Source organism: Phascolarctos cinereus, unplaced genomic scaffold (assembly GCF_003287225.1).
Source record: "Phascolarctos cinereus isolate Bilbo 61053 unplaced genomic scaffold, phaCin_HiC Scaffold_5;HRSCAF=322, whole genome shotgun sequence".
Lineage (NCBI taxonomy): Eukaryota > Metazoa > Chordata > Mammalia > Diprotodontia > Phascolarctidae > Phascolarctos > Phascolarctos cinereus.
This window is the reverse complement of record NW_027555958.1, coordinates 45,277,614-45,560,588: the sequence shown is the minus strand read 5'-3', so window position 1 is coordinate 45,560,588 and position 282,975 is coordinate 45,277,614. Positions and strand designations below refer to the sequence as shown.

The 282,975-nt window shown below is 44.1% G+C and overlaps 15 protein-coding genes, 1 long non-coding RNA gene and 2 pseudogenes across 31 annotated transcripts in view; 6 read left to right on the top strand and 12 right to left on the bottom strand.

Annotated features, from left to right (window-relative positions):
* PDZK1 (PDZ domain containing 1) overlaps window positions 1-4,652 on the bottom strand; it is a 40,986-nt gene extending 36,334 nt beyond the window's left edge. Inside the window, exon 1 of the mRNA XM_021003606.2 lies at window positions 4,547-4,652. The gene's annotated coding sequence lies outside the window, so the exon portion shown is untranslated. The remainder of the gene's footprint in view (window positions 1-4,546) is intronic.
* An 8,162-nt stretch (window positions 4,653-12,814) lies between these two features.
* On the bottom strand, window positions 12,815-18,083 carry LOC110219900 (eIF5-mimic protein 2-like; annotated as a pseudogene).
* A 13,152-nt stretch (window positions 18,084-31,235) lies between these two features.
* CD160 (CD160 molecule) lies at window positions 31,236-51,783 on the top strand. Its single transcript, XM_021003638.2, has 5 exons — window positions 31,236-31,343; window positions 41,701-41,828; window positions 45,007-45,357; window positions 48,940-49,077; window positions 51,356-51,783. The coding sequence occupies exons 2-5, from the start codon at window positions 41,753-41,755 to the stop codon at window positions 51,361-51,363; spliced, it is 573 nt and encodes a 190-aa protein (XP_020859297.1). The 5' UTR covers window positions 31,236-31,343; window positions 41,701-41,752; the 3' UTR covers window positions 51,364-51,783.
* Window positions 51,784-64,121: 12,338 nt separating this feature from the next.
* On the bottom strand, window positions 64,122-112,624 carry RNF115 (ring finger protein 115). 2 transcript variants are annotated; one of them, XM_021003682.2, is made up of 10 exons: window positions 112,445-112,472; window positions 87,471-87,529; window positions 85,958-86,009; window positions 83,234-83,291; window positions 76,335-76,546; window positions 70,599-70,670; window positions 70,124-70,196; window positions 69,262-69,355; window positions 66,970-67,085; window positions 64,122-65,390 (listed from the first exon to the last, which is right to left on the bottom strand). In XM_021003682.2, the coding sequence occupies exons 2-10, from the start codon at window positions 87,478-87,480 to the stop codon at window positions 65,268-65,270; spliced, it is 810 nt and encodes a 269-aa protein (XP_020859341.1). In that variant the 5' UTR covers window positions 87,481-87,529; window positions 112,445-112,472; the 3' UTR covers window positions 64,122-65,267. The 2 variants fall into 2 exon arrangements, with proteins under 2 accessions (XP_020859341.1, XP_020859332.1); XM_021003673.2 differs by lacking the exon at window positions 85,958-86,009 and having other exon boundaries at window positions 112,445-112,624.
* A 67-nt stretch (window positions 112,625-112,691) lies between these two features.
* POLR3C (RNA polymerase III subunit C) lies at window positions 112,692-124,281 on the top strand. 4 transcript variants are annotated; one of them, XM_021003651.2, is made up of 15 exons: window positions 112,692-113,091; window positions 114,128-114,308; window positions 116,820-117,075; window positions 117,155-117,343; window positions 117,650-117,738; window positions 118,049-118,153; window positions 118,250-118,342; window positions 119,355-119,435; window positions 119,657-119,708; window positions 120,364-120,424; window positions 120,900-121,050; window positions 122,194-122,295; window positions 122,401-122,450; window positions 122,988-123,137; window positions 123,537-124,281. In XM_021003651.2, the coding sequence occupies exons 2-15, from the start codon at window positions 114,162-114,164 to the stop codon at window positions 123,616-123,618; spliced, it is 1,608 nt and encodes a 535-aa protein (XP_020859310.1). In that variant the 5' UTR covers window positions 112,692-113,091; window positions 114,128-114,161; the 3' UTR covers window positions 123,619-124,281. The 4 variants fall into 4 exon arrangements, with proteins under 4 accessions (XP_020859310.1, XP_078011053.1, XP_078011054.1 ...); XM_021003660.2 differs by lacking the exon at window positions 112,692-113,091 and adding an exon at window positions 113,161-113,241; XM_078154927.1 differs by lacking the exon at window positions 119,657-119,708 and having other exon boundaries at window positions 120,177-120,424.
* A 1,481-nt stretch (window positions 124,282-125,762) lies between these two features.
* On the top strand, window positions 125,763-133,469 carry NUDT17 (nudix hydrolase 17). Its single transcript, XM_021003736.2, is given in 9 exon segments — window positions 125,763-126,030; window positions 126,181-126,345; window positions 126,347-126,368; window positions 126,665-126,690; window positions 126,902-126,994; window positions 127,274-127,372; window positions 127,553-127,689; window positions 127,838-127,987; window positions 133,311-133,469. Coding segments are annotated over 9 exon segments (927 nt in total). The 5' UTR covers window positions 125,763-125,838; the 3' UTR covers window positions 133,354-133,469.
* On the bottom strand, window positions 128,459-137,677 carry PIAS3 (protein inhibitor of activated STAT 3). The gene is given in 15 exon segments (XM_021003724.2): window positions 128,459-129,598; window positions 129,600-129,740; window positions 130,369-130,406; window positions 130,577-130,710; window positions 130,988-131,156; window positions 131,278-131,411; window positions 131,715-131,875; window positions 132,027-132,100; window positions 132,318-132,423; window positions 132,635-132,769; window positions 133,037-133,127; window positions 133,708-133,758; window positions 134,013-134,097; window positions 134,551-134,971; window positions 137,571-137,677. Coding segments are annotated over 15 exon segments (1,968 nt in total). The 5' UTR covers window positions 137,673-137,677; the 3' UTR covers window positions 128,459-129,472.
* A 3,327-nt stretch (window positions 137,678-141,004) lies between these two features.
* LOC110219958 (uncharacterized) lies at window positions 141,005-149,458 on the top strand. The gene is made up of 2 exons (XR_013486862.1): window positions 141,005-141,455; window positions 142,867-149,458. It is a non-coding gene; the product is annotated as an uncharacterized LOC110219958 (long non-coding RNA).
* On the bottom strand, window positions 142,686-164,131 carry ANKRD35 (ankyrin repeat domain 35). Of its 3 annotated transcripts, XM_021003710.2 has the most exons (14): window positions 164,027-164,131; window positions 155,734-155,864; window positions 154,786-154,874; window positions 154,367-154,431; window positions 151,389-151,446; window positions 151,139-151,209; window positions 150,750-150,856; window positions 149,646-149,830; window positions 147,970-148,007; window positions 145,846-147,786; window positions 144,767-144,856; window positions 144,265-144,330; window positions 143,845-143,942; window positions 142,686-143,042 (listed from the first exon to the last, which is right to left on the bottom strand). In XM_021003710.2, exons 1-13 carry the CDS (start codon window positions 164,063-164,065, stop codon window positions 143,883-143,885), a joined length of 2,940 nt encoding a protein of 979 aa, XP_020859369.1. In that variant the 5' UTR covers window positions 164,066-164,131; the 3' UTR covers window positions 142,686-143,042; window positions 143,845-143,882. The 3 variants fall into 3 exon arrangements, with proteins under 3 accessions (XP_020859369.1, XP_078011052.1, XP_020859353.1); XM_078154926.1 differs by having other exon boundaries at window positions 142,686-143,942; XM_021003694.2 differs by lacking the exons at window positions 142,686-143,042; window positions 143,845-143,942 and having other exon boundaries at window positions 144,175-144,330.
* A 3,730-nt stretch (window positions 164,132-167,861) lies between these two features.
* LOC110216930 (large ribosomal subunit protein eL36 pseudogene) lies at window positions 167,862-173,799 on the bottom strand (annotated as a pseudogene). The gene is made up of 2 exons (XR_013486860.1): window positions 171,531-173,799; window positions 167,862-169,984 (listed from the first exon to the last, which is right to left on the bottom strand). The product of XR_013486860.1 is annotated as a large ribosomal subunit protein eL36 pseudogene (transcript).
* A 92-nt stretch (window positions 173,800-173,891) lies between these two features.
* On the bottom strand, window positions 173,892-196,298 carry ITGA10 (integrin subunit alpha 10). Of its 5 annotated transcripts, none has more exons than XM_021003756.2 (30): window positions 196,062-196,298; window positions 194,532-194,643; window positions 194,105-194,214; window positions 193,845-193,936; window positions 193,478-193,592; window positions 193,092-193,219; window positions 192,871-193,019; window positions 186,998-187,148; window positions 186,639-186,804; window positions 186,232-186,305; window positions 185,828-185,972; window positions 185,251-185,399; window positions 184,921-185,064; window positions 184,586-184,786; window positions 183,968-184,098; window positions 183,563-183,729; window positions 183,320-183,462; window positions 183,064-183,177; window positions 182,664-182,749; window positions 181,772-181,913; window positions 181,384-181,476; window positions 180,546-180,622; window positions 180,312-180,401; window positions 179,735-179,819; window positions 179,454-179,567; window positions 178,829-178,909; window positions 178,575-178,688; window positions 176,458-176,553; window positions 176,070-176,183; window positions 173,892-175,613 (listed from the first exon to the last, which is right to left on the bottom strand). In XM_021003756.2, exons 1-30 carry the CDS (start codon window positions 196,111-196,113, stop codon window positions 175,551-175,553), a joined length of 3,498 nt encoding a protein of 1,165 aa, XP_020859415.1. In that variant the 5' UTR covers window positions 196,114-196,298; the 3' UTR covers window positions 173,892-175,550. The 5 variants fall into 5 exon arrangements, 4 of the variants coding, with proteins under 4 accessions (XP_020859415.1, XP_078011049.1, XP_078011050.1 ...); XM_078154923.1 differs by lacking the exon at window positions 196,062-196,298 and adding an exon at window positions 194,715-195,318; XM_078154924.1 differs by lacking the exon at window positions 196,062-196,298 and adding an exon at window positions 194,715-195,318 and having other exon boundaries at window positions 181,384-181,473.
* A 550-nt stretch (window positions 196,299-196,848) lies between these two features.
* On the bottom strand, window positions 196,849-202,938 carry PEX11B (peroxisomal biogenesis factor 11 beta). Of its 2 annotated transcripts, XM_021003791.2 has the most exons (4): window positions 202,632-202,938; window positions 201,609-201,724; window positions 199,533-199,734; window positions 196,849-198,113 (listed from the first exon to the last, which is right to left on the bottom strand). In XM_021003791.2, exons 1-4 carry the CDS (start codon window positions 202,685-202,687, stop codon window positions 197,708-197,710), a joined length of 780 nt encoding a protein of 259 aa, XP_020859450.1. In that variant the 5' UTR covers window positions 202,688-202,938; the 3' UTR covers window positions 196,849-197,707. The 2 variants fall into 2 exon arrangements, with proteins under 2 accessions (XP_020859450.1, XP_020859444.1); XM_021003785.2 differs by having other exon boundaries at window positions 201,609-202,803.
* Window positions 202,939-203,116: 178 nt separating this feature from the next.
* GNRHR2 (gonadotropin releasing hormone receptor 2) lies at window positions 203,117-208,684 on the top strand. Its single transcript, XM_021003817.2, has 3 exons — window positions 203,117-203,958; window positions 207,208-207,418; window positions 207,985-208,684. The coding sequence occupies exons 1-3, from the start codon at window positions 203,449-203,451 to the stop codon at window positions 208,395-208,397; spliced, it is 1,134 nt and encodes a 377-aa protein (XP_020859476.1). The 5' UTR covers window positions 203,117-203,448; the 3' UTR covers window positions 208,398-208,684.
* Window positions 208,685-208,781: 97 nt separating this feature from the next.
* Window positions 208,782-210,429, bottom strand: RBM8A (RNA binding motif protein 8A). Its single transcript, XM_021003804.2, has 6 exons — window positions 210,307-210,429; window positions 210,051-210,110; window positions 209,890-209,967; window positions 209,569-209,705; window positions 209,096-209,232; window positions 208,782-208,977 (listed from the first exon to the last, which is right to left on the bottom strand). The coding sequence occupies exons 1-6, from the start codon at window positions 210,371-210,373 to the stop codon at window positions 208,932-208,934; spliced, it is 525 nt and encodes a 174-aa protein (XP_020859463.1). The 5' UTR covers window positions 210,374-210,429; the 3' UTR covers window positions 208,782-208,931.
* Window positions 210,430-219,788: 9,359 nt separating this feature from the next.
* LIX1L (limb and CNS expressed 1 like) lies at window positions 219,789-237,617 on the bottom strand. Its single transcript, XM_021003848.2, has 6 exons — window positions 237,207-237,617; window positions 230,320-230,483; window positions 225,428-225,568; window positions 223,199-223,294; window positions 222,532-222,609; window positions 219,789-222,186 (listed from the first exon to the last, which is right to left on the bottom strand). The coding sequence occupies exons 1-6, from the start codon at window positions 237,502-237,504 to the stop codon at window positions 221,944-221,946; spliced, it is 1,020 nt and encodes a 339-aa protein (XP_020859507.1). The 5' UTR covers window positions 237,505-237,617; the 3' UTR covers window positions 219,789-221,943.
* Window positions 237,618-238,924: 1,307 nt separating this feature from the next.
* Window positions 238,925-243,946, bottom strand: ANKRD34A (ankyrin repeat domain 34A). The gene is made up of 2 exons (XM_021003832.1): window positions 241,998-243,946; window positions 238,925-241,470 (listed from the first exon to the last, which is right to left on the bottom strand). Exon 2 carries the CDS (start codon window positions 241,343-241,345, stop codon window positions 239,858-239,860), a length of 1,488 nt encoding a protein of 495 aa, XP_020859491.1. The 5' UTR covers window positions 241,346-241,470; window positions 241,998-243,946; the 3' UTR covers window positions 238,925-239,857.
* A 78-nt stretch (window positions 243,947-244,024) lies between these two features.
* Window positions 244,025-250,123, top strand: POLR3GL (RNA polymerase III subunit GL). Of its 4 annotated transcripts, none has more exons than XM_021003870.2 (8): window positions 244,025-244,113; window positions 246,256-246,429; window positions 246,915-247,044; window positions 248,288-248,356; window positions 248,621-248,677; window positions 248,935-249,008; window positions 249,225-249,338; window positions 249,624-250,123. In XM_021003870.2, the coding sequence occupies exons 2-8, from the start codon at window positions 246,298-246,300 to the stop codon at window positions 249,708-249,710; spliced, it is 663 nt and encodes a 220-aa protein (XP_020859529.1). In that variant the 5' UTR covers window positions 244,025-244,113; window positions 246,256-246,297; the 3' UTR covers window positions 249,711-250,123. The 4 variants fall into 4 exon arrangements, with proteins under 4 accessions (XP_020859529.1, XP_020859542.1, XP_020859547.1 ...); XM_021003876.2 differs by lacking the exon at window positions 244,025-244,113 and adding an exon at window positions 244,132-244,220; XM_021003883.2 differs by lacking the exon at window positions 248,288-248,356.
* A 21,092-nt stretch (window positions 250,124-271,215) lies between these two features.
* On the bottom strand, window positions 271,216-275,609 carry TXNIP (thioredoxin interacting protein). The gene is made up of 8 exons (XM_021003897.1): window positions 274,998-275,609; window positions 274,445-274,517; window positions 274,192-274,339; window positions 273,676-273,778; window positions 273,306-273,562; window positions 273,036-273,192; window positions 272,781-272,926; window positions 271,216-272,655 (listed from the first exon to the last, which is right to left on the bottom strand). Exons 1-8 carry the CDS (start codon window positions 275,245-275,247, stop codon window positions 272,620-272,622), a joined length of 1,170 nt encoding a protein of 389 aa, XP_020859556.1. The 5' UTR covers window positions 275,248-275,609; the 3' UTR covers window positions 271,216-272,619.
* Between the last annotated feature and the right edge of the window lie 7,366 nt (window positions 275,610-282,975).

Here is a 282,975-nt window from a genome sequence, read left to right as displayed (position 1 = left end):
CCTTTGGCAGCACCAGATCATTCTGAGCTTTAACATTTCTAACATTATTTTACAGGACCACCCCACATTCATATGCCATTCTCTGCCCTTGCTTCTATCTTCAGTAAATGTCTTTTCAAAAATCTAAGTTGGGGGCAGCTAGGTGCTATCACTTAACCCCATTTGCCTCAGTTTCCTCATCTGTAAAATGAGCTGGAGAAGGAAATGACAAGTCACTTAACCCTGATTGCTCACCAAAAAAATAAATTAAATAAATAAATAAAAATAAAAATCTAAGTTGGTGGTGAGTTCCCCATGCATCCAAATCGGTCTCTTTGGACAAATCTCTTTTCTTCTTTTCACTGGAACTGTTTCCCTTTAAGATTTCAGAATTTCATTCATAGACATTTCCTATTCCTCCTGGACTGACTTCCTCTGAAACATTTCAGTCCATGGGATCCTGCCTATCTTTCTTCTGTACCCTCTGAAATCTGCCTTCCTAAAATCTAGAGCACCTGCCGAACAATACCCAGATTTCCTTTCTTCTTTCTTTCTTCCTTTCTTCTATGACAAACTCTAGGATGGAGTGGTCACTTCCCACCAAGATTCCCTCATCTCCACCCCAGCAACCAGTTCCTCCTAATATCACTGGATATTAGCAAGGGAACTTCAGAACTCTTCTGGGCAAACATCTTCAGTTGGCAGGTGGGAAACTTAATGTCCCTAGAAGGGCTCTGACTCTGTTATCCCCTACTATATAAGCCCTAGGTAGTACTTCCTGTGGAAAGATCTAAAGTTCTTAGGGAATCCACAATACTGTGCTAGTCACCTGAGCCTTCTACCATCAATTCAGCCTGAGGGTAAGACCTCCACAGCAATGCAAAGTAGAGAGGATTCTAAGTCTTCTCTCAGTTAAAGCCATACTCTTGTACATGCTGGGACAGACTGACCATATCTACCTAATGTACCCTAATGGGGAACTGGACAAATAGGCTCAGACACCAATCATTCCCCTTCAGGAAAAGGACAGACAACTTACAGCCCTGCCTCTTCGATCCCTATAGTGTCAGGAGAAATTTGCAAGACTCCTTCTAAAGACGAAACTCAGTCATGATAAATGTCTTCTACCAAACCTCCAGACATTTATTCAATACAATAGACTCATAATAAGTTCATAGTAAGTACAAGTAAACCATATTAAGTTGAAGTGAGGTGGTAACATAGTACATAGAGTGCCAAGCTTGAAGTCAGCAAGACCTGAGTTCAAATCTGGCCTCAGACACTTACTAACTGCGTGACCCTGGGCAAGTCACTTAATCCCATTTGCCTCAGCTTCCTCATCTGTAAAATGAGCTAGAGAAGGAAATGACAAACCACTCCAGTATCTTTGCCCCTCCCCCCAAAAACCAAAACCAAACCAAATGAGGTCATGAAGAGTCAGACACAACTGAAACAGCTGAACAACAACTATACCAAATGCTGGGTACCCAAAGGAGGGGAAAACATAATAGTCTCTACCCTCAGGTAGCTTAGAGTTTTCTGGGAGAAGGGGGGACTACAACATGTATACAGATTGTAATACTATTTTATTTGAAGAGAGAGATAGCAAAAAGAAGTAGCCACTGGTATTTGGAGGCAAGGATGAGAAATCAGAGCAAGCTTTCACCTTCCTGAACCATGAAGGAAGACAGGGATTCTGAAAGAAAGTGAAGGAGGGAGTGGATTCCAGGCATGAGAGATGGATATTTGCACAGACAGAAGAGAGGCATTAACAAGTATTTCACTTAGATCCCTCTTTGTTCTCTCTGCCCCACCCCTCCCATCCCTCGAATTAGAAGGAAAGCAGGAAGAAGTCCTGTAGCCCAACCTCCTAGCTAACACCAGATTCCTCTCTATAGTATCCCTGAGAGAGTTATCCAGCACGTACAGTAAGAAATAGCTCCTTGGAATAAGGTTAGGGACCTTTGACTACCAGGCCCATGCACTTTGCACTAGATATGAGACCCTGCCCAGCATTTTAGGGTGGGAACAATGTATGAAATTCAGAGAGCTGAATGATTCACTTAATCAAGCATAATAAACAACCTCAAGGCCTCTTGGTTGTTTATCATTAGGATAAGCACCTGACTCCAGAGTCAATTCAGATTGATGAGATATGACTCTTGGGACTCTGAGACCGAGATCTTCCCAAGGATCTCTTATCTCACTTTATTGAGGTCAATAAGTAAGGAAGGATTCCACAGCATACTACAACTACCAGTCCTTCTCAAAAAATACCACTCATCACTATCATAGTTCTAGCAGACACTCACCAGAAAAATAACATGCAATAACCAAGTTGGTTGAGATGACGCATCTTCTAGACATGAGAAAATACAGATAGTCCAACTGGGCCCCAATTGACCAGTTGCCCATTATACTTTTAAAAGCCCTTTCCTCCTTCCCTCAAGCTCAGATGTGGTCCTTAGCAAGAACAAGAACTCATGTTCTTATGAGTTTCAAGACTTAGCTGAAGTAATATTATATACAATGAGGTTTCTGATCATTTTCTTTGATCAACCTGAGGTGAATTACCAAAAAGCTCAGTCCAGAGCCCCTAAGACTTCTTGGTGGGCACCTTGGCATCCCAAGCCTTGAGGGGTTCCTTGGACCTATAGAGGCTTAGCAGATATGGATATTGTATAAGAATGCCTTGCTCTTCAAAACAAATGTGGAGCCTTTAGCATTAATTATTTCTCCACAGAAAACTATGGTACAATGGAAAGACTACCCACTCTGGAATCAGAAGACCTGATTTCAAATTCTGCTTCTATCACTCACTACCTATGTAACCACAAGCAAGTTCCTTAATCTCCCTGGGCCCCCATCCCCTCATTTACATAAATGATGGGGCTTAGACTTTGAGGTCTGTTTCGGTTCTAAATCTATCACCAACAAGTTACAGCAGCTGCTTTGTGGCAGTCCTACCACTTTCAACGAGGGGTGATTGCAGAGAGTTAAAGGTTTCATAGGACACGTATTTCCCAACAGTTCTTACTTCAGCTAAAACCCTATAAAATTTCATGACCAAGGAAATCTCTACAACACTTAAGAGTCTGACAGGGTTTTAAGAGAAAAACAAGGAAAGCCTGACAGCAGAGTGATTTCCACTGATTCCACAGGAGATAGGTACATAAAGTCACCAGCAGTCCAAAAGGCTATAGACAATCCTTAACTTAGAAACACAGAAAGACGGTTAGACCCTGTATGTTTCCACAGCTAAATGGTCTTGATAAATGGGCAGGCCAGATAGATGAGGACAGGATAAACAAGTCTCTACTGTACTTTGTATTCACTCTGCCTAACCTCAGAGTGGAGGCTGTCTTACGCATGACAAATTCGCATGATGCCAGGACCCTACACAAGGTTTCCAGGGGCTCAAGACAGTGCTGCTGCCCTCCAAAGGTTGGGGAGAAAGCAAGTTACCCCACCAGCCAAGTTCCCAATTGCCCTTTAACTTCTGGTGAGGGGCCCACAGCCTTACAAGCCCTTATCTCCTCAGCCTCCAGAACCTCCCCTAGAATAAAGAAGTGAGAAGGAATAACTCATTGGATAACACATGGTAGGGAAACCTAGTGATATCAACCAAAGACTGAGTCACTCTCAATCACCCAAAAAAGTTTTTAAGTGCTCTATCCCAAAGAGGGGAAGGAGCTATGTTCTCCATTCTCCAGAGAAGGAGCTTATAGCAAAACAAAGTTATCAAGGTATTTCTAGATATTGAATTCAAGTCAAAACTCCACTTGACCCAAATAATCAGTTCCTTGTGTCACCTTAGCCATGGAACACCAATCTGATGTCTTTGGGTCAGAAGGAGGAAAATAAGTATTTATTAAGACATTGTTCTAAGTGCTTTACAAATTTTATCTCATTTGATCACAACTCTGGGGGATAGGTGCTATTATTATCCCCATTTTATAGTTAAGGAAACTGAGGCAGACAGGTTAAGTGATTTACCCAGGGTCACACAGATACTAAGTGTCTGAGACTGTACTGGAACTTAACTCTTCCTGACTCCAGGCCCATCCCTCTATCCACTTTTCCACTTAGTTCCCTAGGTAAACCTACCTCCTCCTCCAGGGCTATTCTCCCATCAATACTACAGAGAAGATCACATCTATGGCTTACCCTTCCTACTTCAGAGTAGTTAGGAAAAGAAGGAAATCTGAAGGGATAACCACTTTTCAAGAGAGGAAGTTAACAATTTATTCCTTTGACTTAAAAGCCAAGTCCAGGGGTTTCTTTTTAGGGTCAGTTCCTTGAAGAGTAACTCATGCCCCAGACCAAGGGACCATAGAACACTAGACTGTATCTTTTCTAAGAAGCTTCCTCACCTCCCTTCCCAGATGAAAGGTTTCTGTTTTTCTTTCTATCTAAGCTATCTATCTCCTGGAGAGCTGGCTACCTACTTGAGGAAAAGAAAAAACAGGGAGGAAGAAGGAAGTCCAGCCAGTGCCTTCTCCCTGGCCAAAGATAAGACAGCCCAGCCACATCAGCAACACCAGAAATTTGAAAGAGAATCTCTTACCTGTATCCAGGACTGAAGCTCTTTGTTTCACCCTGGAAATTTTTTCACTGCTGACAGGTGCTAGACTTGGACCCTGCTGGACTTTGGTTGAACAAAGGTTGATTTAAAAGCTGATTTATTTAACAGGACCTTGTGGTCTAAGTTGAAATGACCTATGTCCCCCTCCCTGTAAGCTGGCCCATAGAGCTGGGGCCATGAGGGACTGCAAAGTCCCAAACAAACCTGAGTGCTCTGTCCTGAAGGAAGGGGGACCACTGCTCACCAGCAGCCACCCTGATTCTTCTTATCAAGAACCTCACCCCTCTGCCCAGCTTCTCGGGACTTATTGAGGACCTGGGATGAGGGATAGAGTGGAGAGCGCTAGCTCGCCTGGATCCAAATCCATAATACCATCTCTGGGCAAGTCATTCCTTAGTTCTCTCCCTGAGGCAGAAGAGAAGCCAATTTCACTGAGATATCAGCCTCATTTAGGCCAAAGCTTGAGAATTTACCTGTTGCAATGCTACCTGCCAACTGAACAAGACGGCTAAGGCCAGGGCAGCAGCAGTCTTCCCTTGCAGCTCTGTCTGTGTCTCTCTCACCCACACGCAGCCCTTGAATTCTTTACCTGTCTCTTTCTGCAGAGAAGCCTTCCACCTATGGGCAATTTCTTCCTCGCACTCTTCCAACTGTGGTGCCTCCTTGTTCTTCTGCCCCACAGTGGTTGGGGAGCCTCACACCAGCAACAGAGGCGGCTAGAGAAGGGCAGCAGGAACAGGCCACATGCAGCATTGAGAAGCTATGCCCAACCCTGCTCCCCAGGACAGCTGGCTTGGACAGGTAGGCCCAACCGGTTACTCTGGCCTCCAGCCCAGGCCAAAGTGATGAACAAAACAGAGATCTCTATCAATATCACCCACACAACCAAGTTGGCTGGCACTAGTGCTCTTGGAAGACCTGAATCCCCCAGCCCACAATTAGAAATGAGGGTGACAGGTAGCTCAAGTTGCCCTAAGGTAAGAAGAGTTGAACCCAACCACAGGCTGGAGACTCAGTGGTCTAATAATCCCTCTTCCACCTAGGTTGTGCTATACAACCAAGAAAACCAAGTTATCTCTTATATCCCCCATCTGCACACACTCCCCTTACGCACACACACACACAAACACACAATGTACCCTGTCCTCATAGGTGGGAGCCAGGTGGGAGCCACATAGCTATTGCAAAGAGTCCTGAGCGCATGAATGACTAGATAAGCCAGCTTCTGACTTTCTGTTCACAGTGTACCTTCATGTACACCACACACATACACCCAGCCCGTTCTGACATTTCCTCTTCTGATCCATATCCCACCTGGTCTATTCCTGGGGCCCAGATCAAGCCCCACTTCCTCAATGACTCTATCCTCAGTTACCTTCCCCCCACAGTGAGATCTTAGAGCACCTCTTGTCTCTGTTACCCAGTTGGCCTTGACAATATACAGGCATATCTTGGAGATACTGCAAGATTGGTTCCAGACCACTGAGATTAAATGACTATTGCAATAAAGCAAGTCACACAATTTATTTTTGTTTCCCCATACATATAAAAGTTATGTTTACACTACACTGTAGTCTATGAAGTGTGCAACAGTATCATGTCTAAAAACAACAATGTACATACCTTAATTCAAAAATATTGCTTAAAAAAATGCTAACTATCATCTAAGCCTTCAGTGAGTCATAATCTTTTGCTAGGGGAGGGTCTTGCCTCCATGTTGATGGGTCCTGGCTGATAAGGGTGCTGGCTGCTAAAGGATAGGGTAGCTGTGGCAGTTTCTTAAAATAAGGCAGGAATGAAATTTGCTGCATCTATTGACTCTTCTTTTCATGAGAGATTTCTCTGAAGCGTGCAATGCTGTTAGATACCATTTTGCCCACAGTAGAACTTCTTTCATAATTGGAGTCAATCCTCTCAGACCCTAAGTTTATGTAATATTCTTCAATATCATTGTGTCTTGGGGAATAGAGAGTCTCGAGGAGAGGGGGAGAGAAACAGGGGAATGGCAGGTTGGTGGAGCAGTCAGAACACCCACATTTATCGCCCTTTTATGTGGGCATGGTTTGTGGTGCCCCAAAACAATTACAACACTAACATCAAATATCACTGATCACAGATCACCATAACAGATACAATAATAATGAAAAAGCTTGAAATATTGCAAGAATTACCAAAATGTGAAACAGACACACAATGTGAGCATGTGCTGTTGGGAAAATGGTGCCAATAAATTTATTCGACGCAGAGTTGCCATATACCTTCAATTTGTAAAAAGAAAAAAAATGCAAAAAAAAAGTGCAATAAAGCAAAGTACAATAAAATGAGGTATGCATGTACTACCTTCAATTCAATTGAACATTTATTATACTATTACTTATCTTCTTCCTGTGGCTACATGTCTTCTCTCTCCTTTCCCTCCAACCCTGACTTCACAAAGAAATATGGCACACTCTGTGTCCTCACATAACTTACATACTAGTTGAGGGGACAAGACATAAATGTGTGAAAAGTCACAAAAACAACAGAAATCCATTCATTCATCTAACGAAATGGAAGTGCAGTAAATACTAGCGATCCCTCAAAGCAACATGTAACTTACTGCCCATGCATGCACACACGCACGCACACGCACACACACACACACACACACACACACACACACAAACACACTCCCCAAGCATGTCATTAAGGCAAAAGCAAATATCATTGAGTGTGTTAGCTTCCGCCAGCATGACTTCCAAGGAAGAGGATCTGTTTAAAAAGTGGCCAAGCTCGGCTCCTTTCTTGAGCTTCACAGTCTGTCCAGTTCAGCCTGATCTCCCTGGGCCAGAGGGAGAACAAGACTCCTGTCTTGAGATATGCCAGAAGATCACCTGTTCCCAAAATTACCCCATTCACTGACTCAGAAGATTTGGATTGATAGAAAATCAAGGTTCAAATCTCAACTCTGCCATTTGCTACCTATGTGACCCGGAACAAGTCATGTTACCTAACTGGGTCTTTTTCCTCATCTGTAAAATGAGGCAATCAAGACTCCATGATTTGTATAATCAGTTTCATGTCGCCTGCCTTCTCAAAGGGTGAGGGAGGGGCAAGCAGGAGGGAGAGAATCTGGAACTCAAAATTTTTAAAAATGAATATTTAACATTTAAAAAATATAACTGGAAAATGCCTAATGAAATTAAAATATATTTTTAAAAAATTTTCTAAAGACTACAGGACCCTACTAAAGGTCCCTCTTAACTCTAAATCTGTGACCATGCTATGAAATTGATTTCACAGATTTTATTGATGAGGCCTGAATGGTGATGTTCTGTTTACTTTGTCCTCCCATCCTGTTGGTATAGGAGCAGTGATTCATAGATTTGGAGAAGTAAGGAGAGTAAAATTTAATAACCTATTATCTAGCGAAAGGAAAAAGGAGAGTTGAATAGATAGGCGCTGCCCATCTCCCACCCGTCAATCTGAGGATAGAGGGAGAAGGTAATAGAAACAGGAAAGATGCCTTGTAACTGAGCTCTGAATGTCTGTCTTTGTTCTTTTTTAAAATTCATTTTATTTTTTATTCCTGCTTTATATATGCTTAACCTAGAGTAAGCCAAAAGTTCTTGATCTTATCTCAAATGAGCTCAGGTCTAGACAGAGGAACTTCTTCTATACCCAAGAGGGTCCCAAAGAGTCTAGGGGCAATCTTTGATTTAGGGAGCCAGTGAGCATTGCATGTGGATGTGGCCAGTGCCACTATATGGGCAGGACCCAGAACCAAAGTCCATCCGCTGGTTCCTGGCTATATGTGATCTTTGTAATGCTCTTCTCAGTTCGGCACCAGTCTACGTTGCCAGGCTGACTTTATATCACTCTACTTTATCTAACAGCCAAGCTGGGCTGCCTGCCATTTCATGAACGCAGCACGTACCCTATCTCTGTATCTCTCCGCTGTCTGTCCCTCAGGCCTGGAATGCATGGCCCCACCCCGATTTCTGCCTCTTAGAATCCTTCCTTAGCTTTAAGACAATTCAAGTGCGACCCCTTACGGGAAGCCTTCCTGATCTCTCTGATTGTTAGGGCTCTCCTCTCCCTAAAACTACTCTGCACTTATTCATTTATATAAATATTATGACCTTCCATACAACATAAGTTTCTTGAGGGCAGCAATCATTTTTTCATCTTGTCGTTACATTCCCCATTGCCTAGCATGGTGCCTAGCCCAAACTAGGCACTTAAACACTTACTAAATTGACTTGTGAGTCTGGGTGACCACTAGTCATGCAGCAAGGAAGATTCTTGTTCAAGTATGGTTTGGACTAGGTGGTCTCTGAGGTCCCTTTCAACCCTATTATTCCATGACTTGAACTGAATTAGATTCCCTCTCAGTTGGGCTACATTCCACCCAAAATCTTCAGACCCAGTATAATTTAATTTCTTGTCATCCCTCATCATTAACTATTCAATTCAGAAAAGCAAATTGTTCCAGATCCCCTATCCACAACTCGACCCTTCCTGTTTCTGTGCTAGATCAAGATAGAAGACCCTTCCATCTCCTCCCCACCAAGCCACGTCACTACCTCTTAAATCGAGATCGAAACCCACCTGCTGCTGAAGGTCTCAGGATGAATGACAGGGCTGTGGCTCTGAAGGTCATCTTTGTTTACCTGACTCCTAAAGGCTCCCCTGACTTTTTCCTGTCTGCTTGTCTTGGCTCCCCTTCATGATTGGAAATTCCTCAGGGGTCGGGAGGGAGTCTTCTATTTCTTTTGCATCTGCCCTAGCAATAATAATCTCTTACATGGGCATGTCAATAAGACTACCAAACACTTTCACATACATATCCCCTAGAACTTATTTGTTCTCAATGTCTTACAGATGAGGAAACTGAGGCTTAGAATGTTCAAGTGGCTTGCTCAGGTGAACTCATACAGCCCTAGAAGGACCACACACACACACACACACACACACACACACACACACACACACACACACCAGGGACAGGATTCAGAGGTTGTTCAGTCCATACACTTGCCTGAACAGGACTGGGTAGCAAGTATGTGAAGCTAGTAGTAACTGAGGGAGTACCAGGCACCCAGTCCCACAGGGAAGGGGAGGCTAAGGTAGGAGGAAGGAAGAGCTGTTGCCCAGGGCCAGGCCAGCTAGAATGAATAATTAGGGAATGGAGTGTTGGGTAGGTCTTTAGGGAGAAAAGGCCTACAGCCCCACTCTCAGAGCAGCGCCTCATCACAAATCTTTTATAGCCACCCACAAAGTGCCATTGTCATGAGAGTGGAAGGAGACAGGCAAAAAAAGCATTTAAAGAGTCAATAGGTGCCATTCAAATGTGGATATCCTTGCTCTGTATTTCCAATTAGTCTTGAAAATTCTTTGTGTTAATTTGATTCTTCGTCCTTTTCATTTCTTATAGGCCAGTAATAATCAGTCAATCAACAATCATATATATTAACTGCCTGCTATGTGGCAGGCATTGAACTACATGCACAAAGAAAAGAAATGGCAAAAATAGTCCCTTCCCTCAAGAAACTTACATTCTAAAGGGGGATACAGCTCATATGAAACGATGTATATGAAATAAATACAGAATAGAGGGAAAGTAGCCTTAGAAGACAAGTCATTAGCAGCTGTTGGGACATAAAAACTTACTTCTTCCTGGAGTAGGTGACCCTTGAGCTGAATCTTAAAGGAAGCCAGGGATCTAACAAGTAAAGGTAAGGAGGGAGAGCCTTCCAGGCATGAGGGACAGCCAGAGCAAAGGCCTAGAGATGGGCCTTTGTATGAGAACTAGCACATAGACCACCATGTCTAGACCATAGAATGCTGGGGAATGCAAAATGCTTTACTCCCGTTATGTGAAGTAAAGTATTAAAAGACTGGAAAAATAAAAAGAAGCCAAGTTTATATTTGATCCTTGGGGAAATAGGGAGCAACCAGAGTTTGCGGAGTTTGTTAAGTTGGGGGAGGAGGGATGTAATCAGGCTTACGCTTTAAGAAAATCACTGGCAGCCACGTGAAGGATTTAATAGTCTATCATATCACATCCCACAATATATTTGGTTATTCTCTAATCCCTGGACCCACTGTAGAATGATTTCAGTGCAGGCTGTCTGTGGCCACAAGCCAGGACTGTAAGGAAATCATTTGCAAGGGGGTGGTTGGGAGATGCGGGCTTTAAAAAGAAGAATTCAGTGTTTTAGCCAGTGAAAGTAGGTGAGCATCTGACATACCACCATCTCCAGGCCTACTTACTAATATAGTATTAATATTTTAATATTAATTAATATTATTAATAATTAACAAATTAATATTAATTAATTAGTCTTGTCATTCACAGTATCTTACACTCTGGAGAATAGGAGAAGAATCATTAAAGGGAGTACATGTAAAGAAATGACAAATATCCTAAACCAGGGGTAGGGAACCTGTCCTAAACCCAGTTTTACTGGGTTTAGGACAATCTGGATGCTATGTTTTCAAGAAACAGAGCTAGGCCACGGATAGGAGGTGTCTCTTTCACGCTCTGGTTCTATTATCTTATTATCCTATGATGAGGCCTTAGCATGCTGGAGATGGGATAGCTTTAAAGATCACCTAATCCAACCTCGTCCTTTTGCAGATGAGGTAATTGAAGCCAAGAAAGTGATTTGCCCAAGATCACGCATCTAGTTAGCTGAGCTGGGAGTGAGATGTCTCCTGGCCTACCAGGGGAGGGCAAGGAGTATGTACCCACTACTGACATTACTAAAAGTTACATTACTAAAAGCCTAGGGATCAAAATGTTCCTTTTAGTCTTTTTTTCTGAATTAATTTTAAATTCTTTTTTTGCCTTCCTTTTAGGCCTCTCTTGGCTCATCAGATCTCTAAGTGTCCTATGGGTTCCATTTCAGTTTTCAGTCATGTCCAACTCTTTGTGACCCAATTTGGGATTTTTTTTTAAGTTTAAGGATGGCCTTTATTTTGTTTTAAAGTCTTTAGGACTATAAATTACAAAGGAAGCAGATCACTACAGTAGAAACCTATTGGATAGATACATAATATCTACGTATGAAAACTTAAACTCTACTCACAAGACTATCAATTATAATGCTCTTCCTTATAAAGCCATTACACTTGCAAATTATATTACACTTCATTTCTTCAGGGTGTTCTTTTGATTTTAAATACCAAATTCTTGGCTCTTAATGGTATTTGCTAAGATAGGGCATATTTCACTGACATCCTGGTGACACTGTTTCTAGCTTTGGAGAAGAGTTAATTAAGGACATCTTATTTCAAAATGGTTACTTAAAACATTGTTTGCCTACCACAAAATTCAAGCTGCCAAAAGTGAGACAACAATCCCTGACTCATCTTCTAATGGCTATGCTATGTGTCTAGACAAGTTATCAACAAAGATTCAAAGTAAAAAAGTAAGCCACCAGAATAAAAAGATTGAGAGCTGGAAATGAAACTTTTTTGGCTTGTGGAAGGAAGAAAATGGCCACTGGGGTAGCTATGGGGCAGATGCTTAAGTCATCCCTGTATAGGCTAAAGAACGAAGACAGTCTAGTATGGCCAAGTGGTATCACATCACTGCATTTCAATACAACAAACTGGATGACTCTAAGCCAATAGGACAGACTGGATAGTTATACTTGGAGTCCCAAAGGAGCTCTTTGTAAGATACAACACATTGGCCACTTAACATAATAAACAATTTTACTGGGTTTAGGACAGGTTCCCTACCCCTAGTTTAGGATATTTGTCATTTCTTTATATGTACTCCCTTTAATGATTCTTCTCCTATTCTCTAGAGCGTAAGATACTGTGAATGCCAAGACTAATTAATTAATATTGATTTATTATTAATATTAATTAATTAATATTAAAATATTAATAATATATTAGTAAGTAGGCCTGGAGATGGTGGTATGTCAGATGCTCACCTACTTTCACTGGCTAAAACATTGAATGCAGAAAAGCATGCAATGGAGAGACTTAATTTTCCTCTTTCCACCTCCCTGGTCACGTGTGCTGCCTTCATTTTTCTGAATTACTTCCCACCAATTTCTTCACTTACATGTGAGAAACCAGGGAGCAAGGGTAATAGAAATTTTAACTGTAGGCTACTTGGAAACTCTTTGCTTAAACTTTTAATAATGCCAAAAAAAATAAGTGTTAACAGAAATACTCTTTAGTAGTATCAACAAAAAAAGTGACCTAATTACCTTAGAATCAATGTTCAGAAATTAACCTTTGAGGTCTTATATAGAAGATTATCATCTGATGAATGCTCTGATTTTTACCATTTAATATTTTTCATGTCATACCAAATTATCACATGAGTCATTTGCCTTTTGGCTTTGGATACTTGTACAGTTTAATTTGCAAACAGAATGTCCATAACAAATTGTTTTTAACCAAATCATGTATTGTAAACTGTTTATAGAAAACCCAAAGATAAAATGAACTGTTCATTGTGGACAGCCTTAAATTACATTATTACAGGTGAAACTACAGGAGGTAAGACAATAAGCGAAAAAAACTAATGCAACATTAGATTCAAATCTATAGTTCCTGTAACTACTTAAAACATTGTTTTAAAAACTAAAACCAACATTTTTCAGTAACCATAAAAAATGGTTAAAATAAATTTGCCATGAAAGCCCTCATATTATGCTTACTATAGGGAGGTAGGAAGATGTAAGAACCAGAAGGACACAGGAGATACAACATTTTATCTACAACTCCTATTTGCTTTATTGAGTTTGTAGTTTCACAATTCAGTCTCCTTCTTTCACTTCTGATTCAGATTCTTCTGCATTCTTCAGCCACTCTACAAATTTTTTCATTTGCTCGAGAAAGAAAGACACTTTTCCCCTTTGCAACATGTGCATCTTTATAGTACTTCAAAATGGGCTCTTCACTCAGGACTTCAACTTTGTAAAAAAAAAAAAAAGCACCATGGTTTTCTCGAAGGTTTTCATAAAGTGAATGATGTTGTAACAGTACTCCTGAATCTTCAGTAACAGAGTCAGCTCAAATTGACTTTGAGTAGTAAAGGCAGCAAGCAGGGGCTATATTGCTTCACATGCCAGATGACACGCTCTGCTACCAGCTCCTCTTTTTTGTTCCATTCCACAGTGATTGTTACACTGGACCAGACTATGCCTATAATGAACGATCTTGTTCTAGGATATCGTTTTTCTTCATCTCCTCCCTGACATACAAAATCATATCATTAAATGGATCACCACATTTGTTCTGTAGCTCTTTACCAGCTCCTATGGTATGCTGGCTCCCAACGTACTCAGAAGTTCTTTTAGACCTGCTCCGGAAAAACATTTTGTGAAGCACTCAACACTTTGTTAACAGGAAAAAGTTCCATCAGTCTGTTGTCTATGCTGACTTCCTAAAGACTAGCAGCTACTTCATTGATATCTTTTTCATTTATTCATAATTTAAACAGCTTTACAGCAAAGGCCGCTGCAATGCCTTCTTTAACCAAATTCTCATTATAAAGGCCATTAGGACTGGATGCATTAAGAATCCCATTGGCCAGAAGAACCCTAATCGACGTGCCCAGTTTGTTCCTCTCAGACTCTGAAAAATCCTTTAAGAATAGCAGCCACTTTTTCAGTTCATCCTCAGATTCCTTTTCAAGATATTTGTATCTCCTGATTAACTTGATGAATATCTAAGCAAAGGCTTGCCTGGTCTCTAGGTCTTCTTGTGCTACAAACACACAGACAACATATCATCTGCCAGTATACCACCTGGGGCCAGCAAGCCACCAGCCACCAGAAAGTCAAAGAGTGTTTCTGCATATCGGCGATAAGAACGTTTTTCCCCAGAAGCATCGAGAAACTTTGCTACTGCTTCCAAATCAGCGTCAGTTTCAGCTATACCTTGAATAATATGGCCCTGAAACCGACTAGAGTCAAACCTCTTTTTTTTCATCTTTTTTTTCTAGTTTTAAAGTGCTGGCCTGACAGTGTTGGCTTTTGGTTATTCATAAAAGACACCCAAATTTAAGGTGGAGAGAAAAGAGCCCGAAATCCCCGAGGTGGCGATAATTGTAGCAGTAAATGGTTCCTCTGAGAGTGGAACTAACGGGAAGAGGAGGGAGGAATCCAATTTGGGATTTTCTTGTCAAAGATACTGGAGTAGTTTGCCATTTCCTTCTCCAGCTCATTTTACAAATGAGGAAACTGAGGCAAACAGGGTTAAGTGCCTTGCCCAGGATCACATAGCTAGTAAGTGTCTGAGGCCGGATTTGAACTCAAGAAGATGAGCCCAGCACTCTGGAAAAAAAGTTTTGGCTAGATTCCAAAAGGAATCGTAAACTCAGCATTTCATGGGGGAGGAGGTTTCAGAAGCCACCTGCAATGGGAAGCTGGCCTGGTTGGGTGCATCACATATGGAAGCTCTGTGTCAGATATGAACTTTACACTTACTTCAGAGATCAGGTACTTAGTTTAAAGGCCCAAGGGTCCCTCCAGATCTGTGAAACATTAACACTTAGACTGGTGACCCAGGGTATTTTGCAAGTCATTATTTCCTTCTTCCCACCCACTCAGTTTAATAGCACGATCTAATCAATAATGAACTCCTTCTTCCCCCAACCTCCCCACATTACTTTTCACAGAAATAAAAACTGAGAAGACAGAAGACATATGACATTGTGGACCACTGGGAAGAGAACCCAACATTTAGCTATGTGGTCTGCATGGAGGGGCCACCGCACCATTCCACAGTGGTAGTTGGTAGGGGCTAGGAAGTGGTACTAGAAAGCTATTCAGGATCAATAAGCCTTATAACAATACAGTCACAAAGGGCCAAGTCCTCCTGTGCTTCCAGAGCAAAGGGGGAGAGGGGAAAAGAGGAGGAGAGTAAGCATTTGTACAACACCTACTTTATGCCAGTCACTGTGCTAAGCATTTTACAAATAAGTCATTTGATCCTGCCAGTGTACCACCTGAGAGAGGTGTTGTTATTATCCATACAATTTTACAGTCAGGGAAACTGAGGCAGATAGATTGTGATTTTCACAGAGCCACACAACTGGTAAATGTATGAGGCTGGATTTGACTTCAGGCCCAGTTCTCTATCTATGTCACCATTTAACTACCTAGAGGCAGGAAGAACTACAAAGATTCCATGGAGACCCAAAGCAACAGCTCTTCTCCTCCCTCCCAAACAAAGGTCACACTAATTCCATGGAAGAGCAGGAGACAGATCTCCTTGTCCCTTAGGACCCTATACCTGATAAGCTGGCTTTTATATTTACGTTGGCCACTGGGGGACTCAAGGATGAAAAATCAATGAGACAGAACTCAGAAACTAGGGTTAGCCTAGCATTTAAGCAGAGTAGGCATTTAATTTCCTGCGGTCTGACAGGAATGTATTTTCCCCCTCTCAAATACCAAGGTGTCTATAACTCTACCTATTAACACTCATTCTTTTATGTTAAGCATTGCCTTTGTTAATGTAAATACCATCAGGTAAAACATTAAGTCACTAACTCCTTCCTATTAATGAAGTTAACAGATTCCAGGGCAGCCCAAGAGCACAGGGGACTCTTAGTGGGAACATTCTTGGTGGGAGGAGGGGAGAGAAGGGAAGAAAGGGCACAGAGAAAGTAAAGACATATTTCATTAACCTCACAATTTTGCCAAGGATCACTTTTGGCAAGACACTCAAAATATCCTGTCTGCATTAATGGGCTGAGTTCTGTGAGTCTTCGTTAACTTTGCACTGGTAATCAGCCCTTTTGGATTGAGAAGGTTAAGCTTGACGAATGTATGTTGGGGGCCAGTGAATCAATTTTCCAAACCAGGTTGGCTAAAGAAGACAGATACAGAAGTTCACAGCCACTGGGGACAGGACCTAGACAGGAACACCATGCACAGCATTCCATTGCAAGTAGAGGTTGTGTAGTAGAGTAAGAAGAGATCAGAATACAGCAAAGAGAATCTAAAACTTTGCAGAAAATAGATATAGGTGTGAAATGACAGCTTTGTTGCTCACTACCCAGCTCCAGGTCACAAAGCTGGGACTGACTGAGGGAAGGACCTGCACCTAGGGGTGGTGTTCCAAGATGAAGAGTGGTTACAGGTTCTAGGCTGTGTATCAAGCAAGGAACAAGTTCAGAAGTAAGCAGCAAAAAAAATGTGAAGAAAGGTGGCCTGGCCATACCAGATCTCGAACCGTATTATAAAGAAACAATCATCAAAACAATCTGGCACTGGTTAAGAAATGGAGTGGTGAGTCAATTTACTACAATGATACATTATAGTAAATGTAATTTACTATTTAATTTAGTAATTTGGTGTTCGATAAACACAAAGATCTAAGCTTTTGGGACAAAAACTCATTATTAAACAAAAAGTACTGGGAAAACTGGAAAACAGTATGGCAGAAACTACATGTAGAACAATATCTTGCACTGTATATCATGGTAAGGTCAAAATGAGCACATGATTTAAACATAAAGGGCAATACCATAAGCAAATTAGGAGAGCACGGAATAGTTTACCTGCCAAATCTATGGATAAGGGAAGAATTTAAGACCAAACAAGATATAGAGAGCATTATGAAATGTAAAATGGATATTTTTTGATAATATAAAATTAAAACGTTTTTGCACGAACAAAACCAATGCAACCAAAATTAGAAGGAAAGCAGAAAACTCAGGGGTGAGGATTTTTATAGCATGTATCTCTGATGTATTTCTCAAATATATAGAGAACTGAGTCAAATTTATAAAAATACAAGTCATTCCTCAATTCACAAATGACCAAAGGATATGAACAGGCAGTTTTCAAAGAAATTAATCTATAGTCATATGAAAAAATGCTCCAAATTGTTGTTGATTAGAGAAATGCAAATTAAAACAACTCTGAAGTAGCATCTCACACTTATCTGTTGCTAATATGACAGAAAAGGAAAATGATAAATGTTAGACAGGATGTGGAAAATGGGGCACTAATGTTGGCAGAGTTGTGAACTGATCCCACCATTCTGGAAAGCAATTTGGAACTATGCCCAAAGGGCTATAAAATTTTGCATACTTTTTGATCCAGCAATACCAGTACTTGGTCTGTATCTCAAAAACATTTATAAAGGGTGGAGGGAACATTTTTGTGCAAAAATATTTATAGCAGCTCTTTTTGTAGTGGCTAAGAATTGGAAACTGAGGGGATATCTATCATTTGGGGAATAGCTGAACAAGGTGTGGAATGTGATTGTAATGGAATAGTACTGTGCTATAAGAAATGACAAGCAGGATGATTTAAAAAAAACTGAAAAGATTGACATGAATTGATACAGAGTGAAGTGAGCAGAACCAGGAGGACACTGTACACAGTAACAGCAATATTGTACAATGAATACCTGTGAATAATTTAGCTATTCTCAACAATACAATGATCCAGGACAATTCCAAAGGACTCATGATGAAAAATGCTATCCAGCTCCAGAGAAAGAACTGATGGTGTCTGAGTACAGATTGAAGCATTCTTTCTTCCTTCCTTCCTCCCTTCCTTTCTCTCTCTCTCTCTCTCTCTCTCTCTCTCTCTCTCTCTCTCTCTCTTCTCTCTCTCTCTCTCTCTCTCTCTCTTTTTCTTTCTTTCTTTTCCTTCCTTCCTTCCTTCCTTCCTTCCTTCCTTCCTTCCTTCCTTCCTTCCTTCCTTCCTTCCTTCCTTCCTTCCTTCCTTCCTTCCTTCCTCTCTTTCTTTCTTTCCAAGTTTTCTTCCACAAAATGACTAATACAGAAATGTATTATATGATTATACATGTATAACCTATATCAGATTGCTTATTGTCTCAGGGAGGGAGAAGGGGAGGGAGAGAGAAAATTTGGAACTAAAAAAAATTTTAAATGAATGTTAAAAGTTGATTTTACATGTAATTAATAAAATTAATAATAATTAATAAATTATTATTAATAATAAATAATTAATAAAATTAATAAAATTAAAACTTATACTTAATAGTATTTTATTTTTTTCCAATTACATGTAAATATAGTTTTCAACATTCATTTCTATAAAATTTTGAGTTTAAATTTTTCTCCCTCCCTTCCCTCTCCCCTCCCCAAGGCAGCAAGCAATCTAATATAGGTTATACATGTACAATAATGTCAAACATATTTCCACATTAGTCATGTTGTAAAAGAAGAATCAGAACAAAAGGGGAAAACCACGAGAAAGAAAAAAGTGAAAATAGTATTTCCCACATCCCCTCCAACATCTATCATTTTCCTTTTCTGTCATATTAGCCAATCTGATAGGTGTGAAGTGGTACCTCAGAGTTGTTTTAATTTGCATTTGTCTAATCAATAGTGATTTAGAGCAAAAAAAAATATTTTAAAGAAATTTTTAAAAGCAAGCAGCACCTGTAAGGTTCTGACCCATGGAGTACAGCACTGTCTCAGTTCCAGCCTCCAGAAAAGTTTGAAGTTTGAAGTTGAAATAGCCAGAAATTCCAGAACAAAGGGGAATCTGCAGTTATGTGGGTCTGAATCTGTAGAGCTTTTCAGCTGCAGCTGAGTCCAGAGGCAGTCTACAGGAACAATAGGGGTAAGCCCACAGGAATGTTGCTCAGACCCAAACCCAGGTCAGAGACTTGCAGAACTCAGACCAAAGGGCAACTCTCAGACTATGCTGTGGATTGAGTCACTTTGGAACCACTGAAATCTTGGCAGTACCCAGCCTGAGCTGTCCCTGAGATCCTAGAATGATACAATGCTCAATGCTTCAAGAAAGCAGCAGCAGGACCAGCCCAAATATTCCTTCCAAAACTTCACAGAGCCCAGACCTAACCTAAAGTCCAGAAAATAGGCTAGAAAAAATAAACAAACAAAAAAAAAGGATCTCACCGTAAAGAGCAGGTCACTCAAGGTCACTCAGTACTCATATCCAGAAAAAAAGAATAATTCCAAAATATTTACAAGCAAAGCCTCAAAGAAAAACATAGCCTGAGCGCAAGTTCAACTAGAATTCCTGGAAGATATGAAGCAAAGGGATTTTTATTTTTTTTTAAAGGGAAAATCAGTAAGGGCCATGGAAGAAAGAATTAGCAAGGAAATTAACAACTTGGCACAAATGATACAAAACATTACCCAAGCAACAAACTACCTAAAAATTAGAATAGACAAAATATAAGATAATGATTCCATGAAACAAGAAATACTAAAAAACAAAGTCAAAAGACTAAAAAAATAGAATAAAATGTAAGGTATCCTATATAAAAAAATTATTTGGAAAACAAATTAAAGAGAGTTAATTTAAGGAGCCTAGAAACAATATTTCAAGAAATCATAAAAGAAGACTGTCCAGATATCTTAGAACCAGAGGACAAAGTAGAAATAGAATCCACTAGTCATCTCTTGAAAGGAACACAAAAATGAAAACTCCCAGAAACATTATAGATAAAATTCAGGGCTTCCAGGTCACAGAAAAAATACTGCAAACAGCCAAAAAGAAAGGATTCAAGTACCAATGACACAGGGTTACACGTGATTTAACAGCTATTGCTATAAAGGAACTGAGGCCTTTGGAAGATGACATTTCATAAAGCAAAAAATATGGACTTACAACCAAGAAAAACTTACCCAGCAAAACTGTATATAATTGTACAAGAGGTAAAAACAGACCTTTATTGAAATAGAAAATTTCTAGCATTTTTGATTAAAAGAGCAGAGCTGCATAGAAACTGTGAAGTGCAAACCTAGTAATCAAGAGAAACATCAAAAGGCAAACATGAGCAAGCAATCAGGAGACACTAAGCAAGGATATATTCTACATTCTAATATGAGGAGAGGACACACGCGCACCCTCAGAATCGTTGTAATTAGAGATCATAAAAGGAGGCTGCTTAAACCAAGGACCTGGGATTAATGCGATTATGTTTGGATGATCTTAAAAGAATAGAAATGTAGGGGAAGAGGAATATAGTTGGGGGGCCAAGGAGGGGAATGTTAGGGAGAATTATCCCACTTAATCAGGCTTCATGAGTAGAAGGCTTACACAAACAAGAAGGAAGGTGCTAGGGATGCCCCTGCCATTTGAACCTCACTCTCATCTGAAGTATCAAAGGATGGAAAATACCCATACGTAATGGGGTACAGAAATCTAATTCAATTATCAGGGGAATAGTAAGGAAGGGAGACGAGGAAGATGGGGGACAACCAGGAGGACACATTAAGGGAGAGATTCATCCTAAAACTAAAAAAAAAAAAACCTCTAAGGATATAGAAAAAATATTTATAGCAGTGCCTTTTGTGGAGGAAAAGAACTGGATACTAAGGGGGTACCCCCAATTGGGGAATGGATGAACCATTTATGGTATATAAATGAGATGGAATACTTTTGAGCTGTAAGAAATGATGAAGGGGATGGTTTTAAAAAAACCATGGAAATGTGTATGAACAGATGCAGAATGAAGTGAGCAGAACCAGAAGAATGGCTTATACAGTAACAATATTGTAAAGACAGGTTTGAAAGACTTATGAACTCTGATCAATGCAATAACCTGTTATGATTCCAGAACACTCAATAAAAACCACCTCCTGATAAAGAGGTGATGGATTCAGAGTGCAGACTGAGACACTTTTGTGGACATGGCCAGTGCAGGAATTTGGTTTACAGGAATTTGACTACACATGTTGGTAATAGGGGTTTTGTCTTTCTTTCTTTCTCAAGGGAGCACTGTGGAGGTAGGAAGAAGAGAAGGTGGATTTTTGTTGACTGGTAAAAAAAAAATTTAATTAAAAAAAAGAAAAAGCACATAAGAGGAATGTCTCATCCAAGGAACAGCAAAGAGGCCAGTGTCACTGGACTGCAGAGTCTGTGAAGCGAAAGAAGGTGTAAGTCTCACTGTAAGACATAAAGGGTGTCAGAATTCAGGGTTACAAACAAAAACAAAACAAAACGCAAATGCACAAAGTTTCAGCAAACAATGAGAGGAACTTGAAACCCTAACTCAGAGGCAAATTTGTATCACTTGCATGTATCACTGGATTTTAACAGGAGAAAAATCATGACCAGATCATTACTCTGAATGGGTTATATCTGATGCAAAAAGAAATAAGACTCGTAAAAAGGATGTGGTTGGGGGGAAGGGGAGATGAATAGCATTCTATATTAAGAAGGTATACTCATAAGAAAATCCAAGAACCATAGTAGGGAAGCATGATAGAAAATATTTGGGTGAAGGTCACTGGAGGGAGAAATAGAAGCAACTGTGTCATTGGAGTATACTACAGACCACCTGGAAAGAAAGAAGAATAAGTGAAGAGTTTGGGAAACACATCCCTGGCAGAAAAGGAAGCGAATAACTTCTTGATTTGGCTTTAGTGCTACTTTTATCCTTCAAAATGCAGTCCATAACACGGGCTCACTCTCCCAAGCCCTACTTGCTCTGTCAGGACAAGTTCCCAGGGCAAGGTTTCCTCTCTCAGGATTCTAGGAGTAACCCTTAAAGGTTTGGGGAGTAGTGATCGAAGGGTGTTACTCATGAGCCCCAACTTGTGTGCTCTTCCATTGATTATTAGTTGATATTAGTCAGCTTTAACTAGTTTTTAAAATGTCAATATTTATAAGGTGGTATAGTAAGAACAGTTGGTACAAACCATCCCCCTAGATGAGAGGCATGCTCTTCCACAAATACATAAAGATTCTAACAGAAAGTAGACTTAGGCTTAGAAAGCATATGTGTCAAAGGGATAAATCCCAGCTCCCAGTTGTGAGAAGTCCCTTTCTCGCCTTCATGAAGTCCTCATAAAGTTCTTCTTATGTATGTGATAGCTTTCTGCTGGGCTCTGTGTGCAGTCATGAAACTCCTTTTCCTCTAATTTGTCTTCAATGTGTCTCCAGGCTCCCAATGCACGTGCTGACACCAGCCATCACTATTTTGGGGACACTTACTATTATAGTCACAGATCATCTAACCTTTCAAAGTTTACAAGGCTTTCCTCTGGTCAGTGGGTTAGAGCAAGGAAACAAAGGCTCTCTTGTCTTCCTCTTGTCCTCTCCAAGGGATTTTCTTTCAGGGGCTTTGGTAAAGCACTTCCACCACTGGGCTGACCCAACCCTGGGGTGATAAGTTTTGAACTGGTTTGCTATTTTATCTAAGCTCCATGGGGAATGATCAGTCTACTCAATCGATCCCAATATACTTCCAATGTAGCATCATTTCATTTCATCCAATGGCTGTAAGCATTTTCCTCCTTCCAAAATGATTTAGGAGTTTTGTGGACCTAGTTGAATGCCTTAGATTTATTGCATGATTCAGTGGAGGTGTTCCCATTTGATAAAAAATATCAGGGTGTAAAGCATCTTCTAAGTTATTTTAAATAGGGTGGGCATGATTGAATGATTGATTCAATTCACTCTCAATTTTACAAAAAGATGGAGATTCTATTCTGGCTATTATTCTCACTAAAAGAAAGGTACTGGTTTCCAGGGCAAAAATGATAGCAGCCTAGTGTTAATGATTAAGAAAGGAAAGGAAATCTAGGCCTAATCTGACTTGTATCTAGGGAAATCACATTTAAAAGAGTTCAGGAGAATGACAGGTAGCAACCCATGAATTAAAACACTGTAAGGGAACTCAATCCAGGAATAATGGGAGATGCTCAATAATGAAAATTTGAAGATATGAAGGAAAACAATTTTAGTGAAAAGAATAACTGGGATTTTTCTGAACAGCCCAATGTGAATGCACAGGGATCTCACCAACCAACTTACATTTTTAAACATAAATGTTCAAAAATAAAAGTTAGTCCAGGTAACATCCATGGTCAAATAAAAATAGTGTAAGGAATGTTATAGTTCAGAATACGTAAGCTGAGGCCAGTGAAGAAAGAAAAGGACAATGACTCCCATTTTAGCTATAATGGGGGGGAAAAGAGGATCAAGGAAGGGATTGGTCCTGTTCTAGGAGTAGAGGGGCTGATGATAACTGACATCAAAGAGAAGGTGGAGTTGCTCAGTTCTTGTTTTGTTTTCTGTTTTCTTTGCCAAGAAGAATGACCTTTATACTAGAAATGAGAGAAAAAAAAATCAGTTAATCAGGGAATTGATACCCAAGATAAATAAGAAGATAGTAAGAGAGCACCTAGTTTAAGCCACCTGGCTCAGATGAATTATATCCTCAGGTCCTAAAAGATACAGCAGAAGTGACTGCTGAGCCATTGACAGTGATATTTGAAAGAATATGGAAAATAAATAAGGAACCACAAGATTTAAGAACTAAGTGATCCAACTTGCAAAAAAACCAAACATATATATATATATATATATATATATATATATATATAGAGAGAGAGAGAGAGAGAGAGAGAGAGAGAGAGAGACAGATAGTTTATCTAGATTTTAACAAAGCATTTGATAAAGTATCTCATATTCTTCTTGTGGAAAAGAGAAAAATGGATTATATGATAATACAATTAGATTGATTCAGAACCTGATTGGATGGCCAGAGTGGCTATTAATAATTCAATGTCCATATGGCAAAGAGTCTCCAGTGGAGTTCCCCAGGGGCTTGTGCTTGACCCTGTGCTGTTCAATATTTTTATCAATGACTTGGATAAAAGCATAAATGGTATTGTTGTTGTTCGGCCATATCCGATTCTGTGACCCCATTTGGGGTTTTCTTGGCAAAGATACTGGAGTGGTTTGCCACTTCCTTCTCCAGCTCATGTTACAGATGAGGAAACTGAGGCAAACAGGGAGAAGTGATTTGCCCAGGGTCACACAGCTGGTAAGGATGTTACCTTCAAATCTGAGGCCAGATTTGAACTCAGGTCTTCCTGACTCCAGGCCATGTGCCCTATCTACTGCACAGCCAGCTGCCAAATATGCAGAGGACACAAAGCTAGGAGGGATAGCTAGTACAATTTGGGCTACTCCCCTAACCGATACATACTCAAGGGAGAAGATCACATTGTATGTGGCTACTTCTGAAACTATGTAATTTACACTGAGTCCCCAGGATCTCCTCCTCTCTAGACCTGGTTCTCTTCTCTCCTGCTATGGGTCCTTTTCTTCGAAGCTATTTCTTCTTCCAAGTGACTCTGTATGTCTGCGTCAATTATGGGTGTGTGTCTCTGATCTGTTGCATAGAATGTCTTCTACTGTTCAAGTAGTCCCCTCTTCAAAGCTACATGGCCAAAATGGGGGTGAGAGGCAGGGTCAAGAGGGGAGGAAAGAGAGAAATTCCCTTCTTCCCTCTCTACAGGAGTCTGCTACATAAGTAGCTCCCACTTGAAATCTCTCCTACTCTACCAAACTGATGAAATTCCTCTGGGACTTCACTATTTAAAGCTTCCAGGAGTTTGGCTAGTTCATTTGCTCAACCAATGGATTTGTTCCATTCTTCACTCAATTAGGGAGGTGTTCCATCTTATAAACACATTAATATCTCATCATGTATGACTGTATCAAATAAGAGAGGGAAGGAAGAATCACATACCTTCCCCCCCTTTACAGTACTTCAAATATGGTAGGCATTTAATAAATATTTAATAAAATGAATTTTTTAAAAAAGGAAAAGTCACTATGGGCTACAGGGGGGATGGGGACAAGATCAAGGAAAGGCCTGAAAAAGTACATTGAGCAGACAGAGGTTGGGAAGATATTAAGGAGATTAGCCTGTGACAGCTGAGGAATAGAGGAACATAAAGATTTCCTAAGAAGAAGCCATATTCAAGAAAAAGTCTTAACTGTTAGGATGAAGAATTTGGATTTGACCCAAAAGGCCTTAGGAATCTACTGCTATTTCTTGAGCTAGTAAGGGCTAAGTTAAAAACTGATTTCAGAAAAATTTCTCTGGCAGTGGTAGTAGGATAGACACAAGTAGGGAGCAAAGGAGAAAGGATGAAGCCTGGAAGCTTATCATAATCTCTACCCAAGGTATTTTAAGAACTTAGTCTCTAAGGAACTTTGAAGCTTATGCAATAAACTCTTGGTGTTTTAGGGCTGAATTACTGGGTTATCTTTACATATCTGGCCTGGGTTGTAACAATTTTAATTATTTTATAGCAAGTATCTCTGAATGTGCTTATTCCAATTAATATGCTTATCCTACAACTATCCCACAGAGATAGATAAGGCTTTATCTCCATTTCAGAAAAGGACAGGAAGAGGGCCATTGAATTCCTGATTATCCCAGAGCCAGCAAATAGAGCCAGAGAGCAAAAGTCAGGCCCAACCTCTAGCCCTGGGGTCTATAATCCAAGGTACTCAGGGCTGTTTCCCTCCTTCCTTTATTCCTTCCTTTTCTTTCTCTTCTTCATTCATTTCTTTCCTTTTCTCCCTTCCTTTCTTTTCTTTCCTTCCTTCTTTCATTCTTGCCTTCATTTCCTTTCTTCCTTTTCTTCCTTCTTGGAGAATACTATTTTTAAGTCTTCCAAAATTGTTAGTTGGTCACTGAACATGGTTGAAGTCACTGCCCTCCTTCTAACCCAAGACCTGGGGCTCCTGAACATGTCATTCTGCTCCTGGGAGCCCAAGGCTCAAGGCTTGGTTTCCCCCAAGGTATCCCCGACACTGAATCTGCTGGACTGGTGAGGAAGGCTTCCTCTGCTTCCATGGCCTTGAAGACTGCATCATATCCCAGTATCCCATGCCCTTCCCTTTAAAGATCCCAGACACTAGGAGGGGCTCCTCCAAGGAAGAGATGTTCTGTGGGGGCCTTCTTGTTCTAGGGAGAACCAGAAGGGTGATTTGTGGAAGCTTTTTGTGCTGATCTGTGATTCCATCAACACACACAGAGTATGTATACACACACACACACATACGTATATACATAATATGTAATAAAATATATTACTATATATTAAAGTGCATTACTGGAATGAGAGGCTTTCAATCGGAGTAAATAAAGGTTTCTCACCTGTTTCTGAGAGGTTACTTCCTGTCCCTTGCTCTAGAGCCTCAGCCCACGAAATCACATATCCAATAATCTACTATTTCTTTTCTTTCTTCCTTTCTTTCCTTCCTTCTAAGAGAGTACTATTTTTACAAATCTTACAAAATCGACATTTTGGTCAGTGCCCACTCCATTCAAACCCTAGGATCATAGGGTTTGGAGCAGGAAGGAATCTAAGAAGTTATCTAATCTAATTCCCCCCTCCCTTTTTTTTTTTTTACAGGTGAGGAAACTGAGGCCTAGACAGATGAAGTTGAGTTCCTAAGGCCACAAACAAGCAGCAAAGCCAGGGTTCAAACCCAGGGCCACTGCAGAACCATAACTGAGAAATGTTTCTTCCAAGGCAAAAACAGTTGAGGGAAGGAAGGGAGGGAGAGAACACGATAAAGTCTCACTGAGGTTGCACTAGGAAAATGGGTAATTTGACTTTTGAACCTCTGGTGTTGGAGGCGAAGGCCAGTCTATGTTTTGGGGACAGGCCCTGGACTTTCATTCTTCACCAGTCCCTGAGGTTAAGTAGGACAGACCATACCTTTTCCCAGGGAGACTGTGCCCATGGTCAGCCCAAGAGCAGCTGGGCCCTATGAGTCCAAACTAGAGGAAGACCAGGACGTGAGAGGAAGGAACCCTACTGACCGTGGCATGGGTGTGTCCTTGTAGGAAGGAAGCAACCCCTATCTCAATGTTGGCAAACTAGGACAAAGCTCCATTTTTCCCTGGGATGATTACAACTTCATTCCTCCAAATCCAGTGTTCCCTGGTACTTGCCTATGTAAAAAGAAGCCATGAACACTATTTCCCCTAAGGAACTTACCATACATTTCAGAAGAGAAAGCAGAGGAACCAGAACTGTCATGGACCACCAACGTAGCACCATATCCCAAAAGGAAAAATCACAGGACACACTGAGCTTGTGAGTGCAGAAGGCAATCAGGAAGAAGCTGTTCCCAGGGAACAGGGTTAATCAGGCTAATCTTCTTGGAGGAGATAAATTTTAAAACTGGTATTAAAGGTGAGGACAGACATCACTTGCAGGCCAGTGCTCAGGGAGGTCCTTCTGAGCATGATTTCTGGCACGTATGAAAGCATGGACTGAGACACAATGAGTGTGGGGGGTGAGAAGCAGATTGTCTTGGCTGGAATCGGAACCATAGCTGGGTCAGGAAGATCAGAGCTTTGCCACTGGACAGGGTAGGGGACAGGTAAGGGAAGAGGGGAGAGGGGAAGGGAAAGGGGAGAGATAGAAAATGTAGAGGGCCACTGACAGTACTTCTAGTTCTTCAGCAGCTAGAAACAACTAAGTCCAGGAATAAGTAATTAAACTCTCCTCATCACTGAAGGGTGTCCTGGAGTCTCCTTCTAATTATGCCTTGATGATGATGATGATGATGATAATGATGATATACAACTTGCTATTCCTTTTAAATATATAATAAAGTTATCATGTAAATTTTTTCCCCTTTTTTCTCTTCCCCCCATCCCTGCCCTAGAGAGGGCTGCCATTAGACACAAATATGTGTGTGTGTACTATATGTGTGTGTGTGTGTGTGTATACACTATATATACCATATATACTATATATACATACATATGCAAAATCATTCTATCCATACTTTTACACACATATTTTATATATACTTTTACATACACATATATATACTATATATACACATATATGCAAAATCATTCTATACGTACTTTTACTTATCAGTCTTTAAAAGTTGATTTAAATCTTTGTGTATTTGTGTGTGTCCCTGTGTGTGTGTGTGTGTGTGTGTATGTATGATGCTTGCCCTAGACATATTACTTGCTGGTTACAACTTTATTTGGAGAGAAGAGATGGTAAAGGTCATAGCAGAAAAAAGGGGTTGAAAAGCAAAGGCACAGTTTGAAGAAGCCAGTTAATGAAGGATTCTGTCTTCCCTGAAGTTTGCTTTTGCTCCAGCAAGCCCAAGGAGGCCCTGAATAGTCTTTACACAGTCCTGGGAAGGTTAATCTGTTAGGTGTGGAAGGGTTAAGAACTATACCACCATTTAAGGAGGGCACCCAGAGTTCACCTGACTATTTCCCACCCAGCTGCTTTCCTGGACTTCATGATCCCAAGATGAAATCAGCTCTGAAATTCAAACCTCCTCAGAATTCCCTGTCCCTAGACCCCTCCCTCTCCTGATTGCAGAATATGGGGATGGACATACAGGGCTCTTCCTGGATCCTCCATCTAAGGAGGCTGCCCAAGGCAGGCAGCCACATTGTCATTTCCCACATAGCAAAAAGTAGCCTCTTTCTCCCCATCCTCCCTCCACCTCTCTCAGTGCCTTTTAACTTCTTTTCATGTGTCTTCTCCCATTACAGTGTGAGCTCCTTGAGGGCAAGAATTGTCTTCTGCCTTTCTTTGTATCCTCAGCATTAGCACAGTCCTTGATACATAGTAGGTGTTTAATAACTATTTAGTAATTGACTTGACTAAGAATCTAAGTTGGCAACAATGTATAAATTTGCACCGGAGACACTGAATGAAAGCAGGGAGGTCCATTCAATCCAGCAATCAAAAAGCATTTATTCAGTGCTTACTATGTTCCAGGCACTGTGCTAAGCACTAGGGATACAAAAAAAGGGGAAGAAAAAAATAACCTGTCCCTGCCCTCAAGAAGCTCACATTTCACTGGAAGAGACAACATGTGAAAGACAAGGTCCACAGGAGATAAATAGAGTGTATCGAAGGTAGTCTGAAAGGGAAGGTGTTAGCAGCAAGGGGCACCGGGAAAGGCTTCTTTCGTGAGCTGGGATTTAAGCTGAAACTTGAAAGAAACCAGGGAAACCTAGAGGCAGAAGTGTGGAGGCAGAGCCTTCAAAAGCCAAGCCGGGCTTGAGGTAAGAGCCTAGCTCAGGGTAGTGACGGGGAAAACCCAGGCACACAGGCGCGGTGGGCGTGCTGGGGGTGGTATCCAGGGGATGACGAAGAAGGCAACTGATCTGAGAACATACAGCTCCAGGATGAGCTGCACAACCCTCAACCTCTGCCTCAATCCCTAAGTTGTAGAGATGACCGTTAAAGTACCATTAAGTCCTCCAAATGAAAAGCACTAATAGAATAAATAAATGAGTTTAATAGTCTCATACGATCTATAAAATCTTTCTACCAGAGAACCAAGGCAGCCAGGTAGCAAAATGGATAAAGCACTGGGCCTGGAGCCAGGAAGACTTGATTTCAAATATAACCTTAGACCCTGAGCAGGTCACTTTAAACTCTGTCTGCCTCAGTTTCCCCATCTGTAAAGTAAGTATAATAATAGCACCTCTCTCCCAGAGTTGTTGTGAGAATAAAAATATGACATATTTGTAAAGCATTTTGCAAATATTAAAAATGCTAGATATTTTGTTCCCTCAAACTTTATGCAATGTCTCATATCTCCCTCAAACTCTCTATTTCCTAAATTCAATTCAGCAAGTATGTATTGAGTGTCCCGCACCTGGCACTGTGCGTGGTGCCAGGAGGGACACAGGAGACACTGGATTGTCCTCATGGTTGTTGGGGGAGGGATGACTTCCCAGAATTTCAAAGGCCATCGGGTCCAACTCCTACCTTAAGAAGAATCCCTGTAAGATACCAGACAGGTGGTTATCCAGCCCAACCTGCCCAAAACCTCAGAGCTGGAAGAGACTTCAGTGCCCATGTGTCCACCCCATTTCCTATCCACAACATACCTGACAAGTAGTCATCAAACCTTTTTTTTATGGACCTCCACTGAGGGGAGGGTGCCCCACTGCCTCCTGAGACAGCCCATTCCACTTTGGGATAACTCCAATTCTTAGGAAGTTTTTCCTGACATCAAGTCTAATTTCATCTCCTAGTTTTTGCCTTCTGGAGTCCAGGAGAACAAATTGACTCCTTTCACACAACAATCCTTCAAAAACTTGAAATAACACCTATCATGTTCCCCCAGAACTAACCCAGGGAAGTCCAAATTCAATAGACCATCCATTCTCCATTGGACCAAACGACCTCCTCCATGACCAGCAGTCAAAAAATCATGAGGCAAACCTATCATGCTCCCCACTCTCCCTTTTCTGTATCTTCCCCTAGTGTCCTGCAACTTCAGGCCTATAATGCTCTTTGATCTTTTCATTCTATCCCACCCCAACCTTGTTGAAACTTACTCATAGGAAAGGATCTGTGTTAGGCACCTAAGGCTTAAAGTGAATTTAAGTATGTTACCTCTCCCATGGGTATTTGTGCTTTGTGCCTTATCTTCTTGAGGGAGGAAAGGTTTTATATCTTCTTTAAGGAATGTCAATCATCAAGGAACAGGTGACAAAGTATTTTAGCCCCCTGAAACTACAAAGACATAAGTGAAAGAGCCCCAAATTTGTAGTCAAATGGCCTGGGTTCAGGTGTTGGCTCTCCCACTTACTGGAATCCTAACTGTCCCCTCTCTGAGTCTCAGTTTCCTCACCTATAAAATAAAAGCATTCATTAGATGACCTCTAAGCCTCCTCCCACTCCTTAACAGTCTATAATTGTACCACATAGGACAGTATCTATTCCTAGGCTAAAGAAAGGAAGAAGAGGAGGAGGAGGAGGAGGAGGAAAAGTAAAAGGAAGAAGTGGAGGAGGAGTGGAAATACTTAGTGGAGAAAAAAGGGGTGAAAGCAGAGGAAAGAAGTAACATGACCCTTAATAGCCAAAGGCATCCTCTGTGGTTTTGAAGTCAGCATGTACTCGCTAACACAGATTCAAACACGTGACAGAAATAAAGGAAGTGGCAGTGGAGGAAGGGTGGGAGTATGTTCAAATTGAGTGTTCTAGTTGCCAGAGCCCCCCAACCTGACAGCGAAGAAGCACAGCTCTGGATCTAAGGTAAAGAGGTAACAGTGTGCTGGGTTTGCGATGGGCAGGCAGGAGACAAGGGCAGAGAGGAGAGCAAATAATGCAAGGACAGCCACCTACAGTGGCATCCCATGGCTCATTAAATAAAGAGCACACTTCTTAGTCTGCCATTCAAGGCTTTCCCTCCTTAATCTGGATTCAATCTACCTTCCAAGCTTTTATTTCATGGTGCTTGCCTTCCTATATTCCCCAGACTTGCCCTCTCCTACCTTCAAATCTTCCCCTGTACTTTTCACTGTGCCTGGAATGGACTCCCACCCCCCATCCCCATCCCTTGCCATCCCTTCCTTCCTTTAAGATCCAAGTCACATGCCACCTCTTCCATGAAGCCTTCTGTACTGCAAACGGCTTCCCTCCATAAACCTATCAGGACATTCTATTTAATACATAGGAGGCACTCCTATTTCTGACAGAACGGCTCTCAGCAGACTTTCTTAGGTCTAACCTAAATCTGTTTTTGCTATAATTTGAATGATCAGGCAGGACGAATGATGTAGGAGGGCTACTTGATGGGGAAGGTATCAGGACAGATTTGGGGCACGATCCTCTAAACTTTAGGGGACAACTGTCATGCTCTTCTACAACTGCCTCCATCCTCACTGTCACCTCCACCACTGCCAGAGAGGGAGACAGACTCACTGGTCTAGGTAGACTCTGCCAATACTTAAGGCACTTCACATCTCTGGGTCCATGATGGTGATCCAGGTGGGTCTGTTGACTGTGAGAGAAAGAACTTTTTGATGCTTGAACATTTCAGGCAGTATATATCTGGGGAAGAAGTGGTAGGAGAAAGAGTATTTTTCCTAAATCTCCTGAATTGGATACTCTGAAAGCACTGGGAAAATCCAAAAATCTGAAAAATATGGCTCTGCATCATCCACAGCTAGTGGTTTGATTGCTTTATAACTTCAAAAGGTTGTACTGACCACTTGAAACACACGGGTCTGTTGACTGGTGCTTAGGTATTGTTTTCACTTTTATTTTGATAATTTTTCTTATTTTAAACTTAAATACAAAATGAGAAAAGGGGAGAAAAACACTGCTATGTACACAGCAGACCAATAAGAGAGGATTCAATATAAAACAAGAAATTTATAATTCAAGAAAACCTATATAATAAATAATACACATTGTTTTCAAAGTTGCCCAGCTTTTCTTTGCTTCCTTGTTGCTTTTCTTTGTTTTCTGCTGTGCACTTTTTACTTTTCCCTCTTTCTTCCCCATGCAAAGGCTAAAACTACACATGGACATATATTAATAAACATACACATACACACTCATCCACATATATGTAAGACCATACCACGCTTATTTCCTCTCATCATCTGTCTCTGAAGTCTTTCCATGTTTTTCTAAATCAACCAGCCCATCATTTCCTACACCACAGCAATATTCCAACCTAAATCACATTCTATCTGAGATATTGTCCATGAAAGCTTCCCCCCTGCCAATTTTCTGCATTCCTTCTGTTCTTGGCTACATGTTTTATTTATACAAGAAAACTTTAATTTAAAATACTTGAAATTATCCTTTTTACATTTCAACAACGTTCTCACCTTGTAATATAGTTTAAGGTCTGATACTGCTTAATCTATTTCCTTTACATTTTTTTCCTTGTTTTTTTTTAAGTTCCTGACCTTTTGTTTTCCCAAATAAACTTCGTTATTTTTTCTAACTTAGTAAAATAATTTTTAGTAATGTTATTGAGATGACATTGAATAAATAGACTAGTTACGTAAATTGTCATTTAAAAAATTATACTGGCTTTACCTACCCTTGAATGATAAATATTACTTCAATTATTCTGATCTAGGTTTATTTGTATAAAAAGTGTTTTATTTTTATGTTCATATAGTTCCTGTATTTGTTTTGGCAGGTGTACACTCAGGTATTTTAAATGGTCTAAAAAAATACTGAATAATATTGCTGACTCACTGTAGTTTCTGTTTTTCACTTTTGATTAAACTTATTTTAACTTTAACTGTGTCTGAGATCATGACTACTATCCTTGCTTTTTTTTTTTACATACTAAATTCTATTCCTGCCCTTTTTCTTATCTTTGTATGTATCTCTTATTTTTATGTTTCCTGAAAGCAACATATCGTTGAATTCAAATTTTTAATCTGCCATCCATTTCCATTTTATGGGTAAATTTGTCCCATTCGCATTCTAAGCTACAATTACTTATATATTTTCCTCCTTTCTAGTTTTCCTCACTATCCTTCTTACTGCTTCTACCCTATCCACCTCACTCCTCTGCTTTACTTCTACCTGCTACCTTGCCCTCCTATTCCTTAACCTAGCCAGTCCTCTAAGAGTCTTTCCCTTATCCTATTTCCCCACACTATCCCCTTGCCCTCTTATTTCTTTGTGAATTTATAAGACTTTTATATCCTTCTAGGTATATACGATGTTCCCTCTTTAACCCACTGCCAATAAGAGTGAAGTTCCAGCACTACTCGCCCTCCCCGCTGCTAGCTTCTTCTGTATCAGCTTTTCCTTTTATGCTTCATTTGTGTGAGATAATTAGTCCTTTTTCTCTCTCCCTACAGTTTTATTTTTTTAGAATCACCCCATCATACTCAGGCTCAGCCCAAGCCTTTCTTCCAAATTACCCAAATAATGATGATCATAAGAGTCCTGCTAATATTTTCACATATACAGAGTAAACAATTTGACCTTATTGAGTCCTTTATAATTGATCTGTAATGTTTACCTTATATTTCTCCTGAATGTTATATGTTGAATTTTCCCTTCAGTTCTGGGGCTACTGTCACAAAAACCTGAATGTCTTTCGGCTCACTAAATGTCCTTTTTTTTCCCCTTCTTCCCATTCAGGATTATACTTAACGCTGCTGGGTAAATTACCCTTGGTCATAATCCTAGCTCTTTTGCTCTATGGAATATAGTATTCCATGACCTATGGTCCTTCAACATAGTAGCTGCTAGGTCTTGTGTAATCCTTATCGTAGCTCCATAATATTTAAATTGTTTTTTTCTTGTTGATTCCAATATTTTTTTCTTAATCTGGGAGGTTTGAAACTGGGCTATGAAATTCCTGTAAGTTTTCCTCCTGGGATCTCTTTCAGGTAGTGATTGGTGGATTTTTTCTATTTCTACTTTGCTTTTTTGTTCTAGAACTTCAGGGCAATATTCCTTGATAATTTCTTGTAATATTGTATCAAGATTATTTTTTTTCATCGTAATTTCTGGGCAATCCAAGTATTCTTACATTATTTCTCCTCGATCTGTTCTCCAGATCAGTGGTTTTTCTGATGCGATGTTTCACTTTCTCTTCAATTTTTTTCATTCCTTTGATTTTGTTTTACGATTTCTTGGTGTCTTAGAACATCATTAGCTCCCCCTTGCCCAATTCTAGTTTTCAAGGAATTATTTTCTTCCTTAAGTTTTTGATTCGTTGGTTCACTTTCTTGGATTGCTCTTTTTTTTCCCTAATTTTTTCTTGATCTTTCTTAACTTGATTTTTGCAGTCCTTTTTAAGTTCTTCCAAGAACTCTTTTTGTGCTTGGAACCATTTGACATTTCTCATTGAAAAAGGAGTGGTTTTTGTAGCTCCATTATCTTCCTTTTAACATGAACCCAGTTCTCTATCCTCATAGTAACTAACTATGGCTGGGTTCTTTCTCCTTTGCCTATTCATTTTTATTTTTGTTTGTTTTATTTTGTTTTTAGCATCTATTAATTTAATCAAGTTGTAGTCCAGAGGTATGGGGAATAATGCCCCAAGCCTCAGTCCTTCTTACTGTTATTTTCTGAGGTCTATCTTGGGTCCCAAACTGGGTTCTCCTCCCCACTCCTAAGCCACAGCTAGGGCCCCCAGCCACGCTGATCGTGTTCCCTGTGGTCCCTTACAAGGCTGCAAACTACAGCTGTCCCCTCTGCCCTGGCACCAAAACCAGGGACTCTGCTCTTCTGCAAATGCCCATGGGGTCCTTGCCCCTCACGACTGCACTCACTCAGTGTGCTAGCTCCTTCTCCCTGCAGCCAAAGCCCTGTCTGTTTTGGGTTAGCACAGCTGTGCTTGGTGTCCCTTCAGAGTGAAACATCCTTCAATCTTTTCCTACTCAGCCATCAGACCCCCACACTGTCTGCAAAATGAAAGTTTCTAAGGCTGAGACTGCCTCTCAACCCAGCTGCCCCCAGGGCTTGCTGTTTATTGATTCTGCAGAGTTGGCCTGGAGGTCTTTGCACTTCACTCAGTCTGAACCTCAGCCCCCGGAGGTCGGGTCTTTCCTGGGGTCTTCTCAAATTAGACAATATGAGGACAACTACTTTACCCCAAGTTTATTTCTGCTGTTCTGAGGCAATGTTCTTTTTTTGAGGAGGAGATGTATGTGTTGATGTTACAAAGGTAGACCCAACAAGACAGGTGGGAGAGCATGGGGCTTTGCTAACACCTGAAGCAGGATTCCCCCCTAGCATCACTGGCAGAGATATTCAGAAGAACTTCCAACCTACCACCAGGTTGAAACTGAACCACTCTAGAGTTGGGCAGAGACACAGCCTTCAGGATGATAGAATTTCTAGTGGCACCAACTCTTACTAGACTGTAGAAAGCAGTACCCTCTTGTGGTCAGAATGCTGAACTGTCTGGAGATGGGCCTCATATAAAAAAAAAAATCACGAAATCAAACTTGGAAAGACCCTTGAGGGGTCATCTCATCAAACTTCCCACTCCATTAAAGAATCTCTTCTTTTTTTAATAGTAATTTGTAGTAGTATTTTTATAATATTTTATTTTTTCCAATTACATGTAAAGACTAAAGAATCCCTTCTAAAGCATTACTGACAATCTCTGCTTAACTTACTCAAATGACAGGTAACTTTACTACCACCTTCCAAGACAACCTGTTTCATTTCTGAAGTTTTCTAATTATGAGAGAAGTTTACCTCTTGCCTAGATTATTTCAACTGGTCTTCACTGGTCTTCAAGTCTCAAGTCTCTCCCCATCTATTATTCAAACAGCTGCCAAAGTGATTTTTTTTTTAGCAAAGACATGACCCTGTCACTCCCCTCTTCAATAAACTACAGGGTCAATATAAGCTCCTCTGTTTGGCATTTAAAGATGTTTACAATCAGGACCTTTCCTACCTTTCTTTTTATATATGACTTCACTCCGTGCACTCTCTACATATGGTTGGAAAACCATACTGGCCTACTTGCTACTGGGGTCTTTTCCTTGGCCTAGAATGAGCTACCCCTTCTCCTTTGCCTGACAGACTTCCCCACTCCTATCAAGATGCAGCTCAGTATCAATCTCTATTTATATCTTATATATATATATATATATATATATATATATATATATATAGTTTTCCCAATTGCCCCTGCACCTCCCTCCACCCCCTACCAGCTACTAGTGCCCTCCTCCCTAATGACTATATCTTTATTTTGTATTTATTCTGCACATCCATCAATACAGACTCATTGTCTTTCCTGACAGAACCCAAGGCCCTTGAGATCAGGGACTGCTTCAGTTTTTGTCTTTATATCTGGTAGCATCTAGCATGGTTCTTGACACCTAGTAGGCACTTAATAAATGCTTACTAAATTGAAGGGACTGTAATCAATCAGTCAGTCCATAAACATTTATTAAGCACCTACTATGTACCAGGCATAGTCTGGGGATACAGTCCCTGCTTTCTAGGAGCTCAAATGCTCATGGGGAAAACAATATACAAACAAATAAACTATATATAAGATAAACTGGATAGAATCAACAGAGGGGAAGGCACTAGAATTAAGGGGGTTCAGGAAAGGCTTCCTATAGAAGGTATTGTTTTAGCTGAGACTTGAAGGAAGTCAGAGAAGCCAGGAAATGAAGATGAGGAGGAGAGAGGGTTCCCTACATGAAGGACAGCCAGTGAAAATGCCTGGAGTCTAGAAATGGAATGCCTTGTTTGAGGAACAGCAGAGAGGCGGATGCAATCAAAGAGTATATGGGATGGGGGAAATGTAAGAAAACTGAAAGGGGGCAGCTAGGTGGCACAGTGCATAGAACTTCAGCCTTGAAGTCAGGAGGACCTGAGTTCAAATCTTGCCTCAGACACTTGACACTTAACTAGGTGTGACCCTGGGCAAGTCATCTATCCCTGCTTGCCTCACCAAAAAAAAAAAAAAGAAAAGAAGGATGGGCATGATAGCCTGTCTCTGCTAAACCATTTACTCCAAATACGGTCTCAACCAGTACAGAGTGCTTTGAAATTATTTCCACTCATGTTCTGGATACCATATTTCTATGACTCCAGCCTCACATTTGCATGAGCTTTTGGGGGCAGACATTTCACACTGAAATCCTTAGGTCTTCCATATTTTTCCCCCACTTTGTATTGGTCTCTATCCATATTTGCAAACATGCAAGTGATAACGAGTTCAAAGGATCACAGATTTAGAACTAGAAGGGACCTTAAGGGTCAACTGGTCTAACCTGGCATTGTACAGATCTGTGTAGATCTGTGCCCCAGAACTGTCCGGAACCATCAGCATTGGGTGCCAAGGCAGCCAGGTGACACTTGTTCCTGAGGTCCAGAGAAGTTCAATGCCTTTTGCTCAAGGTCACTCTGGACGGATAAATGGAAAAGCCAGGATTCCAACACCAGTCCTACGACTCCAAATCCAGCTGTCTTTCTACTATATCATGCTGACTTCTACCTATTTTTCATCTTGCTAGCTTAGATGATCTTCTAAATCCACTGATATCTCTTTGAATTCTGATCCTGTTAATTTAAAGATGTCAGCAGTATTAAAGCTCAGAATGTCACTAAGGGGAACAGAAGGCTAAGGTCAGCCAAGGGAGTTTTTGGTTTGTTTTAGCTGCAGGGGGGGGAAATGAGGATCAAAGAAAGGACAGGGCTACTGCTCACAAAACAGATTAGATGATGAATGACAACCCAGAGAAGACAGAGCTGTTCAATTTTCATCTTGTTTTTGAATTATCTGCCAAGGAGAATGATCTTTGGACTGGAAAGAACAGAACAAAATGAAACAATAAAGCATCAGCAATAAAGACCATAGATTTAAAACTGCATGAACATTAGTGGTCACATAGTCCAACCTCCTCATATCACAAATAAGAAAATAAGCTCAGGAAGCATCATCGGTTGGATCTGAACTCAGGTTCTCTGACTTTACTGCCAATGCTCATTCCACCGTGTCACAGGGCAGAGTAAGAATACCCCTAGCCTCTGATGAATTCAAATCACCTGACCAGATGAGCTACATACACACATGACCTAAAGTTCTACAATTTGTTTTTAAAAAAAAATTGACTTTACAAGAAAAGGTAGGGTAGGCATGAAGAAACTGGTTAATGCGACTGTTGAGCCACCGTCACCAATACTTAAAAGATCACAGAAAACAGGAAACAGAAACTGGAAACAGAAAACAGGAAAGGCCAGAGGATTGAAGAAAGGGAATGTCTCGATTTTCAAAAAAAGCTAAGAGAATGGAATTAGCAAACTCTAGGCCAGCAAAGTTGACTCCAATTCCTGGAAAAGTTCTAGAACACATTGACGAGACAGTTGGTGGTTGGAGTCAAGATGGCGGAGGGAGAGGAAGCATTAGATTCTGGTTTGTCCATCATACCTCTTCAACAAAGATCTAGAAAATGCAGCAACCTGAATTCTGATCAGAAAAAAACCAAGAGAAAATCCCAATGAGTTTATTTTTCCTGCCCAGGGGAGCTGAGGGAGACAGAGAGGAATGTATGGCTGCTGGGGACAAGGGCTGCCCAGGAGGGCAGGAGCATTGCTAGTACCCATGGACACAGAGAGGATCAGGACCGGGTGCCAGGGCAAGAGGCACCAAGGCAGAAAAAAAGAGATTGGAAGGCAGGAAGGACTAGGTTAGAAAGAGATCCCAGGGGATCCCACAAGAGCTGGGTATGAGAACAAGTGTCACCTGGCTGCCTTGGCACCCAATGCTGATGGTTCCAGACAGTTCTGGGGCACAGATCTACAGTGGAGAAGAGCAGTTGTGAGTGTTGGCCTTTGCTGTGCACTGCACAAGGAAAAGGATACCGGAAGCCAACATCTAGTTGTTTGACTCTAATTCCAGGAGCACAGCACAGCACCCCAGACTAAAGGGACAATTTGTTATGGGTTTTGCTCTTCTTGCCTTCTCAATGGATAGAGGAAAGGAAGAGGGAAGGAGAGAACTGGGAACTGAAAATAAAAGAGAATTTAGATGAAAGAGAAAGATGGTTAGTCAATCAACATCCAGAAATGGAAGCAGTGATCACAAAGAACCAGAACGGCTTCAGCTAAAATAAGTCATGCCAGGGGTCAGAAGCAAAATGGTGGAATAGCAGGAAGAAATACAGCCAGCTCCTTCCCTTTCCCCTCCCTCACCCCCACCCTGACAAAACTACTCCAAACAGAGCTAGAAAATACATCAGACCAAATCCTGACTGGGATATGCAGGCAAATTATATTTATAGCATTCCCTTGATTTAGCAACTCTTCCCAAACAGGAATTTAAGTTACTCCACTATGACCTGAAGTTCTACAATTTGTTTTTTTAAAAAAAATCAACTTTACAAGAAAAGACAGGGTGGGCATGACTGGATGACAAGTTTGTGGGAACAAGATGTGGGGGTTTCGGTGGACTGAAAAGTTGATAAGAATCTCCAGTGTGACCCCGCAGCCAACACAGCTAATTCTCTCCTAAGCTACAGCAAGATAGAAACAATCCAGGACTAGGGAAATCAGAGTCCTGCCCTGATCAAGTATTGTGCTCAGGCAAGGGAAGGACACTGATGACAGGAGACATCCAGAAGAAGGTGACCAAGGTGGTGAAGGACCTCCATTACTCTATCTTGAAGGTCAATTGAAAGAAATGACGATGTATCGTCTAGAAAAGACTTAAAAAGTGACATGATGGATTTTTTTTAAATCATCTGAAGAGCTGTCATATAGAGAAGGGACTAGATATAGTCTTCTTGGCCCCCCAAGGGAAAAGTAGGTGCCACAGACATAAATAAAATGGAAGCAGATTTAGGATTAATTGCAAAAGTTGAAGCTGTCCAATAGTGGAATGCACTGCCTTAGGAGGTACTGGGCTTCTTCCTCTCTAGAGGTTTTTAAGTGGATAATCACTTGGAATGTTGTGGAGTAGGTCCATGAATGGGTTGGAGGAGATGGCATCTGACATCTTTTCCAACTCTGCTATTCTGTGATTCTAAGTAACAGGACTTGAGACCAGGATTTGTCTCCTAGTTAAATGTTCTTTCCACTGCACCCCACACTCTGCAAATAGGAATGCAAGAGTTTGACAAATAGGAGCTGTCTGGGTTCATACTTCCATTCTAGGCAAAATGGAGGCAATGGCCTTCCTTTGCTGCTGTAAACCTCCAGTCCTCTCCATATTCATCCTCTCTTTCTCTACTTTCACAGATTTCTCCCTCTCCATGGGGGCCTTCCTCTCTATTTTTCAGCCTCCCACATTCTCTCCAAACTTTCAAGAAACCATAACTTGACTCTACAACGTCATTCACCTCATATTTAAACCCTCCCTCTGGAGAAAAATTTGAACTGGTGCAGCCTTTATTTTGTCACCAACCACTAATCACTTTAACCTCTTTTGTTGTTGAATGTTTCTGTCATGTCTGACTCTTGGTGACCCTATTTAGGGTTTTCTTGGCAAAGATACTGGAGTAGTTTTGCCATTTTCTTCTTTCAGCTCATTTTACAGATGAGGAAACTGAGGAAAACTGGATGAAATGACTTGCCTAGGGTCACACAGATAGTAAGTATCTGAGGCCAGATTTGAGCTCAGGTCTTACTGGCTCCAGACCTAGCACTGTATGCATTAAGGTGCCACCTAGTTCCTGTAATCTGATTTCAATCCTTACTAGTTCACTGGGGCTACTTGAAGCAGCTGGTGGCACAGAGTGAGGTAAGCTCTGGTAAGACAACTAGCTGCCTGACTTCACAAGGCAGTTGTAGGCAAATAGTCTGATACCACTAAAGGTGCTCATATAAAATCAAGTTACTATTATCAAAGTGTTCCCTCCCTCATTATCCTCTCTCCTGGCTCTTGATCTCTGACCCTGCTTCTATTCTTTTATTCTTTCCTTCCCATTCTCCCCTTCATCACTCTGTACCTCTCATTCCCCTCCCCTCATTCTTCCATTTACTCCTTTCCATCCCAAGTAGATGACCTCTCCCTTCCCAACCAATCTTCCTAATTGTGTGCTCTGGGTCACTGAAACTGAAGCCTTGGGTGGAACAAAGCCTCTGGTGGTCATTAGTTCTCCTTATGCCTGTCCTCATGACGCCTTGTCCATTCTGTGCTTGTCTGTTTCAGAAAGGAGAAGCCAGGGATATCAAAGTGAACCCGCCTTTGGATTCAGCCCTAGATGCTGCCGATGGCGACTGGCTTGAGATGTTTTCTCATGGCTGTCCTGATAATAGCAGTGGAGATTAAGAAAGCTGGTAAGGCCAGACCCCTAAAGAACAAATGACATCAGGGTATTAGCTGGGGGAGAAATGGCAGCCACTAAACATCTTTTTATGGGGAGGAAGGAATTATTCCAAGCCATTCTAACACTTTTCAAAGGACAAAGTCCATCTTGGAACAATTCCAACTCATTTACTTCCTCAGGCCACTTGACCCTATCCCTGACCCCCAGGCTCTATCCTTGACCCCTAAACCTGGCAGTGTAATACAATGAAAGGTCTTGGAGCTGGTAGCTAAGGGGTCTAGTTCAAATCTAGACACTGCCTTAGACAATTTGCTTGACTATGCTTCAGTTTTCTCATTTGTAAAATGAGAATGGGGGTCAGGGAAAGGGTTGGGAGGAATAACCCCCCCACACCTCTCAGTACTGGGAAGAACCAATGTACATGAAAGCATTTTGGAAACTTAAAAGCCCTACACAAATGTAAGGTGTTATTTTAATTTCTCAAAACACTAGAAGGGTCCTTGGAGATCAATGATGACAACTCACTCATTTCCTCAATGAGAAACTGAAGCCCAAAGATGCAAGTGACCAGCCCAAAGTTATATGGAAAGTCAATCACAGAATGACAGAATGTTAGATGTGGAGGTGATTTCAGAAACTATATACTCCAATCCTCTTGTAACACAGAAAAAGAAATAGACCCACAGAGGTGAGGTAACTTACCCAATGATATTCAATGTCTACAAAAACTGTAGGAAGTATTACTAAAGGGAAGGCAGGTGAATATCTAGAAACGGAGGCAAAGATCACAAAGAGTCAGAATGAAGCCTTCCCTCGTGGTTTTCTTGTTGTGTTTCAACAGACTTACTGTATTGGAAGGTCAGAGAAATGCTGCAAATATAGCATACAAAGTTTACTTAGATTTTAGCAAGGCATTTGATAAAATTTGTCATGTTCTTCTTGTGGAAAAGATAGAGAGATGTGGGCTGCAATCAGATAAATTCAGAAAATGCTGGACCAAACCTCCTAGTCTTTAGAATGATACAAAATGAAACGGGCTATCTTCATGAGGTAATGGGCTCCCCCTCATGAGTGGTCTTCAAGTAATGGCTAGATGACTACTTAACAGGGATGTTGAAAGCCTCTGAGGTCTCATCTAACTCTGAGATTCTGCTTCTTAGTAACAGTTGTATTCACAGTCTACTTTGAGGGAGGCCATAACCACCAAATTCAACTGCATAAACTTGGCCCTTGTTTTGGTTGTAAGGACTTCCTATCTTCCTGCCTGAAATCATCCTTCAATCCTCCCAGGCCCTTCCCTGGGAGAATCTCACAGAATCACAAATTTGGAAGGGATCTTGGAGATCTTTAGGCCCAATAACTACCTAGCCCACCCAAGGCATGACCCTTGCCAACAACATCCCTGATGAGAGGTTATCCAAACTTAGCTCAGTGATCACAAATTGATAAGGAACTTACGAGCCATCGAGGGCAGTCATTTCATTTTTGGAGCACAGGGCATCTGTTGAAGGAAGAAGGGAGAATGGGGGAAGCAGCAAAAGCAGGGAGCACAGCCTTGAATAAATCATACTGTGTGCCTACATTCTCTCACAACTCCCAACATTTTATCCAGGTATCAGATTAAAACGAGCATCAAATGCAACCTTGAAGAAAAAAAGACAACATGCAATTTGAGTATATGGAGAAAGGGGACTGGCAGCCCCACCCATTCGCTTTGGTAATGGAGGTGAGGGGAAAGAGGAGGTCTGGTCCAGGTCACAAGGCCTACTCATGCTAGAGTCCCATGTTCATTTCCATTTGTGGGCCCTACTTTTTTTTAAGCAGTCAATATTCTTTCAGTTTTACTATTTGATAAGCAGCACTGTGCCAAGTGCTATGGAGGAAGACACAAGAGAAGGCTATACCTGTGCCCTTCCCCTCAAAGTGCTAAAGAGAACAGATTAATACATATATAGGGTCAGGCATGTAATTTAGAGTCACATATAGAATCTTAGAATCTCACAAACATAGATTATGAAACTTTAGCATGCTAGAAGCTCAGAATGACAGAATCTTAGCACTGGAAGGGACCTAGAGCTCATCTAGTACAATAAGGAACAGCGGACAGAGTGCTGTACATGGGGTCAGGAAGACCTGGGTTCAAATCCTACCCCATACACTTGTTACCTGGGCAATTAATCAATCAATAAGCACTAATTAAATGCTTACAGTTGTGCCAGGCACTGTGCCACGCATTGGCAAAAATAGCCCCTACCCGCAAGGAGCCAAATTCTAACGCAGGAGACAATATGTACATAAGTACGCACATACAAGGTGTAATCAGATTAAGATGCCTCATTTTTTCAGCTGTAAAATAAGAGGGTTGTACTAGATAGCCTAAGGTCCTTTAAAGCTCTATCTTATAAACCTCTCACCCCTAGTAGGTGCTCAGTAAATAATACTTGCTGTTTAATTGATGACTGACAATAAGAAAGAAGAGAGATCCCTTTCTGGTTAGACTTGATCTCTGCTTTGCCCAGCCTTATTTTTTGTTCTTTAATAAATCCAGCTCAGTTTTAATTTTTTTTAAAACTTATTTTACTTTTTTCCAATTAATAAGCATTTATTTTCTTTCTCTCCCATTTCTCCCCCTGAAAAGAACATGGGGGGTGGGGGGCCTAAAAACCTTGTAGCAAATCTACATCGTAAACGAATCCCCACATTGGCCATGCAGAAAAGCCCACGGCTCAGTTCTTGAGTCCATAATCTCTTTGTCATGAGGCAGACAGCATGCTTCACCTGGAATCATGGCTGGTCACTGCAGTGATCACTGATAGTACTTAAGTCTCTCAAAATTGCTTGTGCTTATGTTACTACTGCATCAGTTTTTTTCCTGGTTCTGCTCACTTCCCTGTTCACCAGTTCTTACAAGTCTTCCTGGGTTTTTCTAAAGCAGTCCCCTTCATCGTTTCTTACAGTACAGTCATATTCCACTTATTATATACCACAATTTGTCCAGCCAATCCCCAACTGATAGGTACCCCCTTCACTTCCAGTGCTTTGTAACTACAAAAAAAAGAGCGGTTAGAAATCTTTCTGGAGACAGAGCTTCCCCCTCCCCTTTTTTTTTTTGACCTCTTTGGGGCATAAGACTAGTAGTGACATCTTTGCCCAGCTTCCGAAGGCTAACCTTTCCCTTCACGTTCTAGGCTGCGTGGACATCTTCAGCTCCAGAGAACCAGTTCTCCTGCAAGAAGGAGAAAAACTGAGTTTAAACTGCACCTTGTCGTATAAGAAAAAAGAGGCCAAGGGTCTGACAGTGTTTTGGTGTAAGAACAAGATGGCACAAGGCTGCTCTCCTAGGACCAGCCTGAAGCAGCTAAATCTAAAAAGGGAAGCGGAAGTAGGGGAAGAAGACACTTTGAGGGAACATTACACCTCCATAGTCTTTACCATACTTCAGGCCAAGCCAGCGGACAGTGGCATCTACCAGTGCTGTGCAAGCAGCCAGAATTCCAACGTCATCTTTCAGAGCCACTATGTCACTGTGACAATCACAGGTGAGATGTCCAGGGGCTTCTCCCCAACCCACTAGCTTCCAGAGTCTCTCCACATAGCATATGCAACCTGTCTAGGCACACATTCCCAAAGCCACTGATGAGGATGGCAAGCAGGGTCATTAACTCATGGCCAGGGGAAGCTCCAGAAACCAAGAGGGAGGACAGAACACATATGTGCCCTGCTAGCCTGTTTCCATAAAGGCATGCCCTCCTACTAAAAGGACTGCAACATGGTAGATCTGTAGTGAACCTGAAGAGCTCATTTAATCCAGCCTTCTCATTTCATGGATGAGAAAACCAATTCCCAGAGAAGTACTGTCACTTAAATAGTAAATACCTAAGGCAGGACTCAAACCCAGGTCTTCTGACTCTGAAGCTAGCATTCTTTCCATCATCCCATAGATTTAGCAGTTCTTGTATTCTCTGTACCTTGCAGTCATCTGTCATTGTAATGCTGTAGACTGCCATAGGAAAACATTGCAGAAAGCCTTCCTGTTCCCTTCTCATGTTTTCCTCAAAGATACCTTTGCCTATTTGCAGATCATTGTCATAAAAACTTTACAAAGATAAGAAAGTAAGTATCTGAGTCCACAGTAACCGATATTTTTTAAATTGCTTTTTGGGGCTAACATTGTTCATTATTATCTCCATTATTTTGGTATCGTTTCTTTCTTGACATGTCTTGTAAAACTATCTCCATCTTTCAAGAGTCTGCTGATGCCACACATTTCCTCAGTGGGTACCTGGTCTGGTCCAACACTCATCTTGAGCTCTTAAGTTCTAGTTTGATTTCCTGAGGAACTGAGATGTTGGGGCCCAAATGGAGTGTCACTGATGATGGAAGTAGATCATTATAAAAACACTGATAAACGTGTTCCATTTTACATCCATTTGTTGCCTTCTTCCCAAATGCATTAATGAAGAAGGTCAAGGCTGAGGGTAGCTGAATGACTTGCTTGTGGTCACAAGCTAGTAAGTGTTTGAGGCAGTATTTGAACCTGGGTCTCTCCTGGTGCTTTTCATTACACCAGGACACCTCCTTAAGAGGCGAAGTGATCTTTGGTGATTTCGTTGCAGTTCACATTAAGTTTTCCAAATGCTTGGTTTAGCTGATACTGCTTTTCATGATTTTATGAGTATCCTCCGCAGCATTTCATGAGTTTTCATTCTAAAGTGGTCTTGTGCTTGTAACCACCTGTCTCCACATGGCAAAGAGATCAAATGTCTGCTGATCCAGGCAATTTCTGCCTCTTTTTGCCTCTTCTTTGTAGTAACTGCTTTACACTGGTTAAACTTTTGTGGGAATGGTGATAATCAAGGAAACAGGTTCCTTTTCCATTCCCCATTTTTCAGCACAGTAGTAATAACAGCTGACATTTATAGAGTGCTTTTAGGTTTACAAAGTATTTACATATACAATCTACTTTTTTATTTATTTCTTTTTTTTTGTCTTTTTTTTTTCTACTAAATGTTTTTTGTTGTTATTGAATCCTTTCTTTCTTTTTTTGGCTAGGCAATGGGGTTAAGTGACTTGCCCAGGATCACACAGCTAGTAAGCGTTATGTGTCTGAGGCCAAATTTGAACTCAGGTCCTCCTGAATCCAAGGCCAGTGCTCTATCCACTGTTTCACCTAGCTGCCCCCTACATATACAATCTATGTGTGTAAATCACTTTGCAAATTAACCAGTCAGCAAGCTCTTATTAAGTGCCTACCCTCTGCCAGGCGGGAAAAAAAAGTCCCTGCTTTCAAAGAGCTTACATTCTAATAGGAGAAATAACATGCACATAAATCAGTGCATACAAGATAAATACAGAGCAGACAAAGGTAGCAACTTAAGAGAGGAAGACACTGGGAGCTTAGAGCTCCAGGAAAGGCCTTAATGAAAAAGGTGGCCCTTGAGGCAAGTCTTGAAGGAAGCCAGGGATTCTAAGAGGTAGAAGTTAGAAAGGAGAGCAAGCCAGGTACAGGCAACAACCAGTAGGAAGGCACAGCCATGGGAGTGGAGCATTCTGTGTGGGCCTCTAAGGCTAGACCTTAGACATGGAAAGAGGTAACATGCTACAACACTGTGAATATAGGAAGGGGCCAGACCGTGAGCTTTAAATGCCTTCCCAAGGAGTTTAAATTTAATCCCAGAACTTTAAAATGCTATCCATCAGTTGTGGTTATTATCCTCACAATAACCCTAAGAGGTAGGTTATTAACTGGCCGAGGCTCAGAAAGGTTCAATGATTTGCCCATGGTCACCCAGCTAGTAAATGTCAGAAACAGAATTCAAACCTGAGTCTCTTGTAAATCCAGGGTGCTTCCCAGGCTATATTAGGCTGCTTCTTCCTAATTTCACTACACTGAAATGAGATTGCACAAACATCATCTCATTTTACTTCTACTGAAATTTTAAATTAAAGATTTTTATTGAGAATAGCAATAGCATAAGGAAGTCAATGCTGGTCCATTTTTACTGAATTTGCTAACTCTCCTGGTGCCATCTCAGGAACACCTGGAAGACAGTATAGTACACTGAAAGTAATGCTGGGGTTGGAATCAAGAGACCTGGGTTGGAATCCTGGCTCTGTCACTTACTCCCTGTGTGACCTGAGACAAGTTATTTAATTTCTCTGGCCCCCAGCTTCCTCCTCTTCCAAACGAAGCTGTATTAGATCATTTCTAAGGTCTCGTCCAGCTCCAAACCTGTGATCTTACAATACTCTTATTGTCTTAACCAACAGAGACTAGGGAGTCAAGGACAGGAATTCTTTAGCAGCAGAGAGATGTACATTAAGCCTCTCTATCTTCCCCTGGGGCGCCTTAATGAAGACCAACCAAGACTAGCCAATGGAAGTGACAACATAAAGCGTTTATCTTAGACCCAAGAATGGTCCTTCTCCGTAGGCTTGGCAGAAACAGGAATGAGTGACCGAAGGAAGTTAGGAATTATCTGTCCTCCCAACATGTTCGGATTCTCATTTGTCTGGGATGGTTTAGGAGCCGGTTTCAAGAGGAGGACGCTAGAGACCAGGTGGCTTGTCGATGTTCATGATAAATACCAAGATAACTTCAGTCATTTAAATGCAACAGTGAGCTCAATCCAACCAAATGAGCTCCAAATAGGATCTCAAAACCCAGCAAGGAAACAACTGTTCACTGGTTCAGGAAGCCAGAGAAAATAGGACTCTGGACAGACCCTGACACATGTGAACGTGTTCCCCAACAATGAATGCGGGGAAAGGAGATATCAACCCTCTAACACATGGCAGGTGCTTAAAAGTGTTAATAAGACTAATCTGCATCAGTGGAAGGAGTTTTCATATGAATTCATATGAATCATAAGTAACGATTTTTTTTCTAAAGCCTAAAAAAAAAAATCACCATCCAAAAGCACTCATTAAATACCTATTTAGACACGATACTACAGCAGGAGACAGAAAAGAAATTTGCAAACTTTAAAGTACCATATAAATGCAAGGTGCTACTATCCTTGGAAGTGATGATGAAAAGGGAAGATTGATGAAGGCAGGTTAACAGACTCAATGACCACCGACATCCCCTTTAAACCTGATCATTTTGTGTTTTGAACCAGAGAAAGGGAACTACACCGAGACAGAACCGAAACACCAAGAAAAGGCCTTACCTAGCCACAGTGAAAGATCATTCAAGACGAGCTCCCTGAAGGAAAAAATCTGGGGACTAACGGTCATAGGCTTGCTAGCCCGTCAAGGTATGTCCAGGAAGGGGGATTACCTGAGTGTGACCTCAGGGCCATGGACCTTCTACATGATTGGGAAAAAAGGTGACCTGGGTCTCTAGGGAAAAAGCTAGCACTGCCCAATTCTCCGATGCTTCATTGTTCTATGTCCCTATTTATTCTAACACAGAAGAGATAACTAGAACTGGCTAGGCCTTCCATTGGGAGGGAATTCAGAGGATTTCAAGCTTTCTTTGGGTGAGTAGTCCTTTCCTGGAAGGAAAAAAGACCTGTCAAATATCCAGCAACAGCTTCTAATTCTTCCCTGGAAGACAAGCAGGAGAAACACTAGGAAAATAAGCCATTAGCCATTACATGGAAGTAGGCAAAGCAGAGAGGATAGATTCTGGTTTGCCAGACAGGTGCTTGGTTTTAAACACTGCAGCCAGCCCCAGGGACAGAATAACAGGTGGATAGAAGGGTCAGGCTAATAATTTGTATGTCAAAACATCCGTAATAGGGACCAAAGGGAACCATCTAAGAACCTAAATATCTCCTAACTATGAGGGGAAGGCTTTCTCAAGATGAAATAGGCTCTTCCTGCCCCATCCCCCAAAGGTTAAATGTTTCAAGCAATAGAAAAAGTGACTTTTGGGGACCAGACATCAAGGCTAATAGCTCAAAGATGTTTTTGCATTCTCTTTTATAGGCTGTTAAGCTTTTCTCAATCAAGACATATTTACTGAGTTGCCAGTGCACGTAAGCAAGGCATCTACTTCTCCCTAATTACGTGTAGTAAAGTGCCAGGCTTGGAGTCAAGTCCCTGAGTGGCTCTGCCACTTGACACCTGTATGAATCTGGACCAGTCACTAGATGCTGATAGGTCCCAATTCCCTCATCCATAAAATGAGTACATTGAACTAGATGGTCAGCATCCCTGTCAACTATAATCTAGGATCCCTATCTATTCTACCTTACATCTTTCCATAGTTACCGCCCTAAGCACTTACTACCATTTGCCTCCTAACTGGTCTCCTTACTTTAGTACTATCTCTCTCCTCCTTCTTCTCCTACACAGCCGCCATATTTATCTTCCCAATGCATGGTTCTCATGTCCCTATTGCTCAAAAACCTTCCACTGCTCCCTCTACCAAATAAACCCTAAATTTTTTAATTGTTGAATGAATAGGAATTTTATTCACTTAATGAATGAACAAATGAATGAAAAGCATTCATTAAATGTTTACTACATTCCAGACACTGTAGCAAGAGATGGGCATAAAAACACAAACAAGCAAGACAGTACCTGCACTAACGGAATTTATATTCCAATAGGAGAAGACGAGTATAGAGACATATATAGACATATATAGAAAAGGAATGTGTAGAAGTGGCTAGGGAGGAGTGTTTCTAGAAAGAGAAGTAAAAGAAAATGGTAATTGGAGTAAACAGTGATTAGAGTAAAGGGGCAACCAACTGGCATACCCTTACCAGGGACAGGAGTGTGGTTTCATAATTGCTCTCAGAGCTACAGTTGGAGAGGAAGGGATGGGGAGGAGTGTAAGGGGCCTGGGAAGTGGGAAGATAAGGGGAAGTGCTCACCAATCAGAGCCTGGAATAAAGGAGGGGATGTTCTGTTCGAGGTGGAGTGGTCTGAGTAGTCCCAGAATACCGACTCAAATCCTAGAAATACCAATGTTTTTGCATAACAAATAGATCTCTGTAGCAGGCCTTTTTATTTCCCCAGAAATGTTCCTTATCACTGTCCTCCTCCAATCCCCATACCAATCCTAGCTATTTAACTGCAGAACAACCACAGGGCCCAAATCTTAGGATGACCTTAGGGGCCTATTAGATGCTGCCATTTTTGAACCATTTTGGCTGAACTCAGGTCCTGTCAAATAGCTACACTGTTCTGAGACTAGAAGACGGCAAAGAATAAAACAAGGCTGTAAGGAAAGCAGTCAGAGCTTAGACACATTCCTTGGCGCTCACCACCATCCGTAACTCCAAGACTTTCTTCTACTCCCTCTTTTTCCTTTTCCATACAAGGGACAAAGAGTTTATGAAGTTAGGAATGACAGACTTGATTCTTTAGTTGACTAGCTCAAGTTTCCCACTGCATAATAGAAGAAATTTAAATACCTGGTTGTATGCCAGGAAATAAGCTTTAGTAATTACGTTCCATCATTCCTCTATGCTCCCTGCACTGCTCCCATGCTCACAAAATTTCTTTTATACAACGAGTTTTGCTGGTGTTGGAAATTACTAATTAGTGCGGTAATCCAAATCTCTGTTCTTTTTTCCATAGGTTTGTAAGAAGTCTGGGAAAGACTTCAAAAATAGGGGCATCAAACTCTCCAAAAGAAAATCTCGGCTAAAATTTAAGCTATCTTTTTCCTCCTATATTTCACATCATAAATCCGACCAAGAGCAGAAGGCTCTTTGAGGTGGGGAATAATAACCACAGACCAGGAATCAGGAGAACTGAGTTCTTCTCCCAGCTCTTCCAATGGCTAGCTCTATGACTTTGGAAAAATCACTTCCCCCTCTGAGCCAATTGCCTCCTTAATAAAATGATGAGTTTGGTATGGATGGTCTGGCTACCCTGAAGTCTGAATTCATCTGCTAAGCAGTACCTAGAAGAAAACCGAAGGAAGTTCAAGCATACAGTAAGCCCATCTTCTTGATTTTATTTTCATGTAAATAAAAAGATAGATCAGCTTTTAAAAAGGAAAAGCCATTGTCTGGTTTAAATAAAACAAAAACAAAAAAACCTTTATTGAACAGTATACTAGCCCTACTGAGGAAAAAAAAAAAAACACCTCTGGGCTCACAAGGCTTAAACACTAGTGGAGAACATATATAAATGAGAATGGTAAATGCAGCCTGTGAAATATCAGGGGAGGTACAATGTGCTCTTGGGATTTAGACAAAGGAGAGGTTCACATCTGAAGGGGGTAGCAGATTACACTTAAGAAGACTTCACTGATAAGTCCTTGGAAGCTCAGCACGATTTTCAGCAGGCAGAGATGTGGTCAGGGGAATGTTCCAGGTGGAAAGAAAAGAGGGAACAAAGGCACTGAGGTGGGACAAACAGAGAAAGGTCAAGAACCTCTAATTAGACTAGAGTATAGTGTGTATGGGATTAGAGAAGCAGGAGGGGGCCAGACTGTGGAGAGCTTTTAACTCCAGATTAAGGCAATAAGGAGCATGGACTTCCTTTGGTAGATAACCAATAATCATTAAATAGAGTTGGAGGAGGGGGAGTCTTACTGAAATTAATCTGGCAGCACTATCCAAAATGGACAGTGTGGGAGAAGAAAGGTACACAAGTGCCTAAAAAACAGTTGGGAGTCTTAGTAAATATAGTCTAGATGCAGGAAATGGGGGAAGACATTCTGGAGGCAAAATCAATCTCTAAGATCAGACAATGGACAGAAGGGAAGTAGAAGATGGACAGGATTGGTGGTGCCATTAACAGAAAATGAAAAAGTCAAAATAAGCTAGTTTTCAATTTATTCCTATACATCCAAGTTGTACTGGTGAGAGTGATATGTGGTTTTTAGCATATTTTTTTCTCCCCACATTTTCCTTCTTTGTTTAAAAATAAAGCCTCTAACACCAATTTTTTAAAAAAATAAATTTTATTTAGCAGGGGAAAGGGAAGGTAGGAAAGCACAGTTGAGTAGGGGAGAGAAGATAAAGAGAACTGTGCTGAAATAACAAATGGCGTCATGACCTTCCAGTCTATCTCTGCCATTCTAGCTGCTCTTGTTTTCCTGACTCAAGGTTGATCAACTTCCATGATTCACCACCATTCTGTAATCCCTCCTCTGCCTTACCTTCTACTATCCTAATCATCAACTCTGAGTAACCAGGGCCATCTGAATTCTTTATTCCTGCTCCATGGCTAACAAATAAGACTAGAGATAATAACAAAATTGTACTGATTTCATCCATTATAAATGTATATCCCTTAACCTCTAACCCTCACTGTTGCTAAGTAATCCCATTTTGACACATACTTCTCCCCCAACCTCAGCCATTCAAACACATTCACAACTAGTGATAACTTCACCTCCTACTTCATTGAGACCATTCAAAGACAGCACTCTCACCTCCCCTCCACTTCTCAAAACTTTTATCATGAATTCCTTTTTCCTGTCTCAGGGGAAAAGCAGATGCTAGCTACCTGTCAAGGCAGGATGTCTTCTCCCTGGGCCCTTTCCATTTCCTCTAAGAACTTCTTCCTTAAATCATCCCATCTCACACATCTTTAATCTCTCCTCCATCTATTGATTCCTTCCTATCTGTCAACAGACATTCTCCAATCTCTCCAATGCTGCACCCCCCGCCCCAAGCCTTACCTTGAACCTGCTACCGCCTTGAGCTGCCTCTTTTCTCTTTCTCCAGTTATGCTAAAAGCAGTCTCTATTATAGTATTTTAACTTCTTCATCATACACGCAACTCCTCCAGCCCTGAGGAAATCTGCCAGGGATGACGAATGCTAACTCACCCTCACAGTTACTCTTAAGACTTACAAAGTGTTTTACTCACATTAACCCTGTGAAGATGGATAGTGCAAGTATTTGTACCCTTTTACAAATTAAAAAAAAAAACAACTGAGAAAGAGAGACTCAGCCAGGTGAAATGATTTGCCCAAAATGACCCAGCTAAAGTGTCATCATACATGAGTCTGGAACTGAAACCCAGCTTTCCTGACTATAAATAAGGGCTCTTTCTACTGCTACATCAGGCTGTGTCCTATTGCCACACTACTCAAACTGCTCCTCACGGTCACCAATGACTTCCGTGACATTCTCTTCTACGTGTCTGAAATCCCAATCCCAATCCCTCTCATCTCTTCCAGGAGCCTACTTCATCAATCACTCCTTTTATTAACTTCAATTTCACTTTGCCATCATCTCACACTATCACTCTTATCACTCTTTCTTTTCAATGACAAACTCTAAGAGAGAAAGTTACATTTGTCATCTTGGCTTCCTTCTCACCTAGTCACTTCTTATTGCAATCTGAGCTTCCAACCAATTTATCTCCCTCCCTTCCTCAGAAACGTGAAGTACTAAGTGTCCAGAACATTACATATACTACAAGACAAAGCTGCTGTCCCTTTTCCTTAAATGTTTCCCATTTAACAAAGAAAAGCTGGCTGTAGAGCATCGGTGTGAAGAAGACTCGCATAACCAAAAATTATTGGGATACAAAAATAAAACCAAAAAAACATCAATGGGGGAGGAGGAGAATTTATTAAGCACCCACTATAGGCCAGGCACTGTGCAAGCACTTCCCAAATATCTCATTTGAACATCACAAAAACCCTACAAGGTAGGTATTGTTATTATTACAGTTGGAGAAACTGAGGCTAAAAGAAGTTAAGTGACTTGCCCAGGGTCACACAGCTAATAAGGGTCTAAGGCCAGATTTGAACTCTGATCTTACTGACGCTGGACCCAGTGCTCTATCCACTAAGCCATCTAGCTCGTTTTGGTTTTTGTTTTTTAACATCTGGCTTCCAGTCTCATTATTCTACTTTAAAACGCTCCCCCAAGGTTACCAATGCTCTCAACTGCTAAATCCAATGGCCTTTCCTCAGTTCTCGTTCTTCTTGACCTTTTGGAAAGCTTATGATGCTGCTGACCATCACTCCTAAACACTGTCTCCTTCCTTTGCACTAATGCCCCTGGAGTCTTGGGGTTCTCCTCATACCTCTCTGATCACCGTCTCATTCTATGATTGTACCAGGCTGCCTCAACTCTGAGTCAATAAAGGAAAAATAGAAGGATTGCCATACATTAATGGATATTAGTTACAATTAACACTAGCTGACATTTACTGAGCATTTTAGATACAGTCTGTTGAGATGATGAATTTGTAACGGAGACAGCTGGCAGAGTAGTAGGACCATCTTCTTCAGTAGTACATGAGTAGGAATAAATGCAGCAGTCTGGGGAGTAACCCAGAGTTGGAGTTACTCTCCCAACTGGTAAGCAGCAGCAAGGTCAGAGGCAATGGACTCAAGGAGATGGAATGCAGTTGAACTGGTTGACCAAAGAGTCAAGTGTTAAGACAGAAAGGAAAGGCCAGAGCTGGGGTGAGGAAACAGAAGAACAGGGAAAGAGGAGGGATTAGAAGTTATAGCAAGAAGAAAAGACTTAGGAGGAGTGAAGCAAAAGAAGATAGGAATGTGGATAGAGCACCACCCCTGAAATCAGGAAGACCTCAGTTCAAATCTGGCCTCAGACACATAACACTCACTTAGCTGTGTGACTCTGGGCAAGTTACTTGACCCCAATTCCCTAAAAAGAAGAAGAAAAAAAAAAAGAAGATACACACGGACAATGTTATTCCTCTCTGATTGTTTCAGTGTTCAGGATTATTCAGTCCAACTGAACACAAAAACATTTAGTAATGTAATTAACCAATGTACTAGATGCTGAGGAGACAGAATCAAAACAGCCCCTTCTCTCAAGTAGCTAGCCGAGAGTCTACTGGGGAGAGAGAGATACATACACAAGGAAATAAAATATATACTAAATAAATTCTACGGGAAGAGAATGCTAATATAACTGGAAGACTGAGGGATCAGGAAAGGCATCAAGTAGGAACACTACCTGGGTAGTGCTCTGAAGAGGTGGCGGTGAGACAGAAGGACATTCCAGACATGGAGAATCACTGCAGAATCAAGGAATGGAGGTGGGAGAGAAATGTTTTGTACATTGAACAGTGAGCAGGACCCCTGGAACTAGAATGGTTAGTGTACAAAAGGGAATAATATGAAATAAGAATGGAAGGGTAGAAGGGGAGCCAGACTGTGGAAGGCCCTAAATGTCAAGTTGATGTCTTTTGAGTCAGGAAGACGAGGGTTCAAAACTCACTAGCCATGTGACCCTTCATGTTGCTTAACTTCCCTGAGCATTAGCTTCTTCATCTGTAAAATGAGCAAATTGGACTAGAGCCTCTGAGAGGTCCCTTTCAACACCAAATCTATCGTCCTACAATCCTATTTTCGATTTATGAATCAGGACATAACACAGTCAGATGTCTCGGTTGCAGGAATATCAATGGGCGATCTGCATGAAAAATGAACTGGAAAGGAACAAGGCTGGAGGCAGCAAGACCAGTTACTATATTAATGCAAAAATCTGGCCTAGAAATGATGAGGGCCTACACTGATGTGGAGGTTGTGTGAACAGAGGGAAGCAGCGTTCTGCCGGGGCAGGGAGGTGCAGGCCTCTAGTCCCTGCTAGTGCGGGAGGCTGAGGCAAGTGAATTCTTCGAATTTGGGAGTTCTATGCAGCAGTGGGCTAAGCTGATGGGGTTTCCCAACTGAGTTCCAGAGCCAACAGAGTGAAACGCTGGCGGCAGCAGCAGCCTACCAGGCTGCTTAAGGAGGAGTGAACCAAACCAGGTCAGAAACAGAACACGGCAAAGCTCTCGTGATAGGAATCAGTGGTGGGATCGGGCAAATGAGTGGCTGCTGAACTTCCAGCCTGGGAGAGACAGGGAGACCAAGTCTCCCCAACCCCCCCCCAAAAAAAAGTTCCCTTTTGGACATGTTGGCTTGAGATTCCTATATGACATCCAGGTAGAGAGGTCTAGTGAGTAGTTGTTAACAAGGGGATGGAATTTAGGAGAGAGATTAAGAGTATTATGTGTATTGAGAAGACAACTGAACACACAAGAACTGATAAAGTTACCAAAAGAAGCAGTATAGAAAAAGGAAAAGAGGGCCCACAGGGCAGAGCTTTGCAGGATAACCACACTTTAAGAGGGCAGCAGGAGAAGGCTGGTCCTGGGAAGACCAAGGATCAGTCAGACAGAGAAGATGAAAAATCAAGATAAAGCACTGTCACAGAAACAATGAAGTGACCATCCAGGCCCAGGTGGTCAATTATGTCGAAAGCAGCCAAAGTCAAGGGGGACAGGGAAAAAGCCACTGGATTTATCAGTAAAGCTTCAATCTCTGATGGATCAGCTCTGGATCTTAAAAAGGATATGTCTCCTTGTATGCATAGCCTTTCAAGGTTTTTTGGACCCCTCTGCCAGTCTGGTGAAGTCCATGGACCTCTTCCCAGAATCGAGTACTTTTTTATTTCATAATTGAAGAGAACAGTACATTTCTTTTTCATTCGGCTTTACTGTCCCCGTTGGACTCCTTGGGGGAGAATGGTTGGATGCCAGGTTAAGAACTGCTTCCACTGAGATTCTCACTCCATGGAGCTCAGGATTTCGGAGGGATGCCTGCACTGTGTAAACCACAGCCATCCTGATTCCTGGCTGCTAGCTGCCATTAGTGGCAAAGTAGAGGGTCTTTTCGATATTTCATGGATGTGCCTTGTCTTGTTTTCACATTACAAACATTTACAGCCTACTCCACCTCTTTTAGAGGTCTCTTGTAACAAAGTAAAACAATGAAACAAAACTAACAATACAGTGACCTCGTCTCTATTTCCATTCAATGTTTGCCACAGGCCCGTCATATCTACTTTTTCCAAAATTATATTCAAGTCATTACAGGAATCACAAGAAAAATAAAAAATGTAAATACAAGTGAATAATCAGAAGAGACCTTATAAGAATGAACTGTTTCAATTCTAATGGAGAAGATTTAAAACGATTCTTTCGGGGCAGCTAGGTGGTGCAGTGGATACAGCACCAGCCCTGAAGTCAAGAGGACAAGAGTTCAAATCCAACCTCAGACCAAACACTTGACACTTACTAGCTGTGTGATCCTGGGCAAGTCACTTAACCTCAACTGCCAAAAAAAAAGAAAAAGATTCTTTCAGAATCCTAAAGTCACAAGGGATCATAGAGATAGTCAATTATGACAGAAGATCTATAAATATTTTTGTAAATGTTTTGAGGTTGCTATAAGAAAAAAAGAAAAGGGGGGGTGGGGCCGATATGTCGGAGTGAAAGCAGTGCCTTGCATGAGCTCTCTCTCAAACCCCTCCAAGTACCTGTAAAAAAATGGCTCTAAACAAATTCTAAAGCAGCAGAACCCACAAAAAGACAGAGTAAAATAAATTTCTAACCCAAGACAGCCTGGATGGTTGATTGGAAAGGCAGACAGTGCTGGGCGGGGAGAGGACTGCAGTTTGGCATGGGTGCACAGGCCACAGGGAACCTGGAGCAAGCCTCAGAGGAACGAATCACAGGCAGCTGTGGCGGTTTCCAGACTCCTCAATCCACCAACACCAAAGACAACTTAGAAGGTCAGTGGGAAAAGTCTGTTTTTTCAGTGAGAGAAGAGCTAGGTCAGAGCCAGTTCCAGAGTGTACAGCGCGGGCAACGGGGCGGTGGATGCGGCCTGAGCTTCCGGCCCACTGACTGAGGGGGAATCAAGTGGCTGATCAGAGGGGGACTGCAGGGATCTCTTTGCCAGTGCTGAGGCAGGAATCTCTTGCTTTGCCCGTGCTTGGATCTGGGTCACAGTTCTGGGTGGCAGTCCTGGGGTGAGGAGGAGTGCTGGCGTGGTGGAGCTTGTAGTGGTGGTGGGGAGGAAACCCTCCTCACAGTTCCAAGAGAGAAAAGACTGCTTGTGGCCAGTCACTCAAAGACCAGAGCACAGGCCAGGAAAAGAGTAAACACCTCGACTCTTATCATACCACCTTGGAAGAACTGAAAATTTACAGGTCTCTAGAAGTATCTCTGAAAACAGCTATACAAACCCCCGAAGCTTGGGACAGTACATTCTCCACAATGGAAGCAGACTTTTACCTTAACAAAGAGTTTAAAACTCAAGCAGTTGGCTGGGATCATGAGCAAACCTCACAAAAAGAGTCAGACTATATAATCTTACTTTGGTGACAAAGAAGATCAAAACATACAACCAGAAGACAACAAAGTCAAAGCTCCCACATCCAAAGCCTCCAAGAAAAATATGAATCCGTTCCAGGCCTTGGAGGAGCTCAAAAGGGATTTTGAGAAGCAAGTAAGAGAAGTAGAGGAAAAACTGGGAAGAGAAATGAAAGTGATGCAAGAAAATCATGAAAAACAAGTCAACAGCCTGCTAAGGGAGACCCAAAAAAATACTGATGAAAATAACACCTTAAAAAATAGCTTAACCCAAATGGCAAAAGAGGTCCAAAAAGCCAATGAGAAGAAGAATGACCTAAAAAGCAAAATTGGCCAAATGGAAAAGGAAGTCCAAAAGCTTACTGAAGAAATTACTTCCTTGGGGGCAGCTAGGTGGTGGAGTGGATAGAGCACTGGCCCTGCAGTCAGGAGGACCTGAGTTCAAATCTGGCCTCAGACCAAACACTTGACACCTACTAGCTGTGTGACTCTGGGCAAGTCACTTAACCCCAATTGCCTATAAAAAAAAAATACTTCCTTAAAAATTAGAATAGAGCAATTGGAAGATAGTGACTTCATGAGAAATCACGACACAGTAGAACAAATCCAAAAGAATGAAAAATTAGAAAACAATATAAAATATCTCATTGGAAAAACAACTGACCTGGAAAACAGATCCAAGAAAGAGAATTTTAAAATTATTGGACTATCTGAAAGCCATGATCAAAAAAAGAGCCCAGACATCATCTTTCAAGAAATTATCAAGGAAAACTGCCCTGATATTTTAGAACCAGAGGGCAAAATAGAAATTGAAAGAATCCACCGATCTCCCCCTGAAAGAGACCCCCAAAGGAAAACTCCTAGGAATATTGTAGCCAAATTACAGAGTTCCCAGGTCAAGGAGAAAATATTGCAAGCAGCCAGAAAGAAACAATTCAAGTATGGTGGAAACACAATCAGGATAACACAAGATTTAGCAGCTTCTACATTAAGGGACCGCAGGGCATGGAATATAATATTCCGGAGGGCAAAGGAGATAGGATGACAACCAAGAATCACCTACCCAGCAAAACTGAGTATAATCCTTCAGGGGAAAAAATTGTCATTCAGTTAAACAGAGGATTTTCAAGCATTCTTGATGAAAAGACCAGAGCTGAATAGAAAATTTGACTTTCAAATACAAGACTCAAGTGGAACATGAAGAGTAAACAGGAAAGAGAAATCATAAGAGACTTATTAAGACTGAACTGTTTACATTCCTGCATGGAAAGATGATATTTATAACTCATGAGACCTTTGTCAGTATTAGGGTAGTGGAGGGAAAAATTATATATATGTATGTATGATAGATAGATAGATAGATAGATAGATAGATAGAGGCACAGGGTGAGTTGAAGATGAAGGGTGATATCTGGAGAAAATTAAGGGGTGAGAGAGGATTACACTAGGAGAAGGAGAAAGGGAGAGGTAGAATGGGGTACATTATCTCACAAAACAGAAAAGAAAAGGTTCTTACAGTGGAGGGGAAACAGGGAAGGTGAGAGGAAATGAGGGAATCTTATTCTCATAGGATTTGGCTTAAGGAGGGAATAACATACACACTCAATTGGGTATGGAAATCTGTCTTACCCTACAGGAAAATAGGGGAGGAAGGGGACAAGAGAGCAGGGGATGATAGAGAGAGGGCAGATTGGGAAAGGGGTAATCAGAAGGAAGTACTTCTGAGGAGGACAGGGTCAAAGAAAGAATAGAATAAATGGGGGGCAGGATAGGATTAAGGGAAATAAGAGTTAGTTTTTCACAACATGTCTACTATGGAAGTGTTTTGCATAACTGCACACCTATGGCCTGTATTGACTTGATTGCCTTTTCAATGAGGGTGGGTGGGGTGGGAAGAAGGGAGAAAATTTGGAACCCAAAGTTTTAAAAACACATGTTTTAAAAGAAATGTTTCCACATGCAACTGGGAGATAAGAAATACAGGAAATGAGGTACAGAAATCTATCCTGCCCTACAGGAAAATAGAAGGGGAAGGGGATAAGAGAAGGGGGGGGAGAGAAGGGAGGGCAGACTAGGGGAAGGGGTATTCAGAATGCGTGCCATCTCTGGGTGGGGGAGGGGCAAGATGGGGTGAAAATTTGGATTCAAAATCTTGTGGAAGTAAACGTTGAAAACTAAAAATAAATAAATTTATATTTAAAAGGGAAAAAAAGAAAAAAGAAAAGGAAGGGGGAAAGGGAAGAGACACATTGAGGGAAAAAGGAAAAGATGGGCCAATTTATTAACACACCTCTCTCTCTCTCTCTCTCTCTCTCTCTCACACACACACACACACACACACACACACACACACACACACACACACAGAGTTTTGTGTAGGAATATATTCAACCTGAAATGAATAAAGATTATAGAGAAGAAAAGAGAATAGGATAGAGGGAAATAAAGAATAAGCTATCATAACTGTCAGTGTAAATGGGACAAATTCACACATAAAATGGAAGTTAGTGAAACGGATTAGAAAGTAAACTCAATATGTTTCAGAAAACACACTTAAAACATAAAGATTCACACATGCTTGAAAGACAGCTAAAATAAAATTATGCCTCAGCTAAACATAAAAATGAAAGAGTATTATTACAGACAAAGCAACAGCAAAGACAGACTTCAAGAAATAAAGAGGGAAATTATATTTTGCTAAAAGGTAACAATGACATGATTTCAATACTTAACAAAGTTCCTAATATGAACATTCATCCCACTCTCAGCAGCTTCTAAGTCACATCAGTGCCAGACTTTGTGACTATGCACCCTTCTCTCAACTACTGTAGTTAAGTACTCTTTTTTTTCCTAAAGCCAAACCTCTTTAGCCCTCTCCACCAGTCCAGGTCCTCTTCCATTTAACATCAATTTGCATTTACGGCTGTAGAAATTTTGCCTGGATCAACTCTAACAAACAATCCTGAAGTCTACGTTTCACTTTCTCAAATCCTTTGAAACAAATTATAAGTATCTTACACCTAGAGAAAGCAGAGATTAGTGACCTCCCAAGGGTAGGAGGTAGCCTGGCAATAATTTCCTATGAGTCACATTCCTGAAGAAGGAAAGTCAACTCATGCCAGAAGTACAGTAGTGATAATAAGCTTAAATTAATATGGTCTGGTTTGGAAAATGTTTGTTTTCTTTTTTGCTTTATTATTAGCAGCAGGTTATGTTCTCTGGCTTACATTTTGGTAAGGCCACTAACATAATAATAATAATTGGTAGTAGTAGTAATATAATAGAATAATTACAGCATTTATGTAACACCTGCTATGCACCAGGCATTGTGCTAAGTCCTTTCCAAATATTATCTCATTTTTGATTCTCATGACAACCTTGGGTAGTAGGTGCTATTATCCCCAATTTACAGTTGAGGAAATTGAGGCAAACAGAGCTAAAACGACTTGTCCAGGGTCACACACTATTAAGTATTTGAGGTCAGATTTGAACTCAGATTTTCCCTAACTCCAGGCCAGTGGTCTACCCACTGTACCACCTAGCTGTCTCAATAAATTTCTATTTCCTAATGAGAGAATCAGAGAACTTAGGTTGGAAAGGAAACTTGGAGACAATCTTGTCCAATCCCCCTATTTTAGAAAAGATAAAAACTGAGGCTCAGAGAGATTAAGTGATTTGCCCACAGTAATTCATACCAGAACCACTGAAAGGAGGCAATTCAGAAGTGTACTGAGGAAGAAACAGGAGCAAACCCAATTCAGATGAATTTGCAAGAGCAGTCCACAAAGAAAAAAAAAGAATTCATTATCAGATCATAGACTTAGACCTTATGTTTGAATCTAACCAATCATGAAAGTCTTTTAAAGCAGGAACAATATATATTAAGCACTTTTCCCTCAATTTTTTGAGCCCTTTTTTTCTGTTAACAGATGCAGAAACCTTAGGCAAATTGTATTAGTTTCTTCCTCTATAATCCTAAGAAGAAAATATCCCTCTTACCACAGAATAAAAATATGGGCTATGCTGGTTGCTCTAAGAACTCACAGCAATTTAGAAGTCAAAAGTTGCGAACATGGAAATGATGATTTTTATTACAAATGTATAATGAAAGAACAGGTTGATGTAGCTCTAAACTGCATTTCTAGACTTTCTAAGTTTTTTACAATGCTCTCGCTTAACTCCATCACCATACCCACCACCTTTCTTCTGGTGTTTAAAAGAAAAGGTTTAAATAGAATGTACAAAAACATGGATACAAATTAATATCTCACCCTGTTGTATAAGTTAATTAAAAAGTAAGCCTTTTTGGAGAGGAGACTAAAAAAGAAATCAGCATATACTCCTCCCCCCACAACCTTTCTTCCAATTCCAATCATCCCTTATAACAGTTTTACAGCAAGGATAACAAGTTAGGGCAGCCATTAGACCAACAGTCATTTTCTTCTCTGTCTGCTCCACTTTCAGGTGAGTACAAAGAGTTATACCTGCTTCTCCAATGTAAACATGATACTGCAATCAAGACATCCACACATTTTGCAAAGTCATTTATATCTTTTCTACAGCTCCAGATAACTTCAGTACAAATGCTGCTTGCCCTGTTATACCCAGACATTTTTTGAAAAAGAAAAGGAAAAAAAATCTGGCTTGGAAGACATGATAGACCAGAAATTTTGTCAGCCAATCAAAAAACAGCAATGGACTCCAAAACTTTAGAGAATGCAGCCCTAGTGAACCCTGGAGTAGCCCCAACATCACCTCCTACCACAAAATCCCAACAGATCAGACTAACACATGGGATCCATGCTGTGCAGATAGTATGCCAAGAACCAAATGGCTCTCAAGGAACTGCCTTCCTTCCCCTCTTGGCCCAAGCTGAATCACACCCTGCTAAGTCCTGCCTTTCATCAATGGCCCCTGTTCCAGCTGCTCTCATTTGTGCAGCAATAGCTCTAAGACAAAAAGACATACTAAAAACAGAGCTATAGCATATGATCTTCACTGAACAAGAAAAAAGAAAGGGAGGAAGAAGGGAGGGCAGAGGCGGGGAGAGAACCAGTAAGCCAAGAAATGATCATGGATTCTCCTCCTAAGGCATCTGTATTTCAGAAGACTCTCCATGGGGTTTGTGACCTCCATAAATAATGCTGGTGTCAGTTTTCCCCAGCACCCAACTCCTCCCCAGTTCCAGCATGGCTTCATGGGCCATCACCACAGCCCCACTATTCCCATGTGACACTTTGAAGCTCCAACAACATTCTTGACCTTCTTCATTTATTCAACATTAGAAAATGAACGCTTCACAGAGCTGTGTACATGTGTATAGGGATGCTCATAGGTTAACAGTATAGGACCTTAAGTCAGATACCTCCTTCAGTCGAGTGCTCTTGGGCCTGGCCACAAATGGTATCACTCCAACAGCAGCAAGAACCAGGCAGAACAGCAAAGGTTTACAAGTGAAATGTGTCTTTAAAAAAAGTTTAAAAATAGACAACATAAAAATCTAAACTCTTGAAGACCAATGAATTATCAAGTACCAATGAACTAGACACTCAAGCAGTTCATGAAACATCCCATTCATTTCCTGAAGAGATGTCTTCAGGACAACAGGTAGGAAACAAGGAACCTCCTATGAGTCGAGGGCAATTATAGACCCTAAATCTAAGAGTCACTTTCCTCTGTCCCTTTAACCTGCTTTAACCCTTTCCTAACAAGGGGACAGGGCAGGGTCCCAGCTAGACTATAAGAATATATCACATTGTCTTCTCAAGGGGAACTGCCGCCTCCTTAAGTATCATTTTAAAAAGAAAAATGAGCAAAACCAAAGGGACAGACTAATAAGCCACTTTCTCTTTCCCACTTTAACTGTCCTTCAATTTGTTCTTGGAAGCTGAAGTCAAAGCTCTGGCTTCCTTTCACCTGACTTCATGGCTAATCCAGCCAGGAAGAGCCAGTTTCATCCAGTTAAGACAAATACTTTATGCCAAAAGGACCATGGGGTTTTGGTTCCACTGAATTTACTTTAAAATACAATGATGAGGGACATGGAGGCTGGGGGAGAAAGCAGAACCTCCATTACAAGGCAGCATGACAGAGAGCAGAACCCTAACTAGACCTTTAAGGAATTTATGTCATTCTGAAAGAAACACATAATTAAGTTTCACAAGTATAAAATCAAGTCATCACTCTGAATTCAGGAATAAGAGAGGCATTCGGCTGTAGATACAATTCCATCTGTAAAGGCTAACTTTAAATTTGGAGAGGGACAGCACTCGTTGCAGTAATATTATGGGTTGGGATTTCTGGTGAGGTTCCTATATCCACATACTATTTTTTTATACAATTTACATTTGTAGTAAGTCTACCACGGCCCCAGCTCAACGGGTCTTGAGCTTCAGAAAGTTCATGGGTCATGTAGTTGGCTGTCACTGCTATAGCCACTGCTTGAAGAGGCCTCGCTGTTCGATGTCTGCCAAGTGGAGTCCTCACCATTTAAGCTCTTCCTGCAAACAGGACACGTGTCATGCTGAAACACACAGACACCAGAGAAAAAGTGAGCAGCCAGATTTGAAAAAAAAAAAGGGGGGGGATAGAAAAAAGCCAAGATGCAATTAAAAGAAAACATATTATAATGAAAAATTGGGGAAGCATAGAGAGCAGTGTTTCTCAAAGTACAGTTCAAGGATGCCCAGGATCCACCCCAAGATCCTTTCAGGGGTCCCCAAGGTCAAAACTATTTCCATAATAATACTGAGATGTTATTGCCTATTAAAATACTTCTTCCTTTTACAACTACATGTGTATGAGGGCAGATTTTCTATACAATTCAACCAAAACGTATCACAACAGACCGAATGCAAAAGCAGATATGAGAATATAGCTATCTTCTATTAAGCAAGACAAAAAGACATAAAATTCTCAATAATCCTTTGTTTTGAAAAATGTAGTTATTTTCCATAAAAATGTTTTATAGATTTTTATCCACTTTAATTTCTAATACAGACCTAACCCACATAAACAAAAGCTCTTAAGGCTAAGCACAGTGCCTGGTACATCATAGGTGTTTAATAAATGTTTACAGATTAAGGGGCTTCAATTTTTAAAGGTGTCCCAAGACCAAAACATTTTAAAACCACTGATATGGAGCATATGGCTGCATGCATAACACCCTGGCCACAAGAGGCAGCCCTGATACCTGCTGTGGGTGCTTAGGCCTCCATCCCAAAAAGATCAAAGAAAGAGGAAAAGGATGCATATGTACAAAAATATTTATAACAACATTCTTTGTGGTGGCAAAAAACTAAGGGAATAACCACCAATTGGAGATATTACAGTGAACAAATTACAGTGACATGAAATGAAGGAATGAAATGAAATTCAAGAGTGCTATCAGAAATGATGAAAGGAATGATTTCAAGGAAAGCTGCAGAGACTCGTATGAAATGAGCAGAACAACTTACACAATAACAACACTGTAAATACAAATCACTCTAAAATACTTAAGAACTCTGATCAATGCGATGATCAACCAGGATTCCAGAGGACAGATGATAAAGCACGCTACTCTCCTCTGACAGAGAAGTGATGGTTCCAGGGTACAGAGTGAGCCACAGATTTGTGAATACAGCCAATGTGGGAATTTGTTTTGCTTGACTATGCATATTTGTTACACATTTGTTAGTGGTAGAAGATTGGGAGAAAAAGCCTAACTTTTGTTCATTGAAAAAAATTTACTTGAAAAACGTATCTGCTGTGAGGCCTTGGGTCAAGACAAATACCTGAGCTCCAACTTTAAGGAGACTTGAAACAGCTGCACTAGAAACCAGACCACCTGGTCATGACTGGCACATACTACTGTCTCTGGTCAAAGCACCAGAGAGAACTAACAGAAACTGGTGGCAAGAGGGAAAAGGCTGCAAATGCCTGCTGCCCTGGCTGGCCTATAAGAGAGGGACAGGCACCCAGCAAGCAATCCTTTTCTGAGCGTCAATGAAGGCTTTCCTCAGGGCCGGGTCAGCGGAAGAGGAGGCTACCATTTTCTTTGGCTCCCCCTGCACAGCACGCACACGCTGCAGCAAAGACCGGGAGCCGGGGACCGAACTCACCAGCTCCAGCCATGGCACGATACAGCTGCTGTGGAAGAAGTGGCTGCAAGGCAGCTGCAGGACTTGCTCTCCGACTGCGTAGTCTTCTTTGCACACTGGACACTCCAGACCCGTGTCTGCAGAGGGAGAACATGTTCCATGAAATACGCAAGCAAAAGGAAGCCGCTAGCATCAGCCTTGTCTTCTCAGCAATGGCATGGAGAGAGGCAAAGTAGAAGCGGACAGTGGGTGGTGGACAGAGCTGCAGCTTTAACCCAAACGGAGGAAGGGAGGAAAGAATCACAGCAGAACAGGGTCTTCTCCAACATAAGCTCGGGCTGAACTAATGAGGCCTGGATTGTCAATCACAGGTTCAATCTAGTTTCAATTATGTTTTCTAACAAAAAGAAAAACCAGGGAAACATCTTCCTAAACCTTGTAGCTGCCGTGTAAATAAAACCTGAGGCTGTCTGCTTCTATCCAGCAAACAGTGGCATTCTCTCGATCAAAAGGAAGGGATTCGCTCTCAGCACATTTAAGGACTCCACGTCTCCAGTCACTGCTCTGTTTTTTCCAACCACCACCATTCTCTTCCCTGCCAGAGCGGCTGACCCAAAGTCCACTGGCACAATGTACAGGATGAGGACCTGACCACGAGGGGGCAGCGTAGAACTGTAATGCAGGCTCCTTTTGGGTGGGCTCTGCAGCCGAGGAGTGTCAGCCACAGATGAAGGACCTAGGGAAGGGCAGGCTGGGGCGGCATGAGCATGAAAGAGATGCCACCCTCAGCAGACTCCTTTCTGAGTGTCTCCTAGCTATAGTTCAAAGACAGGTGGCAATGGTGACCCAAAAGGCAGAACCCCTCCCAAAGGGAGGTGGCTATCATGTCCCCAAGAGCAGAACTCCCCAGAGAGCGCTATCCCCATCTCCACAACAGCTGAAAAGTAGGCCTCCCCACATATTACCTGGGAGAAGCAAAGCATACAGGCTCTCATGTTCACTCTTCTTTCAATATCCTCACTGCTAAGACCCCAGTCTCTGCATCTCTCTCTCTCTCTCTTTCTCTCTCTCTCTCTCTCTCTCTCTCTCTCTCTCTCTCTCTCTCTCTCACACACACACACACACACACACACACACACACACACACACACACACACACATACGCACGCACGCGCTTCCCCTCTTACCTGGATCACTCTAACAGCCTGCCAGTCCCAGCTCTCTGACACCAATCTCTCTCCCATTCCACTCTATCTACTATGCCCAGACTAAGCTTCCTAAAATAAAACATTCATCGCATTACTCCCTTATACTCACTGCCACTGACAGATCTTATTACCTTTACTCAAAACCCAACTTGATTAAAGGTATACTTTATCTTCCTTCCCAAAACAACCCCCACCACAAACTTCCCTCTTTCTATTAATTGGGCTGTCTAGGCCCTAAACTCTTTTCTCTCAAATCTACTTGACATCCTGTAACAGTTTCATTGTTTCTTTCTTTAAAACGTCTCTAATATATATACCAACTCTTTATCCCCACTGCCACCTTGCTAGTCCTTCCAGATAATTAACTCTTCCCCCTTAATTCATCTTACCCAGGGTATCAGAACTCTCTTCCTATAAGGCAGATTTCGCCTTGTCTGGTTCAAGAATCAGCAGCGACTCCCTACTACGGCCTACCTCAGCAATGAAGCACAAGCTGCCCTGCCTGGCTATCAAGGCCTTCATAATCTACTTATTCAAACACAAGCCCTAGCCAGTTCCTTCACACCATTCCCCTCATCCATCACTCCCATTCTCACTTGTGACTTTGTTCGTGTTAACTCCCTTACCTCCTCTCAACCTTCACATTCAGCTCAAGTCTCACCTCCTCCTTCATGCCTTTTCCAACTATCCCAATACGTCCCCATCTCTAGGAGATTCCGCCATCTTTGCACTCCGCGTGCACTTGTGTTGGACCATAGGGTACTGATTGTATTCACGTTGTTATTAAATTGGGTCACATGACTGCCAACTAGATTACAAGCTTCTTGATGCAAGGTACCATCTCTTATGCTTGTCTGGGCTCCCCAGATAAGCTATCACAGTGCTAAGCACATAGCAGGTACTTAACAAACTGCTGGTCAAACAGCACACTGAACGGAAAAGCCATTCTCTGAAACATCTCTCCCTACCTATAAACATATAGGACTGGTGGGGAACTATGGGAATATCAGCCTTACCAAATGGAGCCTAAAGATTCTAATACAGGAAAGTTACAATCCTGAATAGCAAAATGAAAAGAAGAGAACGGATAAGAAAATTAACCCACCGACTTGTTCCTGAGTTACTTTCACTGTTGGAAGAGAGGTGATCTTTTCTTTATCAGCTGGAGGAGGACCAGTGTTTTCCAACTGTCCTAAGAGCTGCAAAAGAAAAACGCAGACAACTTAACAGTTCCCTAGAAGGTGGCTAATACAGCAGAAGGTAGATGATGGTGTTGCTGGTGAACGTATTAGCTATTTTGACCTTTACAGGACTTTGAGAAACATAGGTTTTCCCCCTCTTGCTCTAGAAGCTCTTAGGTTTGTCTTCCAGAGCATCAGACCAGGTTGATATCACATCACAATTAAGGTAAGGGGTTTGTCACTGCTCAGTTGAGACATGATTGGGCCAAAACTTCGCCACATGATAACTTACAAAAGGAAAAGGGGGACATAACATTAGTGATGCTATAAATAAGATCACAGGCTGGTTCACGGTAAAAGCTACTGATTGGCAAACCTCATTTACCAATAATTGGAAAGGAAGCTAGCAATGATGGAAATGGGAGGAATGGGACAACTGTTCCCTGATTTTGGCAATCTACAAAGTCAATGACTAAATTCATCCAAATACACCGGACCCCCCCACACACACACTGCTTGTTACTAGAGAACTCCCCTTTCACTGGGGTTTAAATATCATCTTCCAGGAAATCACTTAAACCCCAAAGGAAAGTGGAAACCACTTTCCAGACACAATGTGCCACACCTATTTCTTGCCAAATGGAAAACTCAGATTTAGGCACTGGGAAAAATTGTAAATTGTGGTGACTGCAGGGACCACCACAAAAGCAATGCTACAAAGAGGAAGGGAAGCCTGGGACCCAGGGAACACATAGAGTAGACATCCTCACAAAGGCAGCTCCTCACCTGGGTGACAATGGCGTCAAGACCCGCCTGACCCCAGGCGTAGTCCCCGGGGTTGGAGTGCAGCATCCCACTCCTGCAGATGGGATGAGACAAACAGCATTAGGAGGGGTCACCTTGCCAAGCCCCAGGAAGTACTGGCAAAGGGACCCCATTCTGGGGAGTCACTGCTCCTCCAAAACCAGCTGGGAATTTCTCCAATTGTGTAAGTGAAATCAGATGGGTATAAATGTTTTTCATTTCTAAGGATTCACTTTCTACACTGAATTGAGCACAAAAAGGCAATTCACCATACGTGAGATAGAGGACAACAGCGCAAAAAAAAAAAAAAACTCAAACCAAACCCCACCCACCTGAGTGCCAGCCCATCCAGACGCTCGCGTTCAGTTGCTCTCTTCATCATGAGAGCAGCACAGAGACACAGCCTTGAAAACGGCATCACTGAACACAATAAAGCAAGAGGCAGGTAGTCACTTACCATGAAAAAGGGTGGGGGGAGCCAGGAATTGCTGAGTTTGCAAAGAATCCTGCAAAGATCTGTTGTATTATTCTATTAGAAAAGAGGGGGGAGAGGAAATTACAAACAATCAAATAAAGCAAGAGAATGAAGAAAACCCTCTTCTACAACCCAAACTAACAGAAAAAAATGCTAGGGGGAACCTAATAGGTCCCCCATAAAAACAGCTGTCCAATGAAACCATTACTTAAATAGTAGCAAAAAACAAAAAACAAAAACAAAAATATAGTACTACACTAGAAATTCATCTGGAGATCTTCTGCATTGTTGTAGTGGTTGGCATCCTATAAAATTGATCCAAAGCAAGATTTTAAGCCGCCATAGTCACTGCAGAGAAAAGTGCCAAACTCTAAGAGACTGGCCAAAATCCAACTGCATCTCAAAATCCTTGAGCATCCTATCCATCACCCAAGGATGACCCTTGTAGCTTCAACTCAATAGCTACTTCCTAGTCAACACTGCTGGACATCTCCCTATGTGGAAGTACCTGAACTGTCTCAGACCAAAGACCTGGCTGGCTTCACTTTGACCACAGGGGTAACACAATTATTGCCTGTGTAATCCATTAATAAAGGCTTATGGTAATTTAAGATTACAAATTTCTTTGGGTTTCAAAGAATCCCAATTATTCTCACTCAATGAAATAAGGGAAAGTCCCCTAGATTTTCTTACCAAGTCTGTACAATGTTGCATTTTACAATAGCGTGTAATTATTATACTACACCCACTCCATCTTGCCTAACTTCGGATAAGCTAATCAGCTGAAATCGCATCACCATGCTGCCTGACTCAGTCTTTGAGCACCTTCTCTACACCCTCAACCACCATTCCCCTCAGACTGGAGGGGAACACTCAACTTCTCCCAAAACCGTCCTTTATAGAAGGCAGGGCCTGGGTTTTGCAGATCACCATACTTTCCACCTGCTGCTCTGCTTGGCCTCAACTCCACTGAACAAGATACCCCTCAGGCAGTACCATCTTCCCCTCTCCCCTCCCCAGCTTTCCTTCCAACTAGATTGTTCTCAAGAGAGAACAGGGACTGTTTTCTTTTTCCAATTTATATCTCCAGTGCTTAGCAGCTTGCCTGGCACATAGTAAGTGCTTAATTATATGTTTCTTGAATTGAATAGATAGTGTAACATCACAAGTTTAGCATCTCTGTTAAAATTTCTATAAGAAAACATTAGATTAATCAAGGTTTTCAAGTTCCGTTTCCTGGGAGGCTAGGGGCCTCCTTAAGGGCAGGAAGCCTCTCACTTTTGTCTTGGTCTCCTCAAAGCTTAGCACTGGGGCCTGGCTGACAATAAGTTCTTGATAGATTAATTGCAGCATATGTTGAAGCACAAGTGAGTTCATTAGACTAGAAGGGATCAGAATTAGGAAACTGCTTCATTCTGCTGTTTGTTTTCTGCCAAAGAGTGTACCTGCATTTCAGAAGTTATAGGCCAAGGCTGAATAGTCTATACTATTAAGAATGCAAAGCTGACATCATCAACAAGGGCCAGAAAGGTAGTAGTGATAATAGCTCGAATTTATGAGGCACTGAGAAACACAAAATGCTCTACATAAATCATTACACTGGACAATGGGAAAAAGCGCTCATTACTAGTACGTATATAAATGAAGCGAAAACGCTACAGCATTGAAGAAAGCATAAACACTGCTCCTGTAACTATAACTTTAAATCCAACTCCACAACTGATTTCAAGAGCACAAAATTCTGCTCCTCCCACTCCAACATATCAGAATGGTATACAGGTTTTCTAAAGCCATACCAGAGGAGTGCAATCTGTCTAGTCCTAAACCATATTAGAAAATCTTCAAGTATAGGTCTGTATATCTGTCATTCCAATTGAAGATAGGTTCATCTTTGGAGAAGGCTCCTCAGCATAAAGCTGTTTACCATGCCACAGCAACTCATAAGCCTATCTACTCATGCTCTCTTTGTTGCAACAAAAAAGTGGAAAACAGCAGAACAAATTATACAAAAGTGAATACCATTCATGATTATGAACTTGGCTTTCTGAATTCAGCTTCAGAAAGCCGATACCATTGTGCCCTAAGAAATGACAAAAGGAGGGGCAGCTAGGTGGCACAGTGGATAGAGCACCCTGGTCCTAGAGTCAGGAGGACCTGAGCTCAAATCCAGCCTCAGACACTTGACACTTACTAGCTGTGTGACCTTAGGCAAGTCACTTAACCCCGACTGCCTCACCAAAAAAGAAAAAAAAGAAAAAAGATGAGTTCAGAGAAACCTAGGAAGACTTGTATGAACTGATTCAGAGTGAACAGAATCAGGAGAATAAATTGTACAATGACAACAACATTGTAAAGACAAAACAACTATGGAAAGCATGAGAACTTTGATCAATGCAATGATTTATGCCACACCTCCTGAAAGAAAGGTGATGGATTCAAGAGGCAGAATAACACATACATTTTTTCAATGTGGACAATGTGGGAATTTGTTTTGCTTAACTAGGCAAATTCGTTACAAAGGTTTTTTTTTTTCCTTTTATATTAGGGGAATGGGGTGGGAAGCTAAGAAAATAAATGCTTATTAAATGAAAAATTAAATAAAAAGACTTAATAACCCTGATCCATGCAACAATCAACCATGATTCCAGAGGACCAATGAAGTATGCAACCTACTTCTTTACAGAGGAATAATGGACCCAAGATAACATTGTACATGACCAATGTAAGGATCTGTTTGGTCTGACTATGCATATTTGTTATGATGGGTTTTTTCCCCCAATATGAGGGGAAACTAAATGCTTGTTTTTAAAGTAATTTTAAAAAAAGAGAGAAGAGCAAAAATTTTTTTTTTCAATTTTAAAAGATTATTTAACTTACTAAAGCACAGAGAAATTATAATCTGCATCCAAAGAAGTGATGCCTGCCATGCTCACAATGATAAATTTTAAAATCCTGGGGAGTATGATTCTATTGGATGAAATACCTACTGAGTTTCCTGGCATTACAGACCACTCAAGTGGCACTGTTAACTTGAAAAAGAAAAGGGAGTATCAGTAAGGAACAAAGGAGTCTGCTTTCTTTTTTTGTGGAGAGAAAACATAATAAGGTTTCAAAGAAGGACTAGGCTTAGCCTGGGAAGTTTTTTATGCTGTCACCTACTGATGTGGTAGAAATTCTAGCAAGTAAAAGGCTTTTCAAATTTGAATTCCACCTACTCATTTGCTCACACAAGATCACAGATTTCGATACGGCAAGGACCTGAGAAGTCACCTGGTCCAGTGCCTTCATTTCACAGAGGAGGAGGCTGAGGTCAGGTGACTCGCCCAACATCCTCCAGGTAACAAGGGGCAGAAGTGAGAAATGGAGCTAGAGCTTCTGACACCAGCCCAGTGCTCCTCCCAGCACACTAAGCTGACCCAGCTCTCACAAAGATCTCTCACAGCATGGCTTTTTTAGGACAAGGAACCAACCAGGCATTTTTTTCCTATTATTTGGCAGTTAGTAAAATCTACAGCAAAATATTTTGATATCAGGTTATTGTTGGTTTTTTTTGAGTAGAACTTTATCTTCTAGCCTGAGAAATGAAAGTCTCCTACTAGTAATTATCAGAAAGGAATATGTGAATGCCTCTATGCCTCCATTTCCCTGAAGAGTTGGTTCCAAATTCCCAAAGTAGACACAATACTCAGACTATCCAGACACAACCATTAAGAATAAAAAAAATCTTCCGAATTTGTTCTGTCCCTTAGGTTTGCCATTCTATAACACAAGAGGAATGATAACTGTTTAAGGGCAGGTAGGTATCACGGTGGACAGAGTGTTGGACCTAAAGTCAGGAAGACTCAACTTCCTGAGTTCAAATCTGGCCTCAGACACTTACTAACTGTGTGATCCTGGGCAAGTCACTTAACCCTGTTTGCCTCAGTTTCCTCATCTATCAAATGAGCTGGAGAGGTATCTTTGCCAAGAAAACCCCAAACAGGGTCAGTGAGAGTCAGACATGACTAAAATGACTGAACAATAACAAATGCTTAAAAAATGTAAGTGAGAGACATCATGATGGAGTAGAAAGGGTGGAGAACCTGGAGTCAGGAAGATCTGGGTTCAAATCCTGCCTTTGACACTTACTAGCTGTGTAACCCCAGGCAAACCACAATGTCTCTGAGCTACAGTTTCCTCTTCTAGAAAACGAGAATAACAATAGCACCTACCTGACATGATTGTTCTAAGGATAAAAGATAAATGTACGTTAAGCATTTTGCAAACCTTAAGATGCCTCATAAACGGATTTTATTATTAACATAGTAGAATTCCAATGATCTCCTTAATCTACCAAAACACAGTTGATCTGAGTCTTCAAACAGAAAGCCAAATATATCCCTTTCATTCATTCAATAAACGACAACATGCAAGGCTTAGGAAGTGAGATCACAGTTGAATAAGACTCAGTCTCCGTCTTCAAAAAAGTATTATCACACCTACCAAGACACTGCAGAAGAAATGTATTTTGGGGTGATGATACAAGCGGAGAAAGGTGACCACAACCCACACTGACACTACTCTGCATCGAAGGAAGTATGGAACCCAGAAAAGGAAGCTAGCTCCAATGATGCTAAGATGTTGGTGGGCAGAAGGGTGATATAACTAGTATATTAAAAGATGGTGGTGATAGCGGTGGTGGTATTCAGCCTTTTAGTCATGTCTGACTCTTCGTGCCCCCATTTTGGGGTTTTCTTGGTAAAGATACTGCACTGGTTAGCCATTTCCTTCTCCAGCTCATTTTTCAGATGAGGAAATTCAGGCAAATAGGGTTAAGTGACTGGCTCAGGATCACACAGCTAGTAAGTGTCTGAGGCCAAATATGAATTCAGGTCTTCCTGACTCAGGCCCAGCACTCTATCTACTGTACCATCTAGCTGCCCATTAAAAAGTTAATGGTATTAACTATATGATTAAACTGTCTTCATTGAAGCAATCAATACATAATATGTAACAAGTGAAAAGTGAAAAATCAAAATTAGAATCACTTTTAGTAGTAAAACCTCAAGGAAAAGAAATTGTTGGTCAATAAGATACAGCAGAAAAAGCCACAAACTTGGGAAGTCAAAAAGATCTGGGTTCAAATCCCAGCTCAGCCACATACTACCAGATCTCAGGCAAAACATTTTCAACTCCTCTGGGCCACAGTTTGCTTCTCTGTACAACAGGAGCTAGATCATGCATAAGCACCTTTCCAGCTCTCAACCAACGATCACTGCAGGCTTTGATACGAAGTCCAATTTGTTTGTTTTGTTTGTGTTTCATTAACTAAGGACTGAATGAGATAATATCTGTAAAGCATTTAGCACAGTGAACACATTTATTAAATGCGTAACTGTCAGGACCCAGATGATTCTGAGATGAAAGGGCAAAAGGTGATAGGGCATCAACCTCGTTACACTGAAGCTAGTACTGAATATACCCATGCCAGAGGTCTTTAGCTCCACCTCTATGCTATGCTAATGAGAACCCAAGGCATTAGTTATGCAGACAGCAGACACTTCCTTCTTAAGGGACATGAATATTGAGCTACTCTGGAAAGTGTCTCTTATCACACAGAGAATCTAAAATCAGTGAGCCCTAGGAGGGGAAATGGTATACAGCCTCATTCTGCAAGATGGCCTTGAGAACAAAAATAATCAAAATTGTTTTTAAAGTGTTTTTGAGCCTGACACTTACCCTTCAATTGCTGGGGACCGGTCAGGTCGAGAACTCCCCCGAGATCGGAATCTCCTAGTCATTGGCAGTCTGGGTGGCCTGCTGGGTCCCCAGAGATCTGCATGGGTTTGATGACCCCGTTCATTGTCTCTAATGTCTTGATCCAGTGAACTGCTACTCAGAAATGGTCTAAAGTCTGGGAAAAACATTGTGTGGTCCAAATGGTCCCAGAGCTGGTGAAAGTCAGAGACAGAAAACAAGGAATGAGACAAAAAACAAACTCAAAACTTGATAATTTTCCACCTTTAGCAGATATACAAAGGTCTACAAGGTCTTCCCAATTTCATGTAAAAGCAGATTTCATACACATGAAAATCATAACTAAATAAATAAATTAAGAGCCGAGACCACAGCTACACAAATTTCTTTTCTAACATCTAGTTCACATTCACATGCCTCTTAACCAGTCTCACTCTTAGGATTTAATATGCGCTAGAGGCAATAACAGACTCTAGCTAAGTATTCACCTAGTCACTGAGGATTAAACCTCATCTTTGACTCTGTATGAGAAGAAGATATCATCTGTGTATTCCACTGTATTACAAGAGCCCCAAATTTTCTTCTTTCTCCTCTCCTAAATACTACAGGAATCTCCTATAGTAAAGTTTCTGTTTCTAAATATGTGTCTATATAATAAACTCCTTTGTTCTGCATGTAAAATTACCATGGAAATATTAAAAATAAACAAATTGTGTGACCAGGGTTAAATAGTTTTAAATGGAGTTTCTATAGAACCTAAAAAATGTCTGGCAAATCATCTAAAATTTAAGTAATTTTCAGAATGATTTTTTTCAATTATGATTCATTATGTAATGTCCTTCCTCTTCACTTACACCCCCCCACACACACACTTTGCGTGCATAAAAGGTCACGAGTACAATGTAAAACCAGCCCTGGCCTCTTAAAGGCTACACCAGCACAGAACAGGGCAGTTCTGACAGATTCTACCCAGCCAGACAAGATTCAAGAATGAGCCCAGGGCAGACTGCATTTCTGTTGTTTGAGGACCAACCCAGCTAAGTCTGCTGAAGCTCACCACCCGGCTGGAAACAATATGATGGATTTAGGGACCAGAGCAGTTCCGGAAGGCCATCTAAGGCCAGGAGGATTATAATCTGTGATGCAGGAAATATCTACAGGGATGACATATGAGAATTTGTAAGGAATTGGGGGGGGTGGGGGAGAAAGAAAGAAAGAGAGAGGAGAGAGAGTTATACTATGTGGAATATCCTCTCTTTCTCTCTCATGAACATCCACCAAATCCTACTCTACTCAGAACACACCCCCAGGCCCTGATTCCTAATACAGGTCTACTTCAGTCTCTAATTTCCTCCCTCCAGAAAGCATCCCTTAGCTTCAGGGATTCTTAACTTCTCGTGGCATGGGCTAGTCTGGTGAAGCCTATGGACCCTTTCTCAGAATAATGTCTTTAAATAACTGAAGGAAATACTTAATTTCAGTCAGAGGTCATTGACGACAAAGATTTTTTTTTTTCCCCATCCAAGTTCACAGGCCTCCTGAAATCTATCCGTGAACCCTTTGGGGGTAGACTGACCCAGGTTAAAAACCCTTGCTCTACTTCTAAGTTGCTGCTGTTTGGTCACGTGCAACTCTTTATGATCCCGTGGACCACAGCATACTCGTACTGTCTGTGGCTTTTTCTTGGCCAAGACACAGCAGTAGCTTGCCATTTTCTTCTTCGATGGATTAAGGCAAACAGAGGTTAAGTGACTTGCCCAGGGTCACACAGCTACAAAGTGTCTGAGACCAAGTTTGAACTCAAGTCTTTCTGACTTCAGGCCCAGCACGCCATCCACTGAGCTATCTAGCTATTTCTAAGTACTTCAGGCAAACAGCAGAAGAATGTACTCCAACCCTTACCCAGTCTTGAGACCCTTCTTCAGAATCATTTGGGGGACTAACAGTTTCAAATTCAGGAAAGCTGGACCAGTTTCCTTTTGTTCTCAATGATAACTCACTCCTGGTGACTGTCAAGGATCACTGGCTTCTGGTCTGAAAAAGGAGGCTAGAACTTTGAGTCTCATTGTCTGGGATCTTCAGTGAACCCAACTCAACTACACTTGTCCTCAAGGGGAAGCAGTATCCCTTGAGCAGTTCCCTCCATGGTGTCTGATTTCACTCCACGCTCATTTCAACTGTAAGAAGAAATTCATCCCCTCTGGCATGAGACAAAGCAGCTTCACAACTGTACGTAATAGCACAACACAAAGTGACATCCACTGTATTTGCAGTTTTAAAAATACAGGGAAAAAAATATAGTTTATGTCAGAAATCCTCCCAGTTACAAAATGTCGCAGGATTTTCCCTGAGAAATAGCATAACTTGGATAGAAAACTCTAACATTCTCCGTCCCCCACTCAAAGTACCAAAAATGTCCTTTTCAAGCTTAATCAAGTACTCTTCTATGAAGATTTTGAGTAGGAAACAATTTCTTGAACTGTCCCTCCAACTTCTCACCAAATGCCAGGTTGTCCCTATGACTTTGCACTTGGCCCTAACTGGCTAACTTTTGTCAATGACTTGCATGAAGGCATAGACTGCAAGTCTAACAAATTTACAGAGGACACAAAGCTACAGTTTACTTAATGAAGCTGGATTAAATTTGGGACCCCAAATGATTTTTATATGCTGGTTTGGATGATGTTAGTAGCACAGAAATGAAAAGGAATAAATGTCAAGTGTTCTAATGTGGCTTCAAAAAGTCAACTGAACAAGTGTGTAAGATGGGAGACATATAGCTAGAGAGCAGCTGATATAAAAAAATATCCAAGAGTTCTAGAGGATTTAGAGCTCAATGTGCCAACAATGTGATGTGACAAGCCAAAGAGCTAAGCTTCTTATAGCCCAGGCTGTATTAATGGCAGTATGATGCCCAGGGCAAGGGAAAGAGAGCACAATGCACTCTAATCTCATCAGATCACATCTGGCACAACATGATGAGGTGCCACACAGCTGGAAAGAAACTGATGAGCTAGAGCTCATCACAAAGAGGAGGACCAAGAGGGTGATTCGACCGGGACCCAGGTCCTAGGAGGACTGGGTGAAGGACCTGGAGAAGATGAAGGCATTCTTGCATCATCTGAAAACAACTGGGTAGGAAGAGGGACTAGCTTTGCTCTATAAGGAAAAACTTTGTACCAGATCTAAGTCAGAAGAACTGGGTTCACCTCGCACTGCTGTGTAACCTTGGGCAAGACATTCATCTCTTTAAGGCTCAATCTCTTCAATCACTGGAAAACTTCAAGCAGGGGCTGCATGACTAGGAATTGCAGTTGTTTTAGATAGCAATTAGGCTAAACGACCTCGTAAGTCTCTTCCAACTCTAAGCTTCTATGATTTAGATTATTTCCCTGAAGAACCCAGTATGTGTACTCTGCCAAACCCAGAGCCCTACTGGACTAGCTGTGGTTAGCAATTCTCTGGCATACCCCCAACCCTTGTGCTCTCCTAACCTAGAAAGGCTAGGTAATAAGAAAAATATCTGAGAACCAACTATACCAAGATCTGCCCAAAGCTCCCTACAATACAAAGGGTGCCCCTCTCTCATATGATCATCTATCCTATCAGGACAGTAACAGCCACCTTGGCTCTGAAACAATACACTGATATGATCTCAGAGTCTTGGTTGACATTTCTCACTGGCACACATAAACAGTCAGCCACTTTCAGGAGACTGACAAAGCCCACATGGAGCTACAGGCTTAATTCCCTGGGCTTCTCTTTCATCAGTCATTCCAAATGAGATAAAAGAAAAATCTCAGGACAGCCTCCTCTAGTCTCCCAAACTTCTATAAAGTGATGGTACTTCTGGGCCACCCTCAGTTACTCTTCATACACTTCTCAAACATTGCCTTTCATCCAAAAGGGATTTTTCCCTTCTCTTAAAAATCCAAAGCTGGTTTTGTTAATAGTACTCTGTTCATTATGTGAAGGGGTGAGTCACTAGCCTATAGTCTGGTCCTGTACATGGACAACAATCACTTCATAACATCACCTCTTGTTGAGGCAAGAGGGGAACCACTGCAAGGTTTGACCACAGGGCAGCCTTGGGACTTATCCTACACCCCTCTTTCCCTCAATCCAGTGTCCATAAACTGTTGCTTTTTAAAAATATGTATTTTGGCAAACGTATTTCACTTATCACCTGGTAACACAATGCAAAGCACAGAGTAGGCACCTAATAAAAACTTCATTGTTGGGGGTGGAGGGAGGAAGAAATCCCTTTTATGGTCTTGTCTGGATAATTTAAATTTTTTAGAAATGATGGCAATGAAATCACAGGACCCCAATGAAGGGCAAAATTGGGGGGGGGAAAGAACATAACTGAACAGGGTAATCAGGTGTCCTTGTACAACTTTATCAGTGCCTTAGGATCACAAGACTACACATCATAAGACTCCACACTACAGACATGCGGAAAGGCATAATTACATTCCCACTAGAGAGAGAGTACATGCCCCAGTCTTGAATCTAGCATCAGTATAGTTAGGAAATTGACTCACAGATATAATCTCCTTACTCAGTGCCTCTCCTGGTTTGTCTGAATCATACCGGCTCACCTGACAGACTGATCTGTTCCTATTTATCCAAGAGAAGAGTAAGATCTTAAAGGAAAGGAGAAAAACAAATGAAATTTCTTCTCCTCCTGTGTAACCAGCAACTGATTGTGTATAACCTGTAGTATCAAAAGCGACTGATGAAGGAGACAAGAATTCAAATAAGCCTCAAGAGGGCTGACAACTAACTGTGGGACAGTGTGGAGGCAGAGGGTGAAGAAGAATCTCCAAATCCATTAATTCAGCCTTTTCTCTCCCCCTAGGCACTACAAAAGAGAATAAAGAGGGAACTTACAAAGGACAGGATCTTTCTAGATATGTGAACCAAGGGAATTCAATCAGTCAATAAGCATTTGTTAAGCTCCTACTTGGTGCCAAGCAGTGGTACTCAATGACATTCAAACTGGGTATTTGGAAGGTAATCTGAGCTCACAGGACAGAGTGGTGCAGTGCTAGGCTCCCAAGTCAAGACTACAGTTCAAATCCTGCCTCAGACATCAGCTATGTGACCCTGAGCAGGTCAACTAACCTGTTTCAGCTTTAACAGGGATAATGACAGCATCTCCTTCACAGGGTCATTGTAAGGATCAAAATATCTATGTAATGCTTTGCAAACCATAAAGTGTTATATAAATGTCAAGAAGGCCCTCTTAGAATCAGAAGACACTCACACAAGGTGGAGTTTTGGGACTTTGTCTTTTATTTCCTTATATTCATGAATTTGAATTTGAGATTTCCTAGTAAGTAGAGGACTGAGGATCAGGGTGACAGTTTCTTAATGTTACTATTCTGCTTGCTCACCATGTGGAGGCTAAGATACCCACCGGCTGGTGTTTATGGAAACATTTAACCTTAGAGCTGGAAAGACTCCAGAGGTTCTAGACTCTACCCCTCACTGGAAGAATGAAGTCCCTCTACAACATCCCCCCACAAAAGTGATCATTCAGCCTCTTCTTGGGCACCTCCAGTGACAGAGAACTCACTATTTCATTAGGCAACCCGTTCCATTTCTTGAAAATTTTAAGGAAATTTTTCTTTATGTTTAACCAAAATCAGATTCCATATAATTTCCATCCAACTGTCCTACTTGTGGGCTTTGGGGGCTAAGCAGAACAAAGCAAAACTCTCTTTCACAGGATAACGCTTCAAATATTTGAAAACTGCCATTGTGTCTCTGCTGGCCCCTGCCCCGAGGAGTTCTCTTCTTTAGGCTAAACATCCCCAGTACCTTCAGTAGATCCTCTTATTCTCTCAAGTCCCTTCAATTCTCCTTTGGATGCGTTGTGTAATTCCTCCTTAAACATGAAACTCAGAAATGAACTTTCTGGCCGCTAAGGAGACATAATGTGGCACAATACAACAGGAATTCTTTATTTTAAATTAAGCTTTCATCTTTTCTACTTCTAGCTTGTAAGCTCATTATGGTAATCACAACTTCAGCAGCTACACAGGACCTGAGGCAGATACAGGAGATAGTAGACACAGTAAAATAGAAAGAAATCAGTACCTTTTTCCAGGCTAGGCTAGCCTGTGAGGTGGGAACTAAATGGTTAAAAAAGAAAAAAAAACTTGGGAAGGGAGTACAAAGAAGAGATTTCAGGGCATTGGGGAAAGGTACAAGGAGAATTACCACACAGTTAAATATTAAATGATATACAAACATATAGAGTGACCTCTTATTTTCAAGTCACAATCAAGTTCCTTTTTTGTAATAGGGATGTATAATCAGACATGTTTAAAACCTTTTGGAGACCTGAACCCCAAAATGTTTATCTCCTTCCTTATCTCCCTTCCAAACCTCGACTCTGCCAATTAGCGTGTGATCTGGGTGCTAAAACCCAGCACCTACATGGAACAAGCAGCCTACTTCCTGATGACCAGCGCCAAAATGTGTTAGTGGAAATAGCAGCTCATCTTGGGCTGCACTAATCGTTACTGCTTGAACGCAGGTCAAGCTCATTACTCTCAAACCACCATCCCGGTGTCCCAAAAGTCTTAGCAGGGCTTTAAGTAGAAGACAGTAAGAAAATCAACACTCTAGCCCTGAGTGGTCTCTGATGTGTGTCAGGGCTCAGATATTTTCTCTGAAATAGAGTTCTTACTGGAATTCAAACAACCAAAGCTCCAGACACCGAAAGCCAAGCTTGGCTCTCAAACAGGCCACATCCTGCCTCTATTTTTCATGAATACACTGCTGTTGGCTCTCCTATGAACTGAATTTTGGCTCCAGTTTTGATCCAGACAAGCTGCTCAAAGAACCCCTCCCATGAAAACAAAACTTACCTCTGCAAACTGCGTGGATGTGCTGTCGTCTAGGCCGCTGCCACCACTATCTAAAAAACTAAGGTGAAACAAGAGTGAGTAGTGATCCTGTTCCCAGAAATAAGTTCCTCTCCCAGAAGCTAAATATAGATGGGGACACATGAGAGCAAAAGCCTGATAAAGAAAAAAAAATCACCACATGGCAACTGCAAAATTATAAGGAGCTGGAATGTAGGTTATTCTATCAAAGAAAACAAAACAAATTAATGTCAGTACAACAAACATAAAAATCAAAATAAAGCCAAAGGATGAATGGGAGGAGGGGGGAAAAGACAGGGTGGAGAGAGATCCATTGTCAAGCAAAGCAATTCCCTTTCCTTTACACCAATGAAGCACTCCCCTTGTCACATTCTCATCAACTGTCCTGCTTACCAGCAGGAGAAACAAGCTCCGGGGCAGCCAGAACCAAGATTTTGGCTGGGGCTAACATCACTCAGTAGTTTACCTTACTCTGAGACACAATATGCTAAGCAGAGTGACACAGGTGCATGAATGAACATTTCAAACTATGCCCATGGTGCTTGGATCACAAGAAAGGAAGCACTGTGCACTGCACAGGAAGCTGCCCAACACCTTTTTTCCTTTCCTGACAGGAAATCACTGGCTGGAAATAAGAGGTCCTTAATATGACTCTACTTCATGACACACATCCCTCCAGTAATCACAAAACAACCTGATAACCTATACTTCCTATCCTGCAAAAGCCATCTGACCAAAATACCCAACCCACATCTTCACTTTGAGCACTGTTATACCAAGCTCCATCATCTCCTGAGCTCAGTAATGGGAGGCTAGGCTACATATAAAACTGACTGGCAAGAGCTGAAACTTCTTTTGATGCAATAACAATAATTTCTCATTCAGTGAATTAGAAACTGAAGCCAATGTCCAGTCAACTTCACCAACATGGAATGTACTTCTCCTTAAAACACGCTATGTACTTTTTTCCACAATGGTCACCCACTCCTTGCTATTAACATTCCCCCACAAACCACTTCCTATGGAGACTTCCTTTTACGTGATATTCCCTCAAAGGGGATGGAGAAAAACTAGAAGCCCTTATTCTTACATAATTCTCATCATAGAGTCTCCGTCCCTTCAAGAAGTCATCATCGAGCTTTTCCTGACCCCTAAACCACTGCAAAGAGGTGGGTGCGCTATAATCACATAATTTAAATAGATCTTCCTTTGAGGAGAAATAAGGTAAGGACCACAACTCTCAAGAGTTCTACTTGTTGTTTTACTATCTAGAAATCTATCTTTCCAAATTCCCATCTAAGATAATACTAGGCCCCTTATTGGGAGAACAAAGTCCAACACACCAACCTTCCCTATACACAAAGCAAATGAGTCAATGAAGCAGCAGACTGAAAATATAAGATGGTTCCATGTTTTAGTACCCAAATACAGAATATGAAGATACATATGAAAAGCTACTTGACCACAGGAAGATGTCTCTTTCAAAAGTTAAACTGACTGGACTTCAAGTGATGCACAGGCCCCAATATACCCACACTTCTTCGGTATAAATGACTGCATGAATTTTCATGCCTCCTTGGAAATAAAGCAATTATCGAGGGTGTCCCAAAAAATCTTAATGTAGCTTCATCCTTAAAACTGTAGTTGTTACTTAAAACACAAGACCCATTTTTAACAACCATAAAAAATATATTTATTTACAGGGACTCATGTAATACAACCATCTATGGCAAGAAGTCAGCAAACTATGCAAAGGAGCTAAGGAGGTTAGGGAGCTAAGAATGTTTTTTACATTTTTAAATAAAATTTCACAGGTTTAAAAATGTAAAAAGCATTCTTAGCTTAGGATCGTACAAAAACAGGTAGAGGACCAGATCTCGTGCTCTTGCAGTAGTTTGCTCAGCCCTGGATCTACAGCAAGTAGATAAGGCCTTTCAAATTACTGTATACGAAACTAGGGTGTTTTAATGACAGGTCAGAAAAAGAAAACCTCCTTGCTGTTACCTAGTCAAATATTTACAGACTAGTAAGGTTTGTGACCTTTAATCCATTCTTCCTCCAACAGCTCCCCAACCTAGGGGAAGGACTTCATTTCACAGACCGATGTCCTTCTGAAGTCACCATACCTCACATTTCAGCAGTGTTTGGGCACAGCAGTGCCTACACAGCTTTACATTCCATTTACAAACTGAAAAGTGGGCAGCATTGTAAAGCTAAGAGAAGGTAGAGCCATGAAATCATAGTTCCCCAGACATCCAACTCTTTCATCTCTACTGTCAAGCTAAACATTGTCCTCTTTAGGGTGGGTGCTTGCCAATGAAGGTCTAAAAAGAATTAACTTACATGTTTAAAAAAAAACTTTAAAAAATTAAGCCCATTCACTAATAATCTCATTAGCTGATATGGCCTTAATGCATGCAAAGACACAAGTATCTGCATCAGCACTGGGTACATATGGAATACAAACAGAAAGTCAGCCCAAGTTAACATGCCGCCCACACGCTTTTCTGATGTCATGCTAGAATGCAGGTTTAGCTTTGCTAAAGCTGCTTCCTCAGAATTCTAGTTATGGGAATGGTGAAATCGTAGGTCTGTCCTAAACCGAACCCATGCATCAAAGTGGACAAAGGATGAGGTCAAAAGCTCCAGCTGATTTATGCACACAATTTCCACTCATTAGTGAAAACAAACCAACGCTGTACATACTGTAAGGCGGTAATTTTCCCCTGGGTTTGGAGGGAGCTTTCAACTTTAGATTCTGCCAACAGCAACAGTAAGGAAATTAACAACTCTCATTAACTGTGAGTGATAGGGTGCCACAATACCTGTGAGCTACCCTCCGAGCTGGGAGGCTCTGGGTTCCAATCCTGACTTGGACACATCCTGGCAGCATGACCCTGAATAAGTCTCCTCTCTCTCAGTGCTCAGGATGACTCTCTCCTAACTACAGGCTGTAGAGAAGGCGGCAACCTGCACTGTGGGATGGAGGGTACTCACTAGCAGCTACCAAGAGGATGAAATCAGTCGTTCAGTCCCTATCCCTATCCATTAAGAGCACACCTTAAGGTTCTGCAGGACTCAAAGGAAACAGATCTGAAAACACCATCTTGTTTACTAACTGGTGAGAAAGAATCACTAATTCAACTATCTCATCAGTGACTAACTACTCTAGCCTAAAAAAGCCAATTTCTAATTATTCTGAGTTTAAAAGGAACATGACAACGATATTATTTCCCCTGGGGTGAAATAGTTCTATTAATATAAAAAAAGAAAGTGCATGTTCCTAAGATATTAAGCCCTAAAAGACTGGCATTGTTCTTCCCCTTCCAACCAATTTCTACTTAGTCCACCACATAAGGACAAAAATAAATGTCTTCTCAGATTTAATGACAGTCAATCCTTCTTCCAGGGACTAAAAATGGAAATCTGTTTCCCTAAACAAGCTCGAATTAATTTGATCCCATTACAGATAAAGCACATTCCTCTAAAGTATCAGCCAAAGGGAGGAAAACATGGCTTCTCCAAGTAGAGAGAACTCTGTTCTTTATAAATAAAGCTGCTACGAATATGAGAAGCTAGCTATCCTCGCCAGAAATGACTCTCCCATGATATAGCATAGCGACTTGGCTCTCAGACAACAGGATAGATCATCATAAATCTGAAAGCATTCCAGAATCATAGGAACAAAATGATAATCAACTCAATTCTAACTGGTGTGGAAATAGGGATTTCCCAGAAAATGTCTTATTTCCAGGACCAGTGGAAGGTAAGGGAATTACGTATTCATATAGTGCCAACTACACACCAGGCACTGTGATAAGCACTTTACAAATATTAGCTTATTAGATTCTCATAACAACCCTACCCAAAGTAGATGCTATTATCATCCCCATTTCACAGTTGAGGAAACTAAGGCAAACAAAGGTCATGTGACCTGCCCAAGGTCACACAGCCAATAAATGTTTGAGGCTAGATCTGAACTCAGGTCTTCTTGACTCCAGGCCAAGTGCTCTATGCAGTGTGCCAACTAGCTGCCTCAAAACAACTACTAACTCTTTCATCATTTCCCCCCTTTTCCCTCCTCCCTCGCCACCTCTTCCCATATACCCAAGTCTTTAGTTAGAAGACTGAGAACCAAATTTACTCCAATTCATTCAATCCAATTGAGAAAAATAATTGACAATATGAAGTCTGATTTATTCATGAGCTGGTACAATACCTGGAATCATCAGTCACTTCTTCAATAAAGCCTGATTCACATCTGGGGCAAATATACTCCTATAAAATAAAGGAAATACAAATCGTTAGAGAGCTGAGCATGCAGTTTCAGGCCAGCAAACAACACAAAAGCTGATGCTACGAAATAGTCTGAGTGCCCATCCATTTGTCCTATGGTTTTCTTTGTTGTTCACTAGCAAATACTGACACATTTGGAAGATCCATGCACTGGTTTCATAGGTGCCTAAGTGGATTTAGGCTGAAATGAGAAGAAATAGATGTGAACAATATCAAAAATATTAGCATTTAACTGCTTCACTAATTTAAAAATGTTTGCATTACATCTGGGTAAATTTCCATTATCTAGCTTTCTGGTCAAATCTAGCTCTCAATGAAAAATCTCTACTAGATAAATGAGCATAGGAATCACACATTATAATGTTGAACAGGACAGAAGCAGATGTACCACATATCATCATGTTAGCAGAAGATATTAACAACAGTGTTACTAAATTGGTAGAAGGCAGAGCTTTCCCATATTGCTGGTCTGTTTTGTTTTCTGATTCCTAGTGTCTCAAAATAACATTTAGGAGTCTCATGTGGTCCAAAAAAAATGTTCTAACTGCAAAGTACCAGAGTATCATGGATGTAGAGCTGGAATAGATCTCAGATGTAATCTAGCACTGCCCCAACGGACAGGTGAGAAAACTGAGGCCCAGAGAGGTCAACCGATGTGAACCAAGATTACAAAAGGAATAAAGGAAAGAGGTCAAAACCTGACCCCAGAATGTGGGGAGCTTTCCCCTATATCACACTGTCTCTTTAAATTGCACTTTGGAAATTACAAAAATGGTCATTTGGAGATTTCCTAGTCAAATTTTAAGGCTTATGACTTGGTAACTGGCTACTGAATCAAAAAGTATTCAACATTCCAGACCTAACAAGACAATCCATTCAATGAGATTATTCAATATGACTGGAGGGCTGGAGGGTGGAGCATTCAACTCTACCCAAAGCCTCCCTCAGCACAGACTGGGACCTCTGCTCGGCAAGAGCACTGCACTTTCCATCAGCTGCTCTACTTGGTCTCAACTCCACCAAAAAGATGCACTAGTTCCTTACCCTAGGTTTCCTTCCCCCACCCTCCCCCTTCCAGTTTCCTTTTGCTTTCATCTTCCCCCATTAGAATGTAAGCTCCTTCAGGGCAGGGACTGTCTTTGTATTCCAGGGCTAAGCACCATTCCCAGCACATAGTAGGTACTTAATGCTTACTGAACTGAACTGAATTAAATAATTCAAGTAATTAGGAGCTTTAATAAGGACTCAGATCCTGAGGATATTAATTACATTTGCGACAAGTTGCTTCTCCCATACTGCGGTGTACTCCTATGGAGAGAAGTGAACTATGTGATCTCTAAGGTCCCTTCAAGCTCATAAAACTTTAAACGATTAATAGACATTATATAGTATACCTTCTACCCTATACCCTTAAACTCCTTTCATCCTAAGTATCCTTGGTAACCCTGGCTGGCAGCTAAGCATCACAGTGGATAGAGTGCTGGGCCTGAAGTCAGGAAAAATCTTCAGTAGTTCAAATCTGGCCTCAGACACTTAATAGCTGTGTGACTCTGGCCAAATCACTTAACCCGGTTTGCCTCAATTTCCTTATCTATAAAGTGAACTGGAGAAGGAAATGACAAACTGATGGGGTGATATGACCTGGACCCCTAAAGGAAAAAGAGGAGTCCTTGAAAGCAACCCAGATCATCATATTAGCCTACTAGACACTCCTTTCACTGTCACACCTGGCCCACCCCAGACTACTTATCCCTCCTTAGACCACCCAAGATCCTTTCACTATCCCACTAAGTATGAGCACCAAGTTTTGCAGGTTGTCTAAGAACTTCATCCTCTTTACTGGGCTACAATAAAATCTGCCACTTGACTGGGTCAAGAAGAGTCAGATACAACTGAGCAACAAGAAAGCGGATGGTGGGGGGGGGGGAACCCAGTCCTGTTATTTCATTACTATAGAAAACTCCCTCTCCCAATACCAATAGACCCTGCTCTGAACCTCATAATGTTATGAGAGCTGCCTGGGGAACTCAGAGATGAAGTGCTGGGGCCCAGGGTTGAAAGAGGTTTGAAATCTTCCAGACTCCAAAGACAGCTGTTTATGCTGTTACTCAGGGGGAAGCAGCATGATCTCTTTTTCAATGACAGAAAAACAAAGGTGGAAAATTGGCCCTGAATTAAGGGTTGAATCCCTAAATAGGGTTACAGACTCTCGAGACGACTGAGTCACTCCCCTCCTGGTCAGTCCCATCCTAACTTGGACAAAGCACTTTACCAGTTTCAGACCCCAGAAGCTGTGGCTCTCCCTGCTACTTTCTAACTCTAAATTTCCTAGAACCAAGTAAATATTTCTGGATAGACTGATCCTTATTGAACAAAGGTAAAAGAAAACAGAGAACACTTTTCAAGTCTCCTGTGAACCAGTGAAATTCTGACAAGTTTCCAAACAGCTTTTGCTCAAATTGTACTGCTTTTTTGTGCAGACAACTGTGACCAAAACACAGTCTTGATCTGGAACTGGCCTCTCCTCCAGGCAGTACTGTAGAAATCATGGAAACCCTATGGAATCAACAGGCCCTTCACACAGCAAATTATCAGAGTCAGAAGGACAAAACTACTCTCTCAAACACTATAATGACCAGGCCTTAGAGCAGAATGTAGTATCTCTGCTCCTAACACCTCAACCATCATTTTACAAGACTAAAACCCCAAAATCTGCAAGTGTTGTTCCTATGTTGTCTTTAAGACCCCAAAGTCACCTCAAGGTCCTCCAAGTCCCTGCTGATCTCAGGCACCCATGACAATTGCAAACTCTCCTCCATTTCAACTTCTCTCTGGGCTCTTCACCCCTCTCACCACTTCAGCAGGTTGAATGAGTTCTTGAAATATATTAAAAGACAAGATGCTGCCCACCCTGCCAAAAACCCTGGGCATCTTAAAGGAAAAAAGGAAATGATGACTGGTAATGACTCTGTGCCTTTGGGTATAATATTTCATTGCAAAAAGGCTTAAAACTCACTATGCCTCAAAATATATGGTAAGGACCTCAATTATTCTCGTTACTGAAGGAAATCCACTCCACTGAGGTCTTCCTCCAATGTTTTATTGTAGCTTAGAATAGAGATAACCCTGACATTGGAGCACAAGCTCCAGTGTATTCTATTAGATAGAAAGAGTTTGAGTGGAGTTGTGGTGACAAATGCTGCTCTTCAGAGAATCGGCCTGGCTCAGTTCAGAAAAGTTCCTCATTAGAAAACTGGTAAATCGAGCAACTTGCTGATGGGGTAATGGGACCTAGACCACTAAAAGGAAAAAAGACCAGGTCTTTAAAAGCAATGATTACCCAAATTTTCAACATTACTTGCATTTCAGCAGCCCAGATCACTGGCTACTCCGCCCAAGGTGCTTGGCCCACCCCAGACTTAATTAGCTTACTTAACAGCCCTTTCACTGCCCTAGTTGGCCCTCGGCAGACTACTTAATACTCCTTTCACTACTGCCCCTGGCCCATCCCAGACTAGTTACCACTCCTTAATCCGGTCCAGATCCTTTCACAGTCCTTTTCCTATATAAGCATCCGTCTCACCCCCATTAAGTTGCAGATTCCCTAAGCATCTCAAGTTATAATAAATCTTGATATTCGACAAGGAAGAAGGTTTGAGTTCATGAATCCATTCCAGGCGGATGTCCGTCCTGTACCTTGCCATTTCTAGGTTCTCCCAGCATCAGATCCCAAACAGCATCACTGCCACAACTCATCAAGATCATCCACTGAGAGGCATCGGTGAAGAGCTTCATACAGAAATTCACAGATCCTCCAAGAACAGTGATCTGAAGATCATACAGAAATGAAACACAGCTTCTCATACACTTTGTCCTTGGCTTTAGCATCACTGTCACATTCAGAAGGAAAGTTCTGAGTTTCAAGTACAAGATCCCCCCAACCACTCCAAAAAGATTATAAATGAAAAATAATCTCTCCTTAGAACGAGCATCTGGATTAGTTATTAGTTATTATTACTCGTTATCAAGTTGAACCCTAATGCATCTAATAGGTCAGTCAGTGAACAAAAATTAAGCTTCTATTATGTGACAGGCACCATGGTAAGCACTGAGAGTATGAAGAAAGGTAAAAGACAAGCCATGATCTCAAGGATCTCACAGCCTAATGAAGACAAAATGCAAACAACAGAACAAGCTCTATATAAGCTGGAAATAATCAACAGAGGGAAGGCACCAGAATTAGGGGGAACTAGGAAAGGCTCAATACAGAAGGTGGAATTTTAGCTAGGACCTGAAGGAAGCCAGAAGACAGAGATATGGAGGGAGAATATTCCACAAATGGAGGACAGCTAGTGACAATGCCCCAAGTCAGGAGATGGAGCATCTTGTGCAAGAAACAGCAAAAGTGTCAATGGATCTGAGGGGTGTCAGAAGATTGGGGAGTGGGGAAGGACTGTACACAAGGCTGTAAAGGGCTTCAAAGATTAGAGGATTTTATATTTCATTCTGGAGGTGATGGGGAGCCCCTGGAGCTTACACTGAATAAAGGATTGGGGGGGGGGTGACATGGTCAGACCAGCTCTTTAGAAAGATTACTGAGTAGGTTAGACTGGAGGAGGAAGAGAGTTATAGCAGAGACACCAACTGGAGGCCACTGCAATAGTCTGGGTGTGATGGCAGTGTTAGAGGAGAAAGGAAGTATAAACAAGAGATGGCATGAGATGGTATGAAGGTAAAGTGGACGGGTCTTGGCAACATACTGGATATGAGAGGTGAAAGTGAGGCGTCAAGGATAATGCCTGAGTCGCAAGCCTAAAAGACTGGGAGAATGGTGATGGCCTCAATAGTAATAGGGGAATCTGGAAGGTGGGAGAAAGGTTTAAGGGAAATTTAACAAGTTCAGTTTTAGATATGCTGTGTTTAAGGATGTCTTTGAGACTTCTAGCTTGAGATGTCCAATAGGCAGTTGGAGATGTGAAAGTAGAGGTCAGCAGACGGGTTAGGGTCGGATAAGTAGATCTAAGAATCACCAGCACAGAGAAGATACCTATCCATGGGAGCTGGTGAGATCACCAAGTGAAAGAGTACAAAGGGAGAAGAGAAGAGAAGAGAGCAAAGTCAGAGCCCTGTGAGACACCTATGTCAAAGGATGCTAAAGAATAGTGAGACAGGCAGGAGGAGAACAAGGAGAGAGTCGTGTCATGAAACCTAGAGAGAAGAGAGTATCAAAGGCTGATTGACAGCATCAAAGGCAAAACAGAGAGGTCCAGGAAGCTAAAGACTGAGAAAAGGCCATTAGATCTGGCAATTAAGAGAACATTAGTAACTTTGGAGAAAGCAGTTTCAGTTGAATGATGAGGTTAGATTCCAGACTATATAGAAAACTAAGAGAGGAAAAGAAGTGGAGGTACCTGTTGTAAACATACTTCTCAACAAGTTTAACCACAAAAGGGAGGAAAGGTGTGAGACCACAGCTAGTGGAGATGGAGGAGCCATGGGAATGTTTGGAGATAGCAAGGACACCCCCACTAGGCAGAGAGAGATTGAAGGGAAGTGAGAAAGGAAATGACAGACGGGGCTATCTGTAAAGCAAGGGGTGTGCCTTGACAAGAAGGACCATTTCTTCACGTGAGATGGGGTGAAGGAAGAAACCAGTGTGATAGATGAGGTGGGATAAGAAAGACATACCTGGGACCATCCCAAATTCCCACCAAATGTTTCATCTAAAAAAAAAATTCATCAATTTTGAATACTAATGATTTGACAACTTGGAAAGACTTAAAAACTGATAAATGCAATGTTCAACCATGACTGGAGAGAACTGAAGATGAAACATACAATCTACCTCCTTACAGAGGAGTAACAGATCCAAAGTGCAGAAGAAGACATGTCCAATGTAGGAATTGTTTTGCTTGATTAAACTCATGTTACAAAGGTTGTGTTTTCCCTTTTCTTCTTATTTTGGGTAGGAACTAGCAAAAATATTGGCAATAAATAAATAAATAAATGAATGAATGAATGAATGAATAAGGGTCATTAACACATCTTTTAAAAATGTACTGATGAAAACAGACGAGAGTACTGAGAGAAGCCCAAACAAGTAGGATAGTTTTGAAAATAACATGTTGGAGAATAGTACTTCTATATCTCAAAATACATTAAAAGGCAGATATCAAAACCATTTCATGTTAATTAAAAAAGAAAGTAGATCAATAAAACAGACTATCCAAGGGAAAATCAGAAATAATGGAACTTAATAACCCAATGTTCAATAAACTCCAAAATAAAAATTCCTTAGGAAAGAATTCCCTATTTAATTTCTTAAAATTGCTAGGAAAACTAGATAGTCTGACAGAAATAAAGCTTAGACCAACATCTTACATCATATTCCAGAATAAATTCAAAATGGATATATGATTTTAATATTAAAGATAATACCATGAAAAAATTAGAAGAGAAACATAACTTTCACAACTGTGGGTAAGAGATGTATTCTTAAACATGGGCAATGGGGACAAGCATTTATTATGTGCCTACTGTATGCCAGACACAGTGCTAAGGGCTTTACAAATATTACCTCATTTGATCCTTACAAAACACCTCAGAATGTAGATACTATTATGATCTCCATTTTACAGATAACAAGAATGAGACAGAGAAAAGTTAAGTGACTTGGCCAAGGTCACAACATGGGTGCTCTGCCCAAAGGGAATAAAAATTTTAATCTCTGAAACTTTTTTTTCCTTAAAGATCAGCCTTAACCCCAAATCATTCATGGCTCTCATGAACTGGCCAACAATAAGTCCCAGGCAAAGCCCTACTTGGTCATCGTTTGGACTCAGATTGGCTAGAATGAATGTAAAATTGTATAAGACAACAAAGATGAATACAGAGAAGGCATGGAAAGACTTAAATGAACCCATGCAGAGTGAAATCTACAGAATGAAGAAAACCTACATAATGAGAACAATATAAATAGAAAGAACATAGCCACAAAATAATAAAAAATGAATGCTGCAAAATTATAAACAAGTCTGGAGAGGTGTGAGGGGTTCATGGACATGAAAGACACATGTTTTCAGTTAATTTATTTTGCTGGGTTTTCTTCTTTCTCTTTTTCTTCAAAAAAAGATATCCTTTCTTATATGAGATTACTCTCTGGAAAGGATAAGAGGAGAAACACAAGGGGATATTTTAGGCAATGTTAAATATCAATAAAAATGAATTTAAAAAATAACATGAACTTCAATACTTTTTTTTTAAAATGCAAGCTTTAATATTCTTGATTTCACATGTAATCCCCTTTTTGTTCTATATCATATATAAAAACATTCGCTTTTTTGGTGTTCATCAAACTCAGAATTAAATTTTAAAATACTTATATATATATGTTTTTAAATTTAATTTAAATTTATATTTAAAATTTACACACACACACACACACACACACACACACACATACACACACACACACACACACACACACACACACACACTCTAATGGTTTGATTTTGGGAATACTTACTAGTATAGTTTAGCCTGGCTGCTTGCATTAACTTAAAAGTAAGAAATATTCAATACTCACTAACATTAGAAAACGAAATATAACTCTTGGCTTTAATATTGCATTTCCCTTTCCCTCTTGTTCTCTAAGAGACAGAATTATCAAAGTCTAAGTTGTTGGCAAAGCAGTGCTATGAGTCATGATCCAGTTGAAGTAATGCCCCACAAAGAGAAATACCCTTGAACCCTATGCAAATTTATATTCCTTACTACTACTCAATCTGACCTCCCCATTGATTTCCTTATCTGACCTCAGAATTTTTTTTTTCAGTGGTAGAGGCTGCTATCAGTTATTGACTTAAGAGGTGGCACTTTATGATCAGAAACAACAAAGGTCAGTAACTCAATGGACAGACACCTATTTACTGTCCAGTAGAGTCAGTGACTTAAAATTAATCACTGTACTAAAATAACATTACATACTATTCATACAGCTCATACTGGCTTCAAGTATCAGTTGGTAAAATCATACTGAGACAATTACTCACAAACTACTTAAATGGACGGATCAGAGGCAAAATATTTTATATAGCATCATAACTCAGAATTGGAAATGTCATCATTAGTGTTCAATATCTCTCTTCCTTTTCCTCCTATTCTCTAAGATTCTAAGGCTGGGGACTCTAAGTCTCCAAACTTAAAGTTTAATTCTCTTTTTTTAATTGGGCATTTGGATACACAAAGAATGGAAGATTTTAAATTAAATAGTAAGTTTCAGTTGCATATAATTTTCTACAAGTACATGTTAAGCTTTTAAAACATATTTTTATTTATTTTGTTAAATATTTCCCAATTACATTTAAAAATGTTTAAACTTTTTTTTAATTCTGAGTTCCAAATTCTCTCCCTCCCTCCCAACCCTGCCCCATCCCTTGAGAAGTCAAGCAATATGACATGTTAAATTTAATATGACAGCAAAAAAAACACATCCTGGTTTTCTATAACTTATTCTAAACATCTATCTGCTCTTCTCTGATTATTTTCAAGTGTTTCATTGATGACTTTTGCATTCACCAAACGTTTTGATCACACATTCTTATCAGTGAAACATTTTGAACACATCAATCAATATATGTATGAATTATATCACTGAAAGTTCTGTACATTATGAAATTTATATAAAATCAGATATTTAAATTTTTGAGAAAGACTAAGTATTTTGAAAATATTTTATTAAGGCCCAAAAAAACTTTTGCTCTCACTAAAAATGTAAGTAATATTTTTAGTGAAAGCAATCGTACACTAAAACCTTTTTGTTCTCACTGAAAAGAGGAAAAATGTTATTTTTAGTCTTGACTTAACCCTTTATAATACAAGTTACAGGCTGATTTGAGGACTTTGACCTTTGCCCTTTGCTGATCTTGCCATATCAAGTCCACTACCAACTGCCTTTGATCTTTTTCATGAATTACTGAATAAGGCTGGAGAAAAAATTAAAAACCTTTGCTGGCTAGGGCCATTATAAATTTATGATATATAAATGTCAAAAAGGGCCCTCACTGCAGCAAGGTAATACTTCTACACCATCCTAATCAATTGGCTATTACAAAGGCTTTTCCAAACCTTTTCATCCTTCCTTAAACCTCTTATTACTCTTCCTTTGCCCATTTCTCAGCTAAAAACCTTACCTCATATTTCATTGAAAAAATTAGTTATTTGCCCCGAGTTCCCTTTTATTACTTCTTCATCTCACATCATTCAGGTGCCTTATCCTATCTCCTCCTTCACCCCTATCTCATATGAAAAGACATATTCTCCTCCTTGCCAAGGCAAACTCCTCTATACGCACAAGTGATTCTCATTCCATCTCATATTCTCTAGTCGACTGCCCTCTCTATCATAGCCATTCCCCCACTAATCTTCAATCTTTCCCCATCTGCTTCTCTACTGCCTAAAAGCATTCTCATATCTCTACTGTTCTTAAAAGACTCTCACTTGATCCATCCATCCTTGCTACTTATATCTTTCCTTCCTTTCATAGCTAAACTCCTTGAGAAGACCATCTATAATTAGTGCCTTCATGTCCTTTCTTCTATTTTCTTAACACTCTACAGCTTGGCTTCCCATTCAAGTGAAGTTGCTCTCTCCAAAGTTACTTACGTTCTTATCTCTCTCTGGAGATTTTGTTTTTATTTTTCTTTTTTCAAGGGAAAAAAAATTCTGCATTGGTCATATCCAAAAAAGGGGCATATATGTGTGTGTGTGTGTGTGTGTGTGTGTGTGTGTGTGTGTGTGTGTGAGAGAGAGTGAGAGAGAGTGAGAGAGAGAGAGAGAGAGAGAGAGAGAGAGAGAGAGAGAGAGAGAGAGAAAGAGAACACAAGAACTATTCTGCACTCTGAGTCTTTCATTTCTATCAGGAGGTGGGGTAGCATGCTTAATCATCAGTTCTCTGGAGCCAAGGTTTAACCAAGATTAATCATTCTCAGGATCAGAGATCCTAATTCTTTCAGTTGTTTGACTTTACAATATTGTCACTGTATAAATTGTTCTGGTTCTGTTCACTTCACTCTGCATCACTCCATACAAGTCTTTTCATGTTTCTCTGAAACAAAGTTCTCATTTCTTAGAAGCACAATAGGATTCCATTACATTTATATACCATAACTTGTTCAGTCATTCCCCAACTGATGGGCACCCTCTCAAATTCTCATTCATTGCTGCCTCAAAAAAAGATAAAAATATTTGTATAAATCTTAGGGTAAACCTCTCTCTTAATCTACCTTCCCTCTAATTCCTCCTTTTTCTCTTTGTTTCTTTCTCTGAATTTCTGTAGCCAACTCTGAATATTTATGTGTATTCTCCCCTCCTTAGACCAGTTCAGATAAAAGTGAGGTCCAAATGTCAGTTGCTCCCCCCCACTCTTTCCTCCTCCTTTCAATACACATCTACCTGGGCACCTTGATTCTATGAGATAATTTTCTCTATTCTTCCTCACTCCCCCCCACTTCCCATATTTCTCTTCTCTTCCCATTCTTTTTGAGATCATCAAAATCTAAAAGAACCATTCCCAAGTCTTCTGTCTAATTAGACTCCCTCTATGACCCCTGATAATGACAGGTTTCACAGGAGAAACACATATTATCTCTTCATATCTGAATATAAGCAGTTTATTCTTATCATTGTTTGTTCATATTTACCTTTTTAAGTTTTTCTTAACTCCTGAGTTTGAAATTTGAAGTTTCTATGCAGCTCTGGCCTTTTCATGAGAAATGCTTGGAAGTCCTCTATTTCATTAAGGGTTTAGTTTCTCTCCCCTTAATGATTATGTTCAGTTTTGCTAGATAAGTTATTGTTAGCTATAACCCTATATCTCTGGCCTTCTGAAATATCGTATTCCAAGTTCTCTGCTCCTTATTAGGGGTGGCAGCTAAATCATATATGACACTAACTGTGGCTCCTTGGTACATCAATTCTTTCTAGCAGCTTGCAGCATTTTTTATTTTACCTGGAAGCTCTAGCTAATGTTTCTGGGAGTTTTCATTTCCACTTTACCCTCTGGTTTTAAGAGATCTGTCAGTCTGTCTGCCAATAAGCACCTACTATATGTCAGGCATTGTGCCAAACGCTGGGCATACAATTCCTGCCCTCAAGGAACTCACAGTCTAATGGGGGAAACAACAAGCAAGCAAATATGTACAAACAAGCTGCATAAAGGATAAATAAGAAATAACAGAGGGAAGGCACTAGAATTAAGAAACTGGGAAAGGCTTCCTATGGAAAGTGAGATTTTTAGGTAGGACTTCCACTGGGTAGTTTTGTGTTTTGTTTTGTTTTTTAATATTTCTTGAAATGTGATGCCTAAGATCTTTTTTTGGTCATGGCCTTCAGATAGTTCAATGATTCTTAAATTTCTTTTTCTCCTCACTCTTTTGACTTTAATACTTCTTTTGTTATTTTTCCCAGTGTTGCGGCTAGAAGTTGGGATTTTGTACAGCTACCAGAGGTCAGCTGTTTAAGAATGTAGAATGGAGGGAGTGCTACATAATTACTTATAAAGGGGATGGCATGAGTATGTCAAATATGAACCCCCAGATTTGTTACTTTGGGAAAATAGGATGAAGCCCTCCAACTGGCTACCACTCAAAGCCATGCCATGACCCACCAGGGGTACACATTTCCTGTTTCAGAGACCACTGTTTTAAAAGATCAACTCCTCCAAAGCTCAGGTCTGACCTCAAGGACTTTCAGTGGTTCCCTACTACTCCAGGTGAAGATAAAAACTCCTCAGCAAGTAAATCCTTTTACAATAAATAAACCTCCAGCTTGCCTTTCCAGGTTTATTGAAGATTATTTCTCTTCATGCACTCTACACTCTAGTCAAACTGAGGTTATCTGCTATTCTAGGCATTCCACACTCCACATTCTCCTGTCTCATGCCTTTGCACAGGCTGCGCATCATGTTTGTGACAGGTACAGGCCCAAGCCGAGATCTTCGTTCCTTCCCCCAGAATTTGGGTCCCATTTGTCTAGGGCTCTGGAAACCCCACCTGGAACTCTCCTTGAATTTTCCCACTAGCTGAAGTCTCTGGAGTTCGCCTGAGGCATTGACCCATCCCACTAATCCTCAACTGACCTGTCATAGTGGCTACACCCAATCTCCCAATTGGGTTACCTCTGACCTAGCCCAATCTTCAAAGTCTGACAGCCCCTGGCCACTTCTCACCCTTAATTCTATCTAGACTCCAATCTCCCTTGGCCACGTGGTCCAGCTCCCCGGTATTCTCAGTTAGCTCACAGTCACCCCAGCCTACTGGCCACTCAGAGATCTCTCCCACAGTCCTTCTGTATATAAGATCCATTTTGACCTCCATTAAGGTGCTCAGATTCAATCTGGTTCGCTTTCATTAGTAACACAAATGCTTAGATTCCTTAAGAGTCTGGCCAATGTAGCTGATTGTTAGAATCATGCCCACCCTCTATAGGGTGTTTTAATAAACTTTGTTCTTGGCTGAAAGAAGGCTTGGGTCAAATTCATTTGGTCAGGACCCACATGTTGCTATTTCGGGGTTCCCGCACCTCTAAACCTCAACACTTGGAAGTCAGGCCTCTTCACCTTCCTTCAACTCATATATACTCTCCTTAGGGAAGCTTTTCCTGCCCTCCTTAGTGGTCAGGGCTTGCTCTCTGCTCAAGTCTTCCTGCAGATAAGTATCTGTTCACCAACTAAAATCCTCATAGTAGCATAAGGCCCTGATGGCAGGGTCTAGTTTTCCGTTTGTCTTCAGGTCACTAGGACAAGCAGAGTGCTCAATAAATAATCGCTTGCTGGATTGGACCCCAAACAGAACAATGGGTTTTATTCTCAGTTCTACTCATGACTTTCTTCGTGTCATTTAAGGAAAGAGGAACTTTCTTCTTCAGTGTAACAAGAATATGGCCATTGTCCTCAATGACCACCTTCTATTCGAACTCGGCTCCTGATTTTCCTTCTAAATACCAGCTGGCTGCCACCAAAGAAGTGAGGCACTAAACACTCTCTTCAATGGAAGTAAACATTCAGCACTGAATCCTCCATAGGTGAATGAGAGAAAGAAGTCTTGGGGAATTTTCCCTTGGTCACTTCTGGCTACTAAGCAAAAGGTGAGAGAATACCCAAACACAACGAAAGCTCAAATCTCACAACTAGAAGAGACAATAGAAACTCTCTTACTGCCTAGTACCCACGTAACCACACGACGAGTTACAGACAATCTAACATACTTCTTGGTGCCTGTACACAACCTGCCAGCCCCATTTCCTTACCTTGGCACAGGCTTGTCCCCAGGCGGGGAAGGGATGCCCTTCTAACTGCTGCCTCCTAGAATGCCTAGTGTTCTTCCAAGTTCAGCTGAAGCACAACCTCCTAAAAGTGACCTTTCATCATCCTCCCAGTTACTAGTCTCCCCTATCCCTCCAAAAAACCCCATTACTTTGTAGCCATTTTGTATTCACATATCTATGCACACATTTCCCAAAAGAGATTATATGATCTCCATAAGAGCACAGACAGTTTAGCTTTTGTCTCTGTATCCCTAAGGCATAGCATAGTGCCTGACACATAGCAGACACTTAATAAATGTTTATTAAAAGAATGAATAGCACAATCGCCACAATTTTCCAGCTGACAAAACTCTTCTTTGAGCCTAAATTTAAATAATTTACAAGAACAGCTCTAGTTTTTATACTCTTTAAAGAGCTAAGATTCTGCTCCAGCCCCATAAAATTGCTTTATCTTCACCTCCAAATTACAAATACAAGTGATATTCACAATCTGTTCACTACTCTTCCCCTTCACCCTAGAACATCATTTAATACCGACACAATCAGGGAACTGGAACAGAAGTCTACGACTGCCCAAAGTCTCCATTCTTAGGGCATGGAAGACAAAGTGCTACTTTACATACACATGTAAATAATAATGCAAGAGGGCAAAGTTTCTAGGAAACAGTTTAAACTATAAGAAATACTGAAAGCAACAACTTCATTCCTCCTTAAAAATACCTCCAACCTACCTAACAATATAAAGGATTCAATTGTAAACTCTGCTCATACCAAAAAAAAGGAAAAGTTGCATAAATCTAAAATAATAAGTAACTCCTCCCCAAAAGTTAGGCATTTACCTTTGAAATATACCACTTTCCAGGTACAATTTACCTTCTTAGTTACATCTGATTTGTCATGACATTAGAATAAGAATTAATATATCACAGTTATCTTTGCAAATGATCATGCTAAGTACAACAGGCTGGCAAGAAGCAAACAGAAGGGCAATAAAAAGACAGCATGGAATTAAGCTCTACTCAGAATAATGGAAAATACTATTTTATTTTAAAACCTTTGTTACAAGAAGGCTTGCTGGGGAGAGGATAATCAGAAACTAATGAGATCTATGAAGTGGACAGCTAGATGAATGAATAGAGCACTGGGCCTTAGACAATTATTAGCTGTATGACCCTGGGCAAGTCGCTTAACCCTGTCTGCCTTAGTTTCCTCATCTGGAAAAGGAAATGGCCAACCACTCCAGTATCTTTGCCAAGAAAACCCCAAAAGGGGTCACAAAGAGTCATACACAACTGAACAACAACAAAATGATACATAAAGACAAAAGGCAGGAAAAGGAAAAAAGGAGAAACAAAAGAAATTCTGGGTGTCGGATCTTTACCTGACATATTTTCTCTTAGCAGCAGTAGGAGTAATCATCCTCATCCTGTGTGAGGTAACATGTAAACTGAAGAGATGAGCCGTCTTAGAGGGAGGAAGACCTGTGTTCAAGACCTGCCAGTCTCACATCCCTTCTGGGAGACCATGGGCAATTTTCACATTAGGAGTTCTCACATTAATGAAATCACAGGTCCCCTCTTGGGGGAAAAAAATCCCCCAGGTATCTTCCCATGGGAAGATGAAGAGTTGACTGTCTTCTAGTAAAGCTTATGCACACCAAACAAGACCTTCGGTGTAATGCTAAGTGCTTTAAAATGAGAACTAAGCAATGAAACTGGGGAATTCCTGATTCTGAGTTCAGAATGGTCAACTTTCAAATTGTACTCAAATCTACTAGCCACCCAAAGGCTTCCAACTGCCCTGCAGAAATCTTCATCAATATGAAATTATACCTGGAATTTGTTACTGACTTCCCAAGAAAAGAACTCAGAGCACTTCCCAAGTATGCTGTCTCAGAGGCACTCTGGTAAACAAAGGTTACTTACAGCACTCTGAGGGCTGTCATATAGCAGGCAAACAATGGGTTAAAAATGTTATTTAAAACCAAGAAGCTCAAGGAAACACGTATACCTGTAAAACCTAAGTAAGATTTAGGCAATTACCTCACCTCACAGTTACCAGATGAATCCCTCTCAAGCACAACATGTAACAAATATTCCTTAAGTGAATTATAGAGGGCAAGTTTTAGAGCAGTCATGCACAAAGAATCTTCTACCATCATACCACTGATCCTTGCATTTTAAATACTGATCATTCCCCTCAAAGTAGAGAGCAAGGCAGCTAAAATATCTGTGGCCCTGATGCCACAGATTCTTTTTTTTTTCCCCTTTTAGGCAATTGGGGTTAAGTGACTTCCCCAGGGTCATACAGCTAGTAAGTGTCAAGTGTTTGGTCTGAGGCCGGATTTGAACTCAGGTCCTCCTGACTTTGGGGCCGGTGCTCTATCCACTGAGCCACCTAGCTGCCCCAACAGAGTCTTAATGTTTAGAAGTTAAACATGAAATTCCAGTCAAGCTTATTTGAGCAGGTATCTTAGGTTAAAAATGTTAAATACTTCTGTACTAAAAAAAAATAAACACAACAAACTGCCATTTAGTTCGAAACCAAAAAACCTGAAAAAACAAATCACAGAACCATAAAATCATAAAGCTGAAAGAAATATTAGAAATTTATTTCAATCTCATTTTAGAAATGAGAAAAACCAAAGGCCCAGAGGGATTAAGTGACCAAGTGACCAAGGTCTTCCCTACAAAATCATTGATAGCCATCCTAATGACCTGGAGGTGCTAAAAGATAAACCAGAGCCAGGCAGGAGTACCCATGGAAATAGCTGATACTGTGACTGTGCAGAATTTGGAATGATGCTCTCAGTTCCAAAGCATGTGGCAACAGTCTCTTCTGGAAGCCTTTTCTTGCAACTCCCTAAAGTTGTACAAAAAGTCAGCGACTATGTATAAGCTATATATTATTTTGAGATGTCAATGAGTGGCAAGGAGCATGTCAAGAACTTTAATTGTGAGCCAATACCTCCCCTTCTAGACACAGAAGATGGAAGGAATAGGTTCTATATGAGTAAAATGTAAAAACAACTCTTTTCAAACAAATAAAACCGTTAGGGTGGACAAGTCATTGACCAGCCTCAGAACAGTTATCCTTTACTACTATATCATCAAAAAATCCAGTTTTTAAAAAATTTGCCCCATTTGCTTCACTTTCACCCCAGATTTCTGGCGCTCCAAGTAATCTATCCTATGCAACAATCAGTACTTTACAACTAACTCTCCTTCCCAATTATCTCCGCTTCAAACATCAATCCCTTTCAGTAGAATGTAAAGATTTTTTTTTTGTCAGAAACTTGGACCACTGCTTTAATGATGCTAAAATTAACAAGGCAGGCTGTGTCTACTAGTAGCTTTATACAAATATGCAAAAATTAATCAAATGGATTGGGATGGTATAAATTTAGTTTAAAAAAAAGCTAAGAAGTGATCATGGTAAGTGAGAGAGAGCTTGCTAAGAAATACTCTAGGAGCAGCTAGGTGGCTCAGTGGATAGAGCACTGGCCCTGCAGTCGGGAGGACCTGAGTTCAAATTTGGCCTCAGACACATGATGTACACTAGTTGTGTGACCCTGGGCGAGTCACTTAACCCAGATTGCCTCACTCAAAGAAAAAAAACACTCTAGTGGTCTTCCAGACTTTATGCCTTGATAGTACCTGCTATCTAAGGATCAAACACACAACGCAAAGGACACCACAAACCGGGAATTTTATTTCTCTTACAGATCACATCCAGAACCGCACTAAGCTCGGCTACATCACCCCAGGATTCTTGCACCTGACTGTTCATACTTACATAGCCCTTTAAGGTTTGCTTGCATTTACCTCATAACAGCCCGGTGAGGCAGATACTGTCGGAGGCAGGATTCAAAACCAAGACTCGCTGTATTTTTTTCACCATACTGCAGGGCTCTCATGACTGTACGAATAATACCGACTAACACCAATAATATAAAAGATCACCCATAAATACATGTAAAGGTGCACAACCCCCCCCAAAACTGCAGCAACCCTTTTATTTGAAGGACAGCACCTCTGTTATAGATATAATCAACACAATACCTCTTTACTTTTGTATATCACTTTGCATATGGTCACAATTCTGGCAGATAAGCAGAGCATGAATTCTTCCCACTTTTGATTGGGATTTTACAGTATGTAGCTATGCTTTATATGGGAGACATATGACCCATGCTATATTTTAATCAGCTTATTTAATAATTGTTTTGTGTTTAAAAGGTTCTGACATCATACTAAAACACTGGTACCTCTTTATTCAGTTTATGCACTTCACCTAGAATAAACAACCAATAATTTCTGGTGCTTTACCACAATAAGCCAGACAAATTTAAGCTGTTATTATTGTTAATTTATTATTATATTTTACCAGTACTTCAAGTGAACAATTCAAAACAAACAGCGAAAGCTGATTTGATAGAGCTGCCTTACTAAGCATGTTCTCATAGAACAGGTAAACAAATATGACTTACAATCATACTGTCTCAGCATTCCCGGATCAACAACAAATCCTAGTGATACAAAATATTTTCTCAAACCAACACTTTGTAACTCACAACTTTTAGGTACGATCCCTAAGACTTTTTTGCCAGCTTCCTAGTTGACTTCTACTGCACATTCAATGGGTTCAGCTCTGACCATCTTCCAAAGTCAGTGCCCTAATAGCTAAAAACAGAAAGATAAAACCAACCAAAGAATCCTGTATTAGAAGAACTGTACCTCACCCTCTCATGCCAACAACAGAAAAGCCACAAAGAATAATGCACTACCTTGTTTAATGGACCAATCCATTGCTTACGTGTAAAGAAATCACTTGAGAACTACATGAGAATGTTATTCTATGTTCTGGGTTTTGTCTTTCTTCAGCAATTGCTAAAAGTACATGAATAACAATATTTCTCAATCTTAGGCTACCTTTCAGGGAAGGATTTCTGAGCTCTCTCCAAGCATTCAAGCTCCCAACAGGGGTACTACAGGTTCATTTCACAGGTGGGTATGTCAGAGTGAAAGGGTTAGTCAGGTGATTTTCCTCCATTCACAGGAAGAGTTAGTACCTGTGGCTTCACCTCATGTTATAGACAGTGTGTCACCCTTGTTTCCAAGAGCAAGAACTAGAGAAGACCAGGGACACACCTTCCTGGGCTGGTGAAGGCATCCTCTGCAGTGGAAGTACCCAGAAAGCAGACTCAGTGGCTGCTAAGAAAAGCTACTGACTGAAGGCCTAAAAGGTGGGTTTGTTTTCTGCTTTTGTTTTGAAACTGGAATTTCAAGCTCTCTTACTAAGTTACATGCAATGTTCCTATTTTAATTAGCTTCCAACTAACAAAGATTTGGATGCTCTTCTTTTAGAGATCACTTCTGTGGTGTGTAACCTAAGAGGAGTGATCCAAAACCTCTGGTCTCAGTAACTGCAAAGAGCTGAAGTGACAACAGACAGTGCTGCAAAGGACCAGCAAACACGAACTACTGAATTCTAGTCCCAGTTCTGAACAATACTTCTATTAGGCCCTTGGCTAAAGCTCAGCTTTTCCATCTAAAAGTCTAATCAGATTCATACCCTTTGACAAAGTGATCTCACTACCAAGCATATGCCTCGAGGAAGTCACTGAGAAGAAACCATGGCAAGAGAGGTGACAAAATATTCACAACCATAATCTTAGTGATCTAAAAAAATAAAAAACGGAAACAATGGGTATCCACTGACTAGTAAATAACTGGAAACATTGTGGCACATGAATGTAATACAAAATCAGTACATCCTAAGAAATGATGAACAAAAAGAAATCCAGAGAAACATGGAGGGGTTTCCCCGAAGTTAGTACCTGGAACTTCAACTGAAGTTATAAACAGTGTCATCTCCACCTCCAAGATCAGGAACAAACAAGAAAAGTAAAGAGTCGTGAGCTCCTGGGTTGTTGACAAAGTGAAAGGAAAGCAGAACCATCAGAATAGCATACCTAATGACTGCAATAATGTAAACACTAAATGATGAACTATAATGAACAATCTGGAAAACTGGTAACTGACACACCTTCCTCCTTCAAAGTCAGTTAGCTTTACTTAAATTGTTTCTGTTGTTTTGTTAAAAGGAAAGGTTCAAAGGGGAAGGCATTAAGAGAAAGGCACTGTCATGTAAAAAAAAAAAGGAAGAACAAAAACATTTTCATAAAAAAGAAATCCAAAATCAGAAGTCAAAGTTAGGCACTAACATAAAACCTTAGACAACAAGAACATGAGATAGAAGTCGAGAGGCCATCATTTTTTTGGTTCCTATGCCCTTCCTCCAACTGGACCCCCAAGTGGAGCAAAAACCAACACACTCCTTTTTCTTCCTATCAATAACTTACATTTACAGAGCCTTTATATAGGTTTGCAAAGCACTTTCTCCTGATGACCTGACGAAGCAGCAAGTACAAATATCACTGCCATCTTACAGTGAGGGAGACTAAAGTTCTGAACGATTAAGTGATCCCACAGTGTTTGAGGGAGGACGCAGCCAGGTTCCTGGTGGCAAGTCCAGAACTCTGTTCATTAACCCATGCTGCCTCCTCTTCTGAAGAGAGACACAGGTTACGAAGAGCCTTAAGACACAAAGCTTCTACCGCCTTCATTCATTCCCAGGTCCACAGGAAACTTCCTCAGCATTCTGACTACTCCATTATATGATGTCACTCTTCCACATGCAGAGAAAGTCAATTCTGTACACTATATGCATGTATGTGTGCTTATACGTACATATATGCATACATATGTATACACACAGTTAACTAAGTGCTACCTAGACTTTTTCTCACAATACCTCATGGCTAGAACTTGCCTACTGGGAGACACATGACAACGTCTTTCTCTGATTCTCTATTTCCAAGATTTCTGTGCTACCATACATATCTGAAACCACCCCTTCCATAAGGCTCCCAAAGCAGTGTTTCATACATCCACTCATTTAAAATATTACAACTATGGAACACTGGCTCAACTCATAACGGAGCAACCTCTCAATGACAGCAATAACAGAGTTTCAACACACTCTAGGCATGCCAGACCCTAAACTCCATCTCAAACCACTTAATCGCTTTCTAAGCTCAGTGTCAGACATCACCTACTGGCTTTCTCTGAATATTTTGGGTAACCACATAAAGCAAAGTCATCTAGCTTAGGCTTTCATCCTCACACTGCCTCTGAAAAACATGGTTTTCCAGAAGGCATATTCCCTATTCCCTTTTGGTTTGTTAAGGCGAAGTTTTCCTGTACTAGTTATTATAAAAGTACTTTACAACTCTCACTCTTCAATCTGCTCCATCGGCTGCCTTCCTCCGAACAATGCCACCCTGGATAACACTTTTCTAACGAAAATGATCTTCAAATGGGTCCAATATAGTAGCTAGGTTATGCCAAAATCTCACCTAAGTTCCACAGTCATGTTTCTTATATAGAAGATGATTTTCAGGTAAGGTTAAAACATTTGTTGTGTGGTCTACAGAGGACTCTGAGATCCCTGAGTAGTAGATAAAAAAGATCTCTGCATATTTTCTGTCACTTTGATGGTTGGGACAACGAAGGAAATGTTGGGTTTCTTTTGTTGTTAATGCCGAATTTCTTTCAGCATTAAAAGCACTAGACCTTTAGGCTCCACAATCAAAATCTCTTATTTAAAATACATCTTAAATTCTAGGAATAAAACAAAGTAACTTCATCATATCTTCACCCTATTTAAGTAGGAAAATATTTCTACTTAGAAAAAGAACGTGCTGTAACAAGGTAGTCTCCCAAAGTAGTGAATCAAATGAGAAGCAAAATGTGCTAGAACCAATGAAGGTAATTTCATTTTCAGTTGTAAAATTCCCTTCATAATTTACCCATGATTGTGTCTGTTATCCTCTGCTTTCAAAATGAATTCTCGTTCTCCTCCACTGTGGTGTATCCGAACCACATGGATTAATTGTCCAGATCTCTATCTGGACACTGGGCCCAGGTGACTCTGGAGGAGAAAGTGAGGCTGGCGACCCTCCACAGCCCTTCCTCACCTGAATCCAATTCACCTGCGTGTTATGGCATCAGCTCCCTGATGTCACGGTCCTCTTCGGGAATGAAGGACAAACAACACAACAAGAAACTGTACTAAGCTTCGGCCTACTGTGCAGCAAAACTCTTGACATTTCGTGTGCCCATGAGTGCGCACAGGCCTGGAACAACTTTCTCTTTCGATAGGGCTATTAAAGCGCTATCAGTGAGTCTTTTCAGGATGATAAAACACACTAACGATGAGAAAAGGTGACCAAGCAGGGAAGGGAATTTGAGAGCAAAGATCTATAATTCACAGCTATCGATGCCTATAAACGTCTTCACAAACACCAAGATGAACCAAACCCAGGAAGAAGCTCTGTCTAGTTCTTGTCAAAATATATGAGATGAAAGTGGCTTAAACACTAGTGCTTTGAACCTCAGATCTAAAAGACATCATTACTTGGCATTACTGACTTGATGGGGGAGCACTGACTAGATGGAGAAGGGCTAAGATGCAGATCTGTGTAAGCTGGTTTATTCATCAAAACTGCGACTCTTAAGAAGGCAAAATGACAAAGTGGGGCAGTCCCTTCTATTCATACTGGAAAAACCTACCCAGGTTGCTCATTAAAGGCCAATGGAAATGTGACCAAGTCCCTGGTGCCCAGAGAGGACAGAATGGTGCTGCAGTCACCCAACTAGCACAGTAAAAGTCAGCTTCCCAGTAGGAATACAAATTAAATCTAAAGAAAACATTTCTGCACGTGAAGCTGAGCTGAGCTTATCTCATTCATCCAGGGGTGTAATAATAGTACTCAAGGTCATCAAAAAAGATGTGAAAGGAGTTCAATAATTTTTAAGCACTATTTGACTACGGCTGTAGTGGACAGATAGCCAGCCTCAAAGTGAGAAAGAAGCAGGTTCAAGTCCTACATCTACCACATCTCAGTTATGTGAGCTGGAACCAATCACGTCACCTGTCACCCCTCTGGGCCACCAGCACTCTCTGAGCTCTCACAGAGCAGCTGCAGAGAAGGTGCTAACCTGTACTGGGACCAATGAAATCTCAGGTCCAGTTCCCATCCTTATCCATTTCTTTATGTGTAAAGATAATGCTAACGATCTGTCATGTACTTTGAGGTGATTTTCCACCAGGAGTTAGAAAATTATAGACACTCTCTGGTTTGATTTGCCTTATGACTAAAGGTATATTTTTTCAAGGGATTAGATTATAGACACTCTCTGGTTTGATTTGCCTTATGACTAAAGGTATATTTTTTCAAGGGATTAGAGATATAGTTTTTGACCCCAGAATACACTAAGGCCCATTAACAAATATAGCAAGTAAACTACAGATCCAAACTACTTTCACTTATGGCTCAGTTTACCCTCCTCTTGGATGACCAAATCCAAATATGCCTCATGCATTCCCACTTTCCAGTCATCATCACCTTTACATACAGCATTTCCCCTCAGCTGGAATACCCTCCTCTTCACCTCCTTTCTGAATCCTCTTTATCCTTCAAAACTTAACTCAAGCCCTATCACTTCTGTGAACGAAGCCTTCCTTCACAACCCCAGCTCAAAACTAGTTTTTCCTCTCCTAATTCCATTAGCATTTATTGTCAGAAAGTTTTACTCATAATGAACAATGTAAGACATACACAAATACAGTCAGGACTGCTCACCTCAACTACCTTCAAAGTTCCTTGAGGGTAGGGCTTTACCTAACATTTCTCGGTATTCCCCACAGTACCTATGCTTTGTACAGTCATAGTAGGCACTCAATAAGTATTTTATTGTAAAGTGAGGCCTAACCAATCAAATAAGAGTATGCCAAAGCTAAAAGGGTCTGTGTAGATTCATGAAGCGAATGCTGTTATTTCTATTGAGGTTTTAGAAGACATCTTAAAATGTTCAAAATGGGGAGTTTGTATTAGGGAACAAGAAGGAAAAGAGCAAAAGAATAAAAATTTCCCTGAGTTTTCTGTTTTGGTCTCAGACATTAAAATGGAGAACAGGAGCTTAAAGCTGAGAACAGAGCTGATGCTTTGATGCTCCACAGGGCCACACTTCCACAGTACAGACCACACAGGCCCAGCCAGAGCCCAGGAGATTCCCTCTCCACACTGACCCTGAGGTCAATAAAGGTTTCCAGGTCTGCTGGACAGGGACAGTAAGACAGTTGCTCCTCCCAAAGAAAGTGAAACACTGTGGGAAAATTGTCAAGTCAGCAACCAAGAGCAAACAGCAAAGATGAAAGTGAAGATGGATTTAGAAGGTGTGTGGGGGGGGGAATAGAGTAGAAGAAAACAAATTCAAACAGAAGTTCTAAACTAAATTCAGAGGCAGGGAGGAGGTCTTATATAGGTACTTATTAGCTAGACACTTCACTGCACAGTGTTGTGACTAGGAATTCTGTTTCCCAGGTCTTACAGGCCATGTACGGAGTACTTAGCGTCTCAATTTAAACCTGATTCCAAAGGGCTCATTCATGCTAGCAAGATTCACCTGTGCTTTGCAAACAGCGCTTGTAGATGTAACTGGGTTTGTGGTTGCCCTTAACACTGTACCTGGAGTGGAACACGGGCAATGTTGAAGCAAAGGAACAGCCAAAAGCCTGTTCCAGAGAAAATGTCTTGGCAAGGCAGCTGTGTGTGTGTGGGTGTTTATGTGTATGGGCAGACACATACACACGCACACACATCTTCATTCACCTTGGTCATCACCAAATACCAATCCCCGAGGGGTCTGGGGCTCAGGAGGACAGAATGCCACAGGAATGCTTCCCTCACCAGCACAGCACTACCCTTCGGAGGACAAAGACGGAGTTCAGCAGAAACAGGTGAACACCAGCTGTACGTCAGAGGATGCAGTAGCCTACATTCTGCTCCTGCAGCACTTTTTTTTTTTAAATAAGGGGGATGGAGGTGGGGGTGGAATGGTTAGACTAGAGAGATCACTGATAACCCAGACCAAAATTCACAGAAGGCTGAAACAATCCAGCCCTTCCCAGGGCTGTGGAAACAGGGGAGAGCAGCTAGACTGAGAGTCATCAGACTCCAGCTCCTTCACTTTCACCAGGACACCCGAGGCTCAATTCACCCCTCCCCCGCCCCCAGCAGCCTCTCCACCTCCCCGTTACAACGCTGCTCCCCCAGAGACGACCCCGGGGATATCCTCGCCCGGCGGGAGGGGAGGAGGGCGACTTCTTCCATCACAGTTGCGGGAGGAAGAAGGAAAGGTGGAATAAAGTGGAGAAGAACCCCGGGAGGATGAAGGAAGACCGGGGAGAAGGTGCGGAGAGGCGAGAGAAGCCGGGGGGCGGGGGCCCAAGGGGAGGAGGCGGCAGAGGCTCCCTGGGGCGAGGTGTTAGCACGCAAGGAGGGGGTCCAAGGACAGGCAGGGGGCTGGAAGGAAGAGGAGGGATGCAGAGGCTCGCTCCGGGATGCCCTCCCCCGGCTCGGAGAGGGAGGGTTCGGGCCGCCGGCCGAGCAGCTAGGGGAACTCCCGTGGGAGCCCCGGGGCGGGGGGCGGGGGGTGGGTCTCTTACCGGCAGCTTGGGGCTGACCTCGCCCTTGCAGCAGTGGCAGAAGAACCGGTGAGGGGGGACGGCGGCGCCCGCGCCCGCACCCGCACCCGCCGCCGAGGCCTCCGCCATCTTCTCCCGTGCCCGTCCGGCCGGCCGCCCTCCCGCCCGCTGCCACAGCCCGGTCCTCCTCCTCCTCCTCCACCTCCTCCTCCCCAGCCGGAGCCGGCAGCACCAGCGGCCCGCGTCACGTGACTCCTCCGAGGCACCAGCGAGACGGATGAGCCGGCGGCGGCCAAACCGCTCCCCAAGTCCGCGACCAACGAGGCGAGAGAAAGAGAGGCCCTTCCGGCACGGCCAGGAGAGCGGCGCCTCCCGCCAACCCCTGAGCCCGACGGCTCCCAGACGTCAGTCCTCCTGCGGGCCAGCGAGAAGAAGGGACGCGTCTGCCGAAGAACAGGGAGGGCGTGTAGAGCGGCATACTCTTTATCCCTTCCTGGGCAACCCCCCCTCCCCCCCCCCCCGTTCTCGGGAGCGGAAAGGACGTGAGAGCGCCTGCGGCCCCGGAAGAAGACCCGGAAGGAGTTGTGGGCAGTGCGGAAGAGCTCTGTCCGGGTGGTCTCCGCCACGCACGGGCCCGGACTGATACGGCCGAGGACGGAATCGTGATTGTAAGCAACTAGGTTCCGGGGTCGGAGCCGGAAGCGGAGACTGGGCCCGAGCTGGTTGCTATAACGGGAGATTCCTTCTCGTCGTTCCCCGAAGCTGGGGGGCTCTGGAGAGAAGGGGGCACCGGGAAACAGATGGAAGGAAGCCATTCAGTTCAGTAATAGTAAATAAACATCTGTTAAGCACCTACAATGTGCCAGGCACTGTGGTAGGCGCTGGGATACAAAAAGAGGCAAAAGACAGTGCCTGCCCTCAAGGAGCTTACAGTCGAAAGGGCCTGGGAGCAGAGCCAGGGATGGGCCCTTGATGAGCCAAGATGTGCACAGGCACACTGCCCCCTACCTCTCCTAAGGCCGGAGCCTCGGTGTCCACTGCGTTTGGACGGTCCAGCACTAAATTAATCACAAGGGATGCAAAGTCCTCTCTTCCCGCCTTCCTCCACCTCTTTCCTGGGTCTTCATAGAGAATATTTTCTTATGTCTTGGCATATGAAACACCCATTGGCCTATTCGTGGGTGTGTTGGCTTTTCTATAGAAAGGGTCTTTCGAGTTTATCATTTTGCCATCTTCTTACAGGATTCGTTTAAGAAACTTACCTTTCCTTTTTTATTTCTCCGTTGTCATTCCTTTTTGTTCCTTGTTTTGTTCTTTCTTTTTCACATGCCCAGGACTTTGCCCAGTCGCTTTGCATCTACTCAGTGCTTACTTAGTGAGTACTTATTAATAAGTGCTATTTCATTCATTTCTCTGATAAGCTGCTTATTTTTCCGGGGCTTTAATGCTACCCAGAAGTGTGGATTTGAGTTCTGTTGAAGAGCGAAAGGTCATCCAGTCTACACCTTGAAGGAAAGCCTTTTTCCATCATTTAACTTTTTCTTTGCTTTCTCCTATTGCACTTAGCCTGGATGTCTTTGACTTGCTCTGGCTCCCAGAAAATTTATCACTAGTAAATCTTTCCTCAACTTCCATTTAAGAAGGAGAGGCAGCAGGGCCCCCCCCTTTTTTTTTTAACATTTTGAATTTTAATCATTTTATTAGGTCCAGTTTCCTAGTACTGGGACTTCATAACACAATGACTCAAGCAGAAATTAAACTATGTTCCTTGCTGCTCCAAGAGCATTTTGGAGAGATAGTGGATAAAATTGGAACTCATCTTATCAGAACAGGCAGCCAACCATTGAGAGCAGTTGTCCATGACACAGGGACATCACTAGATCAGGTAAGTCTGTACAATATCTGCTTTGCTCCACGTGGGATCAAAATGAAGTCTTGTTGGAAGGGTGCCCTGCTTCCATGAGCACCCCGATCCCCCTCAATAGTCAATAATAATCTGTATTTAGTAAGCACTTTCTGTGTGCCAGGCACTGTACTGAGTGCTGGGGATGCAAACAGGAAAAAGAAAAGAGTGATGGGCCCTGCCCTCAGGGTGCTTAAAATCTGATTGAAGATGACAGTATATTGAAGAAAGCTGAAGGGGAAGGATGGAGGTCAGGGTAGAGTTGGTGGAGAGAAATCCAAAATAAGTTGCATCCTTTGGGATATGAGGTCTCTGCTGCTTCCAGCTCTTGAGTGGAGATTGAGGAGTTTCATGCCCCTGCCTTCCAACAGAAGGGCAGAGAATGATGAGGTATGAGTACCAATCAAGGTTGATGGGATCTTGTGAGGTCTCCCAATGATAAGTTTACTAGGGGCATGATAGAAAAGTCGGAGAAATCCAAAAGGAGAATATGTCGGAGTGTTGTGGTTTCAAGGTGTGTTGTCCGGGCACCGTCTCGAAGAATTCAGAGTCAGACCACCTCTAATCCAAGTACACGCTTTTGTTGAGATTGATGCCTCTCATGAAGCTGGCTAAGTTCCAAGAGGAACCAGTAACTTTAGTGAAAGCAAGACAGATTTTTATAGGGTTAAGATACAATTACATAACAGAAATTATGAATATTAAAAAGGCAGGAGGGGTTTGTTAAGGGATTAGGTAATGGGGGAGGGATTCCAGCCTCAGTGGAAGTATGCATATGATTACCCACAATGCATACAGAAAAATCCATTTGGGGGGTATGTATGTATGATAATGATATTATAATAAGCCTCTCTACATCATAAGTTCACTTGAAGGACAGCTTTTGCTATTACTGGGCTGGTGCCTACTTAGGGAAAGTCCCTTCTGTTGTTTTGGGGTCCACATCCTGCTTGGGCATCCTGGTGGTGCTGCTTTCTGATCGGCTGACTGTTGTGGTCCTGTCTGAGGCTAGATGGATGTAGTTGTGGTTGAGTGCATGGACACACCTGCTGTTTTAGTGAGCGGTGAGGCCTACATGAAGAAGTTAGAATATGGGGGGAGGGGCAGTGGCTAGGTAGGGGCAGTGGGGCCCATAAGGAAGTTAGAATATTGGGGGGGGGCAGCTTTAGTATTCAATCAAGAGGATTATAGATCTATGGCTAGAAGGAACCTTAAAACCTATTTACTCCAACCATTTTTATTTTACAGATGAGGAAACTGAGGGCCAGATAGATTAAATGAGTTTCCTAAGTTCTTAGGAATCCTACATGATAAAACCCAGGATATGGACTTGGGATTTCTTTGTCTATATCTGACCCTTTTAACATTGTCCCAGACTGCCTCTCCCCAGTCTGCACCTTAATTATTCACTATGAGAATGGGTATAATATAAGACAGCAGTTCTCAGTTTTTTTAGTAAAAGAACTTATTTATACTCTTAAAAATTAAGGGCAATCTCCTCCAAGAGCTTTTGTTTATGTGGGAGATATCTATCGATATTTACCATATTGGAAATTAAAACATCTCAGGATTATTTTGAAAATAGTCTTGACCTGAAAGACCCTCAAAAGGGTCTCAGGACCTGTAAAGATACCTAGAACTACTGGATGATGTGGGAAGACTGCTTCAAAGGGAAGGGGCCAAAGGAGAGAGCACCAATGATGGCAGTATCTTCTGTTTTTTTCCTTTGGCATGTTGCCATTGTCAGGAAATGCCCTGGTGAAAGGAAAGCAGGGAATTCCTAGCAAACCACTGATAAGATTCTTGAAAGTGCTCTCTTCAATCTCACAACATCCTTGTGAAGAAGTTGCTAAAGTTATTATTATGCCCATTTGACAGAGAAAACTAAGACTCAGGTTAGGATACTTGCTAGGTCACATAGCTAGAAAATCAGAGACAGACTTTCCCTTCTCATCTCTGTCTCTGAATCCCTGGCTTCCTTCAGGACTCAGCTCAAATGTTACCTTCTGCAGGAAACCCATCCCCAGTTTTCCCCCCTTCCCTAAATTGCTAGAGCAGGGCTTCTTAAACTTTTTCCACTCTTCACCCCTTCAGCAGTTGTTAAACTGTGGGTCGTGACTCCATTGTGGGACAACAGTTATTGTCCATCAGTCACTCTGTGTGTGTTTTGTATGTACCTTTTTTTTTTTTGGTAAGGAAATCAGGGTTAAATGACTTGCCCATGGTCACACATCTAGTAAATGTCAAGTGGCTGTGTATTTACCTGTTTAGATACATATTATCACCACCGCCTTCACCCTCTACCCCCAATCTAAACGACTTTCTTTGTATCTTCAGTGCTTAGCCCAGTGCTTGCTTGACACACTGTAGCACTGAGTAAGTGCTTTTTGACAGCCTGACTCACACACTGTCCACCCCTCCCTGTGTGGCCTTTCAAGAATACTAGAAATGTGATAAGCTATGTTTCCTATTCTTTCCCTTGGGCCTGCCTAGGTGAAAAAAGCCCTGTGTGTCCTTATCCAACATAACCTGGTAACGTACCAGATGCACAAACGGGGGATTGTGGAATATGAAGCCCACTGCAGCCGGATTCTGCGCATCCTACGGTATCCCCGCTACATCTATACAGCCAAGACTTTGTACAGTGACACGGGAGAACTGATCGTTGAGGAACTCCTGCTCAATGGGAAGATGACCATGTCGGCCGTGGTGAAGAAGGTGGCCGACCGACTCACCGAGACCATGGAGGGTAAGGTGACTGCTGGTCTGGCTGTGGAGCCTCAGCTGTCACAGCCTGGCCCATCTGCTCTCCACTGTCTCTCATACAGATGGGAAAACCATGGATTACTCCGAGGTGTCCAGCACATTTTGCCGTTTAGCAGACACACACTTTGTACAGCGATGCCCCCTTGTTCCTGATCCCCCAGAAAGTGCCGACGCTCAGCCACCGCCGCCTGCCCCGACACTTAGCATTAACGAAAAGGACATGTACCTGGTTCCCAAACTGAACCTTATAGGTAAGGAGTCTTCTGCCAGACCTATCCAGCTTTTTGACACATTGGGTCTACCTATTCCCTTGCCCTATCAGAAAGTGTCTCCCATTGTGGTCAGTGCCCTCAGAGCTGAGATTCAGCCTTCTCCCAGCACCCTTGCCTTTGTCAGTCACCTGGAGAAAGCTGTCTTCAGTCTTTTGGGGCACCTCGGCTTTTTAAGCAGCTTCCACCCCCAAGTAGCCACATGTCTAAGAAACTCCCACCCACATCTTTGTGTTAAGCCCCCTCCACTCACAGAAGGACTGTAACCGAATTGTCTTGGTCTGGCAGGAAAAGGAAAGAGGAGGCGATCATCTGATGATGATGCAGCCGGGGAGCCTAGGCCTAAGCGGGCCAAACAAACAGCAGAGAGCAAAGAGGTAATTGTGCTTCCTGGCTGGGAGCATCCCTCTCCCGACGGGCCAACTACAGAGCAGATGACAAGCCCCACAGAAGGCAGAGCTGCTCAGATGAGGGATAGTAAGAGCCAGGACCTCACTGACCACGGAGCAGTGTCCAAAGGGGAGTCTTCTGCCAGGGCAGACCAACAGGGAATACCCTGTTCCCAAATCGTTCTCTGCACTTTCCAGGATCCTGGTGTGCTTTTAGAAAATGGCCTATGTCACTCGTGCGTGCAGCTAGCCCTGACTGTTTGATTGGCTGCCACTGACTCTGCCTCTCCACCTCCAGCCCATTCCAGATGATGGCATTTACTGGCAGGCCAACCTGGACAGGTTCCACCAGCACTTCCGTGACCAGTCGATTGTGAGCGCAGTAGCCAACAGAATGGATCAGGTATCTGGAGAGGGCAGGTCCTGGGGCAGGGCTGGAGCAGGGACATTGTGTGTGTGGGGGGGGCGGGGTTCTGAAGGTCAGACTGTATCCTGACAGACCAGCAGTGAGATTGTTCGGACCATGCTCCGGATGAGTGAAATCACCACTTCCTCCTGTGCTCCCTTCACGCAGCCCCTGTCTTCGAATGAGGTGAGTGCCTCAGGTGTGTGGCTCTTAGGACAGTTTCTTTTCCTTTGTGTCCCCATGGCTATGCAGTGCACTGCATCTGCATGTTGCGAGTGCGCACTTGGGGTGGGATTGGAGGTAGAACCAGAAAGGAAGGAAAGTTTTAGTTTGTTTAGATCTGTTCATCAAGGCACTAAGGTGCTAAGACTCCTGTACCAAGATGAAATGAAGTGATCCCTGCCCTGCCTGGGGTGGTGTGGGTAAAATAAATACAAATATTAAATAGATGAAAGGCGTTCCAAAAGCTACTAAGCCTTAATAGCTGCACTAAGACTTTTGGGACAGCCTGTACAAAATAACTCGAAGAGGGAGGGCAGACCCAGCATGGAAGAGATCAGGAAAGGCACCTAAACCGGGCTTCCAAGGAAGCTAAGAATTCTAAGGGGCACAGGTGAGGAGGGAGTGCTTTCAGGATGGGAATGCCAGGGGCAGCTACATGGCTAGGTGAATAGAGAACAGGCCCTGGGAACAGGAAGACCTGAGTTCAAATCCAGCCTCAGACATTTACTAGCTGTGTGACCCTGGGCAAGTCACTTAACCCTGATTGCCTAAAAACAACAACAACAAAAAACACAAAGATGAGGACATCACCTGTGCCGAGGCAGTGTTGTACATGCAGACAGCTGGCTGGCCAGTTTAACTAGATGAGTGTATAAAGAGAGACAGACAAGAAGGCATATAGGAAGCATTTGTAAATCACACCAGAAATGGTAATTAATGAGATGCCATTACGATTAAGTGCCCAGTGTCCCAGCCTACGACTTTGAGTAACCTGTATCGTTTCCCGATTTCCCTCTATGGCCACGTCATGACTGCCCTTCAATCATTAGCACGTTTCCTACTGGCTCTACAGGGACTTCCCTTTCAGATGTCTGAGGGCTTGACTGTTCACCACGTCCCTTCAGGGCATCATTTATCTTGATGCCAGCAATCCCCAAGAACACAAGCCTACCAACTACTCTTTACTGCCCTCCAGATCTTCAGATCTCTCCCTGTTGGATATAACATTTCAAAGCAAGTCCTTGATCAGTATCTGACTCTTCTGGCAGATGACCCAGTAAGTCTGACTTTTTCCTATATCTATTTTTCTACTGAAATATTTCTACAGCTGACATCTGGTGTCATTCTCCTCCAACCTCATTCTCAGCCAATCTTAGGCATTCCTTCCTCTTTAACCTTTTCTACGAGGGTTGCCTGCCAACACCCTCTGACCACCCTTGTTCGCTATAATGCAGTCGTGGAGCTCTCTGAAAGGTTCATTCTCTTCTCTTCCCACAGCTAGAGTTTGTTGGAAAATCAGGAGACAGCGGTGGAGGGATGTATGTCATCAGTATCCTTCCTTCGCAGATACACAGATTAGTCAGTCCTGGTTAATGAAACATGGTCCCTTCCCTTAGGATTCTGAAAAAGACACAATTAACTAGAACACTGAATCTGGAATGTTTTTCTGCACTAAAGACCAATGACAAGAAAACCTGATAGCAAGAATTATTTTGTGAAAAGCAGCTTCTCGCGTGAGTCCTGTAATCAGCACAGAAACTCTGACTTGTTCTCTGCTTACAGTTTTGCCCTCCATAATGAGGTGCCACGAGATTCTAAATCAATCTGCTAGATACTTAAGAAAGATTTTAAACAAAAGTAAAACATGAAAGAATTTTCTAGTTAAGGCCTAGTAATTTTTTAAAATTTACTGTTAAGAAGATTCAGTCAGTAAGGATTCCCTTGAACTAGGGTTTGACCAGCTATCCACAGTTGAAGCGAAATCATAAAACAGTCTATTCACAGTGTCCTTTTTCAGGCTCTAAAATCCTCCTTCCCATGGTCTTGGAAATGGAATGAGAGATGGCTGGCCAGTGCCCTCCTCCTAAAACAATATGACACACATCCACATCCACACACTGCCAGGACCAGGCTTCCTGGGTCTCTCACTTCCAGGCCCACACAAGGCCTAAGCTGGCTCAGTGACCTTAATGCTCCCCACCCAGACCTCCACAAGGCATTGGCATCACTGGCCATGGCAACGCTGGAGTCCATTGTGCAGGAAAGGTAAGAGAGGAGCTTTGAATGAATGAGTCCCTTCTGTGTTTGGGAACAGAGGCACACTGTCACTCTGTCGTTTTCCCTGTCCTTCTTCTCCCTGCCCCCTCAGGTGAGGTTTATTCCTGCGTCCCCCTGGTAAGCAAAAAGGAACCTGAGAAGCAGTCAGGGCCAACCTTGCTACAGATTCATGGACTGGGTGGCGATCTTTCCTATGAACCCCAGCACAAATCCCAGTTCTGTGTGATGCTGATTTACTTGCTTCCATTCTGGTCATTTACTTGGCCTCTGTTCCCCAAGCAGCAGATAGTGGCCATCAGCAGACCCTTTGGAGTGGGGGAAGGACTATATCTTCCCTTCTCTCAGCTCTTGCTGAAATAGAAGAACAGCTGCTGTGTGAATGAGGGGCAGCCCCAGGCTGCAAGGTGGGAGGCAGGACCTGCCCCCAGGTCTCTGAGCTTTGGTTTCCCCCACCCTCTTCCAGGTTTGGGTCTCGCTGTGCCAGGATATTCCGGCTGGTTTTGCGGAAGAAGCACCTGGAGCAGAAGCAGGTGGAAGACTTTGCCATGATTCCTGCCAAAGAAGCAAAGGACATGCTGTATAAGCTGCTGTCAGAAAACCTTATCTCCTTACAGGTAACCAGGGCATGACAGCTACACTACCAAACAGGCAGGACCCAGGCTGAGAAAAACTGCAGGGGTGAGAACCAGGAACAGACCCACAGCACCACCCTGCCCAAGACTTCCGGAGCTTCCAAGCCCTTCTGTATCTCAGTTTCCCTGTGTGAAGTCTGAGAGGAGAAATTACAGAGACAGGACAAGTCACCTAAGGTTTGGTGGGTGACCTCCCTGATCTCAGGTGGAGGACAGAACTGTGAGATGTGTCGTGTCACCCCATCTTCGACCCTGCCCCTCCCAACCCCTAGAGTCGCGGCAGAGGCTTCTCTCAGGTTGTCAGTCCTGTGGAGAATTTTGTAGCAGGCCTTGGGACGAGAGAAAGGAGGAACCATGCTCTGTCAATCAACAAGGATTTATTAAGTGTCGTACTATATGCCAAGTACTGTGCCTTGAAGCTCTGGGCATACAAAGAAAGGAAACAGCCAGGCCTCTCTTCAGGGAGCTCAGTCTAATGGGGCAGAGGGGATAACATGCACATACAAATTATGTATGTATTGGGTATGTACAGGGTCAGAGTAGCTGAGCTTCAGAGACAAGACACTAGGAGAAAAGGGGCCAGGAAAAGGCTTCTTGGAAACAGTTGGATTTTAACTGAGAATTGGAGACTGGGAGTTAGAGGTGAGGAAGAAGGAGGCCAGGAGGGTGGAGGTGAGGGTAAAGAGCATTCCAGCTCTTATTTGGGGGACAGCTAGTCAAAATGCACAGAATCAGGACCAGTGAGAAGGCTGGTGTCACTGGATTGTCATGTAAGTCAGTGGAAATGTGGTATATGAAGCCTGGGAAGAAAAAAGACGCAAAGGAGGGTGGTGTGGTGGACAGAAGTCTGGATTTGAGTCCTGCCTCTGACACACTGGCTGGGTGGCCGCACCCAGACCACAGGCCATCATAAGTAGCAGAGAAGGGGCTGGCCTGTGTTGGTGGAAGTTCCTGCCTGGGAGCACCTTCCCCATTGGTCATAGACAGAGAGATGATGCAGGAGCAAGTATAGGATGTTAGCCCAGGTGGCTCTTGCCCCAAGTCCAGGGACAGGATAGCTGATGAGAAAGAAAAGACCACGGGTAGCAGGACAGCTGTGTGTGCTCTGCCCTTCTCTACAAACAGGAGATCCCTAAAACACCCGACCACGCGCCCTCTCGGACCTTCTACCTGTATACAGTGAATTCCCTGTCTGCTGCCCGCATGCTGCTGCGCCGCTGCTACAAGGTACCTGGCCATGGCGGCTCTTGCTGCAGCTCCCCTTGCTTTACCCCACTTCTCCCAAAATGCTTCTGGGCTTGGCTAGTACCTGGTGTCTGTCTTCTCTTCCAGAGCATCGCCAACTTGATAGAAAGGCGGCAGTTTGAGACCAAAGAGAACAAGTAAGTGGCGATTTGGGTCATCTCCACTGTTCCCTGGGGACCAGCAGTTACAAAGAAAATTCCATATCTAACAGTGACTGTTAACCACTCTGAGAGAGGTGGGGGCCTGCGAACACAGTGGACAGAAGGAAAAGAAAATTAGGCAGCTTCTGCAGATCATGGCGAAGAATGTGAGCATGAATCATTGGGGCTCCTGAAACTCAGGAGTCCCAAGAAGGTAGAAGAGATCAGTTTTATAGTATCCACTCTGGCTAAAGTGCATACACAGGCACAGTTGAAGAAATAATATTCCCTTTTAACTTCATGTGAAATTTACAAATATGACTTCTGTATAAATCCCTTATGTGTGAGTGGGATTAAGGGTTCCCAGAGTTCAGTCCTCTCCACTTCCAGGTGGGTTTGTGGAAGAGTTCCCTAGAAGCCGGCAGTCTTCAGGTTCAAAAGCACATTCAAGGTGGGAGTTTTCCATAAAGGGGTGGGTGTGGTACCCACAGTGGGCAGCGGTCATATCTGAGTGGCACTGTCCATGCCTGGCAGACGATTGCTGGAGAAGTCCCAGCGAGTGGAAGCCATCCTTGCATCCATGCAGGCCACAGGGGCCGAAGAGGCCCAGCTACAGGAGATTGAGGAGATGATCACAGCTCCTGAGCGCCAGCAGCTGGAGAGTCTGAAGCGCAATGTCAACAAGTGGGTGGCATTTGGGGTTCCCCTGATACCCCAGCACCTCTCTTTAGGTGTCTTGAGCTGTTCTTCATGGCCACAGATGATCAGGCACTTTAGGATTGGAAATGCTTTACTTCTATTTCCCTGTTTGAACCTCACCACACCCCTGGGAGGGTCAGTGCTTAGATTGGCCTCCATTTTTACAGATAAGAAAACCTAGGTCCAGAGAAGTTACCTGATTTGTTTCTGGTCACACACCTTGGAAATAACTGAAAGCAGGATTCACACCCAGGTCTTCTGACTCCAAGCACAATCCTCTACCCACCAGGCAGCACTGCCTTCCTGTCAGCCCAACCACTGTCCCCCTCCACCATCCCCCAGTGGGAGCCAAGTCCTTTCAAACATGCTTTTATCTCTCTGCAGGTTAGATGCCAGTGAGATCCAAGTGGATGAAACCATCTTTGTGCTGGAGTCATACACAGAGAGTACCATGAAAAGAGCCTGACTCAAAGGGAAATCCTTCCTTGGAGGAGAGCATGGGGAGGAATACATTTTTAGTATTAGCTCTGCTTTTCCTGTAGGATGCAGATTTGATGCATTACATCAGATTGGTTACTCACCTGCTCCCCAGCCTCCCCCGACCCGGTAGACTCCCTCTGTCAGAGACTGATAACCTTCAGTGTGTGCACCCACAGATTGTGCAAAGGCAGGTGTCCAGTGGCACCCGTGCACACACGTATGCACACACCAGTGCACGTGCCCCAGCCTCCCAGGAATGGATACCAGAAGGAAAAATGGCACCAACTCTTGACAAGGCTGCCAGTCTTGTCTCAGGCCAATGACAGCTTGCTCTTCACACCTCTTTGTGTATGGAGATGCCATCATGAGATACAACAGAGTGAATCCTGCTCCGTGCTTCTTTCATTCTGCCTTTGACTAACAGTGAGTGGTGTATTGGGAGGTAGCTAGATGGCATAATGGACTTGGACTTGGAATCAGCAAAACCTGATTTCAGATCCTGCCTCAGACTCTAGCTGTGTGCCCCTAGGTAAATTCCTTAATCTCTGTAAGCCCTCACTTCCCCATCTGTAAAATGAGGATACCAGTAGGGTCTACCTGACAGAGTTGTAAAAATCAAATGAGATTAATAGAAAGTGCAAACCTGAAAGTGCTATGTAAATGTTAGCTACTATGATGTCTCCCAGGGTTGTATCTGGATCCTAAAGGTGAAGAACCAAAGGCCGGAAAAGGAAAAGTGAAAATGATGCAGCAGAGGGGATGGGGGAAGATAGCCTTTTCAGAGAAAATAATACTTCCCAGGCTTCCAGTACCCCCTAAAATCCCACCTTCCTGCAGGAAGTCTAAGCTAATCTCCTCAATCCTAGAGCCTTCCCTCTGTTGATTATTTCCAGTTTATCCCAGCCATGATTTGTTTATTAATACTTTGCATGTTGTCTCACCATTAGACTGTGAGCCTGGACCCCCTTCCCCTAAAGATAAGTCTTTTATTTATCTTTGTGTCTCAAGGACTTAGCTCAGGGCCTGGCACTTAGTAGGTGCTTAATAAATATTTATTGACTGAGGGTTTTCCAAATGCAATTAGGTGTAGAAAGGTTTGGAAGAGAAAGACAGTCTGACATCAAAGGAATAGTATTAGACTAGGAATCCAAAGTATGCTGCTGCCCCTGTGTGCCCTTCAACAAAAGTGGAGCCCAAGGGCCTCATTTTCCTTATTCACGAAACAGTAAGAGTGTCACCGGCTCTGCCTACCTCAGTGAGTATATGAGGAGCGAATGGAATATGCTCCATGTGAAGATATTAGAAAAGCAGGTGGTTCAGTGCTGCTGTAGGGAGGGCATCAGAAGTAGTAGCATGGTATAATGAATGGAAAGTCCAGGAGCCCAGAAACCTGGCTCTCCTGTTGGCTGACATTCTGAGATATATATATAGATATAGATAGATATATCTATATATAGATATATATATGGCTCCAATTGCCTACTGGCCTTTCCAGTTACCTGAGTGGATTTCTCTCCCCTAATTGGTTTTTCATCTGTTAAATGGGTCTAATAAAGCACCTACCTCACCAGGTCATTGTCAGGATCAAATGGAATAACGGTAAAGAACTTTGCCACCGTTAAAGTGCCGTATAAATGCCAGCCATTATTAACCAATCAATCAAAAGGCAATTAGTAAGTTCCTACAACACGCCAGGTACTAGAGATGAAACATTCCTCCTCGTTCCCAAGGAGTTTCCATTTTATTGGGGGAGGCCACGTGTACACGTAGAAATAGATACTGGGGTGTGTGTGTAGGGTCACCTGTGACTTCAGGGGGCTTTCAAGGAAAATTCGGGGAGGAGTGGGAGCCCTCCGGCGCAGAGTGTCTAATGCATAGTAGGTGGTTACCAATGCGCGTTAAATGACAGGCCCGATGAAAGCGTGGGGTTGGAGGGACCTAGCCTGGTGGCGCGGGCTGCGAAGCGCTTGGAGTGACCGCTGGGGTTTGACTTCAGGCACTGGCGGCCGGGGGTCCCAGCAAGGGGGCCGCTTGGACGCGCCGAGCCCCAGGGGCTAAGTGGCCAGGCCAGAGCCTGGCAGTCGGGTGCAGCGCGGGCCGGAGGCTGCAGCTCCCTACCGCACCCACGCCGGCCGTGCGGCCGGCTTTGTCCCTGCTCTGCCCGCCAAGGGGCGCTGCGTGAGTCGCCGCCCAGGGTGCCCCAGCCATGGCGCAGGCCCGTGTGCTCCTGCTCCTCTCGGGGCTCTGGGAGCCCGTGGGCTTCGCGCGGAGCGTGTGCGGCCTCCTGGGCCTGGGGCCCGGCCCGGGGCCCTGGCGGGTCTACTGCGGCTTGGAGCGGGGGCGGCTGCTGCTCTCGGACCGCTCCTTTTCGGGCGCCACGGCGCAGCTCCCGCTGCAGGTCTGGCCGCCCAGCTCCTGGGGGGCGGGGGGACGGGAAGAGAGGGGGGAAGAGGAAAGCGTGGTCTAGGGGAGGGATCCGGAGCCTGCAGAGAGCCCCGATCCCCACGAGCGCCGGCCTCGGTGACCCCGACTTCCCCACCCACTGCAGCGCTCCCGGTTCTGCCCCTTCTGGGCCCTGGAGCAGCGGCCCCCGGGAGCTGCGGGGCCGAAGCAGCCACCGGACCGCGGAGTGGACTTGGGGGTGGCTGTCATCCTGCAGTCCCGTGACCAGACCGTGCTCCTGACCCGGAGGGCCTCGAGCATGCACACGGCCCCCCAATCTCTGGGTCCCTCCAGGTGAACCCTTTCCTACCCCAAGCCCAGAAGGGGAGGCCGGCACGCTGGGGAACTTCTCCTGGCCCTCGTGCGGCCCTTTCCCAACCTCGTTCGGCAGAGACCCACATTTCATTGGCTTTGATGCCCAGCCACGGGGGCCCAGGATGGGTGTGGAAGTGGAACGCAGGTTCATGGCAGGGACCAGGCTCCTCTGTAGTTGTAGGATTTGGGTTTCCCTGCGCATCGGAGGAAGTGGGGGAGAAGAGCGAAGGGGTCCCAGATTAGGGCACACAGTCACCACCCCTTTGTTATTGTAGGTGGACACGTGGAACTGGATGAGGAGGTAACTACAGCTGTTATGCCCTGAACTTGGAGGGATGAATGGATGCCTCCTATCGGGGGACCACCCCTGGTGGCCCTGAAACAACTGCATTGGCCTGGGTCGGGGAGGTGGGAGCCCAGGACTTGGGGAGAGAACCAGAGCAGCCTCACAGCTGCCTCTTCCAGATGTCAGCTCTGGCTAGCCAGCTGACTCTGTTTCCTCTGATCTCCAGCTGCTGGATGGAGGGCTTCGGGAGCTGTGGGAGGAGACAGGTCTGCAGCTGCCCCAAGGCCAGTACTCCTGGTTCCCTCTGGGACTATGGGAGGTGAGAGTCCATGAGAAGACTGCTTTTTGTTCAAGGGCCCACCACCAGCAAGTATGGAATCAGCCCTCTGCCCAAGGGAGAACAGTCACACACACACACACACACACACACACACACACACATGCCCCAGACTACAGCCCAGGTGTCTCTTTCTCCAATAGCCTATAACCTTTTCTGTCCACATACCCCCTTATGTTTTGACTGCTGAGAAGCATTTGGGGTTGGGGGATCCTGTCTGGATCCAGAAAATCTTCACCTGTTGTGTTTCTCCTCTCCTAGTCTGCGTATCCACCCATGCTGAACCAAGGCCACCCCAGATACCACCATATCATTCTCTACATACTGGTGACTTCCCAGGAAACAGAGCAGCAGCTACAGGTAGAGCTGATAGTGGGGCAGGGAAATGTGTCTGTGGGTAATGGGGGAAGTTGGTCTATGAATAAAAACCTAGACAGTGGAGAAAAGCTCTCCCCGTGTGTCCCCCACAAAGACTCTGACAGGTATCTGGTGAGTCAGTTGTGATCAGGGGCCACTGAGGGCAAGTGTCTGACCCCCCAGGAACGGATCCAACCAAACCGGGAAGAGGTCAGTGCCTATGCCTGGCTGAAGCCCAATGTATTGGCAGCCGTGGCAGCCTCTGAAGATGGACCAGACATGACTGAACCTCTCCTTCAATACCTGCCACCCTTTGTTCAGTAAGTAGAGATCACTCCCACCAGTCTGCCCGCTTGGGTCCACGTATGTCCACTCTACTATAATCCCTTGGCCATTTCCGGGAAAGGCATGAAGAATGATGATGCTTCTAGGAATCCTAGACCCTGACCTGTGTCCCTTCTGTTCCAGGGTCATGGAGCTTCAGGGAGATGTGGCCCAAAGCCTGGACCTGCCTGTGTCCACCCTGCTCCGGACATCTCTGAACACAAGGGAGAGTGAAGAGAGGGTCAGTATGGGAACTAAATTTGCTCTTGGTCTATGGCTACAGAATCTGAAGAGGTAAGGGAAGAGATGTGTACAGATCTAAACCGGTCAGTTTTAGTGCTTTAACTGGGAGGGCAGGGCTGAACACTGTTAGGAAAAAGGGGAAGAAACCTTGAACACAGATAGGACTGTGACTTTTGATTCCAACACCTATTAATCTCATGATCAGTCTTCCTTTCTTCTGCTGTAAAATAGAGATATTGGCACTACTTCCCTCATAGGTGAGGAAAACACTTTGTAAACTCTTTCTCAATGCTGTATAACTGTGTATAGGAGGCCACAACATCCTTTTTGTCCTGTTATCCTGACCATAAGTCCTCAAAGTATCACACACACCCCTCCCCAAAGCCAGAATCAGAATGAAACTGGACATCAGATGCCACTCCTCCTCAGGACCACTAAAGGAGGCAAAGCCTTCATCTTTCAAATACAGACATCAAGAAAGCCAAATAGATGAGGCACTCTCCACTTCCCTAAGGACACACATAGGATTCACAACCTTTATTGTCGGTGAGAACATTGCTACAACTTTGGAAATATGAAATTAAATTAAAACAAAGGTCATAAAAGAGGGAAGGGTGAATCTGGGGGAGGGGGGACTGAATGTCTCCCCCCCCAAAGGTGCAGAATGAGTTCCATGACCATAACTCTTAAGACTATGGATCCCACTGGAAACTCAGACCCCAGGATAGGGAGGCCTTGGGGAATCATCATCAACTTAAAAAAATATATATATATATATATATATATGTATATATATATATATATATATATATATGTATATATATATATATACATATGTAAATAGAGAACCAGGCAACAAGACTCCTCTCCCATCCCAAACCTTAGAGAGACAGAGGAGGCAGATCTCCTCATCTCATCCTCAGTTAGACTGAGAAAGGAGCAAGGGTCATCTTTGGAGTTTTTTGGTTTTTCTCATTTATGTACAAAAAGCTGCAACTGAAAATAGAGATCTCAGGCCCTATCTTTGTCTCTCCATCTGTCTGTCCCATATGCGGAAGGGGAATGAATGGACATAGAAGCAATACTGGGTGTATTGAGGGGGACCAGTCGAGATCTCCCATCCAACCATCCACCCACCGGCACTCACCCCATTCCCACTCCAGCTGCTTCAGATCTAGATCTGAGACACATGGAGCAGTAGGGGATAGGAAGAAAAGAATGGAAAACCATCCAGGCCCAAAACTTAGGCACAACTCTTACATCTCCCTGCCCCTTCTTGGCTTACATGACTCCATCTGAAGAGCATTTCCAAAAATAAACCCAAAATGTCCTTTTAAAGAGGTTAAATATTAACCCTTTGGGTGCTAGCCTCTCCCTCAGCAGAGAGGGGGCCAGGAGCACAGGTCCATGAGTTTCTGCTTGTAGCCTCTGGCCAGAGCCCCCAAGGGAATCAGTTCACAGGGCTGAGGGGCAGGGCTCCTCTGCTGTCCTCACTCAGTGGTGAAGGTGGGTGAGGAGGTCCGGAACCCTAGAGTTTCAGTCCAGGGAGATAATGTCTGGCCGACAGCCAGTGAGGGAAGAGCCTGGAGGGAGGGGTCCCCCGTGTCCATCCCTCAGGGCCCCCCCAGGGGCCACAATGCTGCTGACTCGGCCAGAAGGGGGGTGCTGGAGGCGAGCCTCTGTGAGAGCTCCCCAACACAGGAGCCAGCGGACCCAGGAAGTGGGAAGGGGTGCCTCGGTACTGGAAGAAATGGCCAACAGTATCCTGCTCATCTATTGAAGTGATGACTGAGGGACTGTAGTGCTGAGGGGGAATCAGGAGAAAATATTTAAGACTTCACCCTTCCCCCACCCCCATCTCCTGCCCCTTACAGACACTTCCCACATACTCCCTCCACATCTTACACATCCCAGAGAAGGCTGACTAATCCACTTAAGGATTTTTCTCTCAAAAGACCTGCTCACCAAGGATGTGAGAGCGTTTATCCCCAGCTAGAGACATCCCCTACCTCTATCCCCCTCCAATGTTGTGGGCGTTTAGAATGAATAGAATGTCTGGGCATGAGAAGGGCGTGGCTTGGTACATGTTGGGGGGGGGTGAGGGGGGGAGGGGTGGAAAGAACTCTGGGACCGGTAGATTGGGATATCTGGGTTCTAGTTCCAGCCTAACTAGCCACCAGACCTCCTGAGCCTGTTTCCTAATCTGTAAATTGAGGAATATCTTCCAGCTCTAAAATTAAAATTCTGCTACTCAGAGCCCCAGAAAGAAATAAGCTGCCGGCCCATCACCTCAGGCTCATCCCATGTGGCAAAAAGGGAGGAACAGTGGGCTCCTCACAGCCAGAGCAGATCCCTTGGCAAGAGTTAGAAAGAAAACCTCTAAGAGGTTACAGAGATTGGACACTTTGGTGGAAGGAGAAAGGAGCTCTCACCTGACTCTCGTTCTGAAAGAAAGTAAATAAGTCCAAACCTGGGAGGAAATGGAAAGAGAAAAGTCAAAGTCATTCAGCATCTGCTGCCCACAATTTCCCAGATGTGGGGAATTCCCTGAGAAGTTATAGATATCTGAGGAGCAGGGAGCAGGAGGTGCAGAGGGGCTTCTTATGGAGGGACCCATATTTGGGTCTAGGTCACACATACCCTGGATTTCGGTCCCCAGTGGAAATGCTGGTGGATAGTCGGGAAGAGGAAGGCTGGACAGGAAGTCACTGCCCAGGGTGCTTATACCTGGGCTACGGAGTACAGATGATGGCTGGTGATTGGTAGCCAGTACTCTGTAAGGAGAGAGGAAGCTGGGAAAACCAGCTATAGTCACCCCTGGGGGTCTCCCAAAGTCCACACCCATCTCCTTCTTTGTGTCCCAAATCAGCCCGGCCTCCATGCCAGCCCCAGCCCCTCACTACTACACAGAAAAGTAGGCATATCTTCAAGAGGCAGCGTTGTGACCTCCCTTGTTCCCAATGCCCATGTCTGCCCAGTGATCTTGGGAAGACTTCTTGCTCTAAACCCTGTCCTCTCCCCCAACTTCTTTCTCAACCCGATTCTCTGTACCCTTTGCCTCCAAAGGGGCCAGGGATGGCAGCTGAGGTGACTGGACAGTGCTTCTTGGCAGGGGGCAAGTCTTCCTCATCGGAAGAGCTGTCAAGTGTCAGGTCGATAACCTCAATCTTCTTCTTGGTTTCCGGGGGCTTGCCCTCAGGGCCAGGGCCAAAGGGGGGACCTGGAGATGTTGGAAGGACTTTATCTCAGGATGGGTGTCATTAGGACATAACCTATGGGAGAAATGGTCATCTAACCCTAAACCCCAACTGGGAGTCAACAGGGCGCCATGGGTTACTCACCATCTAACCCATACCCTGGCGTGGGGCACACCTCTGGTGTTTCCTTCTTGGGCCTCATTGGGCACCAGGAGCCATCTTCCATGAACTGGATCTCATCACAGTCAGTGCACGAATTCAGAATCTCCATGAATAATCTGGGAGAAGGAAGAAGAAGGTTATGGAGGGTCGTGATAAGATTCGGGGATATAACTGTCCAAGGTTACATCAGCCGAGGGCAAGAGAAAAGCAGGAATTTAGGAGCAATGTGAACTACCTGAGGAGGGGCACTGGGGAGAGGGACAGAAACGTGAGATCTCCAGGGTGAGTCTGGCTGGGTGGCAGTAGCCACACCCATCAGTGCCCAAGCTCTCCTAGGGGGTATTCTTGCTGTCCATGTCAAGGGAAAAGAGGGGATTTATCTGGGTGTCCTGGACAAGTGGGAGCAGAGGTGGCCGTACCCATCTATGACCAGAGATTCATAGGGAGCCTTCTTGTCACACACAGGGCAAGTCCATGTTGGCTTCTTCTCATTCATCTGCAGGTAGAGGGCAGCATCGAAGCTCTGTAGGTGGGCACAGGTGAGGGCCCGGCATGGGACAGCCAAACGCATCTTCCCTAACTGAGGAAAAGCAAGACTTCTCATCACGTTTCCTCTAGCCAGCTTTCTCCTTTCTGGGACACTTTATCACCATAAACAGAAACACTGGGAGTCCAGCTCAGCCTTCCCACCCCTGTCCCATCCCAAAAGTCTCTCCTCTTCCAGTACCCACCGGGCACATGAGTGACACCCGAAGGCTTGTGGTGGCCACCTCACTGTCAGGGTCAGCTGTCAATTTCTCCTTGACTGAAAAGAGACCGAATCCAAGGTCATGAGATCAGAATAGCCAGGGAGGAGCCCCAGGGGCCAGTGACAACAATAAACAAATCATGAGACAGGACTGAGGTCCATAGGGGATCACCCAGGAAAAGTCAGACATGAAGAAGGTTTGGGTTGGAAGAAAGTGTGAGGGTGAGGCTCATCACCAGTGAGAGGAGAATGGGGTGTTGATCTTATAACTCACTCAGTGCCCGAGAGTGGTCTGGATTCCGGATGCCCTTGGCTCTCAGTTTCTGCAGGAGCGTCACTGAGGTCAGCTGCCTCACTAGGTACACCGACAGCGAATAATTCTGGGGAGAATGTCAGTATCTGTTTCCCCTGTTACCATGGTACTTACTCCCAAAGCCAGGCAGGGGGGCCAGAGGCACTGGATTATGCTAACCAACCCAAGAGAAGTATATCCCCTCCCCTAAAATCTAACCCTCAGATACCACATGCCTCACCTCTTCCCCTCCAGTCATCGCAGCCAGGGACCCCTCCTGCCCCAGGCACACAGCTCACCCGTCCGAACTCAGATGACCAGTTGACCACAATAGTATTGGGGACAGTGGCTGAAAGTCGAACTAGGGATGTGATGTTGATAGGTCGGCTGGGCCTTTTGGGTTCAGCCCCGTTCTTGGTTGGGGGAAGATAACCCTAGAGATAATGGGTGGTGAGGGAGGTCAGGGCAAAAGCAGCCCTGGTATCTATGCAGCACGTTAGGGTCTGCTATATCTCATCACCATTGATAAGGGAGGTTGGTATTACACATATACCCTTTTAGGCAGGAGTATCCCCATTTGGAAGGGAGATAGATCTGTAAAGGGCAAGGATGTAGGGATGGGACTGCTAGAAAAATGGTACCACCCGATGACGTGAAGACTGTTGGGACAAGTTGGGGGGGGTCAGAAATGGGTCACTTACCGGCAAGGGGCACAGTTTCCCATTAACCTTGACAAAGAGGTTAGGAGGAAAATAATCTTCCTGCGGACAGCTGGTCTCACAGAGACAGAACCTAATTAAAGATTTTAGGAGAGGGGGGAGAGAAAGTTCAGGGAGTTACCATCTAGAGGTCTAGCTCCTGAGGCTATGAGTCTGCAGACAGAAGGAGAAAATAAGAGCCAAACCCAGGGATAAGACTGTTATTTCTTCCCTACAAAGTTCAAGGAAAAAACTCCCTCCTTCCTTTATCCCAAAGGAAAGAATTATCTACCTCTGGACGAGGAATGAAAGTGTCCTGAAAACAAGATCTGGATGATGGGCAAGCAACCGTCTGAGATGTGCCAATCGGATAATACATTGAGGAACATATTTAATAACACTTTTTTGAATGAATATATTTTAATGTGTCAGAAAATGCCACTCTCCATAGCAAATGGGCATTTATTTTGTGATTAATCAAGCTGCATATGTCTCACAGCAAACAAGAAAAGCCCCTGTGGGACAGTAAACACAGGACATGGAATTTTCAAACCTTCCCTGGGATTGCCTTTCTACCCCGTTGGTCTCAGGAAGCCAGTGGGGATATGGACCACTGTTTCCCAGAGTGCGGGGTGAAGGGGAAGGAGAAGGGTGTCTTCTGGGACTCATCTCACCTGAGCTGTACCTGTACTGTATAGTCACACTTGGCCCCAGGCAGGACATCCCTACAACAGAAAGAAGGAAAGAGAGATTGCAGAGTGTGGGGCAGGGGAAGAAGACAGTCTGGTGGGGAGGGGGCACTGAAGGAAGCCCAGAGGATGGACGTACAGATGAGGGGGACCGATGGGAAGGCAAATTGGCTAAGGCCAAGTTAGACAGGAAGGTAGATGGAAGCTCAGAGCTACAGCCAAGAGCTGAGGACCAAAGGCCAGGACGCAACAGCACGATCGAGGACGAGGGGAATCCGGGGGAGGGGTACCTGGAGGTGAGAATCTGCTGTACTTGCTGTGGCGTCAAGGCGAAGGTGAAATGAGCCTCCTCAAACCTCTGGCTGTTCGTGGATGCTAGGTACACAGGGGACCAGGGACACGGTTACTGAGCAGGCCAAAGGTCAGCCATGAACCTTCCCTGCCTGAGAGCTCCGCCCGTTGGGACAACAGGTTGTGGCTGTCCAGCTGTATCCAACTCTTCGTGACCCCCTGGACCACAGGGCGCCATTGACTAGGGGGTTTTCTCGGCAAGGATGCTGGAATGGTTTGCCATTTCCTTCTCCAGTGGATTGAGGCAAACAGGAGGTAAGCGACTCGCCCAGGGCCTCACACATTGTAAGTGTTTGAGGCCATATTTGAACTCAGACCCCTTCTATCTACTGAGTCATCTAGCCGTCCCAACAATAGGTTAGCTCCTTATTTAGGATGGGAATGTAAATGGCGAAGTGTGGAAGACAGGGTCGTGCTCATACCAAGCACTGTCAAGGGATCTATTACGTCAGACTCAAAGGGACGATGATAACATACCAAGGGTAGTGGGCCGGATGAGTTCCCCATACACATCATAGAAGGGCAGTGGCCTCATCGTAACATCAGGGTGGACTGGCTGGGGCAGGGAAGGGTGGACATCAGCCTCACGTTTAGGTCCTCCCAAGAGGGGTCCTGAAGGCAGGAGGGTGGAGGGGGCAGGAGGCAAGGGGCCAGGAGGGACGATGGGTGGGGCTCCAGGGGGCAGAGACAGCAGTGAGAGCTCAGAAGGTACAAGGGCCTTTCGGGGGAAGCGACGGCGGTAAAGTTCTTTGATCTTCATCTGGACACTGGGGCCACAGCCAGACTTGAGAAGCTGCAGGGCCTTGGTCAGTAGCTCGTGTTTTCTCCCACTCTTGTTTCGGCCTGCAAAGCCCAGAAGCACCTGGAGCTCAGACACTCGGAAACTCATCACCATGTGCTGGGGAAAGAAACAGCCACATGGGTGAGCTGGGGTAAGGATCCCAAAGACAGAGACTGACCTAGCCAGGCCTCCCTGCTAAGGGGGAGCCTACTCCCCACCTCAAGAGAGGGGGAATAATTCTACCATAACCCCTCACAACTAGACATAAACAGATGCACTCCTAAAGGAAGCCTGTCTTTCTGCTGAGGAATCACTTAAAGGGGCCCAGACAGAGGAAGAACTTCACATGGCTAGATGGGACAACCTGGGCCCAGAAGGAGATAACCCAACCTAAAGGAAAAGGTTAGAATCCCTCTCCTTGTCTCCCCTCACTCACACAGTAGACAGAGTTCCACTTCCTATTCCTGTTTCAACAGGCCCCCAGTTCAGTGTCTCTACCTCCCCCCCCACAAGCTTCTCCCACCTAGAGGGACCTGAACATACCTCTCTCCTTTCGGTAGCTAACAATAGGCCCGGAAAAGCCAGCATAGACAGAGGAGGAAGTAGCACTGCAACCCCCCCATCACCTCCCTCCTTCTCTCCCCACCTTAACTCTAGCACCACCACAAAGCTCCTAACCCTCTCCTTCCTGCTTATTTTTAGATTCCCAGACCCACCCCAGCTTTCTAAGAGATGAGGCAAAGGGGGAAAAAAAGAGGAAGAAAGGAAGAAGGACAGGGGGAAGAGAAAAAAGAGGAAGAAAGGGAAAAGAACAGGCCTAGGTCCTGGGGAGGGAGGGGAACAGAGAGACTGGGACCAGGTGGTTGGAGGATCTGTACGTAATTCCCAACCCCCACTTGTACCTCATTCCATGTAAGTAAGCCTTGGGGCCTAGGCTTCTAGGGAAGGTTTCAATACCCTTTAAATCCCTCACCTTCAGTCTCATGACCCTACCTCAAGATCTCCCCATTTTGGGCAAAGGGAAACTAAAGCCTGTAGCAGAGGGCACAGAATACCACAGAACGCTGGAATCCCACCAGAAACTGGCTTTCCCCCTTCCTCGGGAGTATAGGACTTGACATTGGCTAGGACTTTCTTTTAATAAAGGGGAGAGGGGCTGGAGCTGATCCCTGAAGGAAGGAGGTTCCTCTCCCCTGCTGAGATCCAGATGGTAAAGCTCTGACCTGATCCCCCAGGGAGAAGGCTTATGGATGGAGAAGAAAGAGGGAGGGGAAGAACATCTTGGCAGAATGGAATCACAAATCCACCAGGCCCGTCCTCCAGCCACTGGTCTGACAGGGAGTACCAAAGACTCGGCCAACAATACCTATAATGTCCCCCCAAATCACTGCTCCATTCCCAAAGAAGAAAGGAGAAGAATGTCTGAAATGGAGGGGATAGACTGCCCATGGCCTCTGTGCAATATTATCATCAATCAAATGACAGAAAATTGGTAAAGCAGAGTGCCTGGCACACAGTAGGTGCACAATCAATGCATGTTCCCTTTTCCTTTCCCTGTTGGATATTCTCTGCAGAGGGGGTGGCAAGTTCCACAAAGGAATTACCACTGAGATACTGCCAGCTGTGAGCATCCTCAGCCTTAATCAGAACCTCAGTACCTTTCCTGCAGGCCTCGCCCCCTAAAAACCAAAGGCCAGCTCAATGACTGGAGATCTCTTTGAGGAAGGAGACTGCCGATTTCCCAGCCTTTCCTCCCAAACCAGCCCCTCCTATGTCACTACCACATGTAGCCTTTTTTTTTTCTATCACCTGTAGATCTCTCTCTTACCTCCACAGCACACTGACATCCTGACATCGGTTCTCCTGACATTGGGCCCTTCCATAGTCTCATTCGAGCATTCCCGAATCTTGCCCACAGCTCTATCTCCCCCAATATTCCAGCGCCCTCCTAGAGCCCCATCCCCACCTCTTTTCCATCTCCCACAATTCTCTCCCTGTGCCCTCCCACCGCCTGTTCTCTAACTCGGTACCTTTCCACAGCCTCATCCCTACATCCCTGTGACTCCGACAATCTTACGCCTTGCCCTCCCTCAGCTGCATCCCTACGTCTCCGTCCTCTCCCACCGCCCCCATCCCCACGTCTCTGCCCTCTCCCACCGCCCCATCCCCCCGTTTCCCCCACACACACACAAGTGGGGATATTCCTCTCCACACCTATGTTTGCATGGCACCGACCTCCGGGGCCGGGGGAGTCTCGAAGGAGATAACGTATGTGCAAACCTCCAAGCGCTGCGTAGATGTCAACGACGGCGACGGTGCTCCCCCTGACCAGATCGCGCTGGCTCCCGGGTGCCCCCGCTCCCGGAGGTCCCAGCCCCCGCTCCGCTCCCCCCAGCCCCGCCCCCGTGGCCCTGCCCCCCGCGGGCCCTGCCCCTCCATCCCTGCCCCGGAGGCCCCCGCCCCTGCGCTGCCCACGGCGCCGGCTCCCTGAGCATCGCCATCCGCACCGCCCCAAGCCCGGGACCCCCGCGTAGTCCGCCGCGTCCCTGCCCCCAGAGCCCATCCGCTCCAGGTGTCCTCGCGCCCGCATCCCCCCCTGCCGCCTTCGGGCTCGGCCCCCAGGCCGCCCGCACCCTCTCCAAGCCGCTCCTCCCCCGCTGCCCAGCCGCCCGGGCCGCCCGGGCTCGGGCTCCGGAGGATCCGGGGGGTCCGGTACCTTTAACTCGCCCAGCTCCGCCATCTTGAGACATCGCAGGCGCCGGAGCCCAGGCCCAGGGACCGGCGCGCAACTCCCCACCCCGGGGCCGGCCGCAAACATCGCCCGCCCCGCCCCGCCCCGTCCGGCCTCCTCTCCCGGCCTCTCCCCCTCCCAGCCCCAGCCCCGCCCGTTCGGCTCCGGCCAGGCCACGGCCTCGGCCTCGGCCTCCTCCCCCTCATCCTCCCCCTCTTCCTCCCCCACAGCTGGAAGCGCCGGCCGCGGCACATCTGGCGCGGAGGGGGATGGGGAGGCGGCCGGCGTGGGGCCCGCGGAGGTCTCCGAGCATCGTCAGAGGAGAGTCGGGGGCAACGCGGGTGGGCCGGGGAGTCCCGGCGTCTCCGAGGGGGCGGGCTGGCGGAGGGAGGCTGGCCCGGGCGCTGGGACCCGGGACAGACCAGGACCCCGAGTTGACGGGCTCCACGGGCACGCAACGCCGTGGCCAGGGGGTCGGAAGCGGCTGGAGTCACGGATCCTCGGAGCTGAGAGTCTGGCTAGCAGGGGCCATGCAGCCCTGCAGGAGATCCCAGGGAGAGGGGTCCGCAGACTCGGCTCTGTCCGGGGGGCTCTGGACTCCTGGACGCGCGAGCCGTGAGTTCTTCCCCCCCGCCCCTGGTCCGCCCCCACCTCCAAGTTCTGGTCCAGGGTCGGGCCGAGGACCTGAAACCTGGGAGCAGAAAAGTTTGGTGCTGGGGGCGGGACTTACCGGCTCCGGCTCCAGGGAGGGGGAAGGGGCCCCGGGGGGCTCCGGGCGCTGGAACGGAAGGTGGGGATGGCCGGAGAGCGTAATCAGAGGCGTCCCAGCGCTCCCCACCGCTCCAGTTGGGTCCGGCAGTTCGGACACGGTGCCGAGGAGCTCAGTCCAGTCCTGGACTCCGGCTGGGGCCGCCTCCTTGCTGCCCCTCTCCGGGGCAAACCCGACCGGGCCTGGGAGAGGGGCGGGGCTAAAGGCGGACCCGGGACCTAAAGGCGGACCCGGGGCCGGGGTGGGGGGGGGGATTAACTCCTTCCGTTGACAGACCGGGAGTTAAGTCTAGGAGTCTTGAGTCTGGGGTGTAGACGGTCCACTACCCTCTTCCCTACCCCCATCTCCCCTAAAACTCCCATCCCTTCGAGGTTGGTGGAAGGAGCAGGGATGGAGACTTGAAAACTGGGGTGGGGGAGAGTGTTCCCATCAAGGACAGCACAGGTCACCCAAAAAAAGCTGCAAAAAGCCCCATTTCCCACCCCCCTTCCACCTTGGTTATAATGTATGGGTGAACTGATCAGCTCCATAGAAGCTTAGTTCTAGAGCAGGAAGAGACATCAACATTCTAGTAATCCTACCGCTTCATTTTACAGATAAGGAAACTGAGACCCAGAGAGCCTGTGACTTGCCCAAACTAACAGATGTAGCAAGTGTTGGAGGCAAGATTTGTATCCTGTGCCCCAGGGGGCCAAAGCCCCATGCTTATCTTGGTGAGCTGGAATACCCCTTCCTGGGAAGAAGCCCAGAAAGCTATAATTAGAGGTATACCCCAGTGCTCCTCCCCCAAACACACCTTTCTGAGGCACTAACACCCTCATGGAAGATGAAAATGGAGTGAGTTAGTGCAGGGAAAAACTAGGTAGTTGGGAACTCCCCTGTCCCGCTTTGCTTCCCAGGATATTCATCCTTGGCTGACAGAAATCAATAGCTCTTTCCTTACCGAGGCCTGTTCTCTGACCCGACAAATAAGTTATTTGCAGGCCCAAGAATTAGGTGGCTGGCTCTGTCAACTACCTCAGCCTAAACGCCATCTTTGAGGGCGATGCATTTACATTATTAGGGGGTGGGAGTAAGCAACTAGTGTCATAGAATTTCAGAGCTGATAGGGACCACAGAATTCACCCTAGGCCAACTCCACCATATAGTTTATCCCAAAGAGGGATAATTTCCTAGCCACCAAATGGGATGCAAAGGAGCATCCTGGAGTTGAGGTCTGGGTGGTGGAGGTTCAGTGGAAAATCAGGCTGGATTTGCAGCGAGAGGACCTGGATCTATTCTGTTCTGTCTCTGTCACTACCTCTGTGATCTTCAGCAAGTCAGTTTCTCTCTCTGGGCCTCAGTTTCCTTATCTGCAAGATGAAATTGCCCTATTTGTCCCCTAAAAGCTCTTCCACTGAATCGTGATCTATCCTGACCCCACCTGGGTGGAGTGGTAGAATAGACAGAAGAAATTCTAGCTCATTAGACCCTAAGCACCATAGGGTCAGGGACAAATTTTATGTAAAGCAGAGGTTCCCAAAGTGGACTATACCACCCCCTGGGGACACAGGAACAATCCAGGGGGGTGGTAGTAGCCTCTGGTACAATTGAGGGGCATTGAATAAAAATAAGGGGGCGATGGAAGCATAAGGAAAGAAGAAAAGAAAATTTTGAGAAACCGTTGGTACATTGTTTCATCTGTTGTGTATCAGAGTTAAAGTCCTAGTGATTCCATTATTTTCCAAATAAAAACAAAATGCAAGTTATAACCTATCAGTGGATAAGTCTACTGACGGGTCTTAACAAGCGAGTGTTGGCAGGTGAGCATGTCTCATGCATTGTGCATTGTTGGGAAGTCCAGCGTGCATCAGCAGGAATAAGCAGGAATATGTTCGTGTAATGGCTTGTTTACAATATGATACTATAGGGTTACATGATGAAATATTGCATTATCAAAATTTCAATGCAGGAAAAAAAATTTATAATGCATTATTAAATTTAAGGTGCATCTTTTAAAAATTTTTTATATTTTTCAATTGACACAAGTTATAAAAAAAAAAAGTTAAAGGGTTAAAGAAAATAGATTTCCGGGGCGGGGGCACTGAGTAATTTTTTTAAGAGGGGACAGTAGGCCAAATAAGTTTGGGAACCTCTGAAAAGATAGATGACACAGTGGATAAAGTGATGGTCCTGGAGTCAAGAAGACCTGATTTCAAATTCAGCCTCACACATTTACTGAGTGACCTAAGTGGGCAAGTAAGTCGCTTCACCTCTGTCTGTTTCAGTGTCCTCATCTATAAAATGGGAGTGATAATAAAGGCACCTGCCTCTCAGGGATGTTGTGAGGATAAAGCGAGATATAAACCTTAAAGTGCTGTTGTTATTAATAAACTTTGCGTGGCACCAAACACATTATGTCAGTGTTTGTTGAATTTCCCAACCTCCTCCCTTTCTGGATTTTCAGGTTGCATCCTTTCCATTCAACCCAATCCAACCAGCTGTCCTCAAGCACCCCTCCTGTACAGAGCCATGTCCTGCTGCTGCTTTCCTGGGACTGCTGGTCAAGGTGATCTTCCTCCAGTCCATTGCTTTGAATCCAAGGCCTCACGTTCACCCCAGGTGCAGACACAACACTTCATTCACAATCAGGCAAGCAGAATGGGTGAGGACTGGGGTTAATGAACCCTCCATTTAGGAAAAAAGTTTATTTACAAAACAAATTCCAGAGTCTGAAGATCTTAGGTGTTTGTTTTAAAAATAAGATGGTGTGTTAGGTAGGGGTTGTTTTAGGCTTTGGGACTAGCATCAATCTTCTTTATTTTACTGCTTTATCATTCCTTCTTCCCCCAGATCCCTGTGTCCTAAAGCAAACTTCCAGAAACCCTGGAGAGAGCCAGGAAGCCTGGCTTCTATTGCTAGGGTCTTTCCTGACTTACTCTGTAAACCTTGGCCAGGCCCACCCCCCCTTAAAAAAAAACCAAGACCTTTTCTTCCCCCTGCCTCAGTTTCTTCCTCCTTTCCGGCTGACCCCATGAAACACAATGATGAATAAAACAAGCTCTTCTGTCTGTTCTCAGCAAGAAAAAGAAGGAGGAGGAATTCTATTCAGATGACCACACGTGAGCAGGACCTTTTTTTGTCTTTTAAGGCAATTGGGGTTTAGTGACTTGCCCAGGGTCACACACCTAGTAAGTGTCAAGTGTTTAGTCTGAGGCTGGATTTGAACTTTGGTCCTCCAGACTTCAGTGTATCCACTGTGCCACCTAGCTGCCCCTAGGACACTCTTCTTGCAGATGTTTTATGTATCTTCCCCACTCCTCCATTCCATCTCTCCTCACCCCCCCAACCCCACTCCATGGCTTAAAGCAATCTCTACTCCCCCACACCCATTCACTGGAACTGACATATCTGTGGACCACAGGTACAATCCCTGGGGGGCTGATCCAGATTCTGAGCTGCTCCTCCCCCACCCAAATCCTGGAGAAAGCAGCTCCATACACACCCCCACCCCCAGTCTCCTTCAAGGTACCACCTCCCCATTCTTCTCTCCTACTCTTTTATACACACATCATCATCATCATCATCATCATCTGCCATATGGAAATGTTTAAACCTGAGGCTTATGAGCCAAACTACAGGCAAATGAATTCTGTTCAGCAGTACTCCAATCTCCATTCCCCATCCACATGCCAGCCACTGTACCTGCTCTGCCATCATCACATCCCAACTCCAGCTGGGATTTGTGTGTCCTAAAGGCTTGGGGGATTGTGGAAAGGGGATCTGGGGGAGACAGGTTGCAAAGATTCCTTCACTGTCAAACCAAAGCCCTACTTAATCCATCAGATGATAGACCTGGGCCTGTGATTTTATTGGTGTAAGAAAATCTCAGGTAAGGAAACTAACCAGTGCGGTTGGCACCTTTTATCACAACTTAGTCTTCAGAGAATAGTCGAGGGTACTTAGAATTTAAGTGACTTGCCTGAAGTCCATATAGCTGGTATGTCAAGACGCAGAACTTGAACCCACATCTTACTGGATTCAAGGCCAGCTCTAGAGCCCCTAGATCATGCTGCCATTGTACAGAAATAACAGGTTTGGAGGGACCAACCTCTAGGGCTACAGGGATGACAGTGCTCCCACTCTTATCCAGCAGTGTGGTAGCTTTGGGGTTTGGTGCAGTAAAGGGAGTAGTAGAAGTCTTTCAAGAATAAAGAAAGCTTTGCTCCATTGGAGGGGGGGTGTCCCCAGTAGGTCCACTCTTCGTCCTGGATGGAACATAAAACGGCTCTCTACCCCTAATGTATCTTTCCACACTAGACAAAAAGCAAATATAGACTCACTCAGAGGCCTTAAGGAGGAGGAGAGATTGTAATTATCTGCATTTGAAAGCGTTGGCAAAAGGAAGGATCATGTCAATGACCTCCCTTTGGGGGAGAGGCCATTTGTGGCTAAGGCAAAGGGAGCTAGGAAATGCATGTCCACCCAGACCCCAGACCAACACAATACTGCCTTCTGCTTTATTTCCCACAGAGCTGGCTTCTTCCATGCTTTTCTTCTGGCTCCATCAGTCCTGCATCCAAGGTCTAGCTTCTCAGATCTGGGGTTCTTCATGTCAGGAAAGTCCAGCCCACACCACTGCTATAGGCCAGCCCCCCCCCCCACCACACCATGGCCATGGTTCTGGCCTCTGATGCTGCCCTTGCCCTCTGGGGGGGAAAAAAAGAAGAAGAAGAGGACATTAAGAAGAAAACACATGCATTCTAGCTTTCTCAATCCCTACACAGCCCCGCATGAAATCCTCAAAGAAGATCCCATATGTGTGAACTGGGACAGCTAGGTGGCACAGTGGATAGAGTGTTGGGCCTGAATTCAGGAAGATTCATATTCCTGAGTTCAAATCTGGCCTCAGACACTTACTACCTGTGTGACCCTAGGCAGTCACTCCACCCTGTTTGCTTCAGTTTCCTCATTTGTAAAATGGGCTGGAGAAGGAAATGGCAAACCATAGGAGTATATTTGCCAAGAAAATCTTAAACCGGGGCATGAAGAGTTGGACATGACTGAACAACAGTAATACATGTGAACTGGAAAAGGGAGTTCACCTTGCTTAGAAGCAGCAGGAGGAATGAAATGAACTTGGGATGAAAAAGGGGTAGGGTGGGGGAATGTGAATCTTTGGCATTCTTGCATTCCACCGTGGGAGACAGCACTACCGCCTTCAGTCACCACCACCCTCCTTTTACTGACCATGAGCTTGTACTAACCCCTTCGCCACTACCACCCCAGATGACATATTGAACTCTTTCTCCACAGTTAGCTAACACTTCCTATTACCTCCACAAATGCAGCCTTAGGTCTGCTTCCAAAGGTCTCTTCGATCTTAGTCACCCGCAGGGAGCAAGAGGAGGGGAGAGGGGAAGCTCCTCTTTAATATCACCTTCCAAACTCTCTTCCCCTTTCTTCAGTCCCTCTCCTCCCTACACTGTCAACATTATCACTAAAACTCACAGCAGAGAAGTCTCCTGTCCAGCACCATCCATGGGAGCTCACTCCTGCATCTTGAGGATCCGCAGAAGAATCTTGTACACATCCTGTTCCATATAACCCTGAGCACACAAGAAAGATGGGAGAAATGAAAGGAGCTGAAGGGGAAGAGGCAGATTAAATAAGAAAATGGGCAGCCTACTTATCCATCCCTTTCCCAGAAGTCAGGCCCAATATGCCCTCGTAGGGGTAAATTGGTTCCAGTTAGTACTGAAACAGACAAGGGAAGGGAGTGAAGGAAGAGTAAGGAACCAAAACATTTGTTTCAGAGCCTGAAAGAAAGGGATGTTCCTCTTAAACACAAACAACCACGGACCTCCCTATCTGGAGACAGATGAGAGAGGGGTTCCCCTGTACAGAATCCTGACCTGTCCATATGCTTACCTGAGCAGCATTAAGCAGATGGTTCCTGTAGGTGGAAATTATTTCCTGGTGGTTCTTCTGAGAATCCTGGGAAAGAACATCAATGGACTCAGCCTTATATCCCAATCCTCACAGACCTCAGAAGCACAGAACAGGAAAGTGGGAATCTATTCCAGATCAATTCAACTCAAACTCATGCTTATTAAGCACACGCTCCCTACTTGCTAAAAACTATATCAGGCACTGGGAGTTCTGCTAAGACATGGCGCCTGATCTCATGACATTTATAGTCTTAAGTAGGGGAAGGAATTCAACACAGCCACCCACTAATAACCATCATGCAAAATAATGCGAAATACCTAAAAGACGTGCAAACAAAAAGCTGTATGAGATCATGGGCCTGCAGACACTAAATCCCTGGGATAAGTAAGGCCCATCACTGGCTCTGCCAGGTACCTGACTCCACCTCCCTCACCTCGCTCTTCATACCTTCCCAGCTGATTTCTCCAGGGCCAAGACCCACCTGCAATTGTAGCACAAGGCGGGTATTTTCCCCACGAACAGCAAGGACTTCAGCTGACATTTGCTCCAGTTTCTTCAGCAGCTCCCTGATCTGGGGTCAGAGGTAGAAGAGGGAGACAATGGAGGCAGCCCCAAAATCCTCTTACCTCCATATCTCACACACACACACACACACACACGTAAGGCATCAGATGGCCGCCTAATAGCAACTCCGGGCCCTGACAAGCGACACCGATTAGATGGGGGCCAAAATACAGGATGAGGACACTAAGACACTTTCTCCTTCAGTCCAGTCCATCAATCTATGTCCCCTCCCTTCCTTGAAAGCCTGGCTCAAAACCTGCAGGAAGCCTTCTGGGATAAACCTCACCCCATTTTGAACATTCCTTTACACTTATGCTCTCTGTGCTAATATTAATTTACACTGGTTTGTGTGTTGTTTTCTAACATTCTTAAGTTGTTTCCTGTACTGATCAAATAGGATTACAGTAGCCTTTTAAAAATGGCCTAGATTTGTTTTTTTCATTATACAGGAGGTTATGAGCTTACTAAGGGAAGTACTTCAAAGTTTGTAAGTCAGTTGTTTGGAATTCAGAATGCATTTCCCCTTAGAAACAATGCTATAAATGGTTGTTAGGTTCCCAGAGCCAACCCACAAAAACCCTTAATGTCATTTAACCATGCAGAGTGCTAGAGCTGGATTTCAGAAGTTTAGTACAAGAAAAACTGAGGTCTAGAGAGACTGGGACTTGCCTAAGGTCTAACTTGCCTACAGTGCCAGGGCACTTTCCACTCCTGCCAGGATGCCAGGATAGCAGCCTTGAACTACAGACCCCTACAGATCACACACACACACACACACACACACACACTCCTCCCCCTACCACCACGAGGGGTACAAAATCTTCAGTTTCTCTACCCTACCCCCTAACGCCCTGCAAGGACTCTGTCCCAGCCATCCGTGGTCTTATCTGACTCCTTTATTAAGAGAATTAGTCAGTGGTTCTGATGGCCTGCCTGGGGGTCAACAGCAGGATGACCAGGGTCCATCCTTAGCCCTTGTTACCTCAGCCTTCTTACCTTCGCCTCCTTTTCCCTGCAGGCCCCTATCAGCTGGTCCATCTTCTCTTTCAGCAACTCACCAGCCTTCTCAAACTGCTCTGAGCGGCCCCTCATCTCACTGGCCTGGCGCTCCTGTTCAGTGGCCCGGGCAGCCAGCTCCCGGCTGCGCCGCCGCTCCTCGGCCACCACTTCCCGCAGCTGCCCGGTCTCCCTGCACGCATTGTTGTACTTCTCCAGCAAAGCCTTGAGCTCCTGGCCCCAAGTCTGTGCCTGGGCCACCAGGGACGCCCGGCTCTTCTCCTGCTGTCTCAGGTTGGCCGCTTCCCGGGCGCGAAGCTCCGCCACCTCCTCGGTGGCCTGGTACAACAGGTGCTTCAGCTTTCCAATCTCCTGGCTCTTCCCGCCCATGGTGGCCTGCACCGCCCGCAGCTCCTCTTCTAGTTTCCCCAGGTCCTGCTCCAGGGCAGCTACCTGGGGGACAGCCCGGGGAACCCCGGCGTTCCTGCCGGTGCCCTTCAGTAGCTGGTTTTCTCTCCGCAGTTTGGCCAGCTCCCGCTGCGCCTCGTCATACCTGGCCACCAGGGCGCCCACGCAGCCCTGCAGCTCCTCCAGGAGGTCAGGGGCTGAGCCCTGGGGGCTCCCTCCGCCCACCAGGTTGGGAGGCAGGCATTCCCGCAGCCCCTGCAGGCCTGTGCTCTGGGCAGCCAGGCGCCGTCGGAGCTGCTCAGCTGCTTCCTTCTCCACCGCCAGCTCCTCAGCCAACAGCCCCACGCTGCTGCGTAGCTGCTGCAGCTGACCTTGGGCCTCCGGCCTGGGCATATATTCCCTCTGCAGCCTCTGGCTCAGGGCATGCAGCTCTCCCTGCAGCCGCTGGCGCTCCCGCCCCAGCTCACCCAGCTCCTCCAGCAGGTTACTATTGCTCAGCCTCAGGGCTGACACCTCCTTCTCCAGCTGTCCCTTTGCCCCAGTCCCTTCTGGGGCCTGCCCTGCTCCTGGAGCTCCAAGGGGTTCCCCCCGAGCTTCATGGGCCCTTTCCTCCTTTGCCTTGCCTTCTCTGGGGGGGCTCGTTGCCACAGTAATGGTTTTGGCTCGGGGGAGAGCTTCCTCTGGGGACTTGGGGACAGAAGGTGCAGTGTCCACGTGCAGCCCAGCCTTCGCCCGATCCAGCCTGGCCAGCACCTGCTCTAACCGAGCCTCCATCTTCTCCCAGGCGGCTGCTGCAGCCTCAGCCTGAGATGCCCCCCAAACCCTGTTTCCAGCTGGTCTGCCCAGGACCCCTCGGGCAGCATCCTTGTCCCTCCACACTGCAGTCAGCTCTTCCCTCAGCTGCAGCAGGAGCTGGCCCAAGGCAACCATGCCTGCTGGCTCGGCACCCGGAGCCCTCCCTCTCTCCTCTTTGAGGGCAAGCACTTGGTCTCCTCTTCCCCGGCCTGGCACGACCCCTTCCACATTTGCTAGCTGCTCTTCCTTGGCCTTCCCTGGGGTCTTCTCCACCGGGCTCTGCAGCTGCAGCCTCTGCTCCTCTGGCTGGGCTGTCCCCTGGATTTCACACTGGGGCCCTCGGGCCTTGGATACTTGTGATGCCATAGCCTGTTTCTGTCTCTTCAATTCTTGTACCTGCTCGGCCAACAAGTCCAGAACACAGCCCTGCTCCATGCCATCCCCCCCAGGCCGTGAACTGGGACCTTGCCCACCCGTGTCTCTAGCTTCCCTGGCCAAGAGCACTGCCAGCTCTTGTACCTGTTCTCGCACTCGGCTCTCCAGACCCTGGCAGGCTGTAGCCTGGACCTTACACTCTTCTTCCTTTTGTACCAGCTCCTTCTCCAGCTGGGAGACTTTCTTTCTCTCTGCTTCATACTTCCTCTTCCACTCCTGAGGGCTACATGTGTCCTCATCCCCTTCCTCTTTGCCATCCTCCTCCTCTGGCTCTGCTGTTCTTGGGATCTTGGGTGGGGAGCCCTAGAATAAAAACAAATTGAGGGGCAGCTCTGTAAAGAATGTCACCATAAGAGAAGCCCTTCTTTCCCAAGCCGAGCCCTTGGACACATTCCCACAGAGGCACTGGAGTAAGGTTGGCTGGAGTGTGGGATTGGAGAGATGTTCAGAGGGGCAGAGGAGAGAGGCAAGGGCTTGACTTTTTACCTGAGATGATAGATCAGGATGTTGAGCCAGCCCTTGGCCTGTCAGAAAACAACAACAGTCATTTATGTTGCACCTTTGGTTGACAGACATCAACAAAGAATTTCAGGTTGCATTATCTTATTTCATTCTGTGGGGTTCTGTAGGACAAATATTATTATCCCCATTTTACTGAAGAGGCTTAAAAACGTTAAGTGAAACTTGCCACAGTTGACATAGGGTGAAAGTAACAGATCGAGAAGCTGAACCCAGATCTACTGCTTTTGGACCCCATTCACCATCCCAGAAACTTTTAGGACCAAAGTGCCTCTTTGGCAGACACGGGCTACCACCCCCTTAGACAGGTTATCTTCTCCCATTAGAATGTAACCTCTTTATCCTCAACCTAGGTCTTTTTAACTCCAAGTCCACTACTTTTCCAGCACATCTTCCCACCTTTAGATCTCACACTGGATCTTGCTCATAGCTCGGTTGAGCATCCAGCTCTGGAACTATGGTCACATCGATTGCCACTTGTCATGACAGTGCATCAGTCTTCTCTAGTTTGGCCCCACTCACCATCCCATAACTCTGAGGACCAAAGCACTTCTCCCAGGCTACCTCTTCCCCAGCAAATAAATTGTCACCCTCCTTAGAATGTAAATTCCTCAGGGGAAAGGACTGCCTCTGATTTTGTATTTGTATCTCTGGTGATTAGCATGATGTTGGCACTTAAAAAGTGCTTATAGATATGTTTTGTTTAGGTTTTTTTCCCCACATTCATATCCTCGATTATAGCAACAGATCTAGGACAGTCTCATCTAGATTTTGTATCTCGTAGCGCCTAACATAGTACTGCCACGCACCCAGTAGTTTTTTAATAAATGGCGGATGCTACCACTCTCAGATTCTTAAGACAGAAGAGACAGATATCATGTGCTCCTTCCTCTTCAAACTTCTGACATGTTCCAGTATATATGCCTTCCCTAAGAGGCATTGTCTTTCTCTTAGTAGATAATAACAATAATAATAATAATAATATAACAACAACAACTAACCTTCATATGATGTTTTATGGTTTGGAAAGCACATTATTTCAATTGATCCTCATAACAACTCTTTGAGGTAGGTGGTATTATCATCCCCTTTTACAGATGAGGGAACTGAGACTTGCCCAGAGGCACACAGCTAGTACATATCCAAGGCAGAATTTGAACTCAGAGCTTCCTGACTCTAGGTCTAACATTTTATCCATTCATTGTGCCTCCGAGCTGCCTCAAACCAGAAATGTATTGTAAATCCCCAGCTAAGGGGACTGTCCCAGGAACCAAGAGCAAGGCTGCATTGGAGTTAAACTTTTATTGGTTGAATATTTTGGCCAGAGATGGTCTTAGTCAGAGTTGCCCACAGTGAGACTCAAGACTGCAATAAATAATTTGCCTTGCCCTTTGGACTTTGTTTGGGGTGTTCATTTTTCATCATCAGAAAGGAAATAAATAAAATAAAAATTGAAGTAATAAATCATTTGAATATAATATTGCTATGACCTTGAGGCAGAAGGGATGATTCTAAGAGGAATCTCCAGGAATACCCACAGTGGATAGGAGAGAGGCCCTCAAAGTCACTAAGGTTTAGGAAACCTCTGAAAATAGTTTGAGGATGGGGACTGATGGGGGAAGGTTGGGCATAGTTTGTCTTACCTCCACGCTGGCGGCGGTTTAGCGCCTGGCGAAGCAGCCTCCATAATTCCTTGTCTTGGGTGCGCAGGGCATAGTATAAGGCGTCATGGCCCATGCAGTCCACAGCCCCTACATCTGCCCCGTGGCTCAGGAGCATTTCAGCGACCTCTGCACTCCCCTTCTCACAGGCCAGAATCAGAGCCGATCTGTGCATGGGTAACGCAATTGACTTTTTAGAGCTTTCTCTATTATCAGAAAATTTCCCTGGCTTCCTTCAAGTTAAAGTCTTTAATCTTTCTCAGTCCTTAATTGTAGTGCCTTCCCTCTGAGATTACACCCAGTTTATGATACATGCATACAGAGATATAAAGTATAGATATCGATATCTTGTTTGTATATATTCATTTGCCTGTTTTCTCCACCATTAGTCTGTGAGCTCCTTGAGAACAAGGACTGTTTTTTGCCTTTCTCTGTGTGCCCAGAGCCTAGCACAGTGCCTGGCACATGCTGTTCAGTCATTTCAGTTGTGTCTGATTCTCTGTGACCCCATTTGGGATTTTCTTGGCAAAGATACTGGAGTGGTTTGCCATTTCCTTCTCTAGCTTATTTTATAGATGAGGAAACTGAGGCAAACAGGGTTCAGTGACTTGCCCAGGGTCACGCAGCTAGCAAGTATCTATGGCTGGGTTTGAACTCAAGTCTTCCGACTTCAGGTCTTACACTCTATCTACCGTGTCACCTAGTCGTCCTGCCTGACACATAGTAGGTGTTTAATAAATGCTTATTGAATGACTGATTTGGAGTGTGGGATCCACACCAGCCTTGTGGCAAAGTCTTTAGCCTTGGCCGATAGGCCTGGAGATAGTTATGCCGTAGAGCATAGTATGAGAATCAACAGGTGAAGAGAATGTGGATACAGGCACTAGTTCCCCGAAGCAGAGACCAGGAAAAAGGGGTAAGCACACCACAGCCATGCGACTGGTGAAGAAACCATTTCACATACATACATGCATGCGCACATACACACACCCATTCCCCACCGCTACTTCTGTCCGAAGGAGAGACAAGATAGACTAGACTCAAAGGAGCCTGGAATCCGGATTGGAGGAAATAGGGAGAGCTCACTTGTCTTCCTTATCTGTGACATTAACTCGGGCGCCTCTCTGCAAGAGCTGTGAACAGATGGCTGCATGTCCACCCAGTGATGCAATCATCAGGGGCGTCCGTCCATCCTGTACAGGTAGGGGATGGGCACAGCTGAAGGAGCCTGGAGATACATCTACCTCCCTCCTCCTGCCAACATCCCCCTCTGCATACAACTGGAGGGGGGCAGATACAGACCCATAGCTGTCCTCTCTGAATTACCTGGGAAACTTGGAGCTTTCAGCCCTCTAGAGAGAGATAAACAGCTCCAAAGCACTGAATGTGGCCTACTTGTCCCCCAAACTAATTGCGCTCAGAGACAGCAGCACCTCTCTTGAAGGCATTGCCCTGCCTCCAGGGGGGACACTCACATTATCAAGGACATCCAGAAAAGCTTCATGATCACATAGCAGCAGTACGCTAGAGGCACATCCAGATGAGGCTAGTTTATGTGGGAGTGAAGGAGAGTCAGTGTCAGGAGGAGAACCCCTTGGTATAAAGGCAGCATCCCTGCTCAACCCACATTCCTCTAAGGACCCTCTACTTCTTCTATCCTACCACCAGTCATTACCACACCCCTCCACACACACACTCCTATACCTCAGTATCCCCAAGACTCACCAGCCCAGTGCAGAGGGCTTCGGTTTTCTCCATCCACTGCATCTTCATTGGCACCATGCTAGGAAGAATCAATATAGAATTGACATGAGCTCTACAGACAACCTTCCCAACCAACACCACCACCAACTAACATACTTATCCAAGTCATAGCATGATCTCATTGGGCAAAGTATGATGTGTGAGTGGAGGGAACAAAATTCTGAGGAACCACATGGGGAGGGTCAGCCCAGTACAGTTCAGAGAGAGATTGGGTTGTACGACAAATAAAACTTTTAGTAAAATAACAGTTGTGTCTAACATTAGTACTACAAGGTCCATAGCCATGGCTGGAACACTGGAAAAGGGCTTTGAAGAAAGGGTCAAGATCAAAATGTTCCTAGTGGTCTATACCATTTTGACTTGTCTGGGGTTGTTTCATAAATTGTTCTAATGCTCTTTCATGTTCCAACCCCCCAGCTAGGTTGTTAGCTTGCTATGAGTAAAAACCATGCCTTTTCTAAGGCTATCAATAAACTCCTAATCACCAAACATCATTGCCATTTTTCAATCAGTGCTCATTCTCTTTGGCCCCTCTGCAGCTCTTGACATTGGGAACCACTGCTTTCCTCATGCCTACTTTCTTCTTTCTTGGCTTCAGGGATAGCATTCTCTCCTGGCTCTCTTCCTCTTTCCCTAACTTAACCATTTTCTGTCTTCAATTTCTCCTCTTCCCAACTCCTTAGAATACACCTCAGCTTTCTGACCTTTGTTCTCTTCTCATCTCTTTCCATACCCTCTCCTTTGGCAAATTCACTAACTCCCATGGCTTTATCTATTATTATTTCTATGAAAATGATTCCCCTCTGTATATTTCCAGTCCTGACCTCTCTTCTGAGCTCCAGTCCTCTATCTCTCATTGCCTGTAGGCTTCAACTGGATGCCCCACTATCACTTCAAACTCGGTTTTTCCAAAACTGAGTTTATTCAACTCAACAAACACTTTTAAGTGCCTGATTTTTTTCCAAAACACTATGCTAATTGCTGGTAATACAATGAAATCATGCTTGTCCTCAAGGAGCTCATATTCCATTGGGGGAATACAACATATACATAAGCACATACAATGTACATAAAAAGTCAGTTCAAGAGGGAGAAAATGCTACTAACTGAGTAATACAAGGAGAGAGAATCAGGATATGGCTTCTTAGCTTACACAATTGGCAGTGCAGTGGAAAGAACACTAACTGCGGAAGCATGGGCTCTGGATTAAAATCCCACTTCAGACAATGACTACTTTCGTGACTTTGGGAAGGTAACTTCCCCTACATGGGTATTATTCCCTCATCTATACAATGAGAGGGTTGAACCTCTCTGATTGACCATTTGAATAGCCTCCGAGGTCCCTTCTCTATGATCCTGTGACCACCATTCACATCTCTTTCCCATGCTCAAAATCTTGGTGTTATCTTTGACACTTCCCTTTGTTTTATAACTTTAACTGGATATCAATCAGTTATCAGTAGCCTGCCAATTCTACCTCTACAATATCCTTTCCATCTTTCCATCCTTCTATTCCCACAGCCCTCAACCTGATCCAGGCCTTCACCCTCCACTTAGGCTATTACAAAAACCTCATAACAGATTTTCCTGTCCCCACTCTCTCCTCCCACTATATACATATGATTGCCAGATTATTCTTCCTTATGTATAGAGCTGGTCCTGCCCCTTCTCTACTGAAGAATCTTCAGTAGCTCCCTATTGTCTACCTGACAAAGTTCATACTCTTTGTGCCTGGCATTTAAAGCCCTCCACGACCCAGCACAACCTCGCCTTTCCAGTCTTACCTCATGCTACTTCCTTCCCCATGCTCCAACTAGACTGAATAATTTGATCACACCCTCTGCTTCTCTTCCTTCATGTCTTTGATCACAGTTTCATATGCCTGAAATGTCTCCTACCCCTCCTTTTAATTTATTGAATTCCTACCTATTCCTTAGAGTCCCCCTCAAATGCCATCTCCACTATGAAGTCTTCCCAGATACCTCAGTTAATATCGAGTTTTTCTTCTCACGATATCACACAGCATTTTGTTTTGTACCACCTAATGTACATAGTATTTTATGTTTTGCATTTTATGTTCCTCTACTGACCATAAGCTACCATAATGGAGCTGCCATACTATACCAAGTCCCATTCGTTCCACCTCTATAATATATGCCCTCCATTCCAGCTCCCTACTATGATAATTTTTTTAAAATTTCTTTTTAAAAATTTATTTATTTTTAGTTTTCAACATTCACTCCCATGAGCTTTTGAGTTTTAATTTTTCTCCCCCTCCCTCCTCTCCTCCCTCCCCAAGATGGCATGCAATCTGATATAGGCTCTACATACACATTCCTATTAAACATGTTTTCACATTAGTCAGAAGATTTAGAACCAATAGCAGGAAACACAAGAAAGAAGAAACAAAACAGAAGGGAGAAAAAGAGCAAATAGTATGCTTTGAGCTGCATTGAGACTCCATAGCTCTTTCCATCATGAGTTTTTTGGAGATGTCTTAGATCCTTGCATTGCTGAGAAGGGCTAAGTCTATCAAAGTTGGTCATCACACAATGTGGTAGTTACCGTGTACAATGTTCTCCCGGTTCTGCTCACTTCACTCAGCATCAGGCCATACAAGTCTTTCCAGATTCTTCTGAAGTCTGCCTGCTCATCATTTCTTATAGCACAATCTACTATGATAACTTAATATTCAGTAAGTGTTTGTTTATTCACAGTGACCTACTACTTCCATGAAACTCTACCTAGCATCACAGGAATTTACCTAGTTTGTTTGATGAAGACTACCCCAGGATAAGGGGATTATAAGGAGGTAATTGTGAATTTTGCAGAGTAGTTCTACAAGGCAAGTTTAGAATACACCCTATACCCCCATTATCCCACATGCAAACCTACACTTTCTACCCCAATAGGAGTAGCATGATGGGGTTTTCACATACCTGCAGTAGGACCTTGACACACTGCGGCTGGCAGGAAATAGTAGCCAAGTGCAGGGCGGTGCTTCCTGGAAAGAGAGATGGGGAGGGGGATCCACATAGCTCTGGTGACTCACAGGGAGGGAGAGTAAAGACGCACAGATAATCAGAGGGAGATTAGACAGAACAGCTTACAGTGACACAGGGCCAGAAATTCCTGTTCCCCCAGTGACTGGGTCCTTGCTGTGGGGTGAGGGTAAGACACACCCAAATTTATGGGGAGAGCCCCTGTAGGGATGCTGGCTAAGGCATGCTGGAGAAACAAACAATCATGGGTCCCATGGTCAGAAGCCCTTGTTCTTTATTCTACATAGGTCCCAGAGACTCCCCATTCTGTCTTCTGTCAAGGAGAGGGCAAGTTGAAAAATCAGTCTGCTACTCACCTTCCTCATTCTTGCTGTTGATTTCGGCCCCATTAGCCAGTAGCACAGTCAGGCATTCCGTCAACCCCTTGGATGCTGCTAGGTGGAATCTGGCCAGGTAGAAATAAGACAAAGATAAGGCAGGGAGAAGGGAGCCAAGAAGTGGGCCACGCTTGATAAGCCACCATCCCTTAATACCACGCCCCCAAACCTGTCACTAAGGGTGCTCCGGTTCTAAGCTGATTGTCCCAGAAAGAGACGGCAATCTGTCAAGCAGTCACATAGAAGAAGGTGACAGAGACAGAGAAGACAGAATTCCTGTCCCTGGGCACCATCAAACCACACAGGGGATGAAAAGAAAACTGAACTCATTGCTTCCTTCTTAGTCAAGCACAGAAGAAATCCAGAGACCCACAGCTGGGCTTGAAGATGGACAAACAGCCAGAAAAGAGTGAGCAAGTCAGGCATCCAAAGCTATGATGGAGTGAAGAGGGTAATCCTGACCTAGCCTGCTGCCTCCAATTTCATTTCACCTGAACTCGTACATCCTAGGATTCTCACTTCACTCTTCAAATCCATTCACCCTTCAGTTTTTACAATGAACGAACACTACATCCTATTTAACTGGTATCTTATTTCAGTATTTTCGTAGTTGTCATTATGCCCTTCATGTGTTAATCTGTCAGCTTCCAATCTCTTAGAGTAATGCTCCTCATGGGCAGGAGCCATACTTATTGAACTCACTTTGTACATATAGCACTGCAGACAGATAGATAGATAAATAGATAGAGATATATATGTGTGTGCATGTATACATGTCTATACATACACACGTGTATATGCACACACATATGTATACACATATGTGTATAGTATATGCATACACATATGTATATATGTATAGGTGTGTATATATATCAAGGGCTTCAAAGGGGAACAAGAAAGCCTGCAGTGGCCAGGGGGACTTACGGGGACTGGCCGTGGGAGTCTAGCTTGGTGGGACAGGCAGTCTTCCTGGAGGCTAGAGCAGTCACCCGACTAACGTCTCCCCGTTGCACTGCTTCTAGGAGTTTCTGGTCACGGCGATTCCATTTCTCCACCTGTTCCAAAATCATCACGTGAGGTAGGGAAGGAATTGGGGAAGAAGGAAGGAGATGAGAGGGGAAAGAAATGGGAGGGTTGTGAGAGGGTGCCAATTACAAAAATTCTGCCCAGTATAAGATAATTGCCAGGGCCAGCCCTCGACAAAATTATGAAGGATGTGGTTTGTATTTTATAATAGTAATAATCACTGCCTCTGCCCCATTTTCCTCCACCATCACTGTAGACACAGGTCACAAAGATCTGAAAACCAGTGTATGTTTGTATCTATCTATTTGATGTCGTTTACATGGCTGCATAATTTTATGGTAGTAAAGCTCTTTATTTACATGATCTGATTGATGTGGAGTAGATAATACTATGATCTTCATTTTACAGATGAGAAAACTGAGGCCTAGAGACTTGCTAAAGTCATTTCACTAGGAAGTGGCAGGCCTCCTGACTCCACGCTAAGCTTTCTCCATTACACAATGGTTTGGAGCCCCACCTCTCCCCTAATGGCCTTAGTAAGCTTTCACCGCTAAGAGGTGGACATATCCCCAGGTGCTGGCTTCGTAAGGAGGTATAATCATTCTCCCTTTCCCTGCCTTCCCTCCCTCTTAGCTGAAGCCTACCAGTCCTTATCTTTTTCTATGCCCAAATTGTTAACTAACTAACCTGATGTGCTAATAGGAGGAAATTGGAGTCCCTGTTCAGCACCTCAGGCAATACACGAGAATTTGAACACAACCTCTGGAAACAATGTTCCATCATTTATTATTTAACAGGAATATGCTCTGGGAACATGTCTGACCACAAAGGAAAGGAAAGAATGCTGCTGAGCATGCTAAAATAGGACCAGGCTGGGCTTCACTCACTGCAGTAGATAGGATACTGGGCCTGGAATCAGGAAGACCCGAGTTTAAATCTGGCCTCAGACGCTTACTAGCTGTGTGACTCTGGACAAGTCACTTAACCTCAGTTTCCTCAAATGTAAAATGGGGATGATAACAGCATCTGCCTCCCATAGTTGTGAGAATCAAATGAGATAGTATCTGTAAAGTGCTAAGCGCACTGCCCAGCATATAGCAGGTGATATATAAATGCTAGCTGCTATTATTATCATTATTGTTGTTGTTATTATTATTATTATTACCAACAAGAGCTGTGGGACATTAGTCAGGTGGCTGCTCTAGCCTCCAAGAAAACCGCCCACCCCACCAAGCTAGACTCCCACAGCCAGTCCGTATAGACTTTCTTGTTCCCCTTTGAAGCCCCTGATATACACACACATATGTACATACACACATGTATGTATACGTACCCTTGAGATGAAAAGCATGTGAACAGCTGATTTAAAAAGTTTAAGCGCTGATTTGATAGGCTTTTACATTTAATTTGTATTTTCTTCATTGAATGCTCAATCCCACAGCAAGCCTTTCCAACCCTGCTTTTTTCTCCCCATGCCTATCAGACCTTTTGGAGACAAACCGGGACAACCCGTATAAATTCTCGGTTTGGCTCCACTCCGGTTTTGCACCAGTTTCCTGGTTTGTTCCAGTACTGGTTTGCACTGTCAGTTCTCTGAAAGGTAAACTGAGGCACAATAACTTGCCCACGGTCACAGCTTATTACTGATGACCAAGGCATTGGTTCCCATTCAGATTTTTTATTCACAATCTCTAACCTTGTTTCAGAACAAGGGAGGGAAGCCCCAAGTTTGTTTCCTAGTCTATCCTTCGGCCATTATACCTCCCTCACCCCTACCCCACCCTGGTACCTTAGTAACAACAAACAAAGAGCAGGGATAGGTTCTTGGCTAAGCCTGGACCGGTGACAGGGAGCTCAGCACCCAGCTGTCCCAGACCTCAGCCACACCTGGCCATGCATTGTTCTTCCACGAGAACTTTGAAGAAAATCATCGTGGGAAACAGCAGTAGGGCGGGGATTACAGAGCGGGGTGAGAACACCCCAGGCTGCATGCATGGAGAAGCCTGCTTCCCTGACTTGAGATGCAGATTTATGCATGGTTTCCATCCGTCTAGAGTAATTCACTTGGGGACAGAGGAATTTCTCAGCTGGTTCTGCCGTCAGCTTTTCAGTAAGAAAGATGCTCCAATCACAAGAGGCATTTGGGATAGGTGAATCTAAATTAATACTATACTACCTTAATTTGTATTCTCTATTACATTCTTTTTTAAAACTGTTGATGTATTTTGTTTTTACATAGCCTAAATTTCCCCTGTATCCTTCCCTCCTCCCAGAAAGTCAATGCATAAAACAAAGTTTTGTGGGGGTTTTTTTTAAGAAAAAGAGGTTAAGGGGGTGTGGGGGAAGGAAATTAGCAAAACTGAACAATACATTGAAAAAAATGATAATATAGTCAATGTTCCACACCTGTGGACTCCCGTTTCAGCAAAGGAGCCTCCACTACCCTGATGCCCAATTCTGGCACTAAGGTTCTGCCACAGAATCACAGGCTGTAGCAAGTCCTGTCAAGCTGCAGAGGCAAGGACTGGCTAGAGTCTATCCCTAGAGGAACAGCCCACTCAAGTTAGGAAAGGTTCATTCATTCCCAGAAGTTTGGCTGCCAAGTGACGAAGGAAATCTGTGTGGGTTTTCCTTTTGTTTTTTTTTTCTTTTTTGCCTCATCACTTCATGGAAGGCTTGGAGGTTTAGAATTAGCATCAACAGAAGAAAAAAAAAGTCCTATACTGATAAAAGTATAGATCTTTTGAAGTGTAGAAAGATTGAAGTGACATGTAAATCAATATATTTAATTTTTTAAAAAATACTTTCCCACTTCCTGCTCAGCTTCCCAGCCACCCTATGAATAGATAGGAGGAGATAATGATACCTGCCCCAACAGTTGGGTAAACATTCACTGAGAGGCGGTGCCTTATTAATTATTTGTTGGCTGATACGAAAATTTCCCCTTCCTCCAACTTGAAATAGTGAACAGACTCACCCTGGAACTAGAATCCAGGCTTTCTGACTTCAAACCATTGGACCATACTAGTTTTCTGTTATGTAATTATGGCAAAGGGTTAATTTTGGAGCCGCCCAGACCACAGCAGAACCCTACCCGAATAATTGCCTTTCTAGGAGGACCCATAAGGAAAAAGAGGTCTTCCAGGCATCATGGTACAGCTTCTTAGAGGCGTCGTGATTCAGTGGAAAGTGTGCCAACTTGGGAGTCAGAGGATGTTTGGGGTCAAATCCCAAAGTCGCACCTTGGGTAAATCACCTTACTTCTCTGGGCTTCAGTGTCCTCATCTTTAAAATGAAGGAATAGTACCAAATCAGAGGTGTCAAAGACAAGCCCTTCAGCCAGAGGCAGAGTAACACGTAATTGGGAAATATTTAACAAAATAAGTAAAAAGACAATAAAACATACATAACAATACATTTTAAAACTAAGTCATTGGTGTACGCACCAAGATGCTTATGTAGGGATTAGCAGCCAGGTTTCTATTTGAGTTTGACACCATTGCACTGTATCTTCTAGTTTTACAACTATGAGTCAGGCCACCCTGATTCTTTTAGGCAGTGATGGTGGGACTATCCTCAAGGACCAGGACATCCACAGGAAAGAAGCTAGGGAAAAGTCCCTACCATGAAGTTACTCCCTACAGATGACCATAGCCTGAAATGTTCCAAGAGAAGTTGCTTCCCAGTCCATGTTGGTAGTAAATTAATTAATGCACATGAGGTACACTATAAATTTAACAAATACAATAGAAATGTCAGCTATCATGATTTTGATTGCCATTTGCCTAGCTGGATCAAGAGGATCCTGTAACTCCCTGGTCAGGTGGATCAGTGCAGGCTGTTCACTGCAGAAAAGTTGGGTATATTCATTTAAAAGAATAATTCAGCCTGGCCGTGTCCATGATCATGAGTAATAAACTGCTTCTTAGCAGTAACACAACCAAACCAGTCCTTTATTTGCTGGCTAGTTTCAGTTCTCACTTGTTTTCCTATAATTTCCCTATTCTCAAATTTACTGCGTGTTAAAATCTTTTTCTCCCTTCGTTGTTTTACCAAGGGTAGTATTTTGTAATCCCTTATCAGACATCTAAAATGAGATTGTTACTAGGAAAAGCTTGGTTTTTTCCCCCCTATGTCCATAATGTTTTATCTCTCTTCATATAGAGAGCATGTTTCCAAAGACTTTTTTCCTCTGAGCCAATGAGTAAGAACTGCGTACCTGATTTCAGGGGTTGCTACTTTCTTGTTTTTTCCTCTCTCCACATGAAGGAAGGAGCTGTGTTGCCCAACTGGCTAGTTCCAGTTGGTTCCCCAGTGGAGCAGCTCCTACTACTACTCACAGAAGTTGTTTGTCCTTTGTTCTTGAAGAGGACCACGACATCAGGGAGGTGATGCTATGACATGCAAGTGAATTGGATTTAAGTGAGGGAGGGCTGTGTAAAGTCACCAGCCTCACTTTCTCCTCAGGAGCCATCTGGGTCCAGTGGCAAGATATAGATCAGGACAGCTGGAGATGGTCCTGGATGTAGTAGGAGACCTTTTAAGCCAAGGTCTTTCCCAAGTCCCAATTTGGGCTCCTTGACATTTTTACCAGTTCTCTAATCCAGGTAGGTGTCAAAGTGAATAAAGTGCCCAGCCTGGAGTCTTCCTGAGTTCAAATTTAACCTTAGGCACTTACTAGCTGTATGACCCTGGACAAGTCACTTAACTCTCAGTTAAGCCTCAGTTTCCTCATCTGTAAAATGAGCTGGAGAGGGAAATGGAAAACTACTTCTTTGCTAAGAGATCCCCAAGTGGAATTATGAAGAGTCAGACACAACTGGACAACAACAAATTGGTGCTTCCTAACATTTTCTATTCCCAGGCATCCTTGAACATTTATTAGTTCACTATGTCAAATTGCCAAGGCACCATAGGTCAGCAGAAAATATATTATAGTTAGAGTCAGAGGACCTGGGTTCAAATTCCAGCTTTACCACTTACTACCTTGTGATCATGGGTAAGTCATTTCACTTCTCTGGCCCTCAGTTTCCTCATCAGTAAAATGGGGAGAGATTAGATGAAATTATTTCTGAGGTCCATTCTAACTTTAAATCTGAGATCCTGAATCATCACACATCTCCAGACCTGGGATCTTAGGAAGGCAACAGGATTCCCAGATCCTGCCCCATTGCCTTTTACAACTTAGGATACAGTAACTCAGTACTTGGATGGGCCTCGTTAGAGTAAGCATTTCTTCCACCTATGAGGATCATAAAATACCCATTTTTTCATCCTGTGAAATCTGCACCTAGGCCTTCCTACACATTGAAGGTCCAACCAACATGCCTGGGTTTGGTCAAAACACTTTCCTCTGGTTCTCTTAATACTCTGTGGGTACCAGTACCACATTTGGGTCATTCACCTATTAGCCTTCACTCTCACTGTATGACCAGCCCACTTCTATTTATGGTCATTCATGATATCTTTTCTCATTCAAGCCAATATTGGTAATTAACTTCATCCTATTAATGCCCACCAATGTCTTTCTGTTGCTCTTTAGGACACCTATAAAAGCCTGCAGGAAGCACTAAACTGTCCCCTAAGCCCCAAGAGAGCAAACACCTGCCATGATAAGGGGGTTAAGGCTTGCATCTTCCCATTCCAGATTCACTAGAATTTTTTGCAGAAGTTTCTCCACCCTCTCCTTATCTCCAGCTTCCTGTCTACAACATCCTATTGAAATAGAAGTGCCCTAACAGGTAGAAAGCAGGTCTCACTGTCCCTGACAGGTTGGGATGGGAAGGAATGTACTATGCTATGAGTATGTGGTGAAACTAGAAGTAGATTTCAAGAGTCCTTCCCTCTTAGCCTGTAAGAACTGTAAGAACCAACGTAAATTTTAATCCAACCTGAGGTCAAGGGATTCTAAAATGAATTCCTGGCCCTACTTTTTCCATAGTAAGCTCGGTAAATTATTTATAGTTCAGTGTGTGAGATATGCTAAAAGGCACCACACCTGGTTGACTAAAACCAAGTTACATATATTTTTTAATATCCTCTCTCCCCTTCAAAGAAAAGGTTTGGAGTTAACTTAGATTGTCCTCATGATGGTTTCTGCTTACATAGCCTTTTCCTCAAGATAAAGAAGTGAACTAGCCCTGGATTCAAGCAGTAGAATGGGAGAGGGGAGCTCTTGAGATCTTTGGCATGACTAGGAAGTCAGGCTCTGGGAGGGGCCAGGGAAGTTGCTGCTCTTTTTCCCTGACAATTGGGTCTAGAGTGGTTGGCCACCCATTGGGTGGAGGAATTTATGATGAGAGAGGTGTGGGGGAGTTTCATGAGGAAACCAACCTGCAGCTCAAACTGATCTGGTTTCCACCTTTCTAGTTCCCAGGCTTGACCAAGGACCCCGGGAAAACCCAGGGACTGGAACGGATCGGAAGAAACAGTTGTTTTTAGTGAACTAGACTGGAGTTTTCCCATACCTAAGGTGGAGGTGAGACCACTAGACTCCTTGGGAAGGAGGATAGGGATGTGATGACTCTCAGTGACCAGGGAACAGGTTGTGTTATTAACAACAGGGAAACTAGAATCTAATCTCCTTGAGATCAGGGATCACATTTAAGAGCAGATCACCTGTTCTCTACAGTGACCGTCCTCACCACAGAGCTTCTACTATTTGACTGAAATAAGAAGTTGAATGGAGAAGTAATTGTTGTGAGAGGATTAAGGATAGGCCTCAGTAGACCTCTTAGTATTTTAATTTGCTACAACTAAATTCAACAGACAGTGATTAAACACCTACTATATGCTAGGCTGGAGAAGAAAAAGGCAAACCACTCCAGTATCTTTGCCAAGAAAACCTCAAAAGGGGTTACGAAGTGTCAGGTATAAGTGAACAAAAATAACCAAGTACCTACTATGTTCTGGGCACTGTGCAACTGGGCATTGTGCAACTGGGCATTGGACATATAAAGAAAGATAAAAAAAAGCAGCGCTTGCACTCAAGGAGCTCACAGTTAAATGGGGAAAAATAATACACAGTCATCTACACACAAATAAGCTATATGCAGGATAAATTACAGATAATCAACAGAAGGAAGGCATGAGGGTTAAGGGACATTGGGAAAGATTTTAACTGAGACTTGAAGGAAGCCAGGGAAGTCAGGAGTTGGAGATGAGGATCAAGAACCTTTTAGGGATGGGGGACAACCAGTGGAAATGTCAGGTCCCTTCCAGCTATGAATCTATGGTACTAATTATCTGGGCATTTCTCACACTTGCTGATGGATAAACACCTTCAGGTCAGCTTAGACAATCAATCTCATTACAGATGACAAATTCATTTCTGGATTATTTGGATCAGTAACAGGACTACTGTGCCTAGGCTAGAACAAATTTTGAGCAGTAGTTCCAATAACTGCACAATTTCATTCCTTAATGGAGATCCCCCCTGTTGGAGATCTTCCCAGTAGGAAATGCTACATCTTCTCTGTCAATCCTTTCTGGGGCCTTCTATTTCGAATTCTGCACAAGAAGAGAGTGGATCAAGGTGGAAGCATCTTGACCTCAAATTCCCTCACTCATTTCAATCCAAACCCAAATCAATGGCACTAAGGATAGTAGCCCCAAGAAATTATGTGAGGGTCTGGAAAAGGTGGGGGGAGTTATGGAGGGGGCATATAGGAGGCCTACAGAGGTCTGGCGACCAGCCTTATAGCTAAAAGCTGCAGGGAGATGTTTGGAGGAATATGCTGCTGGCAACTCATCCTTTACCTGGGAAGCAGCCAGGCGGGCTGCTCCTCCTCTGGCACTGCCAGTTGGGCTGCCCAAACAGCAAGGTAACCTTTAGAGGACTAGTGTAAGAGATTCAAGGGTGCTGGGTGAAAGAGTGAGAGACTGAGGAGACACGCTGAGAAGATGGTTGAGAAGGGTCTACGGAGGGAGGGGGCACCTGGGGACAAAGGGACGCTGGGGCAAAGGGCGGGGAGGAGGGGGCACTGGAGGGACCACAGGAGGAGAGAAACAAGAAGAGATAAGCATAAAAATGAAGAGAGGACCAAAAAGTCACCCGCTCCTCAGCGATGCCTGCAGTGTCCGGGCAGCGCAGAGCAAGAAGCATCTCCGATTCGGACCCTTGCCTCGGGGATGTCCTCACCCCCACCCCAATCCTCCCTTCCCCACCCTGCAACATCCACGGGGCACCTACCGCCACCTGTGAACTGGAGCAGGAGAAGATCCGCTTCATGGCCGGGGCTGGGGCCGGGGCCGCCGGAAGAGCGGGGGGACGCGCGGGGAGCTGGACTGGAGCGGACCGAACCCACAATACTCGGCTGCTGCAACCGCAGCCCAAATTGTCAAGGCAGGAGGCGGAGCCCCGCCCCCGTACGCCCCGACCTATGGCAGGACGGCATCCCTCGGCACCTGGCACGGGGCCCCACCCACCTCTCTGGTTGACCCCAGGAGGCCGGGTGGACTGAGGCAACGCCGGCATCTCGGCAGCTGCCGACCTGGCCCGAAAGTTGCCTCGTTTCACCTCGGAAGAGACTAGGCTCCGAAAGAGCTCGATTGTAATGGCCAGTCTGCCCGGGACCGTGCACACAGAGAGCCAACACTAGGCTGGGAGTTGGGAGCGTTTGAGGGGAACAGACATTGGGGAGAAACGGGTGTCCCGTGGCTGAGAGCGTGGGGATATACCAAGCACACACGTAAGTGGCAAGTAGCAAAGCCCGCAGACCGAAGGAAAAAGAGCAGAGCTCAGTGGATAGAACATTGGACCTGGAGTCAGGAAGATATGAATTCAAATTCTGTCTCAGTCACTAGCCGTGTAGACCTGAGCAAATTATTTAACTTCTCTCAGCCTCTGTTTTCTCCTTCGTAAACGGAGACAATAGTAATAAGGCTGTTGTTCAGGGCAAATGAAATAATTTATCACAGCACTTTGCAAACACATTAAAACGCTATATAGTGGTGGAGGTGGTGGTGGAGGTGGTGGAGGTGGTGATGGTGTGGTGCTGGAGGTGCTGGAGGTGCTGGTGGTGGTGCTGGTGCTGGAGGTGATGATGGTGGTGGCAGAGGTGGTGTGGAGGTGGTGGTGGTTGTCAGGCATCTGGAGCAAGAAGAGGAGGAATTACTTAACCCCAATTGCCTAAAAATAAACAAACAAACAAATGAACGAACGAACGAATGAATGAATGAATAAAAAGAAGAGGAAACTAGAAACTAGAACCAAGGAAAGGGGGGCAGAAAGAGGAAAATGTCCTTGATGTAAGCCCGAGAAAAATACTGGCTTCCTCTCCATCACTCGGATGTTCTTTTTCTTGGAAAGATCATTTCTAGTCTTTGACTTTTTTCATCTCTTCAGTTTGGCCTGTTCTTTCTCCATATTTGCTTTTGCTAAAGTTTTCTCAGTATGATCGGCCCCTGTTGGAGATCTCTCCAAAGTCCTGGGATCATAGATCTCAAGCTGAAAGGGATCTCAGAGGTCATCTAGGTCGACTCCCACATTTTACAGCTGAGGAAACTGAGAGCAGAGAAGGCTAAATGACGTGGGAGAGGAAACACAGCGTCAGTGTACCCAATCTGGGTAAAGGAGAGCCAGTCCAATGGAAAGATCTGGGGCCTTGGGTTCAAATTCCCCCTCTATTTCTATGGGACCCCAAGGTAAAGAGTTCATGTGAAAGAGTTTTTACAAAATCTGAGAGTTAAAAAAGATATCAGAAGCCATCTAGTCCAACTCATAGCTAACTTAGAGGCTCTTCTATGATATTCTGTCCTTCAAAAACCTCTAATGAAGGAGAAAACCACCAAACCCCAAAGGAGCCCATTCTACTTTTTCTAATAGTTAGCTATCCCTCCAAGTTTTGTAACATTTGAGATTTTAATAAGTATGCTATGGCTATGAATGGCTTTATCCAAATCACTGATTTATAAAAGAAATTATACAGTACAAGGCCAAGGACAGATTTGGCTGGGTGCACTTCACTGGAAACCTTCTCACAAGTTAACTTTGAGCCATTAATAGCTGCCCTTTAGGTCTAGTCATTCAATCAGTTTTGAAACCACTCAACTACATTCTCTTCAAGTCCATATATCTCCATCTTGTTCAAAGGATAGCATAAGAAACTTTGTCAAAAGTTTTACTGAAGCCTAGGTAAAGAATCTTACAACATCGCCCTGGTCCAATGACCTTGTCAACAAACAAAATGAGTCTAATCTGGCATGACCTGGCTTGGGTTGGGTGTTGTTTTTGTTTTTTACTTTAATCTTTTTTATTTTTTGTTATTCTGGATATGACAAATACAAACAAACAACCATTTCCATATACAAAGAAAAGGAAAATAGTTTTTTTTTCTAAAGTCACATCTTTCTTGTGGACAAGATTAATTCAATATGAATTTCAAAGGTATCCAGTTTGTGTCTCTCTGAATTTTCTTCTGTTCTCTCCTGTGCATTCTCATAAATGTCTCAATGACCTCGTTTTCCTGGATTCCTTCTTTTTTGCTTATCATTAACCTCTTCCTTCCAAATTAAAAAAAAAAAAACAAACAACTTCTCTTTGGAGCAAATAAGCATAGTCAAGCATGACAAATCAACACACTGGCCATGAGCAGAAATGTCTGTGGTATCACATTCTTGATTAAGCCAGTAAAGAGTCAATAAGCATTTATTAAGTACCTACTATGTGCCAGGCACTGTGCTAAGCACCGGGGGTTCAAATTAGAAAAAGACTGCCCTATCCTCAAGGAGGTTACAATCTAATGGGGGATGGCAATGCACAAAAGGAAGATGAAAAGAGGGTGTGGCACCAGAAGGTACCCAAGATGATGGCATGATGTTCTTAGAATCAAAACCAAGAAGAAGAGGGGCTGATATGAAATGAAGTTTGATGGAAAATTCTGAACTCTCTTTGTAGAGCTCAGAATAGGGAGGCTTTGGGAGGAATTTATTGCTCAGCCCACCCATCACAGGAAAGAGGCAACTGAAGGTGCTGAGGAGGTGTATGTAGTATTAAACGTGAATCAGCCTCCTTGATGATGAAATGCCAGGTGATGAGCTTATCCTGGGGGGTGGGAATGGAGCACGATGATTGTGGAGTTGAAACCAAGCAGAGACATGCTTCTCCCTTTCCTTTTCTGCATGTTTGCTGACATCTTTAATATTTATTACTTTTAACATTACGTTCTAGAATTTTGCTAGTGTAGCACATGCTCTGAGGCAACTATTCCAACCATTCTAACCCCCACTTAAAAGAGCAATTCAGGTCTTCAAAGGATGGCTACTACATGTGTGCTCATAGTTCTAGGGGGTAGTCTTGAATGCTTCCAAGCCCATATCAGCATGATTCACCCAATGATTACCAGTTGACTTCAGTCAGCCAGATTTAATTAGCTTTTAGGAAATGGTATAAGGTGCTACGGTAAAAATATTTGGTATAAAACATCCTTAGAAAATCTGTGATAGACCCTGCCGAAAGAGAGAGAGAGAGAGAGAGAGAGAGAGAGAGAGAGAGAGAGGGAAACAGAGAGAGAATGGTCCCAAGCTTGAAGAATACATGTGTCTAAGGGGCAATTCATAGTTCCTAGAAGTCCTTTTTCTGGAGTCCAAAATATTTCCCCTTTAGGTGGGGTGTACTCTTTCTTTTTTTGTTTTTTGTTTTTTCATTAGGCAATGGGGCTCAGTGACTTGCCCAGGGTCACACAGCTAGTGAGTGTGATGTGTCTGAGGCTGGATTTGAACTCAGGTCCTCCTGAATCCAGAGCCGGTGCTCTATCCACTGCACCACCTAGCTGCCCTTGGAGTGTACTCTTTCTGATGATTTCCTTGTAGAATCTTTGAAGTTGCCTTTCCTCAGTCTGTCAGTTGCTGCTGTTCTAGAAAAATTGCTAAGAAGATGAATTAGAAATCTGAAGCCTCTAACCCTCCAAGTTCACAAAGTCCTCAAGTGGTCAAAGTGGGTCTGGGATGAGATCAAGACTTGCTTCTCTCCTCGCCTTCAAGCAAAGTATGTCATGATTGAAATTAAGGTAAACCGAGGCACAAAGTCCTGAGTATGATTAATTTATTAGCGAAGCACAAATTTGCCAACAAACTGGGTATTGGCCTCCTCAGCAATAGCTAAGGTACTGAGGTGGGGCTTACAGATCTTTTTTATAGACAAAAGGAAAAACACCCACAGTAAAAGGTAGCATCATAGATGGGGAAAACAGTATGATTGGTTAGCATCATTTTTGTTGTTCAGTCATTTTTCAGTTGTGTCCAACTCTTCATGATCCCATCTGGGGTTTTTAGGGCAAAGATACTGGAATGGTTTGCCATTTCCTTCTCCAGCTCATTTTGCAGATGAGGAAACTGAGATAAACAGGGATGAGTGACTTGCCCAGGGTCACACAGCTAGAAAGTGTCTGAAGCCATATTTGAAATCAGGAAGATGAGTCTTCCTGACTCCAGGCCTGGCACTCTATCCACTGTGCCATCTAGCTGCCCCTGTAGCGTCATAGTTAGGGAAAACAATATGATTGGCTGGAGGGTATTTGGAGTTATCAACCACAATCTTGCTGCTGATTGGTTTTTTCCACCTGCAAGGTTAGTTAGTGGTACATGGATAACAAACCAGGCTTCCTTGAAGGCCAGAGATAACAGAGCAGACTTCCTTGAAGGACAGCTAGTGGGAGAGAGATAACAGATTTCCTTGAAATAAGAATAGAACATTGATTTCATAGGGAAAAAAATGAAATTTTAAACTTAACTTAGAGACAAAGAGTAATTTTCAGGAAAGCTGAACTTCTAAACTTAACTCAGAGACAATAAGACATGCCTTAGGCAGTTATAAAAATGTCAGCGGTAATACAAATAAAAATACCAGCTATAAAATATGAAGTAGAATCAACTTGATTTTTTTCAGGTGCTTGGCTGGGATGCCTTCTCTTCTGTAATGTCAGACAAGACACTCAATCCCAAACTAACTTTGTTGGGTTCATGTCAGGTTCATGAGGTATGATTAAGTCTCCTTAACCAATTCAAATAGACTTCCTGAGCACCTTCAATCCACTTTATCCAATGGCTTTCAAGACCTCCCAATTGATAAAAGACTTTGAGCCTAGTCTAAAGTCTTAGACATTGATCTGGGTCTTGTTCACACCTAATTCATACCTCTGATTCAACTGAGTTAGGTTCTTATAGATGGATCAAAGTTTAGAGCTTATTAGTTATTTCACTTGGGTGGGGGGTTGATGGTTGATTTATTCAATAGAACCCTCTCCCCCCCACACACACACATACACTGTTATACAAAGCTAATATTACTGGAGTTTGGATGCTCTAATTTAATTTATTTTTCCTTATTTTTGAAAATGGAGATATTTGCACTTTTTCCAATCCTGAACCACTTTTCTTCTTCCGCCATGATCTTTTTTTTTTAAATTTTTTTATTTGTCCAATCTTTATTGGATAAGTGGGGAAGGTTGACAGGGTCCAGCTTAGTCTTTCTTGGCAGCAGCCTTCCTTATGGCAGCTAGGACGTTGCTGAGCTCCTCTCTCTTCCTCTTGGCCTGGATGTGAGTTCCCACCCTTTTTTTGATGAACTTATCCTTGGAGACCTTTAACAATTCCATGGCCCACCTCTCATAAGGGGCAAATCCACACACCTCCCGGATCATATCTCTCACAAACTCAGTGTGTTTGGTCAAGCGCCCACGGCGGCGGCAGTGTCGTGGCTTGGAAATGTTTTTGGTAACTTTGTGGCCTTTGTTGAGGCCTATGGCCATGGGATATCGGATGGCCATGGCTGCGGCGCTACTGTAGGCCCAATGGCAGCCAGCAGAAGGAACCCTCCATGATCTTTCAAAGATTGATTAGTAGCTCAGCCACGACATCTGACAAGTTCTTCAGTACCATGGGATGTAATTCCTCTGAGCCTGGTGATTTGAGCTCATTAAAGGCTGTTCTCATTATTTTCTTATGTGCCTTGGGTTCCAGCTATCTATCTGCCATTTTTGTTTCTTCTTTTCTAGTCCAAAGATCATTCTCTTTGGCAGAGAAAACAAAAACAAAATAGCAAGAGAGTGTGATAATGTAGAAGGAGCTCTGGCTTTTGAGTCAAGGACCTCGGTTAGAATTCCAGCTCTGCCACTGCCACAGATGTGAACTTGGGCCTCAGATTCCTCCTCTATAAAACAGAAAGGGGTTCAATTAAATAACTTTTAAGGTCAGTTCTGATTTTATGATTTCCAAGAATCAAACAATTGCCTTCTTTCCTTCCTCTATTAACACTGTCCCATCCACCCAGAACAGTGTTTCCTCAGGTTTGCTTATTTTCAATATTCAACTAGACTGGTGATCTCATTGACTTCAACAATGCAGATTGAAACTCATTCATTCCTGACCATCCTGTGGAATTCTTGTCCATGTCCACCTATAAACGCAATATAGGGAATCAGCCCAAAGTGGTTCCAATTATAGCTTAAAACAAAAAACACAATGTTGTATGCTAAGCGTTTCATTCTTTAGCTTTCTTGACATAATTCTTTCATGAACATACCATGTTTTGGTATTTATCTGTCATCACCAACTTTGCTTGAGTTTTTGCACACTTTTAAAAAGAAAAGTTGGCCAACAAAGGATATCGATAATTTTTTTAAATGCACAACAGGCCCAAAACAAATTAAATATATATATATATATATATATATATATATATATATATATATATATTATATATATATATATATACATATATATATATACATATATATATATACATATATATATATGTATATATACACAAAAGCTGGTTATTGAGGTCCCCATATGTCTACATTTATCTCTTTAAACAATTCCTCAGTCAAAATGGGTACATGATTTAGACATAAAGGGTGATACCATAAGCAAATTAGGAGAGCTAGGAATAGTTTACCTGTCAGATCTATGGAGAAGGGAAGAATTTGTGACCAAACAAGAGATAGAAAACATTATGAAACATAAAATGGATAATTTTGATTACTTAAATTAAAATGGCTTTACACAAACGAAACCAGTGCAGCCAAGGTGAGAAGGGAAGCAGAAAGCTGGGAAAAAATTTTTATACCCAGTGTCTCTGATAAAGGCCTCATTTCTAAAATATACAGAGAACTGAATCAAATTTATCAAAATACAAACCATTCCTCAATTGATAAATGGTCAAAAGATACAAACAGGCAGTTTTCAAATGAAGAAATTAAAGCTTTCTATAGTCCTATGAAAAAATGCTCTAAATCACTATTGATTAGAGAAATGCAAATTAAAACAACTGAGGTACCACCTCACACCTATGAGTTGGCTAATATGACAGGAAAGGAAAATTTTAAATGTTAGAGGGGATTCAGAAAACTGGGACACTAATGTACTGTTGGTGGAATTGTGAACTGATCCAACCATTCTGGAGAGCAATTTGGAACTATGCCTGGAGGGCTATAAAATTGTGCATTCCCTTTGATCCAGCAATATCACTAGTAGGTCTGTATCTCAAAGAGATTTTGAAAAAGGGGAGGGGGAAGAACCTATTTGTACAAAAATATTTATAACAGTTCTTTTTGTAGTAGCTAAGAATTGGACCTTGAGGGGGATGCCCATCATTTAGGGAATAGCTAAACAAGTTGTGGTATACCAATGTAATAGAATACTACTGTGCTGTAAGAAATGACAAGTAGGGGGATTTCAGAAAAACCTGGACTTACATGAACTGATGCTGAATGAAGTGAGCAGGACCAGGAGAACACTGTACACAGTAACAGCAACATTGTGTGATGATCAACTATGACAGACTTAGCTCTTCTCAGCAATGCAATGATCTAGACAATTCCAAAAGACTCAATGCAAAATACTGTCCACATCCAGAGAAAGAACTATGGAGTCTGAAAGCAGATCAAATCATACTATTTTCACTTTAGTTTGTTTTTTGCTTTTTCTTTCCTGTGGCTTTTCCCTTTTGTTCTGATTCTTCTTTCACAACATGACTAATGTAGAAATATGTGTAGTGTAATTGTGTATGTATAACCTACATCAGATTGCTTGTGATCTTGGGGAAGGGAGTTGTTTGTCCTTCGTTCTCAAAGAGGACCATGACATCAAGAAGATGATGCCGTGACTTGCAAATGAATTGGATTTAAGTGAAGGAAGCTGTGCAAGGTTACCAGCCTCCCTTTCACCTCCAGAGCCATCTGGGTCCAGTGGCAAGATATAGATCAGGACAACTGGAGACAACCCCCGGGGTGGAGGGGGGAAAGGAGAGGAGGAAGGATAGGAGGGAGGGAGAGCAAAAAATTTGAAACTCAAAATCTTATAAAAAAATGAATGTTGAAAATTATCTTTACATGTAATTGGAAAATATACTATTAAGTGGGAAAAAACAATCGCCCATCACCAGAATTTTTTTCTATTTGGGTCTTTAGAATGTCATTTTTTAAGAGGTACTCATATTTCTGGGGCTGATTTCCCATATAGACTTCCCATTAGGCCATGAATTACAAGCTCAACAATGTGCCATAGCACCCCTCCCCTTCAAAAAAAAAAAAGCTAGTATGATCCTGGGCTGCTAAATTAATAAATGTAAAGAGTCTACAGCAAAGGAGGTGATAATGTTTTTGCACTCTTTCTTGGTCAAACCATAGCCAGAGTTACATTCTGGTTGACCTGGTCAGAGTGGTGTATTCAGTTTTGGATGCCACATTTTTGGAAGCTCATTGATAAAGTGGAACACATCCAGAAAAAGAGGCAAAAGACAGGCTCTGCCCTCAAGGAGTTTACAATCTAACAGAAGAGGCAATAAGCAAACAAATATATACAAAGCAAGCTATATACAGGATAAATAGGAAATAATTAACAGAAAAGGCCCTAGAGTCGAGCAGAAGGGGAGAGGAAGACTTCTTCTGAAAGATAGGATTTTAGTTAGGACTAAAAGCCAGGAAACGTCCTTTCACAGACACTGCTACAGCTGAGTTTGGCCTTTTTCCTGTTTCTTAAAAGTAACACCCATTCTCCTTTCCGCATCTTTGCTGCATTGGCTGCACCCCTATGTCTGGAATGCACACTCTGCCTGCCCATCTCCGCCTCTTAGATCCTGTTTCCTTTAAGGCTCGTCTCACAAAGCTGCTCCCCACTAATTATCTTCTATTATTTTGTATCTGCTCACACGGGGTGTTGCAAAAATCTTAGTGTAGGTTTAAGCTTACTAAAGCTTAAATAAGAGTTTTAGGACATCCTACAGGTGTAACAAGTCTCTCTAGATAGAATGCAAGCTTTTGAGGGCAGGGACGAGCTCACTTTTGCCCTTTTATCCCCAGCTCCTAGCTCAGTGACTGGTACACGTCACGTGCTTAACAAACGTTAATTGATTATTTGGCACTAAAGGGAACAATTAGTATTAATGGGTATAAACTGCAAAAGGAATGAGGATGAATTTCCTACCAATTATGAATTCCTAACCCTAACTCCTTCTCATCTGACCTTAAAGTCTCATCTTTAGAGCCACTTCTTTTGGGTTGGTGCTTGTAGAACATAGGTGCTTATTAATTAAAACCATCATTAGAAAAGGCAGCAAAAGTAATGGTCTGTCTCTGGAAGGTTGCTATAAAAATGCTTATCTATTACGTGGGAGAGGAAGAAGTGGAAGGGGTTATTGGGACAGAGATCTCTTCTAGTCTTCTGCTATTATCATGAATTTATTTATCAGATGAGCTGTGACCTTGGAACAAGTGAAAAGGCTTTACAGAAGTACATGTCAGTGGATAGCAGGCAGAGAAATGTGACAAGCCTATCTCATGACAGCTAGGTGAGGGTAGGATAAGGATACAGGACAGGAAGGTGAACTCTGGATGGTGGGGCCTGTCTATGTGGAGAAGTTTACAGGGGTCTCTATAGCTAACCTCCTACTTCATGAATACATTTTTCTAGGACTTGCCCTGCCTGCCAGAGTCCATTTGGACTCCCCGGTCTGGGACCACCACTCAGTCCAATAATCTCCACATCTTCTCATCCCTCCACACACACTGATTCAACCCTCCAATAGCTTATTCCAGAGAATGTGGCCTGAACTGGTATTCTTTTAAACACAACTTTATTTGTTTCAATCAAATGATGCCCAGACACTGAGATGGATTGTTGGCCCAGATCAGCTGGAGAAGCAGAAGTACTAACCAAGATGATGATCCTCTGCCGTGCTATTGTGGATGGTCAGAGGAAGAAGGAAGGAGATGACAGTGAAGGCAAGAGGGGTAGATAAAGATATTTCAAGATGGCTTAGACACCCAGGAGCCCCACTGCCCTCAAGGAAAGACTATGGGACAAGTGCTATGGCTACTGACCATCTTATGTTTTTCCCTTTAACTGGTGTGGGAGTGTTCAAATGAGGTGGGACATGCAGTAATAGCTGATTTAGTCGGTCTCCAGAGTCCTGTCTCCAGAGTCCTGTCTCCATAGCAAATGGTTACTCATTTATTAAGAGGAAGCCCACCCCCATGGCTGGCTAAGAAGGAACAATCTGAGGGGAACAGAGGGAATGAAAGGTAAGTTTAGGAATCCCTCTGGCCGGCAGACTACTTCTAACAAAGGAGCCCTCTGACGGGCGGCTGGGGGCTAGGGGGAGGGTGGCCTGGGTGCCCTGGAAACATTTCCCAAGGAGAAAACTAGGCTGCACAAACAACACTCCCAGAGCAAGTGAGGGCTTGCTTCCTAGTGACTTCACTCCACCCACTTCTACTTCTCCCTGGGGGGCGGACCTCACTCAGTCCAGTCCAGTGGTGCTCCCTGCCCTCTAGGGTAGGGGGTTGCTGAGTAGCTGGCCAGCACCAAGAACCTATCACCACCCTGGATTTTGGGAGAGGACCCCCATAAACGGCCAGGCAGGAATGCGACATTTGTGTCTGCCTCCCACATTGCATCCCAGCCGGTAGGGAGCTTGGCGATCCCAGAAACAGCCACGTGGAGGCTCCTGGCCCCCAGAAACCACGGAGGCAAGCCAGGCTTCACTCAGGGAAAGGGGGAAGTGGGCGAAGCAGGGGGCAGCCCGGCCCCCCCCCCCAGCACCTGAGGGCTGGCTCGGGTTTCAGGGGGGTGTCAATCTGCCCTTCTAAAGGCTCTTCTGTTCCTTGGCCTCGCACAGAACGTCTCTTGTGGCTTTTTCCCCTCCCTCCTTTCTTCCTGTTGACTCTCCATCGGGCTCTCTGAATCACTAGACTCCACAGGAAAGCAGCAGATGTTGACTTTACTTCGGTGAAGCCCACGTCAGCTCCTCCGGTGGGGTGTCGGGGAGGAAGGCACGAAGGTGAGGGGGTGGGGTAGGGATGAGGCTAAGCCCTATCATTTCCAAATGGGGTGGGGATGAGGGGAGAAAAAGAAAAGAGAGAGAAGTCTCGCCCAGTCCGGAGGTCTGCGCAGAAGTCTTTTGACTCCAGGGAACCCTGGCCCCTGGGAATGGTAGAGAAGAAGCTGCCAAGCAAAGGCTGTGGTGCCGGCCTCATGAGCAGGATCACCAGGGAGAGACGGGGCACAGACGGGCTGGGAAGGACTGTGGTGCCAATTTTTCTTGCCTGAGGCTGGGCCTCAATTCTTGACAGAAGTATTCCCTAGGACACAGAAGTCAGACTGGGGTGCAGAGTCTGGAGGGGAGGACCATGGGACTCCTCTTGTCCCACCTGGGCTCTCATTCAAGTCTCTAGGAACCACTGCAGAAGAGCCATTCAGGGGGTCTTCTTCCAGCTTCACTGATCCACTTTCTCATTTCCATCTTCTTCAGGTGCTTTCTTTCGGGCAAAGAATCCAAGCTATACCGGAGAGGTGATGAGAGCTGTTATATTTCCCAAAGTCTTCCTTTACTCACAACCTTGGGGCATGACCACAGGCTACTTTCTTATTTGAGAGAATGGTGCAAAATGCACAAGTCTACCCATCAGCTACCCAGACCTTTTCCTCTGCTTCTGCCCTATCCATTAAACCTTAGACCCCTAGAGAGTCAGCAAGGTACGTTGCAAAGAAGGCTGGATTTGGAGTTTGAGAACTTGAGTTGAAATCCTGTTTCTGCCACCTGTGTGACCCTGGGCCAATCATTTAACTTTTAGGGGCCTCAGTTTCCTCACCTGTAAGGTGAAGGAGTTGGACTATTTGGCCTCAAAGGGCCTGGCAGCTCTAAACATGATCTTGTCCTCCTGTCTTCTTGTGATCCCCTACACACCCAGAAACAATCTCCCCACCCCTCCAATCTCCCACAGAACAGTACTCACCTTCCAAAGGCAAAAAACTATGAGGGCCAATAATAAGAGCCCTCCTAGGACACTGCCAATCAGAATCCACAATGAGACAGGAACATGGTGGGCCTGGATGACCTCCAGGAGGCTCTGGGGGAAAAGGACATCCTTCTTTTCTGAATCCCCCAGCTAGTCCTCCCCACCCACTATTCTTCATGAGCCACCCCAGGCAGACCCAACAACAGGGGGATAAGAAGCCTCTCCAGAAAGGGATCCCTAAGGGAGCAGCAGAAGAATCCCAGAGATTTGGTTCCTATGACTCATTTACTCACTGGGTCACCAGGGTAATACACTGCAATGAAAAAACTCGGCCATTCCCTGCATTGTATTCAGAGCACCAGGCACACAGACCCCCTGGACTCACCTCACTCCACTGGGTGGCCTCTGTCAACTGCAGGACACTGCCCTCCTCAACCTCCAGTTTAAAGATGCTGACCACAGTCACAGATTTGAACTTGGCCTGTGGGGACAGGAGGTATGAAAAATATTAGAGTGAGGGGGTTATGGTCTGCAAGTGAGGCAGAGATGGTACACGGCTCCCTGAGTGTCAAGAATAGGCTGAGAGGCCCCAAATCTACTGGATCCCTCAATGTCATAATGAAAGGAAGAAGAGGAGGGAGGAGAAGAGAAATGACATCATGGAGGGAAGGAGGAAGAGGGATGGGACAGCCAGCCTAATTTTCTTAAAACACTGCTTTTTATCATCCCATTCATTTGCCTACTCAAGACCAATAATGACTTTCTCTGCTTCCTGTTACTACGTCCAAAGGGACTCCATCATCTAGTCTTATTTGATTATCCAAATGTATCTCACCCTGCTCCTTCTCTCTCTCTCTCTCTCTCTCTCTCTCTCTCTCTCTCTCTCTCTCTCTCTCTCTCACACACACACACACACACACACACACACACACTGCTCCAGACAAGCAGGCCTTCTCCCTCTCCCACACACACCATTTTCATTCCCACTTCTCTGCTTCTGCTTACAGTGAAATACGCCCCCCATCCAACCACTGCCACCACTAATGCCTTCCCTTCTTTAGACCCTTCTTTGAGGCCAATTTTAAATCCCACTTTCTGTGACTACCTTAGTTAATATTTATCCCCCTTTTCTATGACATTCTATTGCCCTCAGAACATAGTTTAGCACCAAAGTTCAGTTCCAAAGTGGTGTCTTCCCAGCTTGATACTGTAAATCCCCTTTGAGGACAAGACCCTATCTTATACTATTTTTCTATCTTCTAAACTGCCTAGCATGGGGTGTTGGACTTGGAACCAAAAGAGACCTAGGTTTGAGTCCTGCCTGCCATACATTTGTTGTTTGACCTTGAATATAGTGTGAACTCCAACTTCCTCATCTGTAAAATGGGGATGATTATATCTCTAGTATTTGCCTTATAGAGTTATGAGGATCAAATAAGAAAATGTAAAGCATTTTTAAATCTTAAGGTACTATGTCAATGTCAACCATTATTATCATTAGAACAGTAAGTACTCAAGATGACAAAAGATGGAAATAGTCAATGTTGAAAGAGCTGTAAAAAGGCAGGCCCACTAATATACTATAAATTGGTCAAGCAATTCCAGAAAGCAATTTAAAACTATGATCCATATCCAGAGGTCAATGATACAATGAAAGGTCACAAAGGCACCAACATGCTTATAATGGCACTTTTTGTAGTAGCAAAGAATTGGAAACAAAGTAGATGCCCACTGATTTTTAAATGGCTAAGCAAATTGTGATATATGAACACAATGCAATATTAATTTGCTATGAGAATAAGTGACCATGAAGAATACAGAGAAGCACAGGAAGACATATAACTGATGCAAAATGGAGTAAGCAGAACCAGTTAAAAAATATACACAATGACTACTGTGATGTAAGTGAAAAGGGCAACAAAAAATTGAAACTGAATGTTGTGAAATGGTAACGACCAAGCTTGGCCCCAAAGAGGAGAGACGAGAAAGCATCTCCCTCCTTCTTTGCAGAGGTATGGGATGCGGTTCACAAGGTAATGCCAGACTTGGTGGATATGTTGGTTAGTTTTGTTCTTTTTTATTCTTTGTTAAAAGGGTTGGCTCCCTTGATAGGTAGGGAAATCCCTTGATCTATTGGGAAATGAAGGTGTTTAGCAGCAAGAGATGTGGGATAAGAACTGCATAGGGATTGGACCGGTGATCTCATTGGTGTGGGGAGCTCCCAGGGAGAAACTTCCTTTTATCAATGCAGGTTGACATCTTCTCTGTAGCTCAGTTGTCTAGGGCACTGAGATGTTAACTGACCAAGGCCCAAAGTAGATAGACAAGTGTGTTAAAGGTGAAGTTCAAGGCCTGGCTTCAAGGCCAGCTCTCTATAGATATCACTGAAAATGTAAACTAGAGAAACAGTAGGCGCTTAAGAAGAGCTAAGGAAATGGTTGCTGGGGAAAAGGAGCAGCTCCAGAAGGATGGTATGGTGGTGAAAGGCTAACACTGGCTCACCCTTCGGAAGAATTCATCGTGGATGAGCCTCAGGAACTGCACAGAATGCTGGGACCCCCGTGGCAGGCGTCCAAGGTGGCACCGCACCACCTGGCACCGGGTGTTACTGCCATTCTACCAGGAGAAAGAGGTCAGTCCCCGAAAGATGAAGGATTTCCTCCCTCCTCCCTCCAGTACCAATCCAAGGCTCCCCATCACCTTTCCAGGATTTCTGTTTCTGGGGTCTCCCCTCCCCACTTGCCAGGGGCTCATACCAGGCGGCTGATGTATCGCAGGTCCTCGGAATGTACAGGAGCTATGGAGGGCTCGGTCAGGTTCTGCACCATACAGCTGGCCTGGGAGAGGTAGGGGTGTGGAAGGGGAGGCCTCACTCAGACCACACACCAATGCCACAATGTCTACCCCCAGATGACCCTTTCATTATTTCCCAATCACAGGATGAAGGGACAAGAGGAATCATCTAATCCAACTCCCTCATTTTACAGATGGGGAAACTGAGGCCCATAGGGGTGAAGGGATTAGTGGAAGCCCATATAGGCAGGATACAACCTCCAAAGCCAGAGTCTTTTCCACTGTTCCATGCTGCCTCCTTTGCCTAGAAAGGGCCTGTGCTAAGCCTTCGGTCTAATCTGAACTACCCAAGATACCCTCATGAAAGTCACCCATTTCCTTCAAAATTCACTCCTTATTCTGCCAAGTTTAAGTGTCAACTTCAGCAGACACACCGGTGAGGGCAGCACGTAGGGTTTGTGACCCAGATAGAGAAATTGTGGAGAGCAGGAGTGCCCTGGAACTAAGGACCAAGAGAAGATCATAGAGGCAAGAAGGGACCAGGGCTTCAAAGAGGAGGGCATCCAAATGCATACATTTCACACTTACATTGTCAGTGATAATCTGGGACAGGGACAGGAAGTAACTGCCCCCATGGGCCACAGCTGGAAAGAAGGCAGAAATCAAGAGGCCACTGATGGGATAGCAACCAAGGTTCTGTACCTGATGTAAGTGAGAAGGAGTGAGATTGTGGAAAGGAAGAAGAGACAGCTCACTCTCCCCCTACCCACAACATATTTGTAGACGCCCAGAAAGAGAACCCCCTCTACCAACCCTCCTACCCTGTCCAGCACTCCACCCCCTTTGCCCTGTGCCCTCCTGTCTCTCACCCTGAGAGTGGTTTTGAACTCTGGACCAGGACCCTCAGGGAAGGTCCAATATGGGTGAACCTCATATCGGTGCAGAGTGGACTCACTGCAGGGTCACAGGCACGGATACCAAATCGGGAAGCACGAGGTGTTGACCATGCCACAGACATAGGGAGCAGATGGTCAGCACAGAGAGACTGAATCATGGGAGGAAGGGCTGGGACAGGGACACAGATATGGGGAGCAACCAAATACTACACAGAGAAACCAGGAGCACATGAAGCACGTATGGACACATATGATATGACATGAATATATTGCTAACTTCATAGCTGTAGCTGCAGGCCTCCTCATCCTCCCACCCCCACCCTAACCATCTCTCTTGTCTCTGACTAGAGCCTTACTCCTGGGAGAGCAGAAAGGATGGGAGAGAGGAAGGGACACAGAATGGGTACAGTTCAGAGTCAAACTTCTTGGGTGTAAAAGGTTTTGGAGAAAGTAGACCATGGCAGAGGGAGTGACGTGACAGTCGGGAGGTCTGGGAGTCAGGGCTGCCTAGCCAGGGGACCAGAGGGGTGGGCAGGGTATTGGGCCATACCTGGAGACCAGGAGCTCTGGCTCATACTGGATGTAGGCAGTGGTCTGGGCCACGTTATCATGCAGTGTCTCATTGGACTCCAGGCTGTTGCTGCAGAGGTAAGGGGAGAGTCACAACCTCTAGCTCCTGTGCAGAGACTTCTTCCTGAAGACTCCTCTAACATTGACCCCCTCTTCCCCTGCAGTGAAGGCTCCCCTAAGACAGGGCAGAGAAAAGAGGGGCCCAGATTCTTACCTGGTCGCGGTCAGCCTCACAAGGGCTTGACTCAGGATGGAAGAGCAGCTGAATTCAAACTCCAAGAGGAAAGTCACCTGGGTTGTGGGCAACGTGATCAAAGGCCATGAGGTCCAGGGCCACACTGTCATCCTATTTCTAATTCTCAGCTTTCAGAGTGCTAACTTCTGGGCTGCGAAAGTCCAGAGTGTGGCCCAAAGATCCCCCGAGAGCCACAGGGGTCCCTCGAGATTAGGGGGTCTTAACTTTTTTCATGTCATCAATCTCTCAGGCAGGGTGAGGAGACCTATGGACCTCTTCTCACCATCATCTTTTCAAATGCATAAAGTGCATAGGATAACAATGGAAGTTAGAGTTTAATTAAAGATGTATTTTTTTCCCATACAAGTTCAAGGACCCCCTGACCTCTATTCAGGGATCCCCTGGGAGGGGTCTGTTTAAAAACCTGTGCTTTAGGTCCACCCCAGGTGTTTTTCCCTGGATCCCTGGGGCTTACCTTCATCCCCTGTCCACTCCAAAGGACTTCCTATCTTGAACTCCCCCATTCTACACTCACCCAACATTCCCCATGTCCTCTGCTCCCAACAATTTCCTCATCCAAAGTAGATAGCCATGGCAGCTGGGGGCCCAGAGCATAGAGCTCTAGGCCTGGAATATATCTATCTACATATGCACATACACATACACACATATGTATACACATACATGTATACACACATATATGTGTATATATAAGCTTTTAGCATGGTGCCTAGCACATAGCGTGTGCTACCAATGCATATTCATTCCCTTCCCTTCCTCCAGTGTCCATCTGCCTGCTCCCAGCGCTCTGACTCACCTTGGCTCCGGTCTGGAAAACAGGATGCCCTATACTACAGAGCTGGGCATGTGCGGAAGTGGCTGCACACTCCACCTTGACTGTGGTGTCCTTCTGGGGACAGAGAGTCAATGTGTCAAGGAGACGGGTGTTAGGAAGGCCTCAACTTTAAATCATTCTCTCTCTTCCTCATATCTTTTATTTCCTCCTCCACCTCCGTAAATCCCCAGAGATCCAGGGCCCAGAAGGGTGAGGCTGACCAGGTAGAGCCTGTTTCCTCCATTCTCCCCACCTCCACCCCAAGGGCACCTGAAGGGCAGCGAGACTAGCCCAGTGGAGTTTCTAGCTCCCCATTCTTCTCCCCTTCCTTTCAGGGCTCTGCTCCTACCCCCACCCCCACCCAGGGCACCTGAGGAGTGAGGCTAGCCAGGTGGAGGCTTTTGGAGAAACTGAGGCTCAGGTTAGTATTGTAGGCATTCTCCTTTCTGTTCTCAAGAGTTGCTGACACGAGCACCTTCTGCCTCCCACCTCGAACCACAAACGGCTTTTTCCTGAAAACAGGGTAGGGGAACTAGTCAAGGAGCTGACAGGGGAGCTCCAGGGGTCCCAGAAACTCCACTGGATCATTTAATTCAATCTCACTTTAGAGAAGTTGAGGCCCGGAGAAATGTAAAAGGCTTGGAAAGTTCACGAAATGATTTGGTACAGGAGTCATCCCTAGGACTGTCACCTCCTGACTTCTAATCCAGCCATCATCTAAAACTGTCATATCCTTGAGAAGAGCAAGGGCTTCTCTGTGTCTTTCAATCTCCAAATCCTAGTGCAGTGCCTGGTGCATAGAACGTGTTTAACAAAGAGGCATCCGGGTGGCCCCACGGGTGAGGTGCTGCACCTGGAGTCAGGAAGCCCTACATCCCAAGCACCTGAATGCTGTGTGACCTTGGGCAAGTCCCTTTACCTTGCCCAGCCTCAGTTTCCTCATCTGTAAAAGGAGGATAATAATAGCACCTACCTCCTCAGATATTTGTGAGGATAAAATGTTATATGTCTGTGTATGTACATACACCAACACAAACATATATGTGTACATATATACACACACATATATATATATATACATATACATATATATACACACACATATTTAAAGCAAATTGGAAATCTTAAAGTGCCCTATAAATGCCGGCTCTTATTATATTGTTGACTGATTGACACGCCACCACTCACCCCCTTTCCCCTGCCCTACTCTACCCTGTCCATCCATTTCCCTTCCATTTGGTCCCAGTTTGCTTCTATCACACCTGGAGCCCCGGATGTCCATGTCTACCCGGAGTGCCAGGTCCGTATTGCATTCATTATCAGGCCCACAGTCCTTTGAGAAAGGCACCTAGGGAGAGGGAAAAGGGCATACAGAGGTTCAGCGGAGTATAAAAAGGGCTGGAAGCCTAGGAGAAGCCAGGAAAAGAGGAACTAGGAGAGAGTAGGGGGCAGGGAGATGACCAGGAAGGACTAGATAATTGTCCCAAGATCAGATGTCACGTCACTCTGATGGCTCCCATCTCCTCTCTCTCTCCCCTGCCCCACAACGGGATGGATGGCATGGGGGCACAGGGGTGTAAACCAAGTCCGAATGGAGGACTGGAGCAGGAGGCAGAGGAGTGTTAGAAGCCAAGGTCAGGGTGGGGATTGGCAGTTACTAACCAGCTTTCGAAGGGAAGTGGGTGTGCCTTCATCTAGCACCGGCCTCGGCTTTGTGGTGTTATCTAGCACAAATGTTACAGCGAGGGCCACTGGCCGGAGGTAGTCAGACGCATCCTGAGGAGAGTAAGACCAAGGGTCATAGTAAAATAGGGTCATAGTCCTGACTCCTTTCAGACCTCCAACCATATTCTGCCCCATTGGCCTCCTGGGCTTCCCTCCATTGCCTGTCATCTCCAAGCCTCAACCCCTTCCTCACCAGCACGTGGAAATGTAGCTGCTGACAGGTGACGTTCCCTACGCTGACTCTCAGCCGCCGGGTGGGCAGCCTCTGGCCAAAGCCATCAAATGCTGCCCGGGCCCCAGCTGTCCACTCATCCAGGGAGGCAATGAAACGGACGTCTGGGCAACAGAGTTGGGAAGAAAAGGGTTACGGGCTAGAGGAAGGCATTTGGGACACAGAAGGGATTGTGGGTTACTCATATGCCTAGAGGTTGCTTACAGAAGCGGCGATTCCAGCGGCCTGGAGTTCGAGACGTTACTTGGAAGCAGAGGTCAGCAGTCAAGCATGCAGCATCCTGGCCATGTCTCTGACAATCCCGCTGGACTACACTGACTGCTGGTGGGGTCACAGTTAGCGATGGGGCCAGGTGGACGATGGGGCGGGAGCTGGTGAAGTTGAGGGAAAGACCCCAGGGGTATGGGATAAGAAGTGTATGGGAGGAGACCCTACCAAGACTGCCTCCCCAAGATCTCTAAGACAGATGACCTCCAAAGTGCCCTCTAAAAACTGAGACTCTGTGATTCTATGCCCCATTGTTCCTCCTCAATTTGAATATTAAGTGAAGGACATCCAGGAGCCCCCTCTCCCCAAGAGAAACCTGGCCCTTGACCTCTGGCCCCACACCTGAGCAGTACAGCTGCTCCCTGGGCCCCCACGGCAACATCTACTAGCTCATCCCCATCAAGGTCCAGTCGTCCATCCACACTTCGGCCAAAGTAGCTGAGTGGCTGAGGCATGGAGGCAGCTGAGATGCGCTGGGAGGAGACATGAGACAAGAGACTGGGGTGAAGTCTCTCAGACAATGCCTCACCCCTCACCTAGCATTCTTCTTTCTGGCTCTCCTCTAATCCTCTCATGAACCACTATCAGGAGTGGGGGGGGGTCACAAAAACATCCCCCATATCTCTCATGGCACCGCTCCCCCTGTACCTCACCAATATGTCTGCCCCATCTCCACCCAGGTTTGAAGAAGGTTTAGAACCAGATAATCTCAGGGAAATGACACAGAGTCAGTATTTACAGGGATCTGAATGTAGGTTCTGAAAGAGTGGGGTTCTAGGCCTCAATCTGACCTCAGCTAGCTGTATAACCTTGGTAAAGTCACTGTCATCTCAGTTTCCTCAACTGTAAAATGACAGGGTTTGACTCAAGAACCCCCAGATATTACTGAGCAGTGCAGGTTTGAGTATTACCAAAACACACCCCTCCTCCCCGATATAGAGTTCCTCTGGCTCCTCTAACCTGTGCAGGGTGGGGTCGGATGCCATCCTTGGTCCCGTGATAGAGGTAGAGCGCTCCTCTGTGTCCATCTTCGAGGGGTGCTCCCACAGCCACATCTGCAAAGCCATCCTGGTTGAGGTCAGGCAGGGCACCCATTGCAAAGCCAAAGCGGGAATCCTGGGGCGGCTCTGGCTGCAGCGTTCTCCAGAGGATCAGCAAGGGCTGTAGGAAAAGATGATGGTCTAAACGTCCCAACCCCACAGATGGGCCTCATTGGTGTCTCTTCTTCCCCCCTCCAACCTTTCCCAGGCATTAATGTCTCTACATTGTCTCCAGTGTACTCTAACCCTACTCACTTGGCCCACGAGGTAGACATATACTCGTCCTGTCTCCCGATACTGGGGTCCCAGGTACATAGGGGCAGCCACAAGCAGAACATCAGTCACCCCATCACCATCTGTGTCCAGGGGGCAGAGTTCACTGCCAAAGTAGGAACCAATCTGGGATATGGGGAAGGAAAAAGAGTAACCCTGAAAAACCCTCAAGAGTGGGAAAGAACCTGAAACCCAGTGGCTGAGGACCTCCCCCGCAACGGATGGATCTCAACCCTAGTAGACATCATCACAGAGTTCTCCATTGGATGGCGACTCTCACCCCCGCATACATGCCTCTTGCCACATCCACACCTGTTCCCCCTGGAGGCTCTGGGCAACATTCATAGTTCCATCTTTCTTGATCTGGAAAGCTATGACCTTTCCACGATGCTTAAACCGAGGGGCTCCAGAGAGAAACAGCCGTCGTCCCCCCAGGAGGATCAAGGAGGAAACTGAATAACCTAGAAGTGAGGTGACAGGGGTGAAGAGAAGGGAAGGAAGGCAGGGAAAGATCATGGAGTTAGGGTAGCCAGGGAATCAATAGAGAAGCAGAAAACTTTAGTAATTTAGGAAGAGGATTCAAAAAGCAAATGGAGGGGTCTTTAAGTGATATATCCCATGAGGTAATCGACTTAACACTCTTTTTAAAAATTCAATTTTATTTTCAGTTCTGAATTCTTTTCCTCTCTCCCTCTTCCTTTCCCCCCACATTGAGAAGGCAAGAAAAACAAAACCCATTACAAAAATGTATAATCATGCAAAATAAATTCCTACATTAGCCATGTCAGAGAGGGACAGAGACAGACAGAGACAGAGAAACAGAGAAATACACTTCAATCTGCTCTTGGGAGTCCATCAGCTCTCTATCTGAGATCCACCTAACACTCACCCAGGTAGGCAGCATGATTCTGTAGAGCAGAAGGGAACTCATTCTCCAGGGCCGTCCGGGGGGGAAAGAGGCGGTGGCCTTCCTTTAGCCATAGCACTGAGCCCCCCCAGTCATAGGCCCCCACCATTCCAAACAGGATCCCATCCTGTGGGAATGGGGAAATACTGAGGAGTCATCGGGATTACTGAGGAGGCAAAGGGAAACTGAGGGAAAGGGTAGCTGAGGGGGCCTGGGAAATTCACCTAGAACCTTCACCCTTCAAAGAAGAATTCACCTAGGAGGGATAAGGTCACTGAGGGCAGAGTTAGCAAGAAAGAGACTCACTGGGCAGGTGAGGTTAGTGGGGCTGAGGCTGCCTGGACCAGAGGCTGGTGGGGGGATGCAGCAGCCACAGAATATCTGACCTTTAGCTGGTGAGCAGAGAAGCCGATCTGAGACATCTCTAGTCCAAAGGAGCTTTCATTCTCCCCATGAGAACCTGGGGTAAGAAAGAAAATCAGGAGAATAAAACGAGACAGAGACAGGGCCGAGGCCAGGATGGTGATGCATCCAATCTCCTAATTCTCTCAATCTCCGTTTCCCTGACTCAAATGTCAGTTCCCATTAAACTCATTCTTTTCAATGCTTTAAAGTTAAAGGAAGTCAGCTCAGCATCGGGAACTTCCTAATTAGAGCCACCGTAGCTTCATGGTAGAGGTTTTCACATTGGGGCTGTACAGGGATGTTGGGGAGAGACTCAGGCTCTAGAGTAGGGGCTGAACCAGAGGATCTGGGAAGAAGATCTTTCAGACTCTCAGATTCTACATCCTACCCTCCAGTCCAAAGATGCGGTCCCCTAGGGCATCCACGATGTCAGTCAGCGCAGCCTCATCTGTGACGTTGAAGAAGAATCTCTCATTCGGATCACTAGCGATGGCCCTGATTTCCTGAAGGAAGGAGCTAGGATCACGTTGCCTTCGGATGTAGTGACCCAGGACCTAGGTGAGATTACAGATCTAGCTGGAGTGGTAACGGACGGTGGGGTTTTGGGGGCCAGTGCAAGGAATGCAAAGCCAGTGTTTGCAGACATGTGAGGTGGTATTAGCAGTCAATCTCCCTTTTTTTTCATAAGGAAGTCCCCCCTCCCTGATATCTCCACTTTCTCAACCCCACCTCCCCATTGTTTCTTACAGCAATCCCATATCGGGTCACGCTGCCAGCCTCACAGGCCTTGAGTGCTGCTGGAAGCTCCTCCCCATCATGTGATTCCCCATCTGTGACAACAATCAGCAACCGGGCAGCCTCTGGCCGGCCCCCTCGAGAGGGACTGAATCCTTCTGTGCTGGGGTAGGAGGGAAGGAAAAGAAGAGGTGAGACACTAGAGTCTTCTGCCTCACTCCTTCGACACACATACACACATTCCAACCTACGGTTAACTGGGAGAAGGAGACAGGGGCCGAAGGAGTCAATGAGTCAGTGCCATTGCTTTAACTCTTACTGTATACATAACAGGTACGACGGAGGGAACCAAAGAGAGGAAGACACAATCCCTACCTTCCAGGGAGCTACAATCTAGCTGAGAATACAGGAGTCATACCTGGGGATGGGTCTTCCCTCTGTCATACGCAATTAGCTACCAAGCCCTACAGATTCTCCCTCACCTACATCTCTCTACTCCGCTCTCTACTTTCCATTCCCACTGTCCTATCCCACAACAGGCCTCATGATCAACCTCTCGACATCATCTCCTAACAGGCCCTCCCACCTCCACTCTTTCCCCTCCATATCCCCCTTCATACCTCATCAGATTAATATTCTTTCTGCACAAGACTGGCCAAGTCAATGCCCCCAAAGATTTCAGTGCTGCTATAGAAGGCCTATTCTGTTGCTGTTGTTGTGTGTTGAGCTAGATGGCACAGTGGACAGAGCACCAGGCTTGAAGTGAGGAAGACCAGAGTTCAAATCTGGCCTCAGAAATTTACCAGCTGTGTGACCCACGGCAAGTCACTTAACCCTGGTTGCCTCAGTTTAATCTATAAATGGGTTGGAGAAGGAAACGGCTAACTACTCCAGTATCTTTGCCCCAAATGGGGGTCATGAAGAATCAGACACAACTGAAACGACATGCACAAGACTGGCCATGTGGACCCCTGATGCCCACTGCAGAAGGCCCATTCCTAGCCCCCAGCAATTGTCTGCTGGCCCACTGCAAAGATTCAGGATAGTCCAGTACAAGAAGTAATGAACAGTAGGCGCAAAAAGCTATCCTGTTGACTCTGTCCACAGGCTGCTTTAGATTCTGGTGACTGGCTGAAGAATCAAATCAGGAATTCAGGGGATGAACAAGCTTAATAGCAGGTTTGGATTTTGTTTATTCGTGGAGTCCCACTTCCATGGAGAGAGGAGCCTACGGGCTCAGAGAAAGCTACAGAGAAATGTTTTAGCATCCAGCCAAGGCCATGAGAACGGACTCCTGTCTCAAGGAGTGCAGGCCCAACAAACTTACAAAGGAGCCGGGATGAGTCAAACTGTCTCCCACTTCCTTTGCACTCGCAACCACTTACAATGCTAAAAGATCTCAAAATGAGATCTAGGAGCAAAGATCACTGCCCTAAAATGCCTGGGAAGTAAAGAAAATCGGTGAAATGTTACTGATGCAAGTCAGAGATGAGACTTTTCTATTTTTTATAAAGAAAATGCAAAGCCATCTTCATTGCTGCCCACCCATAAATTGACACTGACACTGTAGGCACTTTTTTTTTTTAGGCAATTAGAGTGAAGTGACTTGCCCAGGGTTACACAGCTAGTGTCAAGTGTTTGGTCTGAGGTCAGATTTGAACTCAGGTCCTCCTGACTTCAGGGTCGGCCTCGCTGCCCCCAGGTACTTTCTCAGACAGCTAAGTGGGGGCCCACATCAAGACAAAGACCTGAGAATTTACAGTACTTCCTGTCTTTAGCCTTCCTCGGTTGGCTGTAAAGAATATCTTGAGTAATCTTATTTAGAGATGTAAGTTTTATGCATAGGTTCTCTTTTTTTTCCTTTCCTAACTAACTAACTAAAATTTACTAACAAAAATCTTCCATTTACAGTGGGTAGAAGAGGAGCTGGAGGGAGGGAGAGAGTTTGGAACTCAAAATTTTAAAAAATTAATGTTAAAAGTAAATAAAATTTTTTTAAAAAACCAGCCATTTAGTGAGACATTTGCTGCTTAATGTAGGATACAAAATGGTTAGAACTTGACCAATTTTCATTTTTGTTCCAATGAAAATCTTATGGATCTAGAAAACAGCGATAATTATCCTACCTAGTTAGGTTCTAGCTGCTTTGCCTAGGGTTACTGGCCCTCCATGATGTGAGGTCACCCTAGCTCCACAGTCCAATCATACAGTACTTTCCCTCTAGCTGTGTCCCTAGAACATGCCTGGCACCATCCTATCCCAGTGCTTTAGCTCAGTTTCTTTCCTACCTCTGGAATGTCTCCTCTCCCTACTCTGTTTTCCCTGTTCTGGGTTCTCTTCTCTTTCAATATTCTTTCTCAAGGCACTTAATAAATGCTTCATGAGACTGATTGGTGGTGATTTTATCATCTCCGTTGGGTTCAATGACCATCTTTATCAGGGGATTCCCAAATGTACACATGGTATTACAGATTGAAAGCTACAAGAAATCATAAAGGTTGAGCCCAACCCTCTCATTTTACAGAGGAGAAAACTGAGGCTCAGAGGAGTTAAGCGATTTATCGAGGTGAACGGTATTAAGTACCCAAGGTGAGATTCGAACCCTGGTCTTCTGGACTCCAAGTTAGAAGCTCTCTCCACTATGCCATATGAAGTCCTCATCCCTCTCCTAACATTGTCAACTACCTGATGGACATCTCCCCCTTGAGGTCACGTGGGCATCTCAAACTCAAGGTATCCAAAACAGAACTCAGTATCTTTCTTCCCAAACCCACCCCTCCTCCTAGTTTCTCTATTTTCGTCACCACTATCCTTCCAGGCACCTAGAGACAAAACCTCAGATTCATCTTAACTCTTCGCTCTCCCTCATCCCCCATGTCCAATAAATTGCCAAATCCAGTCAATTACACCTCCACAACATTTCTCCAATTCATCCCTTTGTCTTCATTCAAACAGCTCCAGGGGTCTCTGGGATAAAATATAACTCCTCTTTTTTTTGTCCTTAAAGCTTTTCATAATCTGGCACCAGCAGATCATTCCAACCTGAGATAGGCACTAAGTGTTCCAGTCAAATTGGCCTACTTGTTCCCATACATGGCATCCCATCTTTCGTCTCCATGCCTCCACAGGGGCTGATCCCCATGACTGGAATGCTGTCTCCTCAATGAGACCTCTCCTGATCTCTCAAATTAGTAATGGTCTTTTACTTGAAGACTTCACATAGTATATTGTTATATACCTCTCTAGTCCATCGGTCATCTATGAGATGGATTTATTTGTCTATGTATTTCATCTCCTTCCCAGATTGTGATCTTTATGAGAACAGGGACCCACTGATTAAAGCTTTGCATTTTCCCTACCCCTAGAAGAGTGCTTTGCATACAGTAGACATTAAACATATGTTTGTTGACTGAAACGCTAGACAACTTACTAGAGAAACTTACACAATGTACTAAGAAGTGGAAATGCTATAGTATATTAGTACTGAGAGGATACAAAGGGATGGGCTCAGGAGCTGATCAAGGAAGATTTTCTGGAAGAAATTAGTATTGAGCCAAATTTTGAAAGAGGGAACTGAGAATACAAATTTTGGGAGAAATAAGGGAGTGCGATGAATATCTGTCTCATCAGTCCCTAGTTTATTAAATCCATTTTTTGTCCCCTTTAAAAACATCAGAACACTGACACAGCTTCAGCCCTATAGCTCCTGTCCTGTTTGCCATAGTACCTTAAAGATCGCTGACGAGTTTTTGGCAACTTAGCAAACAGTTCAGCATCTCTCACCTATCCTCCTCCCAAAGTCCTATTTCTGTTGAGAGCATTGCCTTAGATCCTAGTACTCAGGTTTGTAGCTTCAGCTTCACCTTTGACTCTTCCTTCTCCAATCCAATGTGAACTGACACATCTCGCCCATACTTTGCTTTACACCTTCCCAGCATCTTTCATACGAGGCACCTCCTCTCAAATCACCATCACCATCACCGCATTAGTTCAGCATGTCATTGACACTCACCTGCACTATTATTATTATTATAGCTTCCAAATCAGCCTCTCCAATTCCCGCCTCAAGTAACTTCCAGAATACTCTTTCTAAGACACATACCTGACCATGCATGTCATTCCCTTGCTCAAAAACCTATTGTTTCAATGATCCCATAAAACTTCTTGGCCTGGCGTTCAAGGCCCTCAGCAATCTGGTTCCAACCTACCTTTCCAGACTCATTTCACATTATTCCCCTTCAAGTTCTCCACCTTCCAGTCAAACTGGACTAATAGTTCTTGAACTCAGCATGACATTTCCAAGCTTTGTGCAGTCCCAAGAGCTAGAATGTGTCTGGAATGTGCCACTCCCTCTTCCTTTCCCTCTTTCAGATTTTTTTTTTTGGCTAGGCAGTGGGGTTAAGTGACTTGCCCAGGGTCACACAGACAGTATTATGTGTCTGAGGTCAGCTCTGAACTCAGATCCTCCTGAATCCAGGGCTGGTGCTCTATTCACTGTGCCGCCTAGCTGCCCCTTCTCTTTCAGAGTCTTTATCTCCCTCCCAGGCTCAGCTCAGGTGTCATGTGTTCTGTGGAGTCTTCCCTGAAGCCACCAGCTACCAGTGCTAGGCCTTTGTCTGATTCCTCCTTTGTCCAATTCGATTCCGGGCATATAGCATTCTTTCTAATTTCATCTGTGCACATGAATAGAAGCCCTTTGGCAACAGGGCTAGTGCAGTTCTGTCTCTGCATCGTTAGCACCTAGCACAGTGCCTGGCACGTAGTTGGCTTAACCTATATGTGTTGAATTCCATGTTCCTCGACAAAGGAAACAGAAATAAAACAAGATTGAGGAAGCTCTGCATTTTTTCTGCCACCCATTAACACCCTCCCATCCTCCACAAACAGTACATCTATCCCCTTCTGGTTATTCTTGCCTCTAACCCATATATATATATTTAAGCCCTTCTTGTTTTTAGCATTTATCATGAGTTTCAGTTGGAATAAGAGGACAAGCCCACCAATCATATTCAACTATTCAAAGGGGCAGTAATATGGAAGATGCAGTGTCAATTTTGGAGAAGGAAGGGGCCTTAGAAGTGATCTTGGTGAAGCTCTTGTTTTTTAGAGTGCAGAGAACTGAGGTGACTTTCCCAAGGTCACACAACTAGTAAGTAGCTAAGCCAGAATCTGAAACTGGATCCTCTGCCTCCACATCCTACGCTCTTTCTTTCTTTTTTCTTTTTTTGGTGAGGCAGTTGGGGTTAAGTGACTTGCCCAGGGTCACACAGCTAGTAAGTGTCAATATCCTATGCTCTTTCCACCAGGTGGTCTTAGACTTGTTCTGCTTGGCCTGGGCAGGGAAAATGAAATTAAAAGGGCAAAAGTTTGCAGAAGGTGAATTTCATCTCAATACACAGAAGAACTGCCCGATACTTAAGAGTTTTTTAAAAATGGGATGGACTGCCTGGTACAGTACAGAGTTTCCCATCACTGGAAATATTCAATCAGAGACTGGACAACCGCTTGTCAGTGAGATAACTGGGGGATTTATATTTTAGGAAGAATGTGGAGTAAATGATCTCTAAGGTGCCTTTCAAATCTATGACTATTGTGGAGGGATCGCACAGATTAAATCTGTCTAGGAGAGAGAAACAGAAAAAACAGCCACATGAAATAGAAACTTAGAAAGGGGAAGGGGAAGGAAAGAATTATTACGATTCCCAATTTACCTTCAATTTGCTTCCATTTCCTTCCCATCCCCGCCCCCAACAAAAAGCATGAGCAAAAGTGTGAGGATGTCCAGTCCATGTTATTCTCTCCCAGAATCCTTCCCAACACCCTACTCTTCCTCACGGCCCTAGGACCTCCCATACCCTCCCTCTATACCCCCTCCCCCACCTCACCAAGCCACCATTATTGCCTGCGCTGTGTGGGTTTCTCGCCCTTCTCTTCGGCTCAGGTTCCTAGCAGCTCTCACAACCTCTTCCTTGGTCCGGAAATCTCCAAGTGACCATTCGTGTACAGCAGTCTCCCCATACTGAACCAGCCCGACCTGCGAGGGACAGCTCTGATGATGCCTCTTGTGTCCGTGCTGGTCCCCCCACGTTCAGCCTCCTCTCCTCACCTGTATCTGTTCGGGGTCAATGAACAGCCTCCCCACCAGTCTACGCAGGAAAGTCTGAACCTCAGCCCAGGGGTAGATGCTGTTGGAGCCGTCCAGGACAATGACCACATCCATGTAGGTAGGGCAGCCTAGATTTTTGAGGCAGGGGAATTGTGAGGCTGAAGGAGTGCTGGGATAGTAGAAAGAACACTGGCTTGGGAATAATAGGATGTGAGCAAAAATCCTCACTTTTCCTCATCTGTAAAATGCAAGCAATAAAACCACCTACTTCACAGTGTTATAGTAAGGATCAAATAGTATTTGCAAAGTGCTTAGCACAGTGCTTGGCACACAGCAGGGGCTTGATAAATGCTTGTTCTCTTCCCTTCCCCCATCCCCTGGCTCACGCTGTGCAGTAGGTGCTAGGCTCCCCCAGGGCCGGAATGAGGCATCCACTTGGGCACAGATCCCAGAGCTGTACACTGAGGTACCGCAGGCACGAGACCAGAGTGGGGCACAGGCCTGGGGAAGGGGAAACAGGGTAGAAATGTCATTCCTAGATCTCAGGGAAGCAATCTCCCTTCTCAAGCCCTCCCCCCCAGAAGGCACAAACACCCCTTGCTCCCCATGACGCCTAATACTGCCAAAACCCCATGCATTGGGTCCTTTCCTACTCTCCATGATATTAACTTCCTGATCCCCTTCCCCAATGGTCCCCTCACCACAGACTCCCCTGATCATGAACTCTCATGATCCCCCTCACTCCCACCTCACCATGAACCCTCCATCCGTATCAGTTTTCAGCAACGACATCCCAAGGTGCATGTTCACAGCCGGACTCGATGAGTTTCCTAATGGGTAGTCGCCTGGAGGTGACAGTGAAGTTGGGGAACACAGGTTTGCGGGTCAAGAATTCAGAGGGAAGGAGTATTTAGGAAGTCATGGGAAGGGAGGCTTATTAGGGGGCAGGGAGGTTGAGGTCAGGAAAACTAGGGTCAGGGTCGGAGGGTAGGAAGGGAGGGGCGTTGTCTTACCCAGGTGGCCCTTGGCACATGAGGTATTGGGCCTCTCCTCCACAGGGCAGAGATACACATCGCCCCTCCTGTCCCCTGAAGGCCCGTCCCAAGGGGCACCCACCAACACCCTGTGGGACAGAGGCGGTGCAAGGAGAAAGCAAACTTTAGAGGGGACCCAATGTCAGAGCCCCAGTTCATTCTCCACTTTGAACAGGAACCTTGAGAAGCGTCCCATTCCTTCCGAAAATAATTGGATGGAAACGCCCTCTTATTATCGTTGGCTCGTGTGGGATAGGTAATCCTGGCCTAGCCCAAGGTCTCCTCTTCTGTTTTCCCACCAGCTTCCCCTCAGTCAGCACCAACGCAATCCCGGTCCCTTTGCCTCCCGTCTTGCCGTGCTCCTTTCACTGTCACAACGCCCCCCGCCCTCCCGCGCTTCCCTCACCATCGATGTCCTCCCCCCACATGCTGCAAGACGCTGTATCCAAACTCTGCCTCCGGGGGCCCTTGAAACAGGCGAGGATGACTATCGTCCAAGTTGAAGGAGGAGCAGAGACCTGGGGGGGGAGGAGGGACGATCAGTCACAAGGTGAGGGCTGGCTAAGGGAAGAGACTGTGAGACACGTACAGCTTGGCCCTCTCCTTGTCTTGTCTGAGGAACATGCGTCTCTGTAACAACGTTTCCATCTGGGTGTCTGGTGGCCCAAGGGTATATCTTCTGCCTTGTGTTTATATCCGGATGTCCTGTTCATCCTGTCTGTGGCCCTCAGCCACAATAACATAGGCAGCTGTGGATTCATTCCCGCCCCCGAAATCTCTTTCACAGAACCGATCAAAAGGGTCAGATCACTCCCTTCCCCCCCCTTCTCCTCCCTCCCCTCACATAACCTGTGAGGCTTAAACAATGGTAGGGGGACGGCAGCTCTCTGTAGCACCAGAAAAAGTCCCCAGCCCCCATGGGGTCCAGGTTTTAGTTTTGAGCCTAAAGGGAAGAAGAAAGGACACTGATATCTGTCTCTCAAGAGTCCTCCATCTGTTTTTACATCTCTCCGTCCGCCAGTGTCAGTTTGTGTTATGCATGCGCACACAGAGATTCCTATGTCTTAGGGCTCAGCCCCGGAAACCTCAGTGGCAATTACTCGGGTGGGGCAGCCTGCCCACACACACACATTTCTCTCTACCCCCACCACAGGGGTCCCAGATCATCACCACTCTTCCGCCTTCCCAGCACTTCAAGATCCCACCCCCCCTAACTACACCCCTGTCCACTCTCTGAATACTTTAGTCCCCTCCCAGGCACCCTACAACATGTCCTAGCTGGCCCCCTCCTCCCTACCCCAACCTCTCTCCAGGTTCACAGCGGGTATTTTGGGAAACACAGATTATAGGGGAAAGCCAAAATCCCCTTAAACCAAGGCTGAACCACCTCCGCCTTTTAGGGTTCCCTCCCTGCTTCCCAGACCATCCCTCCCCCCGACTCCCTTCCTAACAAATGCCTATTCAGAACAAAGGAGACGGTCTTCAGTTCATTCTAGACACTAGGAAGTCAATAGGTTGGGTGGAAACTGCATGTGGTCCACTAGTCGAGTATTCTTAGGCACTCTGGCCAGGGACGCGTCAAGCCCCTAAAAGGGCCCTGAGGGTAAGGGGCCACATGGGAGCACTCTGGGTGTATTCACTGACTGCCCCTGCTCTACTTTCCAGGAGTATGGGAATCAATTCCAGATAACGAAGCACAAGCTTTCACCAGCACTATAGGAAGTCTCTCCTAACATCACCTTGGGAGGAAAGGGAATAATACAGAGTCCACTGATTACGTGGATTCAAAGTCACTTTTCAAAGCCCTGTCCTGAGGGCTCTTACCGGTCGGGTGTCACCTCCCCCGCAAAGGACGTTTTTACCTGTAAGGTCCCAGCCCCGAGCCATCCCACAGACCTCCCTCCCCTCCAAGGCCCAAAGAGTTAACCTCCCTCACCTGCCAGGAGCAACAGGGGTAGAGCGAGGTGAGGGCTGAGGGAGAGCTCCATTCCTGGCTGTTCCTCTGTCTCTCTGAGGAGTCCTCTGTGCTCCTGTCCCGTTCTGTTTTCTTTACTTACCCTCCTGTCCCGCCCCCTCCCATTGGCAGCTAAAAATAAAGTCGGACTGGCCAGGAGGAGGGATGCTAGGGGAAGTTGGAGGGAGCCCCATGCCAAAGCAAGGGGCTGTCTCACTGAGCTTCTCACCCTCCCCTGCTGCCCCCTGGTGGCCTCATTGGGGAGGCCAGGCAGAGACATCTTCCGAAGTTCACCATCTACCTCCCCTCTCCCATTCCTTGTCAATCAGTTTGTCTCTCTCAGTGGAAGGGGTAGTTAGGATTCCCTAAACTGATTTTATTCATCTGGGATATGGAAGGTACCGTACTGACAGAGGCTGAGATCCCTCCCTGCTCCACAAAGCAGGATTCATTCTGTCACAAGCTGTGGTGTGGACCTCAAGCTTCTTCTATTCCTGACTGTGTAGATTAAGAAGCTTGGAATGTCTTAAGAGCAAGGCATGACTCTCACACGTGGCTTGTGGAACCAGTCTCATCACTCTGCAGTTATGCCAGCAAAGAACCGGGATGACAGGGGTCATAGCCTCCCAACGTCCCTTTTGTATTTCTAGTACTGAGCCTGGCACCTGAAGCCCAATAGTTGAGGATGATGACCCACACCACAGACAGCCTGCAAGGCTCCAAAGGACGCCAAAAATGGCCAGACGATCTAAGTGACCAGACCAAAGGCCAGTGAGCAAGACGGTTCTTTAATTCGCTGCCCTTCTGAGTTGGCCAGCCAGCAGAGGCTCTGGCCACAGCTATTTACAGTTTCATTGTACAGTATTTACAACAGGATGCTGAACACAGACAGCACCACAGGGTGGGAGTGGACCTGGGGAGAAGGTAAAAAGGGCTGAGAAACAGAAACCATTCCCAGAAACAGAGGAGTGAAGATGGGAAGGGCCAAGTCAAGGGGAAGGTAGGAGATGAGAGGAGAGGAGGAGAAAACCCAAATGGCTCTGGAAAGGAAAGCCCGGCACCCAGGGAAAAGGAGCTGAGAGGAGACACTGTTGAGCAATTCTCCTGCATGGGCCCATGACTCTCCATCTGCACTGAAAGGGAAACAGCTAAGGCATGACGGATCAAAATCCTGGGTCTCTCTTCTTCCCTCAATGGAAATGCAGCTAATAATTAAATAACTAGGATGGAGGATGAGGAGGAATTTAAAGACTCTCAGAAATAAATCTGAGAGAGACTAGGAAAAAAGTAAAATAACCATACATGTTTGGACCAGGGATCTGTTTTTCTTTCTCAGTGGGAGGGAGAGAAGGAGGATTTTTGTTGATTGAAAAAAATAAATTTTAATTTAAAAAATAGTAAGAAGAAACTCAAGAGACAAAGAATCATCGCAGTAAGAGAGGAAGAGAATTCTCCCATTGAATCCAAGGGCTGCCCTTTTCCCCCTAGTCACTCTTCATCTGTAATCCTTCAAGCTTGAGTTTTAACTCCTTTAAAAGGAAAGTCAGGGGGACAATGGAACAACAGAAAGAACCTGCCACCTCTCCCCGTTCCCAGCTCAGACTCTCTTCTACCCTAGAAATTTGGTTTTAGGGCTTTAGTCGGAGCCAGGGACAGAGTAAGGTAAGGATAGATAGGATGGATGACACCAGACCACAGAGCCCCACAACTCCAGGGCCACAACGCCATAGGCCCAGCTTGTCCAGTGGGATGAAGAGGTCACAAGTATTTTTGACCACATCCAGCAGGAGGGGGGGATGGCCTTGGAGGACCCGGGCAAGGAGAAGAACTCGAAGCCGGAGCTGCAGGGCCAGATGGGGCAGACTCCCTCCTGGGGTACCGACCCCTGCCACACCCCCTGCTTCACTGCCTCCCAGGGTCCCTCCTGCTGACCCCTTCGGCCGGCGGCCACAAGCTGAAGACTCCTGTTCCATCAGTAGTCGTATCTCGTAGGCATCACGGCTCAAATTCATGATGAGAGAAAATAAGTAATACCTGGGACAGATGCACAGGGTAGAAAGGATCAATAAGACAGAGGGAAATCTGAGCTCAGTGCCCCAGGGAGCAGTTAGTAATCTTCTCTCTTAATTTGCTAAGAAAATCACATCAGATCACCCCCAAGCACATGCCTTTTCCCCATTCTGGAATGTCTTCCCACTTTTTCATTAATAATTCAACTTTCTCTCTACCTTCAAAACCTTGCTCAAAATTGAGGGAACTTTCCAGGCTAACCTCACCTAACTTGGCTCACTGCTATACTCAGAACTTAGACATTCAGTTTATACTGCACTAACATGCACCTCTTCCCTACAAAAATGAGCCTCACTTGTTTCTGGTGTATGTTTAGTCTCCTTACCTATGGGAGATTTTAAGTTACTGTCTAATGCAAGCTCTCTGATGGAAAAGAATCTTTCCCTGAGTCCTCAGGGCCTACAAAAGTGCTTGGCACACAGAAGATGCTTAATATTTACGTGACTGAATTTAAATCCTTGAGGCCAAGCACTTCATCTTTTTTGTATCTACTCAACAGCACCTGGTACAGAGCTCGAGGTGCGGTGGACACTCAAAAATAATGAAGTTTACTGGTACTTCCAGAGAGCACCCATCCACAGCCACAGTCATGTCTACACTGGCAAATGACTAGGAGAGAAGTTTGAGATGAGAAGAGGAATAAGGAGAAAGGCAGACATATGGAAACAATAGAGACCAGAGATTGGGGGACAGGGACAGTAAGGAATGAAAGGAAAGGAAAGGAGGGTCAGTAAGGAATGAAAGGAAAGGAAAGGAGGGTATCACAACCAGGCTACGCTGCTCCCAATTTCTGATTTGATCAGGGATTTCATGAGGTTAGAAAGCTTCCGGTGAAGAACAGTGCAGATCTTAGAGAGCTGAGCATTAAGTGGTTATCTTTGGGGCCCAAGGTCACACTGCCAATGTGTCAGAGACAATACTTGTACCAGGTTTTCCTGACTCAAAGGTCACCTCAAGGTGCCACAAAACCTAATGTCTTATGTTTCATAAATTCTTGGCATCTTTTAATAATAACAACAGGTATTTTATATAGTGCCTTAAAGACTGAAAAGGACTTTATACACATTATTATATTTCAACCTCATAAAAAATCCTTTAAAGTGGACAACAGTACTATTGTCCCTGTTTTTATAAATGGGGAAGCTGTGGTCCAAAGCGATCAGATGACTGTAGTCAGGAGCAGTCAGAGTAGGATTTGAATCCAAGTCTTCAGACTCAAGAGGCCAATGCTCTATCCATTACACATCCCCTCACCCCCCTTTAGCACACAATGGTAGACTAGAATACAGGGGAACCAAGATGTACTGGTTTGGGGTGGCCAGCTTTCACCAAAGGCTCATTTCCCAAGGTGGGATGAAGTCCAAGGGCAGAGAGGTCTCTAACCTGAATGAACGCTGGGCCCACTTCTCCTGGTCCACAAGGGGTGCCAACCCAGCCTTTCCAGCCCACAAGACATTGTCACAGGCAAAGTACAAGGCTCGATTGAGATGGCTGACAGTGATGCAGAATCGAAGGACGACATCTGACAGATGCACAGCCCGTTTGGCGGACTCGAGGGCATCTGCTGAGTTACCCAGGCGAAGAACTGGATGGGAAAAAGGGCAAGGGGACAGGTGAGACAGGAGAGGCACATGCAGCAAGTAAGGAGAGAGATGAACAAGACAGCTACGGGCAGACAAAACAAGGCTGAGGACAGAGTATGCCAGGGAGTGAGCAACAGGACAAAAGCAAGAAGCAAGCTGAGGGTAGAGGCAGACAAGTTTCATTTCATCTTTGAAAACTTCAAACTCTAATAACATTTTCTCCATTGCTCTTTGGTCCACAGCTTTAATCACACTCCCCCACCCCACCCCCAATCTCCTGCTTGTACTCTGTCTTCCTGCCACCTCAACTGTGAAACAAGAGTGAGGGGTAAAGCTATGGCTGGAAGAGCATTCTTAGTCAAACCAGGGAGAATGGTGATCATAAAAGATAAAATAGGTCATTTCAACTACATAAAACTGAAAGTGTTTGCATGAATAATATTGCTAGAAGTGGAAGAGAAGCTGTTGACTGGAACAAAAAAATCTTTGCAGCAAAGATCTCTGATAAAAGTAACATACAGAAGATAAACAGGGAACTAATATAAATATATAAGAAAAAGCCATTACCCAACAGATAAGTGGCTAAAGGAAATGAAGAGGCAGTTATCAAAAGAAGAAATTCAAGTTACCCACAAGAATATAAGTATTCCAAATCTCTAACAAGGGAAAGACTAATTAAAAATACAAGGTTACCTTGCAATCATCAGACCGGCAAAGATAACACAAGACAAAAATGGTAAATGTTTCAGGGTTTGTGGAAAGAGAGGCACACAAAACTACTGTTGGTGGGGCTCCAATCTGGTCTAAGTGTGTTATTATAGTAGAAAAGTCACTAGATTGTACGTACTCTTTAATCCAGTGACACCATGGCTAGGCACACATCCCAAAGAGGTCAAAGACAGTGGGAAAAGATTCCACATATACAAAAATATTTATAACAGCACTTTTTTGTAGCAGCAAAGAAATGGCAAGCGATCTGATATAGGTTATACATGTGCAATCATGTAAAATATATTGCCACACTAGGCATACTGTGAAAGAAGAAACAGAACAAAAGAAAAACAACAAAAAAGTTAAAATAGTCTGCTTCGGTCTGCATTCTGACTCTATCAGTTCTTCCTCTGGATGTGGACAGAATTTTCCATCATGAGTCTTTTGGAATTGTCTTGATCATTGGATTGCTGAGAAGAGCTAAGTCTATCATAGTTGATCATCACACGATGTGGCTGTTACTGTGTACAATGTTCTTGTTCTACTCATTTCTCTCAGCATCAGTTCATGTAAGTCCTTCCAGGTTTTCCTGAAATCTGCCTGCTCATCATACCCTGCTGATGGGAGAACAACTGAACAAACTGTGGTATGTGAATGTAATGAAATATTACTATACCACAAAAAACATCAAATATGAAGAATTTAGGGAAACTTGGGAAGACCCCCATAAATTGAGACAGTAGGAAGTAAACAGCTTGGTGAACGACTGAAATGATGACCACAATATTGTAGATAAATAACAACTTAATAACTTTAAAATTCCAATCTTGACTGACAGGAGGCATGCCTGCTCTCTTATCCTGAGAGAGATGGAGCCTAGAGGTGTGCAATAAAGCCTGCATGGTCAGACACGGATAATGTGTTGATTTGCTTTGCTTAACTGTACTTAGCTACAAGGAAAGACTGAGGAGGTAATGCAAAAATCACTGAGAAATGACAAATGTTTAAAAAAAGAGTATCAATAAAACATTTATTTAAAAAGAGATTTTTGGTACAACACAGGAAGGGGGAGTATGGGTGGAGGGAGGGGCTAAGGAAGGAAATCAGAGGGAATTGGGGAATGCTTTAATTTCTCATCTATTCAGAGGAGAAAAGAGTCACTTACGCTTTCGTCCAAGGCTCAGATGGCCCTCCAGCTGTCGTATTTGCTTCTGAAGTTCAGGACTTGCCCCATGTTTCTGCAGTGCGTGACCAAGGAGGGAGCAGGCATATTGGGCAGCCCTATGGGAAGGAGGAGAGAGGGGCGGGGAGAGGGTAGTGTGGAAGTCAGATTGAAAACACCTCCTTCCCCTGCGGACACCTTCCTTAAGGTTCGCAAAATCGCCCGATCCAAGGCAACTTCCTTCCCGTACAAACCCACTCCCCAGGTTCCTCGTTCTGCCCTTCTGAGCAGCAGAGAGGAGAGGGGATGAGGCAGGGGAAGCAGGGAAAGTCATAGGGAAGGGAGGGTGAGGAAAGGGGTGGAGGGCGAAGAGAAATAATGGGCTGCTTGGGAGGAAGAGAAGCGTGGATTAAAGCAAAGAAAGAAGAAGGAAATGGACACTGGGAAGAAGTTATGTGCATCCAGGTAGACTCGGAGAGATGGAGGGCTGTGCTGGGGGCACCGGCTGGGGTACGCGGCGCGAGGGCTCCTCGGAGGGCCTGGGTGGGCACGGCCCCTCCCCAGCCCGCTCCGCGCTCCGGGGCAGAGTTCGCAGATTCCACCCAGAGCCGCGGCCCAGCCCGCTCCTTCCCCCGCCCCCAACTCCGCCTGGGCCACGTGGGCACGAGACCCTCGGAGGCCCCGCAGCGAACGGTGGGACCGGCGGCGACCAGGCGGCTCGAAGTCCGTCTCCGCCGCGCCCCCCCACACACACAACGAGCAGGGTCCGAGTCCCCCTCCGAGGGGAGCCTGGTCGTCGGGATCTCCACCCCTCCCCGTCTTGCCCCCCAACCCATGCCTCAGTTTCCCCATCTGTTCTGCGGGCGGAAACGAATCATTCCCTCACAACTCGCCCATCCCTGCGCACTCGCCGAGGGGTCGGTCTCTCCGCGCCTCCGTACCCGGGGCTGACCCTTTCTGACCCCGTAGCCCGATCTGACCGCAAAGGTGTGTATCCCCGCTCGCGCCCCCTGGCCCCGGCCGCACCTGCACAGGCGCTCCCGGGCCTGGCTCTGGGCGCTGAAGCGGACCCAGGCGTCCATGCCTGCGGCACCGAGGTTCACTAACCGGCTCTGCGGCCTAGTCCTGCCCAGCGGGGCCCGTCTCCTTTCCCCTTCCCACGCCCACCGCCGCAGAACCCGACGGCACCGCGCGAGGGACAAACTGAGGAGCCAAGCAAAGCGCACGGAGGCCCCGCCCCTCGGAGCCGAGGCAGGGCGGGGGCCCGCTCGGGCCAGGCTTCTCCGCCAGCGCTTCGGCTTCCCCCGGAGGCTCGGGCGCGCCGGCAACCTCCGTCATCTCCACCGACTTTCCTGCGCCCCAGGGACAGGAGCGACTCCCTGCGCGGTCCTTGGGGCCCCTCGGCAGCCGCCGCCTTTAAATGTACTTGCCCGCGGAGGGAGGGGGAGGTGGGACCAGCGGGAGGCGGGGCCTGGGAGGCGGGGGCGGGGCCGGGGCCGGCGGGAGGCTGGAGTGCTCAGCAGCAGCCGCAGTGACCTCCAGCTGCGGAGCGGGCGCAGGACCGCGGCGCACCCGGGACGCGGCACAAGAGACCTCGGCCAGCCGGGTCTGGGCACGGAGCAGGAGGGCCTGGGAAACCCCCTGCGGGCTGGACGAGTGCATGGGACCTTGAGTCCTGGACAGCGGGGCGGAGCTGGACACACGGCAGCCCCCGGGGCAAAGATGGGGAGGGTCCCTGAGGCTGGCGACCGATGCGGTCGGAGACCACAATGACCGGCGCCAGCCCCTGGCCTGGCGGGGGAAGGGATGGGCTGCCCGAGCCGGCCGCTTCCCCCCTGCAGCTATGTCCACGGGCAATGACACAGGCTGGGGCTCTTCAGCCGGAGAGGAAGCTTGGGCAGGGGCGGGGGTCGAGGTGGAGGAGTCAGCGCTTCCCACCTTCTCAACCGCCGCCAAGGTCCGAGTAGGAGTGACCGCTGCCCTGTTCCTGTCGTCGGCTGCAGGCAATCTGGCTGTGCTATGGTCAGTGACGCGGCCAAGATCCAGTAGACTCCGCCCCTCCCCTGTCCGCCGACTTTTTGGCCACTTGGCCGCTGCAGACTTACTGGTCACTTTCGTAGTCATGCCGCTGGATGCGGCGTGGAATGCCACTGTCCAGTGGCTCGCTGGAGATGTTGCTTGCCGGACACTCATGTTCCTGAAACTGCTGGCCATGTATGCGGCTGCTTTTCTGCCTGTGGTCATTGGACTTGACCGCCAGGCTGCGGTGCTCCATCCTCTTGGACCCAGAGGGGGTGGGCGAAAGCTGCTGGGAACGGCCTGGGGGCTTAGTTTTCTGCTTGCCCTGCCCCAGGTGAGTGAACAAAGGAGTGTGAGCCTGAGGAGTCAAGGTATTACCTACCTACCCTACCCAGGGAATTCACGGAAAAGATCTCCTTTACCTCTTTGCCCTTCTACGTTTATTTACATAAAACTGAAATGCAGAGTCACCCCACCCACCCCTGGAAGGTCTATCTGCTCCATCCCGCTTTCCGTTTTTCTGTAAAGCTTCTCTCTCACTTTCCAGTGGGTCCCCCAAACTTCAGTTTTTTCTTCTTAGTTTTCCTCCAACTCTACCGTAAACGAGGAGAGGCTATTGTAGCTGGAAATAAGAAAGGTTTAAAGTGAAGGAGTGAAGTAAATTGGAATCATGGTATGCAAATTTATAGTGCATGACAGAACCTGAATGCTTCAGGCAGTTCTGACGATCAAATCTTAAATCAGTCAAGTGGGGGGGAGCTTTAAAAGATTAGGGGAAAAAAAGCAACGAAAACAAACTTTTTTTTTTACCAAAACAAAACCCTAGCTACCTCTGTGATAGAGCAGCTTCTGTTTGTGGATAGACTAGAAAAATGTGAGGATTTTTCATTTTGGAAGGACCTAAGAAAAAAAAATGCTCATTTACAAGCACTGCACTTTAAGGTTACAAAATAGTTAATGCACTTCTCCTTTGAGCACACAACAGTACTATGAGTTAGGTAGTGCATTTGTTTAATAATAAATGTTTATGGATTATTCTCATTCTAAAAGAGGGAAAACCAAGGCTCAGAAATATTAAGTGATTTCCCCTAGTTCTCACAGCCAATGAACTGAAAAGCCTGAACTAGAAATCCAAGTTTTCTAGCTCTAAACTAGTACTGTTTTTACTGCAATAAGGGGATTTAAATCTACAAAATCATTAAAAATCACTAATTTCCACAAGACAGAAACTAGGCAGGAGCTAGAGCTAGAGAGGTTATATGGGAATACTGAAAGCAATCCTAATTATGGTTTTAAGACAAACTAGTATTTTGTCGGATGAGTAGTCAACATTTCAAGTAACTCATCCTTAACTGTAAAGAAACCTATGGCTACAAGAGATAGAGGAATTACCCTAATGTTTTTTTCTTCTTTTATATAAAGCCAAAATTAGTTATGCACCCTGTAGCAATACCAACAAACTAATAATGGTGATTTGGAGGTAGAAGTAGAAATACTTTGCAAAAGGAGATGTTTTGTCAGTTCCAAGATAACTGAGATAAATGTTAGTTTTTTGCTATCACTTTAATAGGTGCAATTTTTTTCTTAATAAAATTTGACATTTTTAAAAATGTGTTGGTGTTTTAGAGTTTAATATATGTATAAGATGTTTAAAGTTATTAAATTGATTAGACTGCTTGCTTACATTTATTAAGTTTCCAGGCACCAAGACACATTTAGAAGGGGAGGTTTCAGCAAAAGGAATTGTGCACGTACTGAAAGATTTCTCCTAACTTGCTGTGACTTTGGATAAGTCACTTTATCTCTGGGCCTGAATTGCTTCCTCTATAAAGTAATAGGGTTGGGCCACATGGTCTCTAAAGTCCCTTCTTGCTCTAAGGTTGTATTAATCTTTTATCGATCAAAGGAAAGAATAAGAAGACTGGGACGATTGTGGCAAACCTAAGTGCTTATGGATTGCTTGAAGCTTTGATCTACTTTTAGAATATGGAGAAGGGTCAGACTCCTGGTTATTTGAGTCCTGGTTATTTAGATTTGCACCAAACACTGACTTTTCCACATACCCACCCGCAGCTACAGAAGGAGCTGATGTAGTTTGTAAAACCTGTGGGCTTTCATTTTCAGTTTAGATAGAAGGGTTAGATTCCTGGTCATTTATTTCTGAGCATTAGAAAGCAATAAGAAAACAGTGAATACCCAGGGGAGAAAAAAAAAGGGAATAATTCCTTTTATTTACGTGAAGAGGGTGGTTTAAAAAAATTTTTTTCGTCATTGATTATGTAATTTGATCCTTACAACTGTCCTGTAAACAGCCCAGGTTTTGCTTAATTACTTACTGGTCTCTCAGTCAGCCCTTGGTTTTCTTCTCAGCTCTTGCCATAGGCAAGTCAACTGTTATTAACTTGTGCTAGTTCCTGCACAGAGTTGTTTTGAGGGAAGTGATTTAGTGGTAAAAAGAGCTGACATATATCAATTAACAATTTACTTTCCTCAAAACCCTATGAGCTAGATAGTATAGGGATTACTGTCATTTTACTTTCAACAATGAGAAGTTCTGACCTGTCCAAAGATTGATTTGGGCAAGGAGGGGAAAAGGAAGGAAATAAACATTTATATAGGGTCTACTATGTGCCAGGCACTGTGCCAAGCACTTTAGAAATATTATTTCACACTTTCACATCAACCGTACAAGATAAATGCTATTATCCCTATTTTACATCTGAGGAAACTAATGTCTGAAGCTGGTTTAGTATCTTATTACATTTGCATACTAACTTGTTGAAATAGACTGGAACTCCCATCTTCAGATTTCTGGTCCAGCGTCGTCCCCTCGTGACTACTTTACATCTTGCCACTTCCCTATCCCCAGTCAGCTCAGAGTGGATCAAAGTTCCAAGCAACTGGTTAACACTTCAGCTATAGACAATGGCTCCTCCCATTTCTGTGAGATTTCCTCTCCTTTCTAATGAAACTGCCTCCAAGCATGACTTACCTATTCATTTAGATGCCAGGGTATTTTTGCTTCCATTGCTGGAGTGAAAGCCAACAGCCCTGCAGTTTCCAAGGAAAAACAATATGCAAATGACCAACACATCATTTCTTTTAAAAAAATGTCAATTTTTATTAATACTTTCAATAGTTACAACACACAAACTCTTACTCAAAGAACACTTTGTTAAATAGATTGACTGCTTAAGTGGGTTTCTGAACATCATTCTTTATACAGTATTTCTTGTTTTAAGTAGAACTTATCTTGTCCACACACAGGCAAACAGTAGCACCATGAGTTATTGGCTAGGTGGCTAAAAGGAAAAAAAAAACCACCTTCCTCATACAGATCGAGTTTTGCTAAAACAGAATTCAGCTAAATTTGTGGACACACAGGCCTTTAAATGGATATTTATACTCGGCTACGGGTTTTTTTTTTGGTTTGGTTTGGTTTTGTGGTTGGCATCATGGATATACTATTGCCCTAACCAATACTGCCCTATTAACTTCCCTATGTGGTGGGGGTGAGGGGGTGGTAGTGGGAATATTATGATATAAGGTGGAAGTCTTTCTTTTATACTGCACCCCACTCCAGCTGTTCCTGTTTCATACTGTCCGCCGTGCTGGCCCAGTCCCCTTCATTCAGTGTGTCACCAAAGGAAGCTTCAAGGCCCGATGGCAAGAAATCGCCTATAACCTCTTCACCTTCTGTGGGCTCTTCCTGATACCTCTGACAGCCATGGCAATCTGCTATGGTCGAATTGTATTCAGTGTGTCCAGACACCGAACAGGGAAGGGGGAGCATGGTGAGCCTCCAATCCCTAGATCCCGATGCTCATTTCCCAATCCATAGCTTCGGTCCCAATTTCCACCATGAAAATCTCCTAGTTTTTAGCCCACAGTGAGAGCCTAATCACAACAGTACTTCTTAATGCCAGCCCATTGATATGGGGGAAATCAAGTAAGAGTCCAAAACAGTCCTGATGGTACCTGGTCATTCTTTAAAACCCAGGTTCACCGGGCGGTGGTACATGTCACCCACCACCACCTCCCTTGGCCATGGGTAAGGGTTAGAAAAGGTGATGGGGGCAAAGAAGTAGGGCTGGTCAATTTTATATTCTACAGCAGTACCCCATACTCTGGCCTGAAGTCCTTTCCCTAGCATGTCTCTCCTCTCTGAACTCCATTTAGGAAGGTGATTCATACCCTCAGTGAGGTGTGTTTGTGCATGTGTACAAGAATAATATTCATATGTGAGCTTCAAAAAGAACTGCAATCTACATCTATCCATCTCCCTCGTTCCATCAGCTTGCCTCATGCCCATCTAGTGCCTAGTAAGGGAACTGACAATTATTCATCTCTGACTCCCCAGCCCCTGCTGGTCAGTTCGCTCTTCGTCGTTCCTTTGACAATCGCCCCCGTGTACGGCTTCGGGCCCTTCGACTATCCCTACTTGTCCTGCTGACCTTCGTTATCTGTTGGACACCCTACTACCTGCTGGGTCTGTGGTACTGGTTTTCTCCCAGCATGCTAAGCAATGTCCCCCCCAGTCTCAGCCACATTCTGTTCCTCTTTGGCCTCCTCAATGCTCCCCTGGACCCCTTACTCTATGGGGCCTTCACCCTTGGCTGTAGAAAAGGACACCAGGAACTTGGTTCAGATTCTTTCCGGGGGGGAAGGAGCTCTTGGAGAGTCCCTCAACAAGTGGTTCAGGCACCTAGGCAGCTGGAATCGAGCACAGAGGGTAGTGGAAAGACAGGAAAAATGGAGGAAACATCTCTGTAACTCTTGCTGAGATCCTTTTCTTAACTCTAGCCCCACCCTCCAACCGAAAAAGTAATAAAGAGTAACTATTTTTTTTAGAATCCCTACCTTGTCCCTGTAGCCACTCCCACTCCTTACCACCTACCCCGGCCAAACAGAAAATATGGACGGCACATGAGTCTCCTGGTGGAGAAGATTCTTCTTCCACCCCTAGTAAGGGAAAGAATAAGAACATTCTAGACTTCAGTAATTCAATACTTGGATGAACATCCTTGATATTTCCCTTAATGTTATGGTACATTTCACTCCCTTAGATGGAAGAGGAATGGGTTTTCACTACTTAGTCAGAAAAAGCCTGGGTTGCCTACCTGGCTTTTTACCTGATATGTTTGATTCTCTCATGTGTAGAAAAGAAAACTAAACTGTTTATTCACAATGCCAAAGAAACACTTAAGGAGGCGGGAGATTAAGTCAAAGTCCCATCCCAGCCCCATTTCCTCCAAGGCTAGATGTAGGCAAACTGATTCTCTGGAGAATGACATCTGAGCAGTGCTGTCAGCGACGTCTCCGATCCGGACTCCTGCTCCGTCTTCGGCCACCTCTGCAAAGGGAAGGAAGAAGGATGGTCTGTCAGGGTGACTAGATCATGAACCAAATATTGTTCTGTTTGTCTCATCTGTATACATCCAATTCACAACCACTTGCTCTTTCCTCCTCACCTCCTTTTGCCTTTGGGTGGCCCCCGAACAAAACACCAGTCAACACTTATGGGTTGCCCCATCATATCCTGGCCATTGAGTCCCTCCATGGCAGCCTGAGCCTCCTTGTATGTTTCATATTCAACTAGTGTATACCCCTTGGGGAAAGGACAAAAAAAGACATCAGACAGCCCCTATCCACATAGAGCATGATAATAAATCCCTCTTATTCTTAGTTATCAAACCTAAACTTAGATTAAAAAACAAACATCAAGCCCTGTAAGTCTTTGTTTAATGAATATACAGCATGAACTTACCACCTATACTGTGTTCCTGTTGTCTGTTACAATGTTTGTCTTTGCTGTGTATAACTAATTTTCAGTATTACTTTAATCCAAATTTGCTCATCATTCCCCATACTGTAAACACTCAAGCACTGACTGCCCTCCTTGATCCTGTATTTAGAGAATGTAGGGCCCAAACTTCCAACTTACTTTGAGGTACCCCGTGCGCCGGTCCAGGTTGAGGTGAATATTCTTGATTTCCCCATACTCCGCAAACTTGTCATGTATGTCTTCTTCGGTGGCCTCTTCATGGACCCCAGTCACAAAGAGAATCCAGCCCTCCACAGCTAGGGAGTCAGGGCACAGGAGGGCAAAGCGTCAGAACTTACACCTGTGGTTCCTAGAGACCCCAGAATTCAGCACGCAGGTGATCTGGGAAAGACGGCCGACAAGGAAGACCCCTCGGGGCTCCCTCCACTATTTCCCCTCGGGACGAGGACCCCGCTCGTCTCCCAGCCTCTTGGCACTCACATCGCTGCGGCCCGGGTTCATCTCCATCCTGCTCCACACTGTCATAATCCTCCCGCATTCGGGCCCGGGACCCTTCCTCTGTAAAGCACGTGCAACAGATCTCAGAAAACAAAGGCGGCCCATCCCGCGGCCCCCCTCGCCCTCCTTTCCCTCGGTCTCACCTGAGCCGAAGCCGCGACCCTTGCGTTTCTTGGCCTTCTCCTTCAGTTTGTGAATACTCTCTGGAGGAAGGGGAGAGCTGGGTCAGGGAGAGCAGCCCGGAGTCCCGCCTGGGGAGTGGGGCGCGGAGCCTCCCGCCCCTAAGGCCGGCAGCCCGGCCTGTCCTCCCCGGGTCTGCCAGGGGAGGAAGACCTGCCGCCCGCCCCCTCCCCTTTCCGAGGCCCGGCCCCTCTGGCCCCCCGCACATCCACTCCGCACCGTCCCCATCCTCGTCCATGGCGAAGTCCTCGCCTCCGGCCTCATGAAGGTCCAACACGTCTGCCATTTTGCCACTTCACGGGCTCCTCGGAGCGGTTCTGCAGCAAGGCACGGTGGGAAATAATGGCGGGGGAAAGAAACGCCCCATGAGGTGTTGTTGACTGCTTGGGTAGCCAATCAGGCAACTCGACTCTAAGACTCTTCTCTTTGGCGGGGACGCTGTACGCTTGCGCAGTCTGCGGCCTCCGGGCTGGGGGAGTGTGCGAGGCGGGATCTTGAAAGCAGGGCTTCCTGGGAAGCCCAGGAGATCAGGTGACGTGGTTGGGGGCGGGGATAGGCTTGGGCCGCCCCTGCGCCCCGCTGGCGCCCTGATTACCTGTACGTCCCTCCCTTCCCCTCCCCCTCGGCTGGGCCTTTGGTGCCGGACAGCCGAGCTTAGCAACTTTCCGCCGCTTCTTCAGCCCGCGGCTTTCTTACTCTTTCTAGCGAGTCTTCGCTCGGTGGCGCTTTCCTTTCTTCTGACCGAAGAAGGGGCGGGAGAGGGCGCCATCTTCACTTTCCCTGGGCGCCCGGCGGGAGTCCCGAGGGGGCTGGATGGCCCCGGGCCAGGCTGGCTAGGTTGGCACGATTGGAAACCTCAGGGCCACGTCTCCTCCAAAAAAAGAATGCTAGTAAATAAACAAAACCGGGGTCTAAGTAACTTCGTTGCGCCAGATTCCTTACCCTCACCTGGTCCAGATTACATGAGAATTGCCTCCTATAGCGTACTCGGAAAGGGTTAGGTGGTGATCTTAAACCAGTGGCCTGCCTGTAAGGGAGTCCAAGCCTTGAGTTTCTTTTGCTTTTACGCCGTTGCGATTCTTCCGAAGTCCTCCCAAGCCCGGAACTTCATCCCCTTCGCTATGATCTGACCTCCTCCACCGATGTGTACTCACTCCCTCACTCTAGTTTTGTTTGCACCTATTCTCTCCTTTCTTTCAGGATCACTCCCTGCAGTCGAACCTCGTATCTCCAGTCTCTCTTAATCATCATTGTCAACAAACTTATTCAAGTCTCCTTTATCTAAAAACGACCACATTCAGGTTAAGTGTCTCCTCCAACTTCGAAAAAGACAAAGCTACAGGCTGCCTCTACCTTCTCTTCAAAGGCTATCAAGATTGGGAGATGCTTAGCACCCTCGTTTTGCAAATAAGGAAATTGAAGCTTGACCTTTTGCAGTAATTGGCCCCCATCACACTACTGAAATAGCTCTCTCCACGATCACTAATGAATTCCTTATGGATTTCTGTTCTCGACTTTGACACTAGTTTAGCATTTGATACTTCATACACTTCCTGCCTCTTCTCTTTGATACTGCTTTCTTCGTGTTCCTACCTCTTTGACACTCTCTTCCTGGGTCCTCATCCTTCACTGTGAATACCATCGGCGTTCTGTTTTGAATCTAGTATATGTTGCCTTTTTACCTTCTTTCCTTTAGGAATTTCATGTACGCCCACGACTTCAATGATCATATCCATGCAGATGACTCCCAGACTGTTTCCAGCCTCTCTGCTAGATCTCCAGTCTTGTTTTTCTAGTTTTTAGTTGCTGTCTCCACTCAATTGACCCACTATAGATCAAACTTAGTTGTGTCCTAAGTTGAACTTCTCTTCGATCCCCAAACCTAACTCTTCTCTCTTATTTCTTTTTTAAAATTATTTTTCCCAATTACATGTAAAGACAATTCTTAACATTCATTATTTAAAATTCTGAGTTCCAAATTCTCTCCCCTTCCCCTAGACAGTAAGCAGTTTGATATAGGTTATACGTATGCAATCATGCAAAACATTCCCATATTACTCATGTTGTGAAAGACACGGACCAAAAACAAAAACCAAAAAACCAACCCACAAAAAAAGTAAAAAATAGTATACTTCGATCTGCAGACTCCATTAGTTCTTTCTCTGGAGGTAGATGGCATTTTTCATCATAAGTCCTTTGTAATTGGGTTATTGTATTGCCAAAAATAACTAAGTCATTTAGGATTGACCATTGCTCAATACTGTTGTTACTGTGTACAATGTTCTCCTGTTTCTGTTCACTTCACGTATCACTTCATGTAAATATTTCCAGGTTTTTCTGAAATCAGCCTGCTCTTCATTTCTTATATCACAAACCTATTTCATTACAATCAAATACCACAACTTGTTCAGCCATTCCTCAGTTGATGGGAATCCCCTGAATTTCCAGTTCTTTGCCACCACAAAGAAAGAGCTGCTATAAATATTTTTGTACAAATAGGTCCTTCTCCCACCAACTTCCCCCCTTTAAAAATTTCTTTGGAATACAGACCTAGTAATGGTATTGATGGATCAAAGGGTATGCACAGATTTACAGCCTTTTGAGCATAGTTCCAAATTGCTCTCTAGAATAGTTGGATTAGTTCACAACTCCACCAACAGTGTGTTAATGTCCCAGTTTTTCCCTATCCCCTCCAACATTTATCATTTTCCTTTTCTGTCATATTAATAAATCTGCTAAGTGTGAGGTGGTAGCTCAGTTATTTTAATGTGCATTTCCCTAAATCAATAATGATTTAGGGCATTTTTTTCACATGGCTATATATACAGCTTTGATTTCTTGGCCTAAAAATTGCTGTTCATATCCTTTCATCATTTATCAATGGGGTAATGACTTCTATTCTTATAAATTTGGATCAGTTCTCTATTTTGAGAAATGAGGCCTTTATCAGAGACACTTGCTATAAAAATTGTTTCCCAGCTTTCTGCTTTCCTTCTGTCTTGGTTGCATTGGTTTTAGGTAAAAACTAATTTAATTTAAAGTTTTTAATTTAAAGTTTAATCTAATTATGTATTTTAATTTAATTTAAAATAATAAAAATTATCCATTTTACATGTTGTAATGCTTTCTCTTTGTTTATTCATAAATTCTTCCCTTCTCCATAGATCTGACAGGTAAACTATTCCTTGCTCTCCTAATTTGTTTATGGTATCAGCCTTTATTTTGTATCTTGAAACTTTGCTAAAGTTGTTATTTCAACTAGTTTTTTAGCTGATTCTCTAGGATTCTATAAGTATACCATTATCTATATTATATACACATATATCATTATATATGTATATATATGCATGGCAAAGAATGATAGTTTTATTTCCTCATTGACTTCCAATTCCTTCTGCTTTTTTCTTCTTTTAATTGCTATGGCTAACATTTCTAGTGCAATATTGAATAACAGTGGTTACAAATGACATCGTTGCTTCACCCCTAATCTTACTGGGAAATCCTAGTTTATCCCTATTATAGATAAAGCTTACTGATGGTTTTAGATACTACTTATCATTTTTAAGGAAAGTTCCATTTATTCCTATCCTCTCTAGCACTTTTATTAGGATGTTGTATTTTGTCTAAAGCTTTTTCTGCATCTATTGAGATAACCATATGATTTCTGTTGGTTTTGTTACTGATATGGTCAATTATGCTGATAGTTTTCCTAATATTGATTCAGCCTCCCATTGATCCTGCCTGGTCATGGTGTATGATTCTTGTGATATATTGCTGTAATTTCCTTACTAGTATTTAAAATTTTTGTATCAATATTCATTAGGAAAATTGGTCTATAGTTTTGTGTTTTTGTAATTCCTGGTTTTGGTAATCAGCATCATATTTGTGTCATAAAAGGAATTTTGTAGAACTCCTTTGCTTATGTTTCCAAATAGTTTATACAATATTGGAATTGCTCTTTAAATGTTTGGTAGAATTGACTTGTGAATTTATCTGGCCCTATGGATTTTTTCTTAGGAAATTCATTGATAGTGTATTCAATTTCTTTTTCTAGGATGAGATTACATATTCTATTTCATCTTCTGTTAACCTGAGCAGTTTATATTTTTGTAAATACTCATTTCCCTTAGGTTGTCAGATTGGCATTTAATTGGGCAAAATAGCTCCTAATAATTGCTACCTAGCCCCTTTGCCTTCCCATCTTTGACACTGGTAATTTGGTTTTCTTTTTCTTTTTTTTTTAAAATAAAATCAGCTCCTAGTTTAATTTACTAGTTTAATGGTTTTCTTTCAATTTTATTAATCTTGCCTTTGATTTTCAGGAATCCCATTTTGGTGTTTAATTGGGGATTTTAAATTTGTTCCTTTTCTAGTTTAATTGCATGCTCAATTCACTGATTTGCTCTTTATTTTATTGATGTAAGTGTTGAGATATAAATTTTCCCCTAGGTACTGCTTTGGCTGCATCCCATAAATTTTAGTATGTTGTCTCATTGTTTTCATTTGTTTTTAATGAAATTGACCATTTCTATGATTTGGTTTTTGACCCACTCATTCTTTAGGATTAAATTATTAGTTTCCAATTAATTTTAAATCTATTTTTCCATGACCCTTTATTGAATGTAATTTTTATTGTTATGATCTGAAAAGGATGAATTTAATATTTTTGCCTTTCTGCATTTGTGAGGATTTTATGCTCAAATACATGATCAGCTTTTGTGTAGGTGCCATGTACCACTGAGGAAAAGGTATATTCCTTTTTATCTCTATTTTTCTTCAGAGGGCTATCATATCTAAGTTTTCCAAAATTCTATTCACCTCCTTCTTATTTTGTTAGATTTATCTAGTTGTGAGAGGTGAAAGTTGAGTCCCCCACTAGTATAGTTTTACTATTCCCTCCTATAACTCATTTAACATCTTTAAAAATTTGGATGTTACATAATTTGGTGCATATATGTTTAGTACTGATATTACTTTATTGTACCTTTTAGCAAGATATAGTTTCCTTCCTTATCTCTTTTAATTAGATATATTTTTGCTTTTCCTTTGTCTGAGATCATGATTGCTACTCCTGCTTTATTTTAGCTTCAGCTGAAGCATATGAGATTCTGCTCTGGCCCCTTACCTTTACTCTATGTGTGTCTCTTTGCTTCAAATGTATTTCTTGTAAATAATATGTTGTAGGATTCTGGTTTTTAATCCACCCTGCTATCTGCTTCTGTTTTATGGGTGAGCTCATCCCATTCACATTCACAGTTATGATTACTGTATATTTCCCTCCATCTTTTTTTCCTATTTGTCCTTCTCTCTCTCTTGACTTTCACCTGTCCTTCCTCACCAGTGTTTTGTTTCTGACCACCTCCCCCAATCTGTCCTGTCTTCTATCAGTCCCCCCCATTCTCTGCTCTCCCTTCCCTCCTACTTCCTATAGGGCAAGAAAGATTTCTGTATTTTATTCTGTATGTTATTCCCTCTTTGAGCCAATTCTGATGAAAGTAAGGTTCAAGTGTTACTCACTCTACTCCCCCCCCCAATCTTTCCCTCCACTATAACAGGTCTTTTGCTCCTCTTCACGTGAGATAATTTACCCCATTCTACCTCTCTCTTGCCTTTTCTCCCAGTGCAATCCTCTTTCTCACCTCTTAATTATATTTGTTATTTGGATATCATCCCATCAAAGTCAATGTATACGCACACCCTCTGTCTATGTATACTCCTTCTAAGAGTGATAGCTTTAATGGTGATGAAGTTCTTAAGAGTTATAAGTATCATCTCCCTGTGTAGGGATGTTTACAGTTTACAATTTATGGTTTAATTTTATTGAATTCCTTATTTTTTTTCTCTTTCTTGTTAACCTTTTTATGCATCTCTTGAGTCTTGTATTTGAAAATCATAGTTTCTGTTCAGCTCTGGTCTTTTTATCAGGAATGCTTGAAAAGTCCTCTATTTCATTGAATATTCATTTTTCCCCCTGAAAAATTATGCTGTTTTGCTGTGTAGGTGATTCTTGGTTGTAATCCTAGCTCTTTTGCTTTTTGGCATATATTCTAAGCCCTCTGATCCTTTAATGTAGAAGCTGATAAAACCTGTATAATCCTGACTGTGGTTCCATGATATTTGAACTATTTCTGGCCACTTGCAGTATTTTCTTCTTGACCTGGAAATTCTGGAATTTGGCTATAATACTCCTGGGAATTTTCATTTTGGGATCTCTTTCAGGAGGTGATCAGTGGATTCTTTCAGTTTCTGTTTTACCCTCTGATTCTAGGATTATCAGGGCAGTTTTCCTTGATAATTTCTTGAAATATGATGTCCATGTTCTTTTTTTTATCATAGCCTTCAGGAAGTCCAATAATTCTTAAATTATCTCTTTTGGATCTGTTTTCCAGGTTAATTATTTTTCCAATGAGATATTTCACATTTTCTCCCATTTTTTTCATTCTTTTGATTTTGTTTGATTCTTGATGTCTTGTGGAATCATTAGTTTCCACTTGCCCAATTTTAATTTTTAAGGAATTATTTTCTTCAGTTAACTTTTGTACCTCCTTTTCCATTTGGCCAATTTATGAATTGTTTTCTTCAGTATATCCTTTTCCATTTTTTGTGCTTCCTTTACCAAGCTATTGACTGTTTTTTCATGATTCTCTTGCATCACTCTCACTTCTTTTTCCAATTTTTATTCTGCCTCTCATTTGATTTTGGGGGGGGGCTAGGCAATGGGGTTAAGTGACTTGCCCAGGGTCACACAGCTAATAAATGTTATGTGTCCACCTGAGTCCTCCAGGGTCATTTGATTTTTAAAATCCATTTTGAGCTCTTCCAGGAGTTTTTTTGGAAGCCCAAGACCAATTCACATTTTCTTTGAGGTTTCACATGTATGCATTTTGACACTGTTGTCCTGTTCTGAGTTTTTGTTTTGATCTTCCTAATCACCACAGTTAACATTCTATAGTCAGGTTTTTGGGGGGATTGTTTCTTGCTCATTTATTCAGGCTATGTCATGACTATTAAAATTGGGCTGTGTCCCAAGCTTCTTGTGCTAGGGGCCTGGAGTTTGGCCTGGCTTGCTGCCTTGGACCTCAAAGCTGACCTGCACTGGAGCTCAGGGCCAGCTGGCTTGCCCAAACTCCACTGCGTACACTGAACCGTGCTCCCCTTTGACCTAAGTGAGACAAACCTTTTCTGCTGACTTTGTAGATCCTCTGGAGCTGGAAAATCGCTTCACCCTGCCTTTCTGTTGGTTCTGCTGCTCCTGAATTGGTTTTGAGGAGTTATTTTACAGTTGTTTGGAGGTGAATTTGGGAGAGTTTGGGTGAGCTCCTGCTTTATTTGGCCATCTTGGCTCCGTCCTCTTTTCTCTTGAAGTCACTACCATACTCTCACAGTTACTGAAGCTGGTAACCTTGGAGTCATCTGAATTTTCCCTTTTCATCATCCTACACATCCAATAAAGTTTAAAAGTCTTGTCATTTTAACTCTGCAATAGCTCTTACAAACCCCCCTGCCCTTCAATTCCTACAACAACTTTTGTCATTTGGACCCTCATCTTGCCCCACCTAGACTACTATAATAGCTCCTAACTGGTCTTTCTTGTCTCCAGCCTATTCAGCACTCCAGTCTAACCTTCACATAACTGCCAGAGTTTCTAGTGCACTGTTAGTCTTTTTTTTTTTGTATTTTGTTAGGCAATGGGGTTAAGTGACTTGCCCAAGGTCACACAGCTACTCAAGTATCAAGTGTTTGGTCTGTGGCCGGATTTGAACTCAGGTCCTCCTGACTCCAGGGCCGGTGCTCTATGCACTGCGCCACCTAGTGTCCCTCCAGTGCACTATTATCATGACTCTAATAAAAAAGCTTCAATGTCCCTTCGTTGCCTACTGCATAAATATAAAACTACTATTCCTGGCATTTGTCTTTCCATAATTTGGCTCCAACACACCTTTCTACTCTTTTTCTTTTTTTTCTGTGAGGCAGTTGGGGCTAAGTGACTTGCCCAGGGTCACACAGCTATATGTCTGAGGCTAGATTTGAACTCAGTTCCTCCTGATTCTACAGCCACTGCTTTATGCATTGAGCCACCTAGCTGCCCCCACACCTTTCTACTCTTGTACTATTCCTCTCAAGAGACTCTGTGTACCAAAATGGAGGCGTCTTCATTGACTTTTCACATACTGTCCTCTATACCTGGAATGGTCTTTGTTCATGTTAAAATACTGAAGTCCCTTACTTTGCTTTAATGTCCAACTCAAATGCTGTTTCCTCTGTGAAGTCTTCCTTCCACACCCCACACCTCAACTCGATTTAAATCCTGATTAGCACTTTGCCTGAACCTTTATATTTCTCTCATTCTCTCTAATCACAGAGGTTCTTGTCTTTAGCTTAATTAGATGGTAAGCTCCTGGACAGTCCTCTTTGTTTCTCCAGTGTCCAGGATGACAGCATTCACTAAATATTTTAAATTAATTAACTAAATTGTAATGCAGAGGTGGAAAGGGGTATGTAGGGCATCCATCTCCATAATATAAAAGGAATAATGTGCTAAACTAATCAATATTTATTAGGCAAGAGTGAGCATCTACTATAACACTGACCTTTTCCTTTTGAGAAGCTAGCCTGCCTTTAGATTGTTAAAATATGATTAGTTGGGACAGAAAAAAGTTGCTTCCACTAGGGATTAGAAGGTGAAAGACAGAAAAGTTAGTTGATACCCTACAGATAAAGGTATTTTTTCTTTTTGTTAATTTCAGAGCCATAGAATTTTAGAGTAAAAAGAAATCTTAGGGGTCATCTAAGTAATACTGATGTTTTACAATGAATAAAATACCAACTGAGGTTTAAAGGAGCTAAAGTGACCTCTCCAGGATTACATATTTATGAAAACACATTTTTAATCATATCGTCCCTTCCTTCTTGCCCTCCCTTTCCATTCATCCCCTCCCCCCACCCCACCAATAAAAACCAAAAAACCTTCAAAAGCTCTTCATTCCTTATTGAATAAAATTCAGACTCCTTAATTTGGCAATCAGGAGTGTTAATGATTTGACTGCAGTCTCCTTTTTCTAGTCCAATCTCCCATTATTCCCCTTCAAATGTCTTATGTTACACCAAAATGGACCATTACATTTTTTGTTTGCCAAAGAGACCAATAAAGAGTTGAGGCACTGGGGCCCGAGTTCAAATTTGGTCTCAGACCAGACACTTGACACTTACTAGCTGTGTGGCCTTGGGCAAGTCACTAAATCCCAACTGCCTCCCCCCCAAAAAAAAAATCTGAAGCATCACTAGATTACTTAAAATTCTGTAAGATAATTTGCTGTGTGAAAAAACCCTAAGGATTAAAGATTCACTTAAGATTGTCCCCAAAGGGTGGGAGGCAAATATGGGGTTCTTTCTATTTTACTAATGAAACTTATTGCCATTCTCCAACCCACACCTACAAGAAAAAATAACTGAAAATTTTCTTTTCAGCATATCTAGAGGGCAGTAGGTTACCTGGAAGGACCACTTGGTGGGGGGCTACGGGTGTGGTTTTTTCTTTTTTCTCTTATTCTTTGTTCTAAGGGATGTGTATCTGTCTGGAATGGAGAAGGATATAGCTAGCAATATCAGTGATGAAAAAAATAGAAGCTATCAGTAAATGTTTTTATAAGATAAGTTAAGCTCCTCTGAAATGGTTTCAAGAAAGAATCAATCTGGCTGGCTACAGAAAATTGATTTTTAATTGTATAAAAGTGTGCATACAAAATACATAGAAAGTAGTAAAAGTTATGACACATAAAACTGAAGATGGGCAGTATAAGCACTGTCTCACCCTCATTAGGATCTAGCTAGTAAATGAAACAAAGACCACCAGTTTTTGGCAGATCCAGGGACCAGCTCCCTATTCTTTCCCAGGGAGAGAGGAACAAGGACCAAAGAGGGACCCAGATGAGGGGACAAGTGATTTGGGGTTTCAAATACCAAAGGAAACAACTAGAGGCAATCACACCTCTGACCTAACCTGGAGTAGGAGCTCTTTACATCTGTCTATATTGGGGGTGGGGGTAGGACCTCAAGAGTGAGGGAGAGCCCATTCTAGGTGCTAGTGAAGATGTGACTATCAACTGTACCTCTGAGCCCATGTGTTGTGGTTACCTAGACAGCTCCCAAATAAAAAGAGTTGCTCATCCCACCTGCAGGAGGAAGTTGGGTCACATTACCTAATTTTCCTAAAAGTGAAGATTATGATTGAGCAAAGATTAAATGAGTATCAATCAATCACAGAAAACGGCTGCAAAACAAAATGATTCCCCAAGCCCAATTCTGAAAGTGCATTCAAAGTAATAGATATTAGTGTAAAGGAGGTGGTAGAAGCAAATCAGAAATATATCTTAGAGAAACCTCTAGGCCGCAAGGATAATTCTTTAGTGGTGTTTCAGAAAATCCCTCTTATACTTCCTCAAGGGAAAATGAGATATGGGAACTCACACCCTAGTGAAAAGAAACAAAATTAGAATTTTAGAGACAGGCAGCTGGCCCTGGATCTCTTCCCTAAACATTCCAGAAAGGAAATCCAACCAGATCAATGTTCAGTCCAGTTTACTGAACAACTCATTCATGGGCTGAGAGGAAGACAAAGAAATCTGAGTCCTGGTAAGAGGCAATGTGATGTAGATAGGCAACAGCCTTAGACTTCAGACAAAGGTTCCATTTCCAGCCCCAACTCTGAGCCTCGGTTTTCTTCATTCAAAAAAAAAATGGGGATAATACTACTTATACTACCTACCTTAAGAGTTGTAAGGAAAATGCTTTATAAACTTTAAAGCATTATATAAATGTGTGCAACTACTACTACTATAATAACTGGTCAGTAGCTTCTGTCGGTAGGTAAAACAGCAGCTATTTAGGGGAAGAAGAAAAGTCCTCCACAGTTAAAAACATATCTTTTTTAAGGAGTAAAGTGATGGGAGGAATGGATATCATAGGTATGTGTTTCATTCAACATACAGGTTGTATTGTCTCCAGGGAGCAAAAAGGCCCTAAGCCAGCACTGGTTGTAAATCAAAAGGGAAGGGGGAGGGAGAGAAAGAGAAACAGAAATTTCAGAACCTACCAGCCAGCTCTGTAGTGTGAACTGCATCAAAAAATCTGGGTTGTTGGAATAGTATGGATACATCCTGGTAGCATCTTGGATTGGTGAAGACCCCTAAGTTATACTTAGGATCACTCTTTATCTCCCTGGGCCTTTTTTCTCACCAGCTTCTCAGGGGCAACTAAGTGTAAGATGTTAGGCACCCGTGTCTTGGGTTAGAATGTGAGGGAACCTTAGACTAAAGTGGCATGGCAGGCTGTGATAGGAACAACTTGGTCTTGAAGAGGTCCTAGTCAAGGCAGTCCAAAGCCTGCAGCTCCATATTTTATGTACCCTGTTTTATTCAAAGGGGAAGTAGGAATTGGAGCTGGGGTAGGAAGATAGGAAGCTTGGGCTCAAAGCTCTTACTCAAGTTGGCTGTGTTTTTCAAAGGCAGACAGAGGTCTCTGTACCAAACAAGCCAACCAGAGGCTCCAGAAACACTTTGTGCTCTTAGAGAACTTCTTTTCAGTAAACTTGAGAACTTGGTAATATGAGAGTCCATAGATGTCCACAGGCAGCCCCTAGATGCCTCCATGTAGAGCGGGAATATGCTTCAAATGAAACAATTGCAGAAAAGATCAGGAAGGAAGAAGACAGTTTTCCTAGACAGATAGGAAACCAGACCTAGATTTAGTATTTTTTAAAGGGTAAAAAATGAGTAAGTCTGTACAGAAATCTTTCCAAGTCTTAGAAAATAGATGTGCAAACAGAGGCTTGGAGAAGTGTGGTGGGGATGGGAGTGTCTAGCAATTAGAAGAGTGCATGGTGCCCAGTTGCCCAGCGGCCAGCATGAGAATGTCCTTCTTCTCCTTGTGGAAGCGCAGCTCTTTGCCAGCAAGCCGGGCCTCATCCAGCTCCCTCTCAGTGGATGCCAGCTCTCTGGAAAGTGCTCCTGGTACACCCTGCTCCCGGCTTACCCAGTCCAGTGCCATCTGGTGGCGAATATCATCATCTAGGGCTCTGTGTGAGTAGTGAGCCAACACCTCCTGGTGGAAAAGGGAATGGGAAGGTCATTTGGCCAAGACAAAGGCTCGTGACACCTTGATTCAACTAGAACTTAAGAGTGTTTTTGTCATGGAGTCTTTACTGGGATTAGAACAGATTTGAAATTTTAAATGGACCACAGAGAGAACTCCCCAAAGGGGGAAGCTGGGGAGAAAAAATCCAAGGTCAAGACTGAAGAAGGAGAGGTTAGGGGAGTAAGCAAAAAAGCCAGTATAGGCTTGGACATTCCTAGCCTGGCAAAGATAGACCTGCTTAGCTTCAGATCTACCACAACAATCTTAATAACAGCTCTGCCAGCCTTTTCTTTTCTTGTGATCTCTCCTTACCTGTCGAGAACACTGTCTCTCCCTCATGGCCTTCAGGCTACCATTCCAATGCAATAGTTGGAAAACTGTCATCAGCTCCTGGGGGAAAGAATGGGACATAGTAGGGAAAAGCACTGGCTGCACTTTTTGAAATCCCTGGGAACACAGAGCCTAAAATCAAGGGCACATGTAAGATCGAATAGAGCTACAGTGCCCTTTAAGACCTAAACAAACTCATTAAGTAAAGACAACTTGTTCAGGTAGAACAATTTTTACGTGTGGAAAGTTTTAAAAGGGAAAAATAAAATCAACCTAAAAGTTTGCTTGATGGAGAAGTGTGAGAAGAAGCCAAAATTTTTGTATGGCTCATTGTTCCAAGATGACCCATCCCTAGGATGGAACTGTGATCCCACCCTGTAAGGAACAGAAAACAGGGCTACAAAAGGAATTTTCCAGGAGACCATCTATAAGTATTCATGGTAGGGGTGTTGGGGGTTCAATAATAAGGGTAACCTAGCTCTGAGTTATAAGTGCTCTGCTATGAGCTGCTAAGCAGAAAGGAAACTAGTGGAGCAGGGACCTTCTGCTAAAGAAAAGAAGCAGACTAGTTGCATAAACAGAACCCTTCAAATCACAGAGCAGAAGTATTCCAGCTGGAGAAAAAGAGGGTATCTGACAAAAATGGTACCTGGAATTCCAGCATAGACTTGCCCTTGTTGGACTCTAGCATGAATCGGAAGGCACCGATCCCTGTGTTAGGGTTGTCAGCCTCTTCCCTGTTGCCCTGATGAAAGAGACATAAAAAGAAGTTTGAGTTTCCAATTTACAAGAGTCCTAGGTATAGTATTTTGCTAAAGGGCTCAAACCTGTGTCTGATTTAGATTGGAGGTGACTCAGGAAGAACTTTTTTTTTTTAAACAAGCATTTATTAAGCATATACTGTGTGCCAGGCACCGTGCTAAGTGCTTTACAAATACTCTCATTGGATTCTTATAACCTTGGGAAGTAGGTGATACTATTAGGTTAAGGTTAAATGAGGGTCAAACAGCTAGTGAGTAGGTTGGATTTGAACTCAAGTCTTCCTGACTCTGGGCCTGATGCTCTATCTACTGTGCCACCTAGCTGCTTCTGCCCCATAGGGTAGTTCTCTCTATCCAAGGGCGAAAACACAAATTCAGAGGTGCAGATTTAGGCTACCCCAAAGGCTAACAGCTTCTGACCAGTGGTCTATGAGATGGCTAGCTCTTGATAGGGGAACAGCTATGACCTGAGCTCTGAAAGCTGTCTACAGTGGACTAATATCAAGGGCATTTGCCTGGAACACTTTCTGGAGGTTACCTGAATCAAGACTCAAACACAGGAGACTTAACTTTCAGCCTGATATGCTCTCCTTCTCTGGAGTTGGGGCCAGCTAAAGGGTCAAGGCTATATGAGGAACAGTTGAGACACACTGTTCTATGAACTAGGAGAAACAATAATCCTGCTAGTGTTCAGTTTCTGGGAGCAGCAAGAAGGGTAAAATCCTAGAAACGTGGGAGAGCTTGAGCCCTTTTCATGGTCTTTGAAGTGGCAGGGATAAATACTACCATTTTTTCCAATTCCTTTCTACCTCTTCTCCAGCACACCTCAATTTTTCTTTCCCCTCACAAGCAGCTGGAAAGGGTAAAGGGATGGGTTATGAGTGGCTTGGTCAGGACTGATGGGTGAGAAGAAGCAACCATTCCCACTGCTTTCCCCCTGCCATTGGTCAGCCTACATTGCACCTCAACCTTTACCAAAGCACCTGTTGTAGTCACCCCAAAGTAACCAAATTGTCCATTTTTTTTAACCTGCAAGAGATTTTTTTAAATTGTCAAGTTCACTGGTTTGACAGATAGAAAGAGAAGCACTCAGAGTGAGTGACTTATCAAGGTCACACAGCATCTTGTACTTATGGCAGAACTGGTGCCAAAGAGCAAAGGTAACATTATACCAGCATCTGGGGCAAGACTAAATTTTGGTTTTACTTCTAGATTAAAAACAAATGGGGACTGTAGCCTGAAGAGTGTAGCTGCTAACACAGATAGTAATCTATTCAATTCTTAGTTATTTGTGCTTATTGAAGGGAGTGGTAGGGATGAATAAACTCAAAGCGATTTCATCTTGACCTAAGATTTCTTACATAATTTATTTTCCATGGGCTTCCTAATTATTTTTGCATTCCCTAAGTACAATGGGATTGAGGGAAAGATGCCACATAGGTCTCGGGAGAAAACATCCAGGGATTAAAAATGTGCCACAACTGATCCTCAACGTTTAACAGCCATTACTAGAATCAATTTGGTGTATTTTTCTTCACCTTGATCACAAAACAGGGATGGAAACAGAAAAACAGATGCGCAGCTACTCAATTTTTGGGAGGGGGTGTAGGATGAGAAACAGCGGCATTTATAGCAGAGATATCCTTGGACCAAAAAAGCTCATCTAAAGGATGGATCTTGTTCCTTTTAAAGGATAAAAATGGACTTTTGTCCCACCCCCACCCCCTAAAAAGGTCAGAGTCAACTCTTTGCTGGAGTTGGTGGCAAATTAAACAGCAAAGGTGGAGAGATGGGAGGGAGCAGGTATATACAGAAGAGAAAGGTTTACAGACCAAAAAAAGGAGCAACCAGAAGTTAGACACATTTTCATTTTGGAATTTCATGATTCGCTAGTAAACTTCAGGGGTTCCAGATGCCAGACAATCGAAATAAAAGAAAAAAGAGCACACATACCCAGAGCAAAAAAATTAAAAAAAAACCTAACAAACCCAAACCAGACATAGATAATGAAAAACGAAAGAAACAGAATGAATGAGCATACAGGCAAAGAAAAGAAAATTTCTGGACTCTCCCCCACCCCAGCCTCCTTCTCTTTCTCTCCAATGCCAAGTACTTACATTGAAAGATGCCAGGGCCTCCGAGACACTCTTCTCAATGAAGTCATCTGTGATTCTTCGGGAGGGATGCTCATTAAACACAGAGTTCATTAGTGCAATCTTTGCAGCACTCCGACGGGCCTCAGCTTTTGTTGGGCAAAACTAGGCAAAAAGAGAGACAGAGACAGGAAGGGAACTCATAAGTGTATGTGTGTGTGTGTGTGTGTGTGTGTGTGTGTTTGAGAAGGGCAAAACAGGGAGAAAGGAAAAGAAAGCAAATGGATGAAATTAATTGTGCTCAACACACTTAAGTTTTCCTTGCAAAATGGCTCCTAAGCTTGGAACCATACACAATTTTGCCTCAACATCCTGAAGTCATTAAGAGGGAGCTCGAGACTGCTGTAATCCACACCATCTTGAATGCAGAATAAAGGAGGCAGCTGAAGTCAGCATATAATTACTGCACATGAAAAATGCCCCTGTTCAAACTGTCAACAGAATTAATTACTCAAAAGCCAAACTCTGGCCCGCCTGGTAGGAATCTGTCTTATTCCCTGGCTCTAAGGATGGAGATGGGGGTTGGGAGTTGTAGCATGTTTTTTCCCCCTTCTTTTTTTGGACCTGTCTAAACAATTGAAGACAAGAATAAAATCCCACCTTGGGCTAAGGCTATTGGGCAGGATTCACTACCCTCTGGGCTCCTTTTGCCCTAATAACTTCAGGAAGCCCAAGGCTAGGTAAGGATTTCCAAATTAGAGTGTATGGTCCAAGATCAAACATAAGATGAGGCAGAGAGAAAAGAAGTGTTTTTTGTGTAGTCTACCCATGCACCTAACACAAGAACCACACCCAGTCTGATTTTTAAAATCCATGGCCCCTCTATACTTCAGCTCCCAAAACTGATCACAATGACCATCCAAATGTCCATTTAAAGAATCCAGATGCCATTTAAAATAAAGTTCAAGATTAAGGCAAAAGAAACAAACCCAGGAACTATATGAACACAATTACAAAACACTTCACACAAATAAAGTCAAATCTAAATAACTGGAAAAACATCAGTTGCTTACGGGTAGGCCGAGCTAATATAATAAAAATGACAATAATAAATAAGCTAATTTACTCATTCAATGCCATACCAATCAAAATACCAAAAAATTATTTTATGGAGTTAGGAAAAATAACAACAAGATTCATTTGGAAGAACAAAAGGTCTAGAATATAAAGGGAACTAATGAAAAGAAATGCAGGGGAAGGTGGCCTAGCCATTCCAGATCTTAAATTGTATTATAAAGCAGCAGTCATCAAAACTGCTTGGTACTGACTAAGAAATAGACTGGTGGATCAGTGGAATAGGTTAAACACATAAGACACAGTAGTCAATGACTGTACTAATCTAGTATTTGATAAACCCAAAGACCCCAGTTTCTGCAATAAGAATTCACTCATTGTCAAAAACTGCTGGGAAACTGGAAAAGAGTACAGCAGAAACTAGGCATAGATCAAAATCTCATACCATATACCAAAATAAAGTAAAAATGTGTTCATGATTTAGATATAAAGGCTGATACTGTAAGCAAACTGGGAGAGCAAGGAATAGTTTACCTATTAGATCTATGGAGAACAGAAGAATTCAAGACCAAACAGGAGATGGAGAACATTACAAAAAGCAAAATGGATAATTTGATTACATTAAATTGAAAAGTTTTTGCACAAACAAAGCCAATGCAACAAGATTAGAAGGAAGTAGAAAATTGGGAAAGAAGTTTTGTAACCAGTCTCTCTGATAAGGGCCTCATTTCTAAAATATGTAGAGAATTAAGTCAAATTTATAAGAATACAAGTCATTCCCCAATTGATAAATGGTCAAAGGATATGAACAGGCAACTCTCAGATGAAGAAATTAAAGTCATCTATAGTCATATGAAAAAATGCTCTAAATCACTATTGATTAGAGAAATGCAAATCAAAACAACTCTGAGGTACCACATCACACCTATCAGATTGGCCAAGATGACAAAACAAGAAAATGATAACTGTTGGAGAAGATGAGGGAAAATTGGAACACTAATACATTGTTGGTGGAGTTGTGAACTGATCCAACCATTCTGGAGAGCAATTTGGAACTATGTCCAAAGGGCTATAAAAATGTGCATACCCTTTGACCTAGCAATAGCACTTGTAGGGCTATACCTCAGAAATCATACAAATGGGAAAAGGACCCACATGTACAAAAATATTTATAGAAGCTCTCTTGTGGTAGCAAAGAATTGGAAATTGGGGGGATGCCCATCAACTGGGGAATGGTTGAACAAGTTGTGGCATATGAATGTAATGGAATACTATTGTGCTATAAGAAATGATGAACAGGCTGACTTCAGAAAAACCTGGAAAGACTTGTATGGTCTGATGCTGAGTGAAGTGAGCAGAACCAGGAGAACATTGTACACAATAACAGCCACGTTGTGGGATGACTAATATTGATAAACTTAACCCTTCCCAGCAATACAAGGATCTAAGACATCTCCAAAGGCCTTGTGATGGATAATGCTATCCACACCCAAAGAAAGAACTATGGAGTTTGAATGCAGATGGAAGCATACTATTTGCTATTTTTTTTCTTCTGTTGAGTTTTGTTTCCTCTTTCTGGTGGTTCCTCCTATTGGTTTTAATTCTTACTTACAACATCACTAATGTGAAAATATGTTCAATAGGAATGTATATGTATAGCCTATATTAGATTGTGCTCCGTCTTGGGGAGGATGGTGGGGAAGGAGGGGGAGAAAAATTTTAAACTCAAAAGCATATGGAAGTGATTGTTGATAAATCGAAATAAATTAATTTTAAAAAAAGATTAAGGCAAAAGAGGAGGTAGTAAAGGGAAGGAAGAAGGTACACTGCATTCTTGGACAGAGCCTGTAACAGGTTTGCACAAATATTAGGATATTTCATACTTTTCTTTTTTTTTTTTACCAGTATTTTTATAAATGATTTGGATGAAGGCATGGATAATATGCACACAAAATTTGTGAATGACAAGAATCATGGTGAAATAACACAGACATTTGAGTAAAGAATTTGTACACAAATACATCTTCATAGACAGCAATAAGCCATACACACACACACACACACACACACACACACACACACACACACACACAGACATACGTATCTCAGTTGGAATTTAATAGGTATAAGTTTAAAGTCTTCCATTCAAACATCTAACTATACGATTAGAGATGGAGAGACAGGAAACCACAAACTCACAATATTTCATATTTCTCTAAAACTTCCTTAAACTGACTACTCTGAGAGACCTGGCTCTGCTCTGCTGACACTTCTCCCCTCTTTCTTATTGTCACAGATCTGCCTTCTTCACTACTCACTCACTAGCCTGATGTCTGCTTTACACAGGAAAGGTGGCCTACCAGTCTACAGCAGAATGTGGAAAAGACCTTCAGAAGCCACATTAGGTTGTGCTTATCAAAACGTGGGCATCAGAAGTGGAGAGGCCAGAAGATGATCACACCCTGCCCCTGCAAGGGCCTTTACTTAGGCTAGATGTCACCTAAAATGTTCAAATCCTCATCAAACATGTGAGGAGGTATGGTGGGGAAAAGTTAACACCTTGTTTTCTAAAAGAGAATGTATAAAAAAGTTAAGTCTGCTACTTAGAGAGAGAGAGAGAGAGAGAGAGAGAGAGAGAGAGAGAGAGAGAGAGAGAGAGAGAGTTTACTTCTCCGAAATAATTAAAGACTTGGAGGGGAAAAAAAGTACATTTAATAATCTAATATGAACTTACCTATTCCTCTAAGTTGTTTATATTTGAAGCTGGAATTGAGTTTGTAATGGGGTTATACAAATTGTGAAACATAGAACAAAGATGTCTATTTTCCTTTTTTTTTCTTCTTTTTTGGTGAGGCAATTGGGGTTAAGTGACTTGCCCAGGGTCACACAGCTAGTAAGTGTCAAGTGTCTGAGCCCAGTTTTGAACTCAGCTCCTCCTGACTCCTAGGCTGGAACCCCATCCACTGTACCACCTAGCTGCCCCAAGATGTCTGTTTTCTCCATTAGCAATATTTTCCTATTTTAAGCTTTAGCCAAATGCCACAGCATATAAATAAATGAATTTTTGAAAAATCATGTATTATGTGCTTGCTATGTGCCATGCACTTTGTAAACTGGGGAAAAGGGCAAGGCTCACTATCTTCCTCACATAGCAATCACTGCCCTCATTTAATGTTTTTCCCTAGAACTATGGAATTTTAGAATTGGCTCTAATCTAGTACAACCCCCCCACTTTTTGTTCCAGAGACGGTGATTTGCCTAAAGTCACAGGGCTAGTTAATGATCAAGCCAGGTCTCATAACTCTTCGAGCAGTGTTTTTTCCATCATACCTCACTGCCTTCCTTTCATCCCTTAGGGTCCTCAACAGAGCCAAATTTAGCTGACTTTCTTTCTTCAGCAGCTGCACAATAAGACCAGGCCAAGAAATGAAGAAAAACCCTGCAATTCTCCAAAAGTAGAAACGGCAACGAATTAGGATGTATTGATACACAACAGGCTTGGCTATGTGCTTGAGGACCAACAACCTAATGCAAGGGACAAACTAGCCACGATGGTCCAGGTCCAGGGGTGGGAATGTCATCTCATTCGGACACAAGGAAAGTAGAGAGCCTCAGAAAATTCAGACAAAGCTTAGCATGCCCCTTAGATTCTTTAGTGGTAAAAATAAGAATAATCAAAAAACCTCAAATATTTGCCATGATAACTATTGGTATTAATCCCCAAATGTGTGTTTTTAGGCAGGAATTTAAGACAGCTTTCAAGTAGCTGAAGGACAGCAGGAGAGAAAGCTAGAGGTATCTGAGCTTTCATTTTGGCTACTGCCAAATCTATGAGCTCTTACCTGGAAACTACCAAAGCAACTTCCTCCAGGCAGAGTGACATAACAGACGTACGGGGGGCTATTGGAGGGCACCATCTCATAAACCACTAGAGCCCCATTCTTCAGGTCAGCTCCACGGGACTGCTTCATCTGCCAAAATTCCTGCAGAGCCTCCACCACATTCACTGCAGGAAAAGAGGAAGCCAGCTTCAGAAACGTTTCCAAGCACTGAACACGGGCTATGATTCTGCTCTTGAGTTCACCACCCCAAGTCTTAATTAGCTTCGCGCGGTGCACCTAACCTATGGCAAAGTCCGTGCTTGCCGCTGGCAATCTCATAACTTCATCCTGAGAAATGCAGGGAATAGCCATCATATCCCTTGGTCCCTGGCCACAAAGGATGGCAATACAAACTCACCAGATCGCATGCCAGGCAAAGCTCTCAAGAATAGTCAGCCCGAAAGAATGCATCACCCCACAAACAGACCGCTGACTTTGGGGGAAATCTGAACCCTGTTTGATGGCACTCATCATGTTTCTGGAGAGCGGCTTGGTAACCTAATGGGACTTTTCCTTCACTCTGGCTGCCATCAATGTCTACATCATATGAATGAATATTTCTTAGGAGCCTAGGATTTAGAAGTGGAAGACCCCTCAGAGATCCAGCAGGTCAGCCAATCAACAAGCATCTATTAAACCTTAACCCCCTTACTTTAGAGATGAAGAACCAGAGGGTCAGAAAGATGGAGAACCTTGCCTAACCTCACACAAGGAGCAGAGCTAGAATCCAAACCAAAGTCCTCGGTCTCCAAATTCTCCACACTGATACTCCCACTATACTACTCTACCTTCTAATTCTTTCTCTAAATGTTGGCAAATCCATGGCACAACTATATTCCTGAGCCAATCTTGCTGGCACTTAGGTCCCTTACCAATACCCTTGTTACCTAATTTACTTTCTTCTCTACTCAGAAGGATTCCTTACTTTTACTCCCTCCATTTTATTTCAAATGATGACCTGAAGATTTAGAATAAACAATCTCATATTTTAAGATCCCTGAACACCCCAGACAACACCCATCCCCTGATCCCCACCACGACATGCACATACAAATCCTATGGTCATAGCCATTAACCACTTTGCAAGGGTATATATTTTTAATGATACACATGTTTTAAAAACATTTTATTTCAAAGCTTGTTTCACAAACAAGTTAAAAAGCTTTGGTTTTAATTATAAATATGACTTACAGAAGTTTTGTTCACCTACTTTTTCACAGCAATAATCTTCAGGAGTAAGTTAGAAGTCATAAAACAACACTAACTGTATGTATCGGCTTGATTTTGATTCCTGGTGGCTCTCATTCTTACATTAGGGAACCCTGCCAAGGGGTGGGGGGAGGATTTGCTCATTTACCAGCCCCGGTTCCTGGCCATCAGATCTTTCATTCTGTCTCTTTCCCACCCTTAGTATTAGGAAGGGCTCTTCTAAGGTCACTGCGGCCCAAACTGCTTAGCCATCATTGTTCTTTCCTTCTGCTCTTTTCAGCCCCAGTTCCCTCTTTGAGAAGACCTGCACAATAGGCTGGGTGGCAGCTCTCCTGACAAGCAAACAACAGGGAGAAAAGGAAGGGGAAGGGGCTATGGTGAGAACATAGTAAGAAAGATGGTCCCATTAAAAAGTTCACATCCACGCTCAGCTTCCAACTATGTCCCTCTTGGCACAAAACTCACATCTACCCTACAAATATAGCTTTGTCTCTCTTGCCTTTAACAAACTACCTGCTAACTTCTTCTTTTGGAGAGATCACTCAAAGCTGAGGGGAAGAAAAAGGCTTATTTAGGGATAGCTAATAAATGTTGACAAAATGTTAATAGGAAGGGGCAGTTAATGTTACTTTTTATTTTTAAATGCAACAGCGTTGAAAGAATGGAGTAATTTTTTAAAAGGCACACACTTCTACCCATCAACAACTAACCTATTATAAGTTGGTGCAGGCTTCAGAAATAAGAGAAATGAGAACAACAGGACCAAGCATAGAAGAATAGACATTCATCAAAAATTATTTGTTAAATAATTGTATGTGACACACTGTGATAAACAAAGAGAAATACACCGGTATAGTTTTGTCCTTTAGAAGTTTACAATCCAAGATAAACATTACTAATACAGAAAGACATGTGTAAGACTTGCATACATAAATACAATAAAATAAAAACATGAAAAAGAGAGTAAAATATATGTGTATATAAATGGGGGGGGCTAGAATGAGTGAATAGATAATATAATGGGAAAAGTGAAAGAAAGCAGTGATAGGAGAACCCTAGCTGCTGCTGTTGTTCGTCCTTCATTTTCATAAAGTACCAATGATATCATGGGGTGACTTGGATTTAGGTGAGACAGAGCTGCACAAAGTCAGCCTCACTCTCTCTTCCAGATTCATCAAAGTCCAGTGGGAAGACAAAAGTCAAGACTGGCACTAAGACAGTGGTAGGAGAAGAGGAAGCTGGACCAAACCAAGTCCCATTACAGGTTGCAGAAAGTCTTGGGTAGGGTGAGTGAGACCCTGTTTCTTAATTCACCTTTCCAGGTATAGATCTTACTCACTCAGCATGATGCAGCGGCAAAAAAGACTCCAACTCCAGGGTCTTCCTACCAGCTGATGCCACTTAAAAGGGAACGAGAATATGATTTCCATAGAAGCCTCTCTCCTTGACCCACAAAGGCCACTTTTCAAGCTTCAGGGACTTGTTGATTATCTACTGAGTTGGATAATATGTTGGTTGAGCATGACACCACATGGCAAAGATTTTAGAGAGGAGCCATAATACACATTAAATTCCTGGAAGCATAGACAAGAGCTTTAATACAAACACAAAACTTACTCGTGGCACATGAATTTAAAGTTAAGAATATTTCCTAGTGAACAAAGGAATAACAATTCACTCCGTAAAAAATGGCGTGGAGGATTTAGAGAGGTTCTTAGGAAGGGAAATACTGTAAAGAAACTGTGACTTTGGGGGGAGCTGACAACTCCATAGAAAACTAATTCAGAATGCAATTTCTAAACTATGGAAACCCCTGGATCAGCAAGTTTAATTCCATAGTATTTAATAAACCAGGAATCTGGCTGTGATTCAGACAAGACAGAGAAACTGTATTAAAAAGAGGCAGATGGAAAGAGAGCAAATAAATTTATGTTGGTTTAGGGATTTTTAGATTAGGATGATGGGATATTTTGTTCATGTTAATTACGAAAAAGCACCAGGCAGATTAGTACTATCATAATCTCAAGGGAGAAGAATCAGAGGAGGGAACTATGCAAAGTTATATAGCAAAGGAAAGAATTTGGCTAACAGACTCCCATCCACCCAATTACACTTATTTTGAAGACTCAGCCAAACAGGAACATAAACGGATGATATGCTTTAGTGAATTAGGGAACAAGGGGGAATACTAAAACACTGTTTAATCCCCCATATTGTGGAGAGCTCACTCCTGAGTGTGAATTGTATGGGAGAAGACAGGAGAGAGAACAAAGCTTAATGAGGGATTCAGGACACAAAGTAACTGAAGGGTACTTAATTTAAGTGTTGAAGTCAAAGACAGACAATGTTATAAGGTAGCATCTCCTGAAAGAGATGAAAAAATAAGAATGAGGTAAGGAACCTAGGTGAAGAATGGCAAAGGCCAAGCAAAGAATGACTGGTAAAGAAATATGAGCAAATTATGTTCCAGGGACAACTATTCCAGAATCAATCAGGCCAGCTGCTAAAGACCAAACCACCAGTCACTGGAAACATGAGTACAAAGCCATTGGCAGCTTCACCTATGAAAGTAGTAAGAAGAGTAAGTGTTTCCATGTGGTCTGGAAGGACTCCCCCTTTAAAAAAGTAGACTCTTCTTGCTTGAGGTAAAACTACCTGCCAAATTCTAACAGACAGATATTTGCTGGATACCCAGCCAAAACTGGTTGGGGAATCCAGTTAGAAAGTCTTTAGAGGCAGGACATTGGGATGGGGTGGATGGGTGATGAGTGGAAGAAGAAATGTAGGGAGTTCAGGAAGAGAAAACTGCACACTCTGAGGCCTGATTGATAATCTGTCATCAGCCTCCTTTGATTCTTCCTGCCCTTTTTTGCATGTTAAAATTAATGTTTATTTTTTTTCCAATTAACAAACATTTATTTTCTCCACCTTCTACCTTCCCCTCCCCCTCTGGAAAAAAAAAACTCCAAAACTCTTGCAATGAAAAAAAGAAAAAACAAAACTTAGTTTTGCTTAGTTAAGCAAAACAAACTATCATATTGTCCTAATTGGAAAACGTGTCTTGTTCTACATCACGCTGTTGGGAGGTGGGTAGCATTCCTTAGCATCTCAACTCTGGAATCATGCTTGGTCATTGCATTGATCTGAGTTACCAAGTCTTTCAAAGTTGTTAATTTTTAAAATACTGTTATAATTTAAATTTTTCTCCTGGTTTTGTTCACTTCCCTTGCATCAGTTCATATACATCTTCCTAGGTTTCTCTGAAACTGTCTCCATTTCTTACAGAACAACTAGATTCTATTACATTCATATGCTGTCATTTGTTCATTTTCCAATTCAGGGGAACTCCTTTAGTTTTCAGGCAGCTAGGTGGTGCAGTGGATTGAGTGCTGGGCCTGGAGTCAGGAAAACTCATCTTTGTGAGTTCAAATCTTGCCTCAGACACTTACTAGCTGTGTGACAAGCCATTTAACCCTGTTTGCCTCAGTTTCCTCATCTGTAAAATGATGGGGAGAAGGAAATGGCAAACTACTCCAGTATTGCTGCCATGAAAACCCCAAATGGGGTCATAAACAGTGGAATGTGACTGAACCACTCTTGGTTTTCAGTTCTTTGCCACCACAAAAAGAGCTGCTATAAATATTTTTGTACCTGTAGATCCTTTCCCTCTATTTTTAAAAAAATCATTTAGATCATTTTATTGGGTTTTTTTTTGTCATTTAGTAGTTGTTTTACCTTCATGTTCTTTCCAGAAAATTCATATAAGGGTCTTGGATTCGAGCTCAACTAGGAGCCCTTGGAGCTCTATCATAGAATAGACTACATTTTTCATAAACCATGTGGAAATCCTGAAGAGAAAGCTTTCAGGTTTGGAAACTTGTAGAAAATCATTCTCAGTCATGAATGATCTTCCTTCCATTCCCTCCTTAGCTCTCTGCAACTTGGTTTCTAACCTCATTACTGCACTAACACTATTCTTTCAAATTTACCAATCACCTCTTAATTGCCAAAGCTGACAGTCTTTTTTCAGTCTGTGCTGTATTTGACACTATTGGCATCCCTTTCTTCTCTGGGCTTTTGTGACACTTCCTTCTCCTGGTTCTCTCCTGTCTGACTGAGCCCTGTAACTGTGGGTGTTCCCTAAGGCTCAGTCTTAGGCCCAACATTCACCCTCCATACTTTCTCGGGTTTATTTATCAGCTCCATCGGCTTCATTATCATTTCTATATCCATAACTCTTAAATCTATATAAACGGCTCCAGTCTTTCTTCTGAGGTTCAATCTCTGTTTTGTTCAAGGCCCCTCATTCTTCCAATCTCTTGGATTCCTCACTGTCCCTAATCCTACATATCCAATTAGTTATCAAATCGTGACATTTCTACCTCTGCAACATTTCTCATCTCTGACCTTTTTTCTCTGGGGAGGCTTGGAGTTGCTAAGTGCCTTATCCAACTGAGGTCAAACAGCTAATTAATGTTAAAGCTGGGGCTTTAACCCAAGTGTCCCAGGTCAAGCTTTTTTCTACAACACCGCAGAGCCTTTATGTTTGTTGAATGAATGAAGCAAAATCTCCTCACTGCTTCTTTAACTGGAGGAAGTGTACCTCCCTAAGAGAGAATGGTCAGTAACCTATAAAGTTGTACATCAAGAAAACAATAGGTAATGGCAGTTTCATCAGTTTATAATTTTTGCTCAATCAATAAATAAGGGTGAGTTAATTTCCACATTTCCAAACTAATAAAAAAAAATGAATCACTGGCTACATACAACAAAAAGGGAAGAACAGTCCTGGACTCGAACAACTCTGCTGTGTTTATCTGAGAATTAAACTTTACCCTGTTGGAAGTGAGGAAGACCAGAGGAAAATGAGACATGTTTCTTTAAGGAATTACAAAAATTACAGTTTAAACTAGTGAATTCTCTGGCCTCTCAAAAATGGTTTTTAAGACTGAGAAATGCATGGCATCACTTTCCACTCTGTCTTTAAAAGAGAAAGTTAAAGAAACAGTCCCCTCTCCACCAAAGAAAAGACTATCCCAATGGACAGAAGCAGCCTTCCTGTCTTCATAGCTGGGATTTCTTTTTCACAAATCACTAGACAAAGTCTGGAAACTGAGCATCCCATTCAATTCAACGAGTATTTTTTTAAATGCCCATAACGCTGGGTACACAACACCCCTACCCGGGGGTGTTGCCCAAGGCTCAGTACTAGGCACACTATTCCCCCTCCACACTCGACTAACTTATCAGCTCCCACCAGCTCAATTGTCATTTCTACATCGATAATTCTTAAGTCCGTGTGGCCAGCCCCAGCCCAGTCTGCGGGGGTGACAAAGACAAAAAGCAAACGGCCCCTGCCCTCGTGAAGTCTTAGGATCTACGGGCCTTGGATAAGAATCCCTCGTGGAAATGGGGCTCGGTCAGAAGCCAATACCTGGGCCTCAAGGGGGAGGATTTAGCTGGGCCAGGCGACCAGGCCCCGCCATGTCTCGAGGTTCACCGCCGGGAAAGCCACGAAGGTCAAGAACTCGAGAGGCAGGCTACTGGAGAGGACCTCAGAGGGGCCTAGATTAGGGGCCAGCGCCTCTACGCGGGTCTCGCGCGGGAGGCCGGAGTGTCCGCCGGGCCCCCAGACTCACCTCGGCCGTAGCCCTGCGTGTGCTTGGCGAAGCTCCTCACCACGGCCTCCACGGCCTCGCGCAGCACGGCGGGGCTGCCCGCGGCGCCGGGGGGCAGAGGGAGTCCCGCGGCCCCGGACAGCAGCAGAGGCGGCGGCGGGGGGGCCGGCGGCGGTGGCGCCGGCTGGGGGCCCCCCTGGGGGCTGGCAGCTGCGGCTGCGGCCCCGGTCACTCCGGGCCGCAGAGCTCGCAGAGTGCCCATCCCGCCGCCACTGCCGCCTACCCCGGGCTGCAGTCGCTGCGCTCGCATCGTCTCCATCTAGGCTGACTCCCACAGCACCCAGCCGCAGCCCAGAAAACTCCCGAGCCGTCGCCTCCGGGCCCCGAGCTAACGGTCTACAAGGTCTGGGACAGCTCGGGCCGCGCGCCTCGGGGCGGGGGCAGCCGTAAGCACTCCATTGGCTGTCAGTCATGAGGGGGCGGGGACGAGCCGGCTCTGTGCCAATCACAGCCAGGGGGCGGGAGAAAAATCCTGCCTCCCCACCGCAGGCAGCTTACCACCGTGGGTGGAGCTAGCGCGGTGGCCATTCGAGGAGAAGAAAAGCGGATTTCCACCAATAGGAATCCAGGCATCTTCGAGGAAGGCGGATCAAAACCCGGACGCGTCCAAAGAGGGTCTGGGTTAGTGGGAGAAGGGAGGCGGGATCAGGCGGAAGCGAGCAGCTGTGAGACCGCTAGATTCTAATGCATCCGCCCATTTTGACCCTTCTTGGGGGCTGGCGGCAGCTGGCAGTCTTTGCTTCGCTGTCTCTTCCTTTGGTGGAGGTGGGGACAACATCTGAATGGATTTACGGTTAGGCCGCGCGATCCAAAGACTGGCCCCTACCGTCCGCTGGGCGTTCGGCCAGAAAGCGGGATTCTTCTAGGTGCCCGGACTCTAGCACCTCTCGGTTAATTGATGCAGTCTTACCCGGCTGGGCGACACCAAGTCCTGCTGGCCCCTCGGGGAGCCTTCTGGAGGCAGAGAGGCGGAGCCGAGGCTGCGAGCAGGGACCACACAAGGACCAAGATGACCGTTTAAACTCCAGGCGGAACTCCCTGAGTACCTCGGGGGAGAAGATGTAGGGGAGGGGGAATAGAACAGGTCTCTCTGGAGGTGGCCCAATCGGGCTTGCCTGCCTGGGTTTGTGTAGGAAGTGAAGTCCAGGCGGAGAGGTTGAGGACCAGTGCTGGGTGGGTAGGGGCGGTGTCCGTGAAAGTCGTTTGATATCTTCAGATCAGTGGGCGATTAAGCGTGTTAAACAAAGTGGTGAAGTAGAAAGAGCCCGGTACGCAACTAGATCTTGAACGAATCCTTAACTTTCCTGTTCATTTTCTAATGGAATCATAGGCCAGTTCCTTAATCTCTCCAACTCAGTTTCCTCATCTATAAAATGGGTGTAACAGTTGCACTACGTTTCTCATTGCGTTGTTTTGCTGTAAACAGCACTTTGTTTACCTTAGAGCACTAAATCCATATGTTCTATCCTTATCTTTCGGTGAGTCTAGGATAGATAGATCCTAGGGATCCAGAAGACAGTGACAGGAAAAGAATTGAGATTTCAAGATGAGGAAATGAAAGTTGTTAGCGTTTTCTCTACCACCATTGCAGGGCTTTCACTGATCTTTATGTTATGATCAAGATTAGGTTCAGGATTGCGCAGCCCATCCCCTCCTCCCAAGTGAGTGGAGAGACGTGGTTGAAACTTCTGAACACCTTTATTTTGATATGTCAAGAGGGGGATTCAGATCTCTGCCCTCCTCTGCCTTGGGGAGGACAGAAGCTCACATGAAAGAGCAGTTTGGACTGCATGCCCCACTTCTCCTGGGAAGACAAGACAACCTGATATAATGAATTGATTTGGGGTAAGGGAGTATCTGATCTATTGGAGGCAAGGACGGAAGAGTTGAGGGAGCAGTGAGGGGAGTGGCAGAGCTGGGTGCCAAGAGGTTCCCTCTCAGACGGAGAACTCAGGGCCTGGAAAGCAACATTTTCCCGAGTTGTGTGGGGTATGGAAGTCGGGGAGGGAGAGCAGAGGATCAGAGAACCCAGTCTAGTAAGTGGGTTAAAGGGGATCCCAAAAGAGTCAAGACATTTCCCCTGGGATTGGGTGTGTAAATAATACATTATAGAGCATGTGCCACTGTACTTAATAAATAGAAATAAATAATTGCAAGCACAGGAAGGTAAAGGATTGGTGGAGGGTTTTTTTTGGGGGGGAAGGGTGTTAGGTTAGGCTCTAGTCATTAGCAGGTAATCTCACTGCCAGTGAACAAGTGCAAATATGTTCGGGGGCCCTTGTGCCAATGAGCACCTTTGACCTTATGGTGCATGCAAGTGCATAGTGCCTGTGAGTTCCCGCTGATCCCACATGCAAGTGCACGGTTGCATCAGTCACACACACGACCCCTATATATGCGTGACCGCCCAGTACATGTGAGAAGCCTGGTGACCTTTCAGGTTAAGTGCTCTGTGCCCGTGAACATGTGAATCTCTTCGAAGAGTGCACTATGCAGTGCCTATGAGCAAAATACAAGTGGCCTCTAATGTATGTGCATGGTGTATATGAGCTGGTGGCCTCACGTGCCCTGCCATAGCCTTGTCCACACCATTCCAACCTCCTCTTAACCTCTCAACGCCCTTGTTCTCCTGCTCCCCCTAGACTCTGGAACCCCCCTAGCTGTCTTATCTGCTCTGTCTGCATGGAGTGCCGTCTCACTAATTTCCGCTTGGCCCTGGGAGACCCAAGGCCCCCGGAATGATGGGGAGCAGGGAGGGATGGAGCCCGACACCCTGGCAGAGGTCGAATGTCTGGGATGGGAGGGTGGGGACTGACATTGAGTGGTGGCAGGAAGCCTGGCCGGGTATGGGAGATGTGGTCCAGGAGCAACGTCCCAGAGCCCCTCCGTTCCAGCAGCCCAGGACTCCGTCTCCGCCCACTCAGAGGAGACACTGCCCCCGGAAGGCTCTCTTGAGACTGACCAGGTGAAGTAACTGAGCTGGCCTGAGGGAGGGTGAGTGGGGAAGCACTGTACCGGCGGCGCTCATGAGACAAGCGACTGGAGTCCACAGAGTCAGTGCATAGGTGACTGGGGCCGTCTAGCTCCACCGGCTCCATACGGCTCAGCTTCTGCTTCAGCCCGGGCAGGGGAACCGATTCCTGGGCCTCTGGCGCCGTATTGCGCCGGGAAAGGGCCCCTCCACCTATGACTTTTTCAGCCCATGGGGGTGGTTCCTCAGGCCCCTCGGTGCTGTGGCGCCGAGAGAGCCGAGGTCGACTAGTCAGCGCCAGGCCGTTAAATTCGGCAATCAATCGGTCAGTCGCTGGTCGCCCCTCGGCTGGCGGGAGCGGTTGAGGGGCGACTAGTCCCCAAGGCTCGGAGTTGAGCCTCTTGAGTGGTTTAGGTGGAGGGTGGCGGGGCGGTTTGGGGAGGGGTTCAGAAGAAGCTGGGTCGTCTGGGGGCTTAGGGAGGGGGAATTCGAACACGTCTCGCTTCTCCTCCTCCTCTTGGGCCCGGGGAGACAGCACTCCTTTTCCTCCCCCTCCAGTCTGCAGTTGGATTTCCGAAGGCGACATGCAAACCCCCGGGGTTGGGACTGGGGTGGGCGGGTCTTCGACCCCCGGGGAGGGAGGAGAATTGAGATACTGCCGGGTCTTCTTGGTGCCCGAGGGCGAAGTGTCGGTAGTGATGATGATGACTTCTGTGCCCTTGGCTTTGCAGGCTTCCAGCAAGGCTGAGAGGGTCTCGCGATCACCGCGGTCCAATGCGTGGACTAGAGCTGAGGCGCCAGCGTGGTCGCGGGCCGACGGGTCCGCGCCGTGGGCTAGGAGAAGGGTAGCTACTGCAGCTCCTCCACCTCCGGCGCAGGCGTGCATGAGAGCCGTGCGCCCCAGCCGGTCGGCTATGTTGGGGTCAGCGCCCTGCTCCAGGAGGTAGCGTACCATGCGGGCCCGGTTCTCAGGGTCGTCGTAGCGGGCCCGACAGGCAGCCATCAGTGCAGTCTCCCCCTGCGCGTCGCCCTCATTCACGTAAGCACCTCCCTCTAAGAGCAACCGAGTCAAGCGCAGCTTCCCCTGCCCCACTGCCCGTAGGAGAGCGTGCCCCTCGGCGTGCAGCATGGCCAAGGTGGTAGGTGGGAGAAAGGCAGCGGCTGAAACTACCAGAAGAGGTGGAGAGGGAGATGCGGGACAAGGATGGGGACAGTGCCTAGAGGAGAACTGAGGCTCAGCAGCTACGGTGCTCCCTGTCAGAGAGATAGACCAACATTGACAGACACAAGCATAAAGACAAGACAGGGAATCATAGAGATACAGAGATTTGGAGTGGGTCACTGTGGCACACAGTTCCGTCCTCTGCCCCATGCCACTATGCCCCCCTAAATGCTGGTCTGAAAAAAGAGCTCGCGTGCACCCGCCTGCGATGAATGCTCGTGCAAGTGCGTGTGTGCACGCGCGGGAATGTCCGCACCCCAACCTTCACCCTCAGCCCCCGAGCCATTTCCAGCCACTGATTTTCCTCATCCTCTTTCCAAAATAGCTCTTGCCAGAGCGCAGACCTCCCCTCAGTAGCACCACTTCCCCCTTCCCACGCGCACACCCATACATTCCCAGTGCCTTCCCCCTTTCCTCGGAGCCGCAGCTCTGGGAGGGGTCGCGGCTCCGGTCCAAGGGTCTTAAACTGGAAGAGGGAAGAGTTCAGAGTTCCCCTTTCTCCAGTTGTGTTCCCTATCTCCCGCTCCTTGTACCCCTCCCAGGCGGTGTGCCCAGATACCTGTATGTCCGCAGGATCTCCTCCCGGCCAGGGCCTGGGCTGGGACCCGGACCAGGGTGCAGTGTGGGTGAAGAAGCCGGGTCCTTAAGCACCCACATGGTGAGGGTGGGCCGCTGTGGCCCCCACTGTATCTGTGCTCGAACCTAGGTTCCCCTGCTCCAGATCCCTCCTCCCGTGCGCCCCGGGCGCAGAGCCGGCTGGGGGTGGGGGGGGAGGCGGAGCTCGGCGGAGCTATTTATAGACGAGTCTCTGCGGGTGGGGGTGGCAGGCACCAAATCTGCTCCTTTCCCAATCCCCCATAAAAACCCCAGAAAACAAAACCCACTGCCCCAGGTTTTCTAAGCATATCTTAGCCATTTAAACCTAGCTATTTGTAGAATCCAGTCCCAAGTTGGGTATCTCATCTCTCCCTAGCCCCATTAGGGCTGCCTGCACAGATTCTAGCTAGGCTTCCCCAGCTACCAATTTCCAGGACTTGACATGTTGTGGCTGTGGGCTATATCTGACAAGTCACACATGACACAATCACACTCTCAAAGGTTCTTCGACCCAGACATCATAAATCCAAGTTCTATGAGAAAAGAGACCAAGTACCCTGCTTAATGTGTACATTAAGGCCACATAATGTGGCCTATAAAAGACCCCAGCACAGAGCTCTGGTATAAGCCTTTCCTTCCTAAACAGGGCACAAAGTTACAGAGATACGAAACTCAGCACTTCCGGGTTGGTCTATTAGCTAGAACTAGGGAAGGTAGGTGTGGACGATGGTTGTTTTTTGGACACAATAAAGTAAATCTTTCATTCGTTTCCTCTTATTCTATCTCGGGGTGGGGGGTGGGGAGGAGGAGGCAGTGAGGCAAACAGGGAGAGGCTGAAAGCAGTCTGTATTAAAAGGTTTTTATCTCTGATTCTGTACTTCTTCCTCCTTTGTACTTTGTCAATCTTCCTGGCCATCTCCCTTTACCTTTTTTTCCTCCTCTCTATCTCTCCCTCTGTCTCTGTCTCTCTATGTCAGTCTCTGTCACTGTCTGTCTCTTTCTGCCACCTGCCCTGTCTCCATGGTTACCATGACTCCCATCTGTGCTGTTTGGGAATAAGTATGTGTCCAGCTGGGAGGTAGCATGGAAAATGGGGGATTTGTGGAAGATCTATGGGACTTGGAGAGATTCACATGGTCCCTAGAGCAACTGGGGGAGGGGGCTGGTAGTGATATCAAGAAAAACAAAAAACCAAAAACCAGACATTCAAAGGACTGGATGTTAGAGAAGAGGAGTCATTTCCCAGCCCGATTTCACCCTTAGGAGTCCACTACCATTCTCACTCCCCAGACAAGTAATTCTTGGGTCTAACTTCCAGTTTCAATCTAAGCTCTCTAGTCATCATTCATAGAGAAGGAGAATAGTAGGAACACTCTTGGCCTTAGAATAGTCCTTTATACATGTCCAGAAAAAGCAAGAGAGCAGTGGGAAAGAGACTGGGAACCCGGGAGTCCTGGTTCCCTGATCTTCAATCTCTCTGTTCCCCCTCTCTGTTCCCAGCTCTCACCGACTCTGCAGCAACCCACAGAAAGGTATTTTTAGCAAGGAAGTGAGGGGGGAGGATTCAGTGCGTGCAGAATTTAGAGAAAGAAGGGTGGTAGATGGGAAAGGAGTAGGGCGGGAGGAGGGACATTCTGCAGCAGCCGGCAGAGCAAGACTGATCTCTGAAGGGCTGATTTCTGGGGGACTCCTTTGGGGAGGCCCGCCCTTGTGGGAACGCTTTAAATTTTGTGATATTAGGGCAACTCTTGGGGCTCTTTGCTTTTTTCAGAGCTCTCACATTCTGGAGCTCCTCCACCACTGCCGCATACCGAAATAACTTGACTCCGCCGTCTCAGTTCCCCAATCTTTTCACCGTTCTCAGTATGCCCGGATTCCCAAAGCCCACACATATCTATTACTACTTACGGCCCTGCCTCCTTATCTGCATGCGTCGGACGCCCCGCCCGGCTCCTCTTCCATTGGTTCTGAAAACTCACCAATAGGGATGGCAGAGAGGTGGGCCTAGAACCAGCGGACTGGCTGACCGGACGCAGGCTTGGCGGCTGCGTGGGTACCGCGTGGGGGAGGGGTTCCAGGTAAGAACTGACCCGAGGCTCCGCGGCACCCGGCCCGCTGCTCTGTCTGTTTCACCCCTGGCCCGCTCGCAAGCTCCGGGACAGAGGGAGGGCCGAAGCAACCACGGGTCAGCTTCCTCCAGCCGCCCAACTGCCCCCCCCCCCGCTCCCTACCTCCCAATGTGAAATTGCGCGTGTGCGCGCGCGTGGGTGGTCTCCGGGTGCTAGGGGTGGAGAAGGAATGTGTACGTGTGCGTGTGTGTGCATGCGTGTGCGCGTGTTGGGAGGTTTACCCTCTTTCCTTTGCCCTGTCGAGGACTCACATAATATCGTGAATTTAGAGCTGGAAGGGACATCAGACTTCTGTTAGTTTAACCACATTTTACAGATGAGTAAACTGAGACAGAGGTTAAGTGACTTTACCAAGCCACCAAATGAGGAGGTAGTAGAGTTAGGATTTGAACTCCTGTTCGGTGACACCAAATCCAGCAATCTTTCACTCCCGCCACGAAGCCCTCCCTGGTTGAGCAACCTGGACCTCTCTTATCTTCCTATTTTGAAAGACAATCATCCCCCCTATTGACCAATCCAATATCAAACCATGGAATAACAAGATCTAAAACTATAAGGATTTCACAGATGAGGACACTGAAAAGCAAGTTTGAATTCGAACTCAAGTCCCCTGACTCAAATGCTCTTGCCGGCTACATGCCTAACACTAAGCCAGTTGCAGGGATTCAGAAGAATTGTAAAACACAGCCCCCGACCTTCGGGACTTTACAATCTAACTGGAGGGACTAGATTGAAATGCATGAAACAATTAAAAGCTTTTAGAGACACCATATAATCAAGAACCATCTTTTGTGATTCAGACTAAATGCAGTGATGGGGCTGGAGGCAACAGTAAAGATTATTAGTATTAGGGAATAATGAGAGACTAGTTTGGATGGGTGAAGTGGGTCGGGATTGTGGAGGTCCTTACCTGAGTTAAGAATTAATCCTTTAGGGCGAAGGTGTCAACCGTGAGACCCAAGAGAGCATTCCCTGGTGCTGCCTAAACTGGATTAAAATGTAATTGGGAAATATTTAACAAAAAATAAAAATACAATAGAACATAGATAATGTTAATATGTGGTTTCCTAAGTCAATTATGTGGCCTATGGGGATCCTCAGATATATATGGTTTATTGCCCCCATATCTATTTGAGTTTTATGCTAGTGGTGTAAGACATAAATTGCAGAACAGTTACTGGTCTGCATAGGTAAAGGGAATTTCCTTGCCAGGAGTATCTTACCCTGCTAAAATAGAAAGAAGCCCTCCTCCCAAAACCAAACAGCAGCATAATCATAATCACCAAGATAGCCAATATTTATGTAGCCCTTTGAAGGCTGGTTTGCAAAGCGCGGTAATATACATTATCTCATTTGATTCTCACAGTCCTGTGAGGTAGGCTGTGCTAGTATGTTCCAAAAACAGAGGCCTAGAGAGGAGGCAGTGCTCCTTGGAAGGAGTATTGAATCTGAAGTCAGAAGACCTGGGTTCAAATTCTGCTTCTGATACTACTTGCACCCTTGAGCAAGTCACTCCACGAGCCTCAGTTTCCTCATCTATAAAATGAAGGGAGGGACAACGGACTTGTTAGCTTCTCCAGTCACTTCCTGCTGTAAAGCATTTATTCTATCAAGGAACCTTCCTGGCTAGTAAATATCAAAGTTAGAATCTTGAGTACAGTGCTTTTTCTACTGTACCACGAATTGAAGATTGGAAGCAAAGAGGCCTAGTTAGAGGACTATTGCAGTAATTCAGGCCTAAGTTGGTAAGGGCTTCAACTGAGGTGGTAGGAGGAGCAAGAGAGGTAGATGTGAGATAGTACAAAGAAAAATGTCAAGGACTTGGTAATAAACTGGACATAGAAGGCAAGGGGAAAGGGAGGGATTAAAGAGCACAGGTAGCAAAGTGATATGGAAATATAATTTTTTGTTGATTCTGGGATAAAGAAAAAAAAAACTCAACATTCAGGAGGTAGGCAGATTTTAGATGAGTGGGTGGTAGGTTGAGGAAAAAGCCAATGGGGTATTTGGAACCAAAGGCCCTTGGCTGTCAGCATAGTGGGGGGTCTCATCAGTCTCATATTGTGTCTTCATTTTTCTCTTTTTTATCAGGCTTCTTCCATCTGATCTCTATACAGCCAGCCCCCCCCTACGATGGCCAGCCGGGGTGGGGGCCGGGGTCGGGGCCGGGGTCGAGGTCAGCTGACCTTCAACATGGAGGCTGTGGGCATTGGGAAGGGGGATGCTCTGCCTCCTCCTACCCTCAAGCCCTCCCCACTCTTCCCTGTGAGTGCTCATACTTCCCCACCAAGATTAGTCATTCTATCCTGGCAGTAATCAGCTGTTCTCTCTCATGAGTGCCCATAGAAAATCACAGAATCCTAAAAGTTGTCTAGGCCCTCCTGAAATCCTTTTCATCCTCCTTTCTCTATATCTATTCTCCAAGGAAGGAAATACCATGTCTTATCTTGCTATGTCTCTAGACTCCCCATACTTTTTAGGGTGCCCTTGATAGAACCAATCTCTTTCCTGCTATAATCTTAGCCCCTCATCTTCCAACTCTACAGACACACATAAGCACATATATACACACCCACATTCCCCTCATCCTTTGTTTTACACTCTGTGGTGGTGAGGAAAGGAGACCGTCCTTCCTCCAGATAGTCCCTGCCATATCCCTCAAGTCCAGCTCGGCCTTCCCACTCCAAAGAGCTATCTAGTGCTCTCTAGCCCTAACCATGCTAACCCCTGCCCTTCCTGCTCTCACCTAGCCCCTGGAATTCCGTCCAGTGCCACTACCCTCTGGAGAAGAAGGTGAGTATGTTCTTGCACTGAAACAGGAGCTTCGGGGGGCCATGAGGCAGCTTCCCTACTTCATTCGTCCAGCTGCACCTAAGAGAGGTAAGTTGGAATTCCACTCTTCTGTCTTAAGTAGGTCCAATGTATATAGCAGCCCTCTATCAGGCCATGGTTGGAGAGGCAAAGGAAAGAGACAAATATAACAAAGAAAAGAAACGTACATATAGCTATATGTGTAGATGTAGATACACACACATATATGTGAAACAAATACATAGATCTATATATACATACACACATATGGGTGTATTGTGATTATAGTACCTATATTTGTATGTGTATCTATGTATATTTTTACATACACACTTTAATGAGAATGATACAGTCCTTAGCCTTGAAGACCTCACGATCCAAAGGAGAATAATACAGTCTTTGTCTTTGGAGTGCCCTCGGCCTAGTGAAGGAAAAGTCACATATACACGGGAAACAAGTTTAAGACTACTTTACAAAGCACCCTAATTCAATACTTGGTTATCCATAGGCATGGAGGAGAGAAGAGGCATGTCTGAATCAAAATGGCAGCTAATCCCTAGTTTTCCCTTGGGCATTGGCACACATTATGTTTTTTATGGCAGATTTCTTTCCTTAATTAAGCTGTAGGCTGATAATAAATGTAGTTAGTGTTCTCTGAGCACACACGGAATGATAATGTAGAGGCATCCTAGGCATGTGCTAGATGGGGCAGGCTGAATCCTTCCTGAGTACCAAAATTGACTGTTCACATCAATCAGGAGTTGGTTATGTAGACCAGAAACTGAGATACAGTGCTTCTGAGTGAATGGGGGGTGGGGGGTGGGGAAAGGGACACCAAAGACAAGAGTACTTAGAACCGGGTACATTTGATTATTCTTGGAAGACTTGCGTCTTAAGCCAGGTTCCCTAAACAAGGAAGGAGGAATTTTGGCAAGCTTGAGTAAGACATTCCAGGAGATATTTAGGAATGAGTCAAGACATTAGGAGTGTATTAGCCTAGTTGGAGTACAGACATACCCCTTCATATCCCCCCATAGTGCCTTGTACAACGTTCTGTAGAGTCTAGCTGATCAATAAATATTTAATGAATAAATGAGTGAGCAGAATCTTTGTTGGGGGAGTAATGAAAAGTGATGCTGGTGACTTTGGAGAGTCAGTGGAAGAGCTTTTAATTCTATTTCTGAAGCTCTGAGTGTGAGCAGGATAGAGGACAGAGTGCCTAGGTGCTATGGAAACGTGGTCCCCAAGTACCACCACTGTTCAGGGGCCTCTAAGGGAAGAGGCCTCTGATTCCTGGTATTTGCTTCTTCAGATGTGGAGCGTTATTCAGACAAATATCAGATGTCAGGGCCAATTGACAGTGCGATCGATTGGAACCCTGGTATGTGATGGACCCCCTCAAAAGTCCCCAGAAATCCCCTCCCATTCTTCCAAACATTCCTTAGCTCTCCTCAAATTCTCCCAGATATTCAGACACTTCCCTACAAACTCATTAGCCAGCTGAGTGCCTTATAAACCTATTCCCCTCATATTCCCAAATCCTTGTGGGACATAACCTCCTCGTGCCCCCTCTCTTAGCCATTTAACAATAGAAGGCCCAAGTCTGGGGCCCACTGACCTCTGTCTCCTCCCCACTTTCCTCTAGATTGGAGGCGTCTTCCCAGAGAGCTCAAGATACGAGTTCGAAAACTACAGAAGGAACGTGAGTGCTGTTAGCTGACACAGGGTGGGCGTGGGGGAGCAAATGTTCCTTCTCCAACCTCCTGCAGGCTTCTGGAGAGCAGAGAAATAGCTGACCTTTTCCTCCCTCTGTCCCCATACAATCTATCCTATTGGCCACTCAGGGGCAGCAGAGTTCCATTGCTGAAGTGGCTTCCCTAGGCAAGGAGCTGGGAGGAGGGGGCAGAGGCAGAGCAGAATTCTCAATCTGATGTTCCATTCTCTCCTTTCTCCCACCAGGGACAACCATCCTGATCCCCAAGAGGGCCCCTAAGACCCCAGCAGAGAAAGAAGAAACCATTCAAAAACTGGAGGTGAAGTGTGTCTGTGTGTATGTGTTGGGGTGGGGCATTGAAGTGGGGAAGAAGATAGGGAATGGGAAGGGAGGAAAAAGTATGAACCCGGTTGGGTCTCCTCCAATCCCGCTTCCATCCGCACCTCCTTCTTGCCCTGTCCATACCCTGACTTTGCCCTCCGGGGGCTGAGCCTAAATCTTTTTCTTGTTCACTCTATTTCTCTTCCCCCAAAAGACCTTAGAGAAGAAGGAAGAAGAAGTGACTTCAGAAGAGGAAGAGGAGAAAGAAGAAGAGGAGGAGAAGGAAGATGAAGAGGAGGAGGAGTATGATGAAGAAGAGTATGAGGAGGTGAGAGAATATCTCTCTTCACCAGGTCCCTTTTTTTCCTGCCAAAGGGTCCCACACTGCCTCAGACGATTGGGGAGATGGGGTACTAGAGGTATTAAGTCATCTGGAAGGACTGAAGCTGAAATAATAGGAGGATTTCTAACAATTGCTGCTGTTCTATTCAGTTATCCCATGATTTTTTCTAAAATGTAGTTGTGGGTGGTCTCAGTGAAGCCTGGAATGACAGATGAAAGTGGGAAAAGTTCCCCTCATTCTTACCTTTTACCTTTTCTCTGCCCCTTTCAGGAGACAGATTACATCATGTCATATTTTGACAATGGAGAAGACTTTGGGGGTGACAGTGATGATAACATGGATGAAGCAATTTACTGAGGAAGAACCTTGGATAACCCCCATTGCTCCAACCTTCTCAGCTCTAGGGATTGGGAGACTGTTGTAGCCATCTGTGATTATGGGCACACCATCCTTCTAAACCCAGCCAGAGATAGGACATTGCCTCCTTGAGGGGAGGAGCAGGGGCCTAGTGGCTATGGATAGCTCTCCTCCCCCAATTATGGTGGCTGGACCTTACCTCTGTTGCTTTGGAGAAGAGGTAAAGGACTGAATTTTTTTTTATTGTTTTATACCTTGAGGGGAAGAATCTGTACAAGTTACAACTGCCCCCCTTTCCCCTGCCTACCTGTTCCCACCCTATATAATTTTCTCTTTTTTGGAGAAAATTGGCGCTTGGGAAAAAGTAGGGATGAGGCCAGTTTTATGGTTTTTAAATAAAGTTTTGTTCTCTATATTTGCCTTTTGTATTTCAGAAAAAGGAGGTGGGAGGGAGGAGGCATATAACTGGAACCTTGTCCTAGCTGGGATGATCATTGGTTAGGTCCCCATCACTGTCCAACTATATAGTGAGATAGTCCATCTTAATCCTTCCTGTCCCTACTTCCTGCCTTCCACCAGACTCAGATACATATCTCTACCCTATCCACCCACCCATTGGAACATTATTTTGAACATACATGCAAAAACATGTTCAGAGAAAGAAAACGAAGCAAGGACACTAGCCCTTGGACCCTCCTTTCCCCAGGAGAATCTGCTTGTTGACTGTTTACAGGAAGAGGCAAAGCCAGCCTTCCCTTTCCCATACTTGCCTTTGGTTTCATTCTTGTTTAGAAGAAATAGCTGTTGTTCTTTGGGGGAGGAGAGAAGGAAAGGGCAGGTGCTAATAACAGAGACCTTTGGTCTCACATCCCTGGGGAACCTCGATTCAAGGTTTTCCCCTGGCCTAAGTGTTTCCCTGTGTGTGTTGTTCTCTCGATAATGGAGGTGAGAGGCGAAGAAGACTAGCTTAGTTACTTCCTATCTTTTCATCCCTGCACCCCTTCCTTTCACCTGTTCCCTGTAAGTGCCTTTTGTGATGGGGGAGGGGTAGCAAGGGGTACTCACATAGACAGCCGCTAGAGATGCTCTCGCCCGCGGCTCTCTCCCCCACCCCATCCCGGGGTGAGTCATTTCCTCAAAGCCTTGATTGGCTAATGAGGGAGACCCAGGTTATTTTATTGGTTGGGACAACTGGACATGCAGCAGCCACGGGCTCATAGCGTGACCAGCCCGGGGATGGCAACAGAAACAGATACGGAAATAGAGATAAAATAGAAATCCCATTGAGTCTACAAATCCTGAAAAGGGAGTTTGGGGGAGAGTGACAGAGACGAGGGAGACCCTTAGAGATTCCACCAATCTTATTAGGACTGAGTCCTAACTTCGCCCTGGGCGACAGAGACAGGCAGACTTGTGTATCAAATAGTGCACAATAATAATACACATAAATAATAAGTAAAAATAAACAAGTAAATAATATACAATAATAAATTTTGGGCTCACTGGTGAGGTAGAGATGGGGGAGAGGAGGTGATTTCTATGACTCAGGATCAGGAGGGTTGAGACTGGATGCGAGGGGGTAGCAAGATCCTTATTGTGGGGTTCCGAAAAACCCCACAGGGCAGGCACAAAAGTGGGTGTGGAGTGGGAAGAGAGAGGAACTGAAGAAGGAAACAGGAACCAAAACTGTACACTCGGGAGTCAGTGGGCAGTTGGGATTAGGACTCAGAGCTTTTGTGATTACCACATTCCTCTGGGTCTTTTTTGCACTTATTTCTCTCTCCTGCAGGGGAAGGGAAGGGAATAGGCATTTATATAGCACCTACTGTGTGCCAAGCACAGTGCTAAGTGCTTTTGCAGATATGATTTCATTCGATCCTCACAAACAACTCTGTGAGGTAGATACCATGGGATTGGGCAGGGGGCAAACGAACAGGGATGAAGGGTGGGGGAGCAGCATCTCACTCAGATTTCCCATAGCTGTCCTCAGTGTATGACCTAGTTCTTCCAGGCGACAAAGATTTTCTGAGCTCCTGGGCAAGGTACTCAAGGAGAAATCAAAGGGCAGACAAAGGTAGTGAGTCTACTCTGAGCAACCTGGTCTCTTTCCCGTTTCCCAGCAACTACAACATATCTGGATCTGCACTGGAGACATTTCCTTCCTGCTCCTGTCTGATAGGTAATTGGGGAACATGGAAGAGCCTGGGCTCCTCCCAGGACTTCCTTGGGTTCCCCTTGAAGGTGTCCATCCTGGAAAAGAGAAGCCTAAGGAGGCAGAAAGGGAGAAGATGGTGGTGGAGCTAGGGGTCTGCTAGGTAATGTGCCATTCTATTGCTATGATTCCTCAGGTCGTCCACCCCTACGGACCTGGGGAAAGGAGAATAAAAGAAAGAGTGGTAGTTCTGGTCCTACGTCCTGCCTTGCAGTCTGCTTCAGCAGTCTCCTGAGTGGTCTGGGGTTCAAATCTCTTCCTTTCCCATTGATCCTTCACAAGATTCCAAAAGGATATTTCTTGAGCGTAGGTCTGATCAGATTCTTCTGCCCAGTAAACTGTTGGCTCACCATTCTCTCTAGAATCAAATGCAGACTCCTCTATGGCAGGTCATTAATTGGCTCCAGCTCACCTTTCCAGGCTCATTACTCTCCTCTAAGCACCCCATGGTATAGTCACACACATCAGCTGCTCCCCTTGCCTCCTTACCACTGTCATCTACAATTCTTTGTTTCTTTCAAAGCTCAGCTCTAATGCCACCTCCTCCATGACGTCTTCCCTGATCCCGGAAGCTGCTAGTGCATCCTCCAGAAAATTACTTTGAATGAATTTTAAATACATTTGTTTGTGTATAGAGACAACACGGGGTATGGTAGATAAAAGAGACCTCTTTAGTCAAGAAGACTTGGGTTCAGGTCCTTCCTCTGGCTGTATGGCTGTGGTACCAGTCACTTCTCTAAGATTCCAAATTGTTGAGTATATGCCCATCTTCATCTGTACAGGGGGTTTCCTCACTGGAGATTTCCAATGCCAATATAATCACAGGTCTGATTAAACAACAACAACTTTCTTGCTTCAGTTGTCCAGTCTGATTTCAACTGATGGTGGGCGCAGTACCTGGCACAAAGTAGGCACTTAATAAATGTTGATTGGATTGGATTGAATGCATGTTTTTTCTGGATAGAATGTAAGCTTCTTGAGGGCAGGGACTGTTTCATTTTTGCCCTTATTCCCAGTGCCTAGCTTAGTGCGTACACTTGTATGTATGGTGGTGATGTGGTGTAATGGATAGATAGCTGGCCTTGAAAGTTGCCCGCAACCAGATTGTACACCGAACGGAGAGGCGTGAAATAACTTGTGACATGGGCCAGGCAGAGCAGCATTACTGACTCAGTTTATTCATCTGAGGATACAGGATATATAGAGAAAATCTAGCCTAACTTCAAAGAGTCCTCCCCGTGAGATACTCCCCAAAACATCTGCTGAGGATGTGACAACATGAATTTCCTCGTTATCAGGGTTCCTAGATTGGGTTGTATATTTCAAGGTTTTCCCAGGAGCCTTGGCGCCACCTGCATAGAGGAGTGAATGTGTAAATCTAAGATTCAAAGAGTGAGAAGGAATGTCTCAGGGACCTCCTAATCAGGAAGGGATTGGAGAGCCGTACCACTTAATCATTGAGCCCTTTTGGGTAAAAGCCTGGGCAGAGGTCATACTCTGCCTTGGATCTTAAACCCTTATCAGACTCTTAAGATCGGCCCTCAACAATTGAAGACAAAAGACCTGGATTTATGTCCAGCCTCTGACATTGTCAGTCTGACTCTGGGCCAGTCACTTAGTCTCTCAATGTCCTAGGCAGTTCTAAGACCATAAATTGCTGAGAAAATGCCAGCCTGCAGGGATAGAGGGAGTTCCGTATGCTAGTGAAATCACAGGTCCAGTTCCTGGAAGGTACTTAACAAATGTTGTTGATCTCAATAACTAAGGGACAAATAATTATGGCATATAACTGCCCCAATGCCAATTGGCAGGTAATCTGGTTCTTCAAAGTCATACAAAAGGCCAGCCAACCTCCTAAAGTTTTCCAAGAAACTATAATCACTGATGTTAATCTGGTTGAATATACTTTCAATGACATTTTCATCCATTTTCCTTCAGTTTCTGCACAAAGAATCTAAAGGAGAGACATAAGATCTCATGATATACGACCTTAGGATAATAAACACCTCAGAGCTGGAGGAGACCTCAGATCACCAAACCCAGCCTATGCCTAAACAGGAATCTCTATAACATCTCCAGCAGCCACAGCCAGTGATAAAGTATTCGTCACCTGAGGTTCATAGGATCGTGGATCAAAAACTAGAAGGGACCTTCCTGGCCCTCTAGTCCAATCCCCTCACTCTACAAATGAGGAAACTGAGGCCCAGTGCAGTTAAGTGACTTCCCCAAGGTCACCCAGCCAGTAAGTGTCGTAGTCAGGATTCAAACTCAGGTCTTATGGCTTCAGCTTCAGTGATCTTCCACTGCGATCACCCTGTCTCACAAGTAGCCTGCCATTTTTGGACAGCTTTTATCGTTAGGAAATCTGTCCTTATATGGAGCCAATATCGGCCTCTCAGCAGCTTTTACCCACTGCTCCTGGTTCTATTCTCTTCTGTTCAGCCAAACAAATCTAATTTACCTTTTAAATCAGTGGTGCCAAACTCAAATAGACAATCCCCATGGAAAGATCCCTGCAAGCTGCATATTGACTTAGTTTTAAAATGCAACATTATCTATGTTTTATTGTATTTTTATTTATTTTGTTAAATATTTCCCACTTAGGTTCTAATCTGGCACAACAGTGCAGATGCTGTCTTTGACACCTCTGTTCTCCATGACAGACATTCAAATGCTTGATAGCTTGACCCTCTACCCGCACCTTGCCTCCAGTATTCTTCAGGCTAAATATCCTTTTCTCCTTCCATGATTCCTCATAGTATAATTTTTGAGTGCCCTTACCATGCTGCCTTTTTCTGGATCCTTTCCAGCTTGTCAGTATCCTTCCTCAAATGTGACACCCCCAGATGGACCTAGTATTCCTTCCACATGTGGTATGACCAGGGCTGAGCATAATAGAACTATTACTCATTTGGTGTACTATACTTCTATTAATTAATGTTATTATATTTTTACTCTATATAATAACATTATCTATTAGACAATGATATTATTATGTGTAGTATCACAATATTGTTATATATACTGTTATTAATACTAGCCTAGGATCAAATAAGATGTGTTTTTGTTGGTGGTGGTGGTATTGTGGCCAAATCACACACACTGAGTTTGCAATTCCCTGGTAACCCCCAGTTTGTTTATTTGTTTTTAAACGAATTGTTGCCTAACCATTTGGCACTTGCACAATTGATATTTTGAAAATAGCTCACTTATTTTTATTAATTTATTAGTTATTATTTTTATTAAGTTATTGTCAGCTCAACCTTCTAGCCTCTCAAGATCTTTTTAGATCTTTGATAGCACCTGCTCCATAGTAGGCACCATGCTAGGCACAGAGGAATACAAAAGACAAATTATGCAGGGGCAACATATTTATGTACATACATACACACATATATGTGCACATTCATAGGTGTGTGCATACACATGTATGTATATATCTATACACACATACATATACATATATACACATGCATATACATATACATATATATATATATATATACACATACACACATACATACATACACATATATATATAAAAGAGCAAGAAAATTTGGGGGAGGAAAGCCTTTGTCACTGGAAGGAATCATAAAAGGCTCCATGTACCAGGTAGCATTTAAGTTAAGTTTGGATGGAAATCAGGGATTCTTCAAGAGAAGGGAGTGGATTCCGTTCATGGGGTTTAGCCAGTCAATGCCAAAGCACAGACGAGTGACATTCAGTGCCTGGAGTGAGGATCCGTAAGAAGGGCAGTTTGGCGGGACAATAGTGTGTGAAGAGAAGTAATTTATCATGAGATTAGAAAAAGAGTTTGGGGGCTTATTTGAGAAGAGTTCTAAATGCCAACTTTTGGGGGCCGTTCTGTCGTGTCTGACTCTTTGTGATCCCATTTGGGGGTTTTCTTGGCAAAAATACTAGAGTAATTTGCCATTTCCTTCTCCAGGACATTTTACAGATGAGGAAACTAAGGCAAACAAAGTTAAGTGACTTGCCCAGGACCCCACAGCTAGTAGTAAGTATCTGGGGCTGAATTTGAACTCTGATCTTCCTGACTCCAGGCCCAGCACTCTATCCATTGAATCACCTAATTGCCTCATTTTAAGGCTTAGAAGGTACTTTACATATATTATATGATTTGCTTCTCACAACAATTTTGTGAGGTAGATACTGAATGTATTATTTTTATAATACTCATTTTGTAGTTATTTGAGGCTATAGTTATTTATAGTTATATGAGGTTCTGAGAAATAAAATGGTCACCCATTTAGTAAGAGTCAGAATTTGGACCCATCTCTCCTCACTGCAAGACCAGCGTTCTTCCCACTATACTACACTGAATTTAGATGACTGGGGTGAGACAAGAATTCAGGGGTCAGGAAAATGAGGGAACAGGAGGTTTAGGACCGGGAGGGTCAGGGAGGGTCAGAGGCCAAATGGGAGGGGTTATTTGGTCGCTCTCATGGAGTCACCAGAGGACATTTTAGGCCATGGGTTTGGAACCTTCATCCTTGAGCCCGAATGTGATCCTCTAGGTCCTCAAGTGAGGCTTTGTTCGTGAACAAATCCTTTTATTAAGGGGATTTGTTTATGACGTTTGGATTCAGTCCAAAGGCTAGACTTGAGGACCTTGAGGGCCATGTGTGGTCTTGAGGCCAAAGGTTCCCCACCCCTGTTTTAGGCAGTCTCTCCCCCTTTAAAGATCCATGACAACTAAAGATAACCAGAGTCAGGCATCTTCTCTAAGAACTTGTTAGCTGACCATCTGAGGAAAGAGCAGGTATAGGTGGTTAGTAATTCTATGCCTCCGAAAAGACCAAAGGTATCCCTTAGGAAGAGCCATGTACCCCAAATTCTCTAAGACCTAGGGGTCAAACAATTTATTCCCCAACTACAAAGAAATAGGTCAGTAAGTGACCAGGATTTGATGTTACGGTTGGGAAGCAGTTGTTGGGGGAGGATGAGGGGCGAGGAGATGATGGAGAGGATGATGGAGTATTTTCCATTTCTTTTTACGTAACTTACTTAGCTAGAGGAAGGGGGGAATTGTGGAGCATTTATAAATGAATTAGACAAGAATAGCCCAGCCAGGTAAATCTGGCCAGACTGGGCCTGACCTTTCCTTCACTAACCTCTCCCCAACTAAGTGATCTCCCTTTAATACCTCTCTGAGACCCCAGAACTGGGAGTAGAGCCCAAGCTTTCCAGTAACACCCTAGAGGTGTCTCCCTTTAATTTCTGCTGTATCTGAGTTTACCTCTCTACAAGGGAGAAAGGTTTTTTTCTCTCGGGAGTGGGCATTAAATGGAGAGATATTGAAATGATCATTTTATCCTTCTCTTCAATCAACTGGATATCCAGAATCTGAAAAACTTAACTCAGAATCTTTTGAGGAACCTAGGCTTTGGGTGGGCATCTAGGCATTGTTAACATCACACTTAAAATTTGCTGCCCCTAGGAAGGTGATATGTGAGCAGAGGCCTTGGTCATGAACTTTTTAAAAACAAGGACTGACTTTTGTCTTTCTTTGTACCTCTAGCACTTAGCAGAGTGCCTGGTACAAAGGAAGAGCTTAATAAATATTTTTTTGACTGACTCAGTTGGTAGTGCCATGATTACTGCCTCTTCTTTGACCCAGAGGATGTTCCCTATTCTTAAACTCTATTCCCTCCTAATGGGAACCATATCTGCTCACCCCACCAAGAACCTATCCTTATGACTTGATTTCCCTTTCTGAATAATGGAGGAGGGGAAGAGAAAATATCTGGCTCTTCCTTCCATCACTTCCCCTTCCTACCCAGGGTACAATGGGCTGAATTGAAGCAGAAAGCAAGGAGATTGGACCTTAGAGAAATTTTCCCAGAAGTAAGGGGAAATTCCTTCTACCATGGAAAATACAGGAGAAAATATCTCTGGGTAGTTATAGTAAGCAGAAGGGCCCAGATGACTCCACCTTTTTGTTCCTCACCTTCCTATTATGCTCTGAACATTGCTAGAGATTTAGTCACCTTGGGAAAAAAGGTACTGCCCCAGGGTGGAGGGAGTCATAAAATAATAGTATCATAAAAACCAGAGCTAGAAAGGATTCTAACCACCATCTGATGCAGCTTTCTTATTTTTGTTTGAAGAGGAAGCAGAAGGCAGAGAGGTGTGGAGTTGCCCTAGTAATTAAATGCTTCTGTGGTTCTGATTATCTCTGCCAGAGAGCTATGACTGATAGGTGGTTAAAGTGACAGAAACTTAGTGGGAAACATATAGGTGGTGAATTAATCACCTACCACGGTGTCAAGAGGCAGCTTAGTTTACTAGCTAGTGTAATAAGCTTGGAGTCAAGAAGCTTTGGGTTTAGTTGTACCTGTGCAAAGATGATAAAAAACGAGGGAACTTGGCCTACACTGTCAGTTATTGGCCCAACCATTAATCTGGAATTACGTGAGAAAAGTGATTGAATTGTTCATATCCCAAGATGGCAGATTAAAAAAATATATATACTATACATACCAAAAATACAAGTAGAAACTCTTTTTAATCATAGCTAATAGCTGGAAACAGGAGATACATATCAATTTTGTAGAAACAAATTGCTGTATATGAATGTAAAGGAATGTTATTGAGGAAGCATGAAGAATTCTGAGAAATATGAGATTCAAATGGATTTATGCAGAGAGAGGAAAGAGTCAGAACAGTATATATACAATGGCTAAAATGTCATTGAAGAGTACATTAAAGGACAAAAGAAATTGAATCAAATGCAAAGATTAGTATTCATGTCTGATGATTGATGTTGGAATACGCTTCTTTCCTCTCAACAGAGAGATGATAGATTAATGGTAAGAAATATCGTGTGCTTTGTCAGTCTCTCTGGCTGAATTGGAAGGTCTCCCTGAATGGTATATTATCATTGTTATAGGTGAAGGTACCACTCAGGGAAACTATTCGTGCCTGACCTGTGCTAAAGCCTTCTGAGCTCCTACTGGTCTGATCAAGCCGTAGCTGGACACACTGTACCTTGACTCCAGCATAGTGCTGTTACTTTGGTCCTCTTCAAGAATGAAGTACAACAAACACCATGAGAGGTGTTGGTTTATTAGGAATTAATATAAAATAATTGATACAGTAATAAAATACTGTGCTGGTAAATATTTAACAACAAGCTTCCCCCCCCCCAAACTTTTAAAGTGTAATTTCTTAAGTTTAGAGTCTTTAGACAATTAGGAAAACAATAAATTCAGCTCTGATTTGTAGCATTTGCCAATTTGCAAGGTATAAATACTTACACTGAAAATTTAATGATTGACACTAACCAGCCTTCCTTTCCATTAAAAAAAAATGGGACAATGTACATGAAAGTCTTTATTAACTTTTGCTATATAAATTTCAACTTGCAGCCCTAGCCAATTGAAGTCCTAGTCTTAGCCCCCAAATGACCTGTACTTCCTGTGAAACTTGGTTAATTATAGACTCCTCACCTCTTCCCTACTTGGCTATGGACCCTGGTCTGGGTCTCCTCAATCTCGTACTACTTGCCCCACACTTGTTCAGACTTATCGGGGAGGGTTTGACAGAGACTGAGCTGACCTAGATTGGGAGACGGGTAAATCCATCTCTGCTGTAGTCTCATTCTCTCTCAGTCTCTCTTTTCCATGTATCTTGCTCTAGTTCTGTGGCACTCAGTCCTATTTCTCTGGGGGATTTTTGGATCCGCACTCTAGCCCATCAGCTAAAATCAGAATACACAAGGGAATTATAGTGAAAATTTTCCTCTCTACTCCCTTTCCCCACTACTTAAAGAAATGATGGGGAGAGACTAGAGTGGAAAAGGGTTCTTACAGAATTTATGGGAGAGGACCTGGGAAATAAAGAAGCAGGAAGTGGGGGAACTGGACTGTCAGAGGTCAGATGGATTCAATCAACTATCAGTCAACAAATGTTTGTTGATTACTACATGCCAGGCACTGTGCTAACTACAAAGATTATGGAGAGTTTTAGATGATAAATGAGTTTATATTTGATTCTGGATGTAGTAGGGAAACACTGGAGGTCTTTGAGCAAGGGACTGCCATGGTCAGACCTATACTTTAGAAAAATCACCCTTGGCGGCCTCATTTCTAAAATATATAGAGAATTAAGTCAAATTTGTAAGAATAAAAGTCATTCCCCAATTGATAAATGGTCAAAGGATATGAACAGACAGTTCTCAGATGAAGAAATTAAAGCCATCTACAGTCATATGAAAAAATGCTCTAAATCATTATTGATTAGAGAAATGCAAATCATAACAACCCTGAGGTACCACATCACAGCTATTAGATTGGCCAACATGGCAAAACCGGAAAATGATAAATGTTGGAGAAGATGTGGGAAAATTGGAACACTAATGCATTGTTGGTGGAGTTGTGAAACGATTCAACCATTTTGAAAAACAATTTGGAACTATGCCCTAAGGGCTATAAAAATGTGCATACCCAACTATTAATAGCACTTCTAGGGCTATATCCCAAAGAGATCATAGAAATGGGAAAAGGACCCACATGTACAAAAATATTCATAACAGCTCTTTTTGTGGTGGCAAAGAGTTGGAAATTGAGAGGATGCCCATCAATTGAGGAATGGCTGAGCAAGTTGTGGTATATGAATGTAATGGAATACTATTGTGCTATAAGAAATGATGAACAGGCTGACTTCAGAAAAACCTGGAAAGACTTGTATGGTCTGATGCTGAGTGAAGTGAACAGAACCAAGAGAACACCGTACACAATAACAGCCACATTGTGTGATGACTAATATTGATAAACTTAACCCTTCCCAGCAATACAAGGATCTAAGACATCTCCAGAGGCCTCGTGATGGAAAATGCTATCCACATCCAAAGAAAGAACTATGAAAGCTGAACTGCTATTTTTTTCTCTTCTGTTGAGTTTTGTTTCCTCTTTCTGATGGTTCCTCCTATTGGTTTTAATTTTTACTTACAACACCACTAATGTGACAATATGTTTAATAGGAATATAAATGTATAGCCTATATCAGATTATGCGCTGTCTTGGGGAAGGTGGTGGGGAGGAAGGGGGAGAAAAGTTTTAAACTCAAAACCATATGGAAGTGATTATTGATAAATCAAAATAAGTCAATAAAAAAAAAAAGAAAAATCACCCTTGGCAGCTAAGTTGAGGATGGATTGGAGTGGGTAGAGATTTAACATAAAGAGATCAGTTAGAAGGTGATTGTAATAGTCCAGGGGACAGTTGATGAGGACCTATATTTGGGTAGCCTGAATGAAAGGAGAAAAAAGAGGACATATATGAGAGATGCTATGAAGATAGAAACTGTAGCATTTGGTATTGGGATGGACATTCAGGGGCAAGGGTAAGGAATTGAGGATGACAATAAAGTTGGGAGCCTGGGCAATTGTGAGAATGATGGTGTCCTTTTCTTTTTCTCTTTATTTTGTGTTTTTTTTAGTATAAATTTATTTATTTTCAGTTTTCAATATTTACTTCCACAAGATTTTGAGTTCCAAATTTTCACCCCATCTCACCCCTTCCCCCACCCCAAGTTGGCATGCATTCTGAATATCCCGTCCCCTAGTCTGTCCTCTCTTCTATCTCTTCCCCTCTTCTCTTATCCCCTTCCCCTTCTATTTTCCTGTAGGGCAGGACAGACTTCTGTACCCCATTTCCTGTATTTCTTATTTCCCAGTAGCATTTGAAAACATTTTTTTAAATATATGTTTTTAAAACTTTAGGTTTCAAATCTTCTGCCTTCCTCCCTCCCCACCCACCCTCATTAAAAAGGCAAGCAACTCAATATAGGTTATACATGTGCAGTTATGCAAAACACTTCCATAGTAGACATGTTGTAAAAAACTAACTTTATTTCCCTTAATCCTATCCTGCCCTCCCATTTATTCTATTCTTTCTTTTGACCCTGTCCCTCCTCAGAAGTATTTGCTTCTGATTACCCCTCTCCCAATCTGCCCTCTTCTCTATCATCCCCCTGCTCTCTTGTCCCCTTCTCCCCCTATTTTCCATAGGGTAAGACAGATTTCCTTACCCAATTGAATGTGTATGTTATTCCCTCCTTAAGCCAAATCCTATGAGAATAAGATTCACTCATTCCCTCTCACCTTCCCCCGTTTTCCCTCCCCTGTAAGAGACTTTTCTTTTCTGTTTTTTTTGTGAGATAATTTACCCCATTCTACCTCTCCCTTTCTTCTTCTCCAAATATAATCCTCTCTCATCCCTTAATTTTGTTCTCCAGATATCACCCCTTAATCTTCAACTCACCCTGTGCCCTCTATCTATCTATCTATCTATCTATCTATCTATCTATCAATACATACATATAATTTTTTTCCTCCAACTACCCTAATACTGACAAAGGTCTCATGAGTTATAAATATCATCTTTCCATGCAGGAATGTAAACAGTTCAACCTTAATAAATCTCTTACGATTTCTCTTTCCTGCTTATCTCTTCATGTTCCACTTGAGTCTTGTGTTTGAAAGTCAAATTTTCTATTCAGCTCTGGTCTTTTCATCAAGAATGCTTGAAAGTCCTCTATTTCACTGAATGACCATTTTTTCCCCTGAAGTATTATACTCAGTTTTGCTGGGCAAGTGATTCTTGGTTGTAATGAAGGTGTCCTTTTCAGTAAGAGGGGAGTTTAGTGGAGGGGAAGGTTTGCGGGGAAATAAAATGAGGTCTGTATTAGATGCTTTGAATTTGAGGTGTCTATAGGATATCCAGCTGGAGATATCCAAAATGCAATTGGTGGTGACTTCAGTTGTTTGGTGAGGACAGTTGTTCCTGATATGCCTTTCCTTCATCCAGTGAAGCTGGATACACCCTGGCCAGATACGCAATTAGCTACTGCCAAGAACTTGTTTGTTTCCTGACCAATATAAGTGAAAGGGAGATGATCTGGGAGAGGCAGAAGAAGCAGGGGCTCCATCACCAAAGAAGGAGTGGAAAATGTCATGTACCACACTTCAGAAGACCATAATGGAAAGACAACTAGGTTGGAACTCAGGGGACTAAACTCACGTCTTCTCTCTTAGCTTTGGTTTCCTCATCTGGGCAGCTGGGTGATACAGTGTGGCCTGGAATCAAGAAGACCTAAGTTCAAATCTGGCCTCAGACATTTACTAGCTAGCTGTGCTACTCTGGGCAAATTCTGTCTGTCTCAGTTGCTTCATCTGTGAAATGAGGATAATAACAGCACCTACCTCTCAGGGTTGTTGTGTGGATACAATGAGATTGCGTTTGTGAAACATTTAGCCTAATGCCTGGCACATAGTAGTTTGTTTTTTAAAAATCTGAAAGATATCAGATCAAAATAGGTGATTTAGAGTTAGAAGGAGTTTGTAATTGTAAAACCAGTGATTCTATCTCTGGCTCCTGTCCTCCACCTGAAACCCTAGGAACCAATAGAAAAAGAGGGCAGGTGAGGAGCCATGATGCCTGGTTTGGTGGGGGAAAGAGAATAAAGTCCCAAGCTAGAAATCAGTGTAATCATACAGCTTCCATGCCCAGATTTTCTTCAAAGACAAAAGGACAAGTGATACTGGGAACTGCCTCCAATCCACCCCACCACTTGGCAGGTGATATTGTTTTTCCGAAAGCTAGGTCCCACTTCGTCGTTATTTCCAACCTTTTGTCCCTCCAGTGACCTTTCCTCTACTTCCCACAGCTCAATGAACACCAATGCTTAGTATTCACAATCTCTGCCACAATTATCCCCTCTCCCTTGCTCCGTGCATACAGTGGGATTTGGGGAGGCAGTGGGGTGCAGGAGAGCCTAGAGGCACTTCTCCAGGATAGAGCAGGGAACAGAAACTGATGAGACAAAGGCTCTTATCACCACTGATTAGGGATGTGCTGACTCTAGAAGGACCAGATGGGGCTGTGGTCAGATTTATTCTCAGCTCTTTCCCCTTAAACTCACTGTACCTTCCCCTCACAATTGGGGGGTTGGATGTGGCCTAGAAAGCGTGGATTGTGGGAACTGAGGATCAAGGGGCTAAAGGGTGGTAGGATAGTAAAGATTAGTGTGAATGGAATCAGATATAAGGAGAGGAGAACCAGGAAAAGGGAACATGGCTGTGTGAGTGATTAGAATTTAGATGGAACAAGAGACATCAGAGTAGCTTTTCGGCTTCAACAACCAGGTGAGAGGAGCACAGTTCTCATGACCCCTAGGTCTCTCCCCCGCCCCCTGGAATCTTCCTTCCATCCAGCTGTCTAGGGGACTAAAGATATCATGGCTGGGCTGTCAGCCATACATTTCCAAGAACTTGTTTACTGGCCGCTTGACTCATCAAGGGAGAGAATGGTCAGCTGCAAAATCACCTAACAAGGAATTTGAGGACCAGTAGGAGGCGAGAGGGGTAATGACGTAACCAGAGGTGGGGGACCTGTGGCCTCAAGGCCACATGTAACCCTCTAGGTCCTCAAGTGTGACCTTTTGACTGAATCCAAACTTCACAGAACAAATCCCCTTAATAAAATGATTTGTTCTGTAAAACTTGGACTCAGGCAAAAGGCTGAACCCGAGGACCTAGAAGGCCTGGAGAAGGCAGGTTCCTCACCCTGAAGGCTTAGAGATTAAACAACTTTCCCTGCAACTCTTTCCACCACCCCCCTCCCACCCTCACTTGGAGATGCTCAGGTAATAAACTGGTCTCAGGAGTCCAAGTTGACAACAAGTTTCTATCTATTCCCTTCTCCTTACATGAAATGATTAGCAAAGGACTGGACAGGAATAGCTCTGTGAGTTAAGGCCTCTTGGCTTTGGCTTCCAAGGCCTCTCCTCCACTCATCTCTCTCCCCTACTCAGTCTAATCTCTCCTGAGATGGAGTTCTGGAGTAATGCCATTGAGTAGATAGCTTTCCTTTTCGGTGTTACATTTTATTTCTTTAAATAGTATAGATGGCTTTGCCCTGGGATTTGGAATAGTAAGGGAATTTATCATCCCAGCTCCATTTCCAGGAGTGTATAGCATGCATTTATATTCTTGTGGGGTCCCCAGAAGTTTGAGGAGGGGGCCTAAGTGGTGCTAGAGTCCAGCCCCGAGTAACACCACTGCTAGGGAGGTGGATTGTGGTGAGAGGTCCTAGTGAGACCACAAACACTCCCTCTCTTTGGTTTGAGGAGAGTTCCCTGTTCTTGATTCCCCTCCCCAATACATACTCCTTCTTCTGGGGTCACTGATCTGGGAAGCTGGGAGGTCTTGGTCCCTTTCCACACTGTAATTCTGCCTCCTCGACTCTTGTTTTCTTCTTAAGTAAATGAAAAGAAGTAGAAGTAATTTTGAGAGGAATTTAATCTATGTTGCTACCTGAGAGCAAAGTGGATTAACCTTCAACAAGAAGGAGAAAGATTAAACTTTAGGAATATCTCCCAATACAGTGTGGGAGATTAAAGGAAATGTGGCACCTACGGGAGCTGACGTCTCCTGTTTGGAGGGCAAAAGTAAAATTTTTCCTGTGGGTGGTCCAGAATAAACCAATCAACAAGTCTTTATTAAGCCCCCACTATGAGCCAGGCCCCGTTCGGCCTGGAGACCTCTCCTTCCCATGCCTGAGCCCTACCTCTCACCCTCTTTGGGGAGGAACTTTTCAGCTGGGGAAGCCAGGATGGAAGGACACAACTGAAGCCACAAGGAAATCAATTCAATACTTAATAATAACAGCATCTCACATTTCTATACCATTTACAATCAACAACCCTGCGAAGAGGTAGTGAAAAGATTATTCTTCCTATTCTCCTTTTACAGATGAGGAAACTGGGAATTTAAGTCACTTGCCCATGGTCACAAGCAAGTTAGTGGCAGAGCTAACATTTTACCCAGCCTTCTCTGCTCCACCATAATGCTTCCCTTCCCTCCCTTCCTTTAGCCAGAGGTTGTTGGAGGAAATGACCATGACCTTCCACTCTCTGCTCCCTTTGCTGACAATGTATTTGATCAGCTCCATTCTCTTTTCTCTGCCATAGATTTTCCTTACCCCAAGTTCTTATCCTCTTGCTACTCCCCCTCTTCCCTCTATTCAATTTAGCTCAAGTCAGACCAAGTCAATTAGTTTAACTTCAATTCAAAACATGTATTAAGCCTACTCTATGACAAGAATTATCCAGGTGTTGTTAGGAATCCAAAGATGAATAATATGGTCTCTGTGGTCAAGGGATTACTAATTTAAGCTAGTAAATATCTGAAGAAATATAATAGAAAGGAGAAGGTGAAAGAGGCAAGGAAGTGCTGGGGTAGTGAAAACCTGAGATTTAGAGTCAGGGGATTTGGGTTGGAATCCTTGCTCAGTCTCAACAGGTTTCCAGCTTACAATCCTATGATCCCAGGATAGGTACAAGCCAAGTTCCCTAGTGAATAGGGGTTGTTTGATTCTTTGTGCATCTCCTGCACTTCACACAGGGCCTAACACAGAGTATGAGTTCAATAATGTTTTGTGATGTTAGTTAATCCATAGGAAGGCTATGGATTTTGGCTAGGGTAACAGAGATCTACGTGGAGGAGGTGGCTCCCCCATCACCTGCTGGACCACACTGGTCCAGAGTTATTCAGGAATTCAAAAAACCTAACGGAATCATCTGTCTCTCTTCCCTTCCAATTCAGAATTTCTCAGTCAGGTCTTTCTCCTCTTTCCTCACCCATTTCACCGAGACTATCTATAAGTGATGAAAAGATATTTTCTTTCAACTGAGTCTTCTTAACAGGCAGTGAACATTTTGCCAGTGCCTTAAAATTGAAAAGGCTTAAGAAAATTTCAGGGGGACTTTAGGAAGGGGAGAAAGGGATTCTCTTTCTTGAGTAGCTTCTTGGGGAAAAAATGGAAGAGCAGCTGGAGTTAGTTTGTAGTTGGAGTGGAGAGTGGAAGAAACTTGTGCAAAGGGAAATCTTTTGGGATGAAGGAGAGGAAGTGCTGTGAGAAGGAAAAGGAAGTTTATTTGAAGGTCTTTTATGATTTATGAGAAGGCTGAGCTTCCCCTGTGGAAACAGCTGAGTCGCCCCTTTTCCTTCCTCAGATAAGAGTCTTTGTTGAGAAGGGACCTGGCCCTTCCTACTCATTGCTTCCCAGGATCTCATACATAACAGATCCATAGAGTTACATCATTCTCCCCTTTCTAGATATGCACCATGGGACATACCAGGAGTCTGTGAATACACACAGTCTCTGAGCTCACCTTCTAGGGCTATCATGGAGAAGGTGGCTTTCCCTTAAGTCCCTTTTCAGAGTTTCATAATCCTATCCCCAATCCCTTTGCAGAGACATGAGGGAATATGATGCAAAAGAAGTGGAAATCACCTGGTTCTTTTTCTTTCTGATTATCTCTCTAAGTGGGATGGATAAGGTGTTCAGGAAGGACTAGCACCTCTGGTATGAGGGCTTCTTGAACCCTTTTCAGGACTCCTCAGCCACCTTTGGGGAACATCTGATTCATCACATCTGTGGCTCCAAGAAGTTGTAGCATGCACAGTGACCACAATCCAGTAAAACCATGGCAGCAGACTGGCTAAACCAAGTGGATAGTAACCGACAAGCTTCAAACCCATCATTGAGTTAGGGGGATGTCTACGCCAAGCATATGAAGACTTCCCCCAGTGGAATGGGTAGGTGAAAACAATTTGTTCCAATAGCCATGAAGGTGGCTGAAGCAGGTGCTGTGGGGGGCTTAGAGCTTGGTCAGACATCAAAGACACCAAAGTCATCCATCGCATCTCACCCTATCACCAGTCATCCTGACTTTTGTCTTGCCACTGGACCTTGATGACCGGAAGAGAAAGTGAGGCTGACGATTTTGTGCAGCTCTATCTCACTTAAATCCAATTCATGAATGAGTCAAGACATCAATCCATGATATCACCGGTCCTCTTCAAAAATGAATGAATGAACAATTCTCTCTGAGTGGCTTTCTCTCTTCATTCCCCATCCATTTCACTAAACTAAGTTTAAGAGATTAAAGTCCTATAAATCTAGACCTGAATGTGATCCTGGAGGTCATCCAAGCCCATCCATCTCAGGCAACATGAGGAGAAAGAAGGGGGAATAATCTGATCTGGTTCTTCTCCTCTCTGTCTTTCTCAATGGCTTTCTCTCCTCGTTCCCCACCTACTTCACCAAGTTGGGTTCAAGAGGTTAAAAATATTATAAATCTTGATCTGGAAGTTATCTTGGAGGTCATGTAAACCCTTCATTCTAAGATGCAGAGAGGTTCATGGACTTCTCCAAGCTCACACAGGTGAGAGTCAGATTCAAACTTTGAACCTATGACTCTAGGCACAGAGCTCTTTCCACAGGGTGCATCATTTCTCAGTGGAGTCCTCTTACAGGGCCATGTTATTGGTGCTTTACAACTCAAAATGAGTGGGAAGTGGCAAGAGGTAGTACTAGGAGGGGAAGAGGACCTCTCTTCTTTGAATACCCTGAGCTTGAAATGAACTGTCTCCATCAAGAGGAGGCAGCTCTAGTAGTATTGGGTAGCAGTAAAGTAGAGGAGTCTTTGAGGGAAAACCCTTTTTGGGGGGAATAAGGGAAATGACCTCTGTGCAGGAGGGAAAAGGAAACATCTTTGAAGGCCTTTTATATTTTTTGGGAAGGACCATCCTCCTGTGAAACAGCTGAATTTCTCTATTTCATTCCAAAGATAACAGGCATTGGCTGGGAGGGAAACCATAAATCATGGATTTTCCTTCTCTCCATCTCCCATTTCCAGTGGACAGAACCACAGAAGCATAGACTTGGAAAAGGACCTCAGAACCCATATAGTCCAAGCTGTAATTGAACAGGAATCCCTGCTTATAGCATACCTGACAGGTGATCACTGAACTTTCTGAAGACCTAGAGAGAGGGAAGAGCCCATCATCTCTTGAGGCATCCTATCCTATTTTTGGATAGCCCTATCTGTCTGGAGGTATCTCCTTGCACCCAATATGAAATTTCCTCTTTGCAACTTCTGTTCATCATTTATAGTCCTGACCTCTGGGGCTGAGCAGAGTAAGTCTAACACATGACAGCCCTTTAAATTTTCTCAAAAAAAACCCCCCACTCTTGGAAGAGCAGCTATTGTCTGGGCCTACGTTCTCTTATCCATAAAAACAAACTAGGAGACTTCTAAAGTATCACAGTACTATTGAAAAATCACTGCACCAGAAGTCACAGGCCCTTCAGATCCTCCATCTGCCACCTGTGGGACCCTGGACAAATTTTATTACTAGGCCTTGGTTTCCTCATCTGTAAAATAAGGTGGTTGAACTAGGTGATTTCTAAGGTTTCCTGAGGCTGTAAATGAATAATTCTGTGGCCCATGTCTCTCCTAAGTCTTCTCTTCTCCAAGCTGATAATTGTTAGTTCCTTCAACACGTCCTTCTCTTTGGCATTTTCTCCATGTCCTTACCTATTCAGGTTTCCCTTTTATGGATGCTCTTTGGTTTATTGATATCCTTCTTAAAATATGGTGCCTAGAACTGGGAAAAAATGCTCTAGATATGATCCAGATGACCTCAGAACAGTGGGACACTTTGGTCTGGATTGGTGATTTTAACAGTATAAGACACTCACTAAGTAGAACTCCTTCAAATGATGTAATAGTATATATATATATATATATATATTATATATATATATATTTATATATATAATATATATATATAAGGTTTGCAAATCTCTTTACAAGTACTTTATTCTATCCTGCAACCTATTGATTATTTAGAGTCTTAGAGATGGATGGTGTAGAGAGATTTTATGACTTGTCCAAGGTCACACAATCCACGTCAGAGATGAGTTTTGAGCTGGGGTCCTCCTGACTCTAAGACCCTATGCCCATCTCGGTGAAGTTCATTGGTCTGAATTTTTTCCATTCTCTAGCTATGCACTTTGCAAGGAGTCTCTATACACAACACTTGGGCTCACCTATTACATGTACTTCTTGTCCCAGATCAGGTGCACACCCTACGTCCTGCTCTCGTCCTTGCCCCTCCCCTCTAGTCCCTGGAAAACAAATCACAGAAAAGATTTTTCCATCAACTGTCACCTAGTTCTCTGGTCACAAATGAACGGGGAGGAGCCTCTGGCTACCTGAGGGTGGAGATATGGAGGGACACTCTCAGGTAGCTCTGTGGTGATAGGAATCAATAGATACACAGAGAAAGGCTGAGACAGAGACAGAGAAGGAAAGTGACCTAGGAGGCTATCTATCTCCCCAGCTCATTTCTATTGTTATTTGCAGCTTACAGTTTTTAGATGGGGTTGAGAAGGGTTAGCCTTAGAATAAGGGGTCCTTGACCAGGATTATGATGTGAGAATATAATTGGTCAAAACCAAAGTCTGGCAGAATCTAGTCTCCATTGACCTCAGCACAGCCCCTCAGTTCCCACATCCTAAGTCTTTCTTCTAGAAATAAGGGAAACAGTATATTGAACACCCTGATGGGAAAAGACCAAAGGTAGCACAGGTGAAGAGGAAGAACACTCCAGGGGCTTGGGGTTGCAATCAACTCAAGGCTTGTCTTCTAATTCTTTAAAAGACCCAGCCCCCACATCCAGGTAATTGCTGAGAGAAGCTTGCTAAAGAATCAAAAAAGAAAAATCCAGACCCAATGACTCCTTTTCCCCCTACTCCTTTCTTACCAGTCTGACAAAAGACCTGTATTTCAGGTCTACTTTAAACCAGTAAAAATACATTTCATTTCACAAAATGAGACCCAGGAATGGTCAAAGTTGTTACTATGGCATAGAATCATGGTTCTAAGTTACTATAAAAGGCCCATCTTATTCACTATAAGCAAATGCTCTGTACTGAATTGTCTTACACACATTTGCATTGTAATTATTTGTCCTTATTGTGAGCACAAAAGGATTAATTTCAGTTTGTCATTATCTCAACCACCATAATTATATAAACATTATGTAGTGGTCTAAAACTGGAAACATTCTCATTTTGATTTCTCAGAAATCATTCTATCATACTAAAAATGGTTTAGAACCATTGGCAAAGAGAATGGTTCGAAGTAGCACCAGCAAAAACACATGGCCCTTCCTTTTTGCAAACAATTAGAGGGGTATTTGTTGAGATCTGTTGTATCCGAATATTTTTTTTTAGCTTTTAAAAAAGTTAGTGCTGTACGTAGATAGAATCACCCATACTTTCAAATCCTCTACTCAGTTATTCCAGTCAATAGCTAGGACAGTCTCCAGAACTGTGTTTAAAGATTGGAGTATAGATACCAAATACTTTTTTTAAAACACCCTTCCAAAAAACTTCTACCCAAGGAAAAACAGAAGACTTTTATGTTTAAACTTTTTTATTTTTATTTAAAAAAAAAAAGACCTCCTCCAAGGAGTTGAAAATATCTGATAAAAAGTACAAAATATAATTTTTAACATACAAAAAGATACACATTTTAAAAAACCAAACCCAAACCGCTTTCAGTCCATTTTCTGGTTGTACAGTTCACAGCTAAGAGTGGGGCTCAGTGCTCTGACACAAGACAGTAGAGAAAGTGCTGACCGCTTAGTCTGATTCATTAAGTGCTGAGGGCTAAGGGAAGAAAGAAGTTGTTCAAAACTCCTCTCTTAACACTGGGAGTGTGTTCAGGGGTGGGAAACCCACCCAATTCTGATCTGCTTCCTAAGAAGTTACTTGGAGTGTTTTTGGTAGTGTCTCTTTTTCAACTTGCTGTGCTGGGACTGCAAGGACCCTCCCTAATAACTACCGTTGTCAGTATTATTCAGTCTGCCCTCAGGAAGCTACTGGTAATGACAAGAATCATCATTTTATCAATATCAACTTTTCTTTACACACCCCAGCAGACCATTTTAGTTGAATGCTTAGGGACTAGGAGGAAAATCCTTAACGGAAAATAAGATAATAAGTGCTAAGAACAATACTTCAGAATGAACTCCAAGGGAGTTTTGAAGATATTTTGTGCCTTCCCCCTCCTACCAACACTGAACCCAAACTCTTAAGAAAACCTCATAAGAGGAAGAACAAAGTGCTTAGCCACAGGCTTTCACCAGCCTCCCTCAAGGGGTCCATTTGCCTTTGCTTTGAAACAAGGATAATGTGTCATCTGAGAAGTGCAGTGTGGATCACTTCCCTTTCTCATCAGGAAATTTTTCTACAAGAACAGGGAGCACCTTTAAACATACATACAGCGGATAGGTGGGAAGGGCTACACTGATTTCAGGAAGCCTCTTCTTCCCACCAAAACTTTGGCCATTATTTCTATAAAATCTTTCCCAGATCATTAAATCACCTTTGCCTGGCATGGCACAAAAGCAGGTTCCCAGATGCCAACTTTTTGTGATTGTAATCAATACCCCAACCCTCCCCAGACATCCTGGGAAGACCAATCTAGAGGGCACATCCCAACCCTGATCCAAACTACTGAAAACCCCTCACAGTACAGGGGAATTCTGAGGAAACAGGTCACAACAGAGTCCAAACGTCCCACAAACCAGCAAACACCTTCTATGACACAACAGCAGGACTGGCTGAGAGAACGCATGCACTTTGGCGTCCGTTTTAGGAGATGACCGCCTGCTGATCTCCTAACATCAGGGAGACAGAGGCGAAGGTGAACCCATGCCCAGGGGTGGGCGGAGACTGGTCATGCCGCTGAAAAAGCAGTCCAGGAGAGACAGAAAGAAACAGGTAGATAAACAGCTGCTTCTCTTCTTTGGGGCATTCACTGCACGTTGTTGTTGACGATACAGGGATCCACCTGGAAGGGCAAAAAGAAAGGTGGTTTTAGATGCAGAAGGTGGGAGGGAAGCAGGGGAGTCAGAAGAATATTTAAGTTAGGAGCACCCCTTCCCACCCTCATTCAATGAGGGTAACAATTCTCACCTCAGTGTAAGTGGGTGGAGGCATAAACTTGAACTCTGATGCATACATAAAGATGGGGCTGTCCAGAGAGCTATCATCAAGGAGAGGAGTGGTAGGGCTCTCCAGCCTGTGATCTTCAGGAATAATATCCATGTAGCAAGGAGGTGCTGCAGGGAGAAAATGGAGACAATCAACAACCCAGCCAACCCGTTTCTGATGTCCAGGGAATCTACAATGGGGAAAGGGCTGGGGAAGGGGAAGACTACTTTGGCTCACCTTCTGGGGTATCAGGGATGTTTAGATCCACCCAACTCATTTCAGAGCTGGTTCGGCTAGCCATGCTGGATGTGCGGCTACTGAGTCCTGACTTGCTGCCGATGACTAGAGGAAGGTCAAGGATGACTTTCTTAGATCCAGGGACACTGACATAGATCTACAGGGAAGAGAAAAATTGTTTCTATTAATACCAGAGAGCCATGACAATACAATACTGCTTGCTTCAATGACTGATTTACCCTAACCCCAGAGAGAGCCTCACTTACTCACCAATAAAGAGTATTCAACACGAAGGATGTTGCAGCCGAGGATGGAGGGTTTAATCTTCTGTACACGGAGGCTTTTGCCACGCCATGATTCACAGGTGCCAGAAATGATATGGTTGCCTCGAACAGAAGACAGCTTGTGGGTCAATACCTTGGTCTGGCCGTTGGCAAGGTAAGTGTGGCGGGCAACAATAGCAGCCTTGGGCACAACGATCCGGGAACATGTATTCTCAAAGTCAGCATTGATGGAGATTTCATCACCTGACAAAATAAATGACTTCTGTTACTACAGATTGTGTACTTGATGATTTATAGTCCACAAGCCTTCTCCAACACTATGACACCTGCCTCTCCCAAGCCCAGACTTCTCTTACCTTCGCAAAATCCTTTTCGGTCAATCCGGGCAGAGACAGATACCCTCCCGTCAGGAATGAACAGGCAAGAAACCTTTTTCTCCTTCTTGGCAGACACAGGTGCCTGAATAAGATAAAATGAGGAAATCTTTGCTAAAGTTCCTGAAAAGTGCCAAGTAAAGATGGCTCCTGCTTTTGATTATGAGGACCTCTATCTCCTGCAGGACTCTAGTTCAATATTATATAATATTAGATAAGACATCTCTTATCATTCCCTACCATATTTACATTCTCCTCTAAGCTCTGCTTGAACATTTCTTTGTCAACGGTCACAATAACAAGGTTTTGTGGTATGTAGTGAGACTATTGCTCTGTCTGAGAAAAACCAGGAATCCTCCCCTCCCTACCCCCCCCACTTTCCTTTAAGAGTTAAATTTTTATCCACTTTCATTTTAAGATAAAGATTAGATTCTCATTTTCATTATAAGCCTTGAGATCTCCCACTACCCAGGAATTAAGCTTATGGGGTAAGCTTACCATCAAATCAGGAGTGTTAACATCTACTGGATCCATCACTTCAAAGTACTTCTTGGTTTCTTGAGTTGGCTGGCTGGGACGGTCTAGGAAAGCCTTTACCCAATAGTCTACACAGCCATACTTCCCCTTGAATGAAGTTCCCAGAGGCCTATAGTGGAATAAAGGGAACGATTCCTTTTAGATTACTCATCAAGGAACATTGGATGCTTAAGGGAAGGGAGGTTTTAAAGAGAACAGTGTAGCTAACACCTACCCTTGAGGAAGTTCAAAGCCGAACTTGTACTCATACTTGTTTCCAGGTCTCAGGATCACAGACTCATCATTAGCTTCAGAGAGAGAAGGAAAAAAAATATCCACCATTAGAATTACTAAAAAGTGATACTAATCTTATTTTAAATGCAGAAATACCTAAATAGTGGACACATTTTCTGAAACTAACTATGGCACTTTAATCTCCCAAAGGGAAAGAAGGTTAATTCTGGTCTGGGTAAAGAAGCCCAAAGCCCTGAGTCCCGACCCTCAAACCAAAGGGAACTATGACTGTTTTCATCTCTAACACTCAGATTTAGTTAAGCACCGTCCCCAATTCAAAGTATCACAGCACACAGCAGCTGATGTGAGGACTGGGGATAACACCCATTTTGCCAGATGGAAGGACAAAAATTCAGCCCTCTCCCACCAAGCTAATGAATGGTCTCATCAGAACCGGCTCCCCCCAGGCTCCCTTTCTTAACAGCTGGGGCTCCGCTGCTGCTCCTCCTCCTCTCCCCCAGCCCCCAGCCCCGGAGGAGGGCGAGTGCCCTTACCTGCGGGCTGGTCCTCCAGGAGAAGCGTGTCCTCGTAACGCAGGTACTCTAACGCCTGCTTGCACTGCTGGGAGCCCTGCAGCCACAGGACTTTGGCCACTCCGCAAGCCAGGATCCTCACGGCCTTGACCCGGATCACCTCGCACACCTCGACCACCACCCGGCCGGCCACCTTCTCCCCACTGCAGTAGACCTTGTCGGGGTCGCTGAAGACCACCTCAAAAGTCTTGATTTTCTTGAACATCACCATGGCTGGGGCTTGGTTCTCTCGGACAAGGGAGACAACGAAAAAGTCTCTCTCTCGAGTGTCAAACCTTTTCGGTTAAGTGGAGAATATTTCGTTCTCCTTGGTCTGCCCGAGTTTGTTGGCTGACGGGCTTGACAATTTTAAGAAATCTAGGAGCCCCTTCTCCAAAATCAGGCTTTGCTAACGTTTAAAAAGTAAAAAAGCCAGAAAACGTAAGACTTCTCGCTAAAGCAAAGAGACTTCGAAAGAGAAAGAAACTCTGTCTCAAACCAAAAGGGGCTTTGAGGAAACCCCCTCCCCAAAGTCTCAGAGGACGAGAAAACAGCAGCCTACCCGAAGAGCTCTAGGAATTGACTCAATGAGCAGGCGGAAACGGCCCTATATAGGGCTCTGGCTGTCTGGGCCACGCGAGGGGCTGCGAGGTGGCTCGTGCTGTCCTCGTGCACAATCTTCCCATTGGCTGTCTTTCCCTTGTTTACCGGGGATACCGCCAATCAGCGCGCGGCCCGGAGCGCGTGGACACAGTGTGCCTCTGGCTGGGAAACGGTTGTTGTGCTCGATTTCCTCCGAGGAAGGAGGGGGCGGAGGGGGTTCTTGAACGACGTCCCTTGAGACAAATGAAAGGAGGGCTGGGGGATTGCCCCTAAGCCTATCAGCGTTCTGATAGAAGTCGGAGGGCGGGTGTTGATGTCAGAGATTGGCGTTTTTGGGTGAAAGGGGAAAAGTATCTCAGGGGGCATGGTATTCCTGCCTTCAATACGTGAGAATGATTTTAGGGTAGCCAAACCATTCTCAGGCCCCTCAAATCCCAAGTTACTTGCTGTTGTCCTCTGTCTCGCAACTTTTTTGAACGACATTCCCATAGAAACTCTAGAAAAGTTTTCAATTAAATAGAGAATTGAAGGTTGGGGATTAGGGATGGGAGGGGGGAGAATTCATTTTTCAGTCAAACCCTCCCAAGAAAATTGACTTTTTTTCTTAGAGGAAAAAAAGGGGGGTGTCACTGGTGTTTGTCAACTTTCTCTTCAGTCTGAATTCCCAAATTGGACGTTGTGGGCGTGAGTTTTCTCACCCCACTTTCCCTCACTGCTTTATTCACTCCTGGCTTCCAAGGATTCTGAATTTCTGTCTCATCCTGATCATTCCCTTTTCTCACCTTCTTTTCTCTTTTCTTCCTCCCCACCTCCCCCACCTCCCCCTCCTCTCCTCAACCACCCTGTTATTTTTGGAACGGAAATAAGAAGGGTGTGTTTACATCCTGCTCTGCTCATCCCCTTCATCTCTTCATCTTCTTTCCTTGTAGAGCAGGGGGACACTTTGTTTATGCTCCCCAAGTACCTCATCACCCCTTTGAGGAACACGGTGATTATATTGTGCATGTCTTAAACCATCTGCTTAACCAGTCCTTCATTTCTTGCTTCACACCTTATAAAACCATAGGGATACTCCACCCTTCTTGGTGCTTTGTATCTATAATTCCTGACTGAGCTCTCTCTGAGCCAGCTGGCACTCTCTGTTCTCCATACACTCTTCCGCAGCCCTAAAGGAAAAAAAACAAAAAAAACCTTCAGAAAAGCTTGTTTTTGACCAGGTCAGTGTCTCAGCTCACGGTAGGAAGACAAGCACAACAGAGTATTTTTTTAAAAGTATATTTGAATGTTATTACTTTTTCCAAAAGTCTTTAGAAAATGAAGAAATGAAGGGAGGAGGAAGCAGGGATTCGAAGTCTCCAGAAGGTCTAGCTAATATCCCATTGTGTACTATGCTTTCAAGAGCCTTAATTTGGATCCCTGTCAGATGGGTTTTTCCCTTTCCCTCCCTGAGTGAGTTGGCCATAAAATCTTAGGAGATGACTGTTAAAAATTAGTGCTACTGAGGCCAAAAATCCTGTTATAATTAGAACTTATATTTTTAGACGCTGTGCGTCTTACCTTTCTTTGGCTCCCTGTCTTATTTATTTGTGGACATTTAAACGTTTGCTTCAGTCCTCCTGGTCAAAAGAGGATGGTGATGTCCATAAGCTTGAGAACATATATATGGGTAGTAGAATGGAATGGAACCCCACTCCCTCCACTTTTTTTTTCAGTGACATTAAGGACCTTTCTTCCTCTTACACCCCAACAGTGATAACACCCTCAGGCTAGCAAATTACAATACAACGTGAGAAAGTTCCAGGATGAGGTTTGATGACCTAATTGGTTAGAAAGAATAGAATTAGCCCCGGGAACATCTTGATCTCAGTGGGTGTGTGGGTTAGAAGTAGCACTCTGTTGTACAGTTACCGAACAAAGTATGGGGTGTTTTCATCAGTGAAGAGCATTGATTGAGCTCCTAGACCATGCAGAATCTTAGACTGATGTTTTACAGTCCTTAACTCTGAGAGATTTGCTTTTTGATTGTAGAGAATGGACAAAAAAGGGGGAAAAACAACATAAACACTCATAAAACACAACAGATTAATGTTTAATTATTGTGCACATGAGTATTGAAGGTAAAGAAGGGATACAGAATAATTGAAGCTGTGGTATTAATTATAGAAGACTTCTTGGAGAAGGTTAAACACTGGTATGTATTACCTGGCCGTGACCATGAAATGCCGAATCCAGCTCTTTTTCCATGTCCTACAGTAAATCTCTCTTGTCCTGTGTATCTTTCTTACTGTGTTTTTCTCTTACTGCCACTCTTTACAGAGCTGAGTGCTATGGGCATGCTCCCTGTTATGCCAAGCTTCCCTTGAATGTTGAAAAACTATTTAGCTTTGGAAGCAATAGCTTGCCAGGGCCTTGGGCCAAGATATTTTCTGAAATGGTGCCCTCAACAACAGAGTTGTTTACGACCTTTTCCCTGATAACCTGCTAAAAAAAATAAAATCAGCCTCCAGAATCTTACCCCCCTCCAGCTCCTGGGTTGGGGAAAGAGAAAGTTCTGTGAATTCCTTTTCCCCAAAAAGTGCATTAAGGGTACAGGGAAGGGGTAAACTTGGGAGGGGCTGTACAGTAGTGCTAGATACAAGAACTTTGCATGTTAGGTCACCTTTCTCTTTTCGTTCCTCCTCCCTTTTCTTTCTTCGCTTGAGTCAGTGGGAAACTGAAAAGTGATTGTTGTTTGTTTGCTTTTCTGTGAGTGAGGTGTTTAATACAAGCCAAAGATTTTAAGGAATAAGGTGTCCTCACTGACTAGTCTGTTGTCAGGCATAGACAAGTTATAAACTGCCCTCTTCAACCTAAGGCCTTGGCCCTAAGGATTTGAGAAATCTGGTGTCTTCAACCCAAGAGCTCATTGCTCCAATTTGCACCCCACCACTCTAACCATAACCCAATAACCATAATTTCCCTCAGTTACTACTCAGTTAATTCCCCCCCCCCTTTTATAGGGAATTTCAATGTAGGAGAAAATTGGAGGTCTGGATAAAAGAGAAGGCATCTCATAACCATGAAAAATGCCCTTGGTGGTAGTAGTAGAATTAAGGATACTTGTGAAACAGCATTGAATTTGGAAGAATTTTTTTCTAGTTTAGACATAATAAAAGTCCTCTATCAGTGCTTAGTGAGAGCAGTGAATATAGGACCATAGGATCATACATTTAGAACAGGGAAATAATTCAAAAGACAGCATTCTTTTTGTTCACTATTCTGTAGAGAGAGATATACCACAACTAGTTCCAGTCCTCATTACTTCTTAGCTAGAATATTGTCATAGTCTCCTACTTGCTTGCCCCTTCTCTAATTTATCTTTGAAACTACTGTCAAAATAATCTCCCTTGTGTATAGATGATATTCTTTCGCTCAAAAACCTTTAGATGCTCTCATTGTTTATTGGATAAAATACATTCTTCTCATCCTGGCATTCAAGACCCCAACACACCTTTAAGCATCATCACATACTACTCCCCCATGCACTTTATTTTCTAGCCAAAGTGGATTACTCAGTGATTCTCAGCCTTGTCATGCCCTTCCTTCCCTGCTTTTATATATGATACTCCTCCAAAAGCACCTCCCTCTTTTTTTTGGACCTAGCTTCTCTTTGAAGAGTGCCTCTATTATTAACAAGTCCCTTGCTTGGGCTTGGCGACCCTGTGCTTTTCTGGAAATACATATGTGCTATATTCATATAACCAACATCCTCTAGCTATTTTGTGACATCAGAGATGGGAAAACCACTTTCCCCAATAAAACTCATAACTTTTGCCTGCACCCTTAAGGGGCCCTGGGTGAATTCCTTCCCCCGTTCTGGTTTGTCAGTGTCCTAGGGCTGCCCTGATTGTATCCATCCCCTGTTGCTCTTGGCTATCTGTTCCTGCCTCTGAGGGTCTCCTTACTCCTTTTCTTGTATGACTCAAAATGTAATGTAATGAAGTTCTACTGCTAAGCATTTACTGTCTTATTCTTTTGTGAAATCTGAAAGATCTCAAGCTGCTATAGAGCTAGGACAGTATATTTATGCACCTGAGGCAGCAAAAAAACATTGGATTTGACATTCAAAATCTTTCATAAGCTGGCCCCACCTACCTGTTCCGACCTCTTACACTTTATATGCCTGCAACCTTCCATTCAGTGACATTGGTTTCTTTGCTGTTTCTCTAACACTCTATCTCTCCAGTTGAGCATTTTCACTGGCGATATCTGCTATGCCTAGAAATCTTTCCTTCCTCATCTCTGCCTCCTGGTTTCCTTCAAGTTTTAGTTGAAATCCTACCTTTTACAATCAGCCATTCCTCATTCTCTTTAATCCAAATTTCCACATTGTCTAGCCCAGTAGACTGCCAACTTTTTGAAAGCAGAGACTGTTTTGTTGCTTTTCTTTTTATCTCCAGAACTTAACTCAGTGCCTGGCACATAGTAAACACTTAATAAATGCTTGTTGACTGACTGACTGATTTTTCAAGCACTAAATAAATGATCTTATAAAAGGAAATCGGATCCGACTGGTTCCCTCACACCTGCAATGGTTTTCCCTCACAACTTTGTTTATTGAAGTCCTTTCTTTCCTTCATGGTGCTTAATAAATGCTTAGTGACTGATTAATTTCCAGTCAATTAACAAATCCTGCTGACTCCATCTCTAAAATTCACATCCAGCTCTCTACTCTCACTGTCAAATGTTCCAGTTTTCAAAAAGAAAAGAAAACGGTGCCTACAAACTATAAGGAAGTAACCTTGACTTAATTTGGGGCAAAACTTCAGAGCAAAGTGAAGGGTTGGTCTGTGAACATATAGAAAAAGAAGCATCGATCACTAAGAGCCAGTACAGCTTCATCAAAGACAAATCGTGCCACATTAATCTTTCTCAAGAAAATGCTAGAAACATAGTCCTAAATTTCAGTGCAGCGTTTGACGTAGTGACTCATTCTATACTTTTAAAGCTCCACACAGTCTGGCTCCAACCTATCTTTCCTGCTTCATTGGACATTAACCCCACGCTATGCTACCCAGCCAAACTAGTCTCTATCTATTCCTCACAACACTCCATTTCCCATATGTCTAGAACGTACCACTGCTCCCCACCCCTCAACCTCCATCCCCACCCCTTACCTCTGTCTCAGAGTCCCTTTCTTCCTTTAAGTCTCAGCTCTATCACTATCTTCTGCATGGACACATACACACACTTATTAACTTCATATTTGTGCTGCATATATTTTTCTATATGCTTGTACTTCTCTTCTTCATAGGAATGTAATCTCCTTGTGAGCAGGGATTGTTTGGTTCTTTTTACTTATGTTGCCCGGTGATTAGCACAGTGTTTGACACATAGAAGGTGCTTAATAAATCCTTGTTGATTGATTGGTTTTCGTGGACAAATAGATAGAGGCTGGCTGACAGCACAGTTGGATAGATTCAACGATGACCTAAATAATGGTCATCACTGATACAATGTCAATTTGGAGATTTCTATTTGTGTATTCAAAGGATCTAGACCTGGCTCTATAAGAGTGAACATTTTTTAGAGTATTTTAAGGTTGGTAAAGTACTTTATAAATATTAACTCATTTTATCCTTACAACAATTCTAGGAAGTAAGCACTATTATTATTCCCATGACAAGGGAATAAGGGATATAGAGGTTTTAAGTGGCTTGACCATATTCACGAAGCTAGTAAATGTCTGAGTCCAAATTTGAACTCAAGTATTCTTAACTCCAAGTTTAGCATTCTGTTTACCGGGCCGCCTACCTGCCTATAATGATCCCAATATTTAAATACCAAATAGCAAAGGCTTTTTTTTTTGATCCTGAAGGTAATAGGGAGCCACAGTAGGTCATTGGGTAGCGGAGTAACATAGTTAGACCTGTGCTTTAGAAAAATCATCTTGGCAGCTGAGTGGAAGATGAGATGAGGTAGAAAGACCAATCAGAAGGCTATTGCAATAGTTTAGGTAAACAGTTATGAGGACCTGAACTAGAATGGTAGCAGTGTTAGTATAAAGAAGGGAAATATATGAGAGATGTAGTGTAGAAACAATGATCTGGCAATAAATTGGATATATGGGGTGAATGAGAGTTAGGAATTGAAGATAACATTGAAATTGGAGGCATGTATGACTGGAGAGATGGTGGTACTCAACTAGAATAGGGATTTCCAGTCCAGATTGAGGCAAACTACCCAACTCCCATATACTTATTCCAGCAAAAAAACTGACATTCAAACCAGATTATTGATTAAGAAGTGCTATGAGAAAATACATCAAATTACTTCTTCTATCTCAGAATTGCACAGAAAATCAGTCCAAAGCCTGCAGGCAGTAGGAAAAGGAGTTGCCAGCAAATCCGCAATCAGTACAAGTAAACAAGCCTAGTCTTTCATTATAGCCAATGACAGCTCTGACGTTCCTCAGACCCTGCTCTGAGATTCCACAGTAGACCCTGAAGATGCAGCTCTCTGAACCTTTAAAGATTCAGGGCAATCTAACACTGGGTGGTGGAGATCAGTGCAGAAGCTCGGGGGAACGAGGGAAAGATCAAGCAGGGCCTACTACTCCAACCAAAAGTTCTTCAGCAGACAGAACCTAGTACAAAGCCTCCATTTAGGAATTGGAGCTGGAGAGATGAGTAGTACAGTGATAGAGAAATTCAGGAAAGGAGAGGATGAGGGGCAGGGTGTGGGAGTTTAGTCCTGTTTGGGACATGTTGAATTTGATACAGCTGTGGAACAATCTAGTTTGAGATGTCCAAAAGTTAGTGATGAGGAACTATATAGCTCAGGAGACAGGCTAGGGTTGGGTATGTAGGTCTGGGAATCATCTGTATAGAGATTATAACCAAGAGAGATAGATGATTTACAGAATAAAAACAGTAAAATTTTGCCTTTGTACTCCCAATGCCTTAGCAGTGCTTTGTATATCGTTCTTGTTCAATAGTATAGAACTCTTTGTGGCACAATTTGGGGTTTTCTTGGCAGAGATCCTGGAGTGGTTTGCTATTTCCTTCTCTGGGTCATTTTACAGATGGGGAAACTGAGGCCAACAAGGTGAAGTGATTTGCCTAGGGACCCACAGCTAATAAGTGTCGGAGGCCAGATTTGAACTCAGGTTGTTTGGACTTCAGGCCTGGTGTTCTATCCATTGTGCTACCTAGCTTTGTCTGTACGAATACAGATTTAAATCTGGAATTGATCTTAAAAGTTATCTAATCTGACTCTCTCTTTTTTTTTTAAACAGATGAAGACTAAGAAAAGTTAATTAAGAGAGTCAGCATTTGAATCTATGTCTTCTAATTCCAAATCCAGTGTTCTTTTCAAT

Bases quoted from the DNA above. Each gene is read 5' to 3' on its own strand.
- RBM8A (XM_021003804.2), bottom strand. From the start codon at position 210,373: ATGGCAGACGTGTTGGACCTTCATGAGGCCGGAGGCGAGGACTTCGCC. The intron at 209,706-209,889 runs GTGAGTGCCAAG...CTGACTCCCTAG, and splicing joins TGAACCCGGGCCGCAGCGAT to CTGTGGAGGGCTGGATTCTC. The intron at 209,233-209,568 runs GTAAGTTGGAAG...CCTTTCCCCAAG, and splicing joins GGCGCACGGGGTACCTCAAA to GGGTATACACTAGTTGAATA.
- ANKRD35 (XM_021003694.2), bottom strand. From the start codon at position 164,065: ATGAAGCGGATCTTCTCCTGCTCCAGTTCACAGGTGGCG. The intron at 149,831-150,749 runs GTGAGCTCTCCC...ACCCATGCACAG, and splicing joins GTCACAGATAAGGAAGACAA to ATCGGCTCTGATTCTGGCCT. The intron at 147,787-147,969 runs GTAAAAAGTCAA...TTTTTATTCTAG, and splicing joins ATCCTGATCTATCATCTCAG to GGCTCCCCACCCAAGATCCC.
- TXNIP (XM_021003897.1), bottom strand. From the start codon at position 275,247: ATGGTGATGTTCAAGAAAATCAAGACTTTTGAGGTGGTCTTCAGCGAC. The intron at 273,779-274,191 runs GTAAGCTTACCC...TATCTTATTCAG, and splicing joins TTAACACTCCTGATTTGATG to GCACCTGTGTCTGCCAAGAA. The intron at 272,927-273,035 runs GTGAGCCAAAGT...TTCTCCCTGCAG, and splicing joins CATCCCTGATACCCCAGAAG to CACCTCCTTGCTACATGGAT.
- ANKRD34A (XM_021003832.1), bottom strand. From the start codon at position 241,345: ATGCTGCACGCCGAGGGGCACGCTCTCCTACGGGCAGTGGGGCAGGGG.
- POLR3GL (XM_021003870.2), top strand. From the start codon at position 246,298: ATGGCCAGCCGGGGTGGGGGCCGGGGTCGGGGCCGGGGTCGAGGTCAG. The intron at 248,678-248,934 runs GTGAGTGCTGTT...TTCTCCCACCAG, and splicing joins TCGAAAACTACAGAAGGAAC to GGACAACCATCCTGATCCCC. The intron at 249,339-249,623 runs GTGAGAGAATAT...TGCCCCTTTCAG, and splicing joins ATGAAGAAGAGTATGAGGAG to GAGACAGATTACATCATGTC.
- CD160 (XM_021003638.2), top strand. From the start codon at position 41,753: ATGCTGCCGATGGCGACTGGCTTGAGATGTTTTCTCATGGCTGTCCTG. The intron at 41,829-45,006 runs GTAAGGCCAGAC...TTCACGTTCTAG, and splicing joins AGTGGAGATTAAGAAAGCTG to GCTGCGTGGACATCTTCAGC. The intron at 45,358-48,939 runs GTGAGATGTCCA...GTTTTGAACCAG, and splicing joins TGTCACTGTGACAATCACAG to AGAAAGGGAACTACACCGAG.
- ITGA10 (XM_078154923.1), bottom strand. From the start codon at position 194,886: ATGAATCCACAGCTGCCTATGTTATTGTGGCTGAGGGCCACAGACAGG. The intron at 193,020-193,091 runs GTGAGGAGAGGA...TGTCCCTCGCAG, and splicing joins TTGACCCCGAACAGATACAG to GTCGGGCTGGTTCAGTATGG. The intron at 185,065-185,250 runs GTGTGGATGTGG...CCCATATCCCAG, and splicing joins AGAGCCTCCAGGGGGAACAG to ATTGGTTCCTACTTTGGCAG.
- RNF115 (XM_021003673.2), bottom strand. From the start codon at position 112,552: ATGGCGGAGGCCTCGGCGGCGGGTGCGGGTGCGGGCGCGGGCGCCGCC. The intron at 87,530-112,444 runs GTAAGAGACCCA...TTTATTTTATAG, and splicing joins AGGTCAGCCCCAAGCTGCCG to GAGTATATTTGCCCCAGATG. The intron at 83,292-87,470 runs GTATTGTACCAG...GTTTCACCTTAG, and splicing joins GAAGTGACTGATGATTCCAG to TTTTTTAGATAGTGGTGGCA.
- GNRHR2 (XM_021003817.2), top strand. From the start codon at position 203,449: ATGTCCACGGGCAATGACACAGGCTGGGGCTCTTCAGCCGGAGAGGAA. The intron at 203,959-207,207 runs GTGAGTGAACAA...ACCCCACTCCAG, and splicing joins TTCTGCTTGCCCTGCCCCAG to CTGTTCCTGTTTCATACTGT. The intron at 207,419-207,984 runs GTGAGCCTCCAA...CTGACTCCCCAG, and splicing joins AACAGGGAAGGGGGAGCATG to CCCCTGCTGGTCAGTTCGCT.
- LIX1L (XM_021003848.2), bottom strand. From the start codon at position 237,504: ATGGAGACGATGCGAGCGCAGCGACTGCAGCCCGGGGTAGGCGGCAGT. The intron at 230,484-237,206 runs GTGAGTCTGGGG...CTTTTCCTGCAG, and splicing joins CACGCAGGGCTACGGCCGAG to TGAATGTGGTGGAGGCTCTG. The intron at 223,295-225,427 runs GTAAGTACTTGG...CTCTTTCATCAG, and splicing joins AGGCCCTGGCATCTTTCAAT to GGCAACAGGGAAGAGGCTGA.
- POLR3C (XM_078154927.1), top strand. From the start codon at position 114,162: ATGACTCAAGCAGAAATTAAACTATGTTCCTTGCTGCTCCAAGAGCAT. The intron at 117,739-118,048 runs GTAATTGTGCTT...CTCCACCTCCAG, and splicing joins AAACAGCAGAGAGCAAAGAG to CCCATTCCAGATGATGGCAT. The intron at 120,425-120,899 runs GTAAGAGAGGAG...ACCCTCTTCCAG, and splicing joins GAGTCCATTGTGCAGGAAAG to GTTTGGGTCTCGCTGTGCCA.
- PEX11B (XM_021003785.2), bottom strand. From the start codon at position 201,939: ATGACTTTCCCTGCTTCCCCTGCCTCATCCCCTCTCCTCTCTGCTGCT. The intron at 199,735-201,608 runs GTAAGTGACTCT...TTTCCCATCCAG, and splicing joins TCTGAGCCTTGGACGAAAGC to TTCTTCGCCTGGGTAACTCA. The intron at 198,114-199,532 runs GTTAGAGACCTC...CATCTGTCCCAG, and splicing joins TGGGCCCAGCGTTCATTCAG to GTATTACTTATTTTCTCTCA.